Source organism: Dromiciops gliroides, chromosome 4 (assembly GCF_019393635.1).
Source record: "Dromiciops gliroides isolate mDroGli1 chromosome 4, mDroGli1.pri, whole genome shotgun sequence".
Taxonomy (NCBI): Eukaryota; Metazoa; Chordata; class Mammalia; order Microbiotheria; family Microbiotheriidae; genus Dromiciops; species Dromiciops gliroides.
The window spans coordinates 402,387,604-402,614,837 of NC_057864.1; the positions used below are offsets into that span (position 1 = coordinate 402,387,604).

General features: G+C 38.1%; 1 protein-coding gene, 1 non-coding gene and 1 pseudogene across 2 annotated transcripts; all 3 read left to right on the forward strand.

Annotated features, from left to right (window-relative positions):
* Positions 1-7,878: 7,878 nt before the first annotated feature.
* On the forward strand, positions 7,879-8,288 carry LOC122726601 (annotated as a pseudogene).
* A 12,597-nt stretch (positions 8,289-20,885) lies between these two features.
* On the forward strand, positions 20,886-20,992 carry LOC122726921. Its single transcript, XR_006352912.1, has one exon. It is a non-coding gene; the product is annotated as a U6 spliceosomal RNA (small nuclear RNA).
* A 59,621-nt stretch (positions 20,993-80,613) lies between these two features.
* SLC22A3 (solute carrier family 22 member 3) lies at positions 80,614-224,193 on the forward strand. The gene is given in 15 exon segments (XM_043964152.1): positions 80,614-81,318; positions 157,803-157,906; positions 158,766-158,839; positions 158,842-158,919; positions 165,554-165,722; positions 166,567-166,649; positions 166,652-166,691; positions 199,615-199,715; positions 199,842-199,929; positions 199,931-199,968; positions 199,971-200,051; positions 208,912-209,020; positions 218,108-218,220; positions 220,734-220,833; positions 222,567-224,193. Coding segments are annotated over 15 exon segments (1,692 nt in total). The 5' UTR covers positions 80,614-80,865; the 3' UTR covers positions 222,628-224,193.
* The last annotated feature ends 3,041 nt before the right edge of the window (positions 224,194-227,234 follow it).

Genomic DNA, 227,234 nt, shown 5'->3' on the forward strand with positions numbered 1-227,234 from the left:
GTTGAAGGGAACTGATGGGCCTCAAACTCACTGTTGAGTAAGGAGGGATGTCTACCTAAGCTTGTGAAGACTTTCTCTAGTGGAATGGGAGGATGAGAACAGTTAGTGCCTATGGCTATGAAGATAGCTAAAGCAGTCTCTGTGGAACTCATAGAGCTTGGTCAGACATTAAAGATGCCCAGATCATCTACCGCATCCTAAAGTATGGCCAGTTGTCTAGACTTTTGTCCTATCAGTGGACTTTGATGACTATGAAGAGAGAATGAGGCTGATGAGTTTGTGCAAATCTGTCTCACTTAAATCCAACTTATACTCAAGTCAAGCCATCACTCTCATGATGTCATTGATCCTCTTTGAAAATGAAGGACAAACAACTGTGTATTATATACCTACTGTGTTCTACTGATCCATCATTCTATTTCTTAGCTAGTACCAGATAATCTCATAGTACAATTTATGATATCATTATGTTAGACCTCCATTGTTTACATTTTTCATTAATTCTTTTGATCTTCTTGACCTTTTGTTCTTCCAAATGAATTTTTAAATGATTTTTTCTAGCTCAACAAAATAATTTTGGGGAGTTTAATTGGGATAGCACTGAATAAGTAGATTAAGTAGAATTGTCATTTTTATTATATTGTGCTCATTCTTAATCTCACTGATGGTGAGATTGCTCCTGACATTAAATTTAAGCCTTGCTTTTAGAAAAGAGGTTTGATAGACATTAAGGTATAGGGAAAAGGGCACTAGGGTTATGGTAAGAAGATCTGGCTTCAAATCACTTATCTGTGTGACCATTGGCATATCACTGAAGCTCATTGCCTCACTGACAAAGTAAAGGTAATAAAACTTCTGCCTACAAGGATAGTACACTCAAGGTACCTCACAGGGTAATCATGAGGAAAAACTTCAAATTCTATAGAAATGTGAACCATATTAAGGTACCGAGTTGATTTGAAGATTGACTTCACGTCTGCACATTTCTTTCATTCTGATTTAACTTTTTTTCCTTAATAGTATTTTCCCCAATTACATGTAAAGATAGTTTTCAGCATTCATTTTTGTAAGATTTTGAGTTGCAATTTTTTCTCCCTTTCTCCCTTCTCTGATCCCCAAGACAGCAAGCAATCTGATAGAGGTTATACATGTACTATCATCTCATTTAACTTCTTGATCCTTAGAATGTGGTTGTGAGTTACAAAAGTGCATTTTTTTTCTCAGGAGAATTCTGGTGTTTCTGCTTCTGGTGTTGAGCAAAACCATAAGGAACAGAGGCTTGAGGACTGAGAAAAATGAAAATTATAGGGTTAGCTGAATCTTTTGAAGTGCCTAGAATGTTTTGGTTTGCATAGCAGGAAAATGATCCACATCTATTCAATTTTTCTTGAGTCTATTTGCCCAACTCTATTTCCCAAAGGAAGAATTTTGAAAACAGAAAGCATGTATTCCCAAACCGATTTACTCTGTCAGCATATTCAAGAGTTCATTCAATCATGTCAGAAAGCAGCTGAACTTTCCAAAGAATTTCTTTGCTTTCTTATCCTCTTCTCAGCACAGTTTCTGGCACACAGTAGGTACTTAATAAATACTAGTTGACTGACTCCTTGCTGAATTTATCTCAAACTGCCATTTTGAAAATATGTGACTTCATAGTTCCAAGGTAATAACCCTACCATAAAATGAACAAAGGAAGATAAGTGATATAGCTACAGGAGTTAGCTGGTTGGAGGACATTGAAGAAATAATTGATAGGAATTATATCAATAATTTTATTCAATAATAATAATAGAAGGATTAAGTCTTCTATCACTTAAACTAGGGGTCAACATAGTATAATAATTAATATGACCACTGATCTGGACCAAAGCTTCTTAAACTGTGGGTCATAATCCCATATGTGGTCATGGAACTGAATGGGGGGGGTCGCAAAAAACCTGGCAACAAAAGTTTGATTTGTATTTTGTATACCTATATGCCCAGGAACGTGTAAAAATTTCTCAAGAGAAAAGGAGTTGTGAATGGAAAAAGTTTAAGAAGACCTTGACTAGACTTCATAGATAAGTCAAAATTAGCAATAAGGCAGAAACTAGATGAAATAAATACTTTTATTTTACCCTGTATCAAATTTTTATCTTAAGACTGGCATGATCTTCAATAATACTCTCAATTTCCTGTACAGAACAATAAAAAGGGTGGTAAGAGATAGTTTTATTTCCCTTTAAAGAGCCTTCATTGAACCCCTATTTCTTCCCAATAAAATTAGGGGAGTGAATTTACTGAACCTACTTGTGACAGTAGATATTGGACAGATATGTCCAATATGTGAGGAAGCTATTGGCCTCCGGGACTCAATCTGGAACTGCTTTCTCATCTCAGTGATATGGTGAGGAATAGAATCAAACAAAAAGGGAAGACCTTGTCTCCTACTTGAATGGCTCTGTGGAAGGAAAGGTGGGGAAGAAGGGTGCAGCTGCATCCTCTGCAAATATTTGGTTCCAACTGCTGGTAGACAGCCACTGTTTATACGAAAGAATTCTACCTGGAGTGGAGGGCAGCCAAGGACATTAAATCCCTGTGTCTCAACAACAGCCTTTTGGCCCCAGAAGGAATGAAAACGTCACATATTCCATCAATTTATGGCTCCAGCCTCTAACTTTTTCATTTGGGAGGGATCCTTTACCCAGTTTTCAGAATGGTATTTTACTCCCAGAGCCAGATGACACTGTAAAGTGTTCAATAACACCATGAGATTTGGCAATAAAGATAAGCATTGTCATTCCTGTAGGGCACCGAATGAAACACTCCCATACATACTCTGCCACTGCTGTCCTTGATCTAGTGGGATTATTATCCAAGGCACAATGTCATTTTGAATAGACTAGTGGAAACCAGCCAAATAGGTCCAATAAATTGAATGTTCCAGGGTTGGAAGGGGGCACTTCCACCAGATTTAATAATTCTTGACCATAAGAACCATACTGCCACTGTCATTAATGTCATTATATCCTTTGAAAATAGATAATTCTACTTTTCCACTGGCCAGAGGAGGAAAAATTGAAAAAATATCAAATAATATGATAGTCAAAGCTCTGGGAAGTAGGGATCCAGCTAATGATTCATTATTATCAATTTGAAAATCAACTGCAGGTATGCAGATCTCATGAGGAAACTTGATTAGCTAAATCAGGGACATATCTATGCCTCTGTCTATCTAAAACACATTACCAGCATGAGATAATATGCGGAATAGATATAATTTTAAAATTATTTTAGCAGGGCAAGAATGACTTTATCCTTATTTAAATTGAGAAGTACTATTTTACTTCAGAGAGAAATGATCCATACATTATTTTATTTTGCTCGTCATGTAGAATGACATATATGTGTGTGTACATACATAAATACACATATTTATATATTTAAAGTACACGTGGCCATTAGCAAAGCTTTTGCTCCAATTCACAATTCCAAGCTGCAAATGGTAGTGAAGACTTGGAAGTCTTTTTGTAACTCAGTTCTGAGAACTCTTTTCAGAACTACTTGAAGGTCTGATCTTGCCCCTTGGAAGTGTAATCTTGACCTCTCCTTTTGTTCTAAAACAGAATCTCTTAGATGAAATGACTCAACTTTATCTTATGGTGAGAAATAAAAATCTCCACTTCTTTTAGCCAAGGCACAAATAGGCAACATACAATTGTTCCACAGTTACCAAGAAGTTGTAGTGCATCAGAATTTCAGTCTTTTTTTACTTCCTTCCTTAGTTTATTCTTTTTTAAATAATAATTAACATTTAAAAAAGTAATTTAGAGGCAGCTAGATGGTGCAGTGGTTAAAGCACCGGCCCTGGATTCAGGAGGACCTGAGTTCAAATCTGGCCTTAGACACTTGACATTTACTAGCTGTGTGACTGTGGGCAAGTCACTTAACCCCCATTGCCTAAAAACAAACAAAAAGACAAAGAAAAAGTAATTTAATATTTTCCAGTTACATATAAGGATAGGTATCAAGATTTGTTTTCACAGGAATTTTAGTTCCAAATGTTTTTTCTCCCACCCTCCCTTCCCTCCCCAGAATTTCAGTCTTAAAGTCCTTTATGCTCATCATATGCAAAGTAGATAACTGGAAACAAGGACACTTTGGTCATCTTTACTCTGAGTGAACGGCTTGCTTTTTCAGAATTTCTCACATAACTATTTCTGATTCCTCTCTTCTCAGAGACTAAAATTGTCCCACTCAAAAAGAAGCACCATCTCATACTTGAAAAAGGAACTCCTATCCATGTATTTAACAAATGATTAAAAAGCTTTACTTAAAGACCTCCTAAGGCACCCCATTCTGATGTAGGAGGCTAAAAAGGGTTAAGAGATAACCTAACACTTGATCAATAGTAGCTAAAAGGGTTAACAGAGAAACTAAGATTTGAGTTTTTAATCAGCAAAACACTATCAACAGAAGCCTAAGGAGACAGTAAGCAGGGACCGTTAATCATTAATAGCCATTAATATCCATTAATATTCCTAGAAGACAGGACCCAGAAACTGCATCTAGAAATCAGATCTTAAAGTAAAGAAATATCCTAAACAGAGAGACCCTCGGGGTCTGACAAGTTTACACATGTCTTTATGAACATGTGCAGAAAAGACCAAATGTGTCTTTAGGTTCACCTTATGATGTTTAAACCCCAAAACCACATCCCTGAGGAAAAAATTACCTGCATTGAAGGAAGTCTTAGGACCCCAAGACATCCAAATTAGGATATGAACCTCCCTAAGGAGGAGATTAAGATAATGAGGAGATAACCTGCTTTTCTACTACTACTATAAATATAATCGTTTTTCTTCTTCCTACTTGAGACACCTTGCTTTTCTCCTTTGAGTGCTCTCCCTGTGGCCACCAGTCTTCTAATAAAACTTAGGAAATGGAATCATTGAGTCTTGTAATTCTTTGGGATGCTTAATGATCTATTTGATCAATTAAATCCACCCCTCTACATCAACTCTACTTTGGAAAAACTAGGAATTTCTTCCATATATTCAACTGAAATCTACCTTGTTGGCATTATTCTGGCATCATTATTCATTATTCCAGAATCAAACAAAACAAGTCTGATCTCTTTTCAAAGTGACTATTCTTAAAATATTTTAATATAGTTATCATGTTCCTCCCTTAGTTTTTTCTTTTCCAGGGTAATAATACACCCCCCCCACCCAGTTCATTTAACCAAACCTTATATGATATGATTTTATGGGTCTTCTTCACATTTTCAGTTTTCCTTTTCTGAATGTTCTACTTTATCCATTTTCCTTTCTGAAAATGGGGTATCCAGAACTAAAAACAATATCCTAGATGTAGTCTGAATAGGGCAGAGTACAATAGGATTATAAGCTGTCTTTAAAAATTATCCCTTTCTTAATGTAGCTGTTATATTACATTATTGATTCATATTGAACTTGAAGACAACTAAAACCCCGGATTCTTTTTTTCAAATAGCATTTTACCCCCTTTCTGCCATCTTGTACTTAAGAAGGTTTTTTTTTTTTAACACAAGTATAAGACTTAGTTTATTCCTATTAACTTTTATTTACTGATGGAAAATACAAAAGTGAAAGTAATAGTAAAGAGTTGGAATTAGTAAAACTTCATATTCTCCTTTCCCCCTTCTCTACCAAATTCTTACTCATCCTTTAAAACCCAAATAGAATATAATTTCTTCAAATAAAACTGCCCTGATTTCTACCCCCCATGCCCAGTCAGTAATGATACTAATATGGGACAGCTAGGTGGCGCAGTGGATAGAGCCCCGGCCCTGGATTCGGGAGGACCTGAGTTCAAATCTGGCCTCAGACACTTAACACTTACCAGCTATGTGCCCCTGGGCAAGTCACTTAACCCCACTTGCCTCACCAAAAAATACAAATAAAATAAAATAAAGTAATGATACTAATATAATGTTTTGCACCTCTGTAATGAGATGAACCACTTCAATATCTTTGTCAAGAAGACCCTAAATGGAGTCACAAAGAACTGGACGTGAATGAAATGCCTGAACAATACCAATGTACTTCTTGTGTTGCTTTATCCCCTAGTTAGTTATTTGTGAATGGACAGACAGTCTTGAAGTGTTGCAATTGTTATAATGCTACAGTTGGAATCAGGCCTATGTCCTACCCAACTTTATATACCACCCGTGTGACCATGGAGTAAATTCCTTAACCTCTTTGAGCCTCAGGTGGGTTTCTATGACCGTAACTTATATACAATTTACAATCTGCATCAGTAGAAACAATTCCCATATTACAAAATAGTCTTCAATGTTGTAAGAAGAGGAATATCTAAGGGGGTCCCCTCACCCCAAGTGTTTTGGCCTAGTACTTTTCCTTAAAAAAGACTGAAACTGTCTTTGAGACTTAATTGGCTCAGGGACTAAAGGCTCAGAGTATTGACATAGCTTCTTTTTTTTTTTTTTTTTGGCAGGGCAATGAGGGTTAAGTGACTTGCCCAGGGTCACACAGCTAGTAAGTGTCAAGTGTCTGAGGCTGGATTTGAACTCAGGTCCTCCTGAATCCTGGACCGGTGCTCCATCTACTGCGCCACCTAGCTGCCCCGTGACATAGCTTCTTGATCAGAAGAGTACCAAAAATCAATGAGTCTCTCCAGCTGGGCCCTGACACTTCTGGCTGGAAACTAGAATCCTAATCAACTCCAGGATAGGAAAGTTATACTTAAGTAAATCAAGGCTATCTCTGTTCTGAATGTCCTTCCTATTATGTGAATGAGTAAACTTCTTTTATTTGTTGCTAAATCTTCCACAAATATCTCATTCCTTTGCAGTGCTGAACCTGAAGGACCAGCTTGGCTGACCCAGGCATGCCACGTCTGTCATGTCCATAGGTTCCTAGAACTAGAAGAGACCTCATAGAACATTTACTAGAATCACCTTATTTTACAGATAAGCTGAGGCCTTGCCCAACATCACACAGGTCAGGTATTAAGCATTATAAGGACAGGGACCATAATGTCTTATCTAAGTTTTTTTTTTTTTTGGTTTGTTTTCTTTTTCTTTTTTTTTTGCAGGGCAATGAGGGTTGAGTGATTTGCCCAGGGTCACACAGCTAGTTAAGTGTCAAGTGTCTGAGGCTGGATTTGAACTCAGGTCCTCCTGAATCCAAGGTCAGTGCTTTATCCACTGCGCCACCTAGCTGCCCCATTATCTAAGCTTTTTTTTTTTTTAATCTCTCCAACCACTTAGCACTACTGCTCTCTGAATCTAGGAAATATTGATCTTTTTTCTTCTTAATGGTCTCTCCTTTGATTTCCCTTGTATTATACTTATTTGTGTACATTTTGTATCCCTTCCTGCTAGAATGTAAGCTGCTTGAGGGCAGGGACTTTGTCTATATATCCTTGATACTTAACCTAGTGCCTTAAGATTACAGGGGACCTTTTGCTGGCACTGGTGGCAGCTGCCACTAATTGGCAACTAACTCTATTGCTGATAAATAGCTCTAGCTTGCAGTTCCAAGACTGAGAAGAGTGCTTGTGGTTTGTCACAAGGGAGCAAAGGCCCTGTTCACAGTTCCAGGGCCAAGAGGCACCAGCACTTGTGACTACAGTGGAGCAGGGACCTGGGGAAAAAGAAAACAGAATGTAGAGGAGGAGAGCAGTGACCACACCTCCCGGATAATAATACCGCCTTGGAAGCACTGAAAACTTACAGACCTCCAGAACTAGCTGTGAAAACAGCAGCATGAAAAACCTAAAGTTTGGCGTAGTGCCTCCTCACCGCCAAGGTGATCAGAGCCCACATTTGACATGAAGTTCAACGTTAAGAAATAGGCTGGGGGAGTGCCAGTGTGGCGGTGGTCGGTAGTGCGCATGCGTGGGCACGGCACCACTTGATTGGTGGTGGGGTCTGGTTGCGGAGCCGGCAGGACGGTGGAGCCATTCTGGCCTCGGTGGCATAGGTGATCTCGCGCTTCCTGGAGGAGTACATGAGCACCATGCCGCAGCGCCTGAAGATCCTGGATGCCTACCTGATCTACATCCTGCTGACCAGGGCGCTGCAGTTCGGTTACTGTCTCCTCGTGGGGATCTTCCCCTTCAACTCCTTCCTTTCCAGCTTCATCTTCAGTGTGGGAAGCTTCATCCTGGCGGTCTATCTGAGGATACAGATCAACCCACAGAACAAGGGAGATTTCCAGGGCATCTCTCCAGAACGAGCTTTTGGTGACTTCCTCTTTGCTAGCACCATCCTGCATCTTGAGGTCATGAATTTTGTTGGTTGAATCCTTCCCATTCACTGAAACATGGAGAAATAAAGAACAGTGTTTTCACTTCATGGTTTCCTCGGATAGAAATGACATCCGCTTGAGGACAAGCAGATTTTCATACTTCAGACTTAAAACTTACTGCAGACATTTTATTTCGAAATTCAAGGTGGGAAACACAGGGAAGATTCTCTGCCATCCTTTCTCTGAAATACTTTGTAATGAGCATTTAACACCATGACCTCTGCCATCCCCTCACTGTAATAACGTGTTTGGCCTTCTAAATAAAGTACTTCTTGTTAGTCCTCACCCCCCCCCCCAAAAAAAAAAGAGAAAGAAATAGGCTGGGGAAATGACCAAACAACAAAAAATGAACTTAACCATAAAAAATTACAACAGTGGTAGAGAAGACCAAGACAAACTCAGAAGAAGACAATAATATGAAAGCAGCTACAAGTAAAGCCTGAAAGAAAAATGCTAATTGGACCAAATACTAGCAAGAAATCCTAGAAGAGTTAAAGAAAGAGATGAGGAGGGAAGGAAAAATTGGGGGTGGGGGTGGGGGTGGGGATTGAGAGTGATACAAAAAAAATAGAGAAGAAAACTAACAGCTTAGTAGAAGAGACACACACACACACACACACACACACAATCCTAAAGATAATAGCACTTTCAAAACAGAATTGGCTTAATGGCAAAATAGTTATAAATTTCTTTTTTTCTTTAAAGGCAATTAGAGTTAACTAACTTGCCTATGGTCACACAGCTACTAAGTATTTGAGGCTGAATTTGAACTCAGGTCCTCCTGACTCCAGGACCAATGCTCTATCCACTTTACCATGTAGCTGCCTTGAGGCACAAATTTCACTGGAAAAAAAAGAAACTCCATTAAAACCAGAATAGGCCAAATGGAAAAGGAAGTACAAAAGTTCACTGAAGAAAATAAATCCTTAAAAATTAGAATTAGGCAAGTTTAAGTTAATCACCCAATAAGACATCAAAAAAACAATAAAACAAAGTTAAAAGAAGGAAAATTAGAAGAAAATGTGAAATATCTCATTGGAAAAACAACTAACCTCGAAAATATATCAAGGAGAGATAATTTAAGAATTATTGGACTATTTGAAAGCCATGATCAAAAAAAGAGCCTAGACACATTTCAAAAAATTATAAATAAAAACTTCCCTTATATCTTAGATCCAGAGGATAAAATGGAAATTGAAAAAAAAAATCTACAGATCAACTCCTTAAAGAGATCCCAAAGTGAAAACTCCCAGGAATATTGTATCCAAATTTCGGAACTCCCAAGTCAAGGAGAAATTATGGCAAGCAGCCAGAAAGAAATAATTCAAGTATCATGGAGTCACAGTCAGGATCACACAAGATTTAGCAGCTTCCACATTAAAGAGGAGGGCTTAGAATATGATATTCTGGAGGGCAAAAGAACTAGGATTACAACCAAGAATAATTTACCCAGCAAAACTGAGTCTAATCCTTCAGGGGGAAAATAGATATTTAATGATATAGAGGACTTTCAAGCATTCCTGATGAAAAGACCAGCGCTGAATAGAAAATTTGACATTTAAACACAAGACTAAAGAGAAGCATAAAAAAATAAACATGAAAGAGTGAGCATGAGACTCAAAGGAGTTAAACTTCTTACATTCCTTTATGAGAAGATGAAACACATAACTCCTAAGAACTTTATCATTATTAGGGCAGTTAGAAGGAGTTTGCACAGACAGTGGGCATGACTGTGAGATGATTATATTGGGATGATATAGAAAAGAATATAGGGGCAAGAAAGAGGGATGCATTGGGAGAAAGGAGAAGGGAGAGGTGGAATAGGGCAGATTTTCTCACATAAAGGATATGCACAAGAAAGAGCTTTTATAGTGGAGGGGAAAATGGGGGAGTGGGCAATGCCTGAACTTCATTCTCATCAGAGTTGGTTCAAGGAGAGAAAAATACATATGTAAACTCAATTGGGAATAGGGAGATAGAAAGGGAAAGAGGTAAAAGATATGGGGGGATGATAAGAGGAAGTATGGATTTCGAGAGGCAGTGGAAAACAAGACAGGCTTTTGAGGAGAGAGAAAAAGAGAGAAGGATAAACAGAAGATCATAACTGTGAACATGAATAATATAACACAGCGATCATAACTGTGAACATGAATGGAATGGGCTGACCCATAGAATGGAAGTAAATAGCAGAATGCATTGGAAATCAGCATTCAATAATAGGTTGTATATGAAGAAAAACACTTGAGATAGAAAGACACATGTAGATTTGAAAAGAAGGGCTGGAACAGAGTCTATTATGCTTTAACTGAAGTGAAGAGAGCAAGGCTGGAAATCATCATCCCAGAAAAAGTAAAAGCAAAAATAGATCTAATTGAAACAGATAAGCAGGGAAACTACATCTTGCAAAAGGTACCATAGACAATGAAGTGATATCAAAAAAATTTAAAGCAAATTTCTTTGATAAAGTTAGGTGGTGCAGTGGATAAAGCACTGGCCCTGGATTCAGGAGCACCTGAGTTCAAATCAGGCCTTACTAGCTGTGTGACCCTGGGCAAGTCACTTAACCCTCATTGCCCTGCCCCCAAAAAGATAAAGGCCACATTTCTCAAATATATAGGCAGCTGAATCAAATTTATAAAAATAAGAGCCATCCCCAATTGATAAATGGTCGGAGGATATGAATAACAAGTTTTCAGAAGAAGAAATCAAAGCAATCTATAATCATATGGGAAAATAATCTACATCACTATGGATTAGAGAATGGTAAATTAAAACAACTCTGAGGTATGATCCCACACCTATGAGAAATGACAATGCTAGAGGGGATGAGGGAAAATAGGTTTATTAATGAATTGTTGGTTGAGTAGTGAACTGGTCCAACCATTCTGGAGGACAGGCTAGAACTATGCCCAGAGGGCTATAAAATTGTGCATACCCTTTTATTCAGCAATACCACTACTAGATCTATACCCCCAAAGAGGTCAAAGAAAAAGGAAAAGGACTTATATGTGCAAAAATATTTATAATAGCTCTTTTTGTGTTGACAAAGAAATAGAAATTGAGATGATGCTTATCAATTGGAGAATGGTTGAACAAATTGTGGCATGTAATTGTGAACAAGTACTATTGTGCTATAAGAGATAGTGAGGGGGGGCGGTTTTGGGGGGAAAAACATGACAAGACCTATATAAACTAATGTCAAGTGAAGTGAGAACAACCAGATCATTGTGCACAGTAACAGCAATATTGTAATGATGATCAGCTGTGAAAAGTCTTGGCTACTCTGAACGATACAGAGACCCAAATCAATTCTAAAGGACTCATGATGAACAAGTGGTATCCACCTCCAGAGAGAACACTGATGAGCTTGCTTTATTCCTTCCTCTCTCTCTCTCTCTCTCCCCCTCCCTTCCTTCCTTCTGCTTTTTTTAGTGATATGACTGATATGGAAATGTTTTGCATGATTTAACATGTATTTTTGATATATTGTTTGCCTTTTCAGTGGGTAGGGAAGGAGAGAATCTGGAACTCAAAAATTAAAAAGAAAAGAATGTTAAAAATAAATAATAAATTTAAAAAAAGGAAATAAGAGGTAGTTAGATATATTTTAAACACGCATATTTAACTGCCCTCTCACCTGAGTTTTTGGGTTCTCTCAATCTAACTCTTATCTGAATTATAGTCAGAAATTTTCTTGTAACTTTGATATTAGCCTTGGTGCAGGAAAATTATTTTCAGGGGCTTCACTCAGCAAAATTACAAAAAAAGAGCTAGGTGGAGCTGTGGTAAGGAGACACTTCTCAACCCTTTCATCATGCCCCTCATATTCCATGAAAATCATAGGGACTTGGGGACAGCTAGGTGGCGCAGTGGATAGAGCACTGGCCCTGGAGTCAGGAGTGCCTGAGTACTCCTCAGACACTTAACACTTACTAGCTTTGTGACCCTGGGCAAGTCACTTAACCCCAATTGCCTCACTTTAAAAAAATCACAAGGACTGGATTTGAAGGGAAAAAAAAAAACAAAAAAGGGCTTGTGACCTTTGTCCAATTCCACACCAGTAACCAAAATTGTTATATTTTCAGTTTTTTGTGACCGAGAATTTTTTTTTAATATACAGCCCCAATGAAGCCAGCCTACTCTTCCAGTCTCCTCTAAATTAGTTGCGATTGGTTATATTCTATGCCTATATTAATCTCCAAGTAAATGGCTGTTTCTAAGCACAGATGGCTCTCCTTGAGTTGTCAAAATACTCTTCTAAGGAGATCAGATAACAACGAACTTGGCTAGTATATGTATCAGAAGAAAGTGTTGGAAAAGCTTTTAATGCCCAACCTACAAGTAGACTGCTGGGAAGCCAAATAGGCAGGCGCTCAGGGTGTTCAATGTCTAAATGCCCTATGACTGAGAGAAAAGTCAATGTTTTCTTGAAAGTGAGAAGGAATCGATAACATTTAAGTTTTAGTTAGAAAGATACTCAATTGTACCTTGGTGTTTCACATATTTTGTTTCCTATTGTACCTCATTATGTTTTTGTTTATCCATCTGCCATAGTGAGTAGTTAATTAATTTATACTATTATTAATTGGTTTCTTAAATTACTCTCAATCTTTGATTTCATCAATATAGGGAACATTCATTGAGGAAATTGCCTCTATCATCAGAATGTTCTGCATCTTAAACTCTTAGAGAGTTGTCCCACGCACAGGAAGGTTAATTGAATTGCCCAAGGTCATATAACCATGTGCTAGGGTTTGGGGGGCAGGGAGTGAGAAGGGGATTTGACCCTGTCTTCCTGACTCTGAGGTTGACTCTTTCACAATTCCACTATGATACTTCTCTACTAACATTTTTCATTTTAAAGTAGTGGTTCTTAATCTTGTTTATACCATAGACCCCTTTGGCAATCTGGTAAAGTCTACAGACCTTCTTCTCAGAATGTTTTAAAGAATAAAATAAAATACACAGGATAACAAAAGAAACCAATTATATTGAAATCCAGTTATCAAAATGTTTTTGAAAAATAAATTGAATTTAAATGAATTAAATAAGTTTATTTTAAAAATAAGAGTCATGGGTAAGAGCCCTTGTTTTAAAGCATGCTTGTATATGGAAGCATGTGCTATTCCTATTTTTCTTATTTATCCACACTTGGGAAAGTGATTCTATCTACTTGGCACATATGCCCAAGAAAGAAGTACAAGCTTTTTTGAGGACAGGCACTGGTTTTTGTCTTTATAGTCCTAGGGTGAGAGCACAATGCTTTGTACATAGTAGGTGTTTAATAACTACTTGTTAAATTGAACTGATTGAAATTCTGTGTCAGTTCTTGGAATCACATGTATAGTTGCTATTCATTGTTTAGTCGTGCCTGACTCTTTATGACACCATTTGGGGTTTTCTTGGCAAAGATACTGGAGAGTGCTTTGCTATTTCCTTCTGCAGCTCATTTGACAGATGAGGAAACTGAGGCAAACAGGGTTCAGTGACTTGCCCAGGGTCATACAGCTAGTAAGTGTCTGAAGCCAGATTTGAACTTAGGGAGGGGAGTCTTCCTGACTCTAGGACCTGCACTTTATCCATTGAAGGAAATATGGTACAGTATTCCATTTCTAAACTTGTTAGGTCAGGGCAAATGCCACACAGAAAGAGAAGAGAGGGAACATAAGAATCTCCTACATGGGTGGAGAAATGTATTTTGATTAGCTACCCCTTCCTCTACTCTCAATTGTTCCCTTTGCCCTGTTAAAGACAAAGCCTATGCTGATCATCTGGTTATTTTTTCTATTCTAAAAAGGAAACAATGATGGGGAGAAAAGGATTTGAGGGGAAAACATTTGTTTTTCTTCTAGAAAACTGCCTGTTGCCCCCCTCTGACCATCAGTCAATGTCCAAATACACTGGATGTTCTGACCCTAGCCACCCCAGTCCCCAGGGTCCAGGAATATTCTGCAGACTGTGGGTTTCCTTTCAGGCCCCTTACATATTGCTGCCTCCCTTAAACACCTCAAAAGTCCCTCCAAAGCTCACACAAATCTCTAAAGTTCTTGAACTGCTATCAGGGCATAGCTTGTGCTGCAAAAGAATGTGGATGCTTACTTCTTGCCATTGTAAATATTTTTGAAGATGCGTGTGCACTACTTCAAGGGCTGATGAGGTTTTCCTTTGGTTTCCCAACAACCAAACAAATGGCTAGCTTGTCATCTGCAAATTTTTCAGTCAGGCATCAGCAAGAACATTCATTTGGTGGGATAGTAACTCAAAGGAGATTTCACCAAAAGTCAACATTTCCTAGCATTTGTAATCTGTTTGGAGAAAAAAAAATAGAATGAAATGTAGAATCTTCCCATTTTAAAGCTAGAAAGAACCATAGAAACCATCTTGTCCAATCCCTCCCTTTGCAGATGAAGGAACTAAGTCTCAAAGGGGTTAAGTGACTTGTCCAATGTCACACAGGTATGTAAATTATGTGACCTTGGTTAAATCACTTACTCTCCCCTGGTTTCAGTTTCCTCATTTGTAGAATAAAGGGTTGGGTAAGATGCTGCTTCTGCTAATAATAATAAAATTAATAATAACAATAACATTTATATAGAACCTACTATATGCCAGGCACTGTGCTAAATGCTTTAGAAATGATTGTCACAACAACCCTGGCAGGTAGGTGCTATTATTCCCATCTTATAGATTAGGAAATTGAGGCAAATGGAGGTTAAATGATTTGCTCCAGGTCACAAAGCTTAACAAGAGTTCTTTGATGGATGTGTGATCTCATAAGTGTGAGTATCCCCTTCAAGAATTCAGATCACAAGTCAACTTTGCCTTTTTATCCTGTTCAATTTCATCCCATAATTTTCTATAGGGAATCCAATCAACATATGAGAGGGGAACGTTCTCTTGGCATTGACTGGACACCAGTGGAATACTTAGGATAATTATCTATTATTCTTTCCTATTGCCAGGTGGCCTGTTCACTTCTTTTGCTAATCATGGAATTGCTAATCCGTGAAGATCTTCATTGTTCTTTTAATTATATAAGTTTTAAAAAGATTTTGGTGGGGAACTTCTGGAGCAGAGCCAAGATTGTGGAGGAAAGGCAGTGAGCTCTCGAACGCATGACAATATCACTCCAAAAACCATCCAAATAATGCCATAGGACAATGCCTGGAGCAGCAAAACCCACAGAAGAATGTGCTGAAATCATCTTCTAACCAAGGAAGGTCAGAAGGAGGGAGCTGCTGTGCTAAGACAGGAGTGGAACCTAACCCCACAGTCACCCTGACACAGATCCAGTCCCAGGAAGGCCTCAACAGAGAAGGAGACCCCCAGAGCCTTTGAATCAGCTGAAGTGTCAGTGTCAACTGGAACTAAGCTCACAGTCTGGTGAGAGGGCTGAGCCCTTGGCAGGGGGGAGACTACAGGGGTCTATGTTAGTTCTGAGGCAGAACTTGGGTTTTTCACCCCTGCTGGGAACCAGGAGGCAGGCTTGAGTAGCAGTGGTCCAGACAGGATTGGGGCACAGGCCCATCAGAGTTGACAACCACAACACACAAAGCTGGTTGATTAGCAAGTTGGTCTGGGGTCATCTAAGGACCAGGGAACATGTCAGGTGAGTGAAGAAAATGATCCTCCTTAAATTATACCACCTGGGACTTCTGAAGCTTGGGATATTGCAGCCTAGAAACAGTGACCTACTTTAAGGAGCTAAAAGTCAAGTAAAAGAAGGGCAAGATGAGCAGACAGAGAAAGGTGAGGACCATAGAAAGTTTCTTCAGTGACAAGGAAGATCGAGGTGCATCCTCAGAGGAAGATGTCAATGTCAGGGCCCCTATATCTAAAGCTTCCAAGAAAAAGATTTTGGTATTCCATGATTACTTCACCTGAAGAATAGTGCTGTTACAAAGATAAGCTTTTCTTTGAAGTTTGGTGTCATTGTATAAACTGCTCTCCTGGTTCTACTCACTTCCATTTTGCATCAGTTCATACAAGTCTCCCCAGGTTTTCTGAAAGCACAGCACAACAGTATTCCATTATATTCATATATTGCACCTTAGTTTGGTGTCGTTAAAAATACTATGCAATTTCCTAGAGGCAATCTGACCTTTCCACCTCTCCCTGTCCAATTTTGGGCCTAATTCACTGTTCATCTGAAATGTCTGCCCAACGTATATTTGCTAAAGGACCAACTCAATGGATCGTCCATTCAATTGCTTATCATGGTATGAAAAATGGGCATTTTTCTTCCACTTTATTTTCACCAGGGTGGATCATTAGACTGAATACTTTTGAAAAACAAAGAGGAGAGGAAAACAATTTGTTTGGTGTTCTAACCATTGTGAATAAGGCAGCTTTTTTGCAGAGCTTGCTAGTGAAAGTGTAGGTGTGTGTGGCCCTGAGGATACTATCCAGAATGATGACAATCTCAGAAGACAAGATGCCTGAGTTTTGAGTTGGAAGGGAACTTTGAGATCATTTAATCCAACCCTTCTTTTTTTTTCAGAAGAGGAAACTGAGGCTCAGAGAGGTGAAGCAACTTACTCAGGATCACATAGCTGTTTAGTGACAGAGCCAGAAATAGAACCAGGATGTTCTTTCATGGAGGATGAAGCAGCTGTTCTTTGTCATTCCTGAGTTGCTAGAAAATCCTGCTCATTGTTCAGCCTGTATGATCAGTTTGCCAATAAATCATAGGGTGATGAAGGTTTTGCCTCCAAATCTGGACAGACTGGAGTTTCTTTGAAAAGTTTAGTCATTTGGCAAGAATTTAACATTTGGAGATATCCTTCTAGTTGCAGTTCTTTGTGTTTTGCCACTTGCTGGTGGTCACCCTGGAAAGTAGGCTGCTGTAAAGTTTCAGGGACCCTCCTTGGGTTTTTTTTCTTGCCTGGCCCAACCTCCCTCTTGATGTTCAGGAAGGTTCACGACTACTCTTTGACTCAGAAGTCTCATTTAGAAAACAAATGCCCTGGCCCAGGCTCTTTAGCCAATGTTTGCTTGGCCTATCAGATTCCAGGGACAGATATTGGGTGACTTGCCCACAGCCAAACAGTAAGCAATACTCTTTTGGAGTTTTGTTTCATTTGGTAACTAGGTTTAATATATGCAAGGCTGAAGGCGCTTCACAAAAACATGCAGTTTCACTCGGGCATTTGCTTTTTGGTTGTGCACTTAAGCAGAATATTCAAAGAAAGGCCCTGGGAAGTAAAACAATACACAAATATTGTTAATTTTTTTCCCTTCTGACACTCACTTACCAGGCTATCCATCCTCTGCCTCTCATTCATCCCATCTAAAAACAAGCGCAACAAAGAGCAGAGGGTGAACCAAACTAACCTCCAAAATGGTGTTCCAGAATGTTTATGCCACTGTGAGTGAATACAGCCCTTTCTTCATCTTTGTAAAGAGCTTGATCCTTTGTGGGCGGCTTAAGATCATCTGGCAGACCCCAGAGGCTTTTCTCATACTCAGACACGGTTGCTTGGCTCTTAAAACCAGTTTCAGATGCTTCCAGTGAGGGGCGACCACCCAAGCCAATAGGCAGCCAGGGACATTCAATCCCACTCCAATTTATGTCAGTGTGCCAGTGACGAAATCCACGACTCTCTTTGCGACTTCTCTCTCTGCTCGTCTGACTGAGTCAGCCAGCTTCTGCCAGGAATGCCAGGAGCAGCAGCAGGTGTCTCTTCCTTTTACCCTTTGTGGAAACAACCTTCAGCTCCAAGACACAACTCAGCAATGTCACAGACGTCATCACAGGGCTCACCGCCCCTGTCCACTTGCGCCATTGTAAACCAAACCAGAATCCCAAACCTCCACGCAATTACTATTGGCAGACTTGATTTTGAAATGCCTGGCATCCTGGTTACGGCTAGCTAATAAATAGTGATGGGCAGTCGTGCTCTGTACAGAGTTCAGAATTAGGCCAGGCACATATTGTGAACACACATCTATTTTGTATGCATACAGGGCATACACACACACACACAAACACACACACACACACACACACATACGTACAAATATATTTATCCAAAACTTATCTCATCCGGTTTTTTTCAAACTTGCAATTTCTCTCAAGGTAGATCTGCAGCTTATGGTCTTAGGGTTGTAAATTTGCCCAGGATCACACAATTAGAATGTATTAGAGGCAGAACCTGAACCCAGGTCTTCCCAACTCAAGTCTGGTGTTCTACCCACTATGTTTCCTGTACTATGCTCTATATTGATATTTAGACATCTATGAAGCAACATATACTACATATATAGAATGCCATATGTACATGGCATGTTTTCATATATATACCTATATATACATATATGTGGAGAGAGAGAGAGGGAAGGAAGGAAGGAAGGAAGGATGGAAAAATCTTCCAGGTTATAAGTTTTGGAGGTAACAGCCTGTGTTGGTAAAGTGAGTTTTCTCACCTAGGAATTCTTTATATTTTATATATTATATACTTTATATATAAAGTCACAGGTTCAGACCCTATCCCTACAATACATTAGCATATTCCACCTTTCTATATTCCCTTGTACTCTCCATTTTCCACTATGTGAAGACAAAGAACAGAGTAGGGTAGAGAGTGAAGGGACTTCAGAATCCTAATCTTCACCCTCTACTCTGACCCTTAATAAACAATAATGTAGGGGAAGCTAGGTGGCACAGTGGATAGAGCACCTGCCCTGGATTCAGGAGGACCTGAGTTCAAATCTGGCCTCAGACACTTGACCCTTACTAGCTGTGTGATCCTGGGTAAGTCATTTAACCCCAATTATCTCACAAAAAACCAAAACAAATAAGCAATACTGTAAGACTTAGGGTTACTTTCAGTCAGAAATGTTGTGGGGTTTTTTTTTCTTCCCTTCTTTAGGGAAAAATCCCCTGGCACCACTCCTGATTTGCTATCTTCCTTACTTCCAGGATCTTTGTTAATGGGGTGGTGGGAAGTCAGGGAGGATCCTTCTCCACCGTATGGGTTTGACCTGGTTCTTTTCTATTCCAGCCTTCCCCCTCTAGATTCTCTGGCCAATATAAACTTTTGGCTGCTATAATCGATTACGTGTCATTTCATATTATCTCCTCAATTGTTTCGTGTATGTAAATGTTGATACCCCAACTAGATTGTAAATTCCTTGAGGGTAGGAATTGTGCCTTAGATTTTTTTTTCCCCTTGTATCCACTACAGTGCTTTACATGACAACATCATATAGTAGAATGAGTAGTGGCTTTGGAGTCAGAGGATCTGGGTTCTAATTTTGACTTACTATGTAACTTTGGGCAATTCTTTGAACATTCTATGAACTTCAGTTTCCTATACCTCCCTTTCTTCTTTCATAAGGTTTTAGGGGAATGAGATAATGTACATTGCATTTTGAAAACTGTAAACATTGATCATTCACAAAGTATCATTTATTATTTTATTATTATGTCCATAGTTGTTTCTCAGTCGCTTTTAGTCATATCTGACTCCATGGGATTTTCTTGGCAGAGATACTGGAGTGATTTGCTATTTCCTTTTCCAGTTTAGTTTACAGATGAGCAAACAGAGGTAAATGGGGTTAAGTGACCTGTCCAGGGTCACACAGCTAGTAAGTGCCTGAAGCTAGGTTTGAACTCAGGAAGATGAGTCTTCCTGTTTCCAGGTCTGACACTGTGCACTATGGTGCCACCTAGCTGCCCCAATATCTATAGTAGGCTATGACATTTGTTATAAATTTTTAGATCTAGCTACCACCTATGAAGCTATTGATTTTCTTCTAGGTTCGTGATCTTCATTTAGAATAAAATGCTACCATATCCGGAGTAGTGACTGAGCCATGGATTTGTGGTCTGCATTCTATTAGGTATGGTTAACTGAAAAACACACTCATAAAATTTTAGAGTTATAGAGAATATTAAGGAGCATAGCATGAGGAACTAACTGCCTGATTTCATAAGCAAGAAAACTAAGGTGCAAAAAGGTTAAAAGATTTGCTCAAGATTTCATAGCTAGTTAGTGGAAGAATCAAGACTAGAACTCAGTTCTTCTGACTTCCAGTCCATCCAGTGACATCTGCTATGCTGCATTTCCTTACCAATGAATTATGGTTTTTCTATACTGGTATAGTAGGAAATAGCAATAAACCTGAAGTAAGGAAGTTGGTGTTCTAATACTGGCTCAGCTACTAATTTTTTGTGTTGCTATGGGAAAATTGACTTTTCTATAAAATGAAGAAATTAAACTGGATCATCATAGTCTCTTTCAGGTTTAAATTCTATTATATAATTAGATGTATTTTTCACTAAGCATGAACATTTCACAACTACTACATTGAAAAATAAACATTTGTAAACAAGATTTAAAAAAATTTAAATACTTAGTTAGACACACTTAGGTATTTGTCATGGTGCCTATAGCCAGAGTTCCTGACCACATCTCTGGGGAACATAGTTGTTGTTTGTTCTACATTCTAGAAGAGGACCATGACAACTGGAGGTGATATCATGACTTGCAGTGAATTGGATTTAAGTGAGGGAGGGCTGTGCAAGGTCACCAACCTGACTCTCCTCCAGAGCCATCTGGGTCCAGTAGCAAGAAATATATCAGGATGGTGCTCACTTTGGCAGCACATATACTAAAATTGGAACGATACAGAGAAGATTAGCATGGCTCCTGCGCAAGGATGACATGCAAATTTGTGAAGATATATATCAGGATGATTGGAGATAACCCTTGGATGTTTATTTTAAAGCAATTGGGGTTAAGTCACTTGCCCAGAGTCACTCAGCTAGTATCTGAGATGAAATTTGAACTCAGGTCCCCCCAACTTCAGGGCCAGTGCTCTATCCACTGTGCCACCTAGCTTCCCCTGGGGAACATAGTAACAGTAATGATGAAACCCAAGTAGTAACCAACCACTAAACCCTACCTTGCATATTTAATCCTCTTCAACCCTCTCAGAAGTCTAGATCTTTTATTCCCCCTTCATTTTGAGGATGGATATAATTCTTTCCTCACACTCAGGTTGTGAGAATTTCTGCCCAGATTTCAGCATGGTCACTTTAAGTTCAGAGGAACTAGCTTTGTGGAATTAAGCAGGTAGGCCTGAACTGCCTCAAAACATGTCAACAGAAGCTTACAGGCAGTTATCAATAATTCCTCAGTCAGAACTCCCTCTGGAGTTTTAACAGCCTGCTTTGGTGTTTGCTTTGACTATGCCTTATAGAAACTATGCTCTTGACATAACTTAGATTGTCTAATCTTTGCATTCTATGCTTGCATGTCCATTAAGATTTCCAGTTTTATCATTCTTCTGATAGTCTGGTAGATTTGCTATGTGACTTTGGGCAAGTCATTTTCCCTGAGGAATAAAATGAGGGGAACTGTCCTGGATGATATCTAGAATCTCTTTTGGTTCTAAAAAGTATGGCAGTCTGACATTTCAAGTGCTAAAAATATGTTTATACTAAAAAAAGGCTGAGGGTGTTTAATAAAAAACAATAGAGGGGGTGGCTAGGCACCGGCCCTGGATTCAGGAGTACCTGAGTTCAAATCCGGCCTCAGACACTTGACACTTACTAGCTGTGTGACCCTGGGCAAGTCACTTAACCCCCATTGCCCCACAAAAAAAAAAATAAAAACAATAGAGCCCCTAGTTTGGGAGAGTACAACCAACAGCAGCCTTGTAGAATAACCACATTATATTACACTTAATTGACATATAAACTTTTGGGGGGAAGGAGAAAGATATTATTTAATTGAAATTATAATGGAATCCATTTTATGATGTTTCATAATGCTAATATCAGCCTAGCATTACCTCTTTTTCTTGTCCATGCCCAACCAACACAAAGATTATCTCATAGCAGAACTTTAAGCAGGGCAGAAAGATCAGAGATTTGCCCCAGGACCAAAATTCAGAGACTAATGTTAGTATGTTACTACAATAATGACATAAACAGCTTAGCTTTGTTCATATCTAGCAGGAATAATCAAAGAGCTCTACTTTCCTGCTGTCAACTACAGTGGGTGCTATGTCCTTATCTTCTCCCCACACTGAATTCATCTTAAAACACTGATTTGAGGGCTCTTTTCTTGCTACTTCCCCACAGTTCCATTTTGCTAAGTTTTTCTGAGGTATGTTTTATGAATCTTGCCATCTCTACCCCCAAAACATTAGTTATGACTCTGTTCTTATAGCTCACCTTCACCTCAGAGTAACCTCTATTTCAGGACAATGGAGGAAAAGTTCTATCAGTTTCTTTAAAAAGGTTTTTTTTTTTTTTTTGTATACACAGTAAGAGGGAAAACATGTTGCTGCCTTGTCTGTGTCCCAGGGAGTACCCTTAAAGGGCCAACACAAACAAATAGTGAGGGGGATGAAAACTCAGAATGGAAACATGCCATTTCAGGGCATCATGAAAACAGGACCCGTACCCAGGGGATATCTGCAGGAAGTGAGCACAGGCCTTGATGGAACATGCTCTGCTTAGCCTCCTCTAAATGCTCAACAGAGCTACATAAACATTTGCTATTTTCCCAGAATGACAAGGAACTTGAACCAAGTTCTGGCTGGGTAGGATTCTTTTTTGATTCTCCTGTGAGGGGCCAGCTTTTCAAAATGTTTAGGATGAGAACAGGTCAGCTACATAGAAGCTTATCCTCGACTACCACCAACTTAAAATGGCTTTGGCTTTGCCATGCAGGGGATAATCTTCCACCCTGCTCCCGATTGCAGAAATAGGAGGGGTCTGTGGAAAGACTCCTTGGTTTAGAACTGGAGGATCTGAATCTGAATACTGGTTCTGCTCCTTAAAACCTTTGTGATCTTAGGCAAATGATTTAACTTCTTTGAGCTCTAATTTTCTCAAATGAAAAATGAGGGAGGTGTTCCATGATACCTCTAAAATCCCTTCCAACCCTAAGTCTATAACTCTAGGATATAATAATGATAATAATATCTAGGATATATGTAATGCTTTTTTAAGGTTTACAAAGCACTTTGCATTAGTTATTTCATTTGCTCTCACAACAAACTTGTGAGGTAAGTGCTATTATTATCTCCATTTTCTAGATGAGGGATCTAAGGCAGACACGGGTGAAGTGACTTGCCCAAGGTCACACAACTTGTAACCATCTGAAGCAGGATTCAAACTCAGGTCTTCTTACTTTCAAGTTCAACTGAGTCACCTGGATAGCTGCCTCATAGAAGAGATCAAATATCTGTTGGACATGACCAATCCAACTTGCCCAACTGAGCATCGAATACCAAATCTAGAGCACAAGTTCCTCCAGCTGGGGGAAGGGGCTATTGATAATAATACTGTTGCTCCAGCTTTCCATGGAGAAAGCATTCAAGAAGAATTCATTCAAGAAGAATTTTTAAAATTTCCATACATGCTAGTTACTGTGCTACATGCTAGGGATACTCACAAACTCAAATGGATCTATAGTCATCAATTTGGAAGTTCCTTTCAGTGATGTTGCTTGCAACTAATACATGGCTGTCCATCCTGTGCACCTCTTGTTCGTGTCCTCCCATATGTTTGTCACAGGGAATGCATCCAACCAACCTTCCTTGAATTCTTACATCACAAGAATACCAATGGAGTACTCTGGCTGCTACCCTGTCATCCCAAACTCTTGTCTTCTTATCTTCCTCCCCATCTTCTCTTCCTATCAAACAATTCTTTGTTGATATCTTCTACCCCTCTTTGGAGTTCCTTTTTGATTATATATTATAGTCTTTTCATACCTATGGTGTGCCTACCCATTGCCTTCTTTGGGATATTCATTTTTCATTCCTTGGGCACTGTTGTATCCCATGTCTTACTGACATCCAGAAATACCAGTCAAAATTGGTATTAAAAATAGGGGCCTTAGCTTCCATGGGAAATTTGGGATCATTAAGGGAGCTGTGCAGTTTCTGAAAGGCAATCCAGCCTGTTCTCCATCTCCCATCCAACTATGCTGAACTGGTTTTCTGCCTGCACTGTCTATTCTACGTAGTATACATACATGCTCTATAGGCTGTTCTTCCAAAAGCATGTTTTAATCTGTGCAATAAACATTTTTCATCCTCTCGGTCTTTCCTGTTTAGATGGCTAAGTCAAACTTTTTTGGATGAATACAGATCTTTTCCAGGAGGCACTATAGGACCTAATACAATCAGGACAATGCTAGGTGACTTGGAAACATGTTACCATCTCTTAGGGAATGAATCCCTCTTCAACTTGGACTCACAGCACTGACCATCATAGACTAGCATTCATCTCTCTGTTTTATACCTCACCTGATGTTTATGATAAAGGGTCACAGAACTGGACTATTATTTCTGTGCTATTATCGTATAAGTATATAATTTATTTGCAAATGAAACAGTTCCTGCCCTCGAGAAGCTTACATTCTATTTGTTGGGGGTGAAGAGTAGGTAAGATAAGCACATAGAGAATACATATAAAATGAGTACAAAATAATATGGGTGTGGGGGCAGCTAGATGGTGCAGTGGATAGAGCACCGGCCCTGGAGTCAGGAGGACCTGAGTTCAAATCCAGACTCAGACACTTAACACTTACTGGCTGTGTGACCCTGGGCAAGTCACTTAACCCCAATTGCCTCCACCCCCAAAAAATAATAATATGGGTGTGGAGGGACAGCAAATACACTAACAATTATGATGATGACTTTAGGTCTTGGATAAGAAATGGTATTTGGTAGATCCATGAAGGAAAATAGATATTCTATGAGGAGGGAGTAAAGGTAGAATATATTGCAGGCATTCATTCATTCATTACACATTTACTAAGCTAGTTTTTCTGAGTACTGTGCTAGGGCTAAGAAAGAAGTAGGAGGTACAGCCTCTGCTCTCAGGAAACATGTAATGTAGTTGGTCAGTAAAAGATTCAATATGAAACAACTAGAAAGAGCAATTACAAAGTGATTATAAATCTGGGCAACAGGTGCAATATGTGGCTGTGAAAAAGAAACAAAATAATTGGTCCCCACAGGGGGATACAATCCCTGATTCCATGAGTACAATGTTCTCATCAAGGAAGCCAGCTATATCAAAGAAGCCAGGAAAGAGGGATGCAAGCATCATTATTTGAAATACAAGTTTAAGACTTTTAGGAAAAGAAAAGGAAAGGTTCTGTGGGATCATGAAAAGAGTCATGAGTCTGGAGGCAGATGACCTAGGTGGAAATCCTGTTCTTTACTCTCTATATGAACCGGGGTTTGTTACAGACACCTGTGGATGTCAGTTAATTGGAATGGAGGAGTCTGAAGGATGGAGGAAGATGTGTATGAGTATATGTATATGAACATGTATACATACATGTATATGTGCATGTACACATGCACCTACATGCGTATGTGTGTGTATGCATATATGAGACCAGGTAGACTTTTTATGGGAGCAATGGCTCCCTGATGCTTTCCTCATTGAAAAGAACCATATAGGAGGCTATCAATAAAGGAAGGACAGTTAGCAAGGGTCCAAGCAGCTAGCCTATGAGAGATAACTGTTCTATTGCTATGGGGAATCTGGGTTTCTCTCAAAGATTGTCAGTGCCTATAATCATTGAATCAGTAAACCACACTTTTTTTTGGTGAGGCAACTGGGGTTAAGTGACTTGCCCAGAGTCACACAGCTAGTAAGTGTTAAGTGTCTGAGGCCGGATTTGAACTCAGGTCCTCCTGAATCCAGGGCCGGGGCTCTATCCACTGTGCCACCTAGCTGCCCCTTAAACCACACTTTTAATCAAGAATGTCTTACCTTGTGAGAAATAGAAATTCAAGGAGTAATCCTTAATAAATCAGGGTTTTACTTTCCTGAGTATATACCAATTTCTAAATTTTTAATTTTTGCATCACAGACTAATATCCACATCTCCATTTTCAAGTTCTTTTGCATGGCTACTGAGTTTCTTTGGTTAGAATGTGATACTCACAGAGCCAATATAATACCAAGGGAGTTCAAGGGCTATCTAATCTGCCCTCTCCCCATTTTACACATGAGGAAATGGAGGTGCCAGAGAGGTTAAGTAATTTGTCCAAGGTCACACAGGCAATGAATAGAAGATTCAGGACTTGAATCCATGCCTTCTTACTCCAAATCCAGTGCTCTTTCCACTACATTACAAATAGAGTTCCCCTTTATACCTGTGGTATGACTCAACTGAGCTATTAAATACCAAAGAGGAAATTGCAACTAGCAGTGAGTTTACCTAAGATTATCCCCTTTTAGATTAAGCTGTGAACTCCACCTTGTGGTAGGAGCTGAGCCTCTGACAAACCTATCGGGAAGGCAACATGGAGGGATATGGTTTGTTTTACTGAGCAGTCAAGCAGCTAGCCAATCAAAATTCAGATCATGGGTCTGTTAGCTGCCAGGCATTTCCACTTTCTGATTTCATGCAAGATGAATAAGAATCCCAAAAGTATACCAGAGTCACATTCAAGGGGAAGATGAAGACCAAGGTCAGACAATCTCCATAGATCAGATGAGCCTATGTCCACCTTTTAAGACCAAGAGGCAGAGTCTCTAGGGAAGGAAGGCCATGGCTGGGTTTTTATGCCATTCTTTTGGACAAGCACACCTAGTAGAGGTCATCTGGTGGATCACTGAGCAGGTGTCTTATTATTCCCTGGAGTAGCTAGTTTATCTCTCCAAGATATCAGTTTCAAAGAAGATACTCTATCAAGAAAGATTCCTTAGCTCTAGGACATGTTTTTGATGATGTCCAAGTATAGTAGGATCTAACTTATCTACCTGTCATTGTCCCTTTTTTTCCATCCCCACCTTCTATTTTTAATCAATTAATCAATGAAAAAAAATTCATGAAATGCCTACTATATGCCAGGTACTATTTGGGAAGAATTATTATGGTAGCACTGATCAAAGGGAATTTCCACCCAAACTTTGAGAATCTGCAACGTCATGGCACTTCTTACATACTTTGTAAAATGTCCATGTTGTCACAACCACCTAATCGCTTTTTAGAGAGGAATCATGGAGTCATAGATTTAGAGGTGGAAAAGATCTCCCAGGCCATCTAATCCAAATCCTTAGAGAGAAGGTCACTTGTATGACATAAGTAGCAGAGCTAGGATTTGAGAAGGGTTTGCTGAATCTATAGCCAGCAGTCCTTCTGCTCTATGAAGGGGAAATAATGTGCCACACAGTACGTTCAGTATCTTGGGTTTGTCCCCCAGAGCTGGGTGGGGCAACTTTTGTTTTGTATATCCTCTCTTATTAAGAAAGACTGCTGAAAAGAGAGACTATCTCTGAGCTATTAAAAGAACATTTGAGTCACTTTCTGCATCTCTGTGAACGTATCATGGTACAGAATTGAATCACCGTGGTGCTCAAGACATTGAAGAACTTCCAAAACAAACATTTTCCTCTAAATAAATGGGGAGTCTGAGGTTAGGCACCTTTGGGGGCACTCGGTGCATTTATTTTTAAAGATGTTTGCAGTTTATTGTCCTAGTTGAGAATGCTGGTACATTTGAGGGTGTATATGTGTTTATTTAATAGGAGACAAAAGGGTATTAAAAGCATGAAATATTAATGAGAGCCAAGAATGTGTAGGAGAAAAAATATCTTCCTTAGTAGAGAAGAAAAAGAAAGATTTTTTTGTTGTTATTTTCTCAGATATGCCAGTACATAGCCTTGACACACACACACACACACACACACACACACACACACACACACACACACACAAATCATATAAGACAAATATGGAGAAATTTTTTTTTTAAAGAAATAGCTTCTTTTAAAGACTCTAAGCATATAATCTGAGGGAGTTAGGATTCAGTTTCTCTTAACAGTTTCCAAGAGCCAGAAGGAACCTTGAGATGTCTAATTAATTCCTTGGCTTCTGATAAGAATCCCCCATGCACCATAACCTTTACAAAGACTAATTTTGATCTAGATTTCCTTAGAGTAGGGAACTTTTCATGGAATTTCCCCTCCCCCCCCCACACTACTGAGATAGGAAACTCTTCAGTAGCCTACAGTCTTAGAAAACTGCCTAGGACACTGAGAGGTTCAGTGACTTCACTACAGTCACACAGCTAGTATGTATTAGAAACAGCATTTGAATGCAGATCTTCATGACTTCAAGGACAGCCCACTAACTACTATGCAATATTTTCTTTCCAACAGAAACCATGCTAACTAAAAATGACCCCACAGAAAGTACTTTCTGAATGTCTAATCTGGAGTCAGAAAACTCAGGGGACGCATAATAGCCTGTAAAAATATTTTAAATAGAACAGCCGTTGAGTCTCCTTCACCAAGGTCAGGACAAACAATATTAGATATGCAGAAGCAAGGGAACTTTGGTTTACCAGAGTAAAGCTTTTAGCTATCTTCAAGTAGTTAAGTGAAATGTGGATATTTCTTTTCCCTCCTAAAGGGAAACCAAGATTTGAAAGCAACTCTGATTTTCAATAATATCACAGCTGGGAAGAGAAAACTGAAATCTTGACATTTTCCTTTTCTTTTATCATTGTGAGAATTCAGGTGAGCGAAATTAAAAGCTTGTAGAATGAATCATTAGTAATAGCTAGAGCAGACAAGGATTATTATATCCAATTCTTTGGGTCCAAATTTGGAGAATCAAAAAGTCTATACATTGAGCATTATATGTGTATGTTTGATTAAATTTGGTCAAATGTTTTATACAAGTTTATATTAAAATATATATTTAAACATTTGTTCAAATTTGATTATATATTTGATATACATAAATACCCACATACACATACCTGCATGTTACATATGTGTATGTGTATACATATTATATATATATAATTTATGAGACTATTTATAAACCAAACCTCTCTTCAGTGTTTGGCACTATTGGACACCTCCATTTTTCTTTTTCTTTTTTCTTTCTTTCTTTTTTTTTTGTGTGTGTGTGAGGCAATTGTGGTTAAGTGACGTGTCCAGGGTCACACAGCTAGTAAGTGTCAAGTGTCTGAGGCCGGATTTGAACTCAGGTCCTCCTGAATCCAGGGCCCGTGCTTTATCCACTGCACCACCTAGCTGCCCCAAGCCACCTCCATTTTTCCAGATACTCTCTTTCCCCCAGGTTTTCATGACATATTTTGTTGTAGTTCTTCTACATGTCTGACCAGTCCTTCTCTGTCTTGTTTGTAGGATCACCAACTCTATTCTGCCCTTTATTGTAGCCATTCTCAAGGACTCCCCCACTCTACTACCCAGACATCTGTTCTGGTTTCTTATACTCTTTCTCTTAGTGATTTATCAACTCTCGTGGGTTAAATTATTATTTCTATTCAATTGACTCTAAGTCTATCTATCCAGGTGATGATGGACTTCAAGTCCAAGTCATGTGAGGATTGCTTAAAGAAAATTGGGATGGTCAGCCTGAAGAAGAGAATATTCAAGGAATATATGATTGCTGCATTTGAAGAGCTGTGATATGGATTTTATGTGATATGGAAAAGGCTGTACTAAGTTGGGAAAAATGATCTGATATTTAATGCAAATGTTATGATAATCAAAACACAACAGGAGAGACCAGGAGACAACCAGGGGTCATGGGCAGAAGAGGTCAAGAAGCAGATTTAGCTTTGATGTTAGGAAAAATTTCCTAACCATAAGTTATTCAAGGGTAGAATATGCTACTTAGAGAGGTAGTGGCTTCTCCATCACTGGAGATATTCCACAAGCTGTTACATGATTATATATTGGGTTGGGTTTAGTGGGAGTTATGTGTGTGTGTGTGTGTGTGTGTGTGTGTGTGTGTGTGTGTGTGTGTGTGTGTGTATGGGTCTGATCAGTTGGAACCTCAAGGTCTCTTCCAACTTAAAAATTCTGTGCTCTATCTTGACCTGTAATTGGATCACTGTAGAGAGCACCACCTGTGGAAGACTCCCACTGTCAATGCAAAGCAAGGATTGTTCTGCAACTGTTTAGTCTTGGAAAAATTGCCTGAGGGTACTGAGAGATTAAATTACCTCCCCACATCATAAAATCAGTATGTGCCAGAGGCAGTATGAACATTGTTTTACCTGACTCCCAAGCCAGCTCTCTATCCACTGTGCTATGTTGCCTCTCAAAATTCTACAATTCTGGGATAACTATCAAATAATTTTTATGTTTACAGAAAAAATGAGATATTTCTACTCAGGAAAGAGTTGGGTCCTTTCCTCATATGCCCTTACCACGATGGAGGAAAAAGTTATGGTATTTCAGGTTAATGACTGTGGGAACATATCAGAAGGGGAAGATGTGACCAGAACTTTTCAATATGAATGTTTGATGTGGGCACATGTTTAATGGAGAACAATATAAAAATTATTTGAATAGTATATAGAAATCTTCAGTGGAAATCTAAAACAAACTTTCCAATATAACAATATGCCATATTTACTTTCTAATGAGAGCTGGCTGAGGCCGACAAGGAATAGCACTGGGAGTGCTGGGCAGGAGGTTCTAGAGTGTTCAAAGTTATCCTTGGCTGTGTGTGTGTGTGTGTGTGTGTGTGTGTGTGTGTGTGTGTGTATATGCGTGTATATGCGTGTATATGCTAGGAGGAGGTATAGGTTAAGAGGAAGGACAGGAGTCCCAACCCCCTACTATGCCTGATGGGCTGCATGCCAAATAAATGAAGCATGCCAAACTTGTGTCTTTTTGTTCCACCTTTCATCTGAATGGCAAACATAAGATTATAGAAGTTTAGAGCTTTTGAAGGGACTTCAGAACTATTCCAGCACCAACTGTAGTGCATGGACACCTGGGGATCTCTAAGACACTCTCAGGGGTTATACAAGGTCAAAATGATTTCATAATAATACTAATTTTTAATGTCTAATATAGTAAGTATAAGCAGATATGTTGTTGTAGTTGTTCAGTTGTGTCTGACTCTTTGTGATCCCATTTTGGGTTTTCTTGGCAAAGACTGGAGTGGTTTGTCATTTTCTTTTCCAGCTTATTTTACAGATAAAGGAAACTGAGGCAAACAAGATTAAGTAACTTGACCAGGGTCGAAGAGCTGTTAAGTGTCTGAGGCCAGTTTTGAATTCAAGAAGATGAGTCTTTCTGACTCCAGGCCTGCCATTCTGTCTACTGTGCCATCTAGCCTCCCATAATAAGTAGATATCACCCATATTAAATGTCTTTGGGTTCTTCAGTAATTTTTAAGAGTGTAAAAGGGTCTTGAGGCCAAAAAGTTTGAGAACTGCTGCTCCAGACCAACCTGTATCTGGACAGGAACCCCTTCTACAACCTTCTTCTTCTTCTTCTTCTTCTTCTTCTTCTTCTTCTTCTTCCTTCTTCTTCTTCTTCTTCTTCTTCTTCTTCCTTCTTCTTCCTTCTTCTTCCTTCTTCTTCTTCTTCTTCTTCTTCTTCTTCCAGAGCAATGGGGGTTAAGTGACTTGCCCAGGGTCACACAGCTAGTACGTGTCAAGTGTCTGAGGCCGGATTTGAACTCAGGTCCTCCTGAATCCAGGGCTGGTGCTTTATCCACTTTGCCACCTGGCTGCCCCACCTTCTACAACATTTTTGACAAGAGATCATCCGGTTTTTGTTTAAAGACCTTGTGAAGTAATATGGATAGAAGGTAGTTTGTGAAGAGCAGTAGTATGAAAGAAGGCAGGAAAGCAGGTAGAAATCAAATTGTGGAGTGCTTTTAATGCTAGGCTATGAGTTTTGTATTTATCTGATAGGCAAAGAAGAGCTACTGAAGGTTGGGTTTTTTCCAGGGGGTTTTGTTTGTTTGTTTTGTTTTGTTTTGCTTTTTGAGTAGAGGTATGATCTGGCCAGACCTATGCTTCAGGTAGATTATTTCAGCATCTATGTAGAGGATGAATTGGAGTATGGAGAAGTTAGAATCAGCAAGATCAATGAGGAAGCTTTTAGAGTAGTCCACCATCACCATCACCAACAAGAATTCATTAAACACCTACTATGTGCCAGGAACTGTGCACTGGGGACATAAAAAAAGCAAAATTATAGTCCTTGCCCTCAAGAACCTTACATTCTAATGGAAAGGACAACATGCAAATAAAATAAATATAGTGTTCAAACAAGATATAGACAGTGAAAAAGGAAGACAATCTTAGAGGGAAGGCACTAACAGTGGTGGTGGGGGAAGGTCGAGGCACCAAGAAAGTCCTTTTGCAGAAGGTGGGATTTAAGTTGGGTTTTTTTTTGGGGGGGGGGCAATGAGGGTTAAGTGACTTACCCAGGGTCACACAGTTAAGTTGAGTCTTGAATAAAGTCAGGGGGTAGATGGCGGTAAGGAGAAAGAACATTACAAGCATGAGTGATAGGAAATGGAAAGGTCCAGAGTCAGGAGATGCAGTGGTGTTTTCAAGATCCAGTGTTGCTGGGCTGGAGAATACAAAGAAGGATAAGGTAGGAAGGGGCCAGGTTGTGAATGGCTTTAAAAACCAAACAGCTGATTTAATAGTGATCCTGGAGGTAATAAGGAACCACTGGAACTGATTGAGTCAGGGAGGGACAATATGGTTAGACTTGCACTTTAGGAAGATCAGTTTGGCAGGTGAGGGGCAGCTAGGTGGTGTACTGGATAGAGCACCGGCCCTGGATTCAGGAGGACCTGCGTTCAAATCTGGCCTCAGACACTCAACACTTACTTGGTGTGTGACTCTGGGCAAGTCACTTAACCCCAATTGCCTCACCAAAAAAACCCCAAACCCCCAAACCGAAAAATAATGGCATTTTGGCAAGTGAATGGAGGATGCACTCAATTAGGGAGACACTTGAGGCAAGGAGACCAATCAGAAGGCTATGCAGTAATCTAAAGGTGAGGTGATAATGGCCTGCACCAGAATGGTGGCTGGGTGAATGGAGAAAAAGGGGAAATCTAGGAAAGATGATGTGAAGGTAGAAATGGCAAGACTTGATGAGGACAGATTAGGAGATGATGATGACACCAAGGCTGTGAGACTGGATGACTGAATGGTGGTGCCTTGGACAATAATAGGGAAGTTCAAAAGAAGGGAAGGTTTGGAAGAGAAGACATGTTAATTGTGAGATAGCTAAGGGATGTCCAATTAAACTTGTCTAATAGACAGTTCATGATACAAATCTAAAGGTCAGGAGAGAATTTAGGGCTAGATAAGTAGATCTGAGAATCATCTGCATTGATATGAAAACTAAACCTATGGGAGCTGATGAGATCATCAAGCCAGAAACTAGAGCAGAGATGTCAAACACAGGGCAGCTAGGTGGCACAGTAGATAGTGTGCAGGGCCCAGAGTCAGGAAGATAGATTTTCCTGAGTCAAATCCAGCCTCAGACACTTACTAGGTATGTGACCCCAGGCAGGTCACTTAACCCCATTTGCCTCAGTTTCCTCATTTATAAAATGATCTAGACAAGGAAAAGGCAACCACTCCAGTGCCTTTGCCAAGAAAATCCCAAACAGGATCATCAAGTTGGACACAACTGAAACAACTGAACAGCAACAAGATATGTCAAACAGGTTGCCATTTTGATTCAACACATCCAGAGCTCAGAACTAGATTATATTGTCATTGAGAAGTATTTAACAAAACGAATAAAAATACTTTTAGGCTCCCCATGTCAAGACCAACTCTCTTTTTACTGTTGGAGGATGCACTCAATTAGGGAGACACTTGAGGCAAGGAGACCAATCAGAAGGCTATGCAGTAATCTAAAGGTGAGGTGATAATGGCCTGCACCAGAATGGTGGCTGGGTGAATGGAGAAAAAGGGGAAATCTAGGAGATACCCTTCTTTCCAGAGCTGTGGCCCAGCAAGCAAGCTGTGCCTTGAGCTTAGTATAACAACAATCGTTTGTGCTCACCCTCTGGATGAGCTCAGCCTCAGCAAAATCACAGATTGTTTCATACTAGTGCCAGGTGGTCCCCAAGCTCAGACAAACACCTGCAGGACCCATTTCTGATCATGAAGCCCTGCTATGAATCAAACTTGTCTCATTGTTGTTGTTACTCTTCATTGTGAGGCCTATGGCTCGCTGCATATCCATTACTATATTAAGATTTGACCTCACTAAAACAGGTCTCTTCTTAGATGATGCCCCAACACATGTATCTAGTTTCCCTTCTCCAATGGAATAAAGAAAGCTTTTTGCTTATTACCACTGTTAGCTCTTTGGTTTTATTTTATTTTATTTTTTAGAGTTAACTGTGGTTGTGATAATCTGTGTGGGCTCTTTGGTATTTTTAGAATTAACAACGCTTACATAACCTCTGTGACTTTCTGGTCATCTGTTTTCAGTCATGACAATGCAATAGAAGATGGATAATGTTAATATGTGGTTTTCTAAGTCAATGGGCAGCTTCAGAGATCCTTATATATGGCTTAGTGGCTCAGATTTCTATTTGAATTTAATAACAGTGATATGGGGGAGGAAACAATAGAGCCCAGAACAAAGCCTTGTAAGACACCCATAGCTAAAAGACTTGTTCAGGAGGAAGAGCCCACAAAAGAGACATAGAAGGAGAAAATAGACAGGTAGGAGGACAACCAGGAAGTGGCATGTCATGAAGGCCCAAAGAAAAGACAATATCCAAGAGAGGGGGTGATCAACATTGCAGAGAGGTCAAGAAGGACAAGGACTAAGAAAAAGCCATTACAATTAGCAATTAAAAGATCATTGGTAACTTTGGAGAGGGCAGTTTCAGTAGAATTGTGAGGTCAGAAGCTAGACTCATCCTGTTTTTAGAAGAGAACAAGAGGAAAGGAAACATAGGCCCCGATCATAGGCATTGTGGGTTGCTTTGTCAAGTTTAGCCATGAAAGGGAGAGGCGGATGATGACAGGTCAGGGAAGATGTCATGTGGGTCTGAGCTGGGGGAATGTGAATGGTGAGAAGGGGACAACTTTGAGAGAAGTTATGAAACTACCATACTGACAATTCATTAGATATGAGAGAGTGAGAGGCAAAAATTCCAAGATAACTGAGGTACTGAGCTGGGGAAACTATAAAGATGGTGTTGCTCTCAACCGAGGCGTCATCCTCAACTCGTCACTCTCTCTCACTCTCCATATCCATTCGGTTACCAAGGCCGATCGATTTTATCTTTGTAACATCTCTAGCATATGCCCCCTTCTTTCCTCTGATATCACCACCACCCCGGTGTAGGCCCTCACCTGCTCATGCCTGGGTTATTGCAATAGTCTGCTGGTTGGTCTTTTTTTGCCACAAGTCTCTCCCCACCCAAGTACATCCTTTACTCAGTTGTCAAGGTGATCGTCCTTAAACACAAGTTATGATCACATCACCTCTCTCCTCAATAAACTGCATTGGCTCTCTATCACCTCCAGGATCAACTACTAAACCCACTGTTTGGTTTTCAAAGTCATTCTTAACCTAGAAACCTTTCCTACCTTTCCAGTTTTCTTAAATCTTATACCACCACCACCCACTTATTGTGGGGCAATGAGGGTTAAGTGACTTGCCCAGGGTCACACAGCTATTAAGTGTCAAGTGTCTGAGGCTGGATTTGAACTCAGTTCCTCCTGAATCTAAGGCCAGTGCTTTATCCACTGTGCCACCTTGCTGCCCTACTCCCTTACTTTTTGATCCAGCAGCACTGATCTTAATGTTCCTTCCCTCAAATAAAATACTCCACCTCCTATTGGGGGAATTTTCACTGGCTGTCCCCCATACATGTAAAGCTTCCTCTCCTTATCTTTTTTTCCTGGCTTTTCTGACTTTTTCAGAGTCCCAGCTAAAATCCTTCCTTCTGTAGAAAGCCTTTCCCAATCCCTCTTATTTCTAGTGTCTTCTCTCTGTTGGTCATTTCCTATTTATCCTGTATATTTCTTGTTTGTGCATAATTGTTTATATATTGCTTCTCTCATTAGATTATGAGACTGTATTTTTCCTTTCTTTGTATCTCCAGTCCTTAGTTTAGTGGCTGGCACATAGTAGGCACTTAATACATATTACTGACTTAATGAGACACCAGTTGTGGTGATATTGTCCTTGTTTATGGTCCTGACCTTTCTGGACACAGCTGAGATGATTGAGTTTCCAGGCTTTCTGGCTCTATAACCCTGAAATACTAGAGGAATTCAGAGAAGGGAAACATTATGGAGCAAAACTGAGACCAGAAGTAGGCATTGAATACATTTCTTGTTTGATAAAGAATGGATTTAAGCTGGATCTTAAAAAGTTAGCAGAATTTGGATAAAAGAGGAAAGCAGAACCATAACTCAGAATCCTGGTACCTACTAGGTACACAGCCCAAGTCTCCTGGCCCTTGTTACAGCCTTAGAAGAAAGCATTCTAGGTAGGGAGCAGTATCAACAGTGTCTAGGCATTCAAATGAAATAAGCACTCCTTGGGAGAAAATGGGAATCCCATGGCAAAATGGGGTTTTAAAAAAGAAATTTCTTTGAAAAAATCACTGATGTATTTTTTTTTTGATGGAACAGACACTTCCCAATAAATACTAGAACAAAGCACATTCCCTGAAGTCAGAGTGCATTCCCCGAAAAAGAATTGTTCATTTAAAAACATTATTCTGATAAAGGTCCATAATCTTCACCAGATTGCCAAAGCGTTGACGATATAAAAAATGCCAAGAATCCTGTGTCTTAAGTCTGGCCTGAGTCCCAACCCTGAGGAGTAGACCAAGGTGGTGTTGGTAGGGAACATCATAGAGATGGAACTATTTATCTTGAAGAATTATATAAGTGCTTTCGTGAATAGATAAGCATGTTGGTCATTGGCACACTATTTCCTGACACCCTAGGCTGTAATTTTAACTTTGCCTGGTCCGTCTAAAAATGACATCTGCTGAACACATACAAATAGCTTGGGAGGAAGGATGCCTCATTTACTTAAAAGTGAAAACAAACAGATAATTGCCAGAATCTTTAAAACTTTAGTAATAACATTTATGCACAAAAACATGTTTGTTATAAATTCCCTAACTGCTATCAAAGATGAAAAATAAAATAATTTCTGAGCTGCCCCTAACTTAGACATTTCTTCTTAAACACTAATCTGGATAAAATGTTCTACACATAGTCCCTTCTATTATTATTATTATTACATCTACACAACTTAAAATGTTTTCAGTGTTTTTTGTCTTACCTCACACCACCCCCTCTAGATTTAATCTTCCTTCATAACAAAAAAATTTTAAACAAAAATACCCAGTATGGTGGCTGCAAGTGCTCATATAGTAATGTATACAACATATTACTTTAGTCCTTCCTTACCTCTCCACCATGAGAAGGTGCAGTTTATCATCTGTTCTTGAGGACTATCATTAATTTTTCAATTACTCTCAGTTTAGCTTTCTTTTATAGATCTTTTAATTTACATTGTTAATAGCTGTGTATTTTTCTTTTTAGTCTGCTTATTTTATTCCTTATCAGTTCATATAAATCCTCCTACATTTCTCTGAGATCCTTAGTCATTATCTCTTACTGAAAAATATTTCTTAATATTCCACAGGGTTCTTTCAACTATTTCCAAATCAATGGGCTCCCACTTTATTCCTGGCTCTTTTGCTACCACGAGCACTCTGTTATGTATGTTTTGGTATATGTGGCACCCTTGTTTCTGTTGTCTACTTCCTTGGAATATATGCCTAGTATTGGAATTTCTAGGTCAAAGTGTGAGAATAGTTTAGTGACTTTTCTTGCATAATTATGAATTGATATGCAGAATGGCTGGTCCAACTTTTAGCTCCACCAACAATATTGTAGTGCGCCTATATACCTAAAGTTCCGCCAACATTGACTTACGCTCATGTTTTGTGACCTTTGCTAATTTGCAAGATGTGAGGTAAAACCTCAGATTTGTTTTCATTTCTATTTCTTTTACTATTAATTATTTGAAGCATATTTTCAAATGGTCATCTGTAGTTTGCAATTCTTCTTTTGAAAAGCATGTAAATTTTTCACACAGTTTTTTTTTCACTGATTTTCTGGGGTTTTCTCAATACCCAGTTACAATATTTGTAAGTAGGGACAATTTTGTCTCATCTTTGTCACTGTACTTTTAATCTTATTTTTGTTGCTCTAGCTAACATTTCTAGAACTCTGTAAAATAATAGTGGGGAGAGGGGGAATTCTTGCTTTGTCCCTATTCATAACACTTTTAGTCTTGTTCTACTTGTTCCACATTATAAAAATATAAATTATTATTTATAATGTTAGCTCTTGGTTTTAGTTATATATTTTGGATCATACTAAAGAAGGGCCTTTCAAAGCCTACCATGGCCACTTATTTCAAATGAATTGGTTTCAGTAGTATTTCATGGACAAAACTGTTTTTTCTATGAGAAGTTTGACTCTCTTGCCCTATAATGCTATAAATGTTTTGATCATTTTAAACAAGAGAAAGTTTATAATTTCATCCAGAAAATATACACCCTATGCTTTTTTTTTTTTTTGCGGGGCAATGGGGGTTAAATGACTTGCCCAGGGTCACACAGCTAGTAAGTGTCAAGTTTCTGAGTCTGGATTTGAACTCAGGTCTTCCTGAATCCAGGGCCGGTGCTTTATCCACTGTGCCACCTACCCCCCCCCCGCCCCATACGCCCTATTATTATGAATTATGTTACCCAACATCTCCTGGACTACCTTAAACTTAAGATAAATGAGAAATCTTCCCTCCTTTCCCACCCCCAAACCAAATATCAAGGCAATGTAGCAAAGATAAAATAATTTTCTCCTATCGTTTACCCTGCTTTTTTTCCTTTATAAAGTCTAAGAAATGGTTGACCACCAGTAACAGAAATCCCATCTTGCTGAATGCTAACCCTGACTCTGAAGTTTGTTTTTTTTGTTTTGTTTTGTTTTTTTAAGATCCTTTTTGCTAAATGTTGGAGTGGAGTCATGCCTGGGGGTCTGGGAGAAGCCTATTCTTCTTTCAGCATTCCACCCTAAGAAGGAAAACAGCTGCAACATCTCCATGAGGATGTTCAAAAAAAATGTGGCTTCTATGAATCCTCAAATATTTAGAAGTTGCTTTTAATCAAATACAATACTGGGTCTCCTATCTCAGCATCAGCCAAACATACTTTTAGTAGAATTCTAATCTCTCGGCTCACTTGAGCAAGAAGAAGTAAAAAAAGGCTGTGAATCAGAATTCCTTTGCAATAGAAAGATCACAGGTTAGGACTCAGAAGACCTGGATTCAGAGATTGGCTCTGATCCTTACCACCTGTGTGGCCTTGAATGCGTCATTCTTTTCCCTTTTGACTTTAGTTTCCTCATATTAAAAATGAGAATGTTAGACTGTCATCCCCAAAGGCCATTCTAATACTCAAACCCATGACCCTGTGATATTCTATTCCATTTAAACTCTGAACCACATGAGTATTCATCATCCCTCATGCAAGTCTGTGGGACCTTCTGGACCAAGCTTGCCTTCTCACCCTGTTAATGTTGCTTTGTTTTTCTCAGTTGTGGTTTTTCTCTTTTATTTCATTCCTCCTTCCCACTCTTATTCTAGCCTTCCCTGATCCAAATTCCTTTTCCCAGATTCTGGATACTGCCAAGTAGACCTGTCCCAGACTAGAAAACTGGACAAGTCACTTGATTTATCTGTGTCTTATTTATAAAATTAGCAGGCTGAACTCCATGACCCTTAAATTCCCTTCTGGTCTTCTGGTACTAATTTGAGAGACATCTAGGTGGCACAGTGGATGGAGTGTTGGACCTGGAATGAGGAAGACTCATCTTCTGTAGTTCAAATCCAGCCTCAGACACTTACTAGCTGTGTGACCCTGGGCAAGTCACTTAACCCTGTTTGCCTCAATTTCCTCATCTACAAAATGAGCTGGAGAAGGAAATGGCAAACCACTCCAATGTCTTTGCCAAGAAAACCCAAATGGGATCATAAAGAGTAGGACATGACTGAAAAACAGCTGAACAGGGGGCAGCTAGGTGGCACAGTGGATAAAGCACCAGTCCTGGATTCCTAAGGACCTGAGTTCAAATCCAGATTCAGACACTTGACACTAGCTGTGTGACCCTGGGAAAGTCACTTAACCCCAATTGCCTCACCAAAAAACCAAACCAAACCAAAACAAAAAACAGCTGAACAACAACAATGCTAATTTGATCATCTTATGATTTGATCAACTCCATTAATAATTAACTCTCCCAGATTTCAGTGGTGAATTTTCCCAGTAACCAGGACTGTATAAAGTTAATTTTCCTGACTTATCTTGTCATCCTTTCATCCTTACAGTCCTATAGGCTGCAGTTCCTACTTTGTATTGGAATGTTGCCCATAGGGGGTGTGGAAAGCTGCCCATTTTCTCAGATAGTTCCTGTTTCCAGTTAGCTGCCCCCTTAAGAAAGGCTAAGAGCAAGGTTGAGAGATTGGAAAGGGAAAGGTTAACTGAACAGTCCAGCATGTCCCACTAAATAACAGTAATGAGTGGTCTCTTACCAGAGTAGCAACCTTAGCAGTGGAATGCTTGGGGAGGCGGCTGAAAGGGCCTAACCATGGTTTCACTAGAGGAATGCGAGGCTCATCTAACAGAAACCCTTGAGGCTCTCATCCTTGAACACGATCCAGTTGATCATCAGATCTTGTTTCCTATTGGAATTAGATAGGTTTTAATGAGGAGGGGGGAGGAAGAAGGGGAGAATTCCAGGGCACTGGGTGCCTGAAGAGGGAGGGGAAGGAAGGAGGTGATGACAGTGGGCAGGAGGGAGGAGGGAAATGCCAGCTCAGAAAGGGTAGGAGGCAACTAACCTCAGCAAGTGGAAATAAAATCAGGCTAATGAGGCTACTCACAGATTAACCTTTGGGAAAAATCCTTTCTGTTTTTGATTTGATGACAATCTTCCCTACCATTGACAAAGTTATCCATGTTTTTAAAAAGTATTAAAATTGATTTAAAAACTAATTTTGTGTTAAATTTTTAGAGATGTTTTCTTTTTAAAGAATTTCCCAACATTCCTTGAGAGAACAAAGAGGGAGGTGGGGCAGAAGGGGTGATCATAAAATCAAGCTTGAGAGTTGTCAGACATCAAGATGTTGGTCTCCAGGATGATATACTGAGAGCTTGATGCGCAACAACTTTCACCACCAAATTTGAAAGTATTAGGATTTGAGTAGATTTGGCTAAATGTCCCATTTACCTTAAATTTACAATTCTTTTACCTTACATTTACCATAGGTTAGACAGTAGATTTATTTCTTTTTTGGTCACTTCCAGTTTTATTACTGTGTTTTGTTTTTATATTACAAACACTTAGAGATTGTTCCCACTTCATTAGAGGTTTCTTGTAACAAGGAAAAACAGTTACGTAAAACTAATAATACAGCGACCTCATCTGTAAGTGCATACAACATTTTATATCTGTATCAGCCCTCCATCTATTTTTTTTTTTTGGCAGGGCAATGAGGGTTAAGTAACTTGCCTAGGATCACACAGCTAGTAAGTATCAAGTGTCTGAGGCTAGATTTGAACTTGGGTCCTCCTGAATCCAGGGCTGGTGCTTTATCCACTGTGCCACCTAGATGCCCCTCCATCTATTTTTTAAAAAATGAATAAAAACTTATTTTCTCTTCCTCCCACTCTCAGCCCACTTAAAAAAACACCCCAATTTTTTTAATCAAAATGAATAATAAGGCAAAATAAATCCCCTCCAAAGGCTACATATGAATATGTAGCTGTGTATATACATACATATATATTTCTTATCCTATACCCTAAATTTATCACTGATCTGTACTGAATTACGTGCTTCACCATCAGACTCCTAGAATTATGAATGGTTATTGTATTGATCATGGGTCTTACAACTTTCAAAATTATTTATTTTAGTGGTGCTGCCACTGTATGTAGTTGTCTGTTTCTGCTCATTTCATTCTTTATTAGTTTTCAGTATTAGTCATTTTCATAATATTGATATTTTAGGATAAATTGTTTTTCTGATTCTCCTCTCTTCGCTTTGCATCAATTTATATGTCTTTCCGTGTCTTTTTAAAAATAATCTATTTCCTTATTTCTTATAGCACAATATACCACCAAATTCACATGCCATAATTTATTCAGCCATTCCTTAATGGGTTTACAAAAATAATTTCAGAGCATACTTGGTGGAAAACGTTGCTAAATCATTTAAAACACTCCAAAGAGATTGACAGCTCAAGCTATATATGGCCACTTTCCTTCTCCTTCCCGCCCCGCCCCCCCAAGATACTAAGAGAACAAGATGGATTGAATAAACCCTTTATGGAAGAATCATAGGAGAACCTGGAGGAAAACTGAATCAGATGAGAAGGCATGGAGGGGTTCGAATCCTCATCAATGGACGGAGTATCCAGACCAATGAAATCATAACTCCACCTAAGTATGAAAGACAGTGCTTTTTAAAATGTTATTTATTTATTTTTTATTCTAAATAGAATTTTATTTTCCAAAATATATGTAAAAACAAAATTTTAACATCAATTTTTAAAAAACCTTTGTGTTCCAACTTCTCTTCCCTCCTCCATTCCCACCCCCCACCCACAAGAACTCAATCAATTCAAAATAAGTTATACATGAGTAGTCATGGGAAAATTCCCATATTAGCTAGTTGTGAGAGAAAACAGTCAAAAAACCCAAAACTTCAGATTAAGGAATTGTCAAGGACATTGCTTTTTAACTGGAATGGCTAACTTAACCCAACCAGTCACCTCCAAGATTAAACACTTGGGAAGTTGTTAGACCAGTGAGAGGAGAAAATGCAAAGTGAATAAACTCCTTTCAATTTGTTCTCACTGGCCTAAAGGTTAGGACTTCCTGGTTTAAATTTCTGGCTCTGTAACAGGGTTACAGAATTCTTAAGAGGATGGATATGGCGTTATGCCTCACTCTTGCCTTAGGATTAGCCAACCACTTGGCCAAAGAGTGAGAACAAGACTGAAATCATAAAAGTGTCATGAATTTTGATTCATTTTTATAAAGTATTAGGAAACACTTGTGTGAAAGAGACTTTGCGAGTGGAGATACATCCTACCACTCTTATAGATCTAACTTGGGAAGATTAGAGAAAAGACCAATATTTTTTAAACCATTAACCAATTGAAATTATTTTCTAATTTAGAAGATAATTGGCATGTTCCCCTGCTATAACCACAGCTATTTTAGAAACAGGTTAAAACACGGGGCCTTTTGAACAAAGGGAAGGAGAAGGTGCCAGAAATATTTCAAACAGTATGATATTGTGAGATTTTTGATCCAGTATTATAGAATAAAACAGATCCATCACATGAAAATTGAAGAGATCCTTGAAGAGGCCTGGCACATCTTATTTGGGTTAGATTTTTGGTTAGACGCTTCTCATTCTCTCTCTCTCTAAAAAAAAAGAGGGGATATTAAGAAATAATTATTCCACTCTTCTTTTCCTCCCAATACACCTACTCAGTTCACAGAAGGCCAAAATTTCCCTTATGAATATTCTTCCCATCCCCTTTTCTCTTCTTTCCTTCCCTTTCCTCTCTCATCTTTTTCTTCCATCCCTTGTTTCCTTCCAATGGAGGAAAAAAAAAACCCAAGTTGTGCTCTTCCTTCATTAGAAGAAGAAAAAATCTGAGTTATCCTCATACTTTATGGGGAGGAAGACAAATGTAATTTGAGAATTGATTCCAATCCCTTTGTAGACATGTTTCATCAGTTTTTTTTCTGAGATGTGCTACAACTAACTTGTGCTTTCTCTACCAAAGTTATTACTGGCTGAATTTAGATAAATTCCTAAATATACATGTTAGGGCACAGTCTTATGATATCTTTGGGGCATTTATTATCTACATTCTGCATCTGATGAACACTAGATGTTCTTGCAACGTTTGGTTTGGATCCAATTTGTAAGGAATAGTGGCATTTCCCCGCCCCCCCCCATTCCTAATTCTGTTATGGCAGAACAAGTAGTCAGCTTAAAAATAATTAGCTTTAAGAAGTGGCTCCAAGAAGGCTTGAGGGCAACTAGGATTTGGAAAGGTGGGAAAAGAGCCTTAGGGAATCTGCTATCAGACTAGATGTGTGGATATGTTAAGTAAATGTTGTTGAGTTGGATCACTCTATAAGAACTTTTCTTGAAATCTACATTATGGGATTTTTGGCCCCTCCCTTCCTGCCACTGCCTTAGTCTCTTTCCAGTAACATCTCTCAAGCTGACATACTCCTACTTGTTGGACCACTCCTGCTCTCTCTCCTTTGGTGAATCTTTATCCAGTTCACACCTGTAACTACAGATGTCCCCCAAGACTCTGTGTTGGGACTTCATCTCAATACTAATTCATTTGAAGAGATTAGCAACTGCCATAGCTTTAATTTTTCATCTTTACTCAGATGACTTTCAGATCTACTTGTTCAGCCCTAAGCTCTCTCCTAAATTCTAGTCTTGCACGTCCAGCTACCTATTGGATATCTCAAACTGGATTACTATAGACATTTTAAACTCAACAAAATGGAACTCTTCTCTTTTCCCCCAAATCATTCATTCATTTATTCCTCTCCTGACTCCATTCCTGATTCTAGAATTTCTCTGCCATGCCATAGAAACCTCCTCATCCTGGAAGTTTATTCTGTCCTTGGACTTCTCACAGTGGAATTACTCTTTGCCCCAAGACTCTTTCCTCTGATTGGTTGATTCATTGTAAAACCTCCATTTTAAGGAAAATGCCCAGTCCATTCATTTCTTCATTCTTTCCAGGCTCCTGACTCTGCACACTCCCTTCACTTGGGTACTTTATCTCCGTCCCTTCCCCTAATTTTGAGTTCCCCTTTATGTATTATGTTCTCCATTATAATATAAACTCCTTATGGGTAAGGACTATCTCTCTGCTTGCAATTGCATTCCCCAGATTTTCGCATAATGTCTGGCACATTTGTTGACTTCACTGGAAGTTTACTACAGACAACCTAGAAAGAAAGAGGAAATAGATGAGGAGTTTGGGGACACACCATAAGCCTGGCATGCTATAGTAAGTGATGAAAGGATTTCAATTTTCCAGACATTTACTGGGGATTTTCTCTCTGGCAAAATCAGAGGAGTTCATAACTTCCCAACTGAGATAATATCAGTAGAGCACTTAGCACAGTACAAAGCACATAGTAGGCACTTAATAAATGGTTATTGCTTTCCTAACTTACCTTAATTACATTTGGAGAATTAGTTACATTGGAGAAAAAAAAGGGATCAAATAAGAGATGAAATTTGTGCTTGGGGTGATGAGATGATGATAATTGAAAACAGGGAAAAGGCAGGTTCATATTGAGCTTCTGCTTTCTCTGCTAGGGAGAATGACCCTTACACTGGAAATAGAAGAACAAAAATGTCTGGGAGAGAAGTGATACCCAAGATAAGCCAGGAGATAGGAAGAGAGCACCTGTTTGTCTTTGATGAAGTCAAATCACCTTACCTCATCCTCAGGTTCCAGAAATAACTGGCTGACGTAATTGACATATTACTGTCAATCATATTTGAAAAATACTGGAAAATTGGAGAGGTTCCTCAAGATGAGGTCACACCACACCTCTCCCTTCCCTCCCTTTACCCCTTCCCAAGACAGCAAGCAATCTGATATAGGTTATACCTTTACAATCCCATTAAAGATACTTCCACATTAGTCATATTGAAAAAGAAAAATCCGAACAAAAGGGAAAAACCTTAAAAAAGACAAAAACACACAAAAGGTAAAAACATTATGGTTGAGTCTGCATTCAGATCCCACAGTTCTTTTTTTCTGGCTGTGGAGAGCATTTTCTATCATGAGTGTTTTGGAATTGTTTTGGATCATTGTATTGCTGAGAAAAGCTAAATTTATTATAGCTGATCATCACACAACATTGCTGTTATTGTGTACAATGTTCTCCTGGTTCTGCTCACTTCACTCAGCATCAGTCCACTTAAGTCTTTCCAGGTTTTTCTGAAATATGACTGTTCATAAGTTCTTTTTTTTTGGGGGGGGCTGGGCAATGAGGGTTAAGTGACTTGCCCAGGGTCATACAGCTTGTAAGTATCAAGTGTCTGAGGCCAGATTTGAACTCAGGTACTCCTGACTCCAGGGCTGGTGCTCTGCACCACCTAGCTGCCCCTGTTCATAATTTCTTACAGCACAATAGTATTCAATTACATTTATATACCACAACTTGTTCAGCTATTCCCCAATTGATGGGCATTCCCTCAATTTCCAATTCTTTGCCACCACAAAGAGAGCTGCTATAAATATTTTTGTACATGTGGGTCCTTTTCCCTTTTTTATAATCTCTTTGGGATACAGACCTAGTAGTGGTATTGCTGGGTCAAGGAGTATTCACATGCCATAGTATATTTTTGATAAATTTGCATTTAATATTTCCCAATTACATTTTAATCTTGTTTATAGCACTTACCAGGCAGCAAGTTGGACAGCTCTGGTATAGATAATAATACAATTAGATGGATTCAGAACTGGGTGGATGCCAGGCTCAAATAATAGTCATTAATGGTTTAATGTCAGTATATTGTTCATCCTTCATTTTTGAAGAGGACCAATGACATCATGGGTGATGTCTTGACTTAAGTGTGAATTAGAGTTCAGTCAGAGTTGCAAAGTCTCACTCTCTCTTCCAGAATTATCAAAGTCCAGCAGCAAGATAAAAGTCAAAGTGACTGGTGATGGTTTGAAATGCAGTGGCTAACCTTGGTGTCTTCAATATCTAACCAAGCTCTAAACACTCCACAGGCCATTGGAACAAATTGTTCTCATCTGCCCATTCCTCTCTGGGAAGTCTTCACATGCTTGGAGTAGACATCTTCCTAAAACATCAACAGGTATGAGGCTTGTCAGTTCCAGTATGAAAAGAGGTTTCCAGTTCAGTGCCCTGGGGATCTGTGCTTGATCCTGTACTGTTTAACATTTTTAACAGTGACATGAATAAAAACTGGTAAAAAAATTTTTTTTTTACCAGTGTTGCTATTTGGCAACAAAAAATGGAACACTACTACCTGCAAAGAATTAAAGATGAACATTCACGCAGAGTAATGGAAAGATACATGGTGGCTGTTAGCAGTCTGTAAGACATAACCAATAAGAAACTAAAGACGAAGAAGAAGAGTAAAGGTCATTATTGAGGAATCAAATGACAGGAAAAGAAGATGAGCTGATCATGAGCTGGTTATAGCAAGGGATGACAGGTGGGCCACCCACATATTGCACTGAGATCCTTGCACTATCAAGAGAAAGTTCGGAAGACTTTCAGCATGTTGGATGGACATATTGTGGAACTGGGGAAACATGGACAAGAGTTGCATAGGATGGGTAAACAAGGATGGGATGCAATATGCAACATTGAGTATCTGAATAAAAACCTAGCACGCCTGACAAAATTTCAGATTACACAAAGCTGGGGGGGGGGGAGGGGAATGTAGTTAACCCAGCAGGTGATAGAGTCAGGATCCAAAAAGATCTTGAAAGTGTGGGGACCAATTTTTAATTGGGGAGTGTTATCTAAGCGGCTCACTGCAATATTGGGGCAAGGAAGGAGACCAGCAGCCTCCCTCAAAACAGAGCAGGATTTATTTAACAAGAATGAACTTAAAAACACACACACACAAACAGGATCAGTAGGATCAAGGGAAAGGAAATAAAATGGGGAAAGGGAAATTATACAACCTGAATAACACCACCGCCCAGGAATCAGCTGAGAATACACAGCAGCTTCCTGTTGCCTTTCCAGCTTCCAGCTAGAATGGCAAATCTACTTCTTCCCAGCACATCCCAGACAGCCCCCAGCCAAGTGCAAACGCATGGAGGTGGGAAATGCAACATCATGTGTGAAGAACGGAAAGTAGATCAGTAAGACTAGACCATAGAATCCATGGAAGGGAGTAATGTGTAAGGGGATTGAAAAGAGGGGAGGGGGTCAGTGATGAAAAGCTTTAACTAAAAGAAAGAAAAATTTCTATTTCAACTTAGAGGTATTAAGAAGATACTGGATTTTATTGAGTAGGGGGTGACATGATCAGATCTGAAATTTAGGAAAACTACTTTGGCAGTTATGGGAAGTATGGATTAGATAGGGAGAGACTTGAGAACTGCAGAACAATTGGAAAGCTATTGCCATAGTCTAGGCAAGAGGTAATGAAGGCCAAAACTGGAGTGGAAGTTGCAGAAAGACAAATTTACCCTTCATGTCAGGAAAATATTTTTTACAATTAGAGCTGTCCAAATGTAGAATGGACTATATCAAGAGGTGGTGTTCCTCTTTCCCTATCTTGGAAGTCTTCAAAGAGAGATTGGATGTTGCTATTTGGCAACAAAAAATGGAACACTACTACCTGCAAAGAATTAAAGATGAACATTCACACAGAGTAATGGAAAGATACATGGTGGTATGGTACAGTGGGGATTCTTTTTTTTTCCTTTTCTTCAGGGCAATGAAGGTCAAGTGACTTGCCCAGGGTCACACAACTAGTATGTGTCAAGTGTCAGAGGTCAGATTTGAACTTGGGTCCTCCTGAATCCAGGGCCAGTGTTTTATCTACTGTGCCATGTAGCTGCCCCCAAATAGAGGGTTTTTCTTTTGGGGGGCAATTAGGGTTAAATGACTTGCCCAGGGTCACACAGCTAGTAAGTGTCAAGTGTGTGAGGTCGGATTTGAACTCAGGTCCTCCTGAATCCAGGGCTGGTGCTTTATCCATTGTGCCACCTAGCTGCCCTACAGTGGGGATTCTTTTTAGGGATGGATTGGACTAGATGGCTACTGGGGTCCACTCAATCTCTCAAATCCTGTGATTCTACAAAATAAGGAAGAAAAAAATTGGAAACTATGTAGTCCAGTAAGAGTTTGTTGTTTTGGGGTTTTTTTTTTTTTTTGGCTTACTTTCATTTATATCACTTAAAGGGCATGTTAATATTGTTACTAATTATTATGACAAATAAATTGGCTCCATTTGTTTAGTGATATCCTATATGAAGGCCTAGGTATGAAACAGTTTCATAACACTCCTGAGTGCATCCTGAACCTGATTAAAATGTAATTGGGAAGTACTTAACAAAATAAAAATACAGCAAAACACAAATAACATTACATTTCAAAAGACAATATGCAGCTAGCAAAAATTCCTCTGTACTCATTAGTTACCTCTCCCCTACTCTCCTTTCTATTTGAGTTTGATGTCACTGGCCTAGATTATCCTACCTCTTGAAAGTAAACAACAGTAGGTTTGGAAATCTCTTGAAGAGGGACTTTCTCATGGAGTGTTTGAGAATTCTTTTTCCTTCTCAGGTTGGCAATACCACAAGAACAACCTTTCTCAGTGTATTTTAGAACTTGTAGTCCCAGGGAGAAATGACAAATGCAGAGCCATGTAAAGTTGAAAAACAGATCAGAAGAAAATGCTTCACTAAATTTTGTAGAGTTGGGGATTGAGGAGGGAAAGAAAAGACCTCAGGAAAATGGAGCTCACTATCTTGGGCTTCATTCTCAGCAAACTGATCATCTGTCCTGTATGCATGAAATAGCCTTTCTGCTTGGAAAATGGAAAGAATGGATGCAGTATCTGTAGTTATTTTGTAGTTATCTGATCTACGTTTTGGAAAGCTCCATATTTATATGATGAGAGATTGGTAAAAATAAGATAGTGTGGTACAGAGGAGAGGTTGGTGACTTTGGAGTGAGATGGCCTGGGTTCAAATATGGCATCGAATGCTTACTATATATGTGTGATCTTGGGCAAGTCTAATAACTTCCCTGGACCTCATTTTCCTTACCTGTAAAACAAAAGAGTTGGACTAGATATCCTCTGACAGAGGTCCTTTCCAGTTCTAGATTGATGATCCTACGAATGACTGGCATTTATATGATGCTTTACTTCCATTAGGTCACTAGAAACCTCACAAAAATTGTGGGAGGTTTAGAGCGCAGGCATCATCATTCCCATTTTATGGAAGATATAACCGAGGATCAGAGAGATTTAAAAGACTTATTCATGGTCACACAGCCAGTTAACACCAGAGGTGGGGTTTGAAACAAGTTCTTCTTCCCTCCAAGATGACACTATGGCCATTATGATATAGTAGTATATATATCACCGTGTATAACTCTCTTAAACTTGAGGATTGGTATGACAGAAAGAGCACTAATTTGTTGTATATGATGGTTTCTGAGGTATGAGGCTTATGCTGAAATTTTGACAATCAGCTCTTACTAACTTATGATCTGGCTTCAGTATACTCTTTATAAAATTCTGTCATTCAGTGACCCAAAAGAACTGAGGTATGTTTGGTATAGTAGAAAGAACCTTGGAAACCAATGGGAATGGGAGTCAGAAGATTTGATTTTGCCACTATATATCTGTATACCTTTGGATAAATAATTTAACTTCTCTTGCCCCAGTTGTGTGGGGTTTTTTTTCCATTTAAAAAAATAAGAGAGTTGGGATAAATGCTCTCTAAGGTAACATTTTCAGAGAGATGACCAACCTCTCAAAATCCCATTCAAAACATAGGCCATTCTGGGATACTATACAGTTAATCATATGATTTGATCAGGGATATCTTCTGGCATCAAAACTTTCCATGGAAGTGGCAGAGCATAACCTGGGATCTTGAGCAAATGGCTCAAGGTGTTACCACTTGATATAACTCTTCCATAGTTGTAGACATACACAGAGTCCTAAGCTCTGAATTAAAGACTTCAGTAATGTAACGGGCTGAAATTCTAGCTATACTATCTAAAATCTAATGAGTGGTCACCAATAAATTATAAGCTTTAGCAAGAGTATTTAAATGTTTAAGTATTTATTAAAGAACATTAGGATCAGAGAGAAAGGTAAAAATCTAACTATTTCTAAGAGACTCTATCCTCCGACCCACCATGGAGAGGTCAAGAACCAAAAAGAGACAGAACCTCTTCACCCGCATCTGCTTCCTACTTTGTGTCCTCCTCCCAGAAATGCGAGGCTCCTCAAGTTGATTGGCTGGTAGCCTTGATAGACAGTACCCACGAACAAATGTCACTTCCTGATGCTAAGGACCTTGACCGCATGGCTTGCCCTCAGAGGCCTTCTACAGTAAGTCTCCAGCAGGTGGCATCATTCCAATCATTACAGTAATTACTCAAAAGGTATAAGCTGATGTTTAGAAAATAGTCTTGTGGTTAGCACAAATAATGAAGGCCTGGCTTTAGAGGGAGATAAGACTGTTAGTTAATTGGGGGAGGGGGGAAGAATAGAAACATATAGGAACAGTGCTTTGCTTACTTCTTTCCACAACTATTGATTATGCAAAGTCCTCTCTGATCCTTTCTAGAAGCTGCTTCTGATCTCCCTCCTTTATGACACTAAGCTTTCTGAGACACGGTGAGTTTTTAGGTCATCCTTATTAATACTCTCTGTAACAATTAGTGTAGATTACAATCTCTGCATGTTTTTTCATCTCATTCTTGCTCATATCTTTCTGAAAATATTCCATAGAAAACCCATTCAATATGTTGGAGATCTTTTGTTTGTTTGTTTTTCATATTTCAAGGGCACCAATGTACCACTCTGCCTATAATCTGTTGCCTGTCATTTTTTTTCCTACATGACTGGTCACCCTTTCCTCCCCATCATTCATTTTCTGGATAATGTCTTTGCATGCAAATTGTAGTTGTTTTTGCCTTTGTAGCCCCAGCACCTACCACCGTTACTGCCTTTCCAGGTCAGTATAAACTCCAAGAGTTTCTGACATATCCTACAGGATCTCAGGGGCACAATCAAACCATCAGAGGTATCAGAGTAGAACTTTTGGCCGCAGGAAGTAATATTATGTATTATAGTTATCTGTATTTGTGCATTTTTTTTACCTTCTGTGTATGCGGTAGGATCCATGAGAACTGGGACTGTTTTATCTAATCTCTCTTTGTCCCTTAGTATTTAGCAAAGGGTTTTGTACAGAATAGAAGCTTAATGAATATTCATTGAAATTAATGAGGGGGGGAGGCAGCTAGGTGGCATAGTGGATAAAGCACTGGCCCTGCATTCAGGAGGACCTGAATTCAAATCTGGCCTCAGACACTTGGCATTTACTAGATGTGTCACCTTGGGGCAAGTCACTTAACCCTCACTGCCTCACAAAAATAAATGAATGAATGGGTATGGTAGATACCATTAATCCTATATTGAGTGAAGGGACATGAGAAGTAGTAATGCAGTGACAGTGGAAATTCTAATTTCACATTTCTTTCATTTAATTCAGACATATTAAATTGACGTTTGGTTTAACTCAATGCAACATTGATTTGCTACCCAATCTGTGCAAGGCACTGTTCTAGGTACTGAGGATACAAAGACAAAATGAAGCCATCATTCCACTGGGAGTGAGCTTCACAGATAAAGTATATTTAAGATAATTTGAAGAGAAAGAGCATTAGCGGTTTGGAAGAGGGTAGTATCAAGAGAAGGTTCACATTGAAGGGAATAGATAAACTGAGTCTTAAAGGAAGATAAGGATCCAGAGGCAGAGAGGAGGAGGGAGAACATTCCAAGATTTTTGGGTAGGGCGACAATAATTCATATGGATGGAGGCAAAAGTTGGAATGTCAAATTTGGGATCAACTGATTAGCCACTTTTTCAGGAATGTAGAGTTCTTGAAGAAGATTTGGTTTGGAGACAGACTAAGTAGGGTGTTAAACTCTAAGCTATGGAGTTTTTATTTTATCATAGAGTAAATAAAGAGCCACAGAAGGCTTTTGAACAGGTGAGCAGAATCAGTAAAACTTTGTAAATGACTGAAGATGAAGAATGAAATGTAGAGAAGAACCCAGAATGATTCTGAGGTTATAAACCTGAGTGACTAAAAAAAGATAGGTACAACAATATATTGTCAGTGGAGCTGTAAATTGGTTCATTCTGGAAAATTATTCAGAATTACAGGAGACAATTTTGCCCTTTTTAGCCAGATATTCTTAGGGAGGTCAAAAAAAGAAAGGTTCTGTATATACCAAATATTCATAGTGGCACTTTCTATGGTAGGAAAGAATTAGAAACAAGGTGGGTGTCCTTTAACTGGGGAATAATCAAACGAATTATACTGTACAATTGTAATGGGTGGTTATTGTGCCACAAGAAATGACAGATATAAAGTTTTCAGAGAAACATGAGATGTCTTCATTGAACTGAGACAGAGTGAAGAAAGCACAATTAAAAGAACAACACACACAACGACTACAATAACATAAACAAAAAGAACATTAAGAGTAAACTGATCACTGAGTAATTGTAATGATCAAATTTGGCCCCAAAGAAGATATGTGGAAGCATCTCCTTCCTTTTAGTAGAGAAAAGGAAGAATTCAGGTACAGTGTATAATATATTTTGTCAGAAGCAGACATTTTGTTGATGGATTTTGCACAGCTGATTTTCACAGTTACAAGGAAGGGCATGTTGGGAAAGCAGATCTAAAGATAATGGTGATATAAAAAGAAAAGGTAGAGGAGTGGGGGACTATGGATTCAAAATGTTACATACACAACTACAATCATATCAATTGGTAACACTTAATTGTTTTTCTTTGTTTTATGAAAGGGTTGATTTGGGGGTAGAGGAGCATATCTGGAAATGACTGATGTAAGAACCAAAAATATAAATAAAACTTTTTCTAAATGAGAAAAAAAATTGGTAATGGGTTGAATAATACTTGGCTGTTTTTCTGTGTTAAAGGGCTCTAGCTTGTACTTTTGCCCTAGGGCCCACAATTCATAAAGCTGTCTCTGGCAGTGCCATCATTTGTCAGTGCCAAGCTTGGGCTTGGACCATAAATCTATGAAGACTAGTAATAAAGGCTGGATTTCAAGATGGAAGAAAGCAGATCATAAATCAGCTGGACTATTCTTTACCCAGCAGGTAGATTACTGGGGACACATAGTTGCTACTGATCTTACATGCGAAGGCATCACCCCTGGCACCAAGATCTCTAATGAATGACACACTGCCAACCTTCATTTCTGGACAAGTTTTAGCAAGGCAACCAAGGGAAAAATACTTTGGGCTCTTTTATGTGTTACTGGGGCAGGGGGGTGTGGTAGATGATTTTTGGAAAGGGAGAAGAAATAGTCAAACAGTTTTTACCTTTTTATTTCTTTTCATTTTAGATGGATTGTAAATTAAGGGTATGGGAAAGCAATTTCAAATCTTTCTGACTATCAACGACACAGTTCATGCCCTCCTTTGTTTGTCACTTGGCAAATTGGCACTCAGAACTGCAAGTCACTGCATGTTAATCTGCCCTGAAGTAAATGCTTTTTTTGAAATGAGAATATTTTCTTTTTATTTGACGTTTGTTGGCTCCAGAATGCTGGCTTTGAGCCACCTGCTAGAGTCAGTTGGGCCATTTGTGATGCTCTTTAATAAGCAAGGACTCTAGAGCATTTAAGGAAAAGGAGGTATAAGTGAGACCCATATTGCTGTTCCAATAGTGTGAAAGGGTCTGTTGCTCAGAGTTAAGGACCCTGAGAGAGTTTCTCTTCTTTTCAGCTTTTCCATGATCATTCATTCATAGGATGTCAGACCCAGAAGAGAACTTGTAGGTTTTCTAGTCCAATATCCTCATTTTACAGATGAGAAAACTGAGGCTCAGAGATGCTAAGTCCAATATCACACAAGTAGCAAATGGGAGAGCCAGGATATGAATCCAGGTCACATGAATCCAAATCCAACAGTCTCTTCCAACTATAGGCTTCTGTCTTCCAAATGACTTGCTCAAAATCACATGAATAAAGGCAGGACCAAGTCTAAGATCTCTTAACTCCCATTCCAACAACTTAAATACTACCTCACTTTCTGCAAAGAGCAACTGAAAAAAAAAGATCTCTGGATAACATAAAAATTGAGAGGCCTTTCCATTGCAATATGTTCCATGATGAAGGAATGTGATGAGAAGAATATCTTTCTTCTCTTTATGTTTTCTGAAGTCCTGCTGCTGGGACATTTAGTCATATTAGGTGGGGAAGGAGAGGAATATATGGGAAAAATTTCTTGTTTCTTCTTTCCACAACCATTGACCATGCAGCTCACACTTTCATCCTTTCTTTTGGCAATTTCTTTCTAGATACTAAACTTTCTGTAATACATATATGTGTGTGTGTGTGTGTGTGTGTGTATGTATGTATATATATATATATATTATGTATATCAGTGAGCTTATCAGTGTATGTTCTTTCTCTACCAACCTCTGCAGTTTACAGTTTTTTCATGCCTTCTCATCCTAGGAGATTCTTAACCCAGCCAGCGTGCTGGTTGGCCTTTTGGTTCATTTGGTTCATTTTCTATTTCAGAGGTAACCAGTGTATCACTCTGGCTACCCATCTATTATCTGTTATTTTTGCTATAAGATTGGCTCAACTCCTTTCCCCATAATTCATTTTGGGAATGAAGTATTCTTTGCAACTTCTTGTATATAAATCACAGTTGGTCATGTATTTCAGCCTACTTATTGTTCTTTTTTCATCCTATTCTGTTGTAATTGGACTACTTATAATTTTGATTCTTCCATTATTGTGGTATTCCATGAGTCATACAATACATCAATGGGAAAATACTGGTGCTGAAGGGATAGGCTTTTATGATAGTTAGAACCTTGAGAATAATTGAAAGTATTACAGTTTTCCAAATTCAACTCATTTCATTCCACTCTTGCTACTCTATTCTGAGCATAGCTCAATTTAGTTCAACAAGCTTTTATTAATCTCCGGGTACTGTCCTAAGTGTCAGGATACAAATCCAAAAACAAACCATACTCCTTGCTCTCAAGGAACTGAAATTCTACTGAGAATATAAAACATATAGCTTCTTAAGCATAAAATAATTTAAGGAAGGCAGGAGATAGCCATCCAGCTATCCAAAGCAATAACAATTGTGGGATCAGGAAAGGGTTACTATAAAAGATGACACCTGAGCTCAGATTTGGAGGAAACTAAAAAAGTGAGGAAGGAGAACAGGCATGGGGACAGCCTAGAATAAGAAAGTTTGGAGGGGGAGAATTCAGAGGGAAAGATATCTCAGGGAAGACACTAGGGCTAGAGAAAGATTTCTGATTACTTTATATAAAGAGGATAATTGAATCCCTGGAGGTGATCAAATAAGATCTGCTAAGAGGTCAGATATAGAAAAAGAAGAGAACACTCACAGTTAGGGAGTGGGAAATGGTTGATGAAGCAGGAAAGACCTAGAAGCAGGTGAGACTGTTAAGAGAAGCAAGAGAGAACATGACCAAAAAACCAAAAAAATAAATCCACAAAACCCTGGGGAAAGGAGAGGAATGGGAGGAAAGGAGGAAGTGGAGGTCATATGTTGCAGAGAAGTCAAGAAGGGTGAGGACTGAGAAATAAATTATTGAATTGAGCCTTAATCGCTCAATTATCATTGGTGGGGCAGTTAGGTGGTGCAGTGGATAAAGCACCAGCCCTGGATTTAGGAGGATCTGAATTTAAATCTGGCCCCAGACACTTGACACTTAGTAGCTGTGTGGCCCTGAGTAAGTCACTTAACCCTCATTGCCCTGCCGAGAGAGGGAGAGTGGAGAGGGGAGAGGGCAGAGGGAGAGGGGAGAGGGAGAGGGGTATCACTGGTAACTGTGAAGAGCCAATTCCCAGTTGAGTGGTGTGGTTGGAAGTCAGACTGAAGGGACTGAGAAGTGATGGAGAAGAGAAGAAATTGAGATCATCTGTGGCTTTTCCAAGGAGTCTGGCTATGAAAAGAAGAATAGCTTGAAAAGATAGGAGGGTTTTTAAGGAAGGGAGAAACCTAGGCTGCTGGAAAGGAACCATTTAGTATATAGGAAACTATCAACAATTAGGCAGAGAGGATGATTGAGAAGAGTGAGAAGCTAGAGGAGATAAGAGTGGATGGATTAAGGGCATGAGTGAAGGGGTGAGTCTTGATTAGGAGAAGAGCCACTGCTTTTTCAGAAATTGTTGTTCCATCATTCATTCTCAAAGATGATCAATGACATCATGAGGGTAATGATGGGAATTGGATCTGAGCAGGGCTGAGCTGCACAAAGTCAAGGGCTTCACTCTCCTCCAGAGTCATCAAAGCTCAGTAGCAAGACAAAGGGCAAGATAACTGGTGATTGCCCAGGATACAGTGGTTGACTTTGGTCTTTCTAAATTAAGGTCTTTCCCAGGTCTCAGTTTGTCTGAAGCCAGGCCCATTCAATGATTGAGTGCTGGGTAAGAGTTTAGCAAAAGATGGCTCAGTTTACCATCACAAAGATATCATTCTTGGAGGAAAAGAACCAGAGAGTTTGGGGCCAGAACAGAAAACAATTGCTATTTACACTTATTCTACACCATCAAAAACCTAAACAATGAGCCACTGAGGTTTGGGTTGGAGTTATTATTGGCCATTTAGTGAAAGCCAGAATGATGTGGGTTTTAAGGTGGAGTCAAGTAATTCCATTTAAAACACAGTGGGCTTTTTAAAAGCCGGTCCTTTCAGGGCTAAATTTAATAACTCAAAAATGGAAACCACTGAGGACAAAAATTAAATTGTCCAAGCTTCTTGAAAAAAATTAATAAAAATAAATAAATGGCTAAAAAAGAAGGAGGAGGAAGAGAAAGAAGGAGAAGGAAAAGAAGGAAGAAGGAGGAGAAGGAGGAAGAAGAAATAGCAGCAGTTTTCCAACTTCTGCTTGATCTGGCAAGTTGGGTCCCCAGAGGGCGGTGGCTACTCTCAGATAACATGGTTAAGACAGTACAAAACATTCTCCTAAGAACCTAGTTTACTTCTTCCCACAAATACAGCTTCTGTGAAAGGAGTAAGTTTAAACTTAGACCACCATAATTGTAGTGAGGCACACTACAAGTCAAACGACTCAAATGAGATGAAGAAAAAGGAAAGGATCAAAGGAAAGATGAGGAAAGAAGGGAAGATTTGGAACAACCACTAGAGGATCCCAACAGAGAATCAATAATTTGGACAGGAAAAAATTATTGTCATTCAGCAGAGAAAGCCAAATAGAGATTAGACAACATATATTTTTAGTGGACCCAGTCAGTTTAGGTACTAAGATCTGCTATAATTCTGTACCCACTATGGGAATGGGAGCTATTGTGAGTAATATGGATTTTGCCTCTAGAATATTGGTGCCCAGAACCAATGGAGTTTATCCATGTTTATTCTTTAAAACATTTAAATCAGTCTAGATTGCTTGCAGTTTGTCTAAGATCCTTACAGAATACAGGACAAGGTTTGCCTGATCTTAAGGGGCTTATTTTCTTTTTTCTTTTTCTTTTTTTTTTTTTTTTTGTGAGGCAATGAGGGTTAAGTGACTGGTCTAGGGTCACACAGCAAGTAAGTGTCAAGTATCTGAGGCCAGACCTGAACTCAGGTCCTCCTGAACCCAGGGTTGGTACCTTATCCACACAACCCAGCTGCTCCAAGGGGCTTACTTTCTACTGAAGGGATAGAGAATGAAAACAGAGAGATATAATACTCGGTAATTGGAAGAGAGAGTTTTTACTTCTCCAGGCTAAATATCACTAACTCTGTCATATGTTCTTCATGTGAAATGACTTTCAGAACCCCTCCCCACCCATGCTAAATGACTATCCATATTATCTTTCTAAACTATCTTTCAAAATGTGATTTTTCTAAGTGAATGAAATATTACAAATGTGGTCCACCCAGTGTAGTATATTTTACCACAGGATTATAATTTCCCATGACCTCACACTATATTTCTATTAATATAGTCCAACATTGCATTAGCTATTTTAGCAACTGTATCTCACTGTTGGCTTATGCTGTTTGCTGTTAGCTAAATCCCCCAGATGTTCTTTGTGCAAATTATTTAACCAGGTCTTCCTCATCCTGTACTTGCACAACTGAATCAAAACCAAAGTTTTGAATCTGAATGTCAGACTTTACATGTACTGATATTAAATTTCACCTTGTTTGTATGGACCAGGTTTCTAATAATTTAAACTTATTATGAATCTCAATTCTTTTAGCTATTTACCAAACTAACAACCATCTTTTCCAACTTTGAATCATTTCAAATTTGATAATCTTACATTTGCTTCCATTACATATTTGATGATCCTTTTTATGGGTTCATCCATGCATTTATGAAGACATTGAGCAGGACCAAGTACAGGACCAAGGATATTGCAAGAGAAATAATTCCACAATGATATTAACCTGCTAATTAACAATTTCAACCAGTGATGAATTCAACCAACTTTACTATTATTGTTACATTCAAATCTTATCTCGAAAGGTAGTAAACTGGCAAAAAAAACCCACACCCCCAAACTATTGTTATAATTGATGGTATTGTGCACCCAAAGGCAATAAGAATATAATTTCTTAGGCTGTTTGGTAATGTCATCATGCAGTGCTTTAGATGAACATAAGCAAAAAGACCATCAAGATGATAATTGCAGCTTATGCTCTGGCATCTGTTACAAAGAATTAACAGGAAGAGAACTTTTATGAAGAAACTATATCCCTACATACCAATTCAACATACACACATATTCATGTATGTATGTATATATGTATACATACATAGGTATGTGTGCATATGTGTACACAGATACATATATATGCACACAGGTATATATATATATATATATATATATATATATATAGAGAGAGAGAGAGAGAGAGAGAGAGAGAGAGAGAGTTGGTAACATAAAAGCAAAGGTGAATAGCAAAAAGAATGTTGTGAAATAAATATGCAACTGGCTCTGAACCCATATGAACTCAAATTCAAATGATAGAATTTTCCATTGTAATTTACCCCTCTGGTTTACCATTTGAAAAGATGAGACCTTTTAAGGTTAACTTAGGTCTAGATAATCAGCTGCTAACCATGATAAAAGTCAAGGAAGAACAAAACATTTAATTGGGACAGAAGTAACAGAGAACAATGTCAGCACATATTTCTCCAATGAGCACAATCTTGTAATAGATACAAGGGACACATCATTTCCTGAAGCAACATGATTTAATGGGAAGGAAAACTGAATTCATAGCAGAGGATTTAGCTCTAAATCTTAGTTTTCCTTCACCCTATTTGGGGATCTTAGTAAGTCACTTTATTTCTCTGAGCCGCAGTTTCTTTATATGTAAAATCAGTGGATAGGATGAATTTATTTCTAGGATCCCTTCCATTTCTCCACCCTAAGAAAATCTTAGTTTTGTAAATATCAAGTTTTTTTGCCTTATTTCACAAGAGTTACTAACAAGAATAGCAAATGTTGAAGAAAGCATGGAGAGCAGGGATAATTTTTGCATGACCTATAATTGACATATGGTATTACTGTGCTATGGACAAACAATTGTTCCCTATGTTGAAAGTGAAGGTTAGTGACTCTTCTTCGAGAGAAGGAAAAGGGGATCATAGAATGCTTCTCTATTTTCTAGGTTTTCAGAGAGGATTAAGTATTCCTTTTTTTTTTTTTTTGAAAAATGAAAGAAAGTTTTTAGTGTGCCAATCAAATAGGAAATAAAAGATCTGAAGAGTAAGATGGGAATTCTAGCTTGTGTCAGGGGATTGGGGAACATGAGAATGTGATACAAAGAAGAGGAATCACTGAATATTTGGAAGCAAGTAAAAGATTTGTGTTTCTTACTGAAAAAGGAGTTGGGCTTAATGAGGATGGAGGAATCAGTTATTCTAATTATGTGTATTCCCAGGTGCTATGAGGTGAAGAATTATCAGAGAAAGAAATTAGTATTGGCTTTTGGTGAGTTCTTGCTGAGGAGTACTTAGGCACCTTTCCTGTATTCATTGCTCTAATAATGGCATGTATGAAATCCTCCCAAGACTTGTCAAACCCAGTACCCACTCTAAGCGAATCATGGAGGAGGGGAACATATATGAGTCAACAGAAGAAGAAATATAACCATTAAAATATACTGCAGAAATATATGTATGTATATATATGTGTGTATATATATGTATGTATATGTATATATGTGTATATGTGTGTGTGTGTGTGTATACTGCAGACCACTGGGACAGAAAGAAGATACAGATGAGAAAATTGGGAAATGGATCACAAATTTGGTACAAAGACTTAGCAAAGCAGTGATGAGAACATAAGTTATCTGGACATTTACTGAAACTCTTTCTTTGGCAAAAGCAGAACAGCTAATAACTTCTTGACCCCCTTTAATAATAATATCATCCTTTAAATGGCTGGAACAAATGAAGGGAATTTCCATTTTGGATCTGATTCTCATCAACAAAGAGGAATTGGTTGCTGAGATCAAAGGAATGAGAACCTTAGGGAGGATGCAAATATTCCATCCTAGAATTTGAGATATGAAGGGGTAGGAAAACCAAACAGTCCAAAATCTGTGGTATGTAGATCTGGAGCTAGAAAACTTGGGTTCAAATCCTAGCTAAGCCATTTATAACTGCTGTTCCCTTGGACAAATCACTCAAATCTCTAGGGCCTCTTTTAGATGACAACATTGGACTATGTCATCTAAGATCCCTTTTAGTTCTAAATCTCAGATCCTACAACTTCTGGATTTGGGAGAGCAGATTTCAAAGGATTCAAGGGAAAGACAGAATCTATTGGACTAGAATTCTAATGAGGAAGTCATCTCAGGAGGAAGGGAAGCTATGAAGAATGAAATTCTGAGGTCCCAAAGAGAAACGATTTGGACAAAGGAGGAAAGGGGAATTTATCTAAAAAGATTGCTATGGAAGTACAGGGAATAATGGACAGATTCTTATTTTTAAAAGATTTTTGCAGAAGATAGAAACAGGAGCAGACCATAGAGGAGGAATGCAAAAGTCTGTCATGGTCTCGTAAAACAAAAGTGATAGAAGTGTTAAAACTCAAAATAAGTTGATGCTGCCAACTAAAACAGAAGACAACGACATATTTTTAAAAGCTATATTTGGCAAAAAGAGAAGGATGAAAAAAGAAATAGAACAGCTGCTCAGAGTGAATGAAACACTGATAATGGATGATTGAGAGAAGGCAGAAGTGTTCATTCCTTGTATTATTTCTGTTTTCCATGCCAAGAAGAATGATCTTGGACTGGAAAGAACAGAACAAAACTGACGAGAGTAAGTCAAAATCCAGAATAAAAAGGGAAATAGTAAAAGAGAATTTTCCTTCCCTGGCACTAAACCAAGGCAAATTACATTGTTAGGTACTGAAAGAACTGGCAGACATAATTTCTGAGCTAGGGTTAATGATAACTGATTATGGAGAAGGGTATAAATGGTTCTGAAATGGAGAAGTGAACATTTCATCATTTTTTAAAAATAGGAGATAAATAAAAATAAGAGATAAATCTACAAATAATAGGTGAGTGAACTTAAGGTTTATTCTTGATAAAATTGTAGAAAACATTATTTAAGAAATTGTTCAAAGTAATCAGTGGTCAAAAAGAGAACATGACTTTGTTAAGGATAGGTAATGTCATATCAACAATTTCATTTCTGGACAGATTTAGCAGACTGGCAGGTCAGAGCATTGCTGTAGATGTAGTTTGCCTAAATCTTTAGCAAAGCATTTAATAATCTTTTGAGCTATTGTATAAAGATTGAGAGAGAAGCTGGATAATAGTATGGTTAGGTGGAATAGGAATGGATAGAATGGAATAACCCAAAGAATAGTCATTAATGTTTTGACATCAGCTTGGTAGGTGTCAAATGGAGGTCTTTGTTCTTGGCTCTTTGCTGTTTAGTGTTATCATCAATTAATTATGTAGAGGTCCAGGGAAGGGAGGTAACAAGAATTTAGTAAGTGCCTGCTCTATGACAGATACTGTTATGTGATTTACACATATCATCTCATCTGATTCTCAAAAGAACCCTGTGAGATGTTATTATGATGCCTGTTTTACAGTTGAGGAAACAGGCAGACAGAAGTTAAGTGACTTGACCAGGGTAACACAACTCTGCTATGGCTGGATTTGAACTCAGGTCTACCTGACTCCAGTCCTAGGTCTCTATTGATTGTGCCACTTACCTGCCCCTAGATATTTAGTATGCATAAATGGCATACATATAAAATTTTCAGACCACACAAATCTAAGAGGCTGAGAGGTGGCTAAGGCCCTTATTGTATTGAAAAAATTCCAGGGGCAGCAGGTGAAAGCACCCAGGAACGCAGTCAGGTTGTACATTTTATTTCCCTGTATTCTTTTTTTTTTTTTTTGTGAGGCAGTTGGGGTTAAGTGACTTGCCCAGGGTCACAGAGCTAGTAAGTGTTAAGTGTCTGAGGCTGTAATTGAACTCAGGTACTCCTGACTCCGGGCTGGTACTCTATTCACTGCACCATCTAGCTGCCCCTCCCTGTATTCTTTTTTAAATAGTATCTTATAAATAAACTCTGCTTTGATCATCTAGTTAAGAGGCTTCTTAATATTTTGCTTATCAATTTGGGAGTGGAGCAGTGTGGTGGAACTTTATAAACGGCCCACATTAAATTAATATCAGTCAGATAGCCAGTCAGTCAAGAGTCTCCAGATTAGTCCTCCACATATTATTCCCCCCAAATTAGGGTAGTCATCAAAAATATTTCTATAGGTTCTAGAAATCATATTTTTGGGGAAATGACATTACTTTGAGGGTTGTCGAGAAGGGCATCCAAGATGATGCAGGATCTAGGGATTATGCCACATGAGAATCATTAAAAGAATGAGATCTTTATCTAGTAGGAGAGAAGACTTAAAGAAGATACAATAGTTCTCTTGAAGGATGTGAAAGGTTTCCATTTGAAGGAGGAATTGGGTTTATTCTACTTATTCCCAGGGAAGCTTCAAAATTGTTCATTTTTATAATATTGATGTGATACAATAAATTGTTCTTCTGTTTCTGTTCACTTCATTCCGCGTCAGTTAATGTAAGTTTTTCCATACCTCTAGGAGCAATGAATAAAAGCCACAAAGAGGTAGATTTGGGCTCCAGGTAAGAAAGCACTGGGTTTGGCACTGAAGTGTCTTCCAATGTGTAATTCTGTGATCTAGTGAAGATTATGCGAGTAGCTGCAGGCATCAGATTTATTAACAAAATTTGCATAGTGTTCCCTGATGGCATTTTTATGGCTGATAATTTACAATGAAACTGCAGTTTTTCATAATTTTGTTTGTTAACATGTTGGGGCAGGGTACTCTCCATGAACATAGGTTTGCCACTATTGTGTGCCAATGAACATATGCCTATGCTTGAGGTCAATGGGTATATCATACTTGGAAAGACAAGAAAACATAAACCAGTTGTTTAATTGCCATGTTTCCTTTGTAAACCTGTTATGCAAGCATTACAATTTTGCCAGGAAGCTCAGAAGTGCATTGGGAAAAGTCATAAGGGCAATAATTAGCAATTACATTAGGCATTTGAGTCAGTTCTGATAATACAAGACCATGGCTTTCTTACTTTGAATGAATAGAGAGTGAAAGCTTCTAGAATCCAAAGTTGGCACCAGTGGCCCATAAACAAGGAGTTAATTTCTGGCTACTTACAATTCACTTTTCTTATACTTCTTTTTTTTTGGGGGGGGGGTGGGCAATGAGGGTTAAGTGACTTGCTCAGGGTCACATAGCTACTGTCAAGTGTCTGAATCCGGATTTGAACTCAGGTCCTCCTGAATCCAGGGCTGGTGCTTTATCCACTGTGCCACCTAGCCGCCGCCTACAATTCACTTTTCACAGCTGACAATGGGTTAGAATTTGCAAGCCTAACTCAGAAGTCAGAAAAGGCTTCTCTGTCAATCAGGAAAAGTTACATATGGATAAGATGGTTAAGTTCTCTTTTTTATTGGGTATCTACCATCTTGTGTATTCATGAGGGAAGTCTAAGCCATAGTCTCTGCTATCAATCCATCGATCATGAAGCATTTCTTCAGCAATTACTGCACTCTAGCTACTGTGCTAAGTGGTGTGGATATAAAGACAAGAGCAGCTTAGGAAACAGGTGAAAAAAGGAGAGAGAATGGCACTTGCCTACAAGCAAGCACCAGGTGGTACAATACATGATTTGAAGATTAAAGGTGTACTAAGAAGGGACTGTCCAGTGATGATGAAGATAATCTAGGAAGGCTTTTTATGAAGATGGGGTAATTAGACAGTTGCCTACAATGACAAAGCTAATAAGTCTAGGAGTTAGGATTTGAATTAAGTATTAAGACAAAGTCTTCTGACTCCAAGGCCTTCATTCCTTCTACTATACCATACTTCTTCTCTGTGACTTTCTTTGTAGGGGGTCAATCAAGGGAGTTCCTTGAGTAATTTTGGGAGGTTATAGGAGAGGCCTTTGTTTGGAACTTCAATCATACTTTTGATATGAGTATGAATTTGAAGATGAATTGATTGGCCTACATAATTGTGGGTCACAGCCATCCATTTGTGCTGGGGCTATAAAGGGATTAGTTGCAGAGTTAAGCTTTTTTTGCCCTTTCTCTCTTTTCTGAGTATCAGAAAAAGATGGGGAAATTAGAGATGAGAGAATGTCAGGAATTTGGTCCTTGTAGAATACCTATACACTGATAGAGCCCTACTTCCTCTCCACCAGAGTGACTGATTGTACCCTGTGTTAGCCACAGAGATGGCAATTGCCCAGCCCATGAGGTGGCAGTAGTCAAGGAAGTGGTAGAATATCAAGTGTTCCTGGGAGCTGAGTTCTTGACTCCATCTATGGAGAACAATCATATAACCTCTCATATTTAGAATAGGAGAGTAGCTATGCAGAAGGGAACCATGTGTCCCAGTGGTTGTAATCCTTGAATTATGTCAAATTCCTAGAGAGTTTGGGGATCCAGAGTCCTGAATCAAGGAGGGTGAGAGTTCCATGGCATTTCAGCAACTTCAAAAACTTTGGGTTTGAAAGTTTGGTAATCCCACCTTCTAGGGAAAAAAGAAGGTAGTCCTATGCAGTTTGAGCATCAGGGTTGCCTCTCTAGCAACAACAAGTGTGAGAGTTCCATGACCCAGTCTTCTGGGAGGTAAGGGGTAGGAGAATTCCTGGGTAGTGCCAACCTCTTGTAAGAGGAAAGGTCTATGCCACTGGAAAAAATTACAGGTTCATAAAGGAACTGAAGCCTTGATGTGGAGGAATGACAGGCCTAGTCTTCGCCCAGAAGGTCTTTAGATGATGTAGGTTGTTGTTTGTACTTCATTTTGTTTGAAGAGGACCAACCAATGACATCATGGGTTGATACCTTGGTTTGCACGTGAATTGGATTTAAGTGAGGTAGAGTGGCTCAAAGTCATCAACCTCTCTCCTCCAGAATCATCAAAATCCAGTGGTAAGAAAAAAGTCAGGATGACTGGTCATGGCCTATGATGCCATGGATAACTTTGGCACCTTCATTGTCTGATCAAGCTCTAAGTGCTCCACAGCACCTGATTCAGCCAACTTCATTGCCATTGGAACAAACTGTTCTCATCTGTCCATTCTGCCAGGGGAATTCTTCACATGCTTTGCGTAGACATTCCCCCAATTCACTGATGGGTTTTGAGGCTTGTTTAGGTACAAGGGAAATGGAGTAGTCTTTCTAGAAACCTTGTTTCCCTTCTCAGCCAATCTAAGCCCTCAAGATAGTCCCAAAAGTCTGGATGTCCAGATGTTTCTCTAGTGTGTAGGGATTAAAATTGTCCAACCTAGAAAGCTCTGCCTATAGAGGCAGAGCTCTGAGCCAATGGTGCTTTATTAAAGGGTCCATCGTCCCCTCTAATGAAGTAGACCTCAGGTCTTCCTCAACAATCTGAGGTGCCCCCTTCTCCCAGGGTGATAATTAGATCCCATACCTGAACATTCTAGAGAGGTTCTATGAAGTATAGAATCCCATTGGTTGATAGATCTTGCTTCATAGACCAAAAATGACATATCAGCTAGAAATCATATGTCAGCAGGAGGGACTCAGGTTGGGCGACGCATGGGGATCTTCACTGACAAAATGGTCACCTGTTTATGTTGGACGAGAGAGAATAGTCCAGAGGTACAAAAATAAGTTGGAGGACCTGCCATGCAATTGAGTCACCTCTGCCATACTGGGCTTGGTCACCACGACAAGGAAAAACACGGGTGGAGGACCTCATTAGCTTCCTATGGTTAGACAAGTGAACTTACAACCTGTAATTCACAGCCCCGGGTCTTAATATATAGAATTTATAATCACTACCCCCTATGGTATCATATCAAACTGATTAATCCTATTTGGAATAGAGTAGGGGTCCAAATAAATTATTTCTCACAGGTGAAAGTGGGATTTACTAGAAAGTTAGGGGTGGTCTGTCTAGTGACACCAATTGTATTTCCTTGTCAGGGAATTCAATAGCCTCGGTGTATGTGCTGGATGACTGTGAGAATTTCTGAACTAAAGGGGGAACTCATCAGAATATTGTGGGATTGCATGGTAAGTAATCCCAAGTACATTTCTCTTCTGTGGGGACCTCCATCCATGTAGTGGTACAAATGAATCTGGGGACTTCACAGAGTCTTCGGAAGGAAGGTAGTATTCAATGGAGAAGGAAGTCACAGAATATATATTGTGTTCAGTTTTTTTGGCATCAATTTAAGGAAGACATTGAGAAGCTGAAGACTGTCCATAGGGGAAACAATAAAGATGACGAAGAGCTTTGAGTTTATATAGCTTTAGAATCAGTTGAAGGAACTCAGGATGTTTATTGTGGAGAAGAAAAGACTCAAGGTCACATGATAGCTGTGTTCAAGTACATAAAGAACTATCATGTGGAAAAGAAATTGTCGTTTAGTCATGTCTGATGCTGTGACGGGGGTTTGGTTTGGTGTATTTTTTGGACAAAGATAATGAAATTGTTTGCCATTTCCTTCTCTAGTCATTTTATAGATGAGGAAACTGAGACAAACAGGGTTAAGTGACTTGCTCAGTGTCACCTAATAAGAGTCTGAGGCCAGCTTTGAACTCAGGAAGATGAGTCTTCCTGACTCCAGGCTCAGCACTCTATCCACTGTGCCACCTAACTGCTCAGAAAACAAAACAAAACATTAGATTCTTTCTATTTGCCTCCAGAAGGAACAATAGGTGGAAGTTTGCAAAGAGGCAAATTTAAGCTTGATGTCAGGAAAAACTTCCTAATGTTTAGAACTGTGCAAAGGTGTAATGAGCTGCCTTCAGAGGTGGTGGGTTACTCATCTTTGGAGGCCTTGGGCCAGGTAGCATGGTGGTCACTTAAACTTCTCAGAGTCCTATAAGTCTATGGAGATCTAGATATGAACTAGATTCATGAGATTAATTGTCATGTGTGGCAAAAGCTGTTTTTTTGAGGGTGGCAGCCCATGTGATATTTGTGTTATTTTTCTACACCCTATTTTAATACTTTGGCAATATCAAAACAGTTTATTATTCCAGTGTGATGTGTTCTAAAAACATTTGTTTTAGCAACTACCACTTCATCAATCAAAGAAAAGAAATTATGCTGTTTACTTTTAAAAATTATTATTTTTTAATTGAAAACTGCTTTAATTCAAACAAAACTTGGTAAATCTATTATAAAACAAGCAGAGGTTAGGGTGTCAGCTTCTGGAATAAATTATGTAAATTCCCAAATACATTGCCATTAAAAAACCCCAAGAATCTTAAAACAAAAATATTTTAAAAACAAGAATGTTTCTCTTGGTTCTATTTACTTAACCTCAAGGAAAACCTTTAAAAATTGAATCACTTTAACAAGGCTCTTCACTTTTTATCAATTTATTTGAATGATTTTTTTTCTGAATTCTTGACCAGATACATATTTTTAAAGTGTTCTGATGGTGATGATTTTTGAGACATTTCAAATAGGAAGAAGTTTCAAAAGAATGAAAAGGTTCAGAGATAAGCTAAAAGGGTCAAAATATAGTAAAGAGACAGGCATCAATTTTTATAAACTATGCAGGATATCCCCAAAGTCTCTGTGCAGTTTTAAGTGGTTAAAATTTAAAGCTATTGGGCAGCTAGATGGCACAGTGTATAGAGCACCGGCCCTGGAGTCAGGAGGACCTGAGTTCAAATCTGACCTCAGACATTTAACACTTACTAGCTGTGTGATCATGGGTGAGTCACTTATCCCCAACTGCTTCACAAAATCAAAAAATTAAAGCTATTAAAACTCAAAACTGCACAGAACCATTTGGGATACTCTGTGTGTGTGTGTGTGTGTGTGTGTGTGTGTGTGTGTGTGTGTGTATATGCATATATACTATATAATACAAGCTTGCTCTCTCTCTCTCTCTCTCTCTCTCTCTCTCTCTCTCTCTCTCTCTCTCTCTCTCTCTCCCTCTCCCTCTCTCTCTCCCTCTCTCCTTCTTTCTCTGTCTCTGTCTCCCTCTCTCCTCACCAATAAGAGATTTGCTTTATCATTCCCCAAAGTACCAGAATTCTTCAAAACTAACTGGAAAAAGGCAGGACCACTCTGCACCAGCACCATAACCTTTGTAGGTGTGTGTGTGTGTGTGTGTGTGTTCAGTCATTTCAGTTTTATTTGACTCTTTGTGACTCCATTTGGAGTTTTCTTGGCAAAGATACTGGAATTATTTGCCATTTCCTTCTCCAATTCATTTAACAGATGAGGAAATTAAGGCAAACAGGGGTAAGTAACTTTCCTAGGATCACACAGCTACTTAATGTCTGAGGCCAGATTTGAATTCAGGAAGATGAGTCTTCTTGACTCCAGGCCAGCACTCTAATACTCATACTTATAAATATGTCTAACATTCCAGAGTTGGTAGAAACCGAAGTGAAATGATTTGCTTGGACTCACATAGTTAGCAAATGATTTAGCAGAATTGGAACTCACATCTTTTTGCCTAAAGCCCAGCATGCTATCTAGCACCACCTAGCCGTCTATTAGTAGAAACAGTGGGAAGAATCCTGGAATTAAAACTTAAATGCCTGAATTTAAGATGTAATGTGAAAGAAAACCAGGGAATATCTTCCACTAACATGATATTAATGGTGTCAGGTACATAGATTAAATCACTGAGATGTGTCATACAAGGAAATTGGAGAAGAGCACCCAGTGATACTCAAACCCAGGACTTTGTAGCCAACCTACAAACACTTTATTAATAAATACTTGTTGACTGACTGAAGAGAATGAATAGGACTTGGCTCAGTGCTTTAGCACAGGGAGAGAAGATGATATCTGGGGTACTTTCCAATTCCAAAATTCTTCAAAGATGATATAGAAGATAAAGAAAAGGCTCACTTTCTAATTTCCCTTCTGATACTTGTAGACTCATTTGTAATGTTCCAACTGGAAGGGACTGTGAAATAGTGAAGAAAAACGAGCATTTTATACTCCTTATCTCTTAATGGCAAATTTGAGATCAAAACTTAGATTCTGGATTTCACTAGGACATACTGGTATGAAAATTAAACTATGATTTATTCATTTCTATCGGTATTTTTATTGCTTCTGCTGAAGTCCATAAAGTGACTAAAAAAGATATCATATCTATATGTTTGCAGTCAAGTTTTTCAAGATGAGTCCTAAAACTAACTTCAAAAATGTATAGACACAATTTATACTAATTATGTAAAAATTAATTAACTAATAATTAATTGATTAATTTACATCAATTATGTAAATACACAATGTATATAGGCAGTTGTTCTAGTTAATGCTTTTTATTTCAATATTTTATCTCATTTAACTCACATATAGTATCACTACTCTCATCCAGTTTGACTTATTAGTGATATACAATTTTTTAAAATAAAAATTTAATTTGTAGGAAATATCTCAAGAGATTGTCATCTTTTGGAAAAAAAAATATAAAACTCAACAAATTTAACTCCTTTTCATGGTCTATCTAGATGATTTCTGAATTCCTTTCCATTTCTAAATCTGTAGCCCTACAATCTGTCAAGAAATAACTTGATTAAAATAATGTGTAGGGGGCAGCTAGGTGGCACAGTGGAGAAAGCACTGGTCCTGGATGCAGGAGGACCTGAGTTCAAATCCGACCTCAGACACTTGACACTAACTAGGTGTGTCACCCTGGGCAAGTCACTTAATCCTCACTAACTCATCAAATAATCATCATCATAATAATAATCTAGGACATGCACAAAGTTGACCTGCCTGCCTTTAATGAACTTCATGTGTTATATTAGTATTTGATTATGTTGGATATGGTAAAACAGTCTCCATATTGACCATGGAGCAGGAAGAAATAATAATTCTTTTGATTTCTTTCCTTTCTTCCTGACTGCATATCATGTCAGAACTATTTAAATCTATCTCTAGAACAGTGGGAAGAAAAGGATTGGTCCCTGTCCTCCTACTGTGGAAGAAATGGCAAATTGTAATCATTGGTACTAGAACAGATCCTCAGCTCAGTGAGCTGAGATTGGGGATTGGGGTCTCTCGTTGCCTTTCCCATTTTGTATTTTCTTTACAGACCATAGGTGACTGGATAGCAATTCTGAGATGGACACATTGCCATCCTGGAGATAATCTTGATGATTCAAGAAGATGGAGATCCTAAGTCAATTGGTCATGGCTGACTAAAGGCAGAGAAAGTTCCCATATGGGAGTATATACTACCAACATGGGAAGGATAGCCCTTTCCTGGCTTTACAGAAGATATGAACCAAGAGAGAGTTGTTTAGAAAGCACAATGTTAAGGTAAAATGTAAAATATCTGTTTGGCAACCCTGGGGACTGTTTTGTGTTCTGATGTTCAAGTCTCAACCTCCAGGAAAAGGATAATAGCAGTTATTTATGTTGCCTATTTATGTTTGTGTCATCATATACTTATGTGGGCCTAAAAATGTTAAATCTGCAAGAAAAATCACTGAGACAGAGCTCTGAGCCAATAACCATTTATTAAAGGGACCTGGCCCCCTTTAATGATCAGATCTTCCTCAGAGTCTGAGATACCCCCTTCCTCCAGGGCCTTAGCTTTATAGTGTTTGACACCCAAACAATACAGATGAAACAAACTAAAAATACAGAATCTCATCGGTGGCTATATCTTGCCTTCTACACAAAATACAGAATCCCATTGGTTGACAAATGAGTTGATGAGCAGACCTTGACAGACCTGTCTTGACCTTTCAGGAGGTCCTACAAAGCTGATGAATAGACCCATGGGCTGGGCTGATAAACAGCTATCAAAACATCTACACGGGCTGACAGGCTGGTAGAAAAGTAGGCCACAGTCCAGCAAACAGGGTCACTTATTGCCCAAATGCTCATAGCCCTACATTGGGCAACGGGGGATGATGAAGGACAGAGAGGCAATGAATTAGCTTGGGGACTTTTCATATCATTGAGTCACCTCCTTCAAGCTGGGCTTAGTCCCCTACTCAGCAGGAAGAAAGGGTGGAGGTCCTTTAGTTAGCTTCCTATGCAAGTGAACTTCATGACAAGCAAGTGAACTTATGATTTTGTGATTTACAGTTTGGGGCACTTTATAAGAAAGAACTTATTCTATTTAATTATTCCTGAATGTACATGTATCCATCAATTAACTAAATATATATTTATAAACAAGTATAATGTTAATAATTACTAACAATTACTACCCTTTGATTAATAGTGATTGTGATAAAATAGGGATCCAATTATCCATTTCACTTGTGATAGTCTTTTGTGTTTGTCATTCCTTCTATGTGGAGAAAATTAATACCTGTCCCATACCTGTTTAATATTGTATAATGAGTATCTTTCTATGTCTCCCCCTTTGTGGGGAGAATCTAGATATGAGATAAAGTCAAAACTGTAAATAAATTTTCCTCAGGGTGAATAATGGATAAAAGAATGTATTTCTTACTGTTAGATATACATTTTCTTTCAACTAAAAGGCATAAGATTTTGCAACCAGAAAATGTTCTACTCAGTCTTCAAAAAGGAATATTTTACTAGACAACACTAGAATGATCTTCTCCCCTCCCTCTTTTTAACAATGTTACCATAAGTACTATATGTACTAGATAACTTAGAAGTAAACATCAGCAACATCTTAAAAAACTTCCCTTTACTTTAGAGGTTTACGGTAGCTGTATGTTTTATATGCCAAAGGTAAATGGTTTCAATAATCCAAACTTGAATGAAAACAACAGAAGAAAAAGTGTAAGGTATGTCATTTTTTAACACTGTAAAAATCTAAGAGAAAAAAAAAAGATTCAGTAATGTGGTAAGAGCAAAGCATTACAAGTGGTATACTACAAAACACCAAATTCAAAAATAATGGGCTTATAGAGTATGAAAATGGAAACTCCTAACTAGAAACTATTAAAATCAGCCTATTAATAGGGTTACCTGAGAGGAAACATGGCATATTGATAAAGAAGTAGCCTTCGACTCAGGAAGTCTTAGGTCAAGCCTTGCCTCTGATACATGTTAGCTTTGTAACCAAGGGTAAATCACTTAATTTTCCCAGTGCTCTTGAAAACAATTATAGAATGCAAGTATGACCCTAGATTCTCCCAGACAGATTGCTACTGTACTTATAAGAGAGGAGATAAGACAGCAATATTGTTTGATGAAGAACTGTGAATGACTTGACTATTCTCAACAACACAATGATCCAAGACAGTCCCAAAGGACTATTGATACTATCCACCTCCAAAGAAAGAACTGATATTGATGGAATAGACTGAAACATGCTATTTTTCATTTTCTTTCATTTATTTCTTTTAATCAAGTTTTCTTGTACAAAATGACAAATATGGTAATGTTTTACATAAAAAGAGAGAAAATAATATTGGGGAGTTCTAGTTTAACATATTCTTGAGATTTCACTGTTGTAGTTAGAGAGAGATTGGGTGAAGTAAAGGGAAAGAATGAAGAGACTGAGTGAATTAAATGTTAAGGAGAAAGGCTATGTAGAGACATTCTGAGAGAACCTGAAAGAGAATTTGCAAAACTTTGACTGACATCCCAAGGGCTATAGTTCTTGGGTTTCTATTTCTAGAGTTGTGGAGGATTCAACAGTTGGAATTGATGGTTAGAGTAATTCTGGCTGTGACCTTTCTTACAGCAGATAAGTTGCTGAAATACTTTTTGTATTGTTTGTAACTCTGATGATAAATTATATAGCTAGTAACATTGGTGTTTGTCTAAGCCTATGAGACTGGAGTTCAAGAGCAGGGTCGGGGAGGAAGTGGCGGGGCGGGGGCGGCGGGGGGGGGGCGGGGGGAGAAGGGAAAGGAGAGACCTATAAAGATCATAGTGTGGGTGCAGAATGTTCCTGTCTATTTCCAGTTAGTGTTGAAGGATCCCCACTTTGGGGATGATAAAGCAATCCTCTTATTAGTGAGAAGACAGAGACAGAGAGAAAGAGAGAGACAAAGAGAGAAGGAGGAGAAGAAGGAGGAGGAGGAGAAGAAGGAGAAGTAAGAGAAGAAGGAGAAGGAGAAGAGGAGGAGGAAGAATGAAAGCATATGGGAAGAGTTTTCTCTTTTATTTGTAAACTGGAACGGGGGCTTAGAGTTAACTGATTAATTAATGAGAAATATTATACATTTCTAATAATTTATGAGGAAATATCAGGACTTGCCCCTTGATTGCCCTAAAACACTGATTGAGACTTATTAAAGAAATGAGCCAGTAGGTGGGAAAGAGGTAGGGGTTGGGGTGGTTGTCTTTTTGTATAGTGCACTTCACAGCCTACCCAAGGCGATGTTAGGCTTCATGTGAGGTGGTTATTCCTAAATGCTGCCACATACAGAAGAAAGGCCAGTGGGTATCTGTAGAAGGAGTTTCCTTCTCTGATGAAATCATAGATCTGAAACAACTTCTCCATCCTGCCCTACCCCCAAATCAGCACTGCATAGTATTTATACCTCAAATCATAATAGCTTTCTTTACAAATAAATGTACTTATTTTAACTGTGTTGGGGCATTGGATACTAGTTTGCAATATATAGTTACTAGTGTACAATGAATACTTATTTCATAACTAACTCTATAGCTAGAATGTACATTAGGATGTTGACTGTATCCTCCATTCAGAAGGACAGAGTGAAGACTGCATGGAAAATGGTTTGTAGGATCAAGCAGCACCTTAAAAATAATAGAAATCAGTTCATCCATATCTGATATATATGTATTCTATAGATGGATATATGTATTCTATATGGATATATTTTAAGGCACATCTGTGGGCTTTAAGAAATCATAATTCCAAATTATGTACAATAATAGTGGTTTATATTTACATAGCACTTTTGAGTTCTCATACTGCTCATTTGATTCTTCTTTTTTTTTAAAGTGAGGCAATTGGGGTTAAGTGACTTGCCCAGGGTCACACAGCTAGGAAGTGTTAAGTGTCTGAGGCCGCATTTGAACTCAGGTCCTCCTGACTCCAGGGCCGGTGCTCTATCCACTGTGCCACCTAGCTGCCCCTGCTCATTTGATTCTTGAAGGAGGTAGTAAAGTGTTTTATTCTAATTTTTTTCTTTTTTTCCTTTTTTAAAAAAAATCTCTCTTTTTTCAATGAGGAAACTGAACTTCAGAGAAGAAAAGTGCCTCTCCTAATGCCACAGTTAGAAAATGGTAGCCCCAGGCCTCCCACCCAGGACTATTGCCAGGAAGAGTACATTGATCTTTCTACTATGCCATGATGCTAACCATAAATCCAAATCTTTACAAAAGCTTGCTTATGTTAATTCACTTTCCTTTAGCCTTAAGTTTTAATTGTGTAGCCTCCTTCATTTTAAAACTTTAGTTTTATAACAACCCTCTTAAATAAAAAGAAGTTTGTAATTTTATGTTTTCATTCCTCTCCTTAAACTTTCTTGAAATGCCTTTACTTCCCATTTGAAACATAAATTAATTAACAGAAAAGACAAGCTTAGTGTCTCATTCTATAGTAAAATTCTTCACCATCTTGGTTTGTCTTGGACACTTATCCCAAAGGAGTTTATTTACTGAACCACCAAAAGCAGTTATTTCCTTTTTGAGGCAGTCCTGTCCCATGACAGAGACCCGAGGACAACATTTTAATAGGGCCCTCAAGAATTACATATCATTTTGCAGTTCCAAAGATTGCCAAACTTGATCCTCACAACATCCCTGTGAGATAAGTAATCCAAATACAATTGTCTCCATTTTACAAAGGAGGAAACAGCCTCAGATAGTTTAAGTGATTTTCCCATGGTCACATAACTAATAAAATAGAGTCTCATGGCTGGGACTCAGATCTGAGAAGATACTTTAATTTAACATCATGATTAAGAAAATGTATTACATTTATTAAATAGAAGACATCGTAATTGACTGTAAATCATATTAAGAAGTCCATTCTGTACATCTTATTACAGTCACAAGCTAGAAAAAAAACAAACAAAATATAACATTTCCAATGAGTATAATAAGAAATAAAATGTCTGATAAGAGTATTTAAGAAATTTTGACCCACAGGTCTTTAAAAAAATAAGTTTAAAAACATGTTCTAAGTCTAATGAAAATTTTGTGCTATCCCAATTAATTTGTCTATGCCTCGTTTCAGCATTTTTCTGATAGTCTTTTATTTAAACCTTTCTGGCTTAAACAGAACTTTTCTTTATGTTCTATAAGCTTTAAACTGTTAAATGCACATTATAATTATTCATTCTGGCAATTTGCTAATAAAAAATGTAGCATTAAGTTGAGTTCCAGCGTGATAACTAGTCATTTTTATACCTCGGGAAAGTAGCACAAAACGTTCCTGGAACAAATGGCAAAAATGCGTCCTCAAACACCTGGGAGGAGGCCAGCTGTAACAATGGGGTGGGGGAAGGGGTTGTTCTGGTTGGGTGGGGAGGAGCTCACCTGAGTTGTGACCAGCGAAGCAAGCCCATTGTTTGCACTATGCCAAAAGGGCTGCCAGGTCCCTCTAAATACTGGCACCCTGGGTCTTATCCTTTATCACCTTGCTGTAGTTCCAATTCTGGGCAGATCCATTTCTAAACAGAGGATAAAATGAAAATATGTTTGGCTTTGGAATAAGCAGATTATGGACAGCTCGGACTTCCTGTCAATAATCAACAAACATTTATTAAGTACCTGTGTAAGTCACCAAGAATGCACTGTCCCTTCAGCCACTGGACATTCCAGCCACATTGCTCTATTTGCTGCTCTCAGAACACAGCATTCTATCTCTCAATTCTGTGCCTTTGCACAGTGCCCTATCTCATGCTTGGAATGCCTTCCCACCTTGCCTTATCTCTCTTTAAGGCTCAGCTGAAATTCCCCCTCCTTGAAGAGTTCTTGTCTGATTCTCCAAGCCATTAATGTGCAGCCTCCCCAAATCATTTTGTATTTATCTTGTGTATATCTTGTATTTACTTTTCTATTAACATGTCTATTCTCACCGTCAAGTGTAACCTCCTTGATAAAAGGCAGGGACTATCTCAGGGAAGCAGTGAATATAGTCAACTTTGAAGCCAAGAAGACTTGGGTCCGAATTCTGCTATTCACACATGTAATCCTGGACAAATTAACTTTTCAGTACTTTGGGCAACTGGGTAAGTCTATACATTGTGAAGAATGTGCCAATCTTCATTGGAAGTAACCCAGAAGTTCCCTTTACTAATGAAATCTAATACCTATCCTTATTCCTAGCACTTAGCATAGAGCTCTGAGTCACAGTAGGTGCTTAATAATTGCTTACTGATTGAGAAACTTAAAACTGACAGTCTCTGCACTCAATTAGTTTACATTGTACTGGGAGATATAGACACATACATGAACAAAACACGAAGTAGAGAGCAATGGGTCACAAAGAATAGATGCAGTTAATGTGTTGTAAGAACATTTAAGGGAGAGGAAATATTTTCAGCTGAGTGGGGAATCAAGGAAGACTTCTGGGAGAAGATGTTTTTTGATCTGAGTCTTGAAGGAAAAGGATTCTTTGAAATGAAATGCAGAAGTCGGGTGATAGAAACATGAATCAGGAAGAACTGAGACGTTATATGTTTCCCATTCTATCCCCCAACTTTTTTCTTTCCTGCTCTCTACTCTATAGATGGAAGGCTTCATTTCTCAGACATAGCAGCCTAAAAGCAGAGGACTACTACATCTGGCTTCTCTTGTTCCATTTTCATAATCTTACACACCTATGAAGAAAAAAAGATTAGAAAACATAAATTATCAACTTGATGGATACTCCTGGTTCAGAAGATGGAGAGAATTACAGCTCATGCTTTACAGAAGACTTTTAAGTCCTACTGACCTTCTAAGTTCCTCAGATTGAACATGCAGTTAAATAGGTCAAAAAAAGTCTAACAATCAACTGAGGGCCCATAATTTGGGGTGTATACAAATTTATTAGGTGAGCATGAACATGTACAAGTATGTCTTCTGTGGGCTCCCTCTTGCATATGAGTTGTCAAATCAAGGCAAGTCAACAAGCATTTATTAATCACCAACTACTTGCCAGACACTGTGCTAAGCACTAGAAATAAAAAGAAAGGCAAAAATAGTTCTTCCCCTTCAAGGAGCTCACAGTCTAATGGGTCAAAACGATATGCAAATAACTATGTATAAACAAGCTCCATAGGGGATAAATTGGAGATAATCTAAGAGGAATAACATTAAGATGATGGAGGCTTGAAAGCTAGGGAAGCCAGGAGGTGGAGGTGGGGTAAGAGAAGTCCAGGCATGGGGGAGAGTCCATGAAAATATTGGACTATCATTCAGGAGCTGGACTGTCTTGTGTAAGGAACAGCAATGGAGTCACTGGAGACTTGTGAGATGGGGAGGGAGAAGCCTGGAAAGATAGGGATGGCCTGGTTATAAAAGGGCAGCTAGGTGGTGTAGACAATAAAGTACCAGGCCTGAAGTCAAGAAGACTAGTCTTCTTGAGTTCAAATCCGACCTCAAATACTTATTAACTGTATGACTCTGGGCAAGTCACTTAACTCTGCCTCAGTTTCCTCATCTGTCAAATGAGTTGGAGAAGGAAATGGCAAACCATCCCAGTATCTTTACTAAGAAAACCCCAAAAGGGGTCACAAAGAGTCACACATGGTTGAGGCAACTAAACAGTGGGTTATGAAGAGTTTTAAAATCCACAACAGATTTTATATTTGATCCTGAAGGCAACAGAGGATACTGGAGTTTGTTGGGTAAGAGAGTAACATGGTCAGACCTGGACTTTAGGAAGATTGCCTTGATAAAGTCCTCTCCTTGATATTCAAGGCTCTCCATAACCTGGTACCACTTCATCTGTCTAGCTTACTAGCATTATTCCTCTCAAGCACTATGAGCTCTTGCCAAAATGGTCTAATTCCTATTCTCTATCTGGGCAAATTGTCTTCAAACAAGAGAATGACTTCCAGCTTCCTGTTTGCTGGTTAAATTCCTTCTCATCCTTTAAAACAACAACAACAACAACAACAAAAGCCATCTCTTCCATGAAGTCTTCCCTTATCTCAATTTGGCAATGACATTCCTTCCCTTTGTCCTCACAAAGCACTTTGTTTTGCACTTTTCCAATGGCTTATAATGTATAAATATCTGTTGAAGTTTTATAACTTACTAGATTGTCAGCTCCATGAGGCCAATGAAACCTGCTTTGTTTAAACCTTCTCTTTTCCAAACTTAATATACCTATATATGGATAAATCCATCCAACCATCCTCTATCTAATCTATTATCCATCCATCTATCCACCATCCCTTCATCCATCTATCTATTATCTATCATCTACCTACCTACCTCTTAAGCATTTAAGGTCCTTCGATCACACTGTAAGCATTAGTGCTTTACTAGGCTTGTGCAAGCACATATGTACATATATAGGTATGCATATAGACCTAGGTGTTTCAAAAGTCTTAAGGCAGTTTTAAGATTAGTTTCCCAGAGAACACAGTCTTGTGTTCGCATATTCATACGTATATACATACATATACACACACAGACATACATATGGTGGTCATAGACTTGTGTCTCTTAGATGTATATACATCTGGAATTGATGAGAAATAGAGAAAAGTAAAGAAGAAACTGTTAGGACCAGGTAAACTGTCACCGATTTAGATTTCAGGATTGGACTCAGCCTGTTGTGGCTAGCAAGAAGTTAAAGAAAGAGTCGGTCTAGTTAGTGACTCTGAAAGATAGTGGGGACCCGGATTGTTCCTGAAATTGGAGCCTATCGCAAAAGGGCCTCACCAGGGCAGTAGCCCAGGACGCCACTGGCCAGAGGGGGCCGCTCCCCGTTCGCCGCCTCCCACCTCCTGGAGCATTCCGCGTCCGGGGCAGCAGCTGCGCCTTTAAGCTGGCCACCTGACGCTGCCTCTGCCCGGCTTCTATGCCCACCCCTGAAGGTAAGGCTGTGGGCTGTTGGAGTGGGAAAGGGAGAAAGAGACTTGGTTCTTGGCATGATGCCAGAGTTGTGAGGTAGGGACGCGGGAGGGGGGCGGTGAAGGGAGTGGGAAAGAAGAGGCTTGGGTGCGTGGGGATCACTTGTAGGAAACTGCCTCGGGCAGCAGAGTTGCACCCAAAGGGTGGGGGAGGGGCGCGGGCAATTACACCAAAGTTGGAGGAGAAGCGGCGGCGGCAGAGAGTGCACAGAAGCCACGCGGGTCCCGGAGAAGCGGAGTAAGGGAAAGAAGAAGCGGCTGAGGAGGAGGGGAGGAGGAGGAGGAAGAGAAAGAGAAGAAAGAGGAGGAGGAGGAGGAGGAAGAAAAGGAGGAGGAAGAAGAGGAGGAGGCTGGATTCTTTCGCACGATGCCCTCCTTCGACGAGGTGCTGCAGAAGGCGGGCGAGTTCGGGCGCTTCCAGCGGCGGGTGTTCCTGCTGATGTGCCTGACGGGCATCACTTTTGCCTTCCTCTTCGTCAGCGTGGTCTTCCTGGGCATCAGCCCGGACCACTACTGGTGCCGGGGTCCCAGCGCCGCGGCGCTGGCCGAGCGCTGCGGCTGGAGCCCCGAGGAGGAATGGAACCGCACGGCACCCGCCCGGAGCGCGCGGGAGTCGGGAGTCCGCTCCGACGGGCGCTGTGAGCGCTACGAGCTAGAGGCGGCCAACTGGAGCAGCGCTGCGGACGCCGCCACCGCCGCCGCCGCGGGGGGGCTGAGCTGCAGCGACCCGCTCGCCTCCTTTCCCAACCGCACGGCGCCCTTGGTGCCCTGCCAGGGCAACTGGAAGTACAGCCAGTCCCACACTACCATTATCAGCGAGGTAAGGGGCACAGGGCGCTGAGCTGGTGTAGGGGCTGGGTTTCGTGGCCAGGGACCTTCCGCCCCCTCGGTGGGCGCTCCCTTAAGAGAACAAGTGCAGTGAAGCGCACAGAGCTGGAATGCGCTTGACTCGGGCTTGGGAGGACCTGAATTCAATTGAGCCTCCAGCACGGACTAGCTATGTGGCCCTGAGCAAACAGACCAGTCTCGCAGAGCCTGAGTGTCCTATGTATGTAAAATAGGAATAATCGTAGCACCTGCCCTGGAATCAAATGAGATCATGTAGGTCAAGCGCTTTGTAAGCGCTCCCTCAATAGATCAATACTAGCTATTATTATTAAGCGAAATGAGCCCTGCCCCTCTTTCCTCCTCCATTTCTAAGGGGATGGGAGGGAGAGGTGTTCAGTGTCCTGAGGTCAAAAGAGGAAGGGGTTATAGTCGAAGGTAAGTGGAGCTGAGGGACAGAAGTGAGGTGAAGAGGGGATGAGCTTTGGAGATGCTCCAGATGTGAAGGTGATAGGCTCGAAATACCTGTGAGACCACTCATTTTCCTCTGTGTGGTTTTCCCATTTGAATGTTAATGGAAAGGAGACTTTATCTGATCCCTGAGATGCATGGAGTTGACCTTTGGTGATGAAATGATAAGTGGTCTTATGCCACCCCCAACTCCAACCAAAGATTTGATGAAATCTTGCCATTCTCAGTTAATTTGGACGTTTAAGTGGAAACACTTCTATGACCTATCATTTTGGAAGGAGTGGGCACCAATGCAACCACAAATGCAATCACACTCATTGGCACTGGTTTATTTGTGGTTGCGATGGCATTTATATAGTGTACAATTCAGTGGGTCTCCTTTAGGTGGTCACTCCAAGAATCCTATCTGTCATAATATATCCATGCCTTGGTAGGTTTTATGACTGTCTTCCCATGAGTTCTTTGCAGAGGATACATCCTAAAAGTAGGGTTAGATTTCTTCTAAGATCTTTAACTGGGTTGAGTACCAATGCAAAATAGTGTTCATTCATCTGTTATACCATAGTGACTTTAGGTACCTGCCCTCACCTCCTTTTCCATCACATATTTTGAGAAATGTACTTGCTAAAAGGCTTTGCCTCATCTAAATCCCTTCCTTTGCTTTTTTTTTTTTTTTTTTTTTTTTGCAGGGCAATGAGGGTTAAGTGATTTGCCCAGGGTCACACAGCTAGTAAGTGTGTCAAGTGTCTGAGGCCAGATTTGAACTCAGTTCCTCCTGAATCCAAGGCCAATGCCACCTAGCTGCCCCCCCCTCCTTTGTTTTTTACAAGAATTCTCCAAGGTACCTAGGATAGGAATTAGAACATTATACATATGAGAAAAATGATGGTCATAGACATGAAGTGACTTGCCCTAAGTCACACAACTAATTAAAGGGAGAATATGAACTTGAACCCAAAGCCTTCCTCATCCAAGTCTAGCTCACCAATATGCTTCACTGCCTTTCTATGTATAATATATATGGTATGTATATGTACACATATATATGTATCTATACCCACATATAAATATCAGATAGATATTATGTAGATGCTATATTGTCTACTTTGTATGTGTGTATCTGTATGCTTGACTTCTTGAATCCAAAATGGAAGGACACAACATATTACAGTTAATCCTGGATTAAGACATTTGTGTAATAGCTCGCTAGTATGTAATAGTCCAGGGTTTATAAAAGACTTTCCCCACAATTTTGAAAGGCAGATAGTATAAGTGTTATTACCTCTTTTTATAGAGAAGGAAATAGACCCAGAGAAAGAATCATTTGTTCAAATGCACACACCTGGTAAAGCCAGGAGACTTCCCCACAGGTTCCTAGTCTTAGCGCATGTTCTTTCCACTACAGGATACTGCCTGTCACAAACTTCAGAGAAATTTTTGTAACAGAACAGCGATGGCTAAAAGCTAGACATTTCTCATCATTGCTTCCATTGGAAAGCTGAAATCGTGAACAAGAACTTTTCATTTCTCTCTTTCTCTAACTCCTGGAAAGTTAACAGGAGGGATCTACTGAATCTGACTTGACTTTTTGCATTGCCATTAGTTGACAGGAAGGTACTATTTTAAGAAAGTAAGAACCCTGTTTTGTGGATGGTTTCCCGGAGGATTTGATAGTTTACATTGCCTATAGTAATCCATGGCACAGAACTAGGACTGCCCTTTCCTGTGCCTTTAGTAACATGGTAGTTCATCCTTAGAACAATTGCTGATAAGGAGGTCATTTAGAAAAAGGGCCTACTGCTGTTGAATTCTATAGCCTTTGAAATAATCCCTGACAAAAAGTCACCGGATAGAGTATTAAAAATTGAAAGGTAAGGGGGGCAGCTAGGTGGCGCAGTGGATAAAGCACTGGCCCTGGATTCAGGAGTACCTGAGTTCAAATCTGGCCTCAGACACTTGACACTTAATAGCTGTGTGACCCTGGGCAAGTCACTTAACCCCCATTGCCCCACAAAAAAAAACAAAAAGCAAAACAAACAAAAAAAATTGAAAGGTATTTGTTGACACCTATAATTAGGCATTTAAGATGACATCTGTCAGGAGAAGACAATAAGGAAGGGTGAAGAGATGATCAGAAAGTATTCACTAAGCATCAAACTAGCTATGATAACATAGTACTAGGAGTATGTCAGTAGAACTACATATCATTGCTGTCCTTGATTTCCTTTCTCTGTAATAATAGCTGATCTTTATACAATGCTTTAAAGTTTGCAAATCACTTTACACACCTTACTTTCCACAAGGCACTTTACCTTTCCTTATAGAGCCATACTATAACCCTGTAGGTAATGTTATTATCCCCATTTTATAGACGAGAAAACTGAGGCTCAGAAAGGTTAAGGAACTTGCTTGTGGTCCCACACCTCATAAGCATGAGTGTCAGCATTTGAACCCAGGTTTTTCCAAGTCCAAGTTCAGTAGTCTGCTGCTGCTCCATATGAAACAGCTAAGCTCTGAAGATAATTTCAAATGAATAGAAAATGTATATTCTGTACAAACTGTAGTGGGTAGTGAAGGTAAAGAGTCTGTAGAGAAAAAGTATGAAGAGTTTATTACATTAAGAGTGCTTTAAAGCTTTTATTTATACAGGATTAGACTTGGCTGGTTATTGCTATATCTGATCATTTTGTGGTTTTATTTTTGTGCAACCTTTGACTTTTGCTAATTCATGTAACAATGACAGACAGTTTATGAAGACAACTGTAATTCAGGTGAATTTTTACTTTCACACGCTCACTTAAAAAGCTTAGTGGTCACATACTCCACGTGAGGCTCAAATAAGCAAACTGTTTTCTGAAATTGCTTATAGGATTTTGAACTATTAAAGATTTTAGGCTATATACTTAACATCATTGTTTTCTGTATCTTTCCCAATATTTTCTTTCTTTTAATGAGGACACTTGTGGTTAATGTAAATACAGAAGTTCTTCTTCTTATTGCAGTTACCTTTGAAGTGAGGCCCTTTTGTGTACTTAGGGGACCACTGGCAAGTTTTACATTTTACTTTCATCCAAACTGAAGGAATGAATTCCAGCTAAAAGAAATATACTCCATTGGTTTCCATTAAGGGACCTAGGTTCTTAGTTCCTCAAGAAAACACAATTTTCAAGGAATAGTCATGACCAGGAAGTCTCAGAAGTCTCCAGTGAATTTGTCTTCCAATCTATTGATTCAAGGCTCTGATTCCTGTTCAAATGTAAACACCTCTAGGAGTCTGTGATCTGTGAGTAAAAGGATTGTGGGAAAAGAAAAGGATGAGGGCACTGGGTGCCTGAAGAGGAGGAGGGGCACAGAGAGAAAACAAAAAGTAAAGGTCAGAGAGTCTGTGCCAAAGACAAAGTTCACCTGGTTGTTTTTTTTTTTAATGGTTTTGTATAGGGCCAGCCCTGATCTTGTTTTTTCAATGATGAGACACCCCCCCCCCACCCAAATCTCCCTTCCCCAAACCATAAAAACAGAGGCTCTGGTCATCTCTGTTCAGCTGATTATCCACCAAGAGACAAAACAAGTTGAGTTGATGAGCTGTCATACCCCTGGCAGAATGGGCTTTTCTATGTTTATGAAGGAAGGGAAATGGAGAATGCACCATCCCAGCCTTCCTCCCCACCAGTTTGACAAGTGAACACTCAGTAGCTCGGGCTGTGTTTTTCATATGCTGGATGCCCTCAATTTACAGGGATGACTTGGAGTAGGGAAGGAAGCAAAAGGGAAAAGGGAAAGGCTGGTTGTCTAGAGCAGTCATTTTTACTTACTGACATTCAGAGTACAGAAAAGGCTTTTCTCAGCTGCTCCACAGCTCATGAGTACATCTGTGATGTCAGATTAGGGATCCTCCAGAGGCAGCTGGACACACACTCAGTCCTCCTAGGGGATCAGTGAGAGGCAAGAAGGAAGGTTTGTCTCTTAGAAGTTCAGAAGATTACATTACATGAATCCAAACTGGAATAGAGAAATAAAGTTAAAAACATTTCAAAATTAGTTCCAACATTTCTCCTCCCACTTCTTTCTCCTCTCTTCCCTTTCCCCATATTCACTCCTCTTCCTACTTGCATATTTATTTTGAGGGGCTAAGACCACTTCTAAAAGTTTCTGGTGACACCTTTCAGAAAGAAATATGATTAAACTTTTGTTCAGAAGTACCGGGGAAAATGACTAACATTTATTGCTGAGTGATATTGTTAATTATCCTGAAGTTGACCATAACCGAAATTAGACAGATTTTTTAAAAAGTTGTGTTTCTTTTTGTGTGGTCTAACACCTGGCAGTGGTCCAAGTGGGAGGCTTGAAAGACTGTGAGCAGATACTGTTATCAAAAACCTGCCTCTAGATAACACAGGCAATTTGGAATCATTGTTACACATTCCAATAAAAGAAGAACTCGCTTTAATGTTTTTCATTTTTGTATATTCTACTTCATATTTTCTTAGGTTACTTTGCCTAGATCTCCCATCAAACTACTACTAAAAATGATGGTGCTGGGTTTTTTTTTGTTTTGTTTTGTTTTTGTTGTTATTTTTTAATAATGTCCTCCTGTGATTAGTAGGTGCATAATAAATATTTGATTAATTGAATTAGCCTGACCTACCTAACCAATTTTTAGAATCCTGTTTTGGAAAATAAAAAGGAGAAAGGGAAAAGAAATAAGAATGGGGAGTATTTTTGGAAACTTCTCTGACGTTAAACTCTAGGCCTTTTATTAATCATAGAACAGCTTGGGGCATGATTAGGCAACATAGCGTAGTGGAAAGAACACTAGATAGGACTCAGGAGACCTGGGTTCTAGCCTTCCCTCCACCACTCACCAGTGGTTTGAGCTTGTACAAGTAACTTAGCCTTTCTGAGTATCAGTTTCCCCATCTGTAAAATGAGGAAGCAGGACTGGATGGCCACTGAAGTCCCTTTTTAGCCCTATAAAGTCTATGGTTGTAAATTTCCTTCTATTAACTTGTCCTACCCTGATACAAAGATGATATTTTAAGTGCAGGATTAATTTCTCAGCCTAGTTATTATTTAAAGTAAATATCGTAAAAGGGCTATTTACTGCTCTCTAAAAGTTGGATTAAAGTTCACACTACTGAACTAGGGGTGGGGAGTTGAGAAACAAGTATTTATTTGGCACCTGCTAAGTACTAGCTAAGTACTTTACAAATATCATTTCACTTGATCCTCACAACCCTGGGAGGGAAGGGGTGATATTATTATCATCCCCATTTTATAGTTGAGGAAACTGAGGCAGATAGAGGCTAAGTGACTTGTCCAGGGTCACACAGCTAATAAGTGTTTGAAGTTGAATTTGAACTCAAGTCTTTCTTACTCCAGACCCAGCACTCAATCCATTGTGCTGCCTAGCTACCTCTATTAATGACAATGAATAGGTATTTTATAAATGAATGAACTTGTGGATTTGGATTTTATAAATCTGGAATGGAGTTTTCTCCATAAAATATTTTGTAGACTTTGTCATATTAAATTGGGTGAGAAGGGTTTTTTTTGGGCGGGGGACAAGTATGGGTTGCAGAGATATTTTGGTTTTCAATAAACAAGGTATGTTCATACCTTGCTTTATATTTAATGCCCACTTTAGTCTCTGTTTCCTAGTAAACAAGACAGAAAGAGATGAAGTGAGTCTGATCGAAGAATGGTACAGTGAGAAAATGCTTGTGCTGGATATTTTTTCTTTTAGTGGGGCAATGAGGGTTAAGTGACTTGCCCAGGGTCACACAGCTAGTAAGTGTCAAGTATCTGAGGTTGGATTTCAACTCAGGTCCTCCTGAATCCAGGGCCGGTGCTTTATCCACTGCACCACCTAGCTGCCCTCTTGTGCCTGATATTGATATGATATGGATGCAAACTAGACATTAATACACCTTCCCCTATAATATTCATTATCAACATTCTGAGTCAGCCAGTTGGAGAATTTTGCATCCGCAGCAGAGAAGACAATTTAGAGCCATGGATCTGGAGTCAGAAAGTCCTGATTTCAAAGTTAGCCTCAGACACTTAACTGCTGTATGACCTTAGGCAAGTCACTTAACCTCTGTCTACCTTAGTTTTTTCATTTGTAAAATGGAGACAACAATACTTCTTGGCATTGTTGTGAGACTAAAATAAGATATTTGTAAGGGTTTGGTTTTTTAAAAAAAAATAAACCTTAAAGTTCTATATAAATTCTAGCTATTATTCCATTTTGTTGTCCTTCACTCTTGAAGAAGACCATGACATCAGGGTGATGTAATGACTTTCACTGAATTGGATTTAAAGTGAAGAAGGGCTGTGCAAGGTCACCAACTTCGCTCTTTCCTCCAGAGTCATCTGGGTCCAGTCGCAAGACATATGTCAGGAGGACTGGAAATAGCCCCCAGAAGTTTAAGGCAACTGGGGTTAAGTGACTTGCCCAGGGCCACATAGTAAGTATCTGAAATAAGATTTGAATTCAGGCCCTCATGACTCCAGGGCCAATGTTCTATCCATTGTAACACCTAGCTGCCCATTATTCCATTTTGTATATAGCCTAAATCAAGGGATGGGAGTAGGAGTTGAGGGTATAAACATCTTTCCTTACAGTATAACATTTTGATTGGTTCTATTGTCAAGCCTTAAAACCTTCTTGACTTGGGTGTTCAGGCCAAGTTTCAAACAGAACGATTTTTAAAAATATATGCACACTACAAAGGTCTGAATTCCTTGGCTTTGCCAAAATAATATTGACAATATTGTTATCTTCAGTAAATAGTTTTCTTATTTAAATGTTTTCAGTAAATTCCTTATCTGATGCTTCCTCTTATCAGAGTATTCCAGTGCCTCCTCATTGGGAGGTAGAAGTGACCCTGTATTCTTCTTCCTTCCTTCCTTCCTTTCTTTCTTTCTTTCTTTCTTTCTTTCTTTCTTTCTTTCTTTCTTTCTTTCTTTCTTTCTTTCTTGACAATGAGGGTTAAGTGACTTGCCCGAGGTCACATGGCTAGTAAGTGTCAAGTGTCTGAGGCCAGATTTGAACTCAGGTCCTCCTGAATTCAGAGCCAGTGCTTTATCCACTGTGCCACCTAGCTGTCCAGTGACCCTGGATTCTTGAAGGCTTACTTATGTCAGTAGAACCCAAGTTCTGTTGGGAAAGGCTTCAAGTATGGTCACAGCAGCGAACTCTGTTAATTTTTCTATAGGACCAACTAAAACTAAGCCTGAAGGAGGTCGTCACTAAAAGATTGGTCTTTGGGCAATGAACTTTTTGGCTACCACAATTCATGAAACACTCTGCTAAGGCATGGAGGGGCTAGAATCTGTATCTGTCAGAGAAAAAAAAAACAGTGCCCTTGAAATTAGATTCTTAAATATAAAAGTAAAATTTTTGTATGATGAAAATGGAGACGAAGAGCCCATTTCACATATAGAATTCTCCGTTTCAAGATTGTCTGAAATAATTTGGTGACTCTCAGATTGTTTTTCAGTGGTTGCTAGTGAGTACATGTGGCTTTGATACAATTCTACCATCCATATACTTCCTATGTTAACTATCTCCACCATGAGATGTGTGTAATGATGTAGCATAGATCTCTTTTTTTTTATTTAAATTTTTTTTTTTTTAGTGAGGCAATGGGGGTTAAGTGACTTGCCCAGGGTCACACAGCTAGTAATTGTTAAGTATCTGAGGCCGGATTTGAACTCAGGTACTCCTGATTCCAGGGCTGGAGCTCTATCCACTGCACCACCTAGCTGCCCCTATGTAGCATAGATCTCATGAGTTTCCTAAAGTTGGGCATTGTGGATAATAATATGCAATTTCCCATCTATTGTATTATCTACCAACACACTGGGAACCATATATCAAATAGCATAGCTTTTAATTAATAATTGCAAATTAAATAGGGAAGCAAAATCTTTGTTCCCCCCTTCTCACTCTCTAGACAAAGGAATACAATCTCCCAATAGTTTCCCTTGCTGCTGGTAGGCGAGGGATGGATCACGGTGAGACAACTCACATTTGTAGAGTTGACTCCCAGCTGGAATACTTCTTACAGCTGTGTTTCCTAGCAACCAGTAAAGAAAGAGTACAGGTTTTAAACTAGACAGCCTCCCTCTGAAGCTGCTCTTTGCTGCTTCTCCCTTGATCTACTCTTATTATCTGCCGTTGGGTTTCCTAGCCATGCTTTTGCCACCATATGTTGGAGCTTTTGTTGTTGCTGGGGCTTCTTTGGACTCAAAGAGATTCATTTGAAATATTCCTTAACCAACTTGCCTGGGGTTAATCAACACATTTATAGCTCTTTTGTTAGTCTGACCTTCCAACTTCACACAGTCAAGTCAATAATAGTCAATGAACATTTAAGTGCCTACTATGTCTCAGGAACTGTGCTAAACCCCAGGAATACAAATATGAAAAAGATAATTCTTGCCCTCAAGAAGCTTACAATCTAATCAATGAGAGAAGATAACACAGAAAAGAAGGCAAAAAGGGATGGGGGCAGGGGGAGAAGGGAGGTATGGTTGAGAAACCAAAGAAGTCCAAAATAAGTGCAACTAAGTGGGAAATAAGGAAATGTCCTAGAAGACATTTCAGTTCTGTTTCCCACCTTAAATGGAGGAATTTATGGCTCCACCCTCCAAATGAGAGGGGCAGAGAATGATCACAATAAATATACACAAAAATCCCTGTAGGTCAAACTCTCCTTTTTGTTTCCCAACCCTGCCATGAGGAGACCTTTTCTAATATTTAAGTTCTTGTGAGTAAAGTCCTTTCAGTTCCTGTCTGGTTCCTGGCAGCTAACAGTAGAACCATGCAAATAACTTTGATGTTTCCATAAATCACTTGGCAACACAGGAGGGAAGGAAGCCCCCCATTCTTGCCACTATATCCAATTCCTTGTATCCCTTAAAATAATAGTTATTATGGTGATTATTGGTGATGAATTGGATCTGAATGATGGGGTTAGGTTAAAGGGCAGAATAGGTTAAGGAGAAAGAACAGTTGAAGATTTAAGGGAATAGGAAAAGGAGTTTGATTTTATCTTATTCTAGTCATGTATTGGTTCTATTTTCATTGCTTAAAACTCTTCTAGTTAGCTCCCTGGACTTTCAGTAACAGGTTTCACTTTAGCAGCAGCAGTTTTCACATATTTGCCTTTGGTAGATAAGATGCCTGTACTCTTGAGTCAGGAAGATCTGAGTTTAAATTCTGCTTCATACCCTAGTAGTTGTGTGATCCTGGGCAAGTCATTCAGCCTGTTTGGTAACCTACAGTGTTGTGATGGTCAAATGTAATGAACTATAAACAGCATTTTGCAAACCTTAAAACACTATATAAATGCTAGCTATTATTATACAGAATGATGATTATAAATTGGTTCTTTTAAAAAAATTAATGTTATTTTTGTTGATATCTTTTGTTTTGATATTACCTTAATTTCTGACTACTTCCCTCTTAAAAGAAAAGATGTTGGTTTTAGGGCAACTAGGTGGCCCAGTGGATAGAGTGCCAGGTCTGGATTCAGGAAGACCTGAGTTCAAATTCAGCCTCAGATACTTACTAACCCTGGGCAAATCACTTAAACCTGTTTGCCTCAGTTCCTTGTCTACAAAATGAACTGGAGAAGGAAATGGCAAACCACTCCAGTATCTTTGCCCAGAAAATCCCAAATAGGGTCACAAAGGATCAGACCTGACTGAAACAACTGAACAACAACAAAAATGTTGGGTGTGGGGGTAGGGAAGAGTATGTCAGCCAAACCAACAAATACTTCAGCTGTGCCTGAGAATACGTACACTATTCCTCCCCTCACCAGACCTCTCCCCCAACACACCTGTGAAAAGAATGGGGGAAGGTGTATTTTTTTAAACTCTTTTCCAAGGCCACTCTTGGGCATTATAATTACACATCATTTAGTTTTGGTTTTTTGTTCTCCGAGTTTATGCCACTGTTCATTCTCTCTCTCTCTCTCTCTCTCTCTCTCTCTCTCTCTCAAATATGTATATGTAAATTTTTTTCTGCCTATAGAAATCATTCTTGCTCTCTCAATCTCCCTTAGTTTACAAAGATTTTATTCTTTGTGTCTAAGTGAATATTCTTTTGTTATCAGCTGTATCTTGAGGGTTTTTGTGTATCTTTAGATATTTTTTAAAAATACTTTGTTGTATTTAATGAAGAAGGAACAGAAGCAGCACATTTCAATTACATTAACATATTAGACTTTGTGAAGTTTCTTTCTCTGAAACACTTTTACCATTTTGGGGAGGTTTTTGTTTGTTTTTTCTTTCATTATTGTCTTGCAAAGGCAGAGTTGATTTTTTTGTTAATCCTCCCTCAAGGATAAGTTTGAAATGCCACCAGTATGATGATGTCCAAAATGAGACTAGATAATTTTTCCCCCAAGATGAACAGAAATGAAAGGAGTGTGTGTCCTAGAAGAGATTGAATCTAGCTCTAAGTAGCCCTGGGCCTTAGTGGGCGTACTGCAGGCAAATGAGGGAGCTGGGTAGAGCATTGGCTTTCCATCAAAGGAGAGTACACACAGTATAGCATTTGGTGTTTATGATCCTTTGGGTTTTGCCAGTTTTATCAGGAGGGCAATATCAGGTTTCTGGGACAATAGTCCATATCCTTGTAATTTAATAAAACTTAATTTAATAAAACTTAGTATTCACTTCAGCCTCCCTAAAAGATGATAAAAATGTCCTTTATGAGGTCCGCACTTACATAAACCAGCATGTATCCCTTTTTATGGTGAGTAATCCAGGCCTCTCTCCAAGGGTACACCCTTTTGCTGTCTTTCTCCCCCACCCATATTTGACAGCATCGTACGTCCCGACTGCCATTTTTTGTTGTTGCTTATGTCCAGCATACGCACAGGACAGCTCTGATTTCATAGAGTTATTGCCAACTGGAAAGGTTAAGCAACAGCACAAGATGAAAGGAAACATGTGTGGCCCGAGCTGGTAATTTATTAAGAGGATTTTGATGCCATAAATTGTTGCCCCTGAAAAATAAACAGAGAAGAGTAAGGGCCAAAGTCTCCTATTCTGAAAACTGAACATAGATTTGTGGACATTAGAAAGTCGCAGGGGAAACAGTTCATAAATTTATTTTTGCTTGTTTTCATAATTAATATTTGGCAAGTTGTTCTTGAGACATGAACCCCTTTGTTACTGCTTTTTATTAAATAGCTAAAAGAAATGCAGAATTTTAGAGATGTAAAGGACTTTAGTACCCATCTAGTATAACTGATGCATGAAAGGACATCCTTGAGGAGTAGCCATCCTTCTTCTTCTTCTCCTTCTCCTTCTCCTTCTTCTTCTGCAATTGGAATTAAGTGACTTGCCCAGGGTCACACAGCTAGTAAGTGTCAAGGGTCTGAGGCCGGATTTGAACTCAGGTACTTCTGAATTCAGGGCCGGTGCTCTATCCTCCGAGCCATCTAGCTGCCCCAATCCAACTTCTTGAAGACCTTGACGGGGGAGAGGGGAAGAGGTGTGTGGAAACGATGGAGAGATCCACCATCTCCTGAGGCAACCCAATTCACTTTTGGATTTCTCTGATTGTTAAGAAAGTTCTTCCAATATTAAGCCTAAATTAGCTTCTTCACAATTTCCTCCCATTATTCCTGGTTCTGCTTTCTTTGAGACCAACCAAAACCAAGTTTAAACTCTTCCCCATAGATTGGCCACTCTTAAACTTAAAAATAGCTGTCATGCCCCACCCCTGAGTCTTCCCCACTTCCAGCTAAACATCCCCAGGTTATTCTTCCTCATATGAAACAGACTCAAAGACCTTCGCTATCCTGGCTGCTCTCCTCTGAACAGTCTCCAGCTTACCAGTGTATGTCTTAAACTATGTTACCTGTGATTGAACAAAAATAATGAAGTGAAAATTTCAATGGATGCTCATGAAAAATGTTAAGTAACCAGGAACTGGGGGCTGGGGGGAGGGGAATCTAATGAACAGGACACTATTAACTCTACTGTAGTTTTTTTTTTTAAGTTTTAGTGATTTTTAAGAAAAATTTAAATTCAATAATTCAATTATTTTTTTAAAAAATGAGTGACATTCTAATGTATTTTTAGTTGTGTGGATTACCTGCCCAAATACATAATCTTAAATCTTCCTTCCTCTGCTACGTAATGTCATTCCAACTTCTCTCCACAAGTATTGCCTATAATACCCAACCTGTCTAGTGTTTCTTGAGAATAAAAATTCATTTTGATATTTTTCTAAGCTAAAAAGTTTACAACCAAGGACACTCTGCTATAGAAAGTAAAATAATTTACTGAACATATTCTGAAGTTAAATGACATTTAGATTATCAACTCCATTAACAAAACAAAAGTTAATTTATCATGCCATTGGCAAAGAGGAACAGATCAGTTAATTTGTCATAGGATTTTTTTTTTTTGGTGTTTTTTAAAAAATCTTTGCGGGGCAATGAGGGTTAAGTGACTTGCCCAGGGTCACACAGCTAGTAAGTGTCAAGTTTCTGAGGCTGAATCCAAGGCCAGCGCTTTATCCACTGCACCACCTAGCTAACCCCCTTGTCATCAGATTTTAGAGCTGCTGGAGGTCATCTAATCCAATCCCCAAGTTTTACAGATGAGGAAACTGTTTTCAACAATTCAATTCAACAAACATCTATTAACCACCTATAGAAGACAAGGTTCTGTGCTGGAGATTTAGGGGAGGAAATGTCATAGTCCATGCTTTTTAGGATTTTATAATGTAGTAAATTTACTGACTTGTTTAAGGTTGCATCATTCATTAGGGACAGAATGACCAGATCATTTTTTATAACCACAGTGCTCTTTCCACTTCTGATATCTTCTTTCCTCATTCCCTATACCTTTCATCTCCATCCTTTCCATTTTTCCTGCCCCTACCTGAGTTCAGGACTTCATATCTCACCTATATTATTGCAATAGCCTCCTAGTCAATTTCCCTACCCCCCTTTCCTTATATTCATTTGCCCATGCAATCCCTCTTATATGTGACTGCCATTCGATTAATCTTCCTAAATGCCCATGAAAACAAAAATAACTGCTAAAAAAATCTTCATAGACTTTGTTGCCTACAGAATAAAATACTAATTCCTTATTTGCCATTCAAAGCCCTCCAATGATCTATCCCTAAACTTTCTTTCCCCAGCTGTATTTTTCACCCTACACTCCAATCAAATTGGGTAACTTGTTATTGTTCCAAGATGATTTGGGGTTTTTTTCCCCTTTTCTCCTCCTTACCCCCAACCCCTTGCCCCAGATACACACATTCACCTAACAAAACCCTACCCAACCTTGTAGGACCAGCTTGATGCTCCATCTGATATAAAACCTTCTGTGATAACTCTAAACAATGTGTATTTAGATCCTGGTCTCTTAGGGCCCCTTTTGACTGCTCTGCTCTTACAACATTTATCACATAATGCTTTGCAATGACAGTTAGACATGTATATGTAAGATCAGTGCTAGATTTGGAGTCAAGAACCTATAGGTGCAAGTGACTTCACCTCTCTGAGACTCAGTTTCCTTCCTCTACAAAATGGCTATACTAATACTTGTCCGTGCCTCATAGTATTGTTGATGAGGAAAGCTGTTTAAATAACACAGTACTATCTAATTATAAGCTATTTTCCCTCTTAATAGATTTAAACTCCTTGAGGGCAGAGACCATTCCTTATAAATCTTTTTATCTCCTTTAGTTTTTAGCTCTAATGCTTCATTTATAGTAGGGATTCAATAACTATTCATTGAACTGATGAAAATACATGAATGAATGAATTTGATCTGCTTAGGTATAGGTAATTGGTTTCTTAACAGGAAAGTACTAGTGAGATTTTCAGCAGAATATACGGTTGGAATTGATCTCTGTTATGAAGGGAGATTTCCAGCCAAAGAGACTCTTTGGTGTGTAAGGAAACTAGCCAAGATAGTCTATTGGAGCATGTCAGACCCCCACTTTTGTATTGCTGCTTCTCTAGCCAGTTAGGATAGTAGCCAACTTGCTTGCTTGCCGGCTGTCAGCTATCTAAGGGCTGTATGTAACTGAGTACAGATACAGTTTGCAAAGTTTTCAAAGGCACAGATATAACCTCTGGCTGAAGGTCATTGTCTTTATGTCCATTTCTGCCTGTCAAAGTGCAAATTTTGGAAGGATCTGAGAAATCTTCCTAAAATTCTCTCATCCTTGCTTTCCCATATGCCCCAGATACATTGGGCAACAAAAGATAACTCTCAATGTAATGAGCAAAGGATAGAGAGCAGGCGAATATCAACAAACTAATAACAGAGTTTTACCCATGTTTTGGAAATTCACTGGAGAGTATACTATATACTATTGACATGGAGTGGGAAAAATAGTTGTTAGTGAAATAATACTAGTCTCATTCAGACTTCGCTTTTTCCCTAAAGATGACAAAAGGTCATAGTGCTACTACACATTTTTAAAGAATTTTAAATTGTTCTGAATGGAAATTTAGTTAATTGCGAGATACTGTAAGGACATAGCTAATTATTGATATGCCTAAAGTTGAATTTGTCATGTAGTTATATAGTTAAAATTGTTAGGCAAGAGGGAAATGGTTCTAAATGACCGTTTTTAACATCTGGATTTTTTGGCTAGAAGAAAAGCTCCCATTGTCAGAACCAAGTAAATGCCAATTATGTGAAGCAAGAGAAGACTGGAATGGAAGCCAGACTTGTGATTTTGATGAATTAGTATGCTACAAGATAAATACAAATATAACAAAATCCATTACAGGATTGAAATCCAGCCTTTCATAAATATGTATTTAAGAATCAAGGCTTTTGAACTAAGGTACTTTGTTATATATCAAAATCTCATGACAAGAACTATAACTGTTTTTTATAAATACAGTCCAACAAAGATTGGTAAGGCTGGGTTAATTTGGTGAAATAAAAATATAGTATTCACACATTTTAGGTTAGTGTCTTTTTGCCATCATGACAAAGATATCAAAATCTGGAAATATTTATGTGATTTTCAGAGTTAATTATCATTACAATATCCTTTTTCAGTTATTTTGAATCCTTAATTTTCAATTTCTCTATAGACAATGGCATAATTTGTGGTATTTTTGCTCTCAATTTAATTTTTTGAGACTTTCTCCTTTGCTTAGATGTTATTTCTTGAGATTTTTAATAAAGCATACAGCAAGATTAAGTGTATATGTAAGTATAGGCTGTCATTTCTCCAAAAAATGTAATCACCACCACTTTAAAAGCCCTTCCTTTTCTACTTTACTAATCTCTCTTCTTAATTTCTTAACCTTCAAAGGATTCCTCTATTCTAAAGTTTTCTGAAGTTGCCAGCCTCAAGTGGCAAATTTGATTGCCCCATCTTTTCTGAAAATGGCACTTACATAAATCACCATAGAGTCTCCCAGACTCAAAGCACTTCAACCAATGATTAGATGTATAACTGAAGAGACTATAGCTGACAAAGAAACCACTGAGCAGTGGCTCAGTGGGTAAGATATAAGGTAATGGTGGGTCTGTGGGAGGAATCCCTACATGGAAACAGTCAAGAATGAGAAAATGTGGTTCCTAAAGAGTCCTGAGCATATTGTCCAAAGTTCTTTATTTCAAATGTCTTTGCTCTTACCTAACCATGCCCTGCCCCCCCCCATAGCCATTTATTTGCTAAGTTTTGTGTGAATTTTGTATGAATGTCATCTCTCACATCAGATTCCAGAACCTCCATTTTAAGGAGGATGGTGAGGCCAGTCTCATCTTCACTCCTCTCCAGGATGCCTCCCTGACTCCCTGGACTTTCTCTAGAAAACCACAGAAACCTCTTCACTCTGGAAGCTCATTCTACCCCTGAATTTCTACCATTGGAAGGAAGAGTACTTCTTCTTCTGTAGCCTCTCCTTCTGATTGGCAGCTTTCTCCCAGGTCCTCCATTGAAAGGATAGCAATGCCAGCCATGTCTTCATTCTTCCCTAGGTTCCCCTCCTAACTCTCCAGACTTTCTCCATGATGCCGCCATACCAGCTACCTTCATCTCTCCCTCTCTCTCCCTTCTGTTTCCTTTTATGTATAGCTTTTCCTCATTAATAAACTCCTTGAGGTCCAGGACTCTCTTTTTTCTACATTTGTATTTGTATTTCCAGTGTCTTGTGTGTGTGTGTGTGTGTGTGTGTGTGTGTGTGTGTGTGTGTGTGTGTGTGGCAATTGGGGTTAAGTGACTTGCCCAGGGTCACATAGCCAGTAAGTGTCAAGTATGTGAGTCCAGATTTGAACTCAGGTCCTCCTGAATCCAGGGCTGATGCTCTATTCACTGCGCCACCTAGCTGCCCCTCCAGTGTCTTTTTGCACTTGCATTCCCAGTGTTTAGTACAGTGCCTGGCACATAGTGCTTAACAAATGCCTGTTGAGTTGGCATCCTTTGCCTTCTTTTCATTCACACCACGGCCATACTGAATCAGGTCCCCATTACCTCTCTCACCTGGAATATTACCATAGCTTCCTAATTGGACTCCCTGTGTCTGTTTTCTCCCCTTTACAATCCATCCTTAAATTAGCTGCAATAAAGCATAGTTGTGATCAGGACACTCCCCTGCTCAACATGTTTCAGTGGCTATAGCCTTGCCTCTCGGAAAAAGAACAAACTTCTTTTGGCATTTAAAGTCCCTCACAGTCTGCCTCCAGTCCATTTGTCCAGGCTGTTTACATATTACGCTCCCTCTTGCATGCTATGCTATGGACAAACTGGCCTGTTTGAGGTTCCCTGTTTATGATCTTTTCATTTCTTTCCTCCACACCTTTGTATAAGCTCTCCCCTTCTTGAAGTGCTTTCCTTTCTCATATCTGATTCTTGGAATTTACAGCATTGTTCAGAGCTCAGTTCAAATGTGATCTCTTTTAAGAAATCTCTTCCGATTCCCTTAGTTTTTATCCCCCTAAAAACTCAACTTGAAATCACTTTGCATTATATATGTATATATGTATACATGTTCTCTGTACACATACACATATATATTTATAGATAAGTTTTAAAATTATATATGCATGTTCATATGTATATATGTATGCATATATACATGTACATGTGCAGACACACTCGTGCATCACGTGTGCATATGCACACACATGTGTGTACACATACATGCACGTGTGCGTGCACATATGCACACACATATAGACATATAATTTTAAAACTTATCTGTGACTATATTATATCCCTTTAAGTAGACTGTAAGCTCTTTGAGGGCAGACATTTTTTCCTCCATTAGTATTGCTAGCACTGAAATAATAGAGGGTGCTTACTAAATACTTGTTGATTTTTTCTTTCCTATTCCCTTTCCCAATATCTTCAACCATTTTCCTTCTCCCTAATTTTTTCCTAAGGTTTTTCATTTTGCTTTGAAAAAGCAACAAGATTGAAGTCAGTCAAGATAAGAAAAAATGCTCCCCTATCCCATCCTTTGAACCCCTCCTATCTTGATAATTCCCTCTGATTCCAGAGCCTGTATTTTTTCCACTGGTACCAAGCTGCCTACCTTTTCTAACTCAGTTGCTTGCTTACACATGGTCAGCACTTAATGAACATTTGTTGAAAGTTGGATTCTGTAGTATAACATCAGGAACATTTTTAATACTAATACTTGGGACATGAGTGACATTGTGGCCCATTTGATAAAGCATGAGCCTAGAGTTAAGGAAAACCTGAATTCAAGTCCCCCTCTAACACCTTCTAGCTATATATCATCCTGAATATGCTACTTATTTTCAGAGTTCTAGGCAGCTCTCTCAGACTATTTTGAAGAACTTTTTCATATCTGCTTTAAAACACCACTTAAATCATAGGTTTTGACAAAAACAATCTGGATCATAGATCATTTCCCCCTAACAACAAAAGTTTCACTCCTAGAGTTTATTCCAAATTTCAGTTCTACATGAAATAAACACTCTCATGTAAAGACTCAGTTGGTCTCCATCTCTTCTTTCAAAGAAAGTTACTTGGTTCAGAATCTGTTTAGCTTCAATGTGAATTGACATGATATTTAAAACAAACCAAAAGTACAGTTTTAAACATAATAAATTAAAGATATTGTCAGAATTAATTGAAGAACTTTGTAAAATGCCAACATCCACAGATTTCCTTATTCTCTTAAATAAGGTTCCAAGAGCCATTCATAGTCTACAATCTCAACTATGTAAGGGGGGAAAAAAGAACAGGGATTATCTGTATCTCCCCAACAACTCTGTACCCTCAGCCTGGCACATGCTTGGTATATAGGTAAAAGGGCATGCTTTTCTCATGTTCTTCTTCCTGTAGTGGTAGTCAGGGTAATTGATGGGTGGATTATCACCTGGGCAATGGAGACAAACTGCACCCTGGCACCTCTCTCTATGTAACAGGCTTCTGAAAGTGTCTTAGAAAAAGAAAAGTGCAGGGTCCACCATAACCTTAGCCACAGTTATTCAGTTTTATTACTCTTTAATCCCTAATACATACTCTTTGATCCATTGACACTGGCCTCCTTTCAGAGTCACAAACAAGACTCTCCCATCTCTGGGTTCTTCCCTGTTAGATTGTGAGTCCCATGAGGTCAAAGGCTTCTTTTATCCTCTTTTTGTATCCTTGGCATTAAATAGAGTGCTTGGCAGATAGTAGGCACTTAAAAATGTTTACTGACTGACACATAGCTGAAGTAGGTTAAAAGCTATGTCTATTCTAATTAGCTCAGTGTGTAGGTGGGCACATAACCACTCCAAAAGTTGAACTTTGTCAGACGTCAGACACCCAGGTTATTCACTGCCTCCTGAGCTATCACCAGTCATCCTGACTTTGGTCTTGCCACTAGACTTCCATGATTCTGGAAGACAGAGGGAGGGAGGCTGATGACTTTAGGCAATGCTGCCTCACTTAAATTCAATTCACATGTGAGTCAAGACATCACCCCATGATGTCATTTGTCCTGTTGGAAATGAAGGACAAACAATAAACCTTTCCCCTCCTTGTTTCCATCTCTTGCTCCAGGAATACTAATCAAATCAGTCAAGATAACTCTACTCAGAATCCCTGCGATTCCCTAGATAAAAATTCTCTTTTCCTGGCCCCTTGTTGTTGCTGAGTTGTTTCAGTCATGTCTAACTCTCTGTGACCCCATTTGGGCTTTTCTTGGCAAAGATACTAGGATAATTTGCCATTTCCTTCCCCAGTTCATTTTACAGATGAGGAACTGAGGCAAACAGAGTTAAGTGACTTGCCCAGCCAATGAGCGTCTGAGTACAGATTTGAACTCATGTCCTCCTGACTCGGGCCTGCACTCTATCCACTGGACCATCTAGCTGCCCTTTCTTGGCTCCTACTCCCTTATATGTGTTGTACCTCCCTATTAGAATGTAGACTCTGCTGTCTGATGGAGGTAGGGGTAGGAATAGAAGGAAAAGGAAGGAAGAGAAAAATTTGGAAATTAAAATCTTATAAAATTTTTTAAAAGAATGTAAACTCCTTGAGGGCAGGATCCATCACACATACATGTCTATGTGTACGTGTACATGTTGTTGTCTTCCCTGTTAGATGGCGCGTTCCATGAGGTCAGAGGCTTCTTTTACCCACTTTTTGTATCCTCGCCATTAAATACAGTGCTTGACACATAGTAGACACTTAAAAATGTTTACTGATTGACATATAGCTGAATGAACATGTGCATGTGTATGTGTATGTGTATATGTATGTGTATAAATCCTCAGAATCTAGCACTGTCCTTGGCATTTAGTAGTCACTTAATTCTTTTTTAGTCATGTGTTCTTATAAAATCTCAAATAGAAGGAGCTGGCATCTTCTACCATATCCTTTGCCTCCAATGGAATGGATGACTGCATTGGAGCAGTTTTAGATCTGAATGAGGTGTCAGAAGTTTCCTTGAACTCCTAAAGGAATTTCTCTACATTATTTAATAAATGGACTTTTTTCTGGGAGGTAGAGGGCCCTATATGGTGATGACAGTGACTGAAAAGAGACTCCAAAATGTGACCAGAAATCACAGGCCACACTGGGTGAGATACCAGAGTGTCTCAGGAATGCCAAATCTAAGGGTCTGAGGTGGTAATGGTAAGCCTCAAGTCAGAGAGGGTTTCAAGCCAATGTGATATCTATTGTTTAATGAGGCATTCTGACAGAAATGTTGGCGGAATGACTGTTAGTCCAATGCAGCTTGTTGTCTCAAGGTATTACCCATATAGGTTCTACTAGCCTCCTTAAAGGCTGCAGGACAGCAGACACGCTGTGCTTCTCTTCCTGATTCATTTGTAGAAGAGGTAACCACACTGGGACAGTTGGAGATTTGTACCATTTAAGGACATCCAGGCCTCAGCTCAAAGTCCCTTGGCATCCCTAATTGCTTAGACTTTGATGTGCCCTATGCCCATTTCCAGGGTCCCATTAATTTAAATTTCTTTAGGTGGTTATGTTGAAAGCTTTCTGATGAAGCATCTTGCTAGGGCCTTCCCTGCCCCTGGACCAAACTTTACCCTACCTCTATAAACATTTACCTGGCTTTCATCCCTGGCCTTGTTTTCTATTCATGTGTGGAAGGAAGGCAATGTGGTACAGTGGAAAGATTATGGGACTGTAAAATAAAAGAATGAAATAGTTTTTTTAAGTTAAAAATTAATTTTTAAAAATGAAGAGGTAGAATTTATTTGTTTGTTTGTTTGTTTTTTTTGCTGGGCAATGGGGGTTAAGTGACTTGCCCAGGGTCACACAGCTAGTAAGTGTCAAGTGTCTGAGGCCGGATTTGAACTCGGGTACTCCTGAATCCAAGGCTGGTGCTTTATCCACTGCGCCACCTAGCTGCCCCAGAGGTAGAATTTAGATAAATTTTAAATCCTCTGATGATGCTAATGGGTAGCATCATTGAGACAATGACTATTTTTCACAAGAGGAAAGGAAAACCTCCTTTGGCTAAAGCGTTGCCTGTTATCATTCTCTGATAAGACAATATGTAATTTTGAAAGTGTTTGGTTTATTTTATCCAGAAAGGGTAACTCGTAAGGCAATTAATAGTCTATTTTCCCATATTTTAGGGGGTATAACAAGAACTCTATTCCAACCAAGGATGAGCCAGAGGAGGAGGTAGGAGGGAATCATGTCCAAGAACTGAAATCTGGCTAGTTTCTGAAGTAGAGTTGCTATGAGGTAGAAAGGAACCAGGGACTGGGTAAGCTCTGGCAGTCAGAACAAACTGTAGCTAGATTTTAGTTCAAGTTTGGATTAGAAGCCTGTGCTCTTTGAATTCTGTCTTTTGTGGGGAGTTCTTTGTTGTTATTTGTTGTTGTCCACTTAGTTTCTAAGTTAAAAAAAATTTTTTTGGGGAAAAACTCCATCCAACCTTATCTGGGCAGTGTTGTGGGGTTTTTTTTGGGGGGGGGTGCAATAAGGGTTAAATGACATGCCCAGGATCACACAACTAGTAAGTGTCAAACATCTGAGGTCAAATTTGAACTCAGGTCCTCCTGAATCCAGGGCTGGTGCTTTACTCACTCACTGCACCAGCTAGCTATCTCTCTGGGCAGTATTCTTTTTTTTTTTTTTTTTTGGTGGGGCAGTGAGGGTTAAGTGACTTGCCCAGGGTCACACAGCTAGTAAGTGTCAAGTGTCTGAGGCTGGATTTGAACTCAGTTCCTCCTGAATCCAGGGCCAGTGCTTTATCCACTGCGCCACCTAGCTGCCCCTGGGCAGTGTTCTTAACCATCACCTCTTTTCTTCTAGTTTCAAAGGATGTAGTACTTTTTCACATGAACTGCTCTCTAATCATGTTTTTCTCATGCTATCCTTTGGCAATTGATTTTTTTAGCCTATGTACATTTATATTTATTTGTGTTCAGTTATGTCCAACTCTTTGTGACCCCATTTGGGGTTTTCTTGGGAAAGATACTAGAGTGGTTTGCCATTTCCTTCTCCAACTCATTTTACAGATGAGGAAACTGAGGTAAGCAAAGTTAAGTGACTTGCTTAGGGTCACACAGCTAGTTTCTGAGGTCATATTTGAACTCAGGTCTTCCTGACTCTTGGCCTGATGCTCAGCTTTAACTTTTTTGCTCCTATTTCTGTTCTGAACATATCAAGAACTTTTTTTTTTTTTTTGGTGAGGCAATTGGGGTTAAGTGACTTGCCCAGGGTCACACAGCTAGTAAGTGTCAAGTGTCTGAGGCTGGATTTGGACTCAGGTCCTCCTGAATCCAGGGCCGGTGCTTTATCCACTGTGCCATCTAGCTGCCCCCAGAACTTTTTGAATTCTAAATTTGTTATATAATGAAGTTATTAGTGATGTCAAATACAAATTTGCTAAACATATGCTCCACAATGTTATTCCAAGTCAATAAAAATGTGGGTCATATCTCTCATCCCTTGCAAATACAAGATTCAGTAACTTTATAATAAACAGAATAGGTCTGAGGACAGAGCCTTGGGGCACACCGCTAGACAGGTTTTGATTTCAAGGCACCCATCTTGATATCATTGGTCCTCTTAAAAAATGAAGGCCGTATAACAAGAAATCAGTATTCTTTGGTATGGTCATTCAGTCTCTTATGAATGTCTAACTGAATTATTGTCCAGTTTATAGTTGTCAGTTTTGTGCCTAAGGAAATTCTAACAGATTTTGTCAAAAGACTTGCTAAACTTTTTATTTATAGCTTTTTTATAATTAATTGACATATTATCTAATCAATTAATTAATTAATTGACATTTTTTCCAATAGAATACAATTGCTTAGGGGCTCCCAAATGCAATCCATTCAATATTCTGTGCCTAATTCATTGTTATTCACCATTTGTTCAAGGTATATGAACACATCTACATGCTGTCCATCTAACTGTATATGAAAATCTAGACCAATGGTTCCCAATTTATTTTGTTCCATTAAACGCTTTCAACAACAACAAAAAGATATGTTGAAAAATGCCAGAGGAATTTATTACTCATAATATTTTTTTATATTTATTCATGCAGTGCTTGCAATAACCAAAATGACAACCTTTGCTCCCCCAGCTCCGAATTTAAAATTTATATGATATGATTACAAAATAAAACTTTTATTTTACTCTATAATTATAAACCAAATATAAAATTACAAAACTCTAATTACAGAAAACCATAAATATTTTTTACCTGAAAAATTGTGTATGCATTAATATAAACAATTCAGCAAGACCATATATGCTTACTATTATCTACAATTATTTACTACTTGGGTTCAACCATCACAGGAACATATAAAGTGCACACATGCACACAATGGGCATACACTTACATGTGCATAATATGTACACACTTATAGGCATATGATGCACATATGTTTACATGTGTGTGACACACGCATAAGCCTACATGTTTATTAAGTACATGATGCTTATACATGCACATGCATGCACATAATGTACATGAATTTACATGTGCATAACACATACCTGCATACATACAGGCACACACATAGCTGCATACATGCATAAAACCATATTACTCACAAAAGTTCTGGGGAGAACATATAAATAAATGTGATCCGAGAGAGAGGTTCAAAGGTATAGATTAACTTTTTTTTGAGAGAGGTAGGAAGAATAGGAGTAGGATTGGGCCCTCCAGAACTATATCTCATTTCTTCTTTTATGAATTATAATTATACAGAGATAATTTTTTTTTCAGAGGGGGATCTTTCTTTTAAACCACAACAAAAAAAGGAAGATGGATAAAGAGAGTCGGGGGGGGAGCTCTTTATTAACACAAACAACTGAACTAGTTATTCATGAGAACAAAGCTTATATAGTCAAGTAACTGAAACTGATGTAAGGACCACAGAGAGCAAGAGGAGCATGAAAGCACAAAGCACATGGGTAGGTTGTGTCCTAGATTACCCTAGGAAGGAAAGAAACACTTTAAATGCTAAAACCATAGATTTAGAGCTAGCAGTGACCTCTGAGAACTGAGGTACAGAGGAGCTGTGAAGTGCCCAGGTTCACAGCTAGTAAATATCTGACTCATAGTTTAGAATAGATATAAGGGTTTAGAATAGGAAGGATTTAGTACCATTGTATCCATCCATCCATGGAGAGAGATCGTGATCAGATGAGTGTACACAAAAGAAATGTTACAAAGTGCTCATATAAAGGAAGAGGAAATAACTTAAATATCATTTTTATAGAAAGTACAAATGTCTTACCCTATAGGTGATTGCATTGATTCTCCCCCACCCCACACCCCCTAAAAAAGACAGAGTAGAGGAACATTTTATTAAGTCCAGCAATTTGTTTCATAAAAGGAACATACTTTATCTAAGATGTAGGAGAAAAAGAATTTTTAAGCCCTTACTATATGCCAAGCTCTGTAGTATTTTATAAATCTCATTTTGATCCTTACAATAACCCTATGAAGTAGTAGGTGTGGATGGGGGAATGGGGGTGGGGTGGGGGTTAGAATGGATGAATTCTTCTTCAGAATGGAGCAGAAAAATAAAGGGAAATAGTGTTAAAAGCATTTGAGGGGTTGAACAGGAAAGAAGAGGCGCTCCTCACCAATAACCACATTTTTTTTAAAGAAAAGTTTCTGGTCAAGTCCACTATTGAGAGGGGAATGGAAAGGGAGAGGCCTTTGGTTTTAGTGGCCAAGGGGACAGGTAGGTTGCTGATGAGAAGCAGAGGTAGGGGTTTGGACAGCAATAATTCTGTGTCTGAGGCGTGGTAAATTTCAGATCTATCCTCCCAGGGCAACATGGTACTATTTCAGAGTTTCAGCTGCCTAGAGAGCCTTTTCCTTCCTTTCTATACTGCATTTTTCTCTAACTCCTAATCCTGTTGCCTCCTATGTCTCTGCTTTTTATTCTTCTCCATCTTCTTTAGACTTCTTATTCTTTGTTTTCCTCTTATTTCCCTTCACCCAGGGAGTACTGAGTATCCTGGAAGAGTTAAAGGGAAGGGAGGCATTTCCTCCTAGCTCTCTGACCTACTCTTCTAGTTTGTCAATCAGTCAACAAACATTAATTACTCACCTTCTATGTGAAAGGCACTGTGATAAGCCCTGGGATCTTCCCAGCATTTGATTAGTAGTTCCACCTCATTGTCTCTAAATAGTATTGAGAGGACATAGAAGTTATTTTCAAGTGGAAGATCTGTCACAGGGGGAAAAAAAAAGGAGTTAAACACATTCCTTATAGACCTAAAGGGCACAACAAAAATGATGGGTAGAAGCTGCTAAGAAACAAGTTTAAGCTTAATGTAAGGAAAAATTTCCTAACAAGTAGAATTAATAATAGTGGAATAGGATGCCTTGGAGGGAGGGGGCGCGCTTGCGCGCGCTCTCTCTCTCTCTCTCTCTCTCTCTCTCTCTCTCTCTCTCTCGGTTTTTTTTGTGGGGTTTTTTTTGGTGAGGCATTTGGGGTTAAGTGACTTGCCCAGGGTCACACAGCTAGTAAGTATCAAGTATCTGAGGCCGAATTTGAACTCAGATCCTCCTGACTCCAGGGCCAGTGCTCTATCCACTGTGCCACCTAGCTACCCCTAAACAGAGGGTTTTATATTTGATCCTAAAGGCAATTGGGAGCCAATGGAGTGTATTGAATAGGAGAGTAACATGGTTAGACCTGTACTTACGAGTGGGAAGAGACTTGAGGTGCTAGGCAGACTCACCAGCAGACTCTTGCAGTACTCCAGGCACAAGGGGTGAGAGACTGCACTAAAAGCATGGCAGCATCAAAGGAGAGAAGTGGAGAGAGATACAATGGGTTGTAGAGCTATTATTTTTTCAGAGATGGATACAGAGATTCTATGAATTTTGTGTGGTTTTATGATATTTATGGGAAATGGCTGTGGAAAAACTCTTCAAGCTGCACTTTGCTCTACTGAATTCAAATATTTTGGGTAGGTTTTTAGAGTGATAAATAATAATCATCTGTAATTACCATAAGGATATTATATCCCTTTCAGTTATATAACCTTTCAGTTAATTGTATACCCCTAAAGATGCCACCTCTTATAAAATATCATTTGCGAAATCTTACCTATTCCCTTCTCATACCTTCATCAGGGCTGCCCTTAACATATAAATTATTTTCATAAATATTTCATAAGTGGCAAATAGGCATGTAGATCATTAGTTTTCATAGCATATTTTATTTGACTTTCCCCCTGCTCCCAACCATTTTTTCCTTTCCTTTTTGTTGAGGTATCTTCATATGGTGGTGCGTCATGATTCCTTTGTAAGTGTTTACAGATTACCCATTTAATAATATAATCCAGAATTTTCTTGGGAATTGATATCAAATTTGTCAGTTATTAGTTTCATGAATCTAACCTTTTAAAAATTGAGACATTTGGGGGAAGCTAGGTGACATAGTGGATAAAACACCGGCCCTGGATTCAGGGGGACCCGAGTTCAAATCCAGCCCCAGACACTTGACACTTAGTAGCTGTGTGACCCTGTGCAAGTCACTTAACCCCCATTGCCCCACAAAACAAAACAAAGCAAAAAAAACAAACACCCAACAAACAAAAATTGAGACATTTGCCTAGAATTGATGTCTCAGCACTTTCTCTTTTGTTTTGATTCCTCAAAGATCACTGGTGGCAGTTCAGTGATCAAATCTTCATATTCTCTTAGTACTCTTAAATGTCATTTAAATAATTGAAGAATAAGAAATTATATTTGACATGCACATCTGTGTCATGCAGACAAGAAATGTTATTGAGTTTGCATGATGATCGACATTTGATTAAATGTGAAAGGTGGAAGGCATTTCAGAGAAGGACAAATAGTAGTAATACCATCACATAGATAGGAAACAAGCATGCTATATATAATGGGACAGTGAAAAGAATGCCTTGGCTAGAGCATGGGTAATTATATTGAGGTTTGGAATGATATAAGGTTAGACAAATAATTGGGGTCCCATTCAGTCAACGTCTATTTTTATACACCTACTGTGTAGAAATCACTTTATCAGATGCTGGGGAAGATACAAAGTTTAGCCCCTACCCTCATTAAACTTATAGCCTAATAGAGAGTAAGACACAAATAATTATAATATATAATAGGGACTTATCAATTTATGGACTGTAACTTCAATATGAGTTAATAATTAGAGAGGTATGAAGTAAACAAGGTTGTAACTGCCATACCAGATTAGGAAATTTGAAACTTTTATCTCCTAATCAGTAAAGAGCCATTGTAGTTTCTGGAGAGACTGATGAAAAGCATGTTCTAGTAAGATTAATTCAACAGTGACATGGTATGAATGGAATAACATGGAGAAAGGCTGGAGGTAGGAGGATCATCTAAGAGGTCAGTTAGTTGTAGGGTTGTTGTTTTTTTTTTAGTAACTAGGAAATGAACCTTTTCATGGAATATTCAGTGGTTTTTCATTGGAGTAGAAGCTTAACTAATGATGTAATTTAATGAAGAAATTTTCAGATTAAGCAAACCACTCTCTTGTGATTGGATGAGCTCAACAGTCAAAGCAACCTAAAGTAATAATCCTGAACAAAAAAAATTGATGTTTCACGTATCAAGTAAGTGTAACACTATAAAAATCACTGATTACCCCCTAAAGGAATTAAATCATAGAACACAAGTAAAATATAATACAATTAGTTAAAGTTTGGGGTACATTCTGTTACCAGAAGATATCTGAATCTCCAAAATCTAATCCTAATTCAAACTAAATGAAGCATTTACTTTTCAGCTACTTAAAAAAATAAACTATAGACAAGAAACTTAGAAAGATTAAGTGTGAGCAGCTGCAGCGTCATTAATTTTATTCAATTTGACTTGCTGTGTATGTATTGAAAGAAGTGTTCTGAAGAGCCTTTGTTGTTCTCAGACTGGACTCAGGCACAGATGGCCAGACAGCCTTCTCTCCTCTCTGTCTTTGACTCTGTTTCTGTACTTTCCTAACTGTGTTTGGATCTCTCTCTCTCTCTCTCTCTCTCTCTCTCTCTCTCTCTCTCTCTCTCTCTCTCTCTCTCTGTCTTTTCCTCCTCCTCCTCTTCTCTCCCCTGTCCCTCTCCTTCCCTTCCTTCCTTCACTACTCACCCTGTCTCCCTTCTTCCATCTCTTTTTCCTTTTTCTGTTTTTCTCTTTCCTTCCTTTCCCTTTCCCTTTATTTCCTTCTCTTCCCCCACCTTGTGTTTCCATCTTTGTCTCTCTCTTTCTACTTCTCGTCTTTCTAACTTTGTCTCTTTCTGTTTCTCTGTCACTGTCTCTTTCTCTGTGTCTACTAAAGTAGAAATGTTTTTTGAAAATGGGCCCAGTGATGGACAATCTGAGGACCAACTTGGCTAAATTCAGAGATTCTTATAACAAGAAGGTTAGCCACAAGGTAATTGTTTTTGACTACAGCAGATCATGAAATGTGGAGGAATGGCAGCTTGTATCAGTTTTAGAAGAAGTCAGCATAGAACAGTTTACAATGTGCTGGTTTTGAAATCAGATTATCAGGGTTTGAATCCAACATCTCTCAATACCTGTCTTACTTGAGGCAATCACTTAACCTATCTCGCCTCAGTTCTTCAATTCTACAATGAGGGGATTAAACTAGGTGACCTCTAAGGTCTCCTCTGGCTCTAAATCTATGATGCTATGACCCATATAAATGAAATGTTGGCTCTTTCAAAGTCAGTAAAAACAATGTGATACAATCATTTTAATATAAATTGTTATCACCATGCTCTCTCATTCCTTAGTCACTCTAACCATATAATTGATCATAGATCATACATTTGCTAGGGGTAGTAGAGATGATGTTCTGTTGATCCATCATTTTACAAATGAGGAAATTGAATCCCAAAGAAGGGAAGTGATTAGCTCTGGGTCACACACCTAGCTAGCAGTAGGCTTGGACCCAAGCCCAGATTTCCTGAATCTTGGGCAAGGGCCCTTTCCATTATAACATTCAACCTTTCTTATTTTTATAATAATTATAATTATTTTATCTGTCATGAATCAGTTAAATGGTCATTAATTATTAAGTACTTTACATACTAAGCAGTATGGATACAAAGACTAATGTAAGGTACATAGAGTCATGTCTACATGGATTGTCTAAATGTATAGACATAGGAGCAACTAGTAGGTAGAGTGCAGTAGACAGAGCTCTGGCTCTAGAATAAGGAGAACCTGAGTTCAAATCTAGCCTCAGACACTTACTAGCTATGTGACCCTGGGCAAGTCACTTAACCCCGATTGCCACCAAAAAAAAAGAGAGAGAGAGAGAATACTCAGATGCATCTCCCAAAAAAGGTCTCTAAAAGAGACATGTCTGAATGTATAGATGTGTGGCTTGTGTTGACTTCAGAGTTATCTCTGTAATTTTGTCCACCTCTCTCCAACAGAGACTGAAATTTCCACCTTGAGTGCGGGGAGGAGAGGGACAGTGATTGGATGCTTGGGCCTCCTCTTTACTATCTCATACTTTTTTTTTTTTTTTTTGCAGGGCAGTCCAGAGTCACACAGCTATTAAGTGTCAAATATCTGAGGCTGGATTTGAACTCAGGTCTTCTTGAATCCAGGGCCAATGCTTTATTCTCTGCGCCACCTTCTTTACTATCTCTAACAGGTCATCAGGCTAGATTCATATATATCTATCAAATGAGATAATATTTGTAATGCACTTAGTGCCTGGCACATAGTAGGTGCTTAATAAATGCTTGTTCCTTCCCACCTTCCCTCCCATCTGTTCCAGAGAAAGAGCTGTACCTGGTCACCCTTAAGAGCAGGGTAACTCTTAGCTTATACTCACAGGTTTTGACCCTTCCCACCAAATGCTGGTTAAATAAAAGACCATTACAAAGAGCAAATAGTGACTAAATACAGTTATACAAGCTAAACAATGAGCATAAATCAGGAAGTTCTAGAGGTTAGGGCATATAATAAAATGCACAAGAATGAAAGCGTTCTTTAGCTAGAGAGGTCCAATTCTCACCCAAGGGGAAGTCTCTAGTGAACAAGCTGGAAGTCAGGAACATGTTAATTAAGGAGTTTGCTTCTTCTCTGTGCCTGAAGCCTCCAAAGTCTTTCTTCTCTCTCTATGCCTGTCTCCAGTCTCTGGACCCACATCTGTCTCTAAGAGTACTAACTCCAACCCATCTGTCAGTATGCAGTGTTGCCTCAGGATTCACTCCATCGATTAGTATTCAAGTCTCCCTCCACAAACACAGCAACACACGAAAAAATGCCCAGGCTTGGTTGGAAGGCAAGTAACACAAACCATGAAACAGTGTTTGTTCTCAAGGAATTTACATTCTATTGAGAGAGACAACATGTGGATAGATATAGAATAAATATGACACAAATACTGAAAAAGAATATGCAGTGAAATATATGATTGTTAGGGAAGTGTAACCATAGCAATTGGAGACACCAAAAAAGGCTTCATGTAGAAGACAGTACTTCAGCTGAATCCTGAAGGAAATGAGGGATCCTTTAAGACACAGGTGAGGACGGAATTCATCATGGACATCTGATGTAAAGGCACAGAGATGGTAGATGCATTGTCCTATGTGAAAAACAGAGAAAAGAGGGGAAAAAGTCTATTTGGTTGAAATGTAGAGTGTATAGAAATGAGCAATGTAACAAAACTGAAAAGGTGGGATGGGACCAAATTACAAAGGACTGCAAATTTCAGAGAAGATGATATTTAATCCTAGAGACAAAAAGATGCTGCTGGAATTCATCGAGTGGGAGAGTGGCATCTGTACTTCAGGAAAATCCCTTCAGAAGCTAAGTGAAGAATGGATTGCAGTGGGAGAGACTTGAGGCAGGGAGACCAGTTAAGGGACTGTTATAGTAGTGTTCAAGGAGAGAGATTATGAGTCTACAAACTAAGCTCATGGATATATGAATAATTGATTGATTTAATTAAGAGATTCTTCTATTTATTATTTCTTCTAAAACATCCTAGTTTTAGAAGAAATAATAAATAGAAGAAAACTTTTTTTTGCCTTTTCAGTTGCGACTCTTGCAAGAATTTTCAAACCTTGTTATGTATTGCAAATGACCAGATACTATCATTTCTTCCTTGGGTATTCTTCCTTAAAAACAGAGACCTGCTGGCTGTGTGACCCTGGGCAAGTCACTTAACCCCAACTGCCTCACCAAAAAAAATAGAGACCTGGTGATTAGGGTATGGTCTCCTATTCACATGTTCAAACATATATCTAGTTAACTAGTGTGGGGCAAGTTCTTGGCAGTACCCCTGACCCCTGGCAATCTGACTACTCTAAGTTATTTTTCCTGACTCCTTTCATTGTTCAGCAGGCAGAGAGAGAAGAGCTCTCTGAGGAGTACCGATTCTCCTGAAATAACAAAGTTAAGACCCTGTGCCCCTGGTCCAAAAGAAAGTACATGAACTCACATAAGAACCAATGGATAGAGCACTGGCCCTGGATTCAGGTACCTGAGTTCAAATCTGGCCTCAGACACTTGACAATGACTAGCTGTGTGACCCTGGGCAAGTCACTTAACCCTCATTGCCCTGCAGAAAGGAAGGAAGGAAGGAAGGAAGGAAGGAAGGAAGGAAGGAAGGAAGGAAGGAAGGAAGGAAGGAAGGAAAAAAGAACCAGTGGAGACAGAGCAGTATATGCTGTGGTGATGGACATTTGTAGGGCTGCTAACTGCACACAGGCTTCCTCTCTGTGATGAACTACCAAATATTCAACAACCTACGAGAAAATTTGAGGGTTGTTGGGTGATGGTAGTGAAATGGCTAATGCAGTGATGACTGTCAGATTACTAGATTGAAGACATCCCAACTGCAGACTAATTCAATCAGTTAAGTCAGGAGTATGGTCTCAGCTATGCCATTTGTGAGACTGCTTTGAGCTTGTCATGTGCCTTTGTACTTAAACTCCAACCCACCCCCCATGCTGTCACCCTCACTCCTGACTTCATAGCTGTCATCTTCTCTTTGGGTAGCCAAGTATTGGGAAGCATTCCACCTAAACATGTGTGAGGCAGATCCTTCTGGGCCCCAGGGTATCTCCCTGTTGTTAGCTATGAGGAATTTAAGCTACTCCCAAGATTCTGGATCATGTGAATTTGTATCCCTAATACTTTTTTTTGGTGGGGGAAGTGTAGCTAGGTGGTACAGAGAATAGAGTTCTGGGCCTGGAGCCAGGAAGACTTGAGTTCAAATCTGTCCTCAGATACTAGCTGTGTGACCCTGGGCAAGTCACTTAACCCTGCTTGCCTCAGTTTCCTCATCTGTAAAATGAACATCTTTGCCAAGAAAAGCCTGAATGGAGTCATGAAGAGTCGGATATAACTGAAAATGACTAAATAACAACAAAAATACTTTTGAAAAAATGATTAATCAGTCACTTATATTTATATAAGTTTTTGCCTCATTGGTACAGTGCTTCTTTTGTTCTTCAGTCCTTCCTCCTTTGTGCAGAACATCCAGGCTTTGGCTGTCAGTGGGACAACAAGATAATGTATAGCACAAGTGAAAGGGATGTTCAGTTATTTTTCAGTTGTGCCTGACTCTTGGTGATCCCATTTGGGGTTTTCTTGGCAAAGATACTGGAGTGGTTTGCCATTTCCTTCTCCAGCTCATTTTACAGATGAGGAACTGAAGCAAACAAGGTTAAGTGACTTGCCTACAGTCTCACAGTTAGTAAGTGTCTAAGGCTGGATTTGAGCTTGTGAACATGAGTCTTCTCAACTCTAGACCCTTCACTCTATGCACTGCACTCCCTAGCTACCAAGGCAGAAATGTCAAAAATGTTTAAAGTTCAGAGATTAGAGGATCCAGTGTTGGCAGAAGCTCATTGTCCAGACTTGCTTTTGAATTCATCCCTCCCTGCTCCATTAGCAATAAACTACTCCCAGTGAAAAGCAGACAGAGGTCCCTACCAGGAAAAGGACACCAATTGTAGAAGTATTGCCATAGTAAATCCTGTCTATGCCAGAGATTCCTTTGAGTCCTGCTCAGATTTCCTTTCAGAGGGAGCCAAATGTCAAATCCATAGTTCCTGAGTCCATTATTTAATAACTAGTTCAACTGGATGCCAATGAGCAGATGCCATTTAAGAATTATGTTGTATTTCTTACACTCCTTTGCCTCCTGTAAAGGACTTGGTATAGCGAGACTAAGACAATTGAATAGTATTTCTTAGAACTCCAGGATTCAAAGAGTGCTTCTGTATTGTTTGGGAGCAGCCTGACATTAAAAGAAATTGCAGGCACACAGTAGATATACTATTATATATTATATATTGTATCTTCCACAAAAGAGTAAAACAGTATAAGTACATTTCTGTTTGCATGAGGGGCTTAGGTAAATACAGCAAAATTGGTGAGAAGGTAGGGACTCACTGGACAATTTTGATATTGGGTAAACCCCCAATAACCACACTCCTTCAACAAATATGGCCAGTTTGAGAGCAGTAGAACTGGGAAATAGAGGATTACCAACTCACTGAAGACTACAAAAAACTTGGCACTTCCCCAGCACTAGCTGTAGACTAGGGTAGAACACACAGCTGCCATGGTTAGTGGCAAAACTTCTCAGAGCCTTTTCCTTTTCGGTGAATAGGATCAAGTTAGTGGTTAGCATGATCTGCCTCATTCCAAATGACTAAATAGCTATTTTGACACATTTTTTTAAAAAAGCTATACTTGTATATTCAAAGGAGCTTTATTTCTTTTTAATAGTCTCAGTTGGGATTTTTTCTGGTGTAGCTTAAGAAATTGATGAACAATGGGAAGCTAATTTAGAACCTCAAACTTTTTCTTTAGTTCTGGATGAGCAAAGATTTGGCCACCAAAGGGAGTGTCATTGTGCCAAAGAATTTAAAGTTGGAAGAGATTTTTAGAGATCATTTAGTACATTTTATATGATAGAGAAAAACAAGACCCAGAAATGTTAAGTGACTATCTAAGCAAAAATACTGGTTCTTAAGGATAACATAATAAAGAGTGCTGAATTTAGGAAGACCTGAAATCAAATCTTCCCTCAGACACATCATTTGTCCCTGGGCAAATCTCTTTATATCTCATCTATAAAAATGGATATAATAATCACATCTATCTCAGAAAGTTTTAAAGATCAAATGATATAAAATATTTTGATGCTTTGAAAATATTAAGGTGTGATTTAAGTATGAGTTGTCATTCAAGAGTACTCTTTTCATGACACCATATTTTCTTCATTCCTTGCTTAATTTGATGTCATTATTAGAGATGTAGAAGAAATACCCTGCACTCAGCCTAAAAGAATAGGATCATGGGCTTGGAGGTGGAAAGGATATTAGCCACTATCCAGTCTAACCTCTTCATTTTACTGATACTGACTCCAGAGATGTTAAATGACTTCTCATGGTCATAAAAGTAGGTAGGAGCTGGGATCCCAACCCACATCACTGGCTCCAAATCCAACAGTCTTTTCACTGTACTGTACATGGAGTTAACAATCTAGTTGGAGGCAACAAAAATATTCATGAAAAGTTAATAATTAAGTGTTACTTTATCATTGAATATACTGGACTATGAGAGGCAGTAGAAAATAGTTCTGCTATAATGTTTGTTTTGAAAATGTAAATTTGTTACTGTGGGATTGATACATCAGGGAACAATTTGAGCATGACACAAATTTTGAATATGCTTGTGATGATTCTGTCCATGAAAAACAGAATACACAGAAAACTGCAAGGCTTCACAAAAACTCACAACATGCAACTCTTCTGACATAAGCAAACCAGATCTTTTTCAAGATAAAGTTCTCTCTCTCTCTCTCTCTCTCTCTCTCTCTCTCTCTCTCTCTCTCTCTCTCTCTCTATATATATATATATATATATATATATATATATATATATATATATATATATATATATATATATATAAAATATCTTCAGGAACAGTAAGAACCGTGGAGGGAAGTTTGATCTACATCCACATGCTACCCCACCTTCCACCATGCCCAAGGATGTGACCTACTCCTCTCCTTTACAGTTATGTCTCTTTTCTCTCAAGCAGAGTAGACTTTGTGGGAACCTAGCACAGGTGACACAGCTCCTAGGCCCTGAAACTGCCATTATTTATTATAGTTTTTATGTATTTCTTAACCATTTAACATGTATAAAACTATGCTAGTTTTTCTTAAGTTTCTATCTTTTTTATATGTTACTGATGAAGTTATGTCCTAAACAGCATTTACCCACAAAATCCATAGTTTTTGTGTGATTTTGTATAATTCAGTAATATTGTGGAACACATACGTCTCTTTTTTTGTGAGGCAATTGGGGTTAAGTGACTTGCCCAGGATCACACAACTAGTAAGTGTCAAGGGTCTGAGGCCGGATTTGAACTCAGGTCCTCCTGAATCCAGGGCCGGTGCTCTATCCACTGAGCCACCTAGCTGCCCCACATATGTCTCTTAATAGTAGAACTGGTGGTGGTTGTCCTTCTTACTAGAAAACCAAAATGACTTCACTATATTGGGGTCAATGTATAGTGTGTCCAACTGTGGTTGATCAGACAAATACTAGCTCAGAGGGCTCTACTGCAGGTCAGGCATAAATAGTCCAGATAAACATTTGGGGTGCAGGTGGCTCTAAATGTGTGCATCTCATGTTTCTTTTCAACTACTGCAATTCTGCTTTGCTCCTAGAGCAGAGTGAAAAGAGTAAAGCCAAGACTAAAGTGAAGGGAGAGTTGGTGCATGATTTTGATGTGGGTACACCATCCTGGGCAGTCGTGTGCTAATGTCCCTTATGTCTCAAAACTAATTTGAAAGTTCTTCAGAGAGACCTTGAGAGTATCCTTGTGTGTTCTCTGAAAAATTGTCTTTTAAGCAAATATACATCTGGCCTTTGAGCAATGGGGCCAGCCCATCAGAGTTGTGCTCTCTGAAGTAGAGTTTGAAAGCTTGGCAGTTCAGCTCAAGGAAGAACCTCTATTTCTGGTACCTTATCTTGCCCGGTGATCTTCACAATCTTCCTAAGACAATTCAAACAGGGGCAATTCAGTTTCCTGTCATGGCACTGGAAGACTGTCTAGGTTTCATAGACATACAACAATGAGGTCAACACAATAGTTCTGTAGATTTTCAGTAGGCAGCCTAATACCTTTTCTCCCACACTTCCCTTGGGAGCCTCCAAACACTGAGCTACGTTTGGAGAATGCATGCATTAGCCTCAGTTATGTGTACATCCCTGGAAAGTATACTGCCAAGGCAAGTGAACCTATCACAGCATTCAAAATCTCTCCATTTGCTGTAGTTAATGGTTTCACATATAGAGGCTGTGGTGCTGGCTGTTGGAGAACCTCTATTTTCCTGGTGTTGTCAGGCCCAAATTAACACAAACAGCAGAGAATTGATCCATACCCTGTTATATCTCAGCCTCAGAGGCTGCATTGACAGCATTTACCTGCAAACAAAAAGTCATGCACCAGTTCTCCCTTCACTTTAGTCTTGGCTATAGACTTTTCAAGTTAGATAATTTATCATCAGTACAGTAGTGATCTTGATGCCATTTTTGTCCTTGTTGAAGGCATCCAACAACATCACTGAAAACTTGCCAAAAAGCATGAGAGCAAACATACAGCCCTGCCTCACTCCATTGGTGACTGGGGAATGTAAGGGCCAAATTTAGTATGGGAAGAGTTAATTGGGCTGCTTGCCGTCGTATTGGGGTAGGAAAAAAAACAGCCTCATTCAAAAACAAAACAGGTTTATTAATGGAAACACAAGTGAGATTAATAGAGCTAGGGACAATGAGAAAGAATTTAAATCTCTGGGGCAAAAAGATCCCAGGCACCCTGAACCTGGCCTCCAGCCCAGCTAGCTCCAAAGAGCTAACTTTGCCTCAAAAACACAAACCCACCACCATCCAAAATCTGTAGCTCTAAGGAGAAATAGCTTGCAGTCTCTTCTGTTTTTGTCTGAAGGTCAAACACCAACAGCTTCTCTGTCTACCTTCCTTCCTTCCCTGTCTCTCTCAGAACATTCTCCTCAGACTCTGATTGCCTCTAACTGTCTCTCCCACTGGAAAGGGCAGTTCTTAGTCATGCTGAATCTCCAATTGGCTCAGCACACCTACATGGGCTGTCCCCATTATAATCTGGCCAGGCCCAGAAGCTATTAAGGGGAGGCTTAGTCACTTAGTTTCAATAAATGTTCCCTGTGGTCAGAGTTCCTCTTGTTTATTCAATTATCTCCCAAAGTACACACCCATCTTCTCATAGGCTTTTCAAGCTTTCATTTTTTTTTTATCTGACCCTAATGAAGCAAAGATAGGGTTATTAAAACCCTAAATCACAATTAATTCCTTACAGGAAGTGCAAGAGCACCATTGGTTATCCAGAAACTGGATAGGAGGACTGATTATATAGTAGACTTGGGGTCAGGATCTGAGTTTGGATTCCAGCTCTGCTATTTACTGCCTGTGTAACTCTGGGCAAGTGGCTTGGCCAGAGTCATCCTAGAAGACTTCAAGAATTGTTCAAGAGGCAGTTTAATCTCTTAAAACTGAAAGGCTTTGTAGTTTCCTTTTTACCAGTTGGATAACCATCTCTTCCTTGATAATGGAATTTTGTGTTTTTTTTAATACTGAAGCATTAAGGAAAAGACTAGTAAATAGTTAATGTATGTACACACATGTTAGCCATATGTATGTATATGTTATATATATATGTATATATTCATTATACTTAAAGCATTTATCAGCAATTCATTCAGTTGAAACTGGTTAAAAGCTGTTAGGTGCTGAGTGTTAGGTGTTAGGTGCTGAGAGTAATACAAAAATAAATCGTTGTGCTAGAATTGTTTTTTTTTTTTTACATTTTTCAATGATCATGCTTGGATTTGGGAAGTAAAATGAACATTTTTCACAAAGCCTCAAATATAAAAGGTTCTCAAGAAATACTAGTTCATATGATTTGACTTTGATTCTTCTAGTGGTACTGGCTCATTAATAATTATACAACATTATGTTTGTGTAGTGCTTTTTATTTTGCAAATCAATTTTATATCCATTATCTCATTTGAGTCTTACAACCATTCTGTAACCTAGGAAGAGCTGGTACTAAAGCCTCATTTTTCAGATGATGTCTATGAAACATGGAAAATGACTTACCCAAGAAATTGAAGGGTGAAAGGACCCAGGTCCTTATACCTAAGTTCAGCATGCTTACTATAAAATGCTCGTATAACTTTTGATGCTTTTTTTTTGAGAAAGAGAAAGAGAGAGAGCGTTAAAGTGAATGAAAGTTTCTTAATTTAGTCAAAAAATCTCTAGGGCAAAGGTTTATTTTTTAATTGATTATCTTCAGTCCTTCATATTTAATGCATTGAAACAGTTTTTAAGGATGATCAGTTTCAATTTTTTGAAATGAGGATGCTTTCCTCTTTAGCACAGTGCCTTCTGCCCAAGTCCTTAGATGTTTATTTAATTGAATTAAGTGTTTGTTGGATGAGGGACTCTCTCTCTCTCCATATATATGTGGGGCGTGTGTGTGTGTGTGTGTGTGTGTGTGTGTGTGTGTGTGTGTGTGTGTGTGATTCAAACAGATTTGTGGAATTAGTATTTGAAAGTGGATTTCAGGTAATCACCCAACTGTTTAGATGCTTATTCAGGGCTTCCTTGAAGCTTAATATCTTACAGGCCTGCCAAAAAAAAAATCTCCCAAGACTAAGCATTTTGTTAGTATTTCTGGCACTTCTTGATTTTGATGATTGTAAATGTTATGAAAATATCTTTGTTATTCTACTGTTGCATTTATTCTATTAAATAAAACAGGAGGTATAGAGACATGTGAAATGACAAGAGAACATAGGCAAATGTTCTTAATATTCTACCTAAGTCCATATAGATTGCCAAGAAAGTTTTTAAACTTTGATGTGGATTTAATTTGGCATTTTTGTTAGTATCAAATTTTTCCTTAAGATATTTGGAGAGACTATTGGCATACTTGAGGCTGTGGGGTTTTTTAATCTTAAAAGGACTATGTCTTGTCCTTTTTTGTTATATAATAATATTTTCTAACTGTACATTTCTAACTGTACATTTATTTTTCTCTAAAGCTAATAAATAGATGATAGAGACTGGACATGTGATTTCATTGGGGAACTTCCAGGTGAGGGAACTCCTTCATCCAATGCAAATCAGCACTCTGCAACTTAAAAAGTTTTAGAGAGTTGCTTAGGACACTGAGATGTTATGTGACTTGCCCAGGGTGATATAACCAGTATGTATCAGAAGTGGACTTTTGAAATATGACAATTAAAACTAAATGTGTGGTCACCTTGTTCCTTTCTGCAGTGTAGGGAAAACTAGCTAGGATTTACTTATAAATTTAGCACCAAGTCTTTGGGCATTTAGCATTTATTAAAGAGTAAAGAGAAAACACATGGAGTTCAGAAAAATAGGAAGGCCTATCTACCCTAGAGGAGAGATAAGAGTTCAACCTGGCCTGGTTCTTCTCCCAAATCTCCTGCCACCACCTCTGAGTTCCAGCCACAAAGAGAGAGTTCCTATGCCTGTGAGAGCAGAAGCTCCATGCAGGTCTGGAAGAGAAGTGGTCCCCACACCCCACTCCAAGCTAATTGGCTGGTAGTATTCAAGTCAATTGAATGATATGACTTGAAGGTGGTCTTAAGTTACTTAACTTCCTTTAGTTAGTTAGGAGTTCCTGTGTGTGTGGTGGGGTTCTGATTCTACAGCTTCTGAGAACAATACTCTTGAGGGCCAGACAGGTGTGACTTCAATCAAGTCAACTTTAAGTAGGTTAATCAGTGAAGTCAATCACTCTCACTCAATTCAATCAATCCAAATCAATCTCTTCCAGCTGGTCCTTTGGGCGTTGGCAAATCCCATTATTTTCTCACAGAAAGCAGATCTTTCTAACTTTGAAGACAGCTTTTTGTCCACTGGCTTACGTTGCTTAAAGTATGAAAGTACTAAAAGGACCAGAACTTAAGATTACCTAGAAGGACCAAGCAACTTTTTGTATCTTTTGATGCACCTGGAGTATTAAGAGAAATTGTAAGTTTTTTTAATGAAGTGAATTACCTAAAAATTTTTTTGTCAGAAACCTTAAGAGGAAATGTGGTATCATGCTTTGAGAGTTGGCCTTAGAGGTACAAAGAACTAGGTTCAGACCCTGCAGAACCCTGGGTAGCTCTAGGACTGGCAGTTGCAGGAAAGGTCATGACATGAATTAGAGGGTGTTTTTTCCTCACCTTGATATATAGCAAGGTATATATCACAATGAAATCCTAGGTTGAGTCCTTCCCTATATAGAACCTATCATAGCTAATGCTATACATTTAGTCTGTATTCAATAACTCCTAGGATTTTAGTTATGAAAGTGAGCATAGATATAATATAATCCAGCATTCTAATTTTATAGATGAAAAAAAAAGTCTAAACAGTAGAAGTTATTTGCCTGAGATCACATAGTTGCAAAGTGATGAATAGAATTTGGTATGCACTTACTGTGTTTGAGACACTATGCTATATGCTGAGGATCCAAAGTCAAAAATGAAAATGACTCCTGCCCTCAAAGAACCTAAATTCTTTTGGGAGGATATGAGCACACAAGGGAGCATGAGCACCATAAGTGAATACAAAGCAATTGTAATGAAAATGAGCTAATGACTGGAAATATCAGAAAAGGCTTCATGGAGAAGCTGGAATTAGCTTTGAAGGGAACAGGGATGATATTAGGCAGAGATTAGGAGGGAGTACATTCACAGCATGGTAGGCTATTTAAGCAGAGGTTAATTTGATTGGAAACTGGAAAAGGTAAATGGGAATCAGATTTGTTGGAGGGGAGTAAATACCATGATTTTGTATTTTGGCACAGAGAATTTTTTTCTTCTTTAGTTGGGGCTGGAGGTGGGAGATATTGTTAGTTGTGTGACGGATAGATTGGAGAGGGAAGAAAAATGTTTGGCATTCAAATCTGAAAATTGTTTTTTAAAGAATGATTTTTAGAAATTTAAAAGAAATATGGATGAGGTATATGCTAAAAGTTTTAATTCTCCAGGCTACTTTGTGTGAATTCTTTTCCTAGAGAAACAGCTTTTTAAAAGACTATTGCTGACATTTCATAAGAGTTGCCCTCTGTGACCTAATGTCATCCTGCTATTAGAAAATATGGTTTTTGGCAAACTTTGAAGGGTGTATGTATTACTCCATGTTCTTAATAGATTATGAAAGTCTGTAGCAGCTGTTGCTTCCAAGTAGTTGAATAAGTAGTCTTTTTTTCCCTCTCAGATCTATGATTTCATATGTGTAGAGAAGAAACTCTCTATCATTGTAGATCAGGAACTTTTCAGCAACTTTCTCTCTTAGAAAATTGCCAGAGGCATTGAGAAGTTAAGTGATTCCTCCTTCTCTCCCCCACCCCCAGGATATCACAACCTATATGGGTCAGAGGCTGGACTTGAATCCATATCTTCCTGTTTCTGAGGCCAGTGCACTGTATCTATTATATCATGCTGCCTTTCCAAATGGTACTAATGATTCTAAGTGATGGAAGTTGTAGTCTTAGATATCATGAACCTCATTCTTCTTCCCAAAGCCAAGGAAGAACCAATCTGACAGAAAGACCCTTTGCTATTACTCAGGCTTCTGCCTTAATTTTCATGCATTTCTGGGTAGACAAGGATACTTTCTGTAATTCTGTAATTTCTCAGTAGATTATTTCTTCATCATTATTTGATATGGTATGAATTTCAGGTTTTTGCTGGGTGATCTGCCTGTAGTCAGCCAGCCATCTTTGATAGAAGTACTCTGCTCTAATTCTTTATTCTTTTTATTGATTATTATTTTTAATAGTATAATAAGTTGGTAATGAATTAATGTATGTACTGCAAAGTAGTAAATAATGAATATGTTTAATATTTTTACTTTTCTGTAGTTGTTTGAGGTTTTTGTATCCTAGCACATGGTCAATTTTTATAAAAGGATGATGTGTATCTGAGGAATATGTAAATTCATTTCTATTCCCATTAAATAATCACCAGAGAGTTATCATATCCAACTTTACTTAAATTCTATTCAGATCCTTTCTTCCCCTTTTTTTAGTTTTATCTAGCCTTCATAGGGTTTCAGGTCTCCACCTTTTATGGTTTTGATATCTATTTCTCCTAATTTTATTAGCTATTCCTTTTAACATACCATTTGGTACATATATATTAAGTACCAATATTACTAAATTTTCTGTGGTACCTGAAATAATTTGATTATTTATGACATAATGTAGTTCCCTTTTTAAAAATCTTTTAGCAAAAAATAAAAATAAATAAAAATCTTTTAGCTATCTCTATTCTTAATGCTTCATGTCTGAGATCATGTTTAGAAAGTAAGCTCTTTATAAGGATTATTTCATTTATTTTACTTGTATCATTAGCAGTTAGCATAGTAGTTAGCACATAGTAGGTGCTTAGTAAATATTTTAAAAGGGAAAAAGGTTTCTTTAATGCAGTCAACAATCTACAATAAAATTATTGTTATGAAAAGTATATTTTAAAAACCTACACATCTTAATTGTACATTTGTTCTAGAAACTGGTCAGCCATCTTCCCTTTTTGGAAAAAATAAGAAGTCTTAATAAATTTTTGTTGATTGGTTGCTATTTCTGCTTTTTGAGATACCTAAATAATCAATCATTGAGCATTTATTAAGAACCTCTTGGGTGCCAGGCATTGTGGTAAGCCTTAGGAATACAGTCAAAAATCCAAAACAGACACTGCTCTAAAGGAGCTTACATTCTAAAGGGTGCGAAAAATATATAAATCAATATAACAAATTCTAGGAGTCCCTAATTTAAATTGTATGATTCTTTATATTTTAAATGTTTCTTATAAATAACAAATTATTAGATTCTACTTTCTAATCCATTAAACTGTCCTCTTCTATTTTATGTGCAAGTTCATCCTATTTACACTCATCATTATTCACTTTCTTCCATCATGTCCTTTTACACTTTCTCTACTCTGTTATCCATCTCCCTTTTCTTTCTTTTTTTTTTTTTTTTAGCAGGGCAATGAGGGTTAAGTGAGTTGCCCAGGGTCACACAGCTAGTGTCAAGTGTCTGAGGCCGGATTTGAACTCAGGTCCTCCTAAATCCAGGGCCAGTGCTTTATTCACTGTGCCACCAAGCTTCCCCCCCCCCCCAATCTCCCTTTTATTTTCCTGGTCATTGAGTAGTTACATGAATCTGTGATTGAATCAATGTGTATGCTTTCTTCACTGGTTTGAGTTGCATCCCACCCAGACCTCCACATTCTGTGCATTTCTTGTTCTTGTTCTCCCATTAATCCTCCAAAGAGGCTCCACACAACATATTGAGAACTTCTTGTCATCTTTTAGTATTACATGAATACAGTGCAATAGTTGGGCTATTCCTCTGTTTTCCTTTGCTTTCATTTCTTGAGTACGTATAGAAGAGATGTGGCTAAATACTAATTGATCTGAAAATTATTTGAAGAAGTTTAATTTACTGCAAACCATGCCATTTAAAAAGTTGAGAGACAGTTTCTGGGTAATTTAATCATTTTATTAAGTCCAGCAGGTTATTAATAAAAGGTTGGTCATTTAGCCATCTCTCTCAGAACAAAGATAATCATAGTGGTATGGGGTTCACAGCTTGTATATCCTTGAGATAGTAGGTGGTCTGTGGGGCCAAGAGTTGATTCCTGATCAGAGATATTAGACTACCCTCAGCCTTGGGCTATCAATTCAAAGAATGTATCCCCTCTTCAATAGGGGTGGGAGGCCTGAGTGACACCTAGATGGAGAAGCCTTTGGCTATCTAAATGGAAGAATCTGTCTTCACTTAAACTTGAGTAGAACACAATGAGCTTCCCTACCTTAGATTAAATTCCTTGCATGATTGGATGCAATGCAAAATATTCCACCTGGCTGACTTTGAGCCAGGGTTAAAGTCAGCCAAGTATGATATTTTTCATTCCATGCATCATATTGGGGAAATTGTGTCAGGAGAATCTTATCTCAGCCCATGCCAAAAGTCATTCTCCCAGACTTTCCCATGAAAACTCTGCCTGCAGTTCATGCATGTAAAACCACATAGGTTTACTGGTATCATGAATCAGTGACTCAGTAGTATTCCTTGATGATCATATTTGGAGTCAGACTCAGAATAACATCAGTTAACAGTCCCATAAGGTCTTTGGGGGGGGTGTCAATGGGAGTTAAGTGACTTGCCCAGGGTCACACAGCTAGTAAGTGTCAAGTGTCTGAGGCTGGATTTGAACTCAGGTACTCCTGAATCCAGGGCTGGTGCTTTATCCACTGTGCCACCTAGCTGCCCCCCCCCATAAGGTCTTAAATAGCAAGTTCCAGTAATCAGAGCTTCAGGTGAATTGTCTACAGAGAATAGTGTTTCATAAATTAGTATATAGTATAATAGTATATAGTAAAACATGTTCAGTTATTAACCATGTTCAGATGGACATAAGCATGAACTACTGCTCTTAGAATCCCTTTAAAAAATGGGAAGATATTTAAGGTGGCTCTTAGGAGTTTACATGCACTTCTGCGCATGCTATAATTCCAGATTAAATGACAAACATAAGTAAAATCAGATTTCCAATTAGGTTGACAGAAGATAGCTTATAAATTACTATTCTTTGCTAACCAACTGACTATACCAAAATCCTATTCCTTAAAACAAAACCAAAAGACATTCCTGACTTTAAACCTCACGATGTAATAGGTTTGCATTTTTGTTTCACAAGCTTCTTTGCCTTTGTTTCATTATACTCATATCATTCTGAAAGAATGAGGTATTTCAGGAATTGAATCTTACATATATAACAACTTCAAACACTAATTTAACTCTTGCTTAGGCCATGTAATAGCAACAAATTTAGATGAAAAAAGCAATATTTTTTCCACTTACAGCTTATTACAATAATCCAGATGCTTTAGTATTAATCTGATACCTAATAGATTCAATATTGCAATGGCAAACTTCCACTTTGTCTATCCGGATGATAGAAATTTGCTATGAAAGTTATAAACAGGGATATAGTTATAACAGCATCAAACCTGGCCCTCAAGGCCTACACCACTATAAGTAACCTAGCATATGGAAACAGGTGGACAGATTTTCTTGTATGGGAAAATGCATTAAGAAGAGTCCACCTTAGCCTTCTCAAGGTAACCTCCCTACTTTATTTCCAGGAACAAACATGGACAGATATTCACTAGCCTTAGATCTCAGATGTTGCTTCTGTTGAGCTGACTGATAAGGTTTCTCTTAACATACCCATTTAAGGATGGTGGAAGAACACAGCAATGTGTCCTAAAAATGAAATTACAAGAATATTTATGGTCCCAGAGGATGGGAATGGGGAGCTGGAATGCTCTTTATCTGAGCAGCTTTTGATAAGTCTCCAAGGTAGAGTCAGGGCATCCTAGCTCTTTAAGGAAGCAGAGGAAAAGTTTATTCAGAGTTGGAAATTGTCACCACATGTATTTTTTTTTTTTTTGGTGGGACAGTGAGGGTTAAGTGACTTACCCAAGGTCACACAGTAAGTATCAAGTGTCTGAGGCTGGATTTGTACTCAGGTCCTCCTGAATCCAGGGCTGGTGCTTTATCCACTGCACGACCTTGCTGCCCCAGCACATATTTATGTATTTTTAAAGAAAATATATGAATTTATGGATAATAATCTTTTTTCTTTTAGAGTGTCGACCATAGAAATTAAAATGCTACCATTAGTGATTATAAATCCAGATTTGATTTGATTTAGACCAAAATCTGGTCCTAAAAGATATAAAAATGGGGTCTGAGTGTGTGCTCTTCTATCAGGATTGTTATGGTAAATTACAGCTTAACATGAAAAGATATTTGTTATTTGTCAGGAAGAAATTTATTAAATGTATGTCCCCAAGAAAGTTCTATTTACCTTAGTTTACTGGTTTGTAAGGGTATAATAATAGAACTCACCACCCGGGGTCATTGTGAGGATCACATGATTGCAGAATGCTTGGCATAGGGCAAATGCTGTATGAAAATTGCTTTAATTATCTCTTTAATTAGATACAATTAATTCATACTTGATAACTTTTTATGGGTTTTTAGATGGGATCAGTATGTAACACCAATGTTGATTTGATGAATAATTTTCTGTGTAAGGTAATTTGGAATTTCATTCAACAAAATTAAGGTCATATTACTGGTAATTAATTGGTTTTGTTTCAAGTTTTAAATACATAATATTGTTTAGGGTGCTATTACGTTTTTAAATTTTATTACAATGTGTAATTTGGTAAATAATTATATCAGCTATGTTGTTAGAAAAGCAATTTCTCTTATTATCTAAATATTGTTAGGTTAAGAATTGCACTATTGGGGCAGCTAGGTGGCACAGTGGATAGAACACTGGCCCCGGATTCCAGAGGACCTGAGTTCAAACCTGACCTCAGACACTTGACACTTACTAGCTGTGTGACCCTGACAAAGTCACTTAACCCCAATTGCCTCACCAAAAAAAAAAAAAAGAATTGTAATGTTTAGGGGAAAAAAAAGAATGAATGGGTTAGGAGGTTGTCCAGTCATTCAGCTCTGTTGACCATGTGCTATAGTATTCTGAAGTACTATAATTAAGAACTTAATTATAAGTTTAAGAGGAAGTTCAGCTAAAATTATTTGGCTATCATTTGTAAAAATTATGAGATTATTAATGAAGTTATTTGGAGTTATTGTTTTAGTCACATATTTATATAGGTATTTTAAAAAGGAAAATAGGTAATTGCACAAAGAAAAGTCCTTATAAAACCTCCTTTGTAAACTTACAAGGATTCTTAGAACCATCAAGTCATAAATTCTTATCAACCCTGTGAAAGAGTTTTCTGTGTTGTGGAATTCCTACTGAGTAAATGGGATGCAAAATGGGAATCCTTGCACAAAATGGGAGTGAAATTTTTAAGCCTACTTATAATGTAGAATGAGTTTCATCTAAGGTTATTTGTCTATCACTTGTGGAGGTTATATATATCTTGAAGCAACTTAGTCTTAAACTCCACTCTTCAACAATACTTAAAAAAACAATTCTTAAAGATTAATTTTGCTTTAAGTGGTGAATATAAATGCATTTAAAGAGAAATGTATGTATATATGTTAATTTGGAGGTTTGTTTTTTTCTAGGGGTTTAAGTGAACTATCACGTTCACTTTGTAGTGTGATGTTTAAAATTTAATGTGGGGGCGCCTTAAATTAGAAGCTTTAGCACCAGTCTTTGGGTATTAAGCATTTATTAAAGCATAGCAGGTATTCATGTGGAGTTCAGAAAGTTAAGAAAAGGCCTATCTATCCTAGAGTTCCAGCCTGGTTGGGTTCTTCTTCAAGTCCTCCACCAGGAGCCTGCTTCAACCACGAACTCCCTTCAAACTGAGTGTGGAAGCTTTTTATAGGTCCAGAGCAGAGGCAGTCCTTACACACTGCTTCAAGCTTATTGGTTATTGTCATTCAAATCCATTGGTTCACTGGACTTTTGAAGGTGGTTTCAAGTTAAGTTCAAATTCCTTAGCTTCTGAGAACAATACCTTCTTACGGACTAGCCAGGTGTGCTTACAATGTAGTTAACTTGAAGTAGGCTAATCAGCAGTCAATCACTCTCACTTAATTCATTCAGTTTAGATTAATCTCCAGGTGGATGTTTGACGATCTCCTAAATCCCATTATTTTATCACAGTAGGATTCCAGAATGTAATTATTTTCTTGATTTCTAGTGATATGTTTAAAGAGAAAGGAAAGAAAAAGATAGTGAGTAAAATTTTAAAGGCCTGGTAAACTTTGTCATTGTGATAAGGCTAATTTAATTGGGTATGTCTCTTTTGGGCTTAATAAAACTGAATCTTCTCCCCATTGCAAACAATTTTTCATGAGGGGGGATAGTAATTAGGAATTTATTTTGTTATAGTACTTTGGATTTATGTTACTTAAAGACATTGTATACCAACTTAGTTTTGATAAATTCCAATTTTAAAGATTTATTTTTGTTTAAAAGTTGATTTAGAGATAGATATCTGTCATTTTAGAGGTTTCCAACTAATTTACTTCATGAAAATTTAGTGATTATCTTTTAACATCAGATACTTTCAGGAAGGAATGTTTAAGTTAAAAAAAGATCTTTTTATTAAAAAAAAACTTTTGTGTGATTTTTAGAAAGCCTACTAAATTTATTTGTAAGCTATTTAATTGCAATAATTTAATATTGATAACAATTATGTCCAGCCTGTGATTAGTGAGGCCTTATTGTCTGAGGGGAAAGCTTTTATGGGACCATAAATATTCTTGTAATTTCATTCTTATTTTCATCAACTTAGCTTAAAATGTGTTGAGCCAAAATATACTAATATTCTAAGTTGACCTGCTTCTTTCTGGCCTAGGCATAAAGATCTAAGGAATTTTATTTAATGTTGGCTGGGCATAGCCAGTTTCCCCAGGCAGAAACCCAAGCTTTCAGAGTTACTTAAATAGTTGAATTAAAATAGTAATTAGATAATTGAACAGTACAAGGAAATATTTAAGATTTTATATAATAATCACAAATCACAATAACCAATATCTTTGCCTTATCCAATATTTATGTATTGTTAGATTTAATAAGGCCGTCCTACTGATTTATCCTAAAAGGTGGGTAGACATGATTAATGATTATCTAACTTTACTCTTAGACTACAGTTGGTTCTAGACTGATTTCTAAAACAAACAAACAAAACAACAACAACAAACCCAAAAAACCAAACTTTTACAATTTCTAGTTCTTAATTGAAGTCAAATCACTACACTTTAGCCACTTAAGCTTGGGGCTAGATCCTTAAAATATTGGCACCCTAACTCAGTTACTAATCTGCTACTGATTATTGATATTATTTTTATATCAGTCTTTTAACAGTCAAATACATAACCCAAAAGAATTAAAGAATTCACATTCTAAAAATAGTTTAATGCAATAGATTATTAAATTAATGTTGGGTATTATCTTTATACACATTAAAAATCACATAACTAGGGTAAGTTGGATTAAAACCATGCATCTAATAGATTTCATGATATAGTATAATAATAATAATGCATTTCACTTAAAATGAGACCAGATCAAATTCAGTTACACCAGGATTAGTTTTCCAAATGTTATCATGCAGAACTGCAATTTATAATTTCAGTTATTTAGTATTGTATTTTATACAAAGGTTATTTATTCCAAGCATTTCATATTATGGGATTTACTGTTTCCAGCTAATCTACTGCAAAAGGTTTTAAAGTGACAGTGTACAAAATTTTTTAGCTATAATAAATCCTATCATGCTTAGGAAGCAGTTCTTATCAGATTCCTCCTCCCCACCCCCTATCCCCATAACAGATACTGCTAAATGGAACAAGAGGGCCTTAGAACATGTGGTGTTCTCCATTTTGATTCCTCCTAGCCCTCTGTAACTTTGTTGACTTTTAAATCAGCTACAAAAATTTTCATTCTCAATCTTTCTACTTAAAACAGTAAAACTTCCTTACACCCTCTCAACATGCTTAAACAATTTGAAGCTAGCACAAGGGCACTCAGAGCAACTATCAAGAACAGGAGGGGCTTGGAGTATGTGGGCTTGCTCCTGCCTATCTGCTCTGTGAAGGGTATGTCTCCCATTTATCCTCAGACCTTCTCTACCTTCTATATTTTTGCTCAAGCCTTTATTTCTCTTTCTAAATCTTTCAAAACCGTTACTCAGACCACCCTACTTTCCTTTACATTTCAATCATATCCCAGACTGCACATAATACTGTTAAACCAATGTCATACATCAACCCTGATTTCCCAAACTAGAGAGTTAATTTTTTCTTTATTAATTTGCATATCACAACATTTAGGTGTTCTCTAGGAGATAAAAGAGCTCCAAATCTCTCACTCTCCCAAAAGGAGATAGAAACCTGCACTTTCTATTCCTAGTCCCAATATAGGAAGAAGTTTGCAGGACAAATCCTTTAAAAAAATATCCATTAAGGTGTTTTTAGTGATTATAAACACTTTTAGGAGACATGCAGTGGCTTATGTTCCTATTGAAACATGAGTGGGGTTTTGGCTACTCTGAAGCCCTATTACCAGATTACAAAGGGCTTGACTTTCCAAATTAAAAATCATATTCACCCTCCTTTTTGTCCTCCTTCTGGACAGAGTTAACACTTAATAATTTAAAAATCAAGAGAGCTGTACTTTTCTCATATTTTTTACCAGTATTACTTATAAAAAGCAGCTTTATGATATTAATATGCATTTTTTAAAAATCATTGAAATCCTAAAGCAATTACATTTAAGGCTATGACATAAAAGCCCTGATCAAAGTGTCTTACAAGACAAAAACTACATTTTTTTTTTTTTGCAGTTTTAAATACATTGTTCTGATGTCAGATATATGGAGGAGGGGGGGTGGGGAGACAGTTTTCTAGATTTAATTTAAATGTAATGTACAAACTTTAATTTTGGGATCTAATTAAAAATGAATTCATCTAACTTTGGAGTAACAAAAAACTCATCAATCCTTGCTATCTTTGGGCTGTTTGGTATAGATCTTATCAACATGCTGCTAGAGCTTTATCCAAAGGAAAAATAACTTGGTGTTTTTACTCAGAGGGAAAGATCCCAAACTAACTCCTGGGAGAGTCTTACTCTACTTTTTCAGCTTCCTTACTTAACAAGGCAATCTTAGAAAACGTTACATAAACAGAGCAGAGCCTTAGTGACCTAGGAAGCAAAAATTTGAGATTTAAACTGCTTTATTTCCTTTCTTTAATATCCCACTTCATTTTATTCACTTTACCTGCTTTAATATCTCACTTCACTTTGCTCACTTTTCCTAATAGCAAGAATCTTTTTAATATACCTCTGCCTAAAAACACTAAGAATAGGACTTCTCTAGGTCCTCTTGGGCAGACTTCCACACCTCCATACCTTTATTTAAAGAGTTCTTCTCACACACAAAGAACTTAATTTATATGTAATCCCCAAATCTTGAAAGCAAATATTGTAGATTTGGATATTCTCTCACAGAGTACTAGCCCAGATTTCACTATTTGAAACCCATTCCCAGGGTAGCTAGGTGGTGCAGTGGATAGAGCACCGGCCTTGGAGTCAGGAGTACCTGAGTTCAAATCTGACCTCAGACACTTAACACATACTAGCTGTGTGGCCCTGGGCAAGTCACTTAACCCCAATTGCCTCACTTAAAAAAACCAAACAAACAGGAGGACCTGAGTTCAAATCTGAACTCAGACACTTGACACTTACTAGCTGTGTGACTCTGAGCAAGTCACTTAACCCCAACTGCCTCACACACACACAAAAAGAAACCCATTCCTGCAAGAAATTCAGAATATATTATCAGTGCATTGGGAGATCGCTAACAATTGGTTTCACAAACTGAATATCAATCATGCACCAAATTGGGGACAGCTCGGTGGTGCAGTGGATAAAACACTGGCCCTGGGTTCAGGAGGACCTGAGTTCAAATCTGGCCTCAGATACCTGACACTTACTAGCTGTGTGATCCTGGGCAAGTCACTTACGCCCAACTGCCTCTCTCTCTCTCTCTCTCTCTCTCTCTCTCTCTCTCTCTCTCTCTCTCACACACACACACACACACACACACACACACACACACACACACACACACACAGAAACCCATTCCTGCAAGAAATTCAGGATATGTTATGAGTCCATTGGGGGATCACTAACAATTGGTTTCATAAACTGAATATCAATAGTACACCAAATTGGGGACAGCTAGGTGGTGCAGTGGATAAAACACTGGCCCTGGATTCAGGAGGACCTGAGTTCAAATCTGGCCTCAGATACCTGTCTCTTATTAGCTGTGTGACCCTGGACAAGTCATTTAACCCTCACTGCCCTGCAAAAATAATAATCATAATAATAATACACCAAATTTCCCAGGTGTCCCCTAACTGTGTATACAGTTTTCTCCCTCTTATTCCCATATACCTTCCTTCAGATGATCTCTTTCAAGTATATGCATCTATCTGATGATTATCTCCCTGTAAGAGTGAGAATTAGAAAAAAACACTTCAGCAAAAACCCTGAAAACAGACCTATAGACACATATATGCTTATCCAGAAATAATTGAAGTTTAGGATCAGAAGTTTCAGGTTGAGGAGAGTCAAAATCACAACTTAGAAATTCTCAGGAAAGGGCCTCTCTCTAGTGAAGAAATGTCACCCTCTTTGCTCAAAGGAAAGGGCAAAAGACAAAAGGATCTGTCTCCCCTCAAGCTTGAGCAGAATAAACTGAGTTTCCCTGCCCTAGATTAAATTCCTTGCATGATTGGGTGGACTCTGACCGAGATGAGGAGAGTTAATGTAATCTTATTCATAATGTCCTCCAGGAAAAAGGGGACTTTTAAAAATGAGGAATTTAGAAGAAGGGGAGAGCCTCTGAATCTCACCAAGCTGTTGGTTATTAATAATCATTTATCACAAAACTCAATATAATAAAGCATGACATGGCCACACACACACACACACACACACACACACACACACACACACCAACCTCATGCTATGTTAGACTGTATTAGGAGAGACATGGTGTCCAGCATGAGGGGTGAGATGGTCCCATTTTATTCTGCTGTGGCCAGACCACATAACAAATTTTGTGTTCACTTATCAGTGCTATATTTCAGGAAAGACTGAATAGAATTCAGAGGATGATGAAGAATTAATGAATAAAATAAATGAAAAAAAAACCCTTTTATTAAATGTTTACTCTCTACCAGGCAAGAACTGCTAAGAATGCAAATAGAAAAAGCAACATACTCCCTGCTTTCATGAAACTTACATTCTAGGAGAGTGATGACTAGGGAGGGGCGGGGTGAGAAGGCTGAACAGCTGGCTGGGGGTGGGGGGGAAGTGCAGGTGTGTCAGTGGGACCTAGGGAGGGACTCAGCTGTCCTGGGACCCTCTGAAGCTGGGGACAGTAGTGTAGCCTAGAAGCAGGGCCCCCCAGTGGGGAGTTAAAAGTCAAGTAAAAGATGGCAAGATGAGCAAGCAAAGAAAGTTGAGAACTATAGAAAGTTTCTTCAGCAACAAGGAAGATCAAGGTGCACCCTCAGAAGAGGATAACAACCTCAGGGCCCCTACGTCCAAACCTTCCAAGAAAAATGTGAATGGGTCTCAGGCCATGGAAGCTCTCAAAAGGGACTTTGAAGAGAAAGTAGGAGAGATAGAAGGAAGATTTAGAGAGAGGGAGGAAAGAATGGAAAGAGAAATGAGAGCGATGCAGAAGAGTCATGATAAAAAAGTCAACAGTTTGAAAAGTCAAATGGAAAAGGAGATAAAAAAAGCTGTCTGATGAAAATAATTGCCTAAGAATTAAGATTGAACAAATGGAAGCTAGTGACTTTATGAGAAACCAAGACATGGTAAAATAAAATCCAATTGAATGAAAAAATAGAGGGCAATGTGAAATATCTCCTTGGAAAAACAGCTGACCTAGAAAATAAATCCAGGAGAGATAATATGAAAATCACTGGACTACCTAAAAACCATGACCAAAATTAGAGCTTAGACACCATCCTCCAAGAGATCATCAGGGAAAATTGCCCTGATATTCTAGAAGGAGAAGCTAAAATAGAAATTGAAAGAATCCACCAATCACCTCCTGAAAGAGATCCCAAAAGGAAAACCTCCAGGAAGATTATTGCCAAATTCCAGAACTCCCAGGTCAGGGAGAAAATATTGCAAGCATCTGGAAAAAAAGGAATTCAAATACTTTGGAGCTCCAATAAGGATAAAACAAGATCTAGCAGCATCTACATTAAAGGACCAGAGGGCATGGAGTACGATATTCCAGAGGGCAAAGGAACTGGGACTACAGCCAAGAACCACCTACCCAGCAAAACTGCGTATAATCTTTCAGAGGAAAAAATGGGACTTCAGTGAAAAAGAGGACTTTCAGGCATTTGTGATGAAAAGACCTGAACTGAATAGAAAATTTGACTTTCAAATACAAGACCCTGGAGAATCATAAAAAGGTAGACAGGGAAAAGAAATCATGAGGGAAATTCAAAAGTTAAACTGTTTACATTAATACGGGAGAAAATAATACTTCCAACTCATAAGAACTTTTTCAGTAAGGAATACACAGAGGACACAGGTCTGAACTGAATATGAAGGGATGGTATTTGTAAAGCATTTATTTTTTGTGTATCCTTGTTCTTTGTGGAGCAAACAGGGTGGGCTGTCTTATGTCTGGGGCTGGATTTGGGCTCTGGGCCTTCTGGGCCCAGGGCTGTTGCTTTGTCCACTGTGTCACCTAGCTAACCCATGATGACATCATTAAAATGGGGTTGAGGGGTAGGAGGAATAGACTGGGGGAGGGGGAAGGGGAGAGGTGGACTGGGGAGAGGTAGCTCACATGAAGGAAACAAGAAAAAAGCTTATGGAGGGGAGGGGAAGAGGGGGAAGGAGTAGGGGAGTGAGTGAACCTTACTATCATCAGAATTGGCTCAAAGAGGGAATAACATACATACTCAAGTGGGTATAGTAATATATTTTTGCCCTGAGGAAAAATGGGAGGGAAAGGAGATGGGGGGGGAGAGAAGAGGGGAATGAGGGAAGGGAAGTTTGGGGGAGGGAGCTATAAAAAGCAAAACACTTTCGAGGAAGGTGAAGATGTTCTGTATAACAGCACATGTATGACATATATTGAATTGCTTGATTTCATAGGAAGAGTGGAGGAGGGAGGGAGGAAGAAAAATTTAGAAAACAGAATTAGCTCAAAGACCTTAACCTCATCAGAGTGGGCTCAAGGAGGGAATAACATACACACCCAATTGGTAGTAGTAATCTATTTAACCCTACAGGAAACTAGGAGGGAAAGAGGTTAAGGAGGGAAGGGTGAATGAAGGGAGGGTAGAGTAGGGGAGGGGGCAGTCAATAGCAAAACACTTTTGAGGAGGAATAGGGCAAAATAAGATAGAAAATAGAGTAAATATCATTGGAAGGGAATAGGATGGAGGGAAATAGTTATGATGATTGACTATAATGGCAAAACGTATGGTACCTACTCTGCTGAGCTATTGTGAAGAAAATTCTTTGTCAAGTTTAAGGTACTATACAAAAGCTATGATGAACAGGATGCTATCATAAAAACCTGGAAAGACGCACATGAACTGAAGCAGAGAGAAATGTACTGTATACAAAATAACAGCATTAGTGTAAGATGATCTGCTGGGAAGCATGTGGTTATTTTCAGCAAGTCAATGATCCAATATAACTCTGAAGAATTTATGAAAATCTCAATCCATCTACAGAGAAAGAACTGATGGTATCTGAAAACAGACTGAAACATATTTTTTGACAATTCTTTAATCAGAAGTTTTGTTTTTATCTGTTTTTTCTCACAACCTAGTTAATGTAGAGATGTTTTCCATGACTACTCATGTATAATTTAATAAATATAAATGGTGAAGTCTCGCCAATAAGAAGCCCAGGTACACAAGCTAGGTACTAGAGTCCCAGGTTGTATGTGGAGATTGGAGCAAGACCATGATACCATATAAGGACCTTTGAAAAGAATCATAAATGTTTTCTCTGGTGAGAGGGGGATTTAATTTGAAGGGCTAGCTTATGAATAGAGATTAGATTTGTTCTACCAGGCCTCATGTGGGAGATATGGGAACACCAGGTGGAAGTTACAGAAAAGCACATTTCAGCTAATTGGTTGACATTATTTTATAAACCATCAGAGTTATATGTCACAGTGAAATGAGTTGCATCAGGAGGTAGTAGTTTCTGCTTCCGTACAAGTCTTCATTAAAGGTTGGACAACCACTTCATGTGTAAAATGCAGAATGGATTCTTGCTCATTTATAAATTGAATGAGGCATCCTCTAAGGTCTCTTCCAACTCTTAGATTCTGATTATGCCATCTGCACACACATTGAGGGTATCCTTGATTAAAATACAAAAGGACAATAAGTAGGATTTTCCAAATAATTTTCTATGGAAGACCATATCTTTAAACTCATTACTCCCTAAGCTCTAGCGTGACTCCCAGATTTTCTTCTCCATGAACAGCAGTCTTCTTACTCTGGAAATTAATTCTTCCCCTGGCCTTCTCACACTGGAAGTACACTCTGCACCAGTAGCTCCTTCCTTTAATAGGTCTATTTCTCTCAGAACCTCCATTTTAAGGAAAGTACCCAGGCCAGTCATGTCTTCATTCCTCTCTGAGGTCCAGTCTTGACTCTCTACCATGTCCATACCTGTTAAGGGAGGCATCTAACTTATCTACTTAACCTTAAAGATTCTCTTCCAACAAGATATCTCTTGAATGCTAAGATCATATGAAATTCTCTGATAGCTACAACTATAGAGATTCTGGGCCATGTGACTCTAAAATTGTAGACCCTAACCTGAATTCAAGCTCCATTTTGGAATTCTATACACATCTTATTCTAGTTGCAGAGTTCCAAAATTGGTTGGAACCCAGGTATGAATCAACTACCCAACAGAAACTACTCCTCTTTTTCCCCCTAAGAATCCACTAGCCAAAAAGAAGAATTGGGAGAAGTACAGAGATAGAATTCTTTCTTAAGTCATGAGAAAAAAGTCAACAGCTTAAAAAGCCAAATGGAAAAGGAGATACAAAAGCTCTCTGAAGAAAATAATTGCCTAAGAATTAGGATTGAACAAATGGAAGCTAGTGACCTTATGAGAAACCAAGACACAATCAAGCAAATCCAAATGAATAAAAAAATATAGAGGGCAATGGGAGAATTCTTTCTTCCTCCTTATCCATTGAGCCTGTTGGGTTTGTGTTTCTGTTCACTCTACCATGCTGTCATCAAGGTATATCAAAGGGCATGAAAGTGCCAGGTTAGTTTTTAGTTCACTTAGGAGTTCCTTTGTATTTTTTTTTTGGTTTGTTTTTATTTTCTTGGAGTTTCTATAGTTGAATGTTTTGTTGGCTTTTTTTTCTCAAACATTTGTTTGTTTTTTTGTTGGAGTTATTTTGCAACAACAGGATTCATTCATATTTAATGTCTTCCAGTCCAAGCCTCTCTCCTGAATCCCCAAACAATATTTACTTCATCTTAGGACCTTACTAGAATCAGGAGTTTGTCCTCTTATTTCTCACTTGCCCCAGGCTGGCAACTTTAGAATTTCCTCTTTATTTTGCCTTCTAGACTTAGAATTTAAGTGATCATACAGTATGGAGCTGAGGGAGATTATTATACTTTCCTGCATAAAAAAAGTTAATAATAGATAGTCAACTTGAGCTGGTTCCCAGAATACCAAGGAAAAGTGAGAAAACGATTTTCTGCCCAATTGAAGCCAGATAACATTTTCCTCATCATCAGGGGTTTTAGCATCTTTCCTTTTTCACAAACAAACAAAAATTTCTTGCTCTGTGTCCCAATGTTCTTTACTTGTGCACATAAGCCATATTCTGATAAAGCCTTTGAAAAGCTTAAAACTATATCACCCAACAGCATTGGCTTGGAATAATTTTCCTTTTTCAGCCACTTCCATATGCTTGGCAAACTCTTTTCCAGGGCCTTAGCAGTATTTAGTCATACATCATTTCAATGGGAATTATTGTTATGTAAAAAGCTGGGATCAATTCCAATCACTCGAACAGTTTCTGTATCCTTTGGCCATCAAAAAACCCCTGGGCTAACATAAATATCTGCCTTCTACAATATGCCCCAAAAGGAACACTGGATTTGCAGTCAGAAAGCCTGGGTTCAAATCTTGACTCTGCCCCAGCTGTGTGAACCTTTCTGAGTTCTGAATTTCCTCATTTAAAAAATAAGGTGGGATAGAGTACCGGCCCTGGAGTCAGGAGTACCTGAGTTCAAATCCAGCCTCAGACACTTAACACTTACTAGCTGTGTGACCCTGGGCAAGTCACTTAACCCCAATTGCCTCACTAAAAAAAATAAAAATAAATAAATAAAAATAAGGTGGGGCAGCTAAATGGCACAGTGGATAGAGCACCAGCCCTGGAGTCGGGAGGACCTGAGTTCAAATCCAATCTGAGACACTTAACACTTACTGGCTGTGTGACCCTGGGCAAGTCACTTAACCCCAATTGCCTCACCAAAAAGTAAAACAAAAATAAGGTGTTCTACTAGATGATATCTAAGGTCTTTTCTAGCTTCAAAGCCGTAATCTAGTGATCTCTCTAGGTCAGGGGATCCTAATCTAGGATCCCTGAACTACTTTAAAAAATATTTTGATGATTATATTTCAATATAATTTGTTTCCCTCATAGTCCTGTGTATTATATATTATACATTTTAAAAAACATTCTGAGGAAAGGTCCATAGGCTTCACCAGCTTTCCAAAAGTGTCCATAACCCCTCAAAATATGTTACCCCCAGATTTAGATAGATCTATAGAATAACAATTAGCAATTCTGCTTACTTTGAAAGCCTTTGAAAGGTCTCATTTCAATAAATAATAAATGGACCCTGGACTGAGCCTGGTCATACATTTTTATGTTAGTACGAACTAATACAGCTATCACAGAATTCTCTGAGTCAAAGTTTACAGAGAGTTTGTAGAGCAAAACCAAATTACTATAAGGTAGGTTTTATTTTAATTATTCATTGGAAATAGTCATTTCCTTCTGATAAAAACACATTCCTATTGTTTGATAAATAGAAGGCTCCTTGGCTTTTTTATTTTCAAAACAAGTTATCATTTTATAATTTTTATTTGTTTTGCACCTATGATTTAGTTAACATAGAGAACCCAGTGTGGGGGGAAAAAAACCTTCCTTCTTCCAAAATAAACAGGAAAATTCTTTTGCAAACTATGGGCTTCAAGAGTTACCCAGGGATACCGAAGCATTAGGAGGCAGCTCAGTGGGTAGAACACTTTTCTTGGATTCAGGAATACTAACCTCAGAGACTTATTAACTATCTGAACCTGGGCAAGTCACTTAATCCTGTTTGCCTCAGTTTCCTCATCTGTAAATTGAGCTGAAGAAGGAAATGGCAAACTACTCCACTATCTTTGCAAAGAAAACCCCATGGACAACATTGGCATGTTGTAGTCCACAGGGTCACAAAGATTCCGATCCAACTTGAACAACCACTGACAGATTAAGCAACCTGCTGAGGGTTATGTAGCCAGTATGTGTCAGAGACAGGACCTGAACTCACATCTTCTTGACTCCAAAGCTAGCTTTCTATCCATTGTGTAATGCTGCTTCTTATTTTAGAATTAGTTTAAAGCATGAGGATATTTCTTTAAGTACTCAGCAAAGTTTTATATATATATATATATGTATATATATATATATATATATATATATATATATAAATGTTGGGCTTAAGAGCTTCTGGGGTCTTTGCTCAGATTCAGTGGAAACTAGATTTTGCTTCAGCAAATTCTAATGAATCCAAATGCTCAGGGGATGATACCAGTTTTCTGCTGAGCCTTTAAAATCTTACTAGCAATAATCTTTCTTTAGTGTTCACTTCTGCCTGGAAATGCATTACAGGTGACTTCATGGAGGCATCATTGTTGGCTGCCCAAGTCATATAGCTAAATACTATTCATAGGATATTGGCAGAAAAAATGTGTGGAAGATAGCACAGGGACAGTGTGATCTGTTCTTTAGATTTTTGTACAGAAGTTAAATAAATGATCAAGATCAGGCATTTTTCAATCATTTCAGACCTTTGTGATCCCATTGGCATTTTCTTGGCAAAGATACTGGACAGTTTGTCATTTCCATCCCCTGCTCAATTTACAGATGAGGAAACTGAAGCAAAAAGGGTTAAGTGACTTACCCAGCATCCCACAGCTAGTAAGGGTCTGAGGCTGGTTTTGAACTCAGGAAGAGGAGTCTTCCTGACTTAAGGACCTGAACTCTCTCCATTGCACCACCTAGCTCTACCTTAAATAAATACATTATTCATAAATTAAATTTAAAAATTTGTTTCAGATGTTCTATAATGATTCCAAATCAAATAATTTGCATTTTATCCTAGAATCACAGGGAACTGCTTAAGAGTCTTGAGTAAGAGTGTTATAATCAGATTCTTGTTTTAGGAAGATTCTTTTGGCATCTGTGTAGAGGATAGGATTGGAGAGAGGAGAGAGACTGGAAGACAGATTCCAATTTGGAAGCTCTTGTAATAATCTAAGTGAGAGGAGATAGCCTGAGATAGGGTAGTAACCAGATGAGTGGACATAAGGGGATGATGCTTCAAGAGATGTTTAAGAGGTAGTATCCACATGTCTTAGTGATTGTTTCACTTTAGGATGTGTAAGCAAGGAAGAGTGAAGGATGATTGTAAGGTTGTGAGCCTAAGTGACTGGAAGAATGGTGATATACTCAACAGAAATGGGGAAGTTTGGAGGATGGGTGCATGGGGTTGGGTAGATAATGAGTTCTGCTTTGGAAAGGCAGCAAGGCATAGTGAATAATCAGTCAACAAGCATTTGTGCAAAGCACTGAGAATATTATACATATAAGCAAAAAGAAAGCTAGTCCCTGCCCTCAAGGAGATTATGTAATAATAATTCTTATTATTTTTAAATGATATTTTCTTTTTCTCCAATTACATGTAAAACCATAATATTGGGGCTTTTTTTTGTTTTGAGTTTTAAATTCTATCCCTTCCTTCCTCCCCTCCTCCACCTTTAAGTTGGTAGCAACCAGATATCGATTATACATGTACAATCATATAAAACATTTCCATGTTAGTCATTTTGTATAAGACTCAAACTAAAAAACAAAACAAAAAGGAAAGTGCAAAATAGTATACTTCAGTCTGTATTCAGACAATAAGTGCTGTAGGATTTATTATTATTAATCATGAAGTTATTTCCTCCAGAAAAAGAAATAATTATATTAATAATGATACTTATAAAACACTTACTACATACCAGGCACCTGTACTAAGTGCTTTCAATTATTATCTCATTTGATCCTCAGAACAGTCTTAGGAGGTAGGCGTTGTTATTATACTCATTTTAGAGATGAGGAAATTAAAGCAAAGAGGTTAAGTGACTTACCCAAAATCACACTAGAGTTATGTGTCTGAAGCTGGCTTTGAACTCAGGTCTTCCTGGCTCCAAACTCAGTGCTCTGTGCACTATGCTGCTGATTGTAGTTCAGGAAGACAACACATGAAGAAGGAAGCTGAAGAGGGGGGAGGGAAATGAAGGTACCTGACAGGGTAATGATAGAGATCGTACAGCCTATAAAAAAGAGTGAAACATAGATTTTCTGAGTGCCCTCCTTAAATAAAAGTTCTTGGAGAAACCATCCAATCAAACGGAGAGGATGCTGGGGCAGGTGGTACTTGGAAAATGAAGTGAACTTCCAAGATGAAGAGGTTTCTGGGTCATAGTGGGGAAAGACTGGAGTGCAGCCTAAAAAAGAATGAAAGATTAAAAAGTTGATCTGGAAGCCAGGAAGGTCTGGGTTTGAGTCTCACCTTTTATGTATACTGTCTGAGTGACCCTGATCAAGCCTCTTAATCTCTCCATGCTCTTGGCAACTTTTTAAGATGACAAATTGCAGATCACATGCTGACCTGCATTGGTAGAGGTAGTTTCCTCAGTCACTGTTCCATGTACCAATGAAATCACAGCTTTGATGGCCCTCCCACAATCTTCTCCCCCCCCCCAAAAGATCACTTATTAGTGTTAATTACAACTACATATGTTTGTGTCTTGTCCTTCTATTAGACTATGGGTAAGGGACTCTGTTTTATCTAAACATGATTCTATAAATTTAAATCCTTAATCTGATACTTATTACTATGACCTTAAGTCACTGAATTTCTCTGGGACTCAGTTTCTTCATCTATAAAATGAACTAGATGACTTCTAAGATCTCTTTTAATATACTATACTATAATTGAAGGTAGAAACTAGTCATGAGTTTGTTAATTACTCATTATTTCCCTGACTCATTTATCCATGTTCCATCTCTTCCTCTTCTCTACCTGTTGGCATCCTTTCCCATCAAGGCCAAGTTGAGTTACCACCACAATGTCTGCCATTCCTTATCACCCCATCTAGAAACTGGGTCCCTTGTTCCTTAAATCTTTCATTTTCTAACTCGTATCAGAGTTGTCTGTGAATATATCTCATTCAGCAGGAATTTATAAATCACTTCCTGTGTTCCAGGTACTCAGCGAGGTGCTGGAGAGAGATCACAACCACTACCACATAAACCTTTATATTTTCAGAAGTCTCTTGGGGGGATGAAATGGCAGGTACACAGAAAATTAAATACTAGACAGATACCAGTTAATTTCCAGGGGAGAGTATTAACATCTGAACAGAATCAAATTAGGCTTCCTGTAGGAAGTGACACTTGAACTGAGCATTGAAAGAAGTTTGGGAGACTACAAGGAGAAAGTGAAGAGGAAGCATTGGGGATAGCCAGACATGGAGACAAGCAATGGAATATAGCATGTAAAGGAAATAGCAAATGTACCAATTTGTCTCAAATGTAGAATTTATGAAGGAGAACAAGGTGGCTTATTTCCCTACTAGATTGCAAGTTCCTTGAGAGCAGGGAATGTCATTTTGTTCATTGATTCATTCGTTCTTTTTTTGTTTGTTTATTGATCTATCTAAGACCTCACACAGTGGTACTGCATACCTGGCATGCAGTAGAACCTAAATATATTTTGTTGGACTGATTTTCACTTGGTGAGGAACACACAGGAACAAAACAACTAACCTAATGAAAGGGGAGGAGTATAATCTGGTAAAGAAAAAATAGTAAGAGCTCACAGTTCTATAGCAATGTAAGCATAACAAAGTGCTTTCTTCACAACTCCCCATTGTGAGGTAAGGCTCAGAGATGAGGTGGAGTGCTTTTCCCATGCTTATGTAGCTAGTGTCAGAGCTGAAATTTTAGCCTAGGTTTCCCGACTTCTCCATGAGTACAATGACTTCCTCTCAACTCAGTCTTCTTCAGGATTTTCATCACTGTTGGTTTCTTAAAAGTCCATAATTTGTGTGGGCATGTATGGTGTCCTTTATAATACATATAAGGCACTTTGCACCTTAATCCTGTGAGTGTTAATTATGATCATCAGACTATAGAAACTTCTGAACAAGGACTTACATTAGGTATACATTGTTTCAGGTTGAAAGATTTTCCAAGCAAATTGACATTCTAGGCCACCACCAGTTTCCAGATGCTAATTTAAATCCATGCATAATTGTATAAATCGTATATCAAGGGATTTGTTTTTTAAAGTATTTAACAAGGGGCCACTATGTGGCACAGTGGATTAAAGCACCGGCCCTGAACCTGAGTTCAAATCTAGCCTCAGACACTTGACACTAGTTGTGTGACCCTGGGCAAGTCACTTAACCCACATTGCCCTGCCAAAAACATAGAAATTTTTTTTAAAGTATTTAACAAATTCAACATGCTAGTTCCAAAGCTGTCCTGATTGTCAGTCAGTCACTTGAATATCATTTTGTTCTCTTCTGTGAATTTTTAAATGTTTCATTAATGTTCTTTTTTTGTTCTATTTTTTTTTGCATCATTGCTCACCTCCTCTCCCTTTATAACATTTCTCTATCTACTCCTACTTCCTTATAATAAATAAGCATAGTCAGATGAAATTAATCTACATGTTAATCACATCTGGAAAATATGTGTCTCATTCTATGGACTGGCTCTCTATCAAGAAATAGGAAACATAATTTATCATTAGGCCTCTGGAATAAGTTTTGTTGATTATATTGCTTTTCAAAATGTTGTTTCCTTATATTGTTTTAATAACTAGCCTCATTCTACTAATTTCATTCTACATTAATTAATAAGATTGCCTAGGTTACTCTAAATCTGTTCTTTTATAATTTCTTATGATGCAATAATATTCTATTATATTAATCTATCATAATCTGTCCAGCCACTCCCCAGACAATGGGCAATTCCTTACTTTTCAGTTCTTGGCAAAATCAAAAGAGCTGCTATGAATATACTTGTACATATGAGTCTTTTAACTTTTTCCTTGATCTCTTTGGGGCTTGTGTCTAGTAGTGGTATCCATGGGTTAGTTTATTGACTTTTGGAGTATAGTTACAGGTTGCTTTCCATATTGATAGGGCCAATTCATAGCTTTATCAACAGGACATCTGTATACCAGTCTTCTTTTAAAAAAAATCTTTGCCAATGTTAAGGGTGTGAGATGGAACTTCTTAGTTGTTTTATTTTTAATTTTTTTCCCTATTAGAAATTTTAAACATTTTAATAAGTTTTTTTTAACAATTTGTATTTCTTTCTTTTGAGAACCACTTACATCATTTGACTTCTTGTCTATTAGGGAATTTCTTTTGTATTTTAATCAATTTCCTATATATACTGGATATCAGATCTTTATCAGAGAAACTGGATGCAAAGAATTTTTTGTCTCACTTAACTCTTCCCTTTCTAATTCTAACTGAAAGGCAAAGCAAAGATAATTTTACTTAAGATAAAGACAACAATAAGACAGCATAAAAATTGGGAAGATGCAGATAAAGCAGTAGTAAGAGGAAATTTTATATCTGTAAACATTTTCATTAATAGAAGTAAGAAAGAGAACTTTAGTGACTTGGGCATAAAACTAATTTTAGAAAAACCCAAGAACTGGAAACCCTACAAATTGAAAACCCTAAATTAACACCAAAATAGAAATCCTGAAAATCAAAGGAAAGATTAAAAAATTGAAAGCAAAACTAAAAACATCTATTGAATTGATAAAACTAGAAGCTGTTTTTAAAAAAATAAAAAAGAGAAACTTGAACTAACAGAATTTTTAAAAAGAAAAATGACCAGAATTAAAAATGAAAAAAACGAATTCATAACCAATGAAAACAAAAAATTATTAGTAATTTCTCCTAATTCTATGCCAACAAAACTGACTATTGAAATCAAATGGATATTTACACAATTATGAAATTACCAGATTAACAAAACAAAAATAGAGGACTTAAATAAGCAAATCTCAGAAAAAAATTTGAACAAGCCTCAAATGAACCCAGAAACAGATAAATTTATGTGTGAATTCTATCAAACTTTTAAAAGATAATTAATTTTAATATCATATAAAGTGCATTAAAAATAGAAAAAGGGTCCTACCCAATTCCTTATATGATACATATCCCCAAACCAGGAAGACTCAAAACAGAGAAAGAAAACTATAGACCTATATCCTTAATGATATTGATACAAAATGTATCGATGTTGATACAAAATTGATACAAAAATGTTAAATAAAATTTAACAAGTAGACTACATACATATATAAAAGTAAGAGCAAGTATCATCTATAATTGGGTAAATGATAGAAAGACCTTTCCAATAGGATGAGGGATGCCCTCTATCACTCTTACTATTTAATACAGTATTAGAAATGCTAGCTATAACAATATGATAAGGGGGGGAAAGTGAGGCAATAAGCATAGGTAAAGAGGAAGTAAAATTATCACTTTTTGGTAAAAGACAGAAAGTCAGTTGAAAAACTAATGGAAAGAAAAGACACTTTAACAAAATTGCACAATATAAAATAAACCCACATACATTATTAGCATTTTTGTATTTTACCAACAAGATCTGGCAAGAAAAGATAGAAAGAGAAATTATATTTAAAATGACTATAGAAAGGGGCTGACCAGATGATAGATCATAAAATTTTAAATGCAATCATTTTATTTTACAGAAAAAGAAATTAAATCTGAGTCAAAATAGTCATGTCTAATTTGGCATAGAAAGTAATTAATTGAGCAAAGACTCAGACTGCTGACTACAAATCTAGTGTTCTTTCCACTCCATGCTTGAATAAATGTATGCCAATCAACTCCAAATAAAATAACTTCAGAAAATATAAAATACTTGGAAGTCTACCTCCTAAGACATATGCAGCGACTATATAAACACAATTATAAAGCACTCTGAACACAAATAAAGGCAGAGCTAAATAATTAGAGAAATATTGATTGCTTATGCTCATTGCTCATAATTACTCGATGTGTAGACCAAGACAATATAATAAAAATTACAGTCCTAATTAAATTAATTTGCTTATTATCTGCCATAAAAATCAATTTACCAAAAAATTACTTTATGGAGCTAGTATAAATAAATAACAGGATTCATCTGGAGGAATAAGAGGTCAAGAATATCAAGGAAATCAATGAAAAAAAAGCGGGGGGACAGAAGGGAGCCTAGCTGTACCAGGTCTCAAAATTACAATCATCAAACAATTTGGTCCTAGTTAAGTAACAGAGAGGTAGATCAGTGGAATAGATTACATACATAACATATACAAAAGCAAACAAGCAAGTAGTCTAGTATCTGATACAACTGGAGCAAGAACTCAATCAACAAAATCTTTTCAGAAAACTTAAAAATGGCTAAAATTAGATATAAATTACTCTCACTATGTATATCAAGATGATGTTGTTGTTTGGCCTTCATTCTCAAAGAGGACCATGACATCAGGAGGTGATGTCATGACTTGCACTGAATTGGATTTTAAGTGAGGGAGGGCTGTGCAAGGTCACCAAGATTACTCTCTCCTCCAAAGCTATCTGGGTCTGGTGGCAAGATATACATCAGGATGACTGGAGATGGACCTGGATGTTTAAAGCAATTGGGGTTAAGTGACTTGCCCAAGGTCTAGTGTCTGAGGTGAGATTTGAACTCAGGTCCTCCAAGCCTCTAAGGGCCACTGCTTTATCCATTGTGCCACCCAACTTTTGGGGTGGGTAGATAATAAGTTCCATTTTGGAGAGGCAGCAAGACATAGTGGATAATCAGTCAACTAGCTTTTGTGCAAAGCACTGGAAATATACATACAAGCAAAAAGAAAGCCAGTCCCTGCCCTCAAGGAGATTATTTAATAATAATTCTTATTATTATTACATGTAACCTAGTTATATATAAAAACATAACTTTTTTGTTTTGCATTTCAGATTCTATCCCTTCCTCTCTCCCCTAACCCTTCTTTGAGTTCGTAGCAATCTGATATAGATTATACATGTGCAGTCATGTAAAATATTTTCATATAAGTTGTTTTGTATAAGAAGACTCAAAAAAAAGACAAAACGGAAAAAAAAGTGAACAATAGTATACTGCCCCAAGTCTCTCCTCAATCCAATCCATCTTCCACTTAGCTGTCAAAGTGATGTTCATGTAAAGCTAGGTGGCACAGTTTATAGAGCACTCGCCCTGGAATTAAGAGGACCTGAGTTCAAATCTCACTTCATACGATTTACCATATTAAGAGTCTATATATTCTTATGCTTTTTAACATTATTGACCAATTAAGCTTATGTTTTGTCAAAGGCTTTTTCTATGATTTTTATTTGAATTTTATCATATTTTAAAGATATTGTGTTATGTCCATATATGTGAAATAAATGCTGAGTGCTTGGAATGAATCCATTTGGTTATAATCTTCTCATACGTTGCTATAGCCTCTTTGCTATTTTCTTCATTTAAAAAAAAGGTATTCCTTAGGAATATCCGTTTTTAGTCTTCTTTTATCTCCTTTGTTTAGACAGTTATTTCTGAGAGATCTAGTGGGTAAAGATTGAGTGAGTTCGTGAAAAGGCATAGGAAAAGAACAACTATTGATTATAATGACTTGTGACTATACTAGTTTGAGATCTATGTGCTCTAACTATGCCAAAATTGATGTTTTGGTTTTACTACGTATATTATTCTAAATTACTAGTCAACTTGCCCACTAGTGAAACTCAATACCATTTAATGGATTTGTTCAAAGGTTTAATTTTGTTTTTCCTCTGATTCTAAGCATTTATTTTCAAAGCTATTAATTACCATTCTTAATGGACAACTCAGAACAGTTAGCTTTATGCCTATACTCTTTACTGTAGGTTTCCCATGCCTAGGGCCAGACTTTTCCATTCTATTCACAGTCATAATTTATATCCTTTTAAAGTTCTGTGCTCTGCTTGGCTAAAAAGAAAAGGAGGAGAGGATGGGAGAGGGAGAGGGTGGGAGAGGGAGAGGAGAGAGGTAAAGGAGAGAGGGAGAGGAGACATTTGGAGTGCAGAGCATACACCAGAAACAAAGTTAGCATAAACCAGAAAGTTCTTGGTTTGAAAAGCAATTTTCCAAAAACCATCAAATATGAATGTGACATGAGTATTCATCCAAGTGGTTTCAATTTTAAATATTTAGCAATATTGAAGCTGTAACTAATCACTATGGTTTCCTTTACCCACTTTTTCTGATTGCATGTAATAAATATAGATTCTCTTGGGGAGCTGATGCAGCTTTGAGGGGGGTGTTGCATCTTTTATTTGATTAGTTTGTACATAGAAACCTTTAATCCTCCTCCTGCTTTAATCTGCTTTAATCCCATTTACAAAATGGGAAAAACAATAATGACCTACCTTGGGGATATTAAATAATGCAATTACCCTAATTAAATCAGTATTGAACTTAAATGAGATCTTGCTGGAGAGATACAAGGGAAGATGAGTTAATGTTCTGGCAACTTTTTGTAAACAGCAGTCTGTAATGACTTATTTAAATCAGTGGTTTTCTAAACTTTCTGAGCTTGTGAACACTTCATTGTTTTCAGGACTCCAAACTCTAATCCTTGATGTGGTTTCATTGCATGTTAAATAGACCTGAAAAGAACATGTCTGCTCTTTCAAAATATCTCTAGAAAGTGGTCATGGAACAGTCTATGAAGACAGTGTGAAAAACACTTATTTTAAAAGTCTGGTACCTCATTTACCTCCAGTGTTGCTTTGTTACCAAAGTACTCATAAGAATAAAGGGTTTGAGAACAAAGGGCTGTCTGTGCTCATATTTGTGCTGAAAATAATTGCCTTTTAATAAAATGACAGAGTAAAATTTTTTATCTATTCAATAAGAGCATCATCTTGTCACCTCTCTGAATTTTTCGGAAGTGTTGGAAGTATCAAAGTTGTCAACTTTTTGGGGGGGGGACACAATTCTATAAGGATTCTACAAGGTCTTGCTGCTGCCTCATCTGCAATTTTCTTTTTTTTCTTTTTTTGGTGGGACAATGAGGGTTAAGTGACTTGCCCAAGGTCACACAGCTAGTAAGTGTCAAGTGTCTGTGGTCGGATTTGAATTCAGGTCCTCCTGAATCCAGAGCTGGTGTTTTATCCAGTGCGCCACCCAGCTGCCCCTCATCTGCAATTTTCACAAAAATCCTTTCTCGTTAGTAGAAAAAAAGAGATGTATTTGTAGTCAGTACAGTTCACAAGTAATCAGAAATAGGTGGCCAATTGCAACAAAAACTTTGTTCTGAGATGTACTTAGAAATAATGGATATTTCCTAAAGTTGGGAGTTGGTGATGGGAAGGAAAGGAAGATAGAAGAACTTGGTAACCTCAGAGATCCTGAATCCTTGAAACAAATCCTATTTCAACATCCCCTTGACCTACATAAGACAAGTCAAGAAGCTAGCCAATATAGTGGTGCTTACTAGGTAGATTAAATGTCTTGAATTATCACAGCCAGAAGAAATATTGCCAAGAATCAAAAGAACCACCCACTCCCCCCTCCAAGCAGAAATATGAATTCTGCATTACTATCATGCTTTTCCTAGATTTATTTTTTATATAACAAAATGAAATTATATGATTTTACATAATGCTAATAATACTTGATTAAGTTGAGTGGTAGTCTGTCTCTCCTATACGCTGCAAGATAATTTTACACACTGTTTCATTGCATCATGTACCATCTTTCTTAAATTAAGTCCTTCTGCTCACAATAGCTCTTTTCCTTATCTGAATGATGTTCATGCTGTATATGGGTTAGATCTTCATTACTGAGTAGCTTGCCACTTTTATTTTTCTTTTTTCCCCCATTTTATTTATTAATTTTTTGTGGGGCAGTGAGGGTTAAGTGACTTTCCCAGGGTCACACAGCTAGTAAGTGTCAAGTGTCTGAGTCTGAATTTGAACTCAGATCTTCCTGAATCCAGGGCAGGTGCTTTATCCACCACGCCACTTAGCTGCCCAGCTTGTCTCTTTTCTATGCTGCAGCCTTGACATTGGCAGATACCATTTTTTATGTCATATTTGAATTCCCATATCTCTAATGGCTACCACAGTGCTCTGCATATAATGGGTATTAGTAAATATTTGTTGAACCCACTCAATCAAAAAGCATTTATTAATTAAGAAATGACTTGAGTAACTTATTAATTAAGAAACTACTGTTAAGGGGCAGCTAGGTGGCGCAGTGGATAGAGCAACGGCCCTGGAGTCAGGAATACCTGAGTTCAAATCTGACCTCAGACACTTAACACTTACTAGCTGTGTGACCCTGGGCAAGTCACTTAACCCCAATTGCCTCACTTTAAAAAAAAAAACTACTGTTAGGAATTGTGCTACGTAGTGAAGATACACAGATAAAAACAAGATAGTGCTTGTATTCATTCTATAGGGTGAGAAAACATGTATACAAAAAAGTATATGCATACACATATATTCATATAGAGAAAGTAATAAATTTGGTCATTTTGGAGGCAATGCACTTACAAGATCAGGGAAGACATCATGTATGAATTTGCATTTGACCTGAATTTTAAAAGGAATCTAGTGATTCTAAGAGCCAAGACAGAGCAGGGAGTAAATGCCAGAAATTAGAGATCATCAATGTAAGATTATGAGACAAGAGATGGAGTGCCTGTGTGAGGAACAGCAAGATCATTTGTTTGGCTGGACCAAAGAAGGAGGAAATAACATATAATGGGGCAGGGGGGAGTGGGGGCTGATTTGAAGCTAGTTTGTGAAAGGATTTAAATGCCAAAGAGAGGATTTTATATTCAGTCTTAGAGGCGATATAGAGCCACTGTTATTTATTGAGTAGTTGTGTGATGCGGTCAAACCTGGTCTTTAGGAATTGAATTTAGTCAATTGAATTGATATTCTGCTGGGAATTTGAATACTAAAAGTGATCTAGAGAACTGTACATGTCTATAGCATTCCAGGGACGTTTTTCAAAATGTTTTGATATTCTTGCTTATGTGATGAGATTATAGCTCTTTTATGGAGACATGATTGCAAGTTTTCCTTTCTATGACTTTAGATAAAATCCACACATTGACCCCTCTAGTGTATAAAGTACATCTTGCCTAAGGTTTTACTCATGAATGTCACATGGTTTAATAAATGACAAACAATTAATGAAGTGATATGTATCTATTACATATATAACATATTATATATATGCATATGTATGAGAGAAGCAGCATTGCATAGTGAGAATAAAGATATATAGATATATGGGGCAGCTAGGTGGTGCAGTGGATAAAGCACTGGCCCTGGATTCAGGAGGACCTGAGTTCAAATCTGGCCTCAGACACTTGACACTTACTAGCTGTGTGACCCTGGGCAAGTCACTTAACCTTCATTGCCCATCAAAAAAAAAAAGATATATAGATATAGACAAGCAATATATAAAAATTTCAGTACACAAACCTAGCCAAGAAGATTCTGGTTTTGCATTGTGTAGTTATTAATCTGCAGATTCTGTGAGAAAATAATTAGTTTTTGCTGCTCTCTCTCCCTCATACCAGAAACCTGCCTGGGATGAGTACACCTTAACCAAAAGAATGCAGATTGATTCTTTTGATTAGGAAGACACACCTAGCACAGGAAATTACCCTCTCTAAGACCACCCCTCAATTCATGCCAATCAATGGAGCTAAATGATGCTAACCACTTAGCTTAGATCAATGTATACTGCTCCACCTCTACCAAAAGAGGAGAAAATGACTGGACCACAAGGAGTTTGCTCTCTTTTACTCTCCAGGCACCCTCTTCTCTCTCTCTTGCTGCTCATCCTCTTGGCTCAATACACTGGGTATATAATTGTTTTGGCTTGTTGCTAGAGGAAAAGTCAGGGAGACACTAGTTCAATACTTTAATAATATGTGATATTAATTAATAATAAATGCTTACTGCCAAAACTGGTGTAATTGATATTAATATATAGTTATCGGGTGCAGCTAGATGGTGCAGTGGATAAAACACCAGCCCTGGATTCAGGAGGACCTGAGTTCAAATCTGGCCTCAGACACTTGACACTTACTAGCTGTGTGACCCTGGGCAAGGCACATAACCCTCATTGCCCCACCCAAAACAAACAAACAAATATATACATATATATGTATGTATGTATATGTATATATACAATATGAATATGTATATGTGTGTATATATAGAGAGAGAGCAATAAGTTTAAAAGTACAGCCTAGTCACAAATAATTTAAATAACACAATCCTGATATAGTTTTTATTGCTACCAAAACAATAGAATCCCTGTATTTAAAAAGCATGCAGCAAACCAAAAAAAAAAAAAAAAAGCACGTAACTTGTTTTGGCTGCTCCAAGAAGTTCTCAATGGCATTCTAAAGCCGTTTCAGAGATACTAACATCTTACTGTGAAACTAGTGGTTCTATTTTAAAGTCACTCTTAGAAAATGAATATAGGGGCAACAGGGGCATAAATTCTCTGCTTTTATTTCAGAATATTCCTTGACTCCTGAAGCAACTTAAGTATACTAGAAAAAGAAGTATAGGTCAGAGACAGTGATTGAGAATTTAGTCATTGCCTCTTCCCCCAAACCCCAAATAACCAACTAGTCTCTGAAGAAGTTTGCTCAATATGGCTAAAGCAGAGTTCTGTGGTAGTCCTTGTTCTATGGTTATACTGGGTTCATTCCCTGCCACTTGAGGGACAGTTGTTCAAGAAATTATTTCTAGGATCAGAGCCAAGGCTCTGGTAGAGTAATCAGGTATTTTTCCGAAAGCTTCAAATCTAGGTGCTGACAGCTCTTGAAGTCCTTTAGCAACCATACAAACAACCAAGCTTATCATTGAGTTAGTAAGAGTCAGTAGTTAAAATAGGATGTTCTTGATTTTCTTCTCCCCACCTGACCTCCGGCATACATAGGGTAGCCTCCCCAGAATTGACCTTGACCCTGGGTATCCCATGGTATCTCTTCTCCACTACTCTGTTCCCTAGTCAACTAAAAAAACCCCACACATTTCATGCCACTTGTCCTGGGCAAAAATTCCTGGTTCTAGCTCTGCCTAGGCTTCTGATGTTGTATTTCCTTATTTAAACCCATCAAGAAAAGGGAGTAAGGAAGTAGAGTAATGTCTCCATCACTGGGGATTCTTTCCCAAATTTGGTCTTTCTGTTAACTTCTTTTAATTATTGTCTAGCTATCCCAGACTTAAAATGCATAAAAGAAATTGGCTTGTGTTTTTACAATCAAGATTAAGAAGTTTATAAAACCTTTGTTTGATTGAAAACTCCCCAAGAGACCACATGCTGTAATCGATAGAGTGTTGACAGGAATATCTGGGTTCGAGTCTCACCTTTGACAAATGATTATATGTATGACATTGGGCAAGCAACTTAAGCTCTCTGGTCGCAGGCAATTCTCAGACTATTAGCTGCAGGGAATCTGCTAATGCTTTGTAGTAAAAGGTAGAGCCAGTATTGAGACCTAATGTCTCTGATTCCAAAGCCAGCACTTTCTCCACTTCCCACACCTGGTTTTTTAATGATCCATGACCTGAATTAAGGAAAAGGGTTTGGTAGTACAAGATATCTTTAAGAAATATTTTATTAATGCCTTTTTAAAAAGTCAGCTTTACCAATATATCCCTCCCTTCCTCAACTTTTGTAACAAAGAATAAAAAGGAAAAAAAAGTTCGGTGAAATGAACCACCTCATCAGTTTTGCCTAGCAGCATCCCCAGCATTTCATAACCATAGTCCCTCATCTCTACAAAAAGAGCAGAGAAATACGTTGTCATATGAGTTCTTCAAGTCCAAGGTTGGTGATTGTTATTAAATACGGTTCATTTTAATTCTTTTGGTTTTTTCATTTAAGGTGTTATAGCCTTTGTATCTATTCTTTTCTTGGTTCTATTTGCTTTATATTGTATCAGTTCATAAAGTCTTCCCATGGCTTACTGTATTCTTAACAATCACTTTCTCTTATTGGGAAACAGTATTCCACCACATTCATGAACCACAGTGTAATTCCCATTATGCTTCATGGTTAATTCTCATTGACCATCCCCATTGAGAATGAGATAGTCTTAATTGACTGTCAGCTACGTTGTTTCCTTCCAGTTCTTTGTTACTATAAATGTTTTGGTGTGTACTGGATCTTTCTTAATAGGTGGAATCAGAAAGACCAAAGTTCAAATCCAACCTCAGATACTTACTAGGTGTATGACTGACTAACTTAAATCTCAATTTCCTGCACTGTAAAATGGAGATAATAATATCACCTATCTCCCAGGATTGTTTTGAAGATCAAATGAGATAACATTTGTAAAGTGTGTAGCACAGTACTTGGCACATTGTTTCCTTCCCTTCTTCCTTCCTGTGTTTGGCCTCCTTTGGGTATATGCATAGAAGTGAGGTTTGGGGGGGAAATGGTTTAGATTTTTTAGTGGTTTTTTTTTTTCGCTTTTTTCTTAGCATATTCCAAATTTTAAGAATAGATAGACCAATTCATATCTCCACCAAAAATACATGTGTTCCCATCCTTTTACAAGTATCAGCTATTCCCATATTTTTTGTCTTTACCAATTTTTGGTATGAAGTAAAATGGCAATATAATTTTAATTATTTTAATATTTGATTTGTGTTTTTCTTTTTTTCCTCTTCCTTTCCCCCCCTCATTTATTGATTTAACCTTTTTCTTTTTTGTGGGGCAATGAGGGTTAAGTGACTTGCCCAGAGTCACACAGCTAGTAAGTGTCAAGTGTCTGAGGCTGGATTTGAACTCAGGTTCTCCTGAATCCAGGGCTGGTGCTTGATCCACTGTGCCACCTAGTTGCCTCTAGTTTGTGTTTTTCTTAATGATTTTTAGCAATCATTCATCTGGTTGTTAACAACTTGCAGTTCTTTCAAAAACTGATTGTTCATATTGGTTGAGCACTTATCCATTGGAAAATGGCTTTTTAGTGTTATATATTGTCTTAATTCCCAATATGTCTCAGCAGACCCTTATAAGGGAAGCTTGATGTAAATATTTCTTCCCAATTGACTATTTCCCTTCTTATCCTACTTGCATGGCTTATATTGTCACAAAAGCTTCTTAATTTAATGTAATTTGAAATAATCTGCTTTGTTTTCTGCAACTACCTTCACCTCTTGTTTGGTTAAGACTTCTTTCCCTACCTAGAGCTATGAAGGCAAGGCACGTCATCTGATTCTCTTACCATGTAGTGCTATGGGTTCCATTCCAGGATGTCACCTCTTAGGCTGAATTGGGGGATGATCATTCAGTCGTCCCAGATTCTAGTCTATGGTCTGTACTCAGTTCTCTCTCTTTCCCTCTCTCTCCCCTCCCTGCATAACACTCTCTCTCTCTCTGTCTCTCTCTCTGTGTCTCTCTCTGTCTCTCTCTGTCTCTCTCTCTCTCTCTCTCCCCCCCCACCCCCATGCTTGTCCCTCCTCCCCCCTCCCCCTCCCTCTCTTACCACAGCACCCAATTTAATGATATAACACTTTAAAAGGACAATCATTATTACTATTGTACATTTATTCATGTAGGGCTTTCACCCATTCAGCGTGCTTTCTTGGGAGCAGCTAGGTGGCGCAGTGGATAGAGCACTGGCCCTGGATTCAGGAGGACCTGAGTTCAAATCCAGACTCAGACACTTAACACTTCCTAGCTGTGTGACCCTGGGCAAGTCACTTAACCCCAAATGCCTCACCAAAAACCCCCCAAACAAACAAACAGAGTGCTTTCTTGTCTCTTATTTTAGTTGATATACTCATAATAACCCTCTGAGTTGGCCAAGTAAGGTGGGTATTAGTCTCACTTTATGAATTAGGAAACTGAGCCACAGAATGATTAAACAACTTGCTTATAATTGGTTTTTTGAGGGATAACTACTTCATTATGTCTTATTATGATTTTTGTTTTTATGACAGTTTAACCTCGTGTGTTTAAACTCTTGGATGCTGGACTTTACCCAGGCTGTTCTGAATCTGGGGTTTCTGGCTGGGGCTTTTACTCTGTGCTATGCAGCAGACAGGTAAGTATGAAGGTGAGGGTCTATTTTAAGTTATATTTGGAAAAAAGTTGAGAATCTAAGACAATTCTGAAGGACTTATAATAAAAAATGCTGTCTACCTCCTGTGAAAGTACTGATGGAGTCTTTCTTAGATGTTGAGCTCCCCTCTTTTTTCCAGTTTTCCATATTTTCTTTGATATCTTAAGCAATAAGCATCCTATTTTCAAAAACCAAATCCTGTCTTTAGCCTGAATATTTTTCAATGCTATTTTTATGAATTACATTAGAGATATTTTAATACTTTTGGGGAAAGATCCATAATTGTGTTGCTATGGACACTTCTTCAGACAATCATCACAGTCCCTACAAGTTGTATTAATTACTTTTGTTGACAAATTCATTGCTTGGTAATCCACCTTTCTCATGATGCATCTCTCCACATATAATTAGATGATTCCTCTGATGACAGATGCATAATTCTTTCCAATGTGATAAGATCTATCAAAGCATTCATTGTGGTAGTATGACCTTCATGATCCAAGGGCTACCTTTAGACCCCATCAGCCTTTAGAAGAAGATTTTCTTGAAGAATCTAAAAGATTTTGATAGGAACATTAAGAAAAGTTGTAATAGCAAAGGATCTCATTTGATTTGTTTATTGTTAAGATTACTTCTGCTCAGGCAAGTATTTTATTTTTCCCCCCAACTTACCCTTAAATCATAGCTAGAGTATATTGTATACATTTAACACCATGATTAATTTTAACATTTTTTAAAAAATGGATTCTATACAAAATCATTTTAGTACCTATTTATGGCATTTGTAATTTGTATTGTGTTGAAGAATGATTTGAAGTGATTTTTCTCTCTTCTCAAAAAGGTATGGAAGAATAATTATAATTTTGATCTCCTGCTTTGGTGTGGGAGTAAGTGGTATCGTTGTGGCCTTTGCTCCAACTATGCTGTGTTTGTGATCTTTCGCTTTCTGCAAGGTGTTTTTGGAAAGGGAACATGGATGACATCTTATGTTATTGGTAAGAAGTTCAATTTAGCTCAGTAACATTAATTGAGCATCTGAAATGGGAAAGCACTAGGGATACAAAAAAAGAAGTGTAGTCCCTATCGTCGGGGAGCTTACATTCTACTGTAATTGTAACTCATTTTAGTTGTTACTCTCTCTTTCCAGTTTAAATGGTAATTTCTAAGTGGCTGTCAGATACGTTCTTTTTTTTTTTTTTAAGTGAGGCAATTGGGGTTAAGTGACTTGCCCAGGGTCACACAGCTAGTAAGTGTTGAGTGTCTGAGGCCAGATTTGAACTCAGGTCCTCCTGAATCCAGGGCCGGTGCTCTATCCACTGTGCCACCTAGCTGCCCCCGTCAGATATGTTCTTGACATCCATCTCAGAACCCTTAACAATAAAGCATAGACATTTTATTTGATTTATTTCCAAAACAAAGAGTTTTATAAAAGCTGTCATCTCATACAACAGGGCAGAAATGTCTCTTTTCCTTGAAAACTAAATAATATAATAAGACAAATAATTCAGACTCACAGAACTTGATACTTGGAAGGGATCCCAGTGACTAGCTATTCTATATATGAAAGTAAAGAAGATATACCTTATTCAAAAGAAATAACATAGGTAAAAATTGGTGGTGGGGAAGAGTGATAATTATATTGTATATTAAGAAAATAAACTTATGTGAGTGTAATAAGGATATAAGCTCTGAGGTTCCATTGGCAGGTAGGGTCTCCATAACAAGGCTACATTTCTCCTTCAGAGTTCCATTGGCATCTCTGAGGGTTAGGGAGTCATTTTAATGCTATTAGCTGTTAGTATCTCCCTAATATCAGTTTGACCATCAGCTTTCTCCTAATGTCAATTACCAATTAACATCAATTATATTTTATAGAGGGATATTTACTGACAAGATATAGTAAGAAACCAAAGTACAGAAACATCCCCACAGATTAGAACATACTCTTGCCTCTATACTCTGGTCACTGGGGGGAATGGGCTCAAACCTACTGTGGTAAGGACAATCATTCTTTCCACCACTGAGTTCATTTCTGAGTATAGCACAGCCAAAGGAAGAATATCTTCCTTGCTTTAAGGACATGGTGTCCCCAATGCCAGGTCGATGCACTATTGGGTCAGGTTGCATCACAGGGCTGCGGTGCCATCTGCTGACTGGCAAGCTGCTACCTCTTCCAAATTTCTGAAGCTTACAAGGGCATTCTGACTTCAATATTCCTTTTCCAAATAACAAGAAAGAATATATACAACAAGGACAGAAACAATACTATGGCGATGTGTTAACAGCCACACATCAACCCCAGTAGGGAGAGTAAACCACTTCAAGCTTCCTCCTTCTCCCTGCCTAGAGAAATGCCAATTAGTTCCTTTTGTAAGCACATTCATTTCCTTCTTAGAATTCAATTAAAAGGCTTTTCTTCACCACACAGGAAGTAAACAGAAACAGTCACAGAATATCTGCATATGCTCTGAAGTGGAAAGGCAGACCTGTGATATGTCATCATGGATGTCTATGTGTATGTTCCCCAAAACTCCACATAAGCTTGTGGAAAGACAGGCTTCCTATACAAAGCTCTAAGAATGCGACCTTCACTGGCCAAATTCCCTGTTATATAAGGAATTCTAGGAATTGGGAATGTGGGTAGAGAATGGTGGAGAGCATTTGGGTGGAGTGGAGGTAGAACAGAAGCAATATCATTACCATCTTATACCATAAAACCCAGGATGGAAAGAGTAAGTCAAGTTTGGACAAACCTCCTTTTTTTTGATAGAACTAGTAGATCTCAGAAATGGGGCAAATATAGTTTACCATAGATTTTTATCAAAGTCTCTCCTCTTCTTATTTTAGAAAAATATATGTGGACTAGAAAATAGAAAATTTACTCTATTGGGAACTTGTCGAAAGAGGGGAGTCTTCTTCAGTATGAATTAGACTAGGGGCAGCCAGGTGGCACAGTGGATAAAGCACCAGGCTTGGAGTCAGGGAGGACCTGAGTCAAGTCTGACCTCAGACATGTGACACTTACTAGCTGTGTGACCCTGGGCAAGTCACTAATCCTCATTGCCACCCCACTCCAAAAATGTATGAATTAGACCAAATGGCCTTTTAAACCTCTTTGAAGTTCTAAGACCTTGTGATTCTTTGATGTGGTAGGGAGATGCCTCTCAAAGACAGTGTGAATTTATCACCCAGGTGATGTGAAAAACATGAGAGAGAAGGTTGTCCAGACATTCCAAGCAAAAAGCAATTGCTGCCAGCTATGGCATATCATCCCTGAAGTATTTATGAATGAAACTGAAGGAAAACGAAAATAAATGTGAATGGAATAGTTTGGGTAGTGTTACAATTAATTCTTTATCTTCAGTGATGGTGAAATAAGCATGTCTGGCTCCTACCATTTCAATTGCCAGTAGCACCTATATGAGGCCATGGGATGGCATTATTAAGATGAAGTTCAGAAGAGCAGCTGGAGCTGAGCAAATACATGAAAAATTATTTTAAAGGCATCTAGTTATCAGTTTCAAGATTCTCCAAGAGAGAAAGATTCCAAGAAAATGAAAAGGCTCCTTTACAGTATTATTACCCAAAAAGTGACTTAAGAAGATCATAGCAACTATAAACACATATGCCTATATTTTCATCTTATTAAATAATTTATTCATTTATCAAGGGCATCTCTGTGAAAACACCGCGAAGCAGCAGGTATGCTCTCATGTTAGAGCCAGTGGGTGGCACAGTGGATAGGTCACTGGGGTTGCGATCAGAAAGACTCGTCTTGATGATACAGATCTGGTCTCAGACACTTAATAACTGTGTGATCTCTCAGCAAGTCATTAAACCCTGTTTGCTTCAGTTCCTCATCTATAAAAAAGAGCTGGAGAAGGAATGACAAACCACTCCAGTATCCTTTCCAAGAATCCCCAATGGGGCCACAAAGAGTCAGACAAAACTGAAAATGACTCAACAACGAGTGCCTGGCACTATGCTGAACTCTGAAGATACAAAGAGGTAGAAAGTGAAGAAGAATTAAGAAGGCTCTTGATGAGGGTGAAGAGAGGAATGTGTCAAAGCTAGTTTAAAGCTTAAGAAAAAAACCCTAAGATTTGGCAACCAGTCCCATCATTTCCTGGCAAATAGAGGGAGAAGAAAATGGAAGCAGTGTCAGATTTTTTATTCTAGGGCGCAAAAATCACTACGCAATGGGGCAGCTAAGGTGGCAACAGTGGATAAAGCACCAGGCTTGGATTCAGGAGTGCCTGAGGTTCAAATCCAGCCTCAGACACTTGACACTTACTAGCTGTGTGACCCTAGGCAAGTCACTTAACCCCATAGCCCTGCAAAAAACAATCACTACACATGGCAAACTGCAGTTATGAAATGAAAAAGATATTTGCTCCTTGGAAGGAAAGCTATGGATCTGGACAATATACTAAAAATCAGAGACATCGCCTTGTGGACAAAATTCCATATAGTTAATGCTATGGTTTTTCCAGTAGCAATTTATGGCTATGAGACTTGGACTATAAAGAAAATTGAGTGCTGCAGAATCAATGCTTTCACATTGTGGTGCTACAAGACTTTTGAGAGTCTCTTACTGAACAAGATCAAATCAGTCAATATATAAAGAAAATTACATCAAGCTATTCACTGGAGAGGTCAAATACTGAAGCTGAGCTTAAATACTTTGGCCACATAATGAGAAGACAGACTCTTGGGAAGACCCTATGTTGGGAAAGATTGAAGACAAAAGGAAAAGGGGAATGGCAGAGGATGAGACCGATAGATGTGTTGTGGAAATAACAAACATGGATTTGGACAAACTTTGAGAGCTAGTGAAGATAGAAGGGCCTGGGGTGCTGTGGTCCCTGGAGTCATGAAGAGTTTGACATGACTGAATGTACCTGAACAAGAACAAAAATTGATCTCAAGTATGATTTTCTACAGTAGTCCACATCTTCAAAGTCATACAATTGGCTGAGAGGTATGAATGGATCATGAATGAACATTTTTATTAATACTTACTATGTGCTGAGAAGACACTAGGTGAACCAATGGGTAGAGTGCTAGGCCTGGAGTCAGGAAGATCATCTTTCTGACTTCAAATCTGGCCTCACGACATTTAGTAGCTGTGTGACCCTGGGCATGTCAATTAACCCTGTTTGCCTCAGTTTCTTCATCTGTAAATAAAGCTGGAGAAGGAAATGGCAAACCACTCTTTGCCAAGAAAACCCCAAATGGAGTCATAGAATCCGACTCAATTGAAATAACTAAATACAACAACATGTACTTGCACTGTGCTAAGTGCTGAGGATACAAGAAAGGTATTCCCAAGGTACTCCATACTCCCAAGAGGCTCAGGTTCCTACCTGGATGGAAAGACTTTCCAGGATGGGTTTGTCAATGGGCTGACTATATACCATCTAAGGATCAGCCCACTAAGTTTAAAGAGGCTCATCACTACAGACTGGTCACAGATTAGTTGGGGGCTTGGAGGACAAGAGCTAATTAAACATATACTAAGTTGTAAAAATGGGGAGAGCTTAATCAATGAGAGGATACCTAAATCTCTGAAATCATGGATTTTTGAAGGATTAAAGCATGAGAGAGTGGGTGTGTTATACACATAACACATGCAACATCGATACCCAGATTTCTGGCTTATTGGCTCCCACCTGTATACTGCTAACAATGACTACAACTTGCAATTCGTACACTATGCATTGAGGTGGACAGCCTTTAAAAGATGGATTTTCAAGTTTCTGACCACGATTATTTTAATATCTAGGTTAAGTATGATATCTTGGGAGAAGATAAACTGGGGGAAAATGAAATATAAATGACAACAGGAAAATCCTTGCTCAGATATGTCCCTTCCCATTAAGCCACGAGGAATCAATGAAGTAATAACCTCCACTTTTTAAATACATATATAATTTCCTCCCTCCCCAAAGTTAATGCTATCAGTCATTCATAATTTAGTATGAATTGCTTTAATCCCATTCTCTTACTGCTCATCTTGCTCCTAGTTTTCTTAAACTGTGAGTTGTAACTTGTAAACGGAATGTGGGGGTCCTTGAAAAATTTGGCAACAATAAAAGGTTATGTATACCTATTTTTATATACCTATATGCCTGGGGTCATAAAAATTCTGGTGAAAAGGGGTGGCAAGTAGAAGAAAGTTTAAGAAGCCCTGGCCTAGCTGAGCTAAGACCACTGAAAGATTAGAGTTGGGATGGATGGGTAATTGTGGATCATGAGGCTCATTCATGAGGCAGATCTGCAATTGATGTGAGAGTTGTCTTTGAGCAAAAAAAAAAAAAAAGCAACATAAAAGTATTGCTTAAACCATGAAATGAGGAGAGGAGATGGAAAGTTATTAAAAATAAACTTTCCATAAGGGGAGATGGAAAGTTATTAAAAATAAACTTTACGGGGCAGCTAGTTGATGCAGTGGATAAAGCACCAGCCCTGGATTCAGGAGGATCTGAGTTCAAATCTGGCCTCAGACATTTGACACTTACTAGCTGTGTGACCCTGGGCAAGTCATTTAACCCTCATTGTCCCACCAAAAAAAAAAAAGAGGAAACAAATTAGTTCCTACATCAAAAAATATATATATCAAAAAAATATAAACTTTACCTGTTTGCTCTTTGTCTATGTTCCTGGTGAAAGTAACATAATACTGGATTCATATTGAATGTTGCCTTTGCAATGAGTTCTGTCCTTAATATTTATATACAAAATAGTATTTCAGTGAGGAAAAATTATGTGAATAAATTGGTAAAAAATTATTATCAAGATAACAATGTAAACATACAAATTAAATTTTGTAAGGATTCACATATATTTCAAACACATATTGTTACATGTACGTTTTATTCTAATTTTTAAAATTGATATGATGATTTTAACAACATGAATATTAGTACCAGTTCTTGGATAAGTTGACACATAAAATTTTAAATATCTGTTCTGTAAGTTTCTGTAATGCCATTATCTTTACATCCTTCACAATGTCTAATATAGTGCTAGATACATAACAGATACTTGGCTGATTAATTAATTCAAAAGAAGGATATGGAAGAAAAAATGTATAGAGACAGAGGTAGCATGGTGTAGTAGAAAGTGTCCTAGTCTTTGAATCAGATGACCCCTTCAAATGTGAGTTCTGGAATCTTACTTCAATGACTCACCTTTAAAATTGAGGTAATGCAGGGCATCTAGGTGGCACAATGGATAAGAGTACCAGCCCTGGAGTCAGGTCAACCTGAGTTCAAATCTGGCCTTACTACACCTAATTCCTATATGCCTCTGGGCAATTCAATTAACCCTATTCCCCCTCCCTCCCCCAAAAAAACATTTGAGGTAATACTATTTTGACTACTTACCTTATAGGATTGTAAATTGCAAAGTATTACATAGGTGTGGATTGTCATTTATCTAAAAACCATTTTGTTCATGATTTCAATGGTTGTGGTTGTTTTAATGCTGCGTGCACATGCAGGCATGCACACACACACACACACACACACACACACACACCAGTGCTTAATGGATGCTATTGATTTAATGTATTTCTGTTGAATAATTCCTGTTCATTCTTAACCTTTTATGTTTCTCTCCCTTCAGTGACAGAAATGGTTGGTTCAAAACAGAGAAGGATTGTGGGAATCGTGATTCAAATGTTCTTCACCCTTGGAATCATAATTATCCCTGGGATCGCCTACCTTATTCCCAAATGGCAAGGAATTCAGCTAGCCATCACACTGCCCAACTTTCTGTTCCTTCTCTATTACTGGTAATACCATTGTGGTCATTGCCATATTTATATATTCTTTATGGTGATACAACATTTTGGAGTCAGAATCCTCATATAACCAAAAGTAACAGGGGTTTTCTAAGTTCTCTAAAAAATGAGTCCTAGGTTTGAAATTTTGAAAATTAATCAAGACCATTTTGTTATATGTTGTCTTTTCAAAAAGCATGAAATGATAAATAAAAGCATGTGTCACATTAATTCTGTAAAATCTTACAAAATTACTTATCATTTGATGATTATTTATCATCAAAAAAGAACTTTAAATGATTTATTAATATATGAACAAATACGTGATTTTTCCCCATAATTTGATGAAGCTATAGACTTCTTGGCATGAATAAATTTCTTCCATTAACTATAGACTCTTCAGAACTAATCTACCATCTGAGTTGTGTTAAAAAAAAGTTAACAAATAGAAATTCATATAGAATAGAATAAAATATTAACAATTTTTCTAATTTATTAATTAATGCAAATTAAAGATTCATCTTGACCACTCTTTCCTTCTTAAAGAGACAAGCATAAGGAGTTAAAAACTACTTCATTCCTAGAGCTGCTTCAATTTATAGAATTTATCAAATGTGTTATCATTTAGTGTGTTACAAATATAGCTGGTAGGAAATATGAGTCAGTGGAATTTTCCTTAACCTACTTACTATATGACCCTCAGAATCTTCAGAATTTGCTTTTGGGGTTTTTGGTTGGTTGGGGGTTTTTTAGCCATAGCAAGATCCATTTGAAGAGGGGGGGGGAATTTAAAAAGCATAAACATCAAAATTTTGAAAAATCTAGACAGACTTCACTACTTTTCTTACTTTATCAGGGTGGTTCCTGAGTCCTCCCAGATGGCTAATCACTCGGAAGAAAGGAGAAAGGCCTTGAAAATTCTGCAGAGTATTGCCAAGTACATGGGAAATATCTCTCAGCAAATTATTCAGAGGTAATTCTGTTTTATTTTCCATAGTACAACCTGTTAAAATCGGTAGACTGGTTTTCATGATGCCTGTGCATTTGATAAAAAATTATTTCAGGTAGTAAAATAATTGTTCAAAATGTCTGACGGAATTGTTTTGACTTGATGGGGGAAAAAAGTACGAGAGGGTTGAAGAAATATTCTGTTAAGGGTGTATTAGCTTTTGTTAGTGATCATCTGGGAACTGTTCTATGCCTTAATGTTACAATTATTTCCTTGCTGTACTAAAAGTACACATACTATTACATAACAGATTATTTATTGACTGTACAATTGTACTTATTACCTATTGTTGACATAGTAGTTAGGGCAAGGATTTTCCTTTCAACTTAATGAAAAAACAACATTTATCTGAAATACTTTTGGAAGAGTAAAGGAAGCTTTCAGTCTTTGGACTTAGATTTATTCATTTGCATACTCCCACAGCATTTATTGAGCACCATGTGTTTATACAGCACTGTCCTAATTGTCTTTATGGGAGTTATAAAACAGAAGAAATAGGCTTTTTTGGAGAATTTATAATCCAGTTTGAAATAATATACTGTAACATCATTCAATCCATAGTATTTCTTAATCACTATATATCAGGTACTATGCTAGACACTGGGGATACCAAGAAAAATCAAGAACAGGTCCCTGAACACACACCCACAAGGGCTTTACATTCCAGTGTGGGAGAGAGTGTGTACACATATACATAGTGTGTATATATTATATATAAAATTTACATCATGTATCCAGTGTTACATATATGAGTATATATGTATATATACAGATACAGATAAACAGATATATGTGTATACACACAGGGTGTTCCAAAAGTCTAGGTACAATATATCAATAGCTCTCTGTGTGTGCATACACACACAAACATTTTATATGTCAGTGCATACATGACAAATACAGGGTAAGATGGGAGTTGGCCTAGAGGAGAAGTATTAACAGCAGTGGGAAACAAGGAAAGGTCTTTGAAGGTGATAGAATTTGAAGCATGAGTCCTAAAGAGAGCTGAGGTTAGAAGAGAGAGGATTCAGGCATGTAGAACAGCTGGTACAAAGAAAGGAAGGTATAGAGTGTCCTGTGTGAAGAACAGCAAGTAAGACGGTATGCTATGATCATAGAATATGAAGAGGGGCAGCATATGTTAAAATGTTAAAAGACTGAAAGATAGGAAGGGATCAGATTGTGAAGAAATTTAAGTGCCAAATAACGTGTTTATATTTGATCTTATTGGTAATAGGGAGCCATTGGAAACAAATAGAGAATAAATACCAGATGGCATAGAAAGACATTTATAATAATAAGCTATAGACTCTTTTTTGTTAGTGATGCAATTGGGGTTAAGTGACAGTGCCCAGGGTCACAAGCTATAGACTCTTAAGAACCCGGAGTACAAACTCAGGGTAACCAAAGGGAATGAAAGATCGCTAGATGTGAGGATTCGTTAGTATGGTTTCTTAGAGTAATACATGAATCTTGACCTGAATGCTAGGATCAAATTGCATTGTTTATTTAGTAACAAATTTCTACCAGGAGACGCTTTTGTTGGTCAGGTTTCTTTTTTCCTTTTTGGATCAGACTACTCTAGATGTCTACTTTACATCTATCTTTTAAATTACAGTTAATGGGAACTGGTCAATCATATATGAACTTAGAAATCTGCTGATCATAAAATATCTATTACAATGGGAATTTTGAGTCACCATTAGCCTTTGTCAATATAAAAGGCATCCATTAATCCCTAAGTCTGTTTCCTTACTTGAACAATTTAAGGCTTTCTCTCTACATAGTTCAACAGATTAAACATCTCACAGCCTGTTCCTTCATTTTTGCCACCATTATAATTACTATTGTTCATTGAGGCAGTGTGAGAAAGTGGGTTTAGTCATAAGACTTGTCTTTGAGATATGGCTTGATGCTTACTAACTGCATGACCTTATACAAACCAGGTAATCTGTTTTGAGTTTGTTTCCTAAACCATAATATGGGCACAATTATACCTCTACTGCCTTAAAAATATTATGTAAATACGAGCTACCATTATTATTATTATTAAATTGCCTCTGAATCAGTTTTGTAGCAATCTGTATTCACTATTAAGACACAGACATGGATGCTTGGGTCCGCCTTTCTGTATCATTTTGTGCCTTAAAAACACTGCCTAATTTCCCAAGTTAAAGATATGTCAAGCCTAAACCAAAGGTGGCTAATAATGCTGTTCTTGGATCGAGCAGAAGCTTTAAAAACAAACAAAAAACCCCACTAAACTTTAGGTGACTCATGGAATGAAATGTCTTTGGTAAAATAGAGAGCTGTAGCAGCTGCTCAATTTTCTTATGGTATATGCTACTGAGAGAGCATGCACTTCCTCTTGGCCACAGTGTCCCTGTTAAAAAGGAGAAGAGGAGCCGTTTTTGTGTCTTCTGTGAACCAGTGGCCTGGTCCCATCCATAAATATCCACTGGTCCTAACTTCCAGGTCATGAAATGTTATAAAGGTGATGTACATGACTAATGTGGAAATATGTGTAACATGATTGTAATGTATAACCTTTATCAGATTGTTTGCTGACTTCGGGGAGGGGGAGGGAAGGGAGAGTGGAAGAAAAATTTGGAACTCAAAACAATATCTTACATGTAATTGGAAAAAAAAAAAATTTAAGTGATGCTTCCCTTTCTGAGCAGGTAGACAGATGGTTTTCATTAAAAAGTCAGATTGGAGAAGTAAAACTGAGCTTTCTTTAAGTTGAAGCAGTATGCCTGCAGCCTTTTTTGAGGATAGTGAGAAAATGAGAGGGGGGAAAAGGGGGAGAGAGAGAGAGGAGAGAGAGAGGGGAGAGAAAAAAGGAGGGAGAGAGAGAGGAGGGAGAGGGGAGGAGGAGGGGGGGAGGGAGGGATGAGAATTTGTAATGTAGAGATGCTAGTAAACAAAGCATCATCTAGAATGTAGTATAGTATAACTTTATTATAACTGTCTTGTTAAATCCTAAATCATCAAGTCATACTAGAGACCAAATCATATTCCTTACATTCAGAGTGACATAGTACACCTCATCTCCTGTTACAAAAGAGTGCCTTGAATAGAGAAGTCCTACTTGTCAATGCATCCTAAAATTATAGTGTGGCCATAATGTACTTTTTAAAATCTAAGTGTAGTTTGTCTCTTTATCACCCAGAAGACTTGGGTTAAATCCTGTCCTATGGTTCTTATAGATAGTAATTATACCCAAAGATAGTAATAATCTTATATATCATAGTTGGTTTTGTATTACATTTGCATACATATTTGGCATACAGTATAAAACCAGATTTTCCTGTTTGGCTCATATAATTTCATATGAAAAATTTCATATTTTCATATGACTAGCAGGGAGTGTAGAGAGCTGAACTTGGAATCACAGGAGCTTAGTTTAAACCCTGGCCTTGCCACTAAGCCCCTGGCAATTCAGTTAACTTCACTAGACCTTCATATGTAAAATGCAGTAATTGACCTAGGTGGACTCTCTGGTCACTTCCACCTCTAGATATTCTATATATTCCTGTAACACATATAGCAAGTCAAAAATACTATGGAGCAGTTGTCAACATACCGGATAAGCACCTTTGTTTAGCTTAAGAAATCATGAATGAAAATCAACAACAACAAATATATAAGACTGAGTCATTTCCCATTAGATAAGTGATAAAAGGATATGAATTTTTCATAAGAAGACATAAAAACATCAATCACCATAGCAAAGAAATTCCAGTAACTAAGAGAATTGTAAAATTGAATATCCCTGAGCTGTTACCATATACTCATCATGTTAGCAAAGACAGAATCAATAAATGTTGATGAGATTGTAGAAAGACATACACACTACTAATTTCTGTTGATAGAGATATAAATTGATCCAACCATTCTTTAAAATAATTTTGAATTATGCTAGAAAACTTACCAAATTGTCCATATCTTTTGGCCCATCCATCCCATTGGTGGGCATTTTACTCCATGGAGTTCAACAGAAAGATCATATACATACTAAAATATTCACTGCAACCCATCTCTATAAAACCTAGTAAAGAAGTCTTTTACTTTTTTACTAAGAAGTAAATCACATGAGAGGTTAACTGACGATCAAAATCATATAACTCCTGAATATCATAAGAAGGATTTGAACCCATTGTTTCTTGGCTCAAAGCCCACAATTCTATCCTCTATGCCTACTTCATTTATCTAGTAAATTCTAAAGACAGCAATAAGTACTTTTTCAGCTATTTGAAGGTGAGAGAGGAAAGCATAGAAGGGATAGCCACTCTAATTATTGGGCATGAGATTATGGTAATAGGTGGTAAAAGAAAGGAGGGTTGACTAGTTACTCAATCCATACTTTATTACCATTTTTTTACCAAAAGAAATTACTTTCAGTTTGAAAAAGCTAGGTCTAAAGTGGTCAATAAAGAACTAAAATCTAAGAGTAAGAGAGCTCCTAACTATGTTTAATGATTTTAACTCTTACACACCATGCCTACTATATCCAGAGTTATTTAAAAACTCATATATGTGATTTCTGAACCACTCTCAGTAATCTTTGAAAAATCACAAAAAGTCTGCCATAAGACCAGAAATAGATAAATGTTCCCTCAGTTTTCAAAAAGGAGAAGGAGTTGGATACTTCAGATTGCTATCTAATAAACTTGATACTGATTCCTTATTAAATTCTAGAACAGTGGTATCAAACTAGAATGGTGACTGGGGCCACTAATCAGTACATAACAATCCCTGCCTTAATTTTAAAATGTGATGTAAAATATTCATTTTGTTAAATATTTCCCAATTACATTTTAATCTGGTTCAGGCCCCATTTGGGAATGTTGCAGACTGTAAACCATGTTTGATACCACTGTTCTAGAACAGGTTAAAGTGATGGTGTGTCAGTGCTTGGGGGAATAGCAATCACTATAAGCCAGCTTGGCTCAGTTAAGAACAAGTCAAACCAGTCTAACCATGTTTCCTTTTTGAGAAGGGTTACTAGACTTGTAATCATGAAGATAACATAGACATATGGTATACCCAGACAATAGATGGTATTTAACAGAGTCTCCTACAATACCCTTGATACAGAATGGATAAAAATACCATTAGGTGGACACAGAACTGGCTAGCTGAAGAGATTTACAGAAGAAATCAGTGGGTTGATACCAATCTCTTAGAGAAAACTCTTTAAGGGAGTGTCTTAAAGTCCAATCCTTCCTTTTCAAGGTAGAATTCTAGAATTTTAGAGCTGGAAGGGTTTTAGAAGCCATCTAGTTAAAACTCTTCATTTTTACCACTTTTACTGTCTCATTGTATGGAGAGAGAAGCCCAGAGATTTAAAGTCTTGGCCAAGATCAAACAGCTAAGTAAGTGGGGGAGCCAAAATTCAAATCCAGGTCTTCTAAATTTAGTGCTTATCCATTATAACATTACAATTTTAAAAAATCAATGACTTGAATGAAAGCATAGCGAATGCTTATCAGATTTACAGATAAGCCAATGCTAGGAAGTTTGGGCTATGTGTACTACATGAAAGAATAAGCATCCAAAAGACTCATGCATCACACCATCCTTTCAGGGAGTTCAATTCTAATAAAATGCAACTTATTTTGGTCCAGAGATAATGGTTTTTATTTTCCTATTGTGGAAACTCCCACCTGAGGGAGATACTGAGCTCTGATTTGTAGTCTCATTGGATTATTGAGAAGTAATTCGCTTAAGGTCACACAGTATGTATCAAAAGGCAGACGTCAAACCAAGGTCTTTTTTACTACAAGATCAACCTTCTATTTATTAGACTAATCTGCCTCCCCTAAGGTGAAATTTAATAGGAAGAAAATAGGAATAATTCTGTGACTGTGCAAATAAAGAATATGGTAAGGCAAAATGACACAATGGATCATGAAAACAAACTGAAGATTTTGATAGACTGAAAGCTGTGTGAGTCAACAGTGTAATGTGGCAGCTCAAACAATCTAATGTTGTTTTAAGTTTCATTAATAAAAGAATCATGTCCTAAAGCAGAGATAATAGTCCCACTGTACTCTGTCCTGGTCCAAGCATAACTGGAAAATTGTGTTCAGCTTCTGATGCCATATTTTAGAAAGGATGGTGACACACTGTAGGTGGAACATATCAAAAAGCACAGGAGCTAGTCTGAGCAAACACATGGAGGTGGGTGATGGAAAATCATGTAATGGGTTTAGCAAGTAGATCAATTTGGTTGCACCCTAGAAGGCAGATCAAGTGAGATCATTCTGCAAAAATAGATTGGAAGCAGATTATGAAGTACTTTAAGTGCCAAAAGAAAAGTTTGTATTTGATCCTAGAGGCAGTAGGGAGCTATGGAGGTTTTGCAAACTAAAAGGTGACAGTCAGCCCTGTGCTTTGCTAATAGCTAGCATTTAGTTAGCTATTTAGTTTGCAGAATACCTTGTTTCTTACTCACCATAATCCTATGAAGTGGGTGCTATTATTATCCTCATTTTAAAGATAAGAACACTGAGGCCAGAGTTAATTGGCCTGCCTAGGAAATTACTGAGGAAGAATTTGAACCCAGCTCTTCCTGACTTCAGGTTCAGCATACTACCTACTGTACAAATGTAGGAGTGTCTCATTGTATGGATGACAGATTGGAGAGAAACTCTATTGGCAACTAACTGGAGGTCCTACCAGCCAATATAAGTGCTGTTCAAATTAATTACTTTTGTTTAATCAAGACAGTTTTGAACAAAATACCTTATGAAAATACCTACCTATGAAAATAAAGACAGAATTAAAATAATCTGTCAGAAGGAGATAGATCGAAAAGACCTTCCCCAGAGTTCATTCCCCAGAGTTCTGTGACTGAACACTAAGTTGGTATCCCATTGCAACAAACGCAGCCAGAATAGCTCCTAAGAGAGTTTAACCATGAACAGATGTTGGAGAAAAGGGCGTTCCAAAGTTCTCAACACTATCCACCCTTGTGTGGGCAACAGAATCAAACTATCTGCTTGACAGTGTGGATTTTAGAACTCCTTATCATTCAGTAGGACATTGAGACATCTCTTTCTCATTCACCCCATTCTTGTATTTCGACACTGTATTACTCAATGTCCATTGACTTATACACTGATAGAGTCGATAGTATTTTTTTCTAAATTTCAACTCTAACATTTCAAAGTGAATTTTAAAGCATGTTATATTTCATCTAGGGAAAAAGTAAACCAAAACTAGCCCTTATCCTAATAAAGAAGTCAGCCTCAGTTTTCTTTATACTTATATGTGGGTCAGTTCATTCAAAATATCAGTCAGATTAGTTGTACATTGTGGTAATTGTGATGAAAATCCATTTGGTTTACTTTGTCTACAAACCACCAAACCAACAACCTATTAAATATTGAAAATTTTAGTGATAAGAATTCTGTGTCTGTCTGTCTTTCTGTCTCTCTCCATCTCTCTGTCTCTCTCTCTCCATTTATACATACACAAATGCATGCATACAAACACATGTATTTATTATCTATCCATCCATCCATCTATCTTATCTATTTATAGCGATACCAGTCAAGGAAGAAGTATTTTTTTAATGTCCACAAGGTACGCATCCATTTAAGGAGATAAGAGTTCTTAATTATTGACTATCTGGCTTCTGTATTACTGGATCGGTATCATCTTTTCTTTAAAAATGAGAAAATACCAAGCTCTTTGTCAATATATACCTGCATCTTCACAAACAGGCACAAACATCAGGGGAACCTAGGCATTTTTTTTGCATAGGCATTTGTTTTTGAATTTGCTTCTGGTCACTACTTTGCATATATTTGTATTTATCAATTTTATATTTATGCTGCGCCTATCTTTATATGTCCTTGCTGTCTCCCTCATCAGAATGTAAGCTCCTATCGAGTAGGGTTTGTTTCAGTCTTTGTACTTCTGTACCTAGCCCCATGCACAATGCCTGGCACATAGTTAATGCTTAATAAATATTTGTTGGTTGGTTGGTTGGTTGGAAAGAGATATGAGCTAGACTACAAATCATTTAAACTCCCTATGCAGAGACTGGAAATTGACTAGCAAGAACAAAAGTTATACTTGGATGTGACTATGAAAAGCCAATCAGAAATTACCTATAATATGGGGGGGAAAGTATTGGGACCACATTTATTGCAAGTCATATTTTAGATGCAAGCGGTCAAATGAAGAAAGCTGTGAAGGTACAGCCAAAAAGGAGATGCTAAAGAGAATGGGGTAAGGGACTTCTCCTAAGTGGTAGTTTATTATTGGAGAAATATCCACCTTAACCACCATTTTTTTTCCTTTTGGATGATAGAAAGTCAATGGAAGATAATGATAAACAGTAATAATAAATAACATTTCTATAATGTTTTAAGGTTTGCAAAGCATTATAAAAGTTTTATCTCATTTGAACATCACAATCATGAGAGGAACCTGCTTTTATTGTCTTCATTTTACAGATGGGGAAACTGAGGCAGATAGCATTTAAGTAACTTACCAAAGGTAACACAGTAAATGTCCTGGACAGGTCTTGATGAACTCAGGTTTTTCTGTCTCCAGATTCAATGTTCTATCTATTGTGACACCTAGATCCATCCATTAGATGATAGTATAGGGAGCTTTTGACTGAGGGATCCAAAGCCCCATTTTATCACATGTGGTAGCAACAGAGCTTAACTTGGGAGTCCCATGCCTTGAGTTCAACATCCAGTTCTGCCACACTGTTCTGAGTTTGAATCTCAGCATATGTACTCACTTAACTTCTCTGGGTCTCAGTTTATCTATCTATAAAATGAGAAAACTGAACCATATAAGCTCTTAGATTCCTTCACACTCTAAATCTATCCTACTTTCCAGCCATTAATTTACCAGAGAATCAAAACTGCAAAAGCCTGAGATTAGGAGAAATAAAATCAATAGAAAAGTTACCATGACGCTTGGTTATTTTCCCCCCATTAGAGTTTCAATGTGTTTGAACTGTTTGAGTGAATAATTGAAGATAATTGTAATAGCAAAAGAGAAATTGGTTGAGAGAATGCCTGATAATTTCCCAAATTGCAGAAGTATCTGGGAAATAGAAATTGCAGACTATGTGGGAGAGTTGTAATTCAATCCAAATAGAACTTTTTCAGACCCTTTTCACAGAATAGAAAATGGAAGTGAGTCAATAAAAGTAGTTGGCTGGGGCCAACAACTCAGCTTTCTGTAAAAAGGAATTTTCTTCTTGTCCATCAGTGGTAATAGAAAAAGAGGGAACTCCAAATCCCATGGAGTGGGTCATGAAACAGCTGGAGTTCTGTGGCCCCCATTTCATGTACTCATCATATTCATTTGTGGTGGTAAACTTGACCTCAGAATAAAAACATTTCTAATGGTTTGTGATGAACACAAATCAGTCCATAAAACTGAACACCAGTTGTGCACAGAGTACATGTGAAGTTAGGTCACATGTTTCCCTGGGACCCTTGTAGAAGCTGGGGTGTCACAAATGTCCTGGAAAGAACTTTAAACATCTCTTACATTCCTCTTTATTTAATAAAATGAACCCAAGCACAACATATCATAATGTTTCACTGACCTTGAAGCAGTTTTTCCATGTTGTAGCAGCTTGAAGAGTTGAGTAACATTTGTACACAATCATCTTACTATCTTAAAAGGTGACTCTTTGTTTTCCTTATTACTTAGCCTTCAGATCTCACACACTATTCTATAGTTTGAATCTGAGGAAAACATTGAGGGAAATTGGGAAAGTCTACAAATAACACAGCAATGTGGCTAGCAGACCACTAATTTGGGGGCTTTTCTACATGGTCTATTCATAGTCTCTTTTACACAGAATTCATCTTTTGTATAGAAATCAAATTGTATGGTCTACCACATATACCATCTACCAGAAATTTTGAAAACCACTTTGATAATATAATTTGACTGAAAACATTCCTTTCATAAACTTCAACAAGTCAACAGTTTTCTGTCATTAGAAACATTTCTTTTAAAAATAGAGGGCAGCTAGGTGGCACAGTGGATAAAGCACCAGCCCTTGATTCAGGAGGAACTGAGGTCAAATCCAAACTCAGACACTTGACACTTACTAGCTGTGTGACCCTGGGCAAGTCACTTAACCCTCATTGCCCCACAAAATGAATGAATGAATGAATGAATGAATATAAAGAAATAATGAGAGATAGCATGGTGACATTGATAAAGAGCCATCCTCCAAACCAAGAAAAGCTCAGTTCAGGTTTTACTTCTGACCACAGCCTGGCTGGGTAACTCTTGCAAAGTCACTTAACTTTTCAGTGCTCTAGGCATTCTCCAAGACTGAATTGCAGAGATGGTATCAGCCTGCATTGTTTAGAGAATTTCCTCACCTGAAAGTTATTGTTGCAGTGAAATCAGAGGTCTGCCCCTATCCCTACTGAAGAAAATTCAGATCAAAGCATGCTTCATCTGGGGGACCACATGTCTAGCAAACTAGCCAGTGTGAATTCAATGTAAGCCACTTCAAGTCCATTTTACAGTATTGTCACAGGGGACCAATGAAAACTGTGAAAAAAATAATGGGATTTAGCAGATACTTAAAGGCCCACCTGGAGATTAATCTAAACTGATTGAATTAAGTGAGAGTGACTGCTGATTAGCCTACTTCAAGTTAACTTGATTGTAATCACACCTGGCTAGCCCTTAAGAAGGTATTGTTCTCAGAAGCTAAGAACTTTGAACTAACTTAAGACCCACCTTCAAATCCAGTGAACCAATGGATTTGGATGACACTAACCAATCAGCTTGAAGCAGTGTGTAAGGACTGCCCATGCTCTGGACCTTCCACACACTCAGATTTGAAGAGAGTTCATGGTTGAAGCAGGCTCCTGCTGGAGGATTTGAGGAAGAACCCAACCAGGCTGGAACTCTAGCTAGATAGGCCTTTTCCTAACTTTCTGAACTCCACGTGAATACCTGGTATGCTTTAATAAATGCTTAATGCCCATAGACTGGTGCTAAAGCTTCTAATTTAAGGCAACCACACATTGGATTTTTTAGGCAACACAATTTCAATTTTAAAAGTCACAAAACAAAACCAGACTTATCCATAAAAACAAGGCATCATGAATACAGAGGGTAAGCCAAAAGTCACAATGTTTTAAAAACTTTTTGAAAATTATTTTTCTTTATTTTTTGCCACCTGTAAGATTCGATTTTTATACATAATGATAATTCATTTCATATATACTGCATATATGTGAATTAAAAACAAACAAAAAATAAATGTGTTATTAAATATTGAAACCCTTTGATGACTTTTGGCCTACCCTGTACCATCAATCATCAAACTTGTAAATTTACTTTTTGGAAAGTGACTCAAGGATGACGAGTTTCAGAGGTAGTTCCCCAGGGATCCCAAACAATGATTTTCCTTTCCTTTGCCTCCCTACATTTATATCCGATTAATTTCTGCCTCATTTTTTGTTCGAGGGTTTCCCACCCCTGAGGGGGTCAGGTGGGGAGTTGACAATTTTCAGCTGAAGTGTAACTTGTTTACTAACCTGACCTATACTTTCATCTATATTACTTTATTAGAAGAAGAAAAAAGAAATTATTTTCACATTATTAGTTGGGAAATACTTAAGATTATATATAGTTCATTATTCTGTTTGGGAGAACATTTTCAAATGTTTTACCCTGGGCATTGCTTGTATATAATTAAAAAATTGAATCCTGGGTAATTTGGAAAACATTCTAATTGCAGTTTAGACCAGTCTAGCCGTTAAGTCTAGCATTAAACATGTGTTTACAGAAATGTAGTGAAAAAAAGCCTCATTGTCTATGTTAGCTCAGCACAGCCTTCAGGCAGCTAATGGGATAATGAGTAGAACATTGGCCTTGGAATCAGAAAGGCCTGAATAAAAATTCTGCCTCAAGTAATTTCTAGCTGTTTGACCCGGGTGGGAAGTCACTTAACTCCAGTTTTCTTATTTGTAAAATTGGGGTGGGCTTTCCAGGGTTCTTGTGAAGATCAAATGAAGCACTTGGCAAGTCTTAAAAACATTATGTAAATGTGAGCTGTTATTAGCGTTGTTTAAAGTTTGAGGTAAGGTTGGTATACTCTATTACCTGTGATAAGCAAAGTCTGAACTACAACTATTACATTTGCCACTTATTCATAACAATCTCCTATCTGCCACCCCTCTAAGGAATCCTGTGCTTTTAACCTAATGGTTAAGACTACCTAAGTAGTCTTCTACTGAACAATAATTGACTTTATCCATATCTTTTGTTACTTACTAAAATTAATGAGGAAACTTTAAGTCTAAAACTCTAGTAGTGAAATGATTCCCGTTCTGTGCCTTTCTAAAGACTAAATTCAAGAAACCTTGATGTTGCTCCTTTTGGGCATTTTTAAGTCTTTGGCAAAGAATTTTAGTGGCAAATGTTTTTACCAAGTATGTGTTTTACCCATTTCCACTAATGTCCTATGATACCTGATCAGGGCATGTAGATAATCCCAGGACTCAAGGGTCCAGTGGAACACAAGCTGTGTCAGCATCTAGCCAGCCTAGGAAAAACTTGAAATATGAACCTGTCAACAGACTCTTCTTTGTCCAAATACCGCACCAGCCCAACTAAATTCAGGGAAATGAGGCTTATCAAGAGAAAGCTGCCACTGGGTGATATTCTATGTAACCTTAGTGACAGAGATTGTCATCGCACAATGGATCCAAGTACACTTTGGAAAGGTTTCTTACCTTTCTTGGCTTCTATACTGCTGCCCAGAGAAGCAGGCAGGGCATTTCAAGAAGACTGTGTGAAACTTTGTCATTTATGGGGGCACCCATAACAATGAATCACGATCACTGGATGTCTTGAAGTATTTTAGCAGACTGGAACCAACAGATATAGGAATGAAGCTAAAAGCACTTGAGATACAGAAGGAAGATGATATATAACTTGTGAGAAAAGAATGGGTTTTGGGACACCCAGAGGCCCCACTCAAGAGGATAATATTGGGATTGATTGGATTAACTCTGCTGATTAATTCACTTAAAGTTGACTTGATTGAAACCACACCTACCTGAAAGCCTGACCCTCCGGGGGTGGGGGTGGGGGTGGGGTGATGTTTTCTGAACTCTGACCTTGGGCACATTCTGCTCATGGACTGCCCTCAAGTCCAGTGAAACCAATGGATTTGGGTGATGCTAGCCAATTAGCTTGGAATGGTGTGTAGGGGCTACCTCTCGTCCTGACCCAGAGGTAGCTTCCACTCTCACAGGCACAGGAACTTACTCTATTTGGCCTGAGACTCCAAGATGGGGAGGACACCTTCTTCTGACTCTTCTATCCTATGTATGTAACTTTCTGAACTCCACATGTTCTCATCTTTACTAATATCTAATATACTTTAATAAATGCTTAATGCCCAAAAACTGGTGCTAAAGTTTCTAATTTATAAGAAACAAATATAAACCCCAGCTAATTTTCCCCCAAACTTGGGACAGAAATAAGGCAACCACATATAGTTTTTACTTGCTACAAACTAAAGAAGAAATGGAAATACAGTGAATTCCAACATGTTATCTAATTCACTTCCAAATTAACTTTCCATCTTTTAATCTTCATCTTCCAGCTTTTCATCTATAAAGCTTATCCATTCTGTTAAAGCAAACCAATACTTAACTGTTTCTACATCTAGGATCTAGAGTTGTAGAATTATATTGAGTTCCTAATGGGAAGTATCATGAAAGAAACCAGGGCATAGCAGTTTGGGTTTTGGAGCAATTTGTTGTGTGTGTTCAGGAGCTTTTGGGAATAATCGTAGGAATAAACTCAATAAAATTCAGTCTGGTCCCGAAACAAGAAAACTCTAATGCTACAGGGAGACTGGTAATTCCTATCAGTTATGGGGGAAATTCAAGCTTTCTTCCTTCATTACCAAGGGAAGACCACAACTGAACAACAGACTTTTTGTGTGCCTTGTCAAGAAACAGTCATTCTAGGGGCAGCTAGGTGTGCAGTGGATAAAGCACTGGCCCTGGATTCAGGAGGATCTGAGTTCAAATTCGATCTCAGATGCTTGACACTTACTAGCTGTGTGACCCTGGAAAGTCACTTAATCCTCATTGCCCTGCAAAAGGAAGGAAGGGAAGAAAGAAAGAGGGAGGAAGGGAGGGAAAGAAGGAAAGAAAGAAAGAGAGAGAGAGAGAAAGAAAAGAAAAAGAAATAATCATGCTGCTGATATCCACCTTCTGGTAGCAGAAAGATACCCACTAGCAGAGAGCAATAGAATGAGCCCAGCATTAGTGACCAAGCCTCCTTGGGGACACAGGGAAACATAAAGTTAATGAAAGTATCTGAAGGCACCAATTGAGGGCAGTAGAGAAGCAACTTCTGGAGCTGTTATTTGGTACCTGCAATGGGAACAAACCCCCATGTTTGGAAATGTAATTGTGAATTTTACATAGTCTTTGGGAGGTGATTGCTCATTTGAGTTTCTCAGTATGATTTCCCCCCCACTCCCATGATAAAAACTTTATTGTGAACTGTTACTTGCAACAGTGCACCATTAGAGCAATCTCTAGAAAATTTTCTGAGTTTCCTTGGGTAGCAGCTTATAAGCCAAGAAAATTAAGAAATCTTCCTAAAGTGCCCCTGATCTCTTGTGCCATCAGAATGTCTCTCACTAGGTCTACACACAATGTTACGAGGCATATATTTCTTTGTCTAGATCATCTCCAACCGATCTATCAGCTCCATGAGGGAAGAGAACAAGCATTTCTGTTTTTATTTTTGGTTTGGTTTGGTTTTGTGGGGCAATGAGGGTTAAGTGACTTGCCCAGGGTCACACAGCTAGTAAGTGTCAAGTGTCTGAGGGCAGATTTGAACTTAGGTCCTCCTGAATCCAAGCCGGTACTTTATCGACTGCGCCACCTAGCTGCCTCCAAGAATAAGCATTTAGATAGCACCTGTTATGTACTAGCACTTAGCTAAACACTTTTTACCAAATATTATTTCATTAGATCCTCACAACAACCTTGGGAGATAGGTGCCATTGTTATTTCCATTTACAGTTGAGGAAACTGAGACAGAGGTTAAAGGACTTTCCCAGGGTCACATAGCTAATGTCTGAAGCTAGATTTGAATTCAGGTTTTCCTGACTCCAAGCTCAGAAGATACTCTGTGCTGCTACAAGCTTCCTTCAGTAAGGGTAGGGAAAAAATTTAATCTAAACTCTATATATTTCCCATCAACTAGAACCTGAATATGGTAGACTCTTCGTGCCTGTTAAAATGACTAGCAAACAGAAGATGCATGATCCAACAATGTCAGAGTGATGTGGGCTGGAATTTGGGGGTCAAATTAATCATGAGTCGTCCCAAAAGAATTACAAGACTCAGTGACTCAGTTTCCCAAGTATTTATTGCAATTCTGTGAGTGAACACAGGGAGAGAACCAGAAAAGTGGAAAGGTGTCTCTCAAATAGTGAAAAAAAAGACCATTATATTTATAGTATAGATAAACTGATTATCAGTCTCATTATAATAATCTCCACCTTAGGACAGCTGGATGGCACAGTGGATAGAGTACTGGCCTTAGATTCAGGAGGACCTGAGTTCAAATCTGGCCTAGACACTTGATACTTACTAGCTGTGTGACCCTGGGCAAGTCACTCAACCCTCATTGGCCCTGAAAAAAAAATTAATAATCTCAACCTTAAGGGAGGTACAAGGGAGGACTGTCCCTAATTTGTAGTTCCTGGGATCCTAAGCCAACCCCCCAAGGCAAATACCTTTTTCTGTAGAGGTGTGTTTTGGGGGTTTACATGTCATAAGGTGAATCTCTGGGGACAAATTTGGCCTTTTCTGCGCATGTCTCTTTCTGTTTCCCATGGCTATTTTCAAAACGTCTTCATTTATCATTTATTTCTAGTCTGAATTTCTACAGCCTGTCATTTTATTTAAGGTCTTCATGGCCTAGCTCCCCTCTGTTTCCATTATGGGTAATGATTGTGGTAAGAGAACTTAGCATCCTGACTTGTAAATTATCCATTAACTGGGGTCTGAATCCCTTTTAGAGCTAATATCTGAATTAGAGCTTGGGTCTTAGGTTTTTCTGTTAACCCCTTTTTTTTGCCTCCTACTTCAAGAGGGCCCACTTAATGTTCCTCTGAATAGTACATCAAGCTATATGTTTCTCAGTGCCCCCCACAACCCTAACTCCATGCCCAGTAGTCATAATCTGAATATATTCTGACAGCAGGAGAATAGAATTTTAGCTGAGAAATGAATCCATAATTTCATTCGGTCTGTTCCTCATCTGTTAAATGGATATCTTATCCCAGATGATCTCTAAGTTCTTGTCCTGCCCTAAGTCCATATCTTTTGATCCTGTGACCCTAAGTTTCTACCCCCAGAAATGGATGCAATACAGTGAAGCAATAGAAGCTGGGAAATTGGAGGCTGAGAACTTGGATTCCAATCCTGGCCATGCTGCTTACTACCTTTGTGACCTTGGGCAAATCATATAATCTTTCTGGGCTTCTGTTCTTCATCTCTAAAGTGAAGGTATTAGATTTTAGGGTCTGTTCTATCTCTAAATCTACAAAGATAAATATCTAGCTCATGAGAGAGACAGAGACAGAGAAAGGTATGAGGAGGAGGGGGGGAGAAAGAGCAATGGGAAGAGAGGGATAGAGACAGAAAAGAGGGGAGAGACAGAGAAAAGAGAAGAGGAGGAAGGAGAGAGATGGGAGAGAGGAGAGAAGAGGAGTGGTGGGAGGGTTTATTAAGTGCCATCCTCTGCACTAAGTGTTAGGGATGAGCATATATGCAAGGAAATCAGGCCCTGCCCTCAAGGTGCTTACATTCAGATGGCAAAAAGACATAAAGGAGAACAAGAAAGGGAAGTAAGAGTGAGGAGGTTAATATTCACTTAGCTAAAGAATTATGGAAATGGCCAGAAAAGTAGGCTGGCTCCCCAGAAAGATAAATGAAAAGCTCACCTGGCAAAGTTACCAACTGCATCTGCATGCTAGGTTCAACCTTATTCTCTGAAAATGTCGACTGACTCCCATTTCTGTGATAAATTATCACCCAGTAATCTAAAATACATACAGAATAGATCTCATTCCTTCTAGGGTGTCTTAAATCTATGGATTTCTGGGGTGGGGCTGAAAGAACTTCCCTGACCATCAGACGGGGAGGAGAACAAGAGATCTCTGAGGTGCCTTTAATATGAGAATTCTGGGACTGAACTTAGAAAGAATTCATACGCTATAACCATACTTTTCTTTGGAAAATTCAATAGAAGCCTAGAGAAAATGATTGTTGAGGTTAGACTTTTGTCTCTGAGTGTGGCTTTGGCTTTTTTATTTACATTTCTTTTAGTTACACTTTGTTCCTCTGCTCTTTGGAATCATTTGGTTTATGAGACTTTGTGATTGTAAGCTTCTTGAGGGCTGGGACTGTCTTATGCCTCTTTTTGCATCCCCAATGCTTAGCATGATGCCTGGCACATAGTAGACACTGTTGTTATTGTTTGTTGTTGTGTTTTTTTCAGTCATGTCTGCCTCTTCGTGACCCCATTTGGGGTTTTCTAGGCAAAGATATTGGAGTGTTTGGCATTTCCTTTTTCCAGCTCATTTTACAGATGTGGAAACTGAGGCCAACAGGGTCAAGTGACTTTGCTGGGGAGTCACACAGCTAGTAAAGTGTCTGAGGCCAGATTTGAGGTCAGAATTTCCTGACTCCCGGTCCATATTCTATCTAACTCTACCACCTAGGTGCCTCAAAGTAGACACTTAATAAATATTTATTGAATGAAAGATTCAATTGGATTGCTGTTCTAAAAATTGGTTCTTTGAGTCTTAATGCATCTGATTAAACATCGTAAGTACTAGAGCATGTATATTTTGTTTTTACATTCATTGCTTAGAAACATTCTTATCTCAAATAATGAATGCCTGTTAACATCTCAACTTCTTATTGTGAAGATTTTTATCACTACATTTAACTATTTTAATAGGAGGATATAAGTATTAGAGTTAATTTCTATACTTTATCCCCCTAAAAGTTATTAGGCTATTTAATTCATCAGAGTCATTTGTATTGGATTTAAAGTTTAAGAATTATATGCCCCCTTCCCCTGACCTATCACCCTGCTCGAACTCAGTAAATTCTTAACTTTGTTTTTTAAAAATGTTTCACACACATGACCTATGCTTCCCCACAGCTGCAACTGGTTAACCTTAGCTATATCCAGGCTGCACTTTGGATCCCTCATGGGACCCTGTGGATAAACTCACTTTTTGCTGTTCTAGGCAACATGCCCAGCAGAGTGTGGGATGAGGGAGGGAGACTCTCCACCCAGGCTCAAAACTAATGGCATCAAATATCTCTCTCTCATCATGTCTTAACAAAAGGACTGGCTGAGGGCCCCAAATTGTCCATATAACTTGTATTACAAAAGGAAAAACACCAAACCATTTAAACAGGCATTAAGTTCTTGTATCGATATTAATGTGAGGCATTTCTATTTCACTAAGTCACTTATGGATTGAATATTAAAAGTTCTCTTTCAGAGTAAAATGAAACTTTTCTAAGGAACTAAAAAAAAAATCACTTGGTAAATTCTTGTTATAGTTTAATTTACACTAGCTGGGTTCTGTTGTCCCTTCAACTTCTGAGATGTTGTGGATCTGGGATTTATGTAAGGGACTCAGGTAAAACCATCTTCATTCAGTAAGTTGGCCAAAATTTTATGATGCCAGAAAACTTCTAGGAGTATGGCGTTTCTGGAAATTCCTGCTATCATGCATAGGGTGTCACTGGAAATTGGACTACAGGAAAAACAGTCCTATTCTGAAGATGACATTAATGTCTCTTTTTCTTTCTCTGCGTGAGGTCACCCATAAGTGCCTGAAAGATCTCTTGATAATATGACTTTAAAGGCGACTAATGGCATCTAAAAGAGGGGAAAAAAAGCCTCCCATTTAGTTCCCAAATAATACGCGACTCACACAGGTCCATGATAGATTATCCACTGTGCAAAGAAGTATCAAGCAAGGACCATGTGTTATTCTTCTTTGTATCCCAATGCTTGGCACTGGGTTGTTCATAAAATAAGTATCTAATAATGGTTTCTTGAACAAATGAATGCATGATATTGGTCTCTTTCAAACTAATTCCATTTTTATTCATTACTACCTTCATTATTGTCCCTAGATTATTCTGGTTATGGGAAAAGAAACCCTTATGTTTCCCAACTATTAATAAGTATTGAATTTATTGGCATGTTTATGAAAAGAGACACATTTTTATATGGACTCTGCTATCAATCTAAAAGATTGAGGATACAGATATTTCTCATTTAAAAATACTCAAACATAAAACATGGAACTAGAGAATGACAATTCTTCATATTAAAAGATTGACAGAATGCCTTAAAAGCGGTTCCCCTCATATAATGATGTATTTGTTTGCAGATTTTTCATCCAACATTCTGTACTGCTTTATGTATTCCAGAAGTACTCTTTGTGCTTATATTCTAATTGGTATTATGTTTATCTGTTCACGGTTAATTATTCTCACTAGATTGTAAATCCCTTTAGGGCAGGGACCATTTCTTATTTAAATTGTGTGTTTTCTTCATTGCCTACATTGTACTTTGTGGCATGTGTTTTATTGAATGAATGGTCATAACAATCAATCTAATCAATCAATCAATCAATTACTAACAGGGAGACTAAGGGTCAGTTTCTTTAATTGTAAGATGAAGGTTTGGACCAGATGAAATCTAAGGTCCCTTCCAATGCTAAATCTCTGAACCTATTACCTTTACTATTCTGTGCACAAGATGGTTAGTTGTCAGTTTGGAAGGAGGTCTCTAGTAGAGCCCAACCCCATGTCCTATTTCTGCAGCTGGTCTATCTCCTGTTCTTCCTACTACCTCCTGAATGGGCTTCCCTGGGCCATACCTCTGCCTGCTCCTGCTTGGTGTGAAATACCCTACCCTGGTGTCTCTTGAGACAAAGTATCATCACTACCATGAGGTTTGGGCTTCCAGGAGAATTGTAACAGTTTAGTCACCAGTCCCCATGATGCTTTGCCAGAATTCGATTCAGACAGTAGTTAGCATATTCTTCCATCGTCCTGTGATTCTGAAACCCTTGGCTGCTGATGTATAAACCCTGTTTGCCATCCCCAACTGCCCATTCCCTTACTCCTAATCCCCCCAGCCCTACATATCTCACCCCCAAAATGTTCCTCTCCTTCATAGTGCTCTCTTGAGTGCCTGATCTACAATTACATTTTATTTCATCTTAAATAGTCCTCCTTTTTTCTTTCCCTTTTCTTCTATCTTCTGCCTGGCTTCCTCCTGATAATATTGCATCTAGGTACCAACGACTGTGCTTTCATTCATACCCTGACTCATTAAATGCAATAAAAAATTGTAATAACTCCCTGCTCTACATTGTCATTTCCCAATAGTTCTTCCACCACTACTAAGAGAGTTTCTCCTCCTCTGAGCTTCATGCTGTCCAATATTATCACACGCAATCCAGATCCAGGTTACCCATTATCTTTTGTACTAATCCCTCTTGCCCCACACAAAGACACATTATATCCCTCCTTGCTCAATGAAATTCAATGCCTGGCTCTGTCTTTCTCTCTAACCGTAATTCCTGCCGCGTCATTCTATGAAAATTTCCAACATACATAGTAAGTGTTCCCATAACTATGCCTAATTTAACCAATTCTCAATTTTTTCCGCAATGTCAACTCAGTTCCCATGACCTGGGATCTTCGCATTCTAACCTCAGCTACACAGAGATCATTAAATCCTTGAGTTTGCCATCTCCTTATAAGTATTAGCCACTTCTCTATTCAAGAACTCCGAGATTCCCTTTATCTGAGGAAAATCTTGCATCATTTTCATTTTTCTCGCGTCGGGCTTACAATTCGCAATGGCTTGTTTTTTGTCCTCCCATGATCACTAATCCTACCACTCCTCAGCTTTTCCCAAGCCATCAGCCTGCCCGCCCTGTCTTATACTCTCCCTCTCCCTTTTCCTCCTCTTTGTCTTTTGCCCGTTATGCTTTTTCCAAGAGACTTCTCATCATGGAGTTACTACAACGCATCTAGCGCACTGAATGAAGCTAGAGGAAAATCAAATGGACCATGTAGAATAGGTTCTACTCTACATAATGTCAGCTGGGTCATCACTGCAATAAGATGATCCTGTTACAAATACTCTAAACAATTCCATTATCCCACTTATCCCATTGATTTTTTTTTGGGGGGGGGGCTGGGCTATGGGGGTTAAGTGACTTGCCCAGGGTCACACAGCTAGTATGTGTCAAATGTCTGAGGCTGATTTGAGACTCAGGTACTTCCTGAATCCCAGGGCTGGTTGCTTTCTCCACTGAGCACCTAGCTGCCCCGCCCATTGAATGTTTCGCGGGAAACCTTTGCAATCTCTCCTGTCAGTACTCCCCAAGGCTCTCTTCCCTCCCCGCCCCCCACCCTCAGTTGAAACCCTTTGTCTCATATCTCACTGAAAGAAAAATTGAAGCCATTAGCTAATGTGAGCTCCATCTTCGTCCCTTCTTCGCTCTTCTGCCACATGTACCATATGCCTTCATCGATCTCCTTCATGTCTCCACATGAAAAGGTAGCCTTTATCCTTGCCAAAGAAACAATAGATAGATACATAGATAAAAATACTGACAGTATAAATATATCTACAGATACTGATATCTAGTTATATGCCTGTGTATATATGCTCTCCTGCCTCTCCATCCTTAAAAACAACACCACCTTCACTAGATAGTAGCCATGCCCACCAACCTTTGTCCATTATTTCTCCTATTTGTTTATTTTATGCTTTTAAAGCATTATGCTGAGGAAGGTCCCTTAGACATCATCACACTAATAAAATCGAAGGAGGGTCACAGCATTAAAAAAAAACAAGGAATTGCCTGATGTAGAATAAAGGTCTCAGTTCTGTGTTGTTTATTTTCTCTACAATGACAGAAGGCTTTAAAATACAGATTGTAAATAAATTATAAAAATGCCCTGAATTCCAGGTTTATCTGTTGGTTTGTAAACTGGAGGGGAGACTCCTCAGCCAGATGAATCTGTTATAACCAATTGTGCCATAGGTTTCCCTCCCACCTTCACTTTATTTTCTGTAACCAAACACCCCCCCCCCCAAACTCTGGAATGAAATTTAAATGATCTTATCTTTATCTAGTAAACCAACTGTTTGAAATGTAAATAACCAACTTAGAAAAATTTCAAATAGCAGAGAAACATTTTGTAATGAACCATATTTCATGTGACAATGAAACAAAAAGGAGAAACAGAGATTATAGTTAATTCACCATTGTTCCTGTGGGTTATAGTTCAGTCACTGTTGAATTCTCTTAATAAGACAAACTGCAAGTCAAAGAAAGAAAAGCATTCCAGCCATTATAAAGTTTAAAGTCTTTACTTCAGGGTGCTTTGTACCAATGAAATCCCAGGCCCAATCCCTGGCCCCAAATCAAGTTGTGTTTTTCTCATCTACTTAAAATTTTATATGAAATTATAATTTAACTTCATTCCTAATTATTTATTAATGAATATGGTTTTTAAAAAGCATTTTATAGAATCACAGAATTGGAAGAGACCCCAGATAACTGATCAGATATTGTTTGGGGGATGGGGTGAAAGAGGGAAATTGAAGATGACATCTAGGTTTTGAGCCTGGGTAACTTGGAGGGTGGTCAAGGAAGGCTCTGTGGAAAAGATAATGAGTTCAGTTTTGGACATGTTGAATTTAAGATGTCTATTGGACATCCAGTTCAGCATGCCCAACAGACAATTGGAGATGTGAGCCTGGTGGTTAAGGCAACTGAGAGATTAGGATAGGACAAGTAGATCTAAGAATTATCTGCATAGAGATGATAATTGAGACCATGAGATCAACACATGAATTATCATAGAAGAAGAAGAGAAGAGGGCCCAGGCCAGAACCTTGAGGAATCTTCATGGTTAGTGAAGTTGATGAAGATCCAGCAAAAGAAACTAAGGAACAATCAGAGTGATGGGAGGAAAAGCAGGAGAGAACAGAGCAGTGTCATGAAAACCTAAAGAGAAGGCAGAATCAAGATGAGGACAGTGATTGATAGTGTTAAAGGCTACAGAGAGGTCATGAAGGATGAGGATTGAGAACAGGCCATTAGATTTGGCAATCAAAAGATCATTAGTAACTTTGGAGTGTGATGTTTAAAATCTAAATTGTGGTCGCCTTAAATTAGAAGCTTCAGCACCAGTCTTTGGGCATTAAACATTTATTAAAGCATAGAGGTATTCACAAGGAGTTCAGAAAGTTAAGAAAAAGCCTATCTAGCCTAGAGTTCCAGCCTGGTTGAGTTCTTCCTCAAGTCCTCCTCCACGAGCCTGCTTTAATCAGGAACTCTCTCCAGCAAACTGATTGTAGAAGCTTTTTATAGGTCTGGAACAGAGAGGTCCTTACACACTGCTTCAAGCTGATTGGTTGGTGTCATCCAAATCCATTGGTTCTGAAGGTGTTCTCAAGGTGTGATTACAATCCAGTTTACTTGAAGTAGGCTAATCAGCAGTTAATCACTCTCACTTGAGTCAATCAGTCTAGATTAATCTTCAGGTGGGTCTTTGAGTATCTGCTAAATCTCATTATTTCATCACAGGATAGAACAGTTTGATCGAGTAGGAAGCCAAACTGCAAAGGTGGTTGTTGTTGTTTTTTAAGTGAGAGGGAAAGAAGTGGAGGCACTAATTGTAGATGGTCTTCTCAAGGATTTCAGTCACAAAAGGGAAAAGAGTTAAAGGACAATAAGTAGAAGGGATGGACACATCAATTGAGAGTTTTTTTGAGGAATAAGGAGGCCATGGGTATGATTATTGGTAGTTAGAAAACAGCCAGTAGGAAAGAAAATATTGAAGATTAGTGAAAATAGGTATGATAGAACAATCTGCCTAGAATAATCAGGTGGCATGGGATCACTTGTGCATGTAGAGAGGGATTTGTCTTGGCAAGGAAAAGGGCCACCTCTTTATGTAAGGTAGAGATGAAGGAGATGATGGCAGAAGGCATCTGAGCCAGCCTACAGTTGGTGGAGTTTGCCATGATGAATTCCACTCAACCAATCCCTCTAAAGGGAGAGGAGGTAGAAAGTGCTCCTCATCCAAACTGCCCTCCACAGTGATTTCTGTTGGGCATTAGTAGTATAAAGTGGTTAAATACTAGACAAATTAGCGTCAGTTAACAAGCATTTATTAAGCATTTAGTATGTGCCAGGCACATACTAAGAAAAAAAATAGTCCCTGCTCTTGAGTTCACAATCTAATGGGAGAGACAAAATGCTAACAACATGTCCCAAACAAGATATATACATGCAAGGTGGGGAGATCATATAGGATAGGCCAGAAGATCCAGGAAGACTGGGAAAGGCTTTTTGCAGAAGGTAAGATTTTATTTAAGACTTGAAGGAAGCCAAGAGACCCAGATGAGGAAAGAGAGAGTTTTAGGCATAGGGAACAGCCAGCAAAAAAGGCACAAAGTCGAAAGTTGGAGTATTGTGTTTGAGGAACAGCAAGGAGACCAGTGTCACTGGATTGTAGAGTATGTAGAAGGGAGTAAGGTGTGTAAGAAGATGGAGTCCATTACCTGGGAATGCTTTTGCTAATTACTGTCTTCTAATTACATTGTAAGAACAAGTTTGGCTGATAAGAAAATGTTTAAAATACTGATTTTCAGTCTTAATGGAAAAATTGTACAAATTTTTTTCAACAAAACAAAATATTTTCACAAAGCCATAGAAAAACTCTTTGGTCTATGTGTAAGAATATATTAGATTGGGCAGCTAGGTGGTGCAGTAGATAGAGCACCGCCCTGGAGTCAGGAGTACCTGAGTTCAATCAGCCTTAGACACTTAACACTTACTAGCTGTGTGACCCTGGGCAAGTCACTTACCCCAATTGCCTCACTAAAAAAAAAAAAAAGAATATATTGATTAAGATCAAGAATCTGATTGAAAAAGTAGGATTAAAATTTTATATCTTAGTTGAGCTTGCTTTAGAAGGTGCTACTCATGCTACCAGGTCTTAGTTCATTTTTTTCCTTTCTAGCCACTGTTTTCACATGGCCTATGGTCAGGAAATAATGGTGTCTCAAAAGTCTTAGTTCACTTTTAAGCTACTAAAATTTAGTAAGATTTTTAGGACATCTTGTATTTGTTTATGGTATATAAATAAACAAACCATGGGTGTTTTCAGGCTTTCCATAAACCAATTCCTTGAAGAGCTATAGCCAATAAGCAAAACTCTAGTGGAATAGATCTAGCAACTTTATTCTCTCAGATAAATAAAAAGATCACTTTGAAGAAATTATCAGGGAAGCATGTAAAAGAAATTGCCAATAATGTTGACTTTAATAAGAATACAATGAATACAATTTTCCAATGTAGTGTAGGATTACCTGTTTTGGAGTGAGAAATGCAAATCACAGCTTTAGCCAAATCAAAGGACAAGCTGGTGGAGCAGGCAACAATGAGAGGAGTAAATGAAATGGATGAACAACCCTAGGTGATACTCTTCTGGATTTTTTTTAATGGGACTTGTTATTTCATCAGCAGATGGAGGTTCTGGGGAACATCCTCTGATGTAATTAACCCCATTCCACCTGCCCCTTAAGTTTCTTTATATCATCAATCAAAATTGATTTAATAACAATACCTTAACAAGATAAAGATCCTAAGAGTTAAAAGTATTAACCTCCCTCTAGGGACACAAGCAGTTTAACAGCATTGAACCAATCTATTCCCACCCCTCATCCCCTGCCTTGTTTACCTCTTTATATTTCTCTAGAGTCTTATATTTGGAGATCAAATTTCTGTTCAGTTCTGGTCTTTTTCTCAGCGAAGCCATGGAAAGTCCCCTAATTCATTGAATGTCATCTTTTCTCTGAAAGAGAATGCTCAGTTTTTCTGGATAGTGATCATGGGTTGTAATCCAAGCATCCTTTGACTTCCTGAATATCATATTCAAGCCCTGTGATCCTTTAATGTTGAAGCTGTCAGGTCCTGTGCAATCCTGATGTGGCTCCATGATACTTAAATGGTTTCTTTCTGGCTGCTTGGAGTATTTCTCCCTTCACCGTGATTATTTTGGAGTTTGGCTACAATCCTTGATGGTGTTCCTTTAGGGGTCTCTTTCCGAGATGATCAATGGATTCTTTCAATGATCATTTTATCCTCTGATTCCTACAATTTCAGGGCAGTTCTTCTTGATAATTTTCTGGAATATGGTGTCTAGATTTTTTCTTGATCATGGCTTTCAGGTAGTCAATAATTCTCAGATTATCTCTCCTGGATCTGTTTTCCAGTGTCAATTGTTTTTTCCAATGAGTATTTTATTTTTCTTCTATTTTTTCAGTCTTTTGATTCTGCTCAGCAGATTCTTGGTATCTCATGGACTTATCAGCTTCCATCTGCTCAATTTTAATTTTTAAGGCCTTATTTTCCTCAGTAAGCTTTGCACTTCTTTTTTCCATTTGGCCATTTTTTTTCTCTCATTTGTGCCAAACTATATTTTTTAAAGAATGTTTTCCTCAATCAAATATTATGCTTCTTTTGCAGTGTAACTCTCATTTCTCTCATTTCTCTTTTCCATTTTTTCTTCTACCTCTCTTTTTGGTTTTTTAAAAGGCGCTTTTTGGTCTTTAGACAGAGCATCTCCCCACTTGAGTCTTCACTTGTAGGCATTTTGACCAACTCATCTGAGTTGAGTTTTGATCTTCCCTTTCACCATAGAAGTTGTCAATGGTCAGCCTCCTTTTTTGTTTCTTGCTCATGCTGTAGCCTATTTTTAAACTTATAAAGTGAAGTCTTCTCCTGGGCACAGGGTTCACTGTTGCAAGCTTCTTACTGCAAGCTTCTCAGCTGCCCCACTCTCAGCTGTATTGAGTTGCAGCAGTGTCAAACTGCCCACTGAGTGGCCCTGTGCTGAGTGAACTGCCCACTGAGCTGACCCATGCTGAGCAAGCTGTCCCCACTGAACTGAGCTTTGCCTGAGCTGAGCTGCAGCTGAGACAAGTAGTGCTAAGCTGCCCTCCCCGTTCACACCAGGTGAGACAGACCTTTCCTGAAGTCTTCTAATTTACTTCAAGTAGCAGGATTGTGTCTCTCTTTTTGTAGGTTCTGTAGTTCCAGAATCTGTTTAGAGACTTGATTTAATGTTGTTTTTGAGGCAAATATGGGAAAGCTCAGCAAATTCCCTAGCATCTCTCCACCATCTTGGCTCTGCCCCTGGAACTTCTGGAGAACATTCCTCTGTCAATGCAGATCACATCTCCTTTTAATTTAGAGTCTTAGAGAGCATCAGGGACCTTGAAAGTTGAGTAACTTGCCCAGATCATTCTGCCAGGAGACAGGACGTGAGTTCAGTTTTTCTGGTTCCAAGAGCTGAATCTCAATCCACTGTACCATGATTCCTGTCACTTTCCAACACCATCATCGATCAATTAACTGGTAACAAGCCTCCAAAAGGTAAAAATTTATCCATCTGTTTTCTTCAGTTTATCCTAGAAAAAAAACCTGGCATGATCCCTTGGGTCTTGAAAATCCATTTACAGGAGTGATAAAACTGAAAAGGAAAATTTACATCTAGGATAGGGGCTTCCACTCCTTTAAAAAAATACTGTACAATGAACTTGCTAAGTCCTAATTTTATTGTTGCAACTACATTTTTCTCCTTCATACTTGTATCCCCAATTCTTAGCATCAAGTATGCACTTATAAATAATTATTAATTGGTTGATTTCTTTTGCTGCAAAAGTCATTCTAGAGTATTCAGATGGATGTTATTCTTATCAATTCATGCATTCTTTCCAGCAATGCCAATTGCAACCCATCCATGGCTTCCTATCCAATATGATTTTTGTCTAGGTCCTCATAAATTTTCCCCAGGGGGTCCCACCCAATATAGTAAAAAACTTCTAAATTTTCTCCTGATATTTTGAGGGTACTAATGTAAAGGGCAAGATAGGTGGCTCAATGGAGAGAGCATCCAAGATGCAGTCAAGAAGACCCGAGTTCAAATCTGGCCTCAGAACACTAGCTATGTGACCCTGGCAACTCACTTAATCCTATTTGGGTGCCTTTCCTTATGTAATTGAGCTGGAGGAGGAAATGGCAAACCACTCTATATCTTTGCTGAGAAAACCCAAATGGATCACAAAGAGGTCGGATATGACAAAACAACAAAAATGTGCAAAACTCTGCCTACCTACTATTTTCCTATCCTTTACGAGATCTCTGCAACACTTTTTCTCCTATTATTACACTTCTTTGATAAACATCCTGGATCTCTGTTTCTTCATTGGAGTTCCTTTATTGGATTTATTTCACAGGCTATCTCACATCCATTACCTTCTCCATTACATTCCATGTGATTTTCACTTTTTTACTTCTTTGAGGCAGTTGTATCTGTGGTCTTGAGGGCATATGTCATGTATGCAGCCAGGCAAAACATAACTTATTTAAAAAACCACACGGGGATGGCTAGGTGGTACAGTGGATGGAGCACTGGCCCTGAGATTCAGGAGTTCCTGAGTTCAAATATGGCCTCCGACAATTGACACTTACTAGCTGTGTGACCTGGGCAAGTCACTTGGCCCCCCATTGCCCAGCAAAAACAAAAAAAAAACAAAAAACCCCAAACCACACCACAGGGGCGGCAGCTAGGTGGAGCAGTGGATAAAGCACTGGCCCAGGATTTGGAGGACCTGAGTTCAAATCTGGCCTCAGACACTTGACACTTACTAGATGTGTGACCTTGGGCAAATCACTTAACCATCACTACCCACCCACCCCCCCAAAAAATTTCAAAAAACCACCACAGCAGTCACATGAGAATTGCCTAAGCTTTTCAAACATACATTTTATGAGTTCATCCAAACCTAGTTAGGGTTTCCTTAGTGTCTAAGATCTGTGGATATTGAAAAAATGAAGAGTCAGCCCTTCAGGAGAACAGTATCTCTGTGCAGTATGTTTTTTAAATCAAAAGACCAGCTGGATTTGTTCTTTAAACATGATAGAATAGTAAGTTGCACTGCATAAACCAAAGTCATCTTTGTCTTGTTGACTATTATTTATCTAATATATAGCTCCTTTTTCGACAATTAAAGCACAAGTCCCTTGAGAGTGAGGACTATCTGTCTCACCAAAATTTTAGCTCAGTACTTCAATAAATGTCTGTTGATATTGATCAACACTAAAAATTTTATTTATCCTAATAAAACCAAATAGAGTATTGAAGCAATTATATTATTCAATCCTAAAATGTTTCCCCACAGTTATCTTTGTGCCCCTAAATATTCAGATATTTATGGAAAATGTTCTGACCTGAATTTTCCATAAGCTGCCTCCACTTTATTTGGCCAGGGTAGGTCTGACCTAAGAGTTGGATGTTTTCATTGTTCATTCAGGCCAACAGAAACACTTGTCAACATGATTGTTTTAAATGGTATCTCATGGTTCAGTGGAAAGAACATGGGATTAGGATGTACAGGACTTAAGTGTTAATGACAGTTCTGCCACATACTACCTGTACAAATTTGAAAAGTCACTTACTCTCTCTGGCCCTCTATTTCCTCATCTGTAAAAATGGAAAAATTAAACAAGATGATTTCTAAGGCATTACCAGCTCTTAGGTATGATTCTAGAACTCTTTATTTTTTGTGGGACTTTTTTTTAAAAGCAATGTCTGGTGCCCAGCAGTTGTGGTTAAAATCCTTGCATCAGTGTGGTAAATACAGTGGAGAAAACACTGATTTTGGAATCATAAGACCTGGGTTTAAATTCTGTCCTTGGTCACTTACTACCTGTGACCTTGGACATATTTAGAAAGTCACTTAACCTCCCTAGCCTTCTATTTCCTAATTTTTAAAATAAAGATATTGAACTAGATGACCTCTTTTGAGTTCCCTTCCAATGCAAAATCTATCATCCTATGATCTCTCTCTAGAATAACTCAATTATCCATTGATCTGATCAAGTGAAAGTCAGATCCAAGTCAGTCAATGGTCCAATAAATTACCAATAAGCTTTTATTCATTAAGTACCTACTATGCCCCAAGCATTGTGCTAAGAGCTGGGATACAAATCCAAAAAGGAGGGACAGTCCCTTCCTTCAAAAAGCTTATTATCTAAAAAGGGAAGACAAGAAAAAACAAAAAGCGGAAAAGAGTGTGGAAAGAGGTACCTGGCATGGGGCATAATGCAGAACCCAAAGAAGACCAAAATAAGTGCAGCAAGGCAGAAACTGAGAGGTCAGTATGAAGTGGGAAGTTACTTAATTCTTATTTCAATGATAAACTATGTAGACAACTTAGTAGAGACAATGCTGATAACTTAACCCAAAAGAGGTCTATATCTGGAAGTGTGTAATAACTGTTTTGTACTGTGGGGTGGCGGTAGAGATTGGGTCTCACTAGCTCACCAAGATGGAAATGTAGTCACTCACTAATTTCACTATTGATTGACATGGAAGCTCCTGTTTCCATCCTGGATGGACCTGTCTTCACCTTCCACAAAATGTATAACTTAGTGAGAATACCTCATTGTTTTTAGCTCTACTGTAGCTCCTGAACTGCTAAACTCAAGCCGTCCAACAGCCTTGGCCTGCTCCAGTATCAGGGTTTATAGGCATGAGCCACCATACCCATCTAATGGGTTTTGAATGAAAGAGAAGTAGTTCCGCCCCTTTAGTGTTTCCAAAATTTCCAACAGATGTTAATCTTCAAGATTCTTGAATGAGAAATAGGAATTCTTAGAATTCCCCAATCCTAATATTTCTATATTTTTTCCTAATGATTTATTGACAATATTATTGATAACAATAATAATTGACCATAATAATAGTGATTCAGTTTTTGTAAAGTTTCAGAGGTTTTTCTGCAAAAAATAAATAATACTATATGCATGACATTATTATGAACCCATATTTTGTGTAAGTGATTTAAAGTGTATCTGGCAATGAACCGACTGATTTCCTTTATCTTTCATGAAATATTTCCAACATTCTTCATACTCTTTATTTATTATTATTATAGCTATCAAAAAATATTTTAAATAATATTGTCAAGGTAATGACATGGGTGCTGGGCAGATTAGTCATGATATCAAGAGAACTGGGAGAGTTTAGAGGAAAGTGGGTTTGGGAGGAAAGTGAGTTTGGAGGAAAGTGAGTTGTGTTTTTAAATATTAAAGTTCAGATGCCACTTATATATCAAGATGGAGACAAATATGTGCAGTAGATGTTGGTGATGTAGGACTGAGACATTAATGCTAGATATATAAATTTGGGAATCCTATGCTAGAGGTGATATTTGAACCCTTGGGGCTGATGATATTTATGATGAAGAAATGTAAGAAAGAAGAGGAGCAGGATATCACTTGGAGAATACCCATGCTTGGTGAACAGAAAGAGAAGGGCTGATCAAAGAGATTAAGAAGACATTCTAAAGAACGAACCACCCTCCCCACAAATTGCATTAATGAATCAATTTTAAAAATAAACAGAAGAGAGCAAAAGGAAGTTCCAGAATAGGACACAGACAACCCGGGTTAAAAATTGTGAGAAGAACATATTAAATTTGAAATATCTGGGCAGCTAGGTGGCACAGTGGATAAAGCACTGGCTTTGGATTCAGGAGGACCTGAGTTCAAATCCGACCTCAGACACTTGACAATTAAGAGCTTGTGTGATTCTGGGCAAGTCACTTGACCCTCATTGCCCTGAAAAAAAAAAAAAACCAAACTGAAATATAAAAAAGCAAGCTATGTGCAGTGGAGATTTGTGATTTCTATAATCCTCTTTTCTCTTCTTTGTAAAGGGAAATGTTCATGTTTGTTGAGCTTGTCAATTTCATAGTAAAAGGAATTTTTTTGAAGAAAAGAAATTATTATAAAGTTAAGAGAACCAAAAAAGAGTAGTGCATAGAGACCAATGGTAATCTGAGAGAGAGAGAGTGGACAGTATCAAAAACTGTGGAGAGGTCAAATAGAATGAGGAAAGAGAAAAGACCTAGTAAAAAGATCTAGTGATTAGGAGATTATTGTTAACATGGGAATGATTTTCAGTCAAAGTGGTAGATCAGAATTCAGAATGTAAAGGATTGAAATATGAGTGGATTCTATTGGGTGGGGAGAGTCTTTTTGTGGTAAAGCTATCTTCCAACCCCAAGGGTAATTGGATCATAGTGATATAAAAAACAAAGAAGAAGAAGAAAAAGAAAGAAAAAGTGAGTGGGGAAGGGGTAAGGAAATGCAAAGTCTTTTCACTTTTGTGAGCCACCTTTTACTCATTGTTAAAATGAGAGAATTGAATTAGATGCTAATTTTATGTCCTTTCCAGCTTGACATGTTTGATTCAATCAATTATCCTTAGTTCCTGTATCTGGATTTAACAACTTTTCTCCCCCTAAAGAAAATACAATGTTGGAGCCTACATGCTTTAGTTATTTCTACATTCATCTTTATAGTTTCAAAAGTATAACATTCACCTAACTTGCAAATGGTAAATCTGCCACATTCTTTGTTCACCTCACATTCCTATGGATAATGGTGCCAGGATTTCATTTCCAACAGAGCAATAAACCTTTGTGTTTGAATCCATGTGTCATGGATGGAAGACTAAGTATGAAGTTAATAACTTACTCCCAGTCTATAAAATAGTATGTGATAGTTGACTAAAGACCCTGGTTAAGTTTTCTAGGGTCGACTCAGCTGCCTTGATTTTGGTTAGTGACAAGTCTCTAGCGTTTGTTGCTGTGTACTACTTTCGAAATCTACTTTTTTCCCTTTAGATCACTGGTTACAGATGAGGAGGTTAGTAATCCATCCTTTTTAGATCTGGTGAGGACTCCCCAAATGAGGAAATGCACACTTATTCTAATGTTTGCTTGGTAGTTCCGATTGCATTGAATTTTAAAGCCTTAAGTGTGTTAATTTTACAAAGACCCCTTGCCTTCACCTCTGATTGAAGTTCATCACTTATTTGTTTTGCTCTGGTTTTTCTTGATGTTATTCCAGGTCACAAGTGCAGTGGTTTACCAAGGACTTGTCATGCGCCTGGGAATCATAGGTGGAAACCTCTATATAGATTTTTTATCTCAGGAGTTGGGAATTGCCGGGAGCTCTCCTGATCTTACTAACAATTGAGCTATTGGACGACGCCTTCCCTTTGCATTGAGCAATATAGTGGCAGGAATTGCATGTCTTGTTATGGCGTTCTTACCAGAAGGTAACTGTTTTTCCAGAATTTATCAGTGAATAGAATTCTTAGGAGCCTAAGGCAGAACAAACAAATATTGATGATGCAACAGCCCCTTTGGAATATGGGATCATAAAATTTAGACCTGGAAGGGACCTTAGTGATCATATAATCCACACCGCCTCATTTTACAGGATAAGAGAAACCAGAAAGAGCCAATATAGTAAATTGTCAAATATGGATTTGAAGTTCTCTCTTAAGAACTCTGGAACTGATTGCATGACATGGGAGACACTGGCACAGGACCACCAGCACGTTGTGCCCTCATGAGAGAAGGTGCTGTGCTCTATGAGCAAAGCAGAAATTGAAGTAGCCCCAAAGAAACTTGAGATGCATAGATTTAGAGAATCCAACCCAATGTTCATACTGAATATTTGTGCCCAACCTGCATTCCAAGCTCATAGTGGTCTGATCAGCCACAGTCAGACGTGCTATAACTTGACTTTAACATAGTGATGTGCATTTGGTCCTCTTCAAGAATTGAGGACAACAGCTAACCAATTATTTTGACAATATTATTATGATAGTATCACTGGTTTGGAAGGGGGGCAGGAGGGAAGCTGACCAGCACAGTGAGTACTCATACAATTAGATCACAGTGGGTTTTTAAATTGCTAAGAAAGAAAAACTGGAAAAAAAACCCAATACCTTGAGATCTTTCCATGTCTATCAGTTCTATTCTTGACTATGCTTTCAATGTTCACTATGAAACTCTAAATTTGAGTGTCCTAGTGTCTCACTAAATTGAGGTTTATCAAAAGAGAAAATTGAAGAGTAGCCTAAGATAATAATGTTCATCATCATAGGCTTATTGGAAAAAAAGGTGAAAATTAATTCAAAAGAATTCTGAATTACTAAATAAAAGAAGGTAAAAGAAAATCATTATATCCTTTAGGGACACACTTTGGGGTAATAAATCCAAATAACATTTTTATATGAAGGAGTGAAATAGTCTCTCTCAGTGCTATATATTGACCCAGAGAACACACCTACTTCAAGACACAGGGAATGTATGTCTGTGTAGTGCCTTTTTCAGTTTCCAGTATCAATGGTACGGTATACAGATCATTAAAAATCAATATAGAGAGGGGCGGCTAGGTGGCGCACTGGTCTTGGATTCAGGAAGACCTGAGTTCAAATCTGACCTCAGACAACTACCTTCGCCTAGTCACTTAACCCTGATTGCCTTAAAAAGAGAATGAAAGATGAAGAAAAGTGGTAGGGAGGCAGAAAAGATATCTTAAACCAAAACAGATCCCTGCTCTAAGGGAAGATGCAAAATAAGAGATTAATTATTTTCTTATTGTAGGGAAGGTGTGAACCCAGTGAAATTACAAAGTGAGTTCAGTTGTGCTTGAGCTTCATGACCTTTGCCATGAATATTTTCTGTGTCAGTTTGTACCATAACAAAAGAAGTACAAACATAATGGTAGGGCATATTTTGGACAACTAGGTGGCCAGGGTGCAATGGTGGAATGGGAAGCATGGGTAGGACTAACTAGTGATAGTAGGGCATGACATAATCACCAGTCTGGCCAAAACATGTCCATGGAGAGCTCCAGAACTGGGAAGCATAATGTCAGGAAGGGCAAACATCAGGAAGCTGGATGGGGTAGGATGATGTGATGGTGCTTCAAGTATTAAGTAGTCTCTTGACAGGTTCACTTCCAAGAGTTTCCTCTGAGGAACATTCATTAGCTAACGTTTGCTCCAGTAAACCAAACATTTGTGGTCAAAAAATGTTCTAAGCAGGTACAAAAACCTTTCAGCCTATATTCTAGCCCTTAATTGGCTGGTTTTGTATTAGACCCGTATTTCTAAGTCCTAATTAAAAATTGGAAAATAAAAGATTCTACTTATTTGTATTATTTTATAATCTCATTCTCATTTATTTAAGGTAACTCTTAAAACCCGCACTAATTTTTAGATTACACTAATTAATTTCTACTGGGAAAATTACCTTTCACTTTTAGAAAAATTTCAGAAGCAAAATAAAATGTACAGATTAGGCATTGTCATTAACTTTAGTAAGATTATCCTGATTAAGCCGTTGTGCTTTGATCAGATTGTGTGGGGTCTACATTCTTTATCTGATGTCTCTTTGACCAAGATTTGAGTGACCTAAAGTCGCATATCCTAAGACCTCATTTTAATATAACCCACCTCCAATTATGTTGACCAATTAGATTTGATTTTTATTTGATGGATCACCTACTATTTGCAAGGGTATATAAGTTATGAGTCCACCACCATTTTGGCTCTTTGGTCTGAAGAGACAGCTAATGACCATCCTTATATTTATAACCTGCCAGACTTATTTAATAAAATGATTCCATTAAAAAAAGATTATCCTGGTTTCTGTTTAGTTTATTTAATTGGGGGGGTCCAGATCTATGATTTTATCAGTGTTGAAAGATTCTCAAGGAGGTATCTCTTTCTCCTAGTGTTGTGCACTTCTGTGATATGCACTGTACCCAGCTTTCTTTCAGGTTCAATCGCAGATGTCACTTTCAGATGAATCACAAAACTGGGGTCATTTTCAATCCTATATTCATTTTTTTTGCAGGGCAATGAGGGTTAAGTGACTTGCCCAGGGTCACACAGCTAATAAGTGTCAGGGTCTGAGACCAGATTTGAACTCAGGTCCTCCTGAATCCAGGGCTGATGCTTTATCCACTGCTCCATCTAGCTGTCCCCCTTATATTAATTTTAACAACAATAATATTATGGCTGCTATTTATAAGGTGCTTTATATATGTGTTCTCATTTTATCTATTATTTTTTAATAATTGGAGTACCTGGACAAATTTCCATTTCTATCTGGACATCGTACTTCTCTGTGTTCTTTGAAGTAGCTTAATGTGGACACAGCAATCTTTTTCAACCCAAGCACTAAATTCTGCAGGACTGCTCTAGTGACTTCCATGGCTTTTCACTCTGAGGGCTTTGAAGGTCCCATACAATTTTTTTTTATGAGATATTTTATTTTTTCTGTTACACGTAAGATAGTTCTCAACTTTTGTTTATACATGCTTTACAATTTCAGATTTTTCTCCCTCCTTCCCCTCCCTCTCCCTCCCCTAGACAGCAGGTAATCTGATATAGGTTATATCTATATATCTCATACATATACATATATATATATACACACACACACATATATATACACATAATAACATTAATCCTATTTCTGCATTAATCCTGTTACAAGAGAAAGAATCAGAGCAGTGATGCAAAACCTCAAAATAGAAAAAAAATCAACAGCACCCAAAACAAAAGAAATAATATGGTTCAATCAGCATCTATACTCCACAGTTCTTTCTTTCTTTTTTTTTTCTTGGATTTGGAGATCCTCTTCTATCATGAGTTCCCTGGAATTCTTCTGTACCATTGCATTGGTGAGAAGAATATAGTCCATCACAGTAGGTCAACACTCAATGTTGATGATACTGTGTACAATGTTCTTCTGGTTCTGCTCATCTCACTCATCATCAGCTCACGTAAGACCCTCCAGGTTTCTCTGAACTCTTCCTGCTCATCATTTCTTACAGCACAATAGTATTCCATTGTATTCATATACCACAACTTGTCCAGCCATTCCCAATTGATGGGCACCCCCTCAACTTCCAATTCCTTGCTACCACGTAGAGAGCAGCTATAAATATTTTTGTACATGTGGGTCCCTTTCCCCCTTCCATGATTTCTTTGGGCAAAAGACCTAAAAGTGGGATTGCTGGGTCAAAGGGTATGCACAGCTTTATCGCCCTTTGGGCATAATTCCAAATTGCTCTCCAGAATGGTGGATCAGCTCACAGCTCCACCAACAATGCATTAGTGTTCCAATTTTCCCACAGCCTCTCCAACATTTATTATCTTCCTTTTTTGTCATTTTAGCCAATCTGATAGGTGTCAGGTGGTACCTCAGAGTTGTTTTAATTTGCATCTCTCTAATCATTAGAGATTTAGAGCATTTTTCATATGGGAATAGATAGCTTTGGTTTCTTCATCAGAAAACTGCCTGTTCATATCCTTTGACCATTTCTCAATTGGGGAATGACTTGGATTCTTATAAATTTGATTTAATTCCCTATATATTTTAGAGATGAGGCCTTTATCAGAAGCACTGGCCTCAAAAATTGTTTCCCAGCTTTCTGCCTCCCTTTTCCCAGCTTTCTGCCTCCCTCCATACAATTTTAACATTGCACGTATTAAGGTTTTTTCTATCTTTCTCAGGTTCTACAATTCCATAACTATGTAATTCTATGCAAAATCTGAAGCCACTTATGAAAGCAGAAATTCAGGTGTGACAAAAGGAAGAAAAATCTCCAAGTAAATTCTTCATGGGGGGAAAAAATACAAGTTAGAAGATCCCTGAGAGCAGGAACTGTCTCATTTTTTCATTTTTGTATTCCTTATACTAAGATAGGGAGAATCTATGCAGCATATCATCAATCAGTGTCAACTGACTTTTTTGGGATGTGTTCATGCTTATTTGGGCATGCTCACATGCAAGTCCATATATCTAAAACTTGCACAGAATTTTTAGTCGGGGGCAGCTAGGTGGCGCAGTGGATAAAGCACTGGCCCTGGATTTGGGAGGACCTGAGTTCAAATATGACCTCAGATACTTGACACTTACTCGCTGTGTGACCCTGGGCAAGTCACTTATCCCTCATTGCCCCTGAAAAAAATTTTTTTAGTCAGAAGGGACATCACTGACCATCTAGTCAACTTATCCCTAAAAAGGAATCTCCACTATAACATACCTGACAAGTAGGAATCCAACCTTGACTTAAAGGACTCCAGTAAGGGGGAATCCACTACTTCCTAACATTTACCAGTTACTTCCAAAGAAATGACTTCACAGAAGAAGATATTAAAATGACTGGCCATGGTGCAGCTAGGTGGCACAGTGGATAAAGCACCTGCCTTGGTTTCAGGAGGACCTGAGTTCAATTCTGGTCTCAGACACTTGACACTTACTAGCTGTGTGACCCTGGGCAAGTCACTTAACCCTCATTGTCCAGCAAAAAAAAAAAATATATATATATATATGTACATATATATACACACACATATATACATATATATGTGTATATATATACATATATATATATATGGCCATATGATCAGAACTGAGATTTTCTAGTTCACTCTTCTCCTTCTCTTCCCCCCTCCTCCAGCATTATAAAGAAGAGGAAAATAAGGACCAGAGGTGAACTAACTTACCAAAAATTACACAGGCATTAGGTGGCAGGGGTAGCATTTGAATTCACGTCTTCTGAATCTGGATTCTATTATACCACAAACCAGGTGTTCTTGGGTTTTGATTCATTCATTCATTCATTCATTCATTCATTCATTCATTTTTGGGGGGTGGGGCAATGAGAATTAAGTGACTTTGCCAGGGTCGCACAGCTAGTAAGTGTCAAGTGTCTGAGGCTGGATTTGAACTCAGGTCCTCCTGAATCCAGGGCTGGTGCTTTATTTGGTTTTGCTTTATTTTTAATCACAGATACAGCCTTAATCTGTGCTGCCATTGTTCATTTCAGCTGGACTTTCCCTGCAAATTAAATTTATTTAGAGGAATAAAAAAAGAATTTAAGTTTCAAACCTGGGGAGTAAAGTTATTTTCCCTTCTGCAACTAGTCTCCTCACTCCTGGATGGCATGAAGCAGGCGGAGATTGTGAAATCTGGGCACGATTCAGGGAGCTTTGGCAACAATATCCACTCTTCGTTATCCTGGCACCTGGCACTGAGCACCACCTGCTCATTGAAGGAATGGGTTGGACTAGATTCCTCATCCCTCTATCTGGCTTTAATGCAACAGTAAAGCATGAATAAGACACATGTTACAACTGTTCAGTGCTGGAACAGATGGCAGTCTAGCAAGCATCAATTCTATTCTCCTGTTCCTCTCTGCTTTAACTGTTAATGCAAGAGTTTATCTGGGCGAAACAGACACAGATAAATATTCAGTGAATTTACACTGAAAGTATATGCTGATACTCAAAACCATTATCTTGAACTAAACTAATAATAGGCTCTTCTCATTGTTCCTTTTAGGTAGCTTGTTAGTTTGTTTAGTGACTCTTGAGTCTCCCCCTTCCCCTCAGTTGCTGAATATTTACTAAAAGAATAAACTTGAATTCGCTGAGACAGATTCTCCCCTAATATTCATTCATTCATTCATTCATTCAATGAGCATTTGTTAAATTCCCCCTGGGTATTAGCCACTATAATAAATAGTCATTGAGCATACGAAGACAAACAACAACAACAACAAAACTGGTCCCTGCCTTAAGAAGCTTTTGTTTTATTTGAAGAACACAACATGGACATAGATACGTAAATTAACAATCTATACAAAGTAAGTACAAAATTATTTCAGGGACAGGAGAATGCCCATTTCTTGGCTAATAAATACATTTCTTTGAATGCCTAAAACTCTTTCAGACCTTGAAAGTTAATGTCCCAATGAATGAAGAAATCAAAATTTCCATTTCAAAACAAATGGATTTTGTTTTCTGTCATTTTTATTTTATTTATTTATTTATTTATTTAGTGAGGCAATTGGGGTTAAGTGACTTGCCCAGGGTCACACAGCTAGTAAGTGTTAAGTGTCTGAGGCCGGATTTGAACTCAGGTCCTCCTGACTGCAGGGCCAGTGCTCTATCCACTGCGCCACCTAGCTGCCCCCATTTTTATTTCTTGTTACAAACTAGATGCCTCAGAACATATTACTGTGCACTTAATCATTTCTCTTTTTTTATAAGCCACATTTATATAGGGTTTTACAATTCAGGAACTGTTTTCCTGCTAATCACTGTGTTGCATGCAAGTATTATGATCCATTTTGCATAATTAATGTATAATTGTATGATTATATTATTACAATGTATAATTGATAATACATAGTGTCCATCTGTGTCATTTTATGGTTATGGCTCTGGAAATCTTGACCAGAGTCATAGAGCTAGTAAGTGATAAAGGCCTTAAACCCAAGGCTTTTGAGGCCAATTCCAATTGGCTTCCCAGTATACCAAAGCTTCTTAAACTATGGGTTGTGACCCATCACATACCTGAATGAGAGGGTCGTGAAAAATAGGGCAACAGTAAACAGTTATATATACCAATTTTATATACCCATATCCCTGGGGTCAAGTAAAAATTACTTGAGTGAAAAGGGTTCATGTGTGGAACAAGTTTAAGAATCACTGCACTATACCAAAATGACTACCGATTGCAGCAGGATCCTTGTCCCCACCCACCCACCCCCCACACACAGCATTTAGCAGATTTATGTTGCTGAATAAATTGGGAGGGGTAATAGGAATACTCATTAATAGATAATCAATTTATTAAAAGTCATTCCCTCTAGACTGTTGTATAAATATAGGATCATAAGAAGTAGCCAAAATGTTGAAAAAACTTTGGTTATTATTATAAGCTTCTGGAGGGCAAAATATGATGTCTTATTTAGCTAATCTAAGACACCTAAGAACACCTAATACAGTGTTCAAAACATAGAAGTTATTTAATAAATTTTTCTTGAATGAATGAGTTCCTTTGGGAGTGTGAAGGAGCATGATTTCTTTTCTATTGCCAACGCGATCCCAAAGAGTTTATTTCACATGGTTTAACTGCCCATATGGGGCAGATAGGTGGTGCAATGGATAGAGTGCCAGACCTAGAATCAGGAAGACTCATCTTTGTGAGTTCAAATCTGGCCTTAGACACTTACTAGTTTTGTGACCCTGGGCAAGTCACTTAACCCTGTTTGCTTCAGTTTCCTCATCTGTTAGATGAGTTAGAGAAGGAAATGGAAAACCACCCCCAGCATCTTTGTCAAGAAAACCCCAAATGGGGTCATGAAGAATTGGAGCTGACTGAAAAATATCTCGAATGACTGCCTACACATTTTCCCTGCCTGGAATTCAATGAGTTGGCTAGTTGTTTTATTTTTTTAATTTTCTGGAATACCCCCAAAAAGGATAGTGATATTTCCCTAGTGGCCTGAAAAGTTGCTTTAGTGGGTGTGGGTATGGGTGTGGACAGAGGAAAGGAGGAAAGGAGAGAGGGGAAAAAAAGAGAGAAAATGAGAATATATTATTCAGCTCATTTAACTTCATGATAGGAATCTACCTGGCCTGCTGGGTGAAGGTATCAGTTCAGCTTGTCACAGTGGAAAGATTGCTGAACTCATGAGACCAAATATCAGCTCTGCCACTTCCTAGCTATATAACCTTAGGCAAGTACCTAAACCTCTCCGGACCTCAGTTTCCTCATCTGTAAAATGAGGGGGTAGCACCAAATGGATTCTAAGGCTGCTTTCAGCCCTAGTTTTGTGAGGCTGATCCTGCCAGGTAGTTTTAAAATGAAATAACAGGGAAAACAGAGCAAAAGAGAGTAAATATCACAATATAAAGTAAGGAATGACAACAACCAGGACGTTATTTTGAAGATCCCAAGTGTAGGACAACACAAATGCCTTTAGGAACTGAAAAAGAAACATATCCAAGACACAACTTTGCCTTCTTTATTCTGATGTTTTATTACAACTCTGTTCTTCAAGGTCATCTATGGTGGGAGGGGGGCATAATAAGGGGGCACCTCTCCCATTAAATTCATATACACACACATGCATATATGTATGTAGGTATGTATGCATATATAATATACACTATACTCACATATACTGTGTCCGTTGGCTACAGTTTGATATGTGTACTTCAAAAACTACAGGCCTGTGGGAGGGATCAAGGAAATGCCTTTTATGGTTAGACAGTAATTACATTAAATCCCTCACATTTCTCTCTGTATTTCCAGGGACACCATGGTTGAGAACCTTAATAGCTACCATAGGAAGACTGGGGATTACTATGGCCTTTGAAATTGTTTATCTGGTGAATTCAGAATTGTACCCCACAACCTTAAGGTAATTACAATGTGTAACTCCCAGATTTTCATTTCTAATATTGTGACTGAGATCTTTCAGGATGTACTTCAACATTTTGAAAAAAAGGCTATTTAGCTCAGTGATTTATTAGTCCATGCTTAGCTTCAGGGCAACACTCTCAAAGCACCTAAAATAATGTAAAATTTGCCCAAGAGAAAGCTTCTGTGACTCACAGTCTCTGTTTCATACATGATGCCTTTGAGATGAATGATAGAAAATGTTTTCTGCCTTAGGGTTCTGACACATAATTTAATCTATCAAGGGATCCCATTCAGCTAAAGTTAAAATTCTCTGGCATGGTTAAAGAATAGTCTATTTGTTCATCATTGCAAATATTTATTCATCTCAATTCGTACTCATTTTGTCATTAGATGTTAATCGAATTGAATACCCAATGTAGGTTCCTGACTGATGAGATGATAAAGAACACATTTGTTACCTCAGTTTCTATTTGCTGCAAGTAATTTTTTTAAAAGAGGTGTTTTGTGCTATGTATTTTCTAGGAGGATAGTTATAGATGGAAGGGATGGAACTTTTTACATTTTTTTCTTACTGATATGTTAACTTCCCAATAATGGACACCGATATCTCTGACTGGGAGGGAACAGAGGAATGAACCATGGCTATTTAGATGGATATCCCATATGTCAAATGATACTCAGTGCCAAATGATATTCAGCAAATACCTATTGCTCACATACTTTGACTAAGGGATGGTGTACCTAGTGGAAAGAGCACTAGACTAAGTCAAAAGACCTGGATTTCTATCCTCAGCTATTCCACTTACTGGGCCCAGTTCTTGGGAAAGGGGTTTCAACTAGATGGGTTCTAAACTAGATGGTTTGAGTCGTAACATTCTATTATTCCTCCCTTAGGCTAATCATTGTTTTCAAATAATTGGCTTCTAAGAGATTAGTATTCTTGTTTTTCTCCCTTAGCAGAGCTCACAATGTCTGAAAGTAGGAAGAGAAACAACCAGAGAGCATCCCCTTTGCTTGCACACAGTAATCAGTGGAACTAACAAAGCGGTCCCTTCACTAGCCATCTTCTACTGCCTATCTCTCATATGAAAATGCTGAAACCATTGTTAGAATGGAGTCAGTCTTATGGAAGATGTTGGCATCACCATCAATCAAGACACTTTTACTGCATAAAGTTTGGGGGTTCGCTTAGAAGTAGGAATTCATGATGCAACAAAGACTGGTCTTTCCTCAAAGCAATAAAAAAAAAATCAGGTGGTGGTCTTTTTTGGGTGGGGGGGAGTGGGGATTAGCTCCTTAGAGAGTAAAGTTATGGTGGAGGGATGGAGAATGGGGAGCAAAGAAGGTGGTAGTGATTGAAGTCAGAAATAACCTAAATGAAAGCAAGCCAGCTCCATTATGGCACTGAAATGTGTTGCCAGCCAAGTATGGACTGCTTATGCCATCACATACTTTCAGAAATTCAAAATATTTCCCTATCAGTATAATATTCTAAATTTTCTAAGCTTTAGCCAGCTACATTCACTTCATCTAAAATTAAAAATTAATTTGCCAAGAGGAGTGCTAATTCAGATTACATGCATTTTTCCAGGTTTTTCCTCCAGCAATGGTCAGTTTTATTCTTTCTAATGAAGGGCCAAGATGTATTATATTCCCAACCCATTTGCACTGTCCCTTGTTTAAAAAAAAAAAAAGACTTTGTCCTATATGGGAGGATTGGAGGATATCATTGTTTTCCAACCAAGAAAGAGTATGTGTACTGCTCTCAAGAATAATACCATTGACGGGGCAGCTAGGTGGCGCAGTGGATAGAGCACCGGCCCTGGAGTCAGGAGTACCTGAGTTCAAATCCAGCCTCAGACACTTAACACTTACTAGCTGTGTGACCTTGGGCAAGTCACTTAACCCCAATTGCCTCACCAAAAAATTAAAAAAATAAAAAAAGGAACTATTAAAAAAAAAAAGAATAATACCATTGACGTTTTGAGTCTTTACCTAACCCAACCATAAAAGCAGTGATAGAAACATGTATGTGTATGTTTCTTTGTATTTGATTTGTGTTGAATCTGGGGTTGGTTAATTCTCCACTAAAAACTTCATCCCATAAAACAAGAGGAAACCTTTAAGTGTTCCTTTGGCAAGTAACAGCGCACATTCATTTAAAATAACCTAATCAAAGACTAGCTTTATTGATGTAAGTGCAAGCATTTTAGAAAGTAAAAAAGAACAATACAGATGTATCTTATTATTACAGTCACATCTCACTCATTAGAGGTCACTTATCTAAGATCCTCAATGAGCAGGAATGTAGTCAAGAACTTGAAAACAAAAATTTCTCTAAGCAACCAAAATAGTTATCACATAGTCCATACTCTTTACTTATAGCAAAACCCCTCAAGTCCTCACTCAAAGGCAATTAACCCTCATTTTACCTTTACTTTGTTTTACTTGTATATACTTAGAAGCACTCTCAATGTAGGAAAGACTGGTGCACTTCATAGCATTATGTTTCTGCTCCTTACAACCTAGTATAGAGACATTAGTTATGGCCTGACCCTGACAACTGAAAGAAGCAGACATCTTTTTTTTAATTACCTCTAAAGAAAGGAAATGCAGTATATAAAAAGCATTGAAGTTTGGGGCATTTAGCATAAGGAAAAATTCCTCTTTATGGCTCCATAGCATTAGAGAAATAGCAATGTTGTAATAGAAATAATACATTATGATAGCTAACATTTATATAGTACAAAGTACTTTGCACGTTATCCTTATTTGATCCTTATGACTCTGTTAAATAGCTGTTATTATTATCCCCATTTGACAGGTGAAGAAACTGAGGTTGAGAGACTGAGTGGGGGGCAGCTAAGTGGCACAGTGGATAGAGCACTGGCCTTGGATTCAGGAGGACCTGATTTCAAGTCCAGCCTCAGACACTTGACACTTACTAGCTGTGTGACCCTTGGGCAAGTCACTTAACCCTCATTGCCCCACAAAAAAGAGAGAGAGAGAGAGAGAGAGAGAGAGAGAGAGAGAGAGAGAGAGACTGAGTGATTTGCTCAGGATCACACAGCCAAATAAGTGCTCAAGCTGGGGTCTGAACACAAGTCTTCTTGACTCCAAGCTCACTGCTCTATCCATTAAGTCACCTTGTTGTCATTGTTCTTGTTCATCCTTGGTTCTGGTAGAGGACCATGACAGGGTGATGTCTTGACTTGCACTGAATTGGATTTAAGTGGGGAAGGGCTGTGCAAGGTCACTCTCCCCTCTGGAGTCATCAGGGTCCAGTAGCAAGATAGACATCAGGACAACTAGAGATGGCCTTAGGTGCAGTGGGAAACCTTGGCCTTTTTAATCTAAGGTCTTTTCCAGGTCTCAGTTTGCCTGAAGCAACACCCATTCAATGATTAAGGCTAGGGTTACTCCTTCTTAAAAGAGTCATGGGAGATCTGAGTTTTCAGCTTCTAACTCTAGATGTGGTCAGAGGCACTTGTATGATCTTGTGAGGGTCTTCCCAAGGCTTCTTCAATTTTCATTAACTATACAATGAGGTTGTTAGACAATATGATCCCTGAGACCTCTTCCAGATCTAATTCTATAATCCTATGAGCTGCAATGGATAGAGCACTGGACCTGGAATCAGGAACACATCAGTTTGAATCCCACCACAAACACTTACTGGCTATTTTACTTTGGGCAAGTCACCTAATGTCTATTTGCCTTGGTTTCCTCAACTATAAAATGGGAATGATAACATCATCTACCACACAGGGTTATAGTGAGGATTAAATGAAGTAGTATCTGTAAAAAAGCATTTAGCATAGTGCCTGGCACTTAGTAGACATCATATAAATGTTTATTCCCTCCTTTCCTATGATCATGAAAAAATAATTTAGCTTATCTGAGCCTCGGTTCCCTCATCTATAAAATGTGGCTTGTAATTTCTATGGTATCTGAGGGATTTTTGTGAGGCTCAAATGAGATAATGAATGTAAATGACTTCATAAACCAAAATATTCATTATAAATAAAAACTCTTGTCATAATCACCACCACCACCACTATCAGAGGACAAGAGATAATGTTGCATAGTCAATAGAGAGCAGGTTTTAGAATCTGGAAGATCTCTACTCCCATTTCTGACATATACTGTCTATATGACCTTGGGCAAGTCACTTAACATTTTAATGCTCCTGATCAATTCTCTAAAGCCAGAAGTTGCAAGATAGTTGCTGCTCTGCATTGGTTTAGAGGAGTTCCTCACGAGGAATTTCATATACCAATGAAATCACAGGTTTAGTTCTTTTAAAAATTAGAGGACATCACCTTACTAGCAGAATAATGAAAAAACCAGATCATTAGATCTGAAAGTAACCTTTAATTTTCCTTTGTGTCTTCTATCTATCACAAGGAGGCCTAGAGGATATAGAGGTAGGGCAGATGATAAGACCTGGAGGACAACTTAAGGAGGCAGTGCCAAGGCAGATGGTAAGGCTTGGTGGTCCTTTATATCATCAGGAGGAATTGAGTTGGTGATTCCTATCTCATCCAAGCTGTGTAAACAGTCCATGCTTTTGGGTGGTGGGGTTGAAGAGAACCAAGGCACAAGTGGAGAAACAGGATGCCCCCTGTGGTTATAGTGGGACTCTCCACTTCCTGGGCATAATAGATGGGTTCTAGTATTATAAATGAGGTGTTACTACATCATTATAACTAAGTTGGGGTTTTTTTTAGATTCAACCTTTTGGTTTCTCTCTCCATGAATTATTATCATACTCAACTGAAACTCTGACTATTTCAGTCTGATTTAATAAATATTCCGTCCTGTATTTATAACCTTTGGGGGCTCAAGTTCTTTTTTGATACTAGAGCATACTTTGAAATATAAATATTGCCACTTTTCCCTCCCTTCTTCTCCCAACCCCTCCCAAAAGTTCAGACAGCTATTTTACATTCCCTGTGTAGCTATTTCAGATTCGGTGCCAAGTAGAGAACATATTAGTTTATCTCAGTCCAGTCATTTCCTTGAATTTGAAATTACGCCTCTTCTTAGGGAAAAAGATACAATGATGCAAGCTATAACCATCCTCCTCCCCCAAATACTATCGAGTAGGGAGAAAATGTGGCTTTTCTTTCAAGCACTAATATTTTTCAGAGCTAGTCTGAGTGGCTATATAGATAGATGTTCAGTGATTTGAAATATGAATGAGGTTTGCCTTTAAACCTCAGTGTGAGTCAGTTGCTAAAGTGAATTTTCAAATGTTTTCAGAATTTTCACAAATACAAAAATGCTGAGAATGTGATACTGCCAAGAGTGTTTCATACTCAGACATAGCAATAATGATCATTCATTTCTGTAGAACTTTAAGGTTGACAAAGTGCTTTCCTTACAACAACCCTGTGAGAAAGGTAGTACAAGTCAAGTTCTATTATCCCCACATCACCTATAAGGAAACAGAAAACAGTGACCTGATCACATTGATGTCAGAGATCTGATTCGGACCCAGCTCTACTGACTCCCAAGTGCAAAATTCTTTCCAGTATATCACCTGGTAGAATGTAGCTCTATATCTTTTAGACAGAAATAGGAAGTAGACCTTTGCTGTCTTTTTGATGCCAACCAGTTGTCTTGCAGATGTGTGCTATTGGCCGTAAGCTGGACAAAGTGAGTTTGTTTATGGATCAGTGCTAGTCTGTTCCTGCTACTGTAAAATGCTCAGTGCTCATGCCTTGCTGTCAGTAAGCTGATAATTTCATCCTGATAACACAAAGCACAGTCTCTCATATTGAGCAGTATAGTGAACAACCGCAAAGAAGAGTTTCCATTCTTAGCAGTGCTTTAGTCTTTGCTACCCATCACATTAATACATTCAGTGCATTGTATAATTGGGGGGTTATCAGGGACCTCCTGCTTCCATTTAATCCAATCTATATCAAAAGTAAATCCTTAGTACAATATATCTAATGAATGATCTCTAGTCTGTGCTTGAAGATCTCTAATGAGGGGGATGCCACTGCCTATTGATGCAGCCCATTCCAGTTTGGGACATCTCTAATTGTAAGGAAGCTTTTCCTTCCATGAAACCTAGATGTGGCTCTTTGGAGCTTCTACCTTTTGCTCTTGGTCCTTCCTTCTGAGGTTAAATAGAGTCAATCTAATCCCTCTTCCAAATGACAATTTTTCTAATATTTGAAGACAGTTAATCATGTTCTCCAAGTATTCTTTTCTTCAGGCTGAACATCCTTAGTTGCTTCAACCAACCCTTGTATGCCATGACTTTTCACCATTCTGATTCCCCTCCTCTGGAAATTCTCCTAAGTGGTACTCTACCTGGGGAAGCAGCATACTGTGTTGTACCAGTGCTCAGCTGCAGAACTTAGAACAGAGGGGACAGGGGCAAGGTGCCTGCCTATGTGTGGGATTGTACCAGACCAGAAGGAAGGGGCTTAGGATCCAAGAATCCAGTTCTATCCCCTTAAAACCGCTTAGGTCAGGAGCTGAGGCTAATGAAAAGTGAATTCCCCAGCATGGGAGGATGTTCATGTCTGGCCCTCGGGGGACTGGCCATAAAAGGGAAAGGAGTCAGAAAATGAGAAACAAAGAAATAAAAGGGGTAAAACTGAAACTTCCAAAGATCTAAGGAAGAAGAAACCTTACTTAAAAACTTAGCAAAAAAAAATCAGATAAGTCAACAGAGATCATATTAATAGCAAAAGAGAAGATAGACTCCAGGACATCTGAATGGATCCAGACATCTCTGAATAAATATTGCAATACAAAGAATAATGAGGCAGCACCTGTTAAGGAGGAAGATCCTGTGAATTCCCAAGAGATCATGAACCCATGGCAGGATGTTCCAGAATGATTCAAAAAAGAAATAAGAAGTGTGAGAAATTATATGGTTTGTATATTAGAAATAATTGACAGAACAGAAGAACTTGATTCACAGGGCTACATATCTCCAGAGAAATAAAAAAGAGAACAACTAGTTGGGAATACAAATATATGGAAGTGAAGAACAATCTGAAAAAAGAGAAATTTTTTAAAAGCAATAACATTAAAAGAACTCACAATCTCTGTAAAAGCAAAACAAATGATATTGAAGACAAGATGCATAAAGAGAACTTAAGGATTATAATTCCTTAAAGAGAACAAAAGAATAAATAACCTGACCATGAAAATATAAGAAAACTTACCAGAACTTCCGAACATAAAAAACAAAGTGCCAGTTAAAAGAATCCACAGATCAGCATCAGAAAAATCCTATTCTGCAAACTCTAAAACATACATTGTTTATATTTTAAAATTCTAATGCCAAGCCACAAATTCTGCAAGCAATCAAGAAAAAGTTTTAAGTATAAAAGAAATGTGAATAACACAAGATCATTATGCTCCCAGCAGAAGGAAATGGGATGTGTTTTGAAAAGCAAAGGAGCTCAAGATGCAATTCATAGTAATATTCCCTGCAAACCTGAGCCTTTTTGCATCCATGAAAAAGATGGGTGTTGAATAAAAGGGGCATTTGAAATATGCCTAAACTTTGATGATGAGAACTGAATACAATTATCTAGCTGTGGTCTTACTAGGGCAGAGTACAGTGTGATTATTATCTCCTTGTTCCTAGAAGTTAGAGTGCATTCCATTTCTTTTCCTTCCATGTCACACTATTAACTGATGTTAAGCTAGCAGTTCACATCTTTTCCTGATAAATTGCTATCTAACTATAACTTCTCCATATTGTACTTATACTCCAAGATATGAGCAAAATTTCATATTTCTATTTATTGCTACTAAATGTCATTGTTAAATTTTCAAAAATTTATTGCAGTAGTGCTACTTTTAAATTTCACATATTATCCATAAGGTCTTCTCATTTGTTAATCAGATTTATATATTGATGTTTTAAAATTGCATTATATAAATTTAACCAACTGATAGACTAAAACATTGGGCCAAATCTATAAAGATAAAACTTAATAACTTTACTAAATCAGTTACTAAATATTGTTACTTCTTAAGCTTCATGTTACATTTGGTATCAACACAAATAATAATAGAGTCACAAATTTGGAGTTAAAAGGGACCTTAAAGATCATGCCCAACACCTAAATTTTTTAAAAGGTAGAATTGAGGCACAGAAAGAATTTAGAGACTAAGGGCTTGTGTTAGAATGCTGGGTGTATTATTTATTGCCTGTGTGACCTTGGTAAAGCCAGGATTATAACTAGTTCTAGTTTCCCAGTCCAATTTTCTTTCTAATTCATTAAAGAATGTGTGTGTGTGTGTGTGTGTGTGTGTATATATATATACATATATATATATGTCTATATGTATATATAGACATATATGTGTGTAAAATGAGTCTTCCTGATTTCAAATCCAGCCTCACACTTTTTCTAGCTGTGTGACCCCAGGCAAGTTGCTTAATCCTCGTTGCCTCAGTTTCCTTATTTGTAAAATGATCTGGAGAAGGAAATGGCAAACCATTCCAGTATCTTTGCCAAGAAAACCCCAAATGGGATAACAAAGAATCAAATGCAACTGAACAACAACAATTTAAAAATTGTATGAGTACATATGTAGCTTATTTAGAAAGGGAATTATCATTTGTAACCAAAAATTAAAGTGTTTAAATGCTAAAGTTTTTAAGAAAGCTAAAACTACATTATGAGGGTGGTAAAAATAGAATAGAACAATACCAGAGGAAAAATTTTATGCCTTTTATTGAAAAATAGAAAATGAATGCAATAAGGAAGAGAAAAGGTATAGCCATGAGCAAGTTATAGGATCTAATAGAGGGCTCATACTGTAAGCACATGATTTCTAATCTGTGATGCTAATTGGCAGGATTAATTTCAGTTCAATCTTTTGACCTCTCTTCACTTCAATTACCTTATCTATAAAAGTTGGAAGCTAGCACTTGCCTTACCACACAGGATAAAACTAGATGAAAATATATATCAAAAATTAAAGTAGCCTATGAATACAAAATAGTTCTTTGATTATTATTACCAATATCATGCACATTTTCATTTTCTTGATTTTGCCAAGACCTTGCTCATTAAAGAATTTTTTTTTTCCTTTGCAGAAACTTTGGTGTTTCATTGTGTTCAGGTTTGTGTGATTTTGGTGGTATTGTTGCTCCATTCCTGCTGTTCCGGCTATCAGCCATTTGGTTAGAACTACCTCTTATCATTTTTGGTAAGAATTTAACATGTCTTTTTTAAATATGGTAGTTTTCACTGGGGAGTTAACCTGAAATAATGGATAGAGTATTAAATTTGGACTCAGGGAGATCTGGGTTCAAATTATATCTCTAACATTTTCTACTTGTGTGACCAGGGTCAAACCCTTTAACCTTTTGAAATGTCAGTTTCCATGGGAATAAAAATAATTTTACCTCCTACTTCATGGGGTGATTGTGAGGATTGAATTATACAATATATAAAATGTTTTGGAAGCCTCAAAGTGCCATTCAAATGTTAGCTATTATTATTAAAAGAACTCTAGATTGACTTTTTTTTTTAGTGAGGCAATTGGGGTTAAGTGACTTCCACAGGGTCACACAGCTAGTAAGTGTTAAGTGTCTGAAGTCAGATTTGAACTCAGGTACTGATGACTCCAGGGCCGGTGCTCTATCCACTGCATCACCTAGCTGCCCCTAGATTGACTTTTAAAATTGTTATTCATGGGATCTATTTAATCTTCTGCCTTTGACTATTTTATTTTTGAGGAGTCAGCTATGGCTCAATAAAATTTGACCAATAGAGTTCTCCTATGAGATTCTGTTTTATTTGTTAATTACTTATCCTTAAAAGATTTCAGAGGCAAAAACAAAGTGAAACTCCTATAAAATGCTAGTGTTAGAGAATAGAACTAACACCTCTATATAGGATACATCTGTATCATATCAGATTTGGATCTATTTAAGAGGAGATGATTTGATCTTTAGTATAAACAACCTGTGTAAAAACAAGTCCTGTTATAAGGAGTTCCAATATAATTATCTCTTACTTATTTGGTTTGCTTATAAATAAATTGAGCCAAAAGGAAATTAAGAACCTAACCACAGTCATTAATGTGACCTGTTTTGTTTTCACCCAGTCTCACAAACCCACTGCTGAAAAACATGATAGAGGGGCAGCTAGGTGGCTCAGTGGATAAAACACCGGGCCTGGATTCAGGAGGACCTGAGTTCAAATCTGGCCTCAGACTCAGAAACTTGACACTAGCTGTGTGACCCTGGGCAAGTCACTTAACCCTCATTCCCCCCCAAAAAAAAACCCCAAAACAAACACAAAAAGAAAAACATGACAGAAATCTGAGAGTTGATAAGTACCCAGATGTCATTCAGGCCAAACTCCTGTCTAATAAAAAATACCATTTCACAAAAATAATCTTAGGTGTTCATCTGGGCATCCTAACTCAAGTCAAGAATTCCACAAAAGATTCCTTCTAACTATTTTCTTTTCTTTTTTTTTTTAAGTAGGGCAATTGGGGTTAAGTGACTTGCCCAGGGTCACACAGCTAATAAGTGTTAAGTGTCTGAGGCCGGATTTGAACTCAGGTCGTCCTGAATCCAGGGCTGGTGCTCTATCCACTGTGCCACCTAGCTGCCCCACTATTTTATTTTCTTACCAGAGGTCAATGTTAATTCTGGAGCTAAGGTGAAAAGGAGCATACCACTCAAAACAATCCAGTATAAACTAGGTAGCTTATTATTGTGGAAGCAACCTTGGACTTGCGGTCAGAAGACCTAGGTTTGAGTCCAGACATATGCTGCCATTTATTAGCTGTGTGATCTCAGGAAAGATAATTTCTCTGAGCCTCAGTTCCCTAATCAGCAGCAAAGATCTAATAGATTTACAGGAATCTGGTTTGGATCAGATTAAATCTTGGGTCTTATCACATAAATCACACTTGTGTCCCTACCCATGGTTTCCCTTGGAGATATTAACTTGGGTCATGTCTTGAGAGAGAGAGAGAGAGAGAGAGAGAGAGAGAGAGAGAGAGAGAGAGAGAGAGAGAGAGAGAAAATCTGAGCACCAATAAAAGCCCTGATGCTAGCAAAACCTCAAAATATAGGTTAGGTTCTAACCCAATGGGAAGCATAAAGGACACTCACCTTCTTTCTCAGGTGGGCTTCTGTGTCTAAGCTGTAGCTCCCTCTCTCCATGTTCCTGTGTCTCTAATGGGACACTTAAACACCAAGTCTAAAGGTATAGTCGAGGTATCCCTTCTGGCCACGAATCAATCATCTTTATGTGGTGTTGGCAAGGCAACTTTTGTCAATGGAATATTATATCTCGTTAAGGAGACATCAGTTCCAGAATAAAATATTCATCAGTGGTAGATTTTACATCCTTATATAGTGAGACCACATAAATACTAGACTAAAGCCCTAACCAATGAGGGCAACAAAGAACCTTGGAATGTGCTTAAAAGTACCTGAAACATGTCAATGGGGATGATGATGATGACAATTTTTGAGAATCAAATGAGAGAATGCAATGTACTTTGAATTCTATACCCTTGTATGGATATAATCTTTTATTTATTTTTAGTCTGATGATTCACATGGGAAATTTTTAGTTGTCTCAGTTATTTGCAAATTTTGCTGCGTCTTCCTAGAAACCCACCATTTCTGAGAACCGAAGATTAAATCAAGAATGTCCATTCTTGGTACTATAATGCCTTTCACTCCTGTTCCTTAGGTATTCTTGCATCAGTCTGTGGAGCTCTTGTCATGCTCTTACCCGAAACAAGGGGTATTGCCTTACCTGAGACAGTTGAGGATGTAGAAAAGCTTGCCAGGTATTATATCATCCTGATTGACATGATGAGTATCTTATGTGCATATGAACATTCTTAACATTTATGGAAATTAAAAGCCTAGATCTCCTGGAATTTACATATCAGCAATGACAAACACACACAAAAAAACAGGAAAAATCAACTGTTGATGGTACATCTTTTACTTTGTAAGTAAAAGAACCATATTGAGCAATATAATTAGCACCATCATTTTCTAGATACATATCACCGATTGTGCTTCTCCCATTTGACTTTGAATTGTGTTGTTTTCTTTTTTGTTCATATTTTCTCTCAATATTAAAATAGTAGATACCCTTTAAAACTAGAAATGTTTTAAAAATCAGAATCCACCTCCTTATTTTAGTTTCTCAGCCTATATGAAATAAATGCTTTCTCTTCCTTGATAGGAGCCCCACACTGTCATCCTATTTGCATCACATTGTTTTGGAAGATAAAACCAATAAATAATACACAGGATTCTCACAAGAAGCCAAGTCTAAGATGTATTCAGGGAAAAGTCATCACTTCACAATAAATAAAATAACGCCTATAAAGTATTTTGTAAACCTTAAAGCATTATGTAAATGTGAAATGCTACTATTTTTATTATGAGCCAGTTAGAAAACAGCACTGAGTAGCGTCAAGAATCACAATGACAATATCTCAGAATGACAAGGACATTTTTAGAAGACTTCACTTCAGACTGTACCTGGACAGGAATTTCAGCTCCAGGAAAGCCTCCATCGAGCCTCTCCTTGAAGATCTCCACTTATAGAGAACCAGATACTTTCCAGAGAAGCCCATTATATTTTTTGGTATCTCTAATTGTTAAGAAGTCCATATTTTCCCTTTACTGTAAGGGGAAAACTCTGGCTTTTTACAATTTCTACCCATTCTGTCCCCATGCCTATGCAGAATAGTTCATATCTTTTTCCCATATCAAGGCACAAATCATACCGTTGGTCTTCACTTTTCTAGAATATAAATAGGCCCAGGTCCTTCAACCAGTCCTTATATATGATCTCTAGTCCCTTCATACTCTTAGTGGACTTTTCCTTCAATGCACATTATTTTATCAGTTCCCTTCCGAATTACTCTGAAAACAAATTACTTGTCATTAAAATTATTAAAATTTTCTTTTCACCTGATTACTTTTTTTTTTTTTTTGGTGAGGCAATTGGGGTTAAGTGACTTGCCCAGGGTCACACAGCTAGTAAGTGTTAAGTGTCTGAGGCCGGATTTGGACTCAGGTACTCCTGAATCCAGGGCCGGTGCTTTATCCACTGCGCCATCTAGCTGCCCCCTACTTTTTCTTTTTTAAAAGCATTTTATTTTCTTTTTTCCAATACATGTAAAGATAGTTTTCTACATTCATTTTGTTAAAATTTTGAGTTCCTTCCCTCCCCCTCTCAAAGCCAACTAGCAATCTGATAGAGGTTATATATTACAATCATGTTAAACATATTTCCACAGCACCTAATTACTTTTTCATGTTACCAGTACTGCTGGTTCACATCTGATGACTTTTTTTGAAGCCACAAATAGCTTCATTTTAAAACCATCTCTTTCTCAGTGGGAAACAAATAAAGACAATATATTGTACTGTCAGTTAGCATATGACCATGACCCAAAATCATTCCATAATGACTATTATGTTTGTGAAAGAATGCTTTCCTCTAATTCATTAAGTGACTTTTGACATGGAATTTCTCTTTTCTTCTGTGTTTTGCTAGCCCACATTTCTACAAAAGAGGCAAGAAGAAGAAAAGTCAAGTAACAAGCACTCACACTTGAATCCTTGCCAAAGATGAAAGAAGGTATTTAGTGAGGTTCTACCCCAGGAACCTGGTTCCTATCAGATTTTGAAATCAGTAAAACACAACTTGCAAGGATGTGTGTTTCGTTTTCAACCACATTCTAATATGAACAAGTTCTCTGTACTATATATACATATCGTATTTCAAGTACGATACATAGACTTTTAAAATATCCACTGTATTTTTGTACAATATTGGAAATAGCAGGTATTTCTTTCTGGGAGAATGGGACACGTGGCCAATATCACTAGAGTCACTTCCTTGAGCAGCTTTCATGGAGGCCAAGAAATTTTCTTTGTATCAGAGTTGTTTACTTCTGAGACAATGAGGGGAAAATAACTACGTGATGAATGACAAAATATGCCTACCCCATTCTGATGAGGATTCCTCCAGCAAGTCAGGAAATGCAAACAGAATTTAGGACTGGTGTTGGTGACCTGAGGAGCAATAATCTAATTCAATTCAGTCAGAAAAAATATGGAGTGACTTCATCAAAATCTAGCCAAACAATTAAAGTGCTATGTTGAAAATCTTTTTAAAAGACCACAGAAGACCAAGATGGAATCCTAAATATATTGGACAACACTATGCTGAGCCTTTGGAGTATAGCATTCACCAATTTGTCTTCCCTTTTCCCTTTCATCAGTTTCCATAAATCTTACCTTGGTTTAGGCATTGTGCCAATTACGAAGATTCATTTGCCTTACAGGTTGAGATTTTGGTTAGATTACTTATTGCTCAAGATTAACCCTGAGATTATCCAAAAAGATTATTATTTTTTCCTTCAATGGACACCTAGAGCCAGATCTTTAATCCAATGAAAAGGAACTGTGGAAGGGAAAATGGCCTTCACTACTGCTGGGTTCACAGTTCTCTGCATTTTCAAAGGTTGAAGTGTTTGTATTTTATTTGTTAGGTTTGTTTCTTAATAATATCTATATTTAATAAGGCACAGGGATTTCTTATTCACTTTTTCTAATTCTTGCTTATCCAAGGACTGAGCCAACACTTAATGCAAAATGAAGATGTACAGCCATGCTTAAACTAATTAGCATCCAGTTTTGTAAGTGCTCTTAGACATCACAAAATATCCTTGAATGACATCCATTTTTTTTAGTATTCTACTCAGTACATTCTACTTTTGGGTTGAGTATGTACCTTATACAATATTCTTAAATATTATTTTTCTGGGACATGCGGTAGAGGGACACTAAAGGACAGAAGATTCAGACAATGTTAGAGAGAATTTCTATTAGAGTATGCATATATAGATATATATGTACACAATATGTGTGCTAATCACAATTTACACTTTTCATCCTCATATCACAACTGATTGAAATGTAAAATGGTTCATTTTATAAAATATGTCAGACAATTTCCTTTGGCTTTTAGTGATGTGGTATGGCTTTACTAATTGATATTGTATTGCTGTTTCCTTTCTCCTCTTAAGAGCACTAGCTTTAAGAGGGCTTGTCTATTGTTTAATATTACCTCTATATCTTTAAGCTATTTTACTTTCAGTAAAAATAAAAGGTGATAAATTGGCAAAAAAATGAATAATTATTCTCTTCTTTCTTCTCACCTCTAAGAAAAATTACAAAGCAAATTAGTATGATCAGTTTTCCCACAGGTCAAAACAGTCTTGCCTTTCAGCTTCTGGTCAATAATAAACATATTCTTAGGAAATTTTTTTTTAAAAAAAGAACTTTTCTTAAAACTTTTTAGGTCTTAGCTTCTGAATTACTCTTACTTTGTAAGGTGTTTCAATCATGAGTTTAATTCATAATTCTACCTTTTGTCTCCTTTCGGAATATCTCTAGTTCTCAGGATTTTTCCAGCAGGGCATCTCCAGTTGACAGGCAACTTACCACTGTTCCTAGAAAGCTACTGGTATGGTGGAAGGAACACCACAGTCTGAAGACATGGATCCAAATCTCAGCTTGCCTCTTCCTCCTTGTGTAACCTTGAGCCAAGCACAACCTTTTAACCCTGGTCTCCTTACCTCAAAAATGTTGGGGCAGTTAGGTGGCACAGTGGATAAAGCACCAGCCCTGGATTCAGGAGAACCTGAGTTCAAATCCAGTCCCAGACACTTGACACTTACTAGTTATGTGACCCTGATCAAGTCACTTAACCCCCGTTGCCCCACAAAAAATAAAATTAAATTAAAAATTAAAAATAAATGTTAACACATATAAAGCACAAAGAAACAGAAGTCATCAACCCCTGTTTGGTTTGGATGCTCATTCAGAAGGCTAAGCAGGGCACTGAGGCTTGATTGTAGATAAATTTCAAAATGGTAGATATCTGACATGATGGGTTTGTTGGGTTTTTTTTAGATTTTTAAGGGTTTATTAAAAGATAGAAAGAGAAAGATTGAGAACAGAATTCCTACAACCTGGCAATCCTTTCTTTCCTCAACTCCTCTGTGTAGTCCTTTCCTCAACTTTTCTGTGTAGTCTTCTCCTCAATTCCTCTGTGTAGTTCTCTGTCATCACCAAGTCAGGAACCCTGACATGATGTTTTAATGTAACAAATGAAAATCTGTAATGCTCCTGGTATTCATGAACTGTATGACTTTGAACAAGTTGCTTAACCTCTCAAAGCATCAGCATCCACACATGGGAAATTCAACAACCAGACTCAGTGATCTCTTGAGTTCCTTCACAATGGTAGCATTCTGCAGGTCCAAGGTTTTTCACAAAACAAGTCACAACAACTACAGAATCATATAATTTTGCAGCTAGGAGGAACTTCAATCCCATGTAATTTAACCCTTTAATTTTGGAAACTAGAGAAAATGGGGTGATTGCATTGTGACCTGCCCATGAATCATTCAAGGAAGGATGTACTCAATGTGCTGTTTGGCCTTCTCTACATCTATTGATATTGTATGGATACTAATGGGACACAGAAGCAACAATCCTTTGGTTAACCTCCTTCTACGTGACCAGTCCAAAACCCTTCTTTCCCCATGCACCTTTACTGAAATCCTTTATGTCACTTTCCCCGTGTACTGTATTTTGGTACTATATTCACACCTACCCTGTGGCTCTCGTTTGAAGTTCAGGTGATCTGAAACTTTATTTCCTAAAAAACCTTGATATTCCATGAATCCATAGTATTCCATGATATCTACATAATACATATAGCATAATTGGAAGATTACTACCACTCTGAAAGATTAAACTTTCAAATGTCTCCATTACTATTCTGTCTGGTACAGAGATGTACATTTACACTTGTGTTATTGTTGTTCAGTTGTTTCGGTCATTTCCAACTCTTCATGACCCCATTTGGGGTTTTCTTGGTAAAGATGCTGGAGTGGTTGGCCATATCCTTCTCCAGCTTATTTGACAGATGAGGAAATGGAGGCAAACAAGGTTAATTTGTTGCTCAGGGTCACACATCTAATAAGTGTCTGAGGCCAAATTTGAACTCAGGAAGATGAGTCTTCCTGACTCCAGGCCCAGCACTCCATCCACTGTGCCCCCTTTCTTCCCTTCATGCTTGCTAATGAACTGGAAAAAGGAAATAATACTTTCTAGTAAGATACTAGTAGAATAATATTAAACACAGTTTTGGTAGAAGTGGTGGGGTAGGGTGGTCAAGGTAAGGGACAAGCAAGAAGTCCTGTTTCTTTGGGGTAGGGGAAAATGTGATGCATGTTAAAAAACTGAAAATTCAGTCTATAGCCACCTTAATATGACTGCAGAATAACATTATTTTTAAAATAGGGCAAACAATCTTGCTTGAAAATAAATGGACAATGATAACTATTCATATGTTGTTCCTCCTAATGATTTTGGCAGGCTTCCTAGACTCTACTCTAACCCAGGATAACATTCAGACACTTAGCTCAATATTGAATTACATTTCCCTTGCCCAATTTGCCTCACTTTAAACAATAACTCTAAGTTCAGTGTTCCCTGTGCTTGGCTAAAGGAAAGTACTTACTGACAGATGTCATTTCTAAGAATAGGGCTTGTTGTCATGACTCCACATGCATACTGCTGCTTTTTAAAAATCTCTCAGTGGGTCAGCTAGGTGGTACAGTGGATAAAGCATTGGCCCTGGATTCAGGAGGACCTGAGTTCAAATCCAGCCTCAGACACTTTACACTTATTAACTGTGTGACCCTAGGCAAGTCACTTAACCCCAATTGCCTCACCAAAAAAAAAAAAAAAAAAAAACCTCTCAGTGACAAAAGTACTGACACTAAGTATGCGTGTCAAGTAGACCTTCGTTGGCAAATTGTCCAGTCATTTCAATAATGCCTGACTCTTCGTGACCCCATTCTGGGGTTTTCTTGGCAAAGATATTGGAGTGGTTTGCCATTTCCTTCTCCAGCTCATTTAATAGATGAGGAAAACTGAAGTAAACAGGTCTAAGTAACTTGCCTGAGGTCACACAAGTAGCAAGTGTCTGAGGCTGAATTTGAACTTTCATCTTCCTGACTCCAAGTCTGGTGCTCTATCTGCTGTGCCACCTAGCTGCTCCACATTAATGAAAGCAATGGGGTAGGTAGCCCACTGGGACATCTCAACCCTTTTTCAGTAATGTTTTATGGCCTGGTTCCTC